At 38.5% G+C, this 261,524-nt stretch overlaps 4 protein-coding genes across 8 annotated transcripts; 1 reads left to right on the top strand and 3 right to left on the bottom strand.

The window, feature by feature from the left end:
* Positions 1-16,504: 16,504 nt before the first annotated feature.
* Positions 16,505-78,574, top strand: USP53 (ubiquitin specific peptidase 53). Of its 3 annotated transcripts, none has more exons than XM_070609224.1 (16): positions 16,505-16,812; positions 36,911-37,576; positions 45,631-45,723; positions 47,232-47,366; positions 49,708-49,821; positions 49,904-49,986; positions 52,337-52,442; positions 53,796-53,942; positions 54,722-54,871; positions 59,468-59,627; positions 60,125-60,277; positions 61,854-62,000; positions 63,072-63,810; positions 65,370-65,446; positions 74,380-74,476; positions 75,319-78,574. In XM_070609224.1, the coding sequence occupies exons 2-16, from the start codon at positions 37,433-37,435 to the stop codon at positions 76,307-76,309; spliced, it is 3,336 nt and encodes a 1,111-aa protein (XP_070465325.1). In that variant the 5' UTR covers positions 16,505-16,812; positions 36,911-37,432; the 3' UTR covers positions 76,310-78,574. The 3 variants fall into 3 exon arrangements, with proteins under 3 accessions (XP_070465325.1, XP_070465323.1, XP_070465326.1); XM_070609222.1 differs by having other exon boundaries at positions 16,793-17,206; XM_070609225.1 differs by lacking the exon at positions 16,505-16,812 and adding an exon at positions 17,464-17,705.
* A 1,742-nt stretch (positions 78,575-80,316) lies between these two features.
* On the bottom strand, positions 80,317-83,517 carry ARLN (allregulin). The gene is made up of 2 exons (XM_008533161.2): positions 83,179-83,517; positions 80,317-81,699 (listed from the first exon to the last, which is right to left on the bottom strand). Coding segments are annotated over exons 1-2 (207 nt in total). The 5' UTR covers positions 83,385-83,517; the 3' UTR covers positions 80,317-81,698.
* Positions 83,518-99,965: 16,448 nt separating this feature from the next.
* FABP2 (fatty acid binding protein 2) lies at positions 99,966-103,725 on the bottom strand. Its single transcript, XM_008533163.2, has 4 exons — positions 103,530-103,725; positions 101,906-102,078; positions 100,694-100,801; positions 99,966-100,300 (listed from the first exon to the last, which is right to left on the bottom strand). The coding sequence occupies exons 1-4, from the start codon at positions 103,594-103,596 to the stop codon at positions 100,250-100,252; spliced, it is 399 nt and encodes a 132-aa protein (XP_008531385.1). The 5' UTR covers positions 103,597-103,725; the 3' UTR covers positions 99,966-100,249.
* A 24,785-nt stretch (positions 103,726-128,510) lies between these two features.
* Positions 128,511-258,215, bottom strand: PDE5A (phosphodiesterase 5A). Of its 3 annotated transcripts, none has more exons than XM_070609227.1 (21): positions 257,317-258,215; positions 237,749-238,337; positions 227,189-227,278; positions 204,574-204,645; positions 202,861-202,950; positions 199,898-200,035; positions 197,761-197,828; positions 190,299-190,407; positions 189,243-189,330; positions 178,854-179,029; positions 175,124-175,183; positions 163,842-163,988; positions 159,183-159,308; positions 157,523-157,617; positions 150,112-150,199; positions 146,191-146,291; positions 144,393-144,470; positions 142,435-142,498; positions 136,891-136,965; positions 135,415-135,498; positions 128,511-133,017 (listed from the first exon to the last, which is right to left on the bottom strand). In XM_070609227.1, exons 1-21 carry the CDS (start codon positions 257,436-257,438, stop codon positions 132,880-132,882), a joined length of 2,598 nt encoding a protein of 865 aa, XP_070465328.1. In that variant the 5' UTR covers positions 257,439-258,215; the 3' UTR covers positions 128,511-132,879. The 3 variants fall into 3 exon arrangements, with proteins under 3 accessions (XP_070465328.1, XP_070465329.1, XP_070465327.1); XM_070609228.1 differs by lacking the exon at positions 257,317-258,215 and adding an exon at positions 256,750-257,040; XM_070609226.1 differs by lacking the exon at positions 257,317-258,215 and adding an exon at positions 255,891-256,724.
* Between the last annotated feature and the right edge of the window lie 3,309 nt (positions 258,216-261,524).

Genomic DNA, 261,524 nt, shown 5'->3' with positions numbered 1-261,524 from the left:
GCATTCTCCAAAGTTCAATTGGGTTATTATATGCGTGTAATATTAAGTCAAGGAGACCAAGAGACAATGACTCAAGGAACGTCATACTACTACATTTTTAATGACCGAGGTGGACTCGGAATTCAAGTTCCACAAATCCCAATGCTGTGTGTTGATTAGGTTCAACCTTACGTATGCATTTTTAGAAGAGTAATAACAAATAAAATACACACTAACATACATACATACATATATATATATATATGTGAGAGAGGAAGACCGTATAATTTGAATTGCCCGCTTTCTTTGCTGAAATGTTTAGATTCCGCTCAAATCCTTAAGTACTAGGGAGCACACACTGTAAAACCCAAACAGAACCAGGAAATAAAACAGTACCAAAGCAGCTGAAAGTAATGTAGCACACATCCATCATGAGACATGTGAAGATATTGGTGTGAAAGACAAACTAATATGAAGTTATCGATATGTCTTAAAATAAGATTGAGGAAGTATATAACATGAAACTGGTAAGACATAGGTATCAATTCTCCCCATTTCAATTCAGTTAAGAGTTCTGTGATAGATGTTTATACCATAGAAAACTACTTACCAGATTAAGTTTAGGAGATGGGAAGAAGGAGAGTGTAGGTTAAGAATGTTACATGGCAACATCACCTATTTACAAAAGAGTCTGTGTATGTAGCATTGGAATTGGTGGTTGTTTTAATCATCCTCTAGACTTTTAAATAGAGAAATTTTTTAAAAATTGCATACAAAAAATGCAATCTCTAGAGAGTAACAATATCAAAGTATTACACTAAAATTGTAGAGAACTTGTATCTTTAAGATATCTTAGTTTTATTTATATTTTGGTGTTTACCTGTTTTAACATAACAATGTTAGCGTCTGTGATAAATTCTAGATATGAGGCTCCCAGCAAGCCTTTTTCTGTACATTTTAATCTTTAAAAAAATAAAAATTAGTCATATTCTACTGTTCATTTTGATGAAATGGGTTAGTTTTTTATTAGCAGTTTGAAATGAGTTACTATTTTTCATTAAATTGAAATTTTCTTGCATGATTTCAACTATCTCCAAATAGTTAAATTCTATGCTCAGTGTCACTATTTTGTCAACCACCAAAAAGGTGGCCAGCAATTAAATATGTCAGCCAGAGAACAGTACTCGCCAGTACCATAAAGGAGTATTTGAAAAGGGAGAATCCTAAGTTGTTTTTTTTCAAGATTGGGTAGAAAATGATGGACTAACCCTCTGCTCCCTACCGTATTTCTTCTTTTCCTGGAAGTGTCCATTGATTCTAGCTCAGCTGTCTGACACCTTTAGAAATGCCAAAATTTCACACTCCAGTTGCTAAACAATTAAGAATTTAGAAGGAATGTTGAATGGATTTTCCATTGACCTGAAAAGCAGCTAAAACTTTCAAAATCTGAAAAAATATGATAGCCTTTTTAGAACAGCAGAAAGACTGGCATTTTTTTCCACCCACATTTGTATACAAGAAAAATGGAATAAAGGAGAAAGAAAACTAAAACAGAAAGTAAAAGAGCGAAAATAACATTTTTTGACAGACTACTAAATGCCATGCACTGTATTCACTGCTTTATAAAGGCTAGTTAATACGTATATTTTAAATATCATTTTATTTTCATAATTATCCTGAGAGGAAGGTATTATAAACAATCTCCATTTTGCGTAAGAAAATTGAGCCTCAGAAAACTAAGGTGATTAGCTTAATTCTGGCTCCAAAGGGGAAGAATTTGGTGAGTCTGGCTCTAAAATATATGCTTTAAGAACTCATGGTTCATAACTTCACTTTCAGAATAAAATTCAGCCTTAAACTCCTTTATTATGTCAAGACAAAATAATTTTTAAAAAACTCCGTTATCTTCATTTTGAGCAAATACCACTATAAATTGAGTAATTTTAGAGTCACCCTCCAAAGTCATTCAAGCACTCACGATGAGAGAAAGCTGAACTTTCAGACTGTGTTGAAAGTGAACTAAATAGAACAAGCAACAGACATGTTTAATTTTGAAATTAGAGAAACACAAAAGTGCACTCTGATTAAACCTACTCGTTTCTGCTCAGCATTGTGCACCCTTTGATCTCTGTAACCTTCCTTTTCTTTCCCCTGTAAAGCCAAAGAAGAGGAAATAAAGAGGAAAGGAATGCATGACACTAATAAATTATAAAGCTGAAAGAAATCACCTAGTGTGATAACACACCAAAGCCATTCCTTTAAATGAAAATATTTTCTACTTTTCAAAACTTTAGAGGAAACTCTCTCAATTTCCATTATACTATTCAACAGACTTCCAGGTCATGAAATTATATCTCCCATTTTATTTAAGCCAATTTCCTGGTGATCAGTGGGCCAACTGTTCTCCAGAAGATAACTAGAGCTACATTAATAACTAGAGCTATGGTAAGAAGATCATTCTTGGGGCTGGCCCGGTGGCACAGCGGTTAAGTTCGCAGGTTCTGCTTCGGCAGCCTCGGGTTCGCTGGTTCGGATCCCGGGTGCGGGCATGGCACCACTTGGCAAGCCATGCTGTGGTAGGCATCCCACATATAAAGTAGAGGAAGATGGGCACAGATGTTAGCTCAGGGCCAGTCTGCCTCAGCAAAAAGAGGAGGAGTGGTGGCAGCAGTTAGCTCAGGGCTAATCTTCCTAAAAAAAAAAATCATTCTTGGATTTTAACTCTCCACTCCTTTCAATCATTTCTCAAAGTATTTTCCATTTCTTAACTCACTGTTTGAAAGGACTTGGTAATTAAAAATAACTAATTATTGGTTAGTATAGAATCAAGGCAGATATCGACAATAATATTTAGTCAAAATGACCATTTGTTGCATTCATTTAAAACTTTACATTTTCTAAATAGACCCATTTATAAACGTTTTAGCAGCTTGGAAATGGAGAGAGCCAAATAGTCTCACAAAGGCCAATGTGGAGCAAAATGTCCAGTTGTGAATATGAAAAGAACATCCTGAACTTTCCAGCTCAGGGCACAGCTGTACCAGCAGACTTATTAATTCTGGAATTTCCTCACTCTGCTGCTTATGCAAGATAAAACGTACGTGACATCATTGCAGTTTCTCAGCCACACTGCTTTTTATTAAGCTTAGGAAAATATTGCTTTGAATGCCCCTTTTCTTGTGAAAAATACTTTCGACCTCCACATGCTTTCTTACGTAGGCAGAAGGGCAGTTCATTTTCTGTGAACGGGGGAAGAATGACAGGCTTTTGCCAAAAGAACAAGCAAGGGGAATCCATTCCAAACTAACCGATCAAAGCACTTCACAAACATACCAAAGAATTTTTAGAAAATTTTGATGCTTAAAAAAGTTAAACTTCCAAGAACTAAGAAAAAAATAAGTATAATTGTATAAGGGTTTTAATGGCTTAAGCTGAAGTGTTATTAGATAAATAAAAGGGTGTGCCCCTATTTGAATTCCTTAAATAGAAGAGCTAGACTTCAACCCAGGATAAAAACTTTCCCTGGCCTCTCAATACAGTGTGATTTCAATAGGAAGATTCGATACCTAGGGGCAAAGAGGAAAAAAAGCTTTTTCTAAGAGGTTATAGTTCAGATACAAAAGAATGTGCTTAATATTCTGTATTGTGTACTATTTTGAAACACACATTTGCCAATGACAACTTAGGCAGTGTGGGAGATGGAGATGTTACCGGAAACAGGACCGGAAAAAGTCAGAGGGAAAAGAGATAAGCTCAATGTCATCCCCTATTTTAAAGCTGCTGATTGAAGAGTTAGCATAGAACGTGCAGCACTGGCAACGTACGTATAAAAGAACAAGGGGAAAAAAGAACGCTAGAATGAAGCAGGCTGAAAGGAAACTCAGGCGAGGCTGAGCAGAAGCTAATTGTGTTTCTCTACAGTTTCTGCAGCCTTTCCCTCACCCTCTTTGAAATAGTTCTGTTCTACACATACACAGTTGTCTGATGTGAATTGTCGCTCAAATAAATACTCTCCTTACATTTTCTTTATCATCACTTACTTGCAAACAACATATAAAAGCAGGCGTATTTAAAGATAACAGCTATCTGCTGATCTATCATAAATCGGTGATAGAATCTCAAGCAATTTACTCGGTCTGTCACAGTTTTCTCCAGCTTTTATGTGGCTCAAATGTCATCTCTGCCTGACCTTCCTTGACCACCCTTATTTAAGACTTCTACCTTATTTAGCACTTCTAACCCCTTATTGTACTTTCACTTTTCTTTATAGCACTTATCACTTCCTAATACAATGTGTTAGTCTGGATCCTCTGAGAAGCAGATGCCAGCCAACATGCAGTTAAACCTGTAAGAATTTTATTAGGAAAACTGCCCACGTGAGAGAAAACGGGGAAGAAGTCAAGAAAGGCTGGGAGGGCTAAGAGGCCTGAAATAGAAGTGCATGGATGTGGTCTAGACTGCTGTGCAGTATAGGGAAGATCTGGCAAGGCTGTTACGGGATCCTTGAGCCAAAGTCACCTGCAGGAGAGGTCCCGTGTACACCACAAACAGGCCTGCCGTCGTGTCACTGTCACGGTCAGTCATCGGCTAGGAGCAGACTGTGGACGAATGCAGTGATGGAGGTCTAAGAGCCGCAGAACTGGGCCCCTCCGGTAGCTAAGAAGCAAGGAGCATTCTTATGGCCGCCACACATAACAGACATATTTATTCCTTTATTGTTCTTCTCGCCCACCAGAATGAACACTCTCTGAGGTCAGGGACTTTGAATTTGTTATTAACTGCTATATCCTCTGTGCCTGGTACATAGTAAAGAACAATAAAAATTTGTTAAATAAATAAATGTATTTGGATTATGGAGATAATACTAGTCTCTATCTTAAAAATGATGCATCATAAAGACTATTACCCAATACATGGTGAATGCTCGATAAATGTTAGCTATTCTTATTAATAAAATAAAAAATTATCAAGATCACACAATAAGAAAGCAAAAGCATTTAGAACTAAGTTATATTAGAAGTTACACTGAAACTACTTTGGAATAAATATATTTGGTCCTGATTTGGAACTAATATATATTGGAGCAATGGGTATATTAAATGTACACATAATCAGAAACAGTAAAATGGCCTGACTACTTTTTAAGATAAACAGTCTCCAGACTGAAAATTGCAATTGAGACAGCCTTTTTAGGATCTTCCTAAAATGGTCTTGTTTCTTGTGAGCACTCACATGTTTTGTATGTCACTTGAGAATTTTAAAAAATCAATATGGTGGACCCTTTTCTTGATCAGTATACCCTATGTCTTCAGAAAATACATTACACAATCAGAAGGGAGTTCCCCTGGGACTGATGGTGCAGAACCCTTCCTCTTTTTTTTCTCTTTTTCCATTTGAAACGGCTTTTCATATAAATACCTGTTTGGAATGTTTCCAATCAGCAAGCATACTGCACCTGGATTCTTACACTTTGGCACAATCATCTCTAGAGTATAATGAATAAAAACACTCACTCCCATGTCCCTTTCTCTGGGGAGTTTCCAACTAGCTTAAAGAAATTAGGCTTCTGGAAGTCATAACCAGGGAGAGGAGGTGATTCCTCTATGAGCTGATGCTAAAATAAGGAAAAGTTCACCTAAATACAATCAACCTAGAATAGCTTTTTCTTCTTTTCCACCTTACCTTGAAAAAGCAAGCAAGAATACTTTCTAATTTCCATTCTCAAGCTTAATTTTTAAACTCAGTTCCTAATATCCATTTTACCTTAATTTTACCCATGTGAAAAATTGGAGCTAAGGAAGATTCCACAACATAGTCGATTTGCCTCAGGTCCCGCCTCCTGGACAAGGCTTTCTTCTGGGCCATACAGCACTCCAGACTCAGCCTCTACTTTGGAACATAAAGTCAAATGTGAACATGGACTACGATTATTTAAGAAACATATTCTTTACTTCTGATACTCAGAGATGTGAACATAGTATATGATTAATTACAGTAAGTTTCCTCACAAACTCATCAAAACCTATTAAAAACACATTAAACTTATTATAATGCTATAGAGTGAATGTGTGTGCCCCTCTAAAACTCATATGTTGAAATCCTAACCCCAACATGATGGTATTAGGAGGTGGGGTCTTTGAGAGGTGATTAGATCATAAGAAGGGAACCCTAATGAATGGGATTAGTGCCCTCATAAAAGAGACCCCAGAGAGATCCTTCATCCCTTGCCCCATGTGAGGACACAGTGAGATGACAGCCATCTATGAATCAGGAAGAGGGCTCTCACCAGACACCAAATCTGCCAGCGACTTGATCTTGGACTTCCCAGCTTCCGGAACTGTGAGAAATAAATTTCTGTTGTTTATAAGCCACCCAAGATATGGTACTCTGTTCTCGTAGCCTGAATAGACTGACACATAGCTACACAGCAAAATCATCATGTTTTCAGATGCATATATGTATAAATGTATCGATTATGGTTAATGATCACAATGATCAGAATGCATTAGACTATGACATTTGTACAGTTTCATACCCTGATGTTTCCTTAAATGTCTTCTTGTTGGCATAGCAAAGAATATTAATAATTTAGATAGGGTAATAATAAGAAGAAAAGAACAAGTTATTATTTTGCCAAATACAAACTACTACTATTTTATTAATAGCATAATAAAACACTCTCTTTGGTTTAAACAACCATTTGCTTAGAATCAAAAAATTTTAGAATTAGATACTATCTTGAAATATTCTAGATCAATTCCTTCATTCACAAAATGGAAACTTACATCAGAAAAGTTAAGAAACCATGGGCCAGCCTGGTGGCGCAGCGGTTAAGTTTGCATGTTTCGCTTCTTGGCTGCCTGGGGTTTGCTGGTTAGGATCCGGGTGCGGACATGGCACCGCTTGGCAAAAGCCATGCTGTGGTAGGCGTCCCACATATAAAGTAGAGGAAGATGGGCATGGATGTTAGCTCAGGACCAGTCTTCCTCCGCAAAAAGGGGAGGATTGGCAGTAGTTAGCTCAGGGCTAATCTTCCAAAAAAAAAGAAAAGTTAGGAAACCAGCCCAATCTAACATTGCAGATCTGAAATTAGGACCCAAGAATCCTGCTTCTGCTCTAACACTCCTAACACTGTCTTGTTCTCTCTGCTATCTAAGTTGAGAACACAATCATCCACATGGGTACCTTCCACACACCTTCTGGTGACCCACTGTAACTGATTCCATATTTATCTATATCTACATAGATATAGCCTTATAGAACTTATATACCTCATTTATTAACCATAGAGAAATAAAACTGAATGGGGGAATGTTAGTAAAATGTGGAGCCAGAAAGTAAAGGCCTTTTTTACAAGGCCAGGAAGTTTTAATATTACCAGTAAAAATATGTTAATGTGACAATATGGAACCAAAATAAATATTCTTTTCTAACTGGAAGGAAGTAAACTTCCAGACCGTATTAAAGAAAAGAGGAAACATTGCTTTTTTCAGTAAAAACCTCTTGTCTTTCCAACCGTAGTTGTGTTCTGTTAGGGGGTCTAGAAATCATTTTAGTTGGTTATGATCAGCAGCTTTTCAAATGAGATAGAAGTAAATGAAATAAAATATCAGAGTACATCATTCATGGCAATAGCATTGTTTCATGAAACTTCTGATTCGTTTTATATATGTCCAGGTGAGCTGGATCACAATGAAAATTTACTGCTCACTGTCGGCTGCAGTCTCAAATGATTGAAACCTACTGTTCTACCTCCGGCTAGTTCCTGTTTGAAAATGAAATGTCAGCACTGGTTTTAGCAACCAAAATGGCTTCTCTCCATCACGTTAAAACAATTATAACTAATTTGATAAAGACAGTTCTTCAGAATTACAAGAATTTGCAACAGCAGCAGAACAAAACTTGTAGAAAACAATTTAATCAGAAAACTACTTTTTAAATTGTACAAAAACGGCTTGAACACACATTCCAGGAGTATTATTTGCTAATAGTTAGTTTGTTTTTTTCCCCAGTACAATTTAAGCTTTAGGGCTTGTTTTATACATAAGAGAATGAAAGACTCAAGAGACTAACAGTTAAGAATTAGAAATAAATTCAATACTCTAGAATTTCTGCCTTTATATACAGTATTTCTATAATTCTTAGAAGTATTTCTATCACTGAATATTTTCCAACAATTTTATTATTCTATTAAAAAATAAGCCTTACTTCCCTCTTTTCTTTTGACTGTGAAGTGAATTTCAACAAGGAAGTTCAACTTGAAAACACTGGTGCCCTGAATATTTTTGTCCTCTTTATAAAGAAATGTGCTCTCCAGAGCAACTTCCTTTGGTTTGGAGCTTCAGCCAATGTGCTATGAGCAAAAGACACAGTGCTACTTCACTGTTGTATTTCTTAATGAACTACTTTGAAAACCAGTCAATCCGAGATGTAAAGTTGTATGTGTGGGTGTGTGTCTGTGTACACATGTCACAGAGGCTTCGATTTGTTAGGTTCCGGAGGGCTGGAAAAATAAGTTTGGTAAATTTCCAAACACCTTGGGTGTTTTTCATAAAGTCAGAGTACTACCACGGATATGACAATTCAGAAAAAGAAAATCTTCACTTGTGAAATGCTGTTGATTTCCTCCTTATGTTCCTTTTGCCTTCCAGAAGTGTACAAATATGCCAAATATGTTGATTACCAATACTGGAACATAGAAGAAATTTTACTGCACTTTAAGAAGCAAAAGAGGACTATCTCCTATGACACTTCAGAATATTCAGGGGAAACATTACACACCAGGCAAATTCCACGAGTTCAGGAACTGGATTGCAGTCCCGGGTCTACCAGTGTCTAGCATGAGCTCGGGTAAATTTACTTCCCTGAGCTGAAGTTTTCTCGTCTGCACAGCGAGGGATTTTAACAAACTAACCTCTGAGATCCTTTCTACCTCTCAGATTCTACAGAATCTTACACATAAAACATGTCATAAAACTTGTTTTATAAAAAATTAAAGAGAAATGATATCTATGCACAAAAATCCTAGTGAATGGCTTTATGACAAAATCTCTAGATATTTTTGATCTTTACTTCTGAATCTATTAGTCCAGTACATACTGCCTTCCATCATTTCTGCTTACTCTACTGCATTTTCATGCCTGCAACCAGGCAGCATACTCAACTGATATGTTCTTTTATTTAGTCATTCAGCTTATGTTGATTGAGGGCCTCCTGTGGGCCAGACACTGTGCTAGGTACCTCACTTTCATTGTCTCTAAAACAAGGATATTAATAATATCTAAATATTAATATTTTAGGGTTGTTGGGAAAGTTAAAATAACCTGCATAAAGCACTTAGCTCCTGATACGTATTTGGAGTTAAATAACAACTGGGAAAAGGCCCCTTCATTTCAGAGCTTCAGCATTTAGAACCCTGTGGTCCAAGCCCTTCGTTTATGGATTAGGAAAGAGAGGTTAAGAGAGGTAAACTGACCTGCCCACGGCCACACAGCCACTTGTTAAGAGCAAGAGAGTTTCCTAATTCTGCATCCAGTGTTCTTTCTATCATATCATGTTGCTTCTGAACACAAGCAATTCCACTATCTGTTTCTGTCATTCTTTCTTTCAGATTACAAAACATTGCCAGGAAAAGAAAAATTACAAATAGATGCCCATATGGGGTTGATAATCCTACTAATCCTGTTAACAGCAATCCAGTTAGGCATTGGCTAGGATACCCTGCTACACACAGACGAGGACACTAAGGTTTGGAGAAGAGAGTTACTGCTCAAGTTCACAGAAACAATAAATGGTAAGGTCAGGATTTGAACCCAGCACTGTCCAGGTCTAAAGGCCCCACTTTGCTATGGTACCCCATTGCCCTTAAACATGGTCTCTTCTTGGCTTTTAGACAATCTAACGCTGCCACTAGGCTTAACTTGGGCTACAGCTGGAGCTGAATGTCAAGAATCCAGCTTTCTTCAACGTTTTCCTCAACGATTTAGCTAAAGACAAAGTAGCTATCATTAATTTTGGCAAAACAAAAATCTAGGAAGAATAGTGAATCTTATGAGATATGGACTAAAACATCAAAACCTAAAAGGATGTTTTAAAGAAATGAAGTAAACGGATGGCGAAGTTGTTTATGTTCTGAGGTAGTATAAGCATTTGCGTCCTAAAAAACTAGTGGCGTTAAATTTGGGAAACCCGGCTCCACGTCAATTCATAAAAACAAATCAATCAAATAAGAAATTCAGTATTTTGGACATAAACTTATATTGGATAACAAAGTGACATAGCTGCAAAATAAGTTAAAACAATCTTACTTAAACTGCCCTGATGAAAACAGTGTTTGAACCAAGAGAGGAAATAATTGCCCCAAACCATAATCAGGCTAATTGCAAAAATCTGTTTTTATTTTTGGGGACCACGTTTTCTCAGAAGTTGACAACAAAAGTGCATCCTGAATTCAGTGACATGGGTGGTATATGAAGCCTGTTGCTGCATTTTCCAGGGACGTGTTGATGAGACCTTTGTCAGTGAACACAGATAAGCCTCCTTAGATGAAGGCCCATGTGGGGAAAAGCATTTCAGATGATGACAGAAAAATGTTTTCCTGTTACTGATAACTTAAACCTCATATCCACTTTTTATTTTAGATCAGAGCCAAACAAGTTTAAGCTACAGGCTCATGCACATTTCTGTCCTTTTGCTCATTTTTTACGTTCTACTCATTTTAATTTCCTATAGCTCTGATTCTTTTTCTTATTTGTATTTGACCACTGCCTTATATTATATACTGGAATTCACTTTATCTTATTTTTAGAATTTACTTTAAATCCACTTTAGGAAGAGGGGAACTATAATAAAGGAATGAATGAATCAGTTAATTAGTTTAATATTTTCTAGACCTTCAAAAAATTGTTGGCAGAATTAAATATTTTTAGCTTGAAAATACAAAAGATGTTTTCAAAGTTAAACAGTGTTTATGGAAAACAGAATATAGACTTCTGTTGCTGCAAAGGACACAAATAAGACCAGCGTGTGGAAATTACTAGGAGACCGATTTCAACTCATTGTGATGAAAATTTCTTAACAGTTAAGGAAGTCTTAGAAAGGAATAGGCTGCCCGACAAAGCATCAGGTTTTCTATCACTGTCACCATATTTGAACAGAGGCTGGACAAGCACTAGCAGGGATGGTCATTTAGTGAGTGGGAGGCTGGCCCAGCTGAACTCTAAAGCTGCCTGCATCTTTGACATTGTAATAAAATACACATCACAGCAACAAAAACAGCATATACATCCTTGGAGCATCACATTATCATTTATGACAATAGTATTGGTAATCATAATAACAGCACTAATGGCCATAATAACACAGTATAAGACTTTATAGTTGCTTTTATCTGGGGCATTATCAAAAGGCATCATATATAAGTATTATTTCTCATCCTAATTTTACAGATAAGAAAATTAGAATGTTTCAAAAGGAAATAACATACGAGGGCAATGGAATTGCCTAGGCTGACAATAAGTCAGCAAAAATTAAGGACGCCACTGGTTAAACTCTTAAGTGGGATTAACCAGCAAATGTTGACTCAGATATAGCAGAGGTTTAGAAAGATTGGGATGTATGGCCAGTAAAGTTTCAGCTAAGGAAGGGCTGACTAAGATGCCGTGGATATTGAATTTGATCTTCTGATGTTTAACAAAAAGTCATGCTGCAGAGCTTAGAGGACTCCGTTGAAACTTCAACTCCTGAATTCCATATTTTATAGGAGGATAAAGGACACTCAGGGACTCTCTTTCCCTCTCCCTCTTCCCTTCATATCTGCTTTATTCTTTCAGATCAGCTACTCTCAAAAGGCAAGGTACATCGCCACAAGCAGCTCTGAGCTCACATCTTTACAGCTTTGCCATCAGAGAAAAAGGGACTCTTTCCTGTAAGCTCTGATCTGAAAACTCCTTGGAAAGGATGCTGATTAGCCTGACTCACCCATACACCAATCACTGCGGCCAGGAAAGAGTGAAATAGTCCACTTGGAGTTATGCACGCCCTGTGTGGTTAAGTAATGTGGATCTATTGCTAAAAGCAGGAAAAGACAAAGCAATGTATGTCCACAACTAACATTTTCTCAATTTAAAGAACTGACCAAACACTTCTCAAGAGATTTTTGAAATAGCTTTTTTCAGATATGCATATATTAAAAAAAATTACGTTTTCTGAATTTCTAAGAGATCACTTGATCAAAAATATTATAATTTTATCTCATTTTTGGTACTATTCTCCCCCTTACCTTCCTTCTTTCCTTCCTGACTGACTTTTATCATCCCACAGACAGAAGTTAATTTGGCCATAATATTACTCAACTTCTAGTTCCGATTGAGAGAAGCTACTAAGCATGAGAGGGTATTCGTGGAATGCATTTGATTACTGACAGCAGATCAGCAGCCTTTCCAGAAGACACTGTTAGTCATGACAACTTCTTTCCAGATGTCTTCAGTCTGCTCTCTTGGTAACTGTACATTTCAGTTATACAGAAAAAAAGAAAAAGAATAAAATAAATTCTTATTGTTAAGTTTCCATTCAGTGACTTATTGTAGATACTAACCCAGGTCTTGAACAACTCTTTGTTGATGCCCACTCTGTGCCACTGTATCAGACTTTACAGATAGAATGATGATCAAGAGAGAGAACCCCTTCATGGAATTGTCTTCCAGGATAATGAGAAAGACAATAAACAAGTAAGCAAATAAATAAGCTAAATAATCACAGGTTGTGTGTGATAAATGATATGAAGTGATTAAACAGGACACTCATAGAGAGCAGCAAAGAGGTGGAGGTGAAGGATGGTTTTTCTAAGAAGATGAAGGCAAAACTGAGGTACAGAGGATGACAAGGAGTCAGCCACTTGGAGACTCAGGAAGAGTGTTGTAGGTCAGGGTTTCTCAACCTTGGCACTATTGACACTTATGACTCAATAATTCTTTGTTGTGGGGGACTGCCTTGTCCATTGTAGGATGTTTGGCAGCATCCCTGGCCTCACAGGATACCACTCCCACCCCATTCCAAATGTGACAACCAGAAATGTCTCTGGCCAAAAGTCTCCTGGGAGACAAAATCACCCCCAGTTGAGAACCACTGTTATAGACAAAGGGAACAAAGAATGCAAAACCTTGAATAGCATCAGATGCTGTTAGGGAGGTAAGGACAGATCATTCAGAGTCTGTAGGCCTTGGCAAGAATTTGGATTTTATTATATGAAAATGGTAAATCATTGCACAATTTAAGTTGGGGAATAACATGTCTACATTTTAAATAGACTACTTTGGCTACCGTGTGGGAAACGGATTTAAAACCATGAGGATAAATGAGATCTCAGGACCAGGCACTGAGGCATATTTATCATTTAGAAGAGAAAAGTAGACTGGAAAGGAGAAGTCAATGAAGTTGGAGGAAAGCCATGAGAGGATGGTGTCACAAAACTTAGGATGTGAGTGTGTCAAGGAGGGAGTGGTTGATTATGACTAGATTTTTCTGGTTGGCCTCATCATCAAGTCACAGCCTGAAGATTTCTCTGGAACCGCTCTAGTTTAGCTCATCTTCCTGCCTGGCTATAATTTCCCCTATAAATCTTCTGTATGTAATTCCAAACTAATCATCCTGTTCAAGAACTTACAAAGGCTTTCTGCAACAGCCCGGCATTGGCCTTGTTCATTCCTGTTTTTAAAACTTTGCTCTTCAAGTAGTCAGTCTCTTTCTCAATGCCTTCAAATATGCCTACCTATGGATCTTCCAAGCTGAAGCTCACACTTGATCTCCCACAGAAGCCCTCCCCAATAACCTTGGCCAACACAGATATCTCTATTCTTTAAAAAATCAAGAAAACTTCCAATTTTTCACTCCATCCAATGAACACATATTTGTTAAGCATCTGTGCCAGGCACTGAGCTATGCTCTAGAAATACAACAATGAAAAAATGTGGTCCTTGCTCTCTAGCAAGGAAATAATACTTGTCAGCACTCATGATTTCCTCAAAGCATTTTGGGAAAAAGGAGTTTGTCTTTTATCTAAACCTGAGTCAGCTATTCAGCTACTACTTCTCTATGCTGTATTTCACTTTGCCCCACCCACCTGAGTCATGGTTTGCCATACCTTTAGCTGTTGATTACCTCCTGGAACTACTGGATCACAGCACCTCAGGAAAGAAGGATGCTACTTCTATGACCCGTCAGTGATAGGGTGAATCTAGCCACAGCGTAGTACATTTTCCAGAGTCTGAGTTATAATCACTCCAGAATAATAATGATAGGTGTGTAAGTGTGGTGATGCTAGTGATGTGAACTTTGGCTAGGCCTCAGTTGAACAACATAAGGTGGTCTTCGGCACTCCAAGCTTGTTCGCTTTTATGATCTCACGCCAGTGTGAAGTGCACAGATCCTTCTTCATAAATTTGAGCTGACCCAATAAATAACTATTGAATCAAGCACACACATGTCCCTCAAGGACAAATGGTAATTCACAGAGGCAATGCATTTGTGACATTCCTAACTACAAAGTTCCTGGGAGCAACTCCTCTCCTAATATGCAGTGTAATATCAGTTTTCCTTTGTTTCATCTGTTTGCTTCAGACAGCCCTATGGATGTTTAACCTGTGACTTATTACAAGTCTATCATTTAAAACTCAGTACTTAGATATGCCAGGAACTGGTAGAAAGTTTGAAATTATACGATTAAAAAAGTGTACAGTCAGGGTCTGGTCAAATTCTTGAGCAGGGTGAACTGAAGGGCATTCTTCTGTAATCTCTAAATGGGGAAGCGAGAACATATGAGCCTTTATTATCCACAGTTCAAATTATTTTTCCAAGAGTGGAGGTGGGGATGGCTCTGTCAGTTACATTGCAAAGAAATAATTATGTAACAATATAATTATTATAGTAGACTTAAGTCCAAAAAGGGTGAAGGAAGGGCAAGTCTGTCTCAGAAAGTTATGAAAGGTTCCATGGAGGAGATAAATGTTCAACTGAGACCTAAAGGATCTGGAGAGAACCTAGTAGGATCATAGAATAGCAATTTGATTATAACTAGTGTGGAGTAAATGGGCAAGAGTGGTAGATGAGGTTAACCGTCTGGGGCTAGATCATGAATGGCTCTACTGGTAACAGGGGCCCCCCGAAAAAATCTTAGTAGAGGAATATCATGACCACATTTCATGTTAGAAAAATTATTAATAGACTGGAATAGGAAATAACACGAGGGTATTGCAAGAGTCCCAAGGAGATGAGTCAGGCAAGATGATGATTACTTGATGGACTAAGACAGTGAGAGTGGAGATTAAAAAAAGAGTGAATTTGAGAGATACTTAAAGAGATAGGAGTCAATAGAATTTGATATTAGGATAGAGGAAATTAAGGTAACGTAACACAGGGAGTACTCATGGATTTCTGACTTGGGCAACTAAGTGCTATTATCTGAAATAGGGAATGAAAATGGGCTAGGTTCCAGATGGGTGGGGAAAAATACGTCATCAGGAGTAGGGAATGCTACAGATGCCAGTGTCAATTTGGGACATATTTACGGTACCTGTGTGAAATTCCAGTGAAGATGCTATTGCTTGAAAGGGTTTGAACTGAAGATATGCATCTGCAAGTCCTTGGTACACAGGACACCATGATGGGGATGAGATTGCTCAAGGAGACAATAGGAGTAACTGCTCAACAACAAAAGAAAATGGAGTGCTTGGGAACAGAGAGGGCACACAAAGGAATAAAAATATTTAAAGTGCATCAGAGAAGCAGCTGCAAAACCAGAAGAAACCGGCACTATTGAAACCAAGGGGAGAGTAAGTGACGTTACTTTTTTTTTTTTTTTTAAGTGACGTTACTTTTTAACTGTAGAGTTTTTTTCCTCCTCCTCTGAAAGTTTTACATTTCTTGGAAGCAGAAACCATGTCTTAAATTTCATTGTATCTCCTTCAGTTCTTAATTCAGTAAAGGGAACATCATAACGCTCAATAAACTCTCACTGATTCAGACTCAAGCAATATTCTCCTATACCAAACTAAAATGTTTCTTCACTCTATTTTTTCAAATAAACTTTTAAGCGTAACCTACCAAGTTCATTTAAATCGATTTTATTTGTATGTTCTACCTGCATCAGCTTTGGCATGAGCTCCAAAACCTTAATTACTACTTATTGAGAGGGATCTTTGATAACTAAAGATGACGGGGTTTTTCTCATACAACCACTCCTAAGAAACAATTTATTACAAAACAAAGTTTAGCCCAATTCCCAAGCAGCAGCTTATAACTTAAAGCCTGTTCGAAAGGAAGGTAAGGAGGCAGCCAAATCTCTCTTAGAATTAACCATTAACTGAGTCAACATGTTTATTAAAGTTTTCATTTTATTAATAGTCACGAAATAACCAGTTGGGGACTACACATTCATGCCAACGGAAGCCATTTAACTGCAAACAGATCGCAATGATTCACAGAAAGCTAAAGGGAACTGGGCATCCGCCTGGGGTTTTGACGCCAGAGCACAGATCGTTCTATCTCAGGTAACACCACCTTGTCTAAAGCCCAGTCCTTGGTGGATCTGCGTTCCTGAGCTTAGAACATAGCGAATAAATAACCAAGAGCATCGGAATAATCGCCTCCACTTGGGGAACGATCCCCTCCTTCCATTGACACCACACAGCGCAACCCGCAGCCACCTTCTCCCAGAGCTAAGCACTCCCCGCCTTAGGGGAAATGTTCCAACTCTTGATCTCGCGGGATCTCGCGCCTCGGAGAAAGTCAACTGGATCGCGCGCCCCATCGAACCCCCGCGGGAATACAGTTCGGCAGGTCCGGAAAGCCGGGAAATCGCATGCGGGGGCGGGGTTCGCTCGGGGAGCGCAAAGGCGGGGCCGGCTCCGAGGAGGCGGGGCGGGCGCGAGGCGGAGATAGGGGCGGGGCTCCGGGGACCTGTTGATCGCAGGTGTCACTGGCCTGACTGGCCCTTGGGTGTTGGGGCGTGCGCGCATGCTCCGTGCGCAGGGTCGAGCTCTGGGCGGCGGAGGGCAGCCGCGTCTGCTCCAGTTCTCTGTGAGCTTCGCTTACGGTGGCAGCTGTTGGTGTGTCAGCCTGGTGTCGGCGAGCGGCGGAGCTGGGCCAGCGGGAGGGAGCCCTGTGGGACTGGAAGGCCGGTATTTCCCTCCCTGGAGCGCACGCTCCTCGCCCCAGGAGGGGAGAGCGCCAGGTAAGTTTCCGAAACTAGACCCTGGATGGAGATCCAACGACCTGCGACCCCCGCGGGCCTGACTGGGAGATCCTTGTCCCAGTCCTGGACCTCGTCTCTCCCCTCGCAGCCCCGCGACGTCCTCAGCCCCCCACCCGTCGGGGCAGACCCCGGGCTCTTTGCCTCGCGGTTCTGGCGCCCGGAGTCACGCAACCTCCTGCCTCCCGCGGCGTCCCGGCCCTGGAGGAGATGCCTGTGGCCAAGCTGGAGCGCGCGAGGAGGGAGGAGGTGCGGTTCTTACTGGGTCAGGGTTGTTAAGTGCTGCTGTGTTTGAGGGCAGGCTCGGGACAGACCTGGAGTCCCTTAGCTGGGTCGCTGAGTGCACTGGGTTTCTGAGAATTACGCTTCCTTGGCGCCTGCCCCTCACTTTCCAAGCCACTGCGTCTCCCGAGCAGCAGTTCTTTAAAGTGGTCCAGGATGGTTATGTTGCCCTCCTTGGAGAAGCTTGATGGCTGGATTCGTGAGCACCTTTGGGCTGGTGGTTTCTGGGTGGTAGTAGCAATGTATAAAGTTAATGTTTAGCTTCTGAACGGCGACTTATGGGACGTTTACAAACTACTTTTAAACATCGGTGGTGAACAGGAAGTACTTGCACAGGTGTAACAGGGAGGATTTCTAAAGCCTGCAATCTGAGCGTGTTCTGAGGTTTTGTTATCCCGCTGCAAGGTTTTCTTTATCACTGCAAAGTCTGATTAATGCTTGCAAAATGTACTGCAAAGCTCTGTTTGTTAGACGGCAGAGTTTGCCAAATGTTTCCTTATCTGGAAAAAGTATATATTTTTGCAAGGGGTTTTCAAGGCAGTTTCTGAGGGATGTTTAACAGTAAACTTAGGAAGTTCTTTGTGTTGTGATAAGGCTCTGATTCGCTCTTTTAGTTGTGTTCTCTAAAGAAAAGCATTGCTAATCTCAATATTTACAAGGAGTAGCAAGTGCTAACACAAAATTCTGATTTAAATGAGCTCCTGGCAAAATTGATGCTTGTTAGTTTTACTTTCTATTGTTTTCAGTTCCATGACAATGGTCTAGGCAAAGATCTTGCCTCCTGTTAAAGAGAAATTTACAAAAAACCAAACTTATTTTCAAAAGTAATACGTGATTTATCTGCCGTTGTCATAAGAATTCCAAATAGACAGACTCATTGTACGTAGGAGTTAATTATAGTCTGAAAAAAACAAAGTTTTTGTTTTGTTTTACGTTTTAGAGGCTTTTAAAACGGGCTCTTTGGACAATTTGTTTACGTTCATGATGACTGTTGATCAACCATGAAAGTGATTTATTTATATTTGTTCATAAATCAAACTCATTGGTTGTTCTGTGCATTTTTTCTTACAGGGTAAAAAACATGCAACCAAGAACAGCCCTTTCCTTTTCCCTATGAATTAAAAGAAAAATCTTTTCATAAATGTCTGTAGATTGTATATAGTTCATGAAACTTGACACTAATAGTCAATCCATTGATGTTATTATTTTCTCTAAAAGATAAAAAAAGTAGTTTTTAAAAAGATAGCTATTTTAATGGAGGAGGGGCACGTTTTCCACCTAGTTTATTCTTTTCCTTTAAAAAAAAGAAAAGAAAAATCACAAAGCTCCTATGAGTTTGGTATGTGCTGTGATTTGTGATCTTTTATATTATTTAGTGTCAAAGAAATGTTTATTTTAAACTATGTGGTATCAAGAAATACAGTTTTGGAATCATGTGGTTTAGAAGTTTGTTTTTGCAAGACAAAGGGTTAAAAAAATGAAAATTCTTATCTATTTTAAGGTGATGTACACTTTTCAAAGTCAAAATCAGAGTTATTGTCCCTGCTGGAACTGTTTGGAACTCACACACCTGCCATGCTGGAGAGGACACTGCTTTCCCCTACAGTTTTCCAAAAATATGTTTAAAATCTATAAAGTGGTAGATGAAGCTATCCTACAAAGATGTTTAGTTTCTAAAATACTTAGCATATCTTGTTATGTGACACCTTTAACTCTAAGGTGTTTCTTAATTATAGACCCCAAAGACAGCCTCCAGCAAGGTAGCTTATATTTTGCATCTGGAAGTATTTTGAACAGTGTGCTAGATGTGCTGGGGCCTCAGAGATTGTCAGCCTCGCCTCCTGGTGCTCATGAGATCTTGGATTAAGGGAGGAAGTGTGCTAATTTAATTTATGTCTCTTTGGAGAGCCAGCCAGAAATCAGTGATGCCACATATGTAGTGTTAGTATATTATTATTAATTTTGTGCAGATGTAATGATTTTAGAAAATTTTGCATTACGGTATACGCGCATAATAGGAACAGGAAGAGGATGCAACCTGTTCTACCATAGATAAAATCTTCAAAGGTTATTTAAACTTTAAATAACTTTACATAAAATTCTAATCTTGGCAAGTTATGAGCTTTTTTTTAAATAATAGGAATACTATCTATATATATATATGGAATATCTAGGCCAAAAGTATCCATTCTTTGCTTTTCCGAGTTAATGTGTGTCCTCTATCAGGAGTTCTTAAACTAGGGGTCTATGATTAGAATTGTGGTCTGGGGTTAGAAGTGAATTTTAATATAATTGGTTTTCTGTGTGATCTTATTATTATTTTCTTTTCTTTCCTTCTTATTTTAATCCTATGAGTTTTATATTATGCATTTACAAAGATTGTTCTGATGAATCTGTAGGCTTCATCAGGCCACCAAGAGTGTCTGTGACAATACAAAAATGCTGCAAACTGTTGCATCTCGTTGAATTTTTGTTTACATGAGTCGCTTCAGAAAAATTGCTTTGTATATTCGTATTTGTAAGTCATCAGAAAATAAAATGTTATGCAACATAAACCATGTTTCAATACAAATCAGTTACCTGAGTTTTCATCATAGTTTTGAATTATTTTGGAAATAATTACGTTCGTCTATTTTCCAAATATTGACCTGCAAAAAGCAATTTGAAGAAATACTTTTCCTTTGGAATTTGGAAGTTTTTTACTTACTTGTTGTGCTTTTCCCAGTTAGCAAATTTATTCAATAAACATTTATTGACCTATTGTACGCCGAGCACTAGAGATTCAAAAATAATAGGACAACGTTAAAGCAGTCCGAAATATGAGTTCTTCCTTTCCTAAGCCTTATCTCTGGCTGTTCCCAATCCTCCCCCAGCTACAGTGAGTTTCCAAAGATAAAATAATCTTTTTGCTTATAGCTTTGCCTTTGCAAGATGCTGCTTCTCTTCTCTTCCCATTCCCCTTTCGACTTCCAATCACCCACGTCACACCTGTGAAGTCTCTTCTGTTCCGGCAAAGGACAGTAGATTACTTCATCTTTGTGTTACTCCTGTACTTTGTACATCCCTTTGTTAAAGGTTTATACTATGTTGCTGTAGAGGGAAGACACAATAACTAAGGGAATCTGAAGGTGATGACAAGTGTACTGTCATCTTAAGTGTAAGGAGAGTACTGGATGGACTATGCAAGGGGCAGTAACTCAGGCAGGGGGCATTCTCAGGGACCCAGAGACATGGTGAGAGCAATGTCAAGAGCCATTTTGGGTGCTCTTCTTTATTTTTTGTGGCTTGATGGATCATCGTGTTATTTATTAAAATTGTCATTAAGGAAGTTTGTAGTTATTTTTCTGAAAAGTTGTACATAGGTTGAATTTTTCTAAATTAAATCTTCTCTGTTGATACATTGTTATTTCAGACTTTCTTTCCCTTTATTTCTGATGCATTGCCTTCTAACATTTTAACTCAGTTTCTCCTTCTCTAGTCCAAATGATTTGTAAATGAATGTTTAAAATAATACTGTGGTGAATTCACTTGTAAAGTGAAGCATTCCCAAACATATTTTTGCAAATTAGAATTTTTCATATATTAAGTTTCCTTAAAGTAGGCTAGCTCTATAAATCAAATTGCTTATTTTCTACTAAGAATGACTTATTAACAGATTTTCTAATTTAGAAATTGATACTTTATTGTGTAACTTATCTGATCCCACTAATCTGGATCAAGGCTCTAGTCAAGATTGATACCTCAGTTTAAGGAAATAGAGAAAGAGCAAAATGGGGTATAAAATGTCATATAATACAGCGTTTACTTTTTATTCAAAAGTTTGTTTATATTGTTAAAAATCATTTTACATCAAAGATAGTGGTGGTGTTGTCATTAGAAGTAGCTTGCATATACTGAATGCCTGCTATGTTTTGGACCTTTATTTGGCATTTAATACATAATAGATGGTTCATAACTCTATATGGACTCTTTTTATATAGATTATGATTACAGATTATGGAACTGATGCTTTTGATGATTGGGTAGTTGAGTGATGTGCTGTGTTGCTGGAAACTTTCTCAGAGGTGGAATAAATAATTGTGAGAATCATGAAGTCATTATCAGAATGTGGATTCCATCCTTGTCAGGAGCCAATCATGCATTCTTTGTCCACGAGACATTTTATGCTTTGACTTCTTCTGAACTTCTCAGCCTGCATAATAAGCTGTTGCCCCCTCTCATGGTGGCCCTCCCTGTTTTTAGGTGAGCAGGCTGTTTAAATCCTAGATTTTTCCTCCTATGTGGGCCTGCTCTATAGGCCTGAGATAATCCTACTCTTTGTTAGTATAGTACTGACCCTGACCTAGCTGCCAGATTGTGGGAAATTGTCCTGTGCCCTTAGTGCCTATGTCATCTTTGTTAGGAACACTCACTTCAGAGGGTTTGTTGATAGAAGTTTCACTGTGTTTTCTGAGCTTCATTCAATAAGTATTTAATGAGTACTTATTGTACTGTTCTAGATGCTTGGGAGTCACTTCACGTTCTAAGAGGATTGGGAGGAGAAACAATAATAAACATAATAAGTCAATATATAGCATATTAGATGGTGAAGAATGGCAAGGGGAGAAGAAAAAGTTGAGCAGGGCAGGGGAGTTGGGAATGTGGAGTGGAGATTGTGGCGGGTTGCTATTTTAAATAAGTGTAGGCCTCATTTAGAAGGTGATTTTTGAGCAAAGCAATCATGAAGGGAGCCAGGGAGAAACCATGTGGGTATCAAGGGGAGGTGTATGTCAGGCAGAGGAATAGCCAGTGCAAAGGCTTTAGAGCAGGAGTTTGCGTGGTGTGTTCAGGAATAACAGGGAGGCCAATATAGCAGAAATGGAGAAAGTAAAGGGAAAACAGTTGGAGATGAGGTTAGAGGTGAGGGAATGGGCAGGTGTGACATAATAAATATATATTTGGTCTCTGGTCCCATTTCCTGGCACACAGCTCTAAAACCCTTGGAATCTCTGTAAGCGATAAATGTTTTCTGTGTGCTAATGAGGGCTCCAGGATGGGGGCTAGTTGTCAGGGGAACCAACCACGTGATTAGAAGTATGGAACTTTCAGCCTCCCCATCACCTCCAGGGAGGGGAGAGTGGTGGAGGTTGAGTTAATCACTAATGGCCAATGATAGAATCACTCTTGCCTATGTAATGAAGCTTCCATAAAAAATTCTAACTGAAGGGGTTCGGAGAGCTTTTGGGTTGGTGAACATGTGGAGGTGCTGGGAGGGTGGCGCCTCTGAAGAGGGCACAGAAGCTCCATGCCCCTTCCTACGTGCCTTGCCTTATGCATCTCTTCTGTCTGGCTATTCCAGAGTTGTATTCTTGTATTATAAGCCTAAAATCTATCTAGCCAGTAAGCTGTTTTCCTGAGTTCTGTGAGCCATGCTACCAAATTAATCAAACCCATGGAGGAGGTCATGGGAACCCCAGTTTACAGGCATTCAATCAGAAGTACAGGTGACAACCTGGGACTTATGATTGGTGTCTGAAGTAAGAGGGGCAATCTTCTGAGATTGAGCCCTTAACTTGTGAGCTCTGGCACTAACTCCAAGTACTCCAAGTAGGTAGTGTCAGAGTTGAGTTAAATTGTAGGATACTCCGTCAGTCTCTACTGAGAATTGGAGAGTTGCTTGTGGTGGGAATCCCATACATCTGGTCTCAGAAGTGGTGTGAGAGTATAGAAGGAAGTGTTTTTCACTTTTATCAGGTACTATAGAGGCTTGCAAGCCATTATAAGGACTTTTTGGTTTTTAATCTGAATGTTATCAACATTCATATAAAGACCCATTACAAGGGATTTGAGCAGAGGGATGACACTGATTTAGTTTTAGAAGCTTCTTTTTGTCTACTCTTGAGGATACACTGTAAAGGGTAAAGGATAGAAGCTAGGAGACTATTTTAGCAATTTAGCAAGATTTGATGATGGCTAAGACCAGAATAGTAGAGGTGGAGGTGGTGAGAATTGGTCACATGCTGACTGAGATATGCAAGAAAAAGGAGTCACACATGATACCATGATATTTGTTCTGAGCAACTGGAAAGATGAAGTTATGGTCAGCTGAGATGGGGGAGAAGGTGTAGGTAAAGCAAGAGTTCAGTTTTGGGCTTTGTCGGGAGAGAGAAATGTTAGGTAATGCCTCCTTTGGCCTGATTCTCTTCTGGAGGTTGTGTCATAAAGCAGATTGTCATAAGCCATTGTCTCTAGTGTTCATACTCTATATTCCGGATATACATGCACTCTTGTCTTTTTCTAGTTAGTTACCAGTGGAAACTGGTGAGTAGGTAAAAGCCACAAGAAGTAAGGCACAGTTCTTTTTTGGATACAAAGAAATAGAGCAAAAAAGTGCACAACACTGAAAATTACTTAAATTTGAAAAGCACTCTGAAATCCGACAGTCAGGTCTTCATCCTTACTGTCTTTGACCCATTATCGACATTTGGCGTACGTGTTAATTCCTCATCCTTGACTTGTTTTGCTTGGCCTGTGGGACACTCTCCTCTCACCTCACTGTTTAATTTTCTCAGTCTCCTTTATATATTTTCTTTGAAGTCCAGCTTTATAAATGTTTGGTTTCCAAATACATGGTGATATTTATCTGTGACCAAAACACTTTCAGGCTCGTATGTACCCATCATCTTAGATATCTCCACTGGGAGGTCAAAATTAATACGTCCAAAACTTAATTCTTTTTTGCATCCATGCCTGACAGGCTTTTACCTACATGTTCTTGATCTCCGTAAATGCAGTAGATTTAGAACAATATAGGTTTAGAACAATATTGTAGTATGTTAAAAAGGTTTATAGCAGTGGTGGGATAATTCTGATAGAAAAAAACTCCATTCTTCCGGTTACTCAAATCAGAAAACATGTCTTCATGAACTTCTGAATTTCTTCCAACACTCACATTAATCTAGCAAAAAATTCCAGGGGCTCTATCTTCAAAATATTTTCAGGTTCTGACATCTTACTATCACCACAGCTCTCCTGTAAGTTCAAGTTACTATAATTTCTACTCTGGACTTCTAAAATAGCATCCTAACCTTACTGTCTTTTCTGCGCTCTCCTCAGTGGTGTGTTGTCCACAGAGTAGCCAAAGTGATCCTTTTCAAATTTAAGTTAAGTCGTATCCCTTTTTTGTTCAGGACCATCAAATTCCTTTCTGTTGTACACATCACATCCAGGGTCCTTAACATGGCCTGTCATGGGCTACAGCCCACACTCCAGCGTCTTGTACTCTCACTGCTCAGCATATCCTCCTTCATTTTCTGTGAAGATATTAAGGATGTCTCTGCTTCAGGGTCTCATGTTCTGTTTGCTCTGGCTTCACTGTTCTTTCCCACATGACTGGCTCCTTCACTTTCCACAAGTCTCTGTTGAAATGTCTTCTCCTCAGGTGACATGATCTTGACACTGCTATCTGAAAAGCACCATCTTCAGTCAGCTCTCTGTTTCCTGATCCTTTCTTAATTTTCTTCATAATTATCTACTGTATTATATATTTCTCCATAGCATATGAATATATGTTTGTGTTTTCATCTCTTCATTCTAGAAAGTGAGCTCTCTGGTATTAGAGACTATCTCACTAATTATCTGTTAAACTAATTAACAAGTAGTAATTTTGGTGACTCCTTCTGGAAAGAAATTAGAGAAAGGAAGAATTGCATACAGGTCACATGAAGGGAATGTTTAGTAATTTCAAATGTTAGCAAGTATTTTTAGTTTTGAGATACTGAAGATTTTTGGCTTATCGCATTGTGTTTAACTACATCTCTAGGTCGGATTAGACAGGAAGTAATTTAATGTCCCTTCTAAAGATACGTTATTTACTAGGGCCAGCCCCGGTGGCCTAGTGGTTAAGTTTAGCAGACTTTGCTTCGGCGGCCCAGGTTTGGTTCCTGAGCATGGACCTCCACCACTCTGTTAGTAACCCTGCTATGCCGGCGGTCCAGATACTAAAAAGGAGAGGAACATTGGCATGGATGTTAGCTCAGGGCGAATCTTCCTCAGAAAAAAAAGAAAAAGATATGTTATTTACTAATAGGAGCTATTGATGTTATTAGAACAGATAAATTGAGTACCTAATACAAAATAAATCAATCATCTAGATGAGTGTAAGTACAGTGAAGTTTAGATCTTAAATGATCTACAGTCATTAATGCTTTGAGTTTCCTCTTTTTGCATGACCTTAACTCCTTGTAAATATAAAGTGACTATGTCTTAGGCAAAGAGACTGTCCCTTGACTGGAATTTGATCTTGTCATCATCACTCATCTACACTTGAATTTGTAATTTATAAAGTTATAAAGGTGAGAAAAAATTTTGCTGTTTTTGTTGGTGGTGGTACAGAATTTCCTTATTACTTTAATCTTATTTTCTCTCTCTGTTTTATAAATTTTCTAATATAGTCTTCTCTAATTCTTCCAACTGTAGAGTGACAGTGGTTTTGTATATCAAAGGATATCTGTTTTTCAGTTATATTTTCCTTACTATAATCCTTAATCCTTCAACTTTATAAAAGTTAAGATACCCCTATAATGAATGAGATTTTTTTTATTGCTTCAACTTGCTATAGCTCTTCAGCTTGCTATCTGTTTACCTAAAAGAAAACCATAAATGCTTTTAGTAGTAAGATGAACAGTTGTAGTTATCAGTGAAAAGTCCTCAGTGTGTCCTTGTGGTTATATTGCTTTTTAGTAAAAAGATGATAAAGTGAAATTTTAGTTTACAGTTTGGTAGCTAGGCCAGGATATTGTTAAGAATATATTTCAATAGCCTTATTAGAAGTGATTGTCTACTATATGAGATTATGGGTACTTCTGATTTTCTTTATGTAGTACTTCTATGATATTTAAAAATCTACATAATAAACAAATACTATTTTATAATTGAAAGAAAACCCAATAAACTTTAAAAGAACAAACAAAGGAGTCTCATGGCTTTATCAGCTATTGTATTAGTTTACTGGGGCTACTGTGACTAAGTCCCACAAACTGGATGGCTTACCAATAGAAATTTATCCTCTCACAGTTCTGGAGGCTAAAAATCTCAAATCAAGGAGTTGGCAGGGCTGGTTGCTTCGGAGGGCTCTGAGTAGAATCCTTCCTTGCCTCTTCCTGTCTTTGGGTGCTGGCTGTCAGTCCTTGATGTTCTTGACTTGTTTTTGTATCGCTCCAGCCTCTGCCTGCCATCACATGGGTTCTTTCTGTCTGTCTCTGTCTTTCTTCTGATGACTGCTGCTAGTCTTACTGGATTAGGGTCCACTCTAATGACCTCATCTTAACCTAATTACATCTGCAAAAGCCCTATTTCCAAATAAGGTCATTGTTCACAGGTACTGAAGGCTAGGACTTCAACATATTTTGGGAGGTAGAGGGGAGTGACACGATTCAACCATAATGACTATCATGAGTCCAGTTTAAGCTCTCGATACCATTCTGCATAGTCCAATCCTCTCCATTTTAAAAATAGAAAACAAAACCAAAAATGTCTAGGGGCTAGAATGGTGGCATAATGGTTAAGTTCACGTGCTCCACTTCAGCAGTCCAGGGTTTGCAGGTTCAGATCCCGGGCACAGACCTACACGCCGCTCATCAAACCACGCTGTGGCAGAATCCCACGTACAAAACAGAGTAAGATTGTTACAGATGTTAGCTCGGGGCCAGTCTTCCTCACAAAAAAACAGAAGACAAAACCAAAAAAACCCCTAAAGAGTTTAAATACTGTGGTGTAGATTTTCTAGTTATTTGGGTACTAGCTTAGGTTTTGGGGGGAGAATGGAGTTAGTACCTAGGATAATGAAGGAAAGTGGCCCCAGAATCCTACCTGCTGGTAAAGCACTGACGCATAAGAAAACAGCAGTGATTTTTTTTTCTTTTTCTTTTTTTCTTTGCTCAAACTCCTGGCACATTTTCAAGTTAAAATTTAATTTTTTAATCATAAACTTAAAATAGTTGCATAAGATAAAATTGCCAGTCCTTCTCAAACTCTTCCAAAAAATCAGAGAGGATCCTTCCAAACTCATTTTACAAGGCCAGCTTTACTCTGATATCAAAAGTAAATAAGGATGTTACAAGAAAAGAAAGCAACAGGCCAATATCCCTCATGAATATAGATGCAAAATTCTCAACAAAATGTTAGCAAACCAAATTCAATAGCACATTAAAAGGATCATACACCACGATCAAGTGGGATTTATCTCTGGGATACAAGGATGGTTCAACATTCACAAGTCAAAAAATGTAATATATCACATTAATAGAAGGAAAGATAAAAATCATGTTGTCTCAATAGATGCAGAAAAAGCATTTAACAAAAGTCAGCATTTTTTAATATGAAAATTCTCAACATGGTAAGTATAGAGGAAATGTACCTCAATGTAATAAAGGCCTTGATGAAGCCCACAGCTAATAAATTCAACTATGAAAGGTTGAAGGCTTTTCCTCCAAGATCAGGAGCAAGACAGGGGTGCCCACTCTCACCACGCCTGTTCAGCATAGTTCTGGAAGTCCTAGGCAGAGCAATTAGGGAAGAAAAAGAAAGAAAAGACATCCACGTCTTAGAAAGGAAGGAGTAAAAGTGTCCCTGTTTGCAGATACCATAATCTTGTACATAGAAAATCCTCAAAGAACTGTTAGAACTAATAAATGAATTCAGTAAAGTTGCAGGATACAAAGTCAACATAAAGAAGTCAGTTGCATTTCTATACATTAACAGTGAACCATCTGAAAAAGAAAGAACTAAAACAATCCCATTTACAAGAGCATCAAAAACAGTAAAATATTTAAGAATAAATTTAATCAAGGATGTGAAAGATCTGTACACTGGAAACTGTAAGACATTGATAAAAGAAGTTTAAGAAGACGCAAATAAATGGAAAGATATCCCATGTTCATGGGTGGGAAGAATTAATACTGTTAAAATGTCCATACTACCAAAAGCCATCTATAGATTCAACTCAGTCCCTTTCAAAATTCCTGTGGCATTTTTCACAGAAGAGAAAAAAGAATTCTGAAATTCATATGGAACCAGAAAAGACCCTGAATAGCCAAAGCTACCCTGAGAAAGAAGAACAAAGCTGGAGACACCACACTTCCTGATTTCAAGCTATATTACAGAGTTATAGTAATCAAACGATGTGGTATTGTCCTAAAAATAGATGCACATACCAGTGGAACAGAATTGAGAGCCCAGAAATAAATCCACACATATATGGTCCTCTAATATTTGACAAAGGAGCTGAGAATACTCAATGCAGAAACAATAGCCTCTTCAATAAATGGTGCTGGGAAAACTCAATATTCACGTGCAAAAGAATGAAATTGGACCCCTATATTACACCACTAATAAAAATTAACTCAAAATGAATTAAAGACTTAAATGTATGACCTGAAACCTTAAAAGTCCTAGAAGAAAACACAGGAAAAAAGCTCCTTGACATTTGTCTTGGCAATGAGTTTTTGGATATGGCACCAAAAGCACAAGCAACAAAAGCAAAAATAAACAAGTGGGAATCTATCAAACTAAAAACCTGCACAGCAAAAGAAATGATCAATAAAATGAAAAGGCATCATACAGAATGGGAGAAAATATTTGCAAACTGTGTATTGGATAAGGGTTAATTTCCAAAATGTATAAGGAACTCATGCAGCTCAATAATGGACGAAGGACCTGAACAGGGATTTTTTTCCAAGAAGAAAACAGATGGCCAGTAGGTACATGAAAAGGGGCTCAGTATCTCTAATCATCAGGGAAATGCAAATCAAAACCTCACACCTATTATAATGACTGTTATTCAAAAAGATACAAAAAGTGCTAGTGAGGATATAAAGGGAACCCTTGTGTGCTGTCTTTGGGAATATAAACATTACAGTACAGTGAGTACAGCCAGTATGGAAAACAGTATGGAGGTTCCTCAAACAATTAAAAATAGAGGGACTAGCCCCATGGCCGAGTGGTTAAGTTCGCATGCTCCACTTTGGTGGCCCAAGGTTTTACTGGTTCGGATCCTGGGTGTGGACCTAATACCACTCATCAAGCCATGCTGAGGAGGCCTCCCACATAGAAGAACTAGAAGGACCCACAACTAGAATATGCAACTATGTACTGGGAGGCTTTGGGGAGAAGAGGGAAAAGAAAAAAAAGAAGATTGGTAACAGATGTTAGCTCAGAGCCAATCTTAAAAATAAAAACCTTAAAACTAGAACTACTGTATGATCCAGCAATTCCAATTCTGGATATATCTCTGAAGGAAACAAAATCATTGGGTGAGATATCTGCACCGCCATGTTCATTGCAGCATTATTTACAGTAGCCAAGACATGGAAACAACTTAAGTGTCTGTCAACAAATGAATGGGTAAAGGAAATGTGACACACACACGGACACGTGTATATATATGCACACACACAATGGAATATTATTCGGTTATAAAAAAGAAGAATATCTTGCCATTTGCAACAACGTAGATGGACCTCGAGGATATTATTCAAAATGAAATAAGTCAGACAGAGAAAGACAGCTACTGTATAATCTCCTGTTTGGAATCTAAAAAAACAAACTGAACTCATAGAAACAGAGTAGACGGTGGTTGCCAGAGGCAGGGGTGGGGGAAAGGGTGAAGGTGGTCAGCAGATACACACTTCCAGCTATAAGATGCATAAGTTCTGCAGATCTAATGTGCAGCATGGCGATTATAGTTAATAATACTGTATTGTATACTTGAAAAATTTGCTGAGAGTAGATCTTAAAAGTTCTCACTATGTACACACAAAAAATGTTAACTGTGATTTCAGTTTATGCCGTGTGAGTTGGTATAACTGTCCTGCTCCTAGTGTAGAAACCTGGAGACTCTGCTTCTTCTCTGCTTCACAGGTCTTGCTGGCTTGCTTCTGCTAGGTGCCTCCTATTCTTCCCCTGTTTCTGCTACTGTTACCCTAGTTCAGACTCATGTCACCTCTCATCCACGTTTCTTCACTAACCTCCCAGTTTACCACCTTTGCCCCTGGACTCACCTCACATCCATCTCATTCACTGCCATCGTCTATTTAAACCCCAAATCTGGTTGTCATTTCCCTGCTTAAAACGGACAAAGGCTTTTCACCACTTAGTATTAGGTCAAATTCAGGTGTCTTATTTGACCTTCAGGACTAGCCATGACCTGGCCCTTGGTTATCTCTCCGCCTTGTACTTTATTGTGTATAGAGTCTTACTTCCTTACTTGGTTCATAGTGTTTCTTTGGAATGCATCCCACCCTCTCAACACACCCATGAAGCTTTCATTCGTTCTTTAAGATAAAAGATGGGGCTGTTTCTGCGTCTGCACTAATCTTATGGGATGATATGCATATCTCTGACTTTGCATGTCTACTTATTGTTTTTGCTTTGGACCTCAATTGCACTAACACTGCATGATTGAGTTAATCATAATCTTCAGTTCATGACATGTCATTACCAATATGTGTAAGACCCTTATTTCTTATTTTTAGTGTATTTCTTCTCCTTCCCCCTCCTCCTTTCTCATCTCTGTCTCTCCACCAATAGGCACCTATTTTGGTATATTTAATATAGATTCTTCCAATCAACCTTTCATGTTTGTGTTTACAAACTTGTGAATTGCCTAGTGTTATTTTGAGTATGTGTTATTAATTCATAAAATTGGTATTATGCTATAAATCTCATTCTTCTTTTATTCAACCCAAGTGGAGCGTGGGAACTTAACCACTATGCCGCCGGGCCAGCCCTTGTACTATCTTTTTTAACTTTAATTTTCTGTAAGTTTGTTTTACAGCTTAATATTCACTTTTAAATCGATTTTGTTTGACCCTATGATTGCTATATCAAATTTCTTTTGGTTTACACTTTTCTGGTATATCTTTTTTGTTTTAATTTTATATTTGCATGTATATATACACACACATACATATGTAACTTATATAATGCATAAATGTGATTAATTTGCATACTGTAGTTTTTTGGGGGTTTTTTTAGTGCAGGCTTTTTTCCTGCTTTTATTTTCTAGCCTGGCTGTCATCACCATTTCAATTACACATATACATACTCCTCATTGCTCAGATTATCATATAAAGCATAGGTATTTTCATACATAGATTATTTTACAAAAATGGGATCATGTTAAAATTGTGCGTTTTGCCTTTGTCACTCAAAAACTTATATAATTATGTCCCTGGCTATGGACATTCATTTTTTTTCCTTCCTTATTTACTTTACCTACCTAATGTGTCTCAGTAAAGTAGTACTTCTATTTTGGGGGCATAGATTCTCGATACAAGTTTTTAGATTGCAGGAGTTTGTGTTTAATTTTAATAGTTGTTGCCTGGTTGATGTAATATTGCCACAAGGGTATTATACTATAATTACATTTTTTATTAGTCAACGCTACAGGAAAGTACCTCTTTCCATTTATCCCCACCAACAGTGTCACTTCTAAGTTTTTGCTGGCCTGATGGAAACAAAGTAGCTCATAATCACCCTGTTTTAATGCCTGTGTTGGGCTCTCCAGGATCCCTCCCACTTCCAGGTTGGGCGATTCTCGAGGAGAGCTCGGAGCACTCAGCATGTAGTCATACTCATTGCTGTGCTTTGTTACAGTGAAAGGACGCACAGCAGCACCAGCAAACAGAGGACCATGGGGTGAAGGCTGGAGGAGACTGGGCGCAGCTTCCACTGGCTCTCTCCCAGTGGAATTATGTGGGGGACACTAACTCCTCCAGCAGCGCATTGTGATGACATAGATAAAACGTCTGCCAGAAGCTCAGTAGAGACTCAGCGCCTCAGGTCTTTATTTACAGGGGGAGGGGTAATCATGTAGGCCTCCTTTGCCCAGGACGTACCAAATTTCCAGACTTCCAAAAGAGGAACAGGTGTTCAGGATAAACCACATTGGTTTGCATGGTACAGGGACCAAGTCTTACTAGTCATTGTTTCGGGGAATCCTCCTGAAATCTTAAGTTCCCAAAGGCTGAAACCTTGCAAACAGGCTTTTCTAATGGTAGCAGTCTCTGGCCTGCTATGTTGTCTTTTCTATCCCTTTTTAAAAAATTTTTTAAGCAGCTTTATTTGAAATATAATTCACATACCATACAATTCACTCATTGAAAGTGTACAATTTAGTGGTCTTTAGTATACTCAGAGAAACGTGTATCTATACCACAGTTTTAGAACATTTTCATCACCTCAAAAAGAATACCTGTACCGTTTGGCCAACACTCCTTCCCCCCTCCCCCCCCCGTAGCTCCCACTTCTCTGGTCTAAGCAACCACTAATCTACTGTTTCTGTGGATATGTCTGTTCTGGACATTTTGTTTGAGTGGAATCATATAATGTGTGGTCTTTTCTGGCAGGCTTCTTTCACTTTGCAGTATATTTTCAATGTTCATCCCTGTTGTAGCATTATAAGTACTTCATTCCTTTTCATGGCTGAATATATTCCATTTTGCAAAAATATATATACACGTGCATGTGTGTGCATGTGCTGTATTTTGTTCATCCATTCATTAGTTGATGAACTTTTGGGTTGTTTCCACCTTTCGGCTGTTATGAATATTGCTGTTAGCTCTTTTCTGAACAGCCTCCTGGATATTTATTGCAAGAATAAGTATAGAATTACATTTGGATTCCTGGAATAAACCCTACTTGATTATTATTCTTTTCAATAGTAAATTATTCTTTTGACACATTGACATATTATATTTGCTAGAGTTTTATTTCTAAGTTTTGCGTCTGTAATCACATGTCACATTGGGCTGAATTTTATCGTGTTTTGGTATTAAGGTTATGTTAGCTTCAGGAAATGATATGGAGTACTTTTAATTTTCCCTGTGGCCTGCAATAATTTAACAGATTTACATAAAGTTTAGCTTTGAATCCATCTGATCCAGATGCCACTTTCAATGGGAGAACTTTTGTTTCCTTTCCATTTTCTTCTAAACTACTCTTTTAAAAATTTTTCTCCTTTTTCTTGGATTAATATTGGTAATTTGTATTTTGCTAGGAAATTACCTATTCCTTTAAATTTTCAAAGTTATTGGTGTAAGATTGAAGTGGTATTCTTTTATAGTTCTTTTGGTTGCTTATGTATCTGTGGTCATTTCTCCTTTATCAATTGGATTCGTGTTTATATTTCTCGTTTTCTTTTTTTCCTTAATCAGGCTTGTGGAGATTTTGTCTGTTGTATTAGTTTTTAAAAGTTTAGTTTGGGATTTGTTTTTCTTTCTATTGTTTGCATGTAAATGGGCTTGAAAATCTCTTGCTCTTTTTTTGTTTTTAAAGATTTTATTTTTCTTTTTTCTCCCCAAACCCCCCCTGGTACATAGCTGTGTATTTTTAGTTGTGGGTCCTTCTAGTTGTGGCATGTGGGACGCCACCTCAGCATGGCCTGATGAGCAGCGCCATGTCCGGGCTCAGGATCTGAACTGGCGAAACCCTGGGCGGCCACAGCAGAGCGTGCAAACTCAACCACTCGGCCACGGGGCCAGCCCCTGCTCTTTCTTTTTAAGGTTTCACAATTTTCATCCTACTTCTTCCTTTCTCCTCATCATGTTTGGAGTTTTGAGTTATCTATTCTGTTTGTCTCTGTGGGTTTTTCAGTCTTTAATTCTGGAGAAATCTTAATCATTTCTAAAAGTATTTACTCAATTTGCTTTTCCCCTTTCTTTCCAGCAATCCTTTGAGATAGATAGTGACACTTTTAGATTTCATCAGTGTCTCTTAGCTTTTTGAAATGTTTATGTTTTCCATTTCCTTATTCCTTTTTTAATGCTTTGTAGTAGAATTTCTTGACCTGAACTTAATATGATCTTCCTTCCATTTATTTTGCTAGTTAACTCATCCTTTGAGTTTTTTTAATTTCAGTAGTTTTAAAAAATATGCTCATTCAATTGGCAGATATTTATTAAGTTTATTGTAAAGTTGTGTTCCCTTCAGTCTCTTCATTCTCTTTCCTGTGGTATGGAGTGTTCAATTTATTGCCCTTCTTTCATAGGGCTCGTCCTCTGCAAGTGTTTGGTTACCTTCTTCCTCGAAGTACCGAGTTATAAGCTAGTAATATTTACATTAGGAGAAGGGCGAAAGCTCTAGGCTCTAATTTGTGTTTCTTCAGTTGATTTCAAGGAGCAGAGGTGGGGATGTAAGGGCTTGATTTGGGGTGATGCCGTTTGGGAGTTGGTTCCAAAAAGAGCTTCCTCTTGCCCTGCCTAGAAGCATGGTCTTCTCCAGGTCCTCCTATGCTCTGTCCAATTTGTGGAGTAGGGGTGAGGACGGAACACACAGGGGCCTTTCAGGCACCTGTACTTGTTACCTCTTCCCAAACTGGCTGTGCTCTGGTGCTACCCTGATGTCATCATCTCCCTTACCCCCCAGATGGCACTGGGCTGGTGGGAGAGGTTTCCTGTTCCATTGCTTTGTGTGGGGTGGGAATTCTCTGCCCTGAGCAATATGAGGAACGGAAAAGGTCACAACTAGAAAGCTCTTTCCCAGTCTGTAGCACTTGGGCCTCTCTATCTCTTGACTGCTGTTTCCCTCCCACTCTAAAGCCGGTTACTTTTGGTGTCCTTAAGGTTTCTCCCTGTTTCTCATTAGACTACCTGTTGTTTTTGTAGAATCTCCAGAGTTGGGATGGAGGGAGAGAACCAGGAGCACATACTAGTCTGACATCTTGCACAGGAATGGAAGCCATACTATTTTTAAATTATCTGTTTGTGTCTGTGCCCCTCACCAAACTAAACTCACGAAGGGTAGGGATTGTTTCATATACTTTAGCACAGTTCATGGTATAGATCTGGTGCCTAGTAAATGATTGTTGAAAGAATATCATTTCAAAAGGATTCTTTCATTAAAAATATGAATTTACTACCAATACAGAGCTCCCTTAATGTTGTAAAATTGTGACTATATTTACTGAAAACTTAATTCATATGACAGGTTTTGGGATCATTTAGGTCACTTTAGAAGAGGTTACAATCCATAGAGTTAAAAAGAAGGAAACAACTGACAGTATTTTATAATTCTTGAAACATTTAACCTGTGTTAAGTTAAGCAGGGCTCCTATTGTTAGCCGCATTTTATGGATGAAGAAGCTGTGAATCAGAGATGATAAGGATTTATCTAAGACCAATAGCCGCTATGTGATGAGCTGATACGTGGGCCTGGGTACAGGTCTCCTGACTTTCATTCTTTAGAGAGTGATGCTGTCCTTCTTTGTTCCTCAGTGCTTTGCCATCCTAGTGGATATTTGATCAATGGTATTGAACTGACCTGTGCCATTCTGTGTCTCATCTTTTTGTTCTGGGAAAATGAAACTCAGTGACGTTCAGCCAGAGTTTAAAGCTGAAGTCCTTACAGAGGGCTTTCGAGGCCCTTCATGATCTCTCTTTCCCATCCTCCCTTTTCGTCTGCTCTCCTCTTTGTTCATATTTCTCCTGCCTCACTGGGCTTCTTACTATTCTTCCAACATACCAGGCATGCTGTGCGCTCTGCTAGGAATGCCTTCTCCCAGGTGGCATCTTCACCTCCTTCAAATCTTTGTGCAAGGGTAACCTTCTCAATTAGACTTTCCCTGACTATCCTATTTAAAAGTGCAAGCTGTCTGACATTATATATACACTTCCCTTTCTTTGAATGGTTTTTCTGTTAGAATTCAGCATATAACTCTTGTAGTACATGCTATAATTTATTATGCATTGTGTTATTGCTTGCCTTTCCTCATTATAATATTAGTTCCAGTGCCTGGCACAATACTTGGCTCAATAAATGTTTGTTGAATGAATGAATGTAGGAAGGAAATTCAATCAATTAAACAGAACTTTCTTAGTAATATTTCGTTCTTTTTAATTAAGAAGTTTAACGTTTAAAGTTCTTTTAGCCATTTGTGATTAAGATGGAAGTTTACTTTAATTTACTAAGATTTGTTTGTCAATTTAAGGTTTCTTCTGAGTTGTACATATCAATTTACATAAAATCTACTGACTTTCTTGGAAAAATAATGTGATTCTGTGTGTAAGATAGATAACAATATAGTCTCTATCTATTTGTTTTAATAAACAAAGCAATTTATTATTGACAGCAATCTAATATTTTTCGAAATACTACTTAAGGTCTAATTTAGTTCTGATTTTCTGTAGAATATTTTCCTTATGAAACCACCATATGAATATTGAAATCTTGAAAGTAGATAGTGATTGATGTCACATTGACATTTTTAAAAAAGTTTAAATGTTGAACTATGTTTTCAAAGAATGTTATGATTTATCCTTTTTATGATTAGTTTTAATTATGTATTTAATATTTGTGTTCAATTAGTACAGTAGGAATTTTCTTGATTAGCCTTTACTTTTGTTTAAATGTTTGTTTTCTTTCTTATAGATTTGCTTTGAGGTGCATTGATATGAAATATGGAGTCATCTTTGATAACTTCACCTGGGAAATAGTCTTCTTTCTTACTAAAAAACCATAAGGAAAACAAACGACCAAAGGAATCATACCAAATGCCGACTCTGCATCTTTTTGTATCATCTATTTTTTTAAACCATCAAGACAAATGGCTTCTTTAAAGACAATGATTTGTTCATTATTTTTAGCAGTTTTTTAAAAAATCTTTTTCGTCTTAAACTATGCAACTCTTCTGTAGAATTTAACACATTTAAAAATCTTTAAGGCCTTGATTAAATTAGCTTTCAGAACCTCAGTGTTTATGTAGCCTTTTTTTGCATGACAAAATCTTCAAAAATTTACAGCGTCAGGAAAGATATGAACTTGGAAACTTACATTATTATAATAGACTGCTGTGAATTTAAGTGGACGATTGAAGACATCATCCGTTTTATCATCAGAAATATCACATAAGCATATAATTCTTTGCTTTAATGCAAACAAAGTTGCTTGAAAATGGCCTGGGTAAAATTCTTACGGAAACCTGGTGGCAATCTTGGAAAAGTGTATCAGCCTGGGAGCATGCTGTCCCTAGCCCCTACCAAAGGCTTGTTAAATGAACCGGGACAGAACAGCTGCTTTCTTAACAGTGCTGTACAGGTGAGACCATAAGTACTTCTTACATTTTAAAAAGTGCTTTTCAGGAAATCTTTTGTTTAATGCTTCTCTAACTCGTAAATTAAGAATAAAGTTATTATTTAAACACATGGATAAGCAGAACAGATTAGCGCTTACCAGAGGAGGGAGGGGGGTGTGGAGAGGGCGAAAGGGGTAAAGGGGCGCATATGTACGGTGATGGATGAAAACTAGATTATTGGTGGTGAACACGCAGTCTGTACAGAAACTGAAATATAGTAATGTACGCCTGAAATTATACAATGTTAGAGGCCAATATGACCTCAATAAAGTAATTAACTAAAAAGAAATAATACAGTTATTGACTGGAATGACTTTTTCATGTCACTTTTAATGGTAGCAAAAATATTTGGGCCAGACATTTTGGTATTTATAATAAATTGAAATGGTTTTTTCAACAGATTGATATATTACTGTGATATTAAAAAATCTTTTGATTTATAATGTTTACTTAGTAAATTAAGAATGTTTCTAAAATACGTAAATTTTTTTTTAAATCAGCTAGTCTACTTCCCTCCTCCCACTTCTTAAAGAAATCTGGTAGAATCCCAAGAAATAGCATAAAAAGAAACAAACAGCTTGGATTTAGATGAGAGTGCAGAGTTTTAATCTCAGAACTGAAAGTCCCTTCGCCCCGCTGTGGCTCTTAAATCACCTCTATGGAATCGTGATTTGGACGCCGGTTTTAGTTAGATCGAAGGTTAATCCATTTTGCTTTAGTCCTTGTTGAAGTTCTTTTAATTAACAGTATGTATTAACCTGCGCTTCTGCCTTCGATCAATATCCTTTCTTATGCATGATATAGTTTTTATTCAACAGTTCCAGATTTTGTAGTGTCCTTTGTCCGTCTGACTACTGGCTATACTATACTAGAGATAAAGATGTAAAATATTGGACTATTTTTCTGTTGACCCTAGAATATACCATAAAAGAATTTATTTATAATAAGCCAGTTTTCGCATATTTTCTATTGCTTTTTTTTCCTCCTGAAAACTGAGAGTAGAAAGAGAAATATTGTTTAATTAACTCATTTGATAAAAGAACACATCTAGAATGTGTCAGGTGCTCAGATTTCTGACTCAGACCTGTCTTCTCAATTGCCCTCTGTCTGGAACGTGTGTCAAGCTTGAAAGTTTCATAGTTTACCCAGGGAAGGAGAGCAATTGGTATTAAGAAAGCATTAACTCTCATTTACTTTGAGACCCTTAAATGGCAATCACTGTTTTGCCTTGGCTCAAAGATGCCGCTGACGTTAAGTGCTGTGAGAAATGCAGGAAAGTATTTATTGAACGTCACTGGACCTAGGGAAATATCATACCCCTGAAAGACTGGGAATTAAATACTTCTGATTGAATCAGGCTGAGAGACAAGGCTTCTGTCACTTCAAATCTTTTCCTATCACCCCTTCTCCGCTTCTTTTTTTACATTTATATTTTTCCCTCTGTTTTTGTCCTTTTCTTTGGTTTCCAAAATAACTGTGTGTAGTTTAAGGAGATGAAAAGCATCTTGTGACAAGAGAAACTTCTGAGTAAGGACACTTGAATGGTAAAGAAAATGCAGAAGTATTCCTATGATGATGTATTTTTTAGAAAAGAACTTTCCCCTGACCTTTACCATGAAGATTATTTATATTTATCTACATAAATTACCATTTCCGGTGCTCATCACTCCTTTGTGTAGATCCAGCTTTCCATCTGGTATCATTTTCTTCTGCTTGAAGGATCACTTTTAACATTCCTTGTAGTATAGGTCTATTGGCGATGAGTTCTTTCAGCCTTTGTGTGTTTGAAAAAAAATTCTTTATTTTACTTTTGTTTTTGAAAGATATTTCACTCATTAAGGAAGTTTTAAGTTGACAGTTTTTCTCTTTCAGTATTTAAAAAATTTTGCTTCTCCGTCTTCTAGCTTGCGTTATTTTTTTCTCTAGTTTATTGAGAAATAATTGACATACATCACTGTATGAGTTTGTGTGCAACATGATTTAATTTACATATATTGTGGGATGATTACCACAGTAGGTTCAGCTAATATCTATCTTCTCATATAGGTACGATAAAAAGGAAATAAAGAAAAAAAGGAAAACCTTTTCTCCTTGCAATGAGAACTCTTAGGATTTACTCTTAACAGCTTTCCTGTACATCATACAGCAGGGTTAAATGTAGTCATTATGTTGTACATTACGTCCCTGGTACTTATTTATCTTGTAACTGGAAGTTAGTACCTTTTGATCACCTTCCTCCAGTTCCTCCTTCCCCCCACCCCCTGCCTCTGGTAACTACAAGTCTGATCTCTTTTTCTGTGAGTTTGTACGTTTGTTTTTTAGATTCCACGTATAAGTGAGATCATACAGTATTTGTCTTTCTCTGACTTGTCTCACTTAGCATAGTGCCTTCAAGTTCCATCCATGTTGTTGTAAATGGTAGGCTTTCCTTGTTTTTATGGCTGAATAATATTCCATTGTATGTAGATACCACAACTTCTTTATCCATTTATCCATCAGTGGACACTTAGGTTGTTCCATGTCTTGGCTATTGTAAATAATGCTGCTATGAACATGGGGGTGCAGATATCTTTGTAAGTGTTTCGTTTCTTTTGGATATGTTTCCAGAAGTGGTATTGCTGGATCATATGGTAATTCTATTTTTTCATTTTTTGAGAGGATCATCTATATTGTTTTTGACAGTGGCTGTACCAATTTACGGTCCCACCAGTAGTGCACAAGGGTTTCCTTTTCTCCACATCCATGCCAGCATCTATCATTTCTTGCCCTTCTAACAGGTCTGAGGTAATATCTCATTGTGGTTTTAATTTGCATTTCCTTAATGACTAGTGATATTGAGCATCTTTTCATGTACCTGTTGGCCCTTTGTATATCTTCTTTGGAGAAATGTCTATTTGGGTTTTTTGCTCATTTTTTAATTGGACTGTATGGTTTTTTGCTGTTGAGGTGTGTGAGTTCTTTATATAATTTGGATATTAACCCCTTATCAGATATATGGTTTGCAAATATTTTTTCCTGTTCTCTAGGTCGTTTTTTCACTTTGTTGGTGGTTTATTTTGCTGTACAGAAGCTTTTTGTAGTTTGATGTACTCTCACTTGTTTAATTTTCATTGTTGTTGATTGTGCTTTAGGTGTCATATTAAAAAAATCATTGCTAAGACCCATGTCAGGGAGGTTTATTCCTATATTTCTTCTAGGAGTTTCATGGTTTCAGGTCTTACATTTAAGTCTTTAATCCATTTTGAGTTAATTTTTGTGAGTGGTGTAAGGTATGAGTCCAGTTTCATTCTTCTGCATGTGAATATCCAGTTATCCCAGCACAATTTATTGAAAAGACTGTTTTTTCTCCATGGAGTATTCTTGGCTCCCTTGTCAAATATTAGTTGACCATATATGCCTGGGTTTCTTTTTTGGCTCTCATTTCTGTTCCATTGGTCTATTTGTCTGTTTTTATGCCAGTACCATACTGTTTTGATGACTATAGCTTTATGGTATAGCTTGAAATCAGGAAATGTGATGCCTCCTGCTTTGTTCTTCCTCATGATTTCTTTGGCTATTTGGGGTCTTTGGTGGTTCCATATAAATTTTAGGAGTATTGTTTCTACTTCAGTAAAAAATGCCACTGGACTCTTAATAGGGATTGTATTGAATTTATAGGTGGCTTTTGGTAGTATGGACATTTTAACAGTATTAATTCTTCCAATCCACGAACATGGGATACCTTTCCATTTATTTGTATCTTCTTAGATTTCTTTCATCACTGTCTAGTAGTTTTCAGAGTAGAGATCTTTTACCTCCTTAGCTAAATTTATTTTTAAGTATTTTATTTTTGATGCTACTGTAAATGTGATTGATTTCTTTATTTCTTTTTTAGAAAGTTCATTATTGGTATATAGAAATGCTGCAGATTTTTGTGTGTTAATTTGTATCCTGCAGCTTTACTGAATTCATTGATTAGATATAATAGTTCATTGCTTGAATCTTTAGGATTTTCTCTATGTAAAATCGTGTCATCTGCAGTAGAGACAGTTTTACTTCTTCCTTTCCCATTCCGATACCTCTTTTCTCTCTTTCTTGCCTGATTGCTCTGGCTGGGACTCTAGTACTATGTTGAATAGAAGTGGTGACAGTGGGCACCCTTGTCTTGTTCCTGATCTTAGAGGAAAAATGTTCAACTTTTCACCATTGAGTATCTTCTAGCTTGCATTATTTCGAATGAAAAACCTACTATCATTTTTATCTTTGTTCTTCTGTACATAATGTGTTCTTTTTCTCTGGCTACTTTTAAGATTTTCTCTTTATCACTGGTTCAAAGCAATTTGATTATGATATGTCTTAACATAGTTTTCTTTTGGAATTTATTGAGCGTCTTGGATCTGTGGGTTATAATTTTAATCAAATTTGAAAACTATTTGATCATTATTTCTTCAAATAATTTTTTTGTCTCTCCTCTCCTTTGGAGGACTCCAGCTCATATATTGGTTGCTGGAAGTTGTCCCACAGCTCAATGATGCCCTCTTCATTTTCTTTCTCAGTCTTCTGTTCTCTGTTTCATTTTCTATGATTTCTGTTGCTATGTCTTCAAGTTCATTAATATTGTCCTTTGTAATGTCTAATCTGCTATTTATCCTATTCAGTGTATTTTTTATCTCAGACATTGCAATTTTCCCCTCTAGAAGTTTGATCGGGGTCTTTTTAAAATCTTTCCATGTCTATACTTAACTTTTTCAGTCTTTTCCCTAGCTTCTTATACATATGAAATACATTATAATAGTTGTTTTAATGTACTTGTCTACTAATTGTGTCATTTATGCACGTTCTGGGTGTTTGAATTGATTTTTTTCCTCCTCCTCATTTTGAAATATATTTTCCTTTTCTTTTCTTTTTAAAGATTGGCACCTGAGCTAACAACTGTTGCCAATCTTTTTTTTTTTTTTTCCTACTTTATCTCCCCAAATCCTCCCAGTACATAGTTGTGTATTTTAGTTGTGGGTCATTCTAGTTGTGGCATGTAGGACGCTGCCTCAACGTGGCCTGATGAGTGGTGCCATGTCCGTGCCCAGGATCCAAACCGGCGAAATCCTGGGCAGCTGCAGTGGAGCGCACGAACTTAACCACTCTGCCACGAGACGGCCCCTGAAATATATTTTCTTCTGTCTTTTAATGCCTGGTAATTTTTTATTGGATGTCAGACATTTTAAGTTTTACCTTGTTGGGTGATAGATATTTTTATATTCCCAAAAATATTCTTGAACTTTGTTCTGCGACAGGGTTACTTTATTGGGGAACAGTTTGATCATTTTACTTTTATACTTTCTTAGGCAGTACCAGAGCTGTGTTCATTCTAGGGTTAATTTCTCTGCTACGGGGGCAGGACCCTTTTTTCTTGTTTAACCAAAATTCTGTGAATTACGAAGTTTTCCACTTTGGCTGTTGGGAACAGGCACATCCTAGGCTGGTATGAGCTCTACGTACTGTTCTCTCTTATCTTTTGGGGTATTTCTTTCCCCAGCCTCAGGTAGTGTCCTCACAGTACTCACCTCAATACTCAACGGGAGCCCTCAACACAGCTCTGGGGTTAACTGTCCGGGCAGCTCTCCCTGCAGTACTCGGCCCTGCCAGCCCATCTACTTTGGCTCCCCTCAACTCCCACCTCCATCTCTTCAACTTAGGGGATCCGTTGGCCTCTCATGTTAAAATGTCGGCCATATAAACTAATTTGCAAAGCCACTCCTCACTGACAAAACAGCCGTTCAAGTAGACTTTTTGTCAGAAAAAGCCTGACTTCATTTAAAAAAATTCAAAATACAAACGTTAATATGCAGTTTGTTGAATACTTTTACAAACTGCTGAGAAATAAATCGTGGAATACATCTTATAAGAAATTACTGAAAGTGAACATTCTTAAAATGTTATGGATGTAGTATAAGTCAGAAAAATGAGTTTAAGTGCCATTTCTTGTTACTTAATTTTTGAGTTATTTTTTAGATCTTTTTGAAGTGAAGAATATGATGAGAGATTTGCATCCTTTTATTAAATTTGTATGCATATATGTAGTAATCTTGGAGTAATTAAATAAGAAACATGTATAAACATTCAAAAATGTGTACATTAATTTTGTTAGGTACCATGTTAAAATGCTACATGCAAATAATACAAAAGAAAAACTTATTAGTCCAACAAATTGCTTAGACTTTAATTTTTTTAAACAGGTGGTAGAGCATAATTGATATTTTAAAAAGAACTACGATAAGGATTAACAATAATTAGAATAATTTTTGATATGAATTTGGTAAAATAGATTTTAAACTATTGTATTGAAAAATATGCAGAGAATTTAAGAGAAGTCACATAAAATATTTTTTCTGTAGCTTGGATCCAGTGTAACTTATACATTTTGCTAATCCCAGAAAATGTTTCAGATATATTTGAAAGACTCACTTCATTAGCCTTATAAACAAATTATAGCATGTATTCTCTTTGGCTGAATATTTTAAACTTTTATCTGATGAGAAAACAGTACAATTAAGTATGTATGACATATTGGTGTGGTTTTAAGTCTCTAAGTTAAAAGCAAGGTTAACATTTATGACTATAATTTATTGTCTTCTTACCATGTGCTAGACATGTATCTGACACTACTTGTTTAATCTAATCCAAACCTTACAGCAATGCTAAGAGGTAGGTACTACAGTTATCCTCATTTTACTGATGGGAAAACTGAGTTTCAGAAAACATTTTGCCCAAGTCAGCCCAAGAGCTGGTAAACGATAGAGCCAGAATTGAACCCCGGCAGCCTGCCTTCAGAGGTGGTTATTAACTGCAGTGCTGTGCTGCTCCCCAAAGCCCTGCTGTCATGAGCTTCATCTTCCTTGTTGGTAAAATGAATTTCATAGAGTATATTTTGTGGTATGATAGGATATGATATGCTAGAAAGTTATGAAACATATTCAAGTGGTTTGCAAAACATTGAGTTAATTGTGATAGTTAACTGGATCCTATTATGCTTTAAGAAAAAGCAACTCTCAGAGGGAAATTCTGAAATGACTTTAGTTATTGAGTAATTGAAAAATATAGGAAACATTAAGATCATTTGTTTCTATTAACTTTTGTTTTTAGTTGGGAGAAGCGAGAGATCATGAGTGAATTTTCTTAGCTATGTTACTTGAGGAAATGAATGAGAGGTATAGGGAAACTTGAAGGTATTAATTGTTTGTTGTAATCGTATTTACAGCAACAAATAGCAGCAGACATTCCTTGCATGCCAGTTATGTACTGGGCACTGCTCTCTAAATACTTTACCTGTTATTTAATCCTTACAAAAACTCGACGAGGCAGGAGTATTATTATCCCTATTGTATTGATTCCAGGTTTTTCAGAATGATTTTGAGTACGAGATTGGTTTATTTCAACAGTGACCGTCTTTTTTGTTTTGTTTTTGTCTTAGTAGCAGATGAGAAGTGGATAATTGCAGCAGGTGTATTCAGGTTATTTCTTAACTGCTGCCTCTGACACGCTGTGCCCGTTACCACACAGATACCCCTTTCTCGTTTAGTGTGCAGTGACCACGCAGGCCTCTGCTCACCCTTCTTGCCACAAAGTACTGACCCCTATTTGGTACACTCTAGCTTTCAACTCCAATGATATTTCCTTCCTAAATTTCAGTTTGTAGTGAGTATTATAATCACTTCCTCTTTCGTGTCTCTGCCAAGTTGTCCATTCAGGAGGCCATGTTTCCTGTTCTTAGCAAATCCTTAACTGAGGAATTAGTTTTTTCCTGCTCTATGCCTGTCCTGGTTTTACCTGTGAATCAATAGGAGTATCTTCTAAATCCATCTTTTACATGTGCACTACATGTATATAGCAGTTTTATACCTGCTATTACTTTGAGTGGTTGTGGATATCTGTGTACAAGAGATTAAGAGAAGTTATTTATTTTTAAAATGCTTCAATGTGTCTTTTTTCACCGTGAGAGAAGTCTTACTGTGTTTCTTTCTTCACATCTCACTGTTTTTAGGTTTTATGGCAGTTGGATATATTCCGACGAAGCTTGCGGGTCCTGACTGGACACGTTTGTCAGGGAGATGCCTGCATATTTTGTGCATTGAAGGTAACCTTTTAATAGTTACTAGCAATTGTTTCTCCAAAAATTTAGTTTTATTTGATAGTTGACATATTTGGTCAATTTATTTGTAGTTAAAGTTCATCGTCAAGAGATGTGTAATTTTGAATTCATAAAGTATTTTTTCGGCTTGTCTTCTTTTCCACTTTTATATAAGGAGAGTTAAAATTAATATTCTGAATAGTATAAATTTTTTAGGAACGTTACATTTTTCATTATTTTGAAATAGTTTATCCTTTTAACAAATTTTTTGAGCTACTGCTGAATTCTGGGCCCCGGTGTAGTTACTGAGGATACGGCAGTGAACAAACTGATCAGGACCCCTGTTCTCTTGGAGCTTGTATTCTTGTAGGGGAGGCGACACTAAGGAAGCAAAATATAGAGTGTGCTGGAGGGTAGTAATTGCTAAGGAGGAGAAATAAATCAGGGAGAGGGAATGAAGAGTGTGCAGTGGCCAGGAAAGCCTCACCAAGGAGGCGCCATTTGAGTCAAGACCTGGAAAAGGTGTGGAGTGGACTACAGCCTTCCAGGCAGGCGAAGAAACAGCAACTGCAAAGGCCCTGAGGCGGGAGTGTGCTGACACATTCAGGGAAACGCGGGTGGCGGATGCTTTCTTAGCAACAGGGAGAGCGGTGGAGATGAGCTCAGGGGGGACGTGAGTCATGGCGGCTTAAACGCCTGTCTGCAGAATCTTTTGTACTCTTCCTCTCAAAAGGTGCAGTCTCGTTCCTTGGGTTTGGGCTGGCCTTAATGAGTCATTTCGGTCCCATAGAATGTGCAGGAATGAGGCTGCAGACATCTGAGGTTTGGTTATGTGATTGCATGCTTATTTTTGGTTAACATAATTTTAATTCCTATAGTATACTTTTAGATTTAAGGCAGTTTATCTCAAAACTCTTCCGTAAACAGCTTACATCAGAATCAGCTGGGGAGCAGCTTGAAAGTAGGCTTCCCCTCAGACTTGCTCAGTTGGAATCACTGAGGATGGGACCTGAGAGCTCTACATGTTTAATTCTGAAGCACGCTCACGTTTGATTTAGTCTGGAGCAGCCATTTCTACACGTTACTGATACAAACTATTATTATTTTTTTTCTTAATGATTGGCACCTGAGCTAACATCTGTGGCCAATCTTCTTTTTTTTTTTTTCGTTCTCCCCAAAGCCCCCCAGTACAAAGTTGTATATTCTAGTTGTGGGTCCTTCTGAGTCTGCTATGTGTGCTATGTGGGATGCCGCCTCAGCATGGCTAGATGCACGGTGCTAGGTCTGCGCCCAGGATCTGAACCCTGGGTCGCCGAAGTGGAGTGCACGAACTTAACCATTTGGCCATGGGCCCGGCCCCCCAAATAATTAATTTTTGTATGGAATTGTAGAGCAAGAGACTGTTTTGTATTAGTTTCTGAGTATAGTGTGAGTTTCACTATGTCGTAATGAAATTTTTAAAGTGTTTTATAGTCGCTGGTGTTAAACTTACTGATGTGCTTGTTGATTTGCAGACAACATTTGCACAGTTTCAGCACAGTCGAGAAAAAGCGCTTCCCTCGGATAACATAAGGCATGCACTTGCAGAAAGCTTCAAAGATGAGCAGCGATTTCAGCTTGGCCTTATGGATGACGCTGCAGAGTGCTTTGTACGTATTTTTGATAATCTTTAAGTCTGGATAGTACTTTGCATTCCTTAAATGATACAAATTTTAAGACAAATTAAACATAAATTTATAACAGTGGAAAAGTATCAGAATTGGTCAGTGGATCCGTGTCTTACCCATCCTTCAAAGCTCAGTTTAAGTCCATTTGTGTTTCGTGAACGTTTGCTTTTGATTATTTGTGCTGCTTTAATTTGTATTGAGTGTTAGACTACTAGAATTTTTTAAAGTTTATTTATTGGAGCAAAAAGATTTACTAAATATATTTTATATCACTTGTAAGGCAGTGTTCTGCCTCCACAGGGTTTACGTGTGCAACACACGCCCGGCAGAGACTTTTCTCATTACATGCAATGCTCCTCTTTGGGAGAGAAGAGGATCTTGGTGGGCAGCCATCAGGGGCGGCAATCCTGATGTATGCCTCACTCCAGGTTGAGAATCAGTGACTGAGGTTCATGTTCTGAGACTCTTTACTGCCATATTGATAAGTAGAGCATTCCTTTCATCAGCAATGTATCTTATACACCTTCTAAAATATGTATGTTGATTATTAAATTTTTAACAGTGTAGATGTCGCCTGTGTTTAAGACATAACCACCTCTTCCCTTATACCTGTATCTATTCAGCAAATTCTGTAAGTTCCTTTCATCAGAAACCCTTTTAAGGTTTTCCTTGCCATATTATTTCTCTGTCACCACTTCTTCCTAGTCCAGGCCTCTACTCTCAGAGTTATTTGAGCCTCTTTACTAGTATCCTTTCAGGCTATCCCCTTTATAGTCTGTTTCTTTTTTTTTTTTTTTTGAGGAAGATTAGCCCTGAGCTAACATCCGTGCCCGTCTTCCTCTACTTTATATGTGGGACGCCTACCACAGCATGGCATGCCAAGCGGTGCCATGTCTGCACCCAGGATCCGAACTGGCGAACTCTGGGCCGCCGAAGCGGAACGTGTGCACTTAACTGCTGCGCCACCGGGCCGGCCCCTATAGTCTGTTTCTCAGTGGCCACCAGATTCACATAATGTTCTTCACATTAATGTTTGCTCTTCATATATTTCTGTGATTCAAATCTAGACTCTTTTGGCATTAAAGGCCCTTTACAGTTGAACTCCACCTTATCTCTTTGATTCCTCCCTGATTTTCCCTCCTGGTGAGATGGTTCTGTTCTGTTCCTCAAACACATCTTTTAAATTCCTGCTTTACAGCCTTTGTTAAAGTTCCCGAAATAGTCAGAAGTTTTCTAATCTGTAGTTTGTTAAGTCTCAACCTAATTGATGCCTATTAGGTGATGTCTGATCAAACCACCCCAACCAATTCTCAGAATTCCTGTAGAATTTGTATGTAGAATTCTTTTGGCATCTGTCTGTTATTATCATTTTTTTAATGAGCATCTTTACTGTTTCCTTAGATAGATGGAAAGCTCCTTGACTAGTGCACTGCTTAACAGACTTGCTGTGTTGATGTAAATGTGTCAGAAACCCACACAGTCATGAAATATGCTTTTTCTATTTCTTATGTTTATAATTGATCCATTGCTTAAAACATAAATATATTTTGTACAATACTGTACTTTATAGCTTTACTTTCACTTAAATGAAGTGTGCTAATACATATGATAATTCATGGAATATCTAGAAATCCAGTCTTAAATAATTGGATGGTTTTAAATGTCCTGGGGTAGAATGGCAGGGTAGCGGGGGAGTTTGTTAGCTAAATTAAAAGAATCTATTGGTTAAGCTTTGGTAAGAAGGAGGATTATTTTGTTAAAAAAAATACTCTTTATTGATCTGTATTACACATCTGATCTGTATTACACTTTCATATGAAATTTGTTGCAGAGCAGATTCCCTGCCTTAAGGTGTTAATTGCAGATATTATAAGCTTTTATCATTAATATTTTGATGTAAAATATATAGACTATCCACATGATCCAAGTAGGATTTTTAAAAAATTGACTGCTTTTTCTCATATGAGAAAGCTGGGAACATAGGAAACTGTGTTTTCTAATATTAAATTCTAGATGTCAGCCACCTTGAGATTTTTTTAAAGGATTTTTAAAATCTTTATGAAAATCATGTGTTACATTATAGTGTTTCTTTTGTTAAAATGATTTTTAAGCTAACACTACAAAAGGTGAGTAATTGAACAGCATTTTCAGTGTTGATGAAAGAGGGGAAAGCTGAAAAGCTGACAATGTGTATGGCACTCCTACATTTAACACTTCGGAAAATCTTAAAAAGGTTTTTAAATTTGTAAGGTTCAAAAGAGTTGTATTTTGAAGTGTCCTCTGCAAGATCCACAACTCATTTGTCTTTTAATTTTTAAATTAGGAAAATATATTGGAGAAGATTCATTTTCACATAGTGCCAAGCAGAGATGCAGACATGTGTACCTCTAAATCGTGTATCACTCACCAGAAGTTTGCCATGACTCTGTATGAACAGGTGAGATGGCTTAACTATTTTATTAGATATTTATGTAATAAATATAATTAAATATAAATTAAACATATGTTTTTACCTATAGTGTGTGTGTCGTAGCTGTGGAGCATCATCAGATCCTCTCCCTTTTACAGAATTTGTGCGGTACATTTCTACAACAGCCCTATGGTAAGAATGTGTTAAAGCATATTTGCCAAAGATGTTAATAACACATTTAAGCACATTGCGCATTTATTTTATAAAACTATAACATGTGAGTTTCTCCTCTTTGTCTGAGACTAACAAATATATTATCAACAGAGGTACAGTACCTCTGTACTGTGCAAGTGATGTCTGTCTTAGTTGGCTGTTTCTGATTTAGCCTAATATATGTACTACTTAGAGAAATATACAAAATATTAGTCAAAATTTATTTGTATTTTTAGCAAGTTTTTGGAACTAAGGAGAGCTTAACAAGAGAAGCTTAATGGTAAATGGAATTGCGTGTGATTTCTTCATTTTTGCTAAGTTGTTACCTTTGTAGTGGCTGTGTTTCTTGTCACCCCCACCTGGTGATGGAAGCTAGGGTAAGCAGAAAAGAGAAAAAAAGGAAGAATAATCCTCCATTAGGTTTATTGCTTTAAGGCCTCAACATTTACCTGAAATAAAAATTTGCTGCACTTACCTGCCCTCTCTGTCCCTCCATCCCTCACTCCTCCCTGTTTGAAACATTAGCTCATTAGGGATCCAAAAATGATCCCCAGACTTTACATAATAAGAGTGGTCTGAACACTTTCTAACAGGTATTTGAGAGTAAAACTAGTTTATGTATGACAAACATTGAATACTATCGTGAATGTTTGCAGATATTGTAATTCAAAAGACAAAACAAGGATCAATAATTATCAAACAGAGTACATAAGTGCAACAGTTAGTTGATAAATGCTACCAATATTTTTATCATTGTGCAAAATGAATATCAGGTGTTCATCCATTTAATTATATTATTAAACTTCCTGGCTTTCTTGGATGTAGCACAGTATTTCTTAAAGATTATTGGATGATAACAATTTGGTTATCTGGGTATATTTAATATCTTTCTTATTTATATAGAGTTGGGAAACATGGGTTTAGAGAAACATTCCCTAAACTTCATTCAATTGTAGGCTCATTTTTTTCACTTTGCATGAAAAGTGGGATGGTGTTTGAATAAGGATAGACCACAAATTAAAAACTGTAAAACTTTGTCTACTTTGAAGCTCTTGTATAAGGTGACAGTGCTCCGAGGCAGTATCTTAGGTAATTAGATCCGCATCAGTCTCTCCCTGCTCCATACCACAAATTACAAGACCTCAGACTTTGAATTCTAATCATGAACTCTCTCTTTTTGTTGGTAATAAGTATTGAATGCCAATTATTGAATATTTAGTGTGTTCTAGGCTTTGCATAAATTGTCACTTTTAATCTTAACAAAAACACTATTTCATTGATGAAGAAATAGGTTTAATGAGGTTACTCTGGTAAGTGGACAAATTAAGATTGAAACCCTTGTCTGGTTTCATTTCAAATTCAAAATATGTTTTGTTAACCACTACTCTGATGCTGTCAGTTTTGTAAAACTATTATGTGCAATTTGAATGAACCTATCATGTTTAGTGCTTTCTCGTATATTTGTGAAGTGCTTTAGAAGAACGGGTATACTACCCATTCAAATATACTACCATCAGAGGTACTGTACCTCTGTACTGTACAAGTGTTATTGAATATTGTGCATTATTTAAATTATTGAGCTGCAAAACGTCTGCAGCTCTAGGACAGTTATATTACCATGAGGTAGAACCAAAGCAGCTAGAATGGAGCCTAGGAAGGGGATTGGAGTTTACATTCCATTTCTTTGTGGAAATGTTTAAATAGTTGCTGAAAGGTGCTTAATACCTTGATATGTAAAAATGTGACTTGAGGGGAAGTTGAATAAAAAGTGGCACAGATACCCTGCCTAAGCTCTTAGGAAATGATTAGCATTGGTAATAGGAATGAAAGATACAAGCCTGGCTTAAATAGCTTTGGTTGTGACTTTTATGTTAATCAGCAAAGGGCCCCTTCTGTTAGCTGAAAATGGTGACTTTGTTACTGGGAACTTTAAGGCCCAGAGGGAGCCTTTCCTACAATTTGTTGTTCTTGTTAGACCAAAGTTTAAACTTAAGTCCCTACTTGTTAAGTAATAATGTAAAAGAAACATCTAACTTAGAACTACCTTCAGACGGAGCATCTTACCTCGTTCATGTAGTTCCAAACAATGATATAATTTCGTGTTATTTTATTCTCCTCTTGACCTAATTTTTTCATCATACACCTGCCAAATTTCACAATTTTCACTTTATGGAAGTTTACTTTATGGTTAGTTTTTCAGACAAAATCATGTTTTAAGAGAGAAAAGTTCTTCATATCTATATTGACAACTTAGTGTTTTTCATAGATAATTTTTTAGATCTTTTTTAAGTCCATAGGCCAGATTTGAGACTGCCTCTTTCTTTTGTAGCAATGAAGTTGAAAGAATGATAGAAAGGCATGAACGCCTTAAGCCTGAAATGTTTGCAGAATTGCTGCAAGCAGCAAATACAACTGATGACTATCGGAAATGTCCTGTAAGTATAATTTGGAGACTATTAGTATGCCTTTATGTTGGTAAATTTCAACTAGACATTGAAAGTAGGCATTCAGAAATGATCATGTAAATATTAATTATATATGGAATTAATTTTAAGAATTTATTTTTTCAGTATTATTTTAAATAACTTTTTATACCATGTGAGCTATTTATCTTAGCACTATTTCTTTAAAAACTCTTAATTTTGTGAAGCATTTAAGGCAGCACATGTTGATTTTTTCTTCCAATTATTTTATTGAGATCATAATGGTTTATAACATTGTGTAATTTCAGATGTGCCTTATTATTTATCAGTTTCTGTATAGACTGCATTGTGCTCACCACCAATAGTCTAATTTTTGTCTGTCACTGTAGATATTTGCCCCTTTACCCCTTGTAGCCACCCCCTGCCCCTCTGGTAACCACTAATCTGTTTTCTTTATCCATGTGTTTGTTTATCTTCCACATATAAGTGAAATCAGGCAGTATTTGTCTTTCTCTGTCTGGCTTATTTCACCTAACATAATATCCTCAAGTTCCATCCATGTTGTTGCAAGTGGGATGATTTGTCTTTTCTATGGCTGAGCAGTATTCCATTGTGATATATACACTACATTTTCTTTATCCGTTCGTCAGTTGATGGGCTCCCACGTCTTGGCTATTGTGAGTAATGCTGCAGTGAACATAAGGGTGCATAAATCTCTTTGAATTGTTTATTTCAATTTCTTTGGATAAATACCCAGTAGTGGGATAGCTGGATCATATGGTCTTTTTATTTTTAATTTTTTGAGAAATCTCCACAATGTTTTCCATAGTGTCTGCAGCAGTTGGCATTCCCACCAGCAGTGTATGAGGGTTCCCTTTTCTCCACATCCCTTCCAAGATTTTTTATTTTTTGTCTTGTTAATTATAGCCATTCTGACGGGTATAAGGTGATAGTTCATTGTAATTTTGATTTGCATTCCCCTACTAGTGATGTTGAACAGTGATGAAATTTTTTTAAGTTCTGAAATCTATCATTTAACTAAAGAGAAAGTTAGTTTCTTTTTTTTTCCTTAAATAAATATTATAAATGGTATGATTTTTTTCTCATGTAATATTAATGACTTCAGGCGTTTTATTTCTGCTTTTTTGTTAGGTTGAATTCTTGTTTTAACAGATTTACAAAAATACTAAAGAAAAGTAACTTGATTTAAAATAAATTTCCTTTTTAATCAATAATTAAGACAGTTTTCGAGAAGTCCATTTTATTTTGCTAAAGAAAGAAATTTCTGAGATATGTTAAGATTGTCGTTGCATAATACAGTCTGTTTCGATAATTTTAAAACTTGCCTTTTGTGGTTTTCTTTAGAGTAACTGTGGCCAAAAAATAAAAATTCGCCGTGTTTTAATGAATTGCCCGGAGATTGTTACAATTGGTTTAGTCTGGGATTCTGAGCATTCTGACTTGACCGAAGATGTTGTTCGGAATCTAGCGACACATCTTTATCTTCCTGGGGTATCTCAACTGTTTTTATTCTCTTCCTTTTTGTCTTTAAATTCCTCTAAAACATCTTCATATATTATAATATACTTTGTTTTTCAGAACTAAATTTTCTTTTTGAAGGAAATCATAATGTTCAGATGTAACACTGATAAAGTTAATCAGATCAGGCTAATTGAATGCCTTTCATGCATAGATAAGGAATGGCTTTCAATTACAAACCAAACTACCTCCTGCCCTACCCCTGGTTCACTCTGGGGTTACGATGTGATATTATGTTTGTATATGTGTATATACGATCATGATTATAAAAATAAATATTAATCTAGGAAGGGGTAAGATTTAAAATTCATCTACAGCACCGATTTCTTGAAATGCTTGTTACCATCTTAATATATTTTGAATTGGTTCATGTTACAATTAAACTTTTAGATAATGTGTTTAGTGTATGTTCGAATTCATGATTCAGTCAAGAATTATCAAGGAAATGTGTGATTTATCTCACACTTGGAGTTGATGTATGTGAAGTATCAATTCTGTGTTATTGGAGATTCTGTGTTACTGAACTAAATTCTAGTGGGTTCATTGGGCTTAATGTTTCTTATGGACTAATTGAAAGTAGTAATTCTGTTAGTGCAATGTCAGTGGTGACTTCAGTACTAATAGAATATTGGATTGGATTGTAGTATGCATGAGAAATATTTTTCATAGTCAAATACATGACTCATCAAATTATTGTTCCTCGTTTTTAAGAAGATACGGTATTAACTGTACATTATTAATTTTTTAAACAGCTTTTTTATAGGGTTACGGATGAAAATGCCAAAAGTAGTGAGCTCCACCTTGTTGGTATGATCTGCTACGCCAGCCGACATTACTGTGCCTTTGCTTTTCATACCAAGAGTTCCAAGTGGGTATTTTTTGATGATGCAAATGTGAAAGAGGTAAGTGACAATTTCACTAACTGGAATAATTATTACGATTGTTACTTTTTAAGAATTAATGATACATAATATAATATAGATATAATGATGATAAAATGATATAAGTATTATATAAAATAAGAAATGAACTTGATAAGAGCATCATTTTTGATGATAAGAGCATCATCCAGTTCATACTTCCTTTTATTAATTCTTGAAATCTGGTTTATCTTGAAGCTAGTTTTTGAACCAGTTCATTTCCACAATGATAGAAAGGTGACTGGGGAGTAAATGTTAGGATGCTAATATGTAACTGTCAGTCATCCATGTGTGTGCTCTTTTATCCAACATATAGTTGTTATATGTCTCTTTGTGCGTGATTCACAATTGCTTTGTATAACTTTTGAGGAAAATTTGCTTTTTTTTTTATTATGACTCTCTTTTAAAATTTTGTGTGGGGTATTCAGAATTAGATATATCTGTTATATCTTTTGGTAAATAATTTATTTACTCAAACATAATATCTAGAAAATTAGTGAATAATAGTTCTTAATAAAGGGTTTGTGTCAGAATCACCTTTGGAGCTTTTTAAGAAACATATGCCTGGACTCTTGAATTCTCGATTCAGTGGTAGGGGCAGGTATCTGAATTTTTTAAAAGTTCTACAGGAGATTCAGACTTAGCCATAGTTGAAAACTGTTGATCTTGTTTGCACTGTTCTCAGGCTTATTGACTTTGAGAATACTATTAGTAAGCAGTAAACCGGTTTAAAAATATGTGTTATTTGATTGTTACAAGCAAATGATGTACAATTCCATTTACTCTCTTTTAAATATATAACAAAGGGCCATTTATCAGCACTACAATTTACTAAGTCAATAAAAGTTTGAATATTTGGTATTTAGTGAACTTGTAATTCCTCCCACAAAGGATTAACTGCTATGGAAATAGCACTTCCACTGTTGAAAATTAGAAAACCAAGTAGATGAAACAACTCTTTTAGACATTGGACAACAGGTGGCTGAACAGAGAAAAGGGAAATGAAGGAGATGAGCCCTACAGTTACCCCGGCTCACTGCCTGGAGTAGTTTCTGGGTTGCAGGGCAGGGAGGGCGAGCAACAAAGCCCAGTGGTCTCACTGAGGTCAGGAGACTGAAATTAGAGTTCAGGAAGGCCAAAATGACTCAGTTTGCTTGTGGGAATGCCATAAAGAAAGCTGCAGAGAGGGAAAGTGCTGGAGATTGGGAGAAGGTCCCCTTTAATCTTTGACTGAACAGTGTGATCTGTGCCTGAGTGGGGCAAACCTGCACAAAGTGGAGGAAAGAACCATTGGAAAACAGAAGGTCAGACAATTCCCAAAACCATTACCAGGCCGAGGAGAGTTTGCATCCCACCAGCAAGAGTGGAAAGATGCTGTGATACACAGGGCATCAGGGAGAATCCTCCGGAAAGTGTCGGCTTAAGAGTGGGGCTGAATTATCCCTAGACTGAAGATTGCCCTGGACCTGACGTAAAAAGCTTCAAATGAAGCCTTCAGAGGACCAAGCTGATCCCACATAACTTAACTACATGCCAGAACAAAGTCCAACACTTTTTTAAAGGAACACAGCAATTCAATACTCCAAAGTGTAAAATTCAATAAAATTTCAATATGCCATTTCAAAATAGCACTCAACAAAAAATTACCAAATATGCAAAGAAATAGGAAAATAAGACGTATAAGCTGAAGGAATATTAATAAAAACAGACCGAAAATGACACAGATGGAAATATCAGACAAGAATGTTAAAACTGCTGTATATATAGAGAGAGATTTAATAGGTAACATTCAATAAACATAGACCATAAAAATAAATGATAAATTTGACTTCATCAAAACTTAAAACTTTTGCTCTTCAGTAAGATGCTGTTAGAATGAAAAGGCAACCCAGAGACTGGGAGAAAATATTTGTCAAACATGTATCTAATCAAGGTTATATCCAGGATATATAAAGAACTCTTTTAACTCAATAATAAAAAGACAAATCAATTAAAAAATGGGCAAAAGATTTAGACAGTTCACCAAAGAAGATATATGAATGGCCCTTGAAATGATATTCAGTACATCAGTCACAAGGGAAATATAAACTTCAGTTGAAACTGGGATTCGGTTACTCACGTGTTGTAATGGCTCAGATTGACCATACCAAGAGTTGTCAAGGACGTAGAGCAGCTGGATCTTTCACACAAGGCTTATGGAAATGCAAAATGGGACAGTCACTATAGAGAACCGTCTTTCAGTTTCTTGTAAATTTAAACATGCTACACAACCTAGCAGTTCCATTCCTATGAAAACAAATGTCCCCACAAAACTTGTACTTAAATGTTCATGGTAGTTTTATTCAAAATAGCCCAAGCTGGGTTATTGTGTCCATCAACAGGGGAATGGATAAACAAGTTGTGGTCTAGCTCTAGCGTGGAATATAGTACTCAGCAGTGAAGAGGAGTGAACTATTGATACGTGCCACCATGTGGACACATCTCAAGAGCCTTATGCTAAATGAAAGAAGTGAGACATAGACGACTAAATACTATGATTCTGCTTATATAAAATCCTAGAAAAGGAAAAAACCAAAGTGATAAAAAGTAGATCATTGGTTGCCAGGCACTGCAAAGATGTAGGGGAAGTTTAGGGGGTGAGGATTACGTGATTGTGTACATTTGTCAGAACTCATTGATTTGTACTCTGTCACTGGATAATTTTATTTCATGTACGTTATACTCAATAAAGCCAATGAAAAAATTTTGGTGTTCTAAAACCAGCACTTTGCCCAATCCTTTGAGCTTTGAGGTAGCAGTTTATTAGGAAGTTCCATCTCGAGTCAGTGTGTAGCACTGTTTTGGTGCTCTTACTTTGCATCCATATAGTTTAAATTTTTTAAATTTGCAGGAAGAACTGGGTGTATTAATCACTCTGGGAGTTTTATTTTTGTTTTGTTTTCAGATTACTCTGGTTCCTCGAGTATCTCAGAACCCAGATAAGGAGGGTAAACAGCTAAATAGGTATAGTTTGTAAAAGCTCCTCAAAATTCTTTTTTTAAGACCCTTCCCTACAAAAACCAATATTCTCGAATGCCGTGTTTTTTGTTTGATTTTGTTTTATTTTTAAATCAACTTAATAGAGGTATAATTTACAAACATTGAAATGCACCCATTTTAAGTATATAGTTAGGGTTTTGACAAATGTATATGCCTATGTAACCTCTATAATCATTATATAGGATATTTTCATCACCCCAGAAAATTTTGTCATGGCCCTTAACTGTCAATGCCCCCACCGCACCCCAGGCCCCAGGAAATCACTGATCTCACTGTAGATTAGTTGTGCTCATTCTGCAATTTTACGTGAATGGTCTCTTACAGTATGTATTACTCTGTGTCCGGCTTCCTTTGCTAAGCATGATGTCTTTTAAGATTCATTCATGTTATGTGTTTCAGTGCTTCATTTTTATTATTGTGTTCCGTTTTATGGCTCTATAACTATTTATCCATTCACCTATTGAAGTTTGAACAGTCTTTGTGGAACATACCTTTTTCCATTGCTCTTAGATAATACCCATAAGGGGAATTTCTGGGTTGTGTGGTAAGCGCATGTTAAACTTTACAGGAAACTGGCAAATTGATCTGCAAAGTAATTGTACCACTTCACGTTCCCACCAGCAATGTGCGAGGGTTCTAGTTGCTCCACTTTCTTAGCAAGCACTCCATGTTGGTAGTCTTTTTAATTTTAGCCCTTCTAGTGAATGTATAACATTATCTTACTGTGGTTTTAATTTGTATTTCTCTTATGATTAATGTTTTGAGCATCTTTTCATTTGTTTATTGGCCATTCTTATTTCTTTTTGGTAAAGGGTCTATTCAAATGTTTTGACCATTTTTCAGGTTAGATTATCTTCATATTAATGAGTTGTAGGAATTCTTTATTCTGCATACCAGTCCTTTATTAGATGCGTGTGGCTTGTTTTTTCATTTTCTTAATAGTCTTTCAAAGAGCAGAAGTGATTAATTCATTTGGATGAAGCCTTAATTTAAACATTTTTTTCTTTTGTGGTTTGTTTGATATCCTAAGAAATTTTTCCCTTCCCCAGGGTTGTTAAGATTTTCTCTTTGGTTTTCTTCTGTAAGCTTTATCATTTTTGCATTATTCATTCTGAGTTAATTTTTGTGCTTTATGTGTAATGAGGCCAAAGTTCATTTTTTCATATGGCTGTCCATTGTTCAAGCATTTATTAAATAGATTCTTTTATATCTCCCCATTAAATTGCCTTGAAATCTTTGTCAAAAGTGAATCAACCATGTATGTGAAAAGCTTTTTAAAATTTGAGAATCTAAATCTTGATATAGAAAGTGTAGAATTTTGTCCACCAGTTTTTTTAATGATAATGTTTAAATGGTTTTTATTTAGACTAGTTACTAAATAAGATAAAATTAATCATATAATATGATGGACAGTTGAACTATTAGCATGTGAATGTCTTTAAAATTTTTTAATATACAAATTAATTGTTTCTGCCTTTTCATGTAACTTATTGATTATGAGATTCCGTTTTGTTTTCATTCATTGTGGTTTTTTAAAAGGTTGGAACTAGATGGAAAGATGTGGTCTCCAAGTGCATCCGATGTCACTTCCAGCCACTGCTTTTGTTTTATGCAAACCCAGATGGCACAGCAGTTTCTACCGAAGATGCGCTCAGGCAGGTCATCAACTGGCCACATAAATCCATTGCAGAAAATATGGGTAATTCTTTTTTTTTTAATTCTTTTTAGTGTTTTTCTATTATCACAATCACACTAGGAATACTAATATACCAAATATAAAATGAATATTGAGGATGATTTCAAAATTTAGTTTCAGTAAAGTAGGGTTCAGGAAAACTCTAATACTTTGAGTTAATGTTTAGAAAGAAACCTTTCCTCATCACTGGGCTCAGAGGCAGCCTCAGGAGCCCCCACTGCTGTGGTCACACAAGCACGGAAGGGGATCCTTGGCTGGTAGCTCTTTCTGGCAGTATATATTGAGATTTAAAGCAGGTTACTACACTGGAAAAGTCTAGAGCAGCTAGGCTGTTTTGGGATGCATTATATAGATGTAGAAACCCTTAAGAGATGTCAGTCCTCTAAGTTTTTGAGTCATTTTATCTACAGTATTAAAAATGTCTGAAGAGGTGATTCAAACATGTCTTCTTCTGGTGGGGAGGAAGAAGGGAATGAGACATTTTTGTTTGTCTTTTTAAGGATGTGAAAAGCCCTCGATCTATAAGTCAGATAATTCAAAAGAAAATGAATTTGGTGATCAGGCAAAACAGAGAGAAAATCAAAAAGTTCACACAGATAATATTTCATCATTTACTCGGAGCCACATGCAAACAAGTGGTGGTAGAGGACCAGGTATGTGTTTAATTGTTATTTTCACGGTGTCCCAAGTAGTTATGCTTCCCTCTTTCTTCTCGTGCTGAATCTGTAATTCCTAGGAAGGACCATATAAAACGGGGGTGCTTAATTAGCTTTCCTTGGCCATGAAGAGAAAATAACAAGGAGATAAAACTGTGTCTTTTGCCTTATGCATTTCTCTGAGATCTGTTGTCTGAACAATTTGACTCAACCAGTATTTGAGTTTCTGCATGCACTCAGAGCCATAGTAGCCTGGAGGCAATCTGGACGGTTACCAAAGGAAGCTATAGTGTGGCCTTTCCTTTGAGGAGTTAATTAATAACTTGGAGAGGAAAAATGTGGGTGAATAATTTGGCTCATATGCCAAAAGTAAATTTACCATTAGTGAATGCAATAGTAGTTCAGAGTTACTATAGTTGTAGTTTATTCTTACCCTCATTTTTATTCAACTCCCTCTTGTTGTTGTCATCCCACAATTTTGATTTTCACAAACCTAATACTGTAGCTTGGGTCCAAAATGAAACATCACGGTAAGGTGTGTAGTTATGGTTTAGAAATACGTAAAACTCTTTGTGGATGTTCAGGATGATTATGTAAGCAACTTTTAAATATATTAATGAAATAATGTCTGACCATAAAAGTAACCCTTTTAATCAAGCATGGTAAGATTCAGAATTGACAGTTATCATGAACAAAGAATTACAGTAAATGTGTTTAAAAATTCTTAATGGAACTATACCTTTTTCCCTCTTATGTATTGTTGATGCTCTTAGATTAAGCCATTAGTTGTTTTTCAGGCCCAGAAACTGTTTATGTGTATAAAAACACAAACAACTTGGGTTCCTAATCCCAGTTGTAGGGGCCAGCCCAGTGGCGCAGTGGTTAAGTTTACACATTCCGCTTCTCAGCGGCCCGGGGTTCACTGGTTTGGATCCTGGGTGCGGACGTGGCACCACTTGGCAAAAACCATGCTGTGGTAGGCATCCCACGTATAAAGTAGAGGAAGATGGGCATGGATGTTCGCTCAGGGCCAGTCTTCCTCAGCAAAAAGAGGAGGATTGGCAGATGTTAGCTCAGGGCTAATCTTCCTCAAAAAAATAATAAATTAATTAAAAAAATAAAAAGCCTAATCCCGGTTCTACATTTACACACTGTGTCAACTTAGGCACGTTTTAAACTTCTCTTTGCTTCAGTTTCCTGATCTGAAGTGGAGACAGTAATTATACCCACCTCAGAGAATTAAATGACTTAAGGCACTTAGAGTAGTGCCTGACATGTGGTGACCCTCACTTACTTTTAAGCTGTTATGTCACTAGCTAGGCTCTTTTTTTCCTTTGCACTTGCTGTAGGAACTGTGCAAGAAGTTTTCAAAGACAACACACATCTCTGGTGTCAGGATAAATCACACTGAATTTTTAGTTAAGCATAAAAATGAGTTTATTGTATACTTTAATCTATATTTTGTTTTTAATATAGAGCATCTTAAAATTTTTATGTAGTTCAGTTTGTACTTTTATTGAGCAGTTTGAAAAATGGTCAGTATCATTGTTAATAAGAATGGTTTCTTTTGCAGTTAAGTTAAGTCACAGTGATCAAAGGGAAAAAATGAAAGACATTTCCAGAGAATGTGCTCTAAAAGCTATTGAACAGAAAAACTTACTTTCCTCACAACGGAAAGATTTGGAGAGGGGACAAAGGAAAGATTTGGGCCGACAAAGAGGTAAGTTGAGAGAGAGCTTATACCATTCATTTGAAAAGGGGCTGCTAAAATCTTATTTTAAGACTAAATTTTATAACTTTAATACAATTTGATTTAATATAATTTCTTTATCTTTTTATTATTTACATTTGTTTATATGTTATATATCTTGATATGATTTCTTTAATACACCTATTACATCTGTAAATGTAGCATTTTCCTGGTTCTTATTTAATTCTAGCTTGGAATACTTGTGTTTATTTTGATGTTTTAACTTTACTTTTAATCATAAATTCAGTTGACGCTTATGGCACATTCAACTAATAAGGAAAGTTATAAAATTAAATGAAAAGAACTTCTTTTTCTGTGCCTCCTGACCTTCCCTCTGTTCTGCTGTTACTACTTTCCAGTTCATTTTGAGCATGTCTTACTCTTTATGGTTTTATCTTCTTTTCTTTATGATGTACCATAATTTAACTGATACCACTAGACTTTTAAAATTGATTTGAGATTTTTGCTGCAGTGACATCCCTTTACATATACCTTGTGTGCTTTTTGTGTATAGCCACAGCATAAAAGTCTTTCAGAAGAATTACTGGGTTAGAGTATGTTTATTTTTAATTTTGATGGATGTGGCTTAGTTGCCCCCTGAAAGGCTGAACCAGTAGGCACTCCACCAACAGTGGTTGGATATCTCTGTCTTCACATTCTCAGCAGCAGTTAGTTTAACAAACTTTTAAATCTTTACTAATATAAGTGGAAAATATTTTTATTTTTATGATTTTCATTAATTATATATGAGATAGAATACTCTTTTTTTTAAAAAAACTGCCTTAATTATCTTATGATCTACTTTAGAGATCATTTGTTAAAATCACTGTATAACCATTTATTTTATAAATGCCTCTCATTAAGCATAAAGAGAAACCGAAAAAGCACTTTTCAATCTCAAAGCACTATGTGATATAATTTAAACACTTATTATGTACTTATTGCTGCTTAATATTTCTTCTCCGACAATGTGTTTGGCTTGTGACTGAAAAGTGGCTCTGAAGAGTAGTTCATTTGTATCTTTATTACCTACTCTTAAAGATTTGGTTGATGAAGACCTTCCACATTTCAAGTCTGGATCGCCTCCTGCCTCAAATGGCTTTAGACAATATGGGAGTCCACATCTACATCACAGTCAAGGCAGAGGACCCTGGAAACACGACCGAGTTGCCCATCAGAGTCGAGATTCTGCACAAGTATTAGGTTCAAGTAAATCCCAGAGTCTTGCTCCAGGAGAGAAGATCACTGGCAAAGTGAAGAGCGACAGTGGCACTGGGTATGACACAGACAGCAGCCAAGACTCTAGAGATAAAGGGAGCCCCTGTAATGGCGGTGGTAGAAGCCGGAACCGAGGGTGGAAACCTATGAGGGAAACGTTAAATGTTGATAGTATTTTTAATGAGAGTGAAAAAAGGCAGCACAGTCCTAGACGTAAATCAAATATCAGTGGCAAACCTAAATGTAGCAAAGATCAGAGTTTTAACAATTGGCCGAAAGAGAATCCGAAGCAAAAAAGTTTAATGACCATTTATGAAGATGAAATAAAGCAGGAAACAGGAAGCAGAAGTTCCCTTGAATCCAATGGAAAAGGAACAGAGAAAAATAAAGGCTTCAAAGAGACTAAAGCTCATGGTGACAACTGGCAGATACAAAGGACTGAGTCTGGGTATGAAAGCAGTGATCACATCAGTAATGGATCTGCCAATTTGGACTCACCTGTTATCGAAGGAAATGGTACAATAATGGATGTCAGTGGTGTTAAAGAAACAGTATTCTTCAGGTAATACACAAATTAAATGAATGGCTTCCCCCCACCATTCTCTCTTGTTATATATTTGAAGTAATTTTCAAAGTTTGGGGTCAATTAAGTATAATGAATAGAACTTGAGCTCTGATTGATTGGAGAAACCTGGGATATTGCAGGTTATTTGATATTTCAAGTTTTTATTTTTAATAGTTATTTCCTGATTCCAAAAATAACAGCTCTTTATTTTTAGGAAATTTAGGAAGTACAGAAATATTTTGTCATTGTTGCCACCGAAAACTATTGATGTATACTGCAGGTTTTAAAGCACAGATTTAAATTGGTTGCCTCTCAGTCATTAAGCTAATTGTTTAATTCCTCAGTCTGATTAATGCTCATGATCCCACCTCTAACCTCTGTAACTCGGAACTGGGGTTATTTCCTGCTGTTGCAGCCCAGTTCCATAGAAGAGATATTTTTCCTTTAGCAGATTAAAAGAATGCAACCAAATAGCTAAGTTTGTGTTCCATTCGTTCTTAATTAAATAATTCTTTTTTTTAAGATTTTATTTTTTCCTTTTTCTCCCCAAAGCCCCCCGGTACATAGTTGTGTATTCTTCGCTGTGGGTTCTTCTAGTTGTGGCATGTGGGACGCTGCCTCAGCGTGGTCTGATGAGCAGTGCCATGTCCGCGCCCAGGATTCGAACTAACGAAACACTGGGCCGCCTGCAGCAGAGCGCGCGAACTTAACCACTCGGCCACGGGGCCAGCCCCCTTAATTAAATAATTCTGAATACATTTATTGTATTACTCTTTGCAGTGAGTGCATTTACACTTCTCTGTGTAACCTCTGAAACATGTCCACAGCTTAAGTGGCTGATATCTTAGGTCAATCTAGCCACTTTTAATCCATCTAAAACATCCTAATTTGTTATTAGCTGGTATTTTACCACATTCATTATTAAAAACTCAGATTTGCAAAAATCAACTGCTTGTGTTTTATTACAATACTCATTGTAATAAAGACTTAGGGAAACTTTTTGATGTGGCAGGGTAATTTCATAACTCCTCTTGGAAAGGGGTAGTCTAGAGTATTGGAAAGATAGGTCTTTGTAACCACATGGACTTGGATTTTAGTTATTGGGCATATTAATTTGACTCTCCCAGACTTCATCTCCTATTGTAAAATGAGGATGATAATTACTTACAAGTGTTGTTGTGAAATGTAAATTAAACAGTGTTCATTAGGGACCAGCCCAGTGGTGTAGTGGTTAAGTTTGGTGCGCTCTGCTTCAACGGCCCCAGGTTTGCAGGTTTGGATCCAGGCACAGACCTACACACCACTCCTCAAGCCATGCTGTGATTGCATCCCACATAGAAAGTAGAGGAAGAGTGGCACAGATGTTAGCTCAGGACCAATCTTCCTCACCAAAAAAACCCCCCAAAACCCCCAAAAAACAATGTTCATTAATCCCCTAGAACAGCACACAGCATATAATAATTGCTTAACAAATGTTATTTCCTTTCCTTTCCTTTTCTTAGAATAAACTAAAATAATAATCCATGATAGGTAATGTGTTTTGTTCTGTTTTCTAGTGACCAGATTATGACAAGCAACCTAAATATAGAACGTGTGAACTGTAACTCCCAACAGAGCAAAAACTACTTAGAAGGTAAAAATTTTATTTAAATATATTGTAATAGTAGCAATAAAGAATAACTTGTGATAATAAGAGTAAAGAAGCTAAGAAGTTGCCTGTTACTAAGTCAGTAAATAATGAGGACAGAAGTTGGGAGAGTTCATGCTTGAAAGCTGTTAAGGATGGGAATAGCTATTTCAGGGAATGGGAAAGGGGGAAGTGAGTCAGCAGGACAGGCTAGGTCCTTGGCTATGCAATGGTAACGATATCCAAATCTCAATATCTTGTGCAAGTTTTCTTCTGCTCATGATACATGTCCAGTGGGCATCAGCAGGAGTTTCTTCTTAGTCATCACTCAGGGCCCCAGGCTAATGGACTCCATCTCCACAAATGCTTCTCTCATCATCGCAGTACTTGGGGGGGAGAGATTGAAGGAGGACGCAACATGGAGAATCATGTGTAAGCTCTTAAAACTTGAACCCAGAAGTGACAAACGCACTTCCACTTGCATCTCATTGGCTGAGGCAAGTCTTTCAGCCAGGCCTAATTCCAGAGAGGGAAAGTGCAGTTTCACAGGTGCCTGCAAGCTGAACTGGAGTTAAGGACAAATAGAAAAATTGATAAAACAGCCTGCTGGAAAAGTTCAGTTTGGGAACAGTAATATGTAATGGTGTAGCATTATTATAGGTGATTTGTTAGCAAAACATAGCAGCCCAGAAGCAGAAAAATAGATGTTCGAATGTACACAGAATTCAGGATGCTACTGGGAGGATATACCTGAAAGATTTGCGGGAGAGGGATCAAGGACAATGATGAGCCAAGGGGATTATTGAGGTTCCAATCAAAGAGAGTGTTTTCAGATTTTAGAATTCAGAGGAGTAGAAGGGGATATAATTTTTCACAATAAAAGGTAGCCATGAAGAACATTTTAAAATTTATATCTAGTCTTTATCATCCTTAAGGCTTTGTGGACACTGTTTTTCAGGTGGCAGACATTGACTGTGATTAAATGTTAAGTTATTTTGTTTTCATCAAATGGTATAATATCAGAAGGAAACACTTATATTTAGGAAATAACCTTCCTTTCCCATGTAAAATGTCTCGCCTGTTTTAAAAATCTGATAAAAGTCTGGTAACCAAGTATTACAGGAAACAGTAAAGGGTTGGCCAGAGATCAACAGCAGAAGTCAGTGAGATTGAACAATAACTACAAGTTCAGTACTCTTTACAAAATGATGCTTGTTTCCTGATAGTAATAAAAACACAAGGTTGTAGAGATTTTGATGGTCAAGAGTGTGTTGCTGTAAGAGCTTTGTAGTGGGTTTCCCATTAAATATGAAAGGGTATGTATGTGTGAGTATGTAACCCATTTAAAAATAATTTTTTTTTATTGTGGTAAAATACACTTAACAATTTGCCATTCTAACCATTTTTAAGTGACAGTTCAGTGGTGTTAAGTACATTCACCTTACTGTGTAACCACCTATACTATCCATCTCCAGAACTCTTTCATCTTCTCAAACTGAAACTCTGTCCTCATTAAACAACTTCCCATTGCTTCCTCTCCCCGCCCCCGGCAACCGCCATTCTACTTTCTGTCTCTACGAATTTGACTCCTCTAAGTAACTCATATAAGTAGAGTCGTACAATATCTGTCTTTTTATATTTGGCTTTCTTCACTTGGCATAATGTCTTCAAAGTTCATCCATGCTGTAGCATGTGTCAGAATTTCATTCCTTTTTAAGACTGAATAATATTACATTGACTGATAACACATTTTGTTTATCCATTCTTCTGTTGATGGATATTTGGGTTGTTTCCACCTTTTGGTTTCAGTGAATAATAATGCTCCTCTGAATACTGGTGTACAAATATGTGAGAGTCCTACTTTAGTCCTTTTGAGTATATACCCAAAAGTGCAATTGCTAGATCCTATGGTAATTGTGTGTTTAATTTTTTGAGAAACCACCATACTGTTTTCCATAGCAGCTGCACTATTTTATTTTCCCACCAGCAGTGCACAAGAGTTCCAACTTCTCCACATCCTCACGAACACTTGTTATTTTCTCTTTTTTTGATAATTGCCATCTTAATGAATGAAGTGGTATCTTATTGTGGTTTTGTGTAACCCGCTTTTTATTTAATTACATAAATTGCATTATGTTAAAATTATTTCTTATTTAATAAACTTCATAGTCTACCATAGTTGTTTAAGCTAGTCTTTGCTTTGAGAACCTTTGTAAATGTTCATGCCTTAAGGTATCTCTGTGTGTGTTCCCTTCCCATAGTGTAGGACTGAGAACACGTTAACATGGTATAGACATTTTTCCCAAGCTAAGAACTTGCCCTGCCTGGATTTTTTTTTTCAATAAGCCACAATTTAATTTAATTCTTTGTGACTTGGTATGATTTTCTTGGTTTTCTCCTATTTCTTATTTATAAAATGGGGGCACACTTACATTATTGACCTGAAGAATCGCTTTATAACAATAGCTAAAAGACTTTAAGAAACTTACAAAGACTTAGAAATGTTTTTATCTATTTTGTTTGACATTTAAGTCAATTTTTAATCTTAGTCTATATAAGTTTATTTGATGGTAAAGAAGTTAAAATCTATAATAATGCTGTTGTAATTATTTCATTGATAGAGATATTATATAGACTTGTCTGCCTATGTCATTATGGATTCTGCTGCAAAAAATCATGTCCACACTGCCTAAAGCTGTTATTTGGAAATGTTGAAATTCCACAATGCCCTTTGGATTATTTTAGCTCCTCTTTTATTATTTTATTATCATTATTATTATTGGTGAGGAAGATTAGCTCTGAGCTAATATCTGTTGCCAATCTTCCTCTTTTTTTTTCCTCCCTAAAGCTCCAGTACCTAGTTGTGTATACTAGTTGTAAGTCATTCTATGGAGGATGCTGTCACAGCGTGGCCTGATAAGCGGTGTGTAGGACTGCACCAAGGATCCAAACCAGTGAACCCCAGGCCGCGGAAGCAGAGCATGCAAACTTAACCACTTGGCCACAGGGCCAGCCCCTAGCTCCTCTTTTAAAATGGGTCACTAGTGGGGAGAATTTCAAATTAAATTACATTCAATTACCTTAAATTACATTCAAGACAGAAAAACTGATATGTTGAAATGCACTTGGTGGGGAGGAAGTATCACATACTGGAGGAATACAGGGAGTTTGGTATGTGCAAGGCTGGAATTCATATGTGGAAATTGGGAGATGATGGATAGAGGGAGAGATAGAAGCCAAGTCATGATGAAACTTTGATGCTATTTTTAAATCCTACAGTAAGTGGAAAGGCACCAAAGGACAAGGAGAGTAGCATGCTCCAGTTTGCACCTTAGAAAAGACTCTGGTGGCAGTGTGGAGGGTGAATTTGGAGCAGTGGGAGAAAAATTAATTAGATGACTGATATCCTCGGAGAGAAAAGATGAGGGCATAAACTAAGGCAGTACCAAGGTCGAGCAAGAAGATTCGAGAGATTATAGGAGTATGTGGATGTGGCGTCAGTTTTTGTGGCAGATGTACAGAATAAGGGAAGGGGAGGAAGCTGGGGATAGCGGTACTGGGGACTTAGAGAAGTAGATAGACCATTTACCAAATTGAGGAGTAAGGAAGCTGGAACAAATTTTGGTGGGTAAGGGGAAACCAAATTTATTTATGGATTTGTTTGGTTATCATCTAGGTAAGTAGATTTATTATGCAGTTCGGAACATAAGGCTAGAACTCAGAAAAGATGTATTTGCTAACCATCAGCATATTTAGGAATTGAATGCCGTAGACTTGGATGACATCACTCAGGAAAACTGGAGATTTCAGGGCAAAAAAAGACAAAGGAAAAGAACATGGGTTTGCTGAGTAAGAGAAGTGAGCCAAGGATAGAGAGAAGGAGCAACTATGGAAAAGTATGAGGAATAGCTGGGCAGGTATGAGAAAATATGGGAGAGAGGTTATCACAGGGAAGCTGGGAAAATGGGGAGCTTCAAGAAAAATGGTCACAGATTAAGCGGAATAAGGGTTAAAAAGTGCTAGTTTGATTTAGTGGTTCATAAGTCATTAGTGATAGAGTAAAAGCAATGTTAGAGGAACATTAGAAACAGAAGCTAGATTGAGGTAGAATGGAAGGATTTAGAAGTAAAGGGCCATTATGTTCATAACTTTATCTCAAATGGTTCAGGAAAAAATGGGGTAAAATGTTAAGAATAGTTGAATCTGGGTAAAAGATATACAGGTATTCTTTGTACTAGTTTTCATCTTTCAAGTTTTCTGAACTTTCTGAAATTATTTTGAAGTGAAATTTTTTTAAAAGATTACAGTGGAGTAAAAAGTAAATAGAAGAGAAGTAAAGAAATTTAGCACATGTCTCTCAAAACTTTTGCTGTGAATAGCAAAGAAGCAGTACTTAGAGGACAAAAATGAAACCAAGAGCTTTTGTTTTGGGACTTTTTTTTTTCTTTAATAGAGAGACTTGGGCATTTGTGTTGCAGAGGATAAGGAATGAATGATGTACAGAGGAAGAGAAAGATGTGAAGATAAGATTAGAACAGAACAATAATTGATGGAGTGAGATCCCTGGGGGTAGAATAAGAATGAAACAAGGTAAAGAGGCAGGCTTTGGATTAAGGGACTGGGAGCTTTTCTGTAGAGGGAGCGACAAAGGGGCATGCAGGTGCCCTTGGGTATGTGTCCTGTTAGATGGGACAGTGAAGCAGTTCATACCTCATGCACTCTTTCCTCTATGAAGTAAGGTTATCTACTTAAATTAATATATGTGGCGATCTTTACAGATTATACATAACAGATCACAAAGGAATTATCAGGTCTCTCTGGAAGTTTTGCCATTTGCTTTGGAGTCTGCAATACTTGGCTTAATCTAGATTGATCGTAGAAGTCAGGATTAGTTCAAACTGAGAATCCTGATCTTGGAAATGACAAGAGTGAAAGAAGTTAACCAGTGGTCAAAAAATCTGTTAACTCCCTTAATTATTATAAAAAAGTCTGTACCTCCATTTCGTTAAGTGAAATATATTCCCCTTAATGTTGTTAAATCCCAGAATTAGTAAATGAAAAAAAATTTATTGGAACAGTTTTCACATGTATATAAGTTTGATTATTTTCTCTAAGATATTTTTTGCAAACTGTAGAGTGTACTCATTTAAAATAAATACATTAGAAAGTGTATCTAGAGAAAGGGGTACTTTTAACAGTTGATTTTGTTTCTATACCTACTAAATTTATTTTCTTTAAGAGTCTCATAGACAGTTGAGAGGCAAGGTATTAACACACAATTCTTCTCTGTTGCTCTGGCCCGGCACCACCTAATGTTTATCTATATGTATTTTTAAAACCATAAGTTTTCAGTTTTGAAATTTAATTTGTAGCAAAATAGCATTATTTGCTTTTTATTTAAATTATAATCCCAGTGAAAAAAGAAGTTACTGACTTGTGCTTCTTTATTTTGTATCATACCAAAATTTAGGTATCTGATAGTGTAGATTATTGTATACTAAAGTATGTCTTTACTCCTCTTGGTATATGGTAAATTTAGCTAGAAATATTTACCCAGTTAAAGTTTTATGATCTTTCTAAAGGATTCAAATTGTATGTAAATGTCTTTTTATTGTAAGTTAGGCTGTTGATTAGATTATTGCTCTTGAATGTTTAGCCTTTGCTATTGCCCTATTTCTGTTATATTCTGAAATCTCCATATAAAACAAGAGTGAAGATTACATTGTCTGGACCAGCAGTTTGGTTTTATTGCTGTATAAGTCTGTTTTAAACTTAGATCATCTTTTCAGCTGAAAAATATATGTTGATTTCTTGACTGTTGGGCTTTGGGTTTTTTTGTATACAGCATCAAAATTAGCATTATTAATTAAAGCTTCTTGTCTTGATGTTGAGATATCTTCTGTGCCAAGTGTTAAAATCAGACTATCTTAGATTTGCAAAGAACCTGGAGCCAAAGTTCCCGGTAGAGACACATGGATGTCTATGTCAGCAGAAGAGAAAAATAACACGTCTATTTTTAAGTTAGTTGGAATTCTAAAGTCAAACCACTTGGTTGAATGCCTGCCATAGTGATGTTAAAATTTCAAGCATATTTATAAAACCTCTGCTGCCTCCTGCTGCCCATTGTGTGGACACGTTAATAAAAATAAAGAATTCTTTAAGAATTAAGTATTTATTTTTCTGTTTGTGAATATTAAACTTGAAATTATAGATAAGTTCAGAAGTAAACATTTCTGAAGTTAAAATCACAGTGGTTGGAAAATTATAGTGTAACTTCAACTTACAGATTTTTCAGGCTTTAGAGATTGAAAAATTATCAAGGTTCTTTTTGACATTACTGGTTTTTCTGTTTTAATCATAAGGCAGCTGTCAGAGAGAGGCTTATTAGTTTTTGAGCCTCAGGCAGTGTGTCAAGCTTACAAGCAACCAAGACTCTCTGAGATAAATTACATACTGCCTTTTATTTTTAAGATTTTATTATTAGGGCGCTTTATAGACTTGAGATAGGTGGGGAAGGAAGGTAAGAAGAATTTGTCTCAGTTTATTCTTACCCGGTCCTGGATCCGTGAGCTGGGAACATGGTGGACAGTGTGGGAGTGATTCAAAGGAAGAAAAACACTATGTTTTTCATGCAATTGTTTATTCATCCTGCAGGCTTTCATGGAATGCCTTCTATGTGCCAGCCTCTGAGGAAAGAATAACAAAAGGGGAACACATCATACACTGATGAGCTTACTGCAATCTAGTGGAAATAAGAGTGTTAAGTCTTCAAGAGATGAGTGCCAGACTTGTGGTTCCCCTCATTCCACTATCTTAAGTTTGTATTGGGAGATATCATTTAGTACGTGAGCATCACCACATAGGGTATTAAATTTTCATGTATATTACACAAATCTTTCTTGGAAATTACTTCAAGATTTAACTTGCAGAGCCTGATCATAATCAAATACAGATTTTTTTTCATAGGGTGATATTTAGATGTTTTGATCAACTGTAGATTCCAGTTGAATTGTGAGTGACAGGGTACTTTGGTTTTGTTTGCAATCTTCAATTCATAGCCTAGTGTACAGTAGATTAGAAGCATGAGAATGAGGGGAAACTGAGTAAATGAACATGATGAACACGTCATCTAAACATAAGGGAGAATACAGAAAAACTTACTAGAATTTGTACAGAAGCATAGGCAATTAATTGAAACTTCAAGTTAGTTCCATTTATTTTGGTACCTTCTGTGGGCATCAGCTTATTAGTCTATCCTGTTGTTTGATGTTGGCACTCATGGCCTAGTTTCATTGGAAGGAGATTCTGTGTCGTGCCCTTGTATTTTAGGGACATGTGCAGAAGAGAGCTTGCAGGTAGTGGAAAGAGCACTGGCTTTGGAGTCAACCCTGGATTGGTTTGAATGCTGCCCCTCACGGGCTGTGTACCACTGGTTAGGTCACTTAACTTCCTTGGGTATGAAAAGGAGAATTGTTTCAAGGAATAGTTGTGATTGAAATTTTTAAAAAACAACTACTTTCAGTCAACTAGAATAGTGATTTTCAAACTTTTGACCTCAGGATATCTTTATATTCTTAACAAATATTGACGAGCCAGCCCTGATGGCCTAGCCGTTAAAGTTCAGCACGCTCAGCTTCAGCAGCCTGTTTTCGGTTCCCGGGAATGGAACCACACCACTCCTCTGTCAGTAGCCGTGCTGTGGTGGCAGCTCACATAGAAGAACCAGAAGAACTTACAGCTATTCATAACTGTGTACTGGGGCTTTGTGGGCGGGGGAAGGAGGAAAAAAGGAGGAAGATTGGCAACAGATGTTAGCTTAGGGCAAATCTTCCCCTGTGGAAAAAAATATATATATATTGAGGACCTCAAAGAGCTTTTGTTCTATGGGTTATATTTATTACTATGTGCTGTATTAGGAATTGAAACTGAAGATTTTCAATATTTATTCATTCAAAGAATAATTTATTTATGCATGATTTTGTAACCTCCATGTTTTCTCATTTGGAAAATACTGGTTTGCTAAATTATGCAAGTCTTCCAAATGTTGATATGTTTATTTAATATTATCTTTTTAAAACCCACATTTGTTGATATCACCACAGATATTAGCAGAAAGTCTTTATAATTATTGGGAAGCTACAAAAGTGATGGTAGTGGATACAAGTTTTCCAAAATTACTATTTTCATCTGAAAGCTTGAATTTTATCATTGGCAATAAATACTGCCAGTTGTTTGCTTTGAAGTGACAGGTTCACTTCTTTAATTTTCAAGAAAATTTCTGCCAAATACTCAAGTCTGAATAACCAAAGTTTGATGTCTTTTCAAGTAAAAATGGTTTTCAATTGTAAAGATTAAATGAAATAATTATCAACTTCTTAGAACCTGAGTCAGCAGTCAATAAATGGTGGCTAGTTAGTGGTGGTATAACATTTTACGTGTTATCACTATACCCTCCACCCATTGTAACTCAGTTGATGTTCCTAATAGTCCTGTGAGGTAGGTAAAACAGGTATCTTTATCTTAATTCATAAATGAGGAAACATTGTAAGGGGTTAAGAGGCTTGCTTACAGTTACCAACCAATAAGTAGTGAATCCAGACTTCAACCCAAGTCATCTGTCTTCAAATGCAGGGTTTCCCCACCACGTCGTCAGCAGAGCGTGCCCCATAGAATGGGGAAACAAACAGCTCCACACGATTCTGTGAGAACAGCACTATTTGGGGTTTGCTGACATTTTCAAGTGATAATAAATTGGGGAAATAGTCATTCATTTTGTAGAAAGGGTTCAAAAAAGAGGTATTTGAGCTGAGTCTTGAAGAATTAGTTTTTGTTTGTTAATTGGAGGAGAATTACCTGTTTATAGAAAGCCTTATGTAAATTATGGAGCAAATTATAAAACATGATTTAAATAATTTTGTTTTTCTCCTTCTCCTCCTCAGGCTTTAAAAAGGAACTTAAAAACTGGGAAGTTGGCTGTAAATCTCATGAGTTCCAGACAGAATCACATCTACAAATAAAAAATCCTTTCATAAAAAGGTAATCAAAGATATTTGAAAATATTAAAATCCTTTTTATTAAATGCATGTATCATAGGAACTGTGTTTGTCAGAAAGGCATAAATACATGTATTTTACTGCTCTCAAAGCAGTGGGTCTACAGTATTACAATGCCTGTCTTATTTGGATCATCATAAGGATGTAGATCTCAGGATGCTGGGGTCTCCGAAGTACCAGGTACAATACACGGTTGTTTTCATCCTCACAGCTTTCTTACAAGGTAGATAGTATTTTACAAAAGAGAAAATTTGGGGCTTAAATTAAGACATGAGAAAAATATCTAATCATAAGAGGAAAGATAATTTGCAATGTGATATCCTTTATCTTCACCTTAGAAGTTAATTATTGCCTAAATAATCTTGAGTAAATTATTTTTAATTAGCATACTATTCGTATAGCATTATATATCAAAATTAAAGTACCTCTGTTGCTATAAACTTTGTCTTGTTGGTTGGGAAGTGTTTTAGGGTATTGAATTGTTTGCTTGAAACATTTTCCTCAAGTCTACTACATTTTATCACAAATAAATGTAATTTCAGTGTTTGTAACTTGAAACGAGTCTATTTTAATTATTAGAAATCTGATTTTGGTAATAATGACAGGCGTTTCTGGTAGGCGTTCATGTATTCTGGCATAAAGATTTTGGATTCAGAGAATGTAAAATGTTAACAGTTGCAAATATCTTTCCATTTTTGTTATGTTACGAAAATAACTTTAAACTGTATATCGGGAAGTTAAACTACTAGACAGGTGTCTGTTTTCCCTCCTGTTTTGTGTATTTGCATATGGTGTTTTAGCTTTGTTTTTGTTTTTATATTTCAGATCACATATAAGTGAAACCAATGGGAAGTTATTCCCTTCCTCCAGTCCACCCGTACTCAAGGACCATGCAGCAAGAGAGCATATCCGCCAACCAGATGAACAGAAACATGAAAAATCAAGTGAATGCAAATTTTCTGAACGGCTTAATATAGAAAATTCTGAGAGAACAGGTTTACTTTTTCACATTGATGATAATTCTGCTTCTGGAAAGAGAATGAACAGTAATGAAGTAGTCTCACCATCTTCATTGTGGTCCTCACACATGAGAACTGTTGGGTTAAAGCCGGAAACTGCTCCCCTCATCCAGCAGCAAACTATGATGGAACAATGTTACTCTGAGAACTCTTTATCGAAGGAACATATAATTCAGTCAACCTGCAGATCTGATGGTTGTCAGATGCCAAAATTTGTTAGCCAGAATCCACCGCCCCCTTTGCCACCGAAGAAATATGCTGTAACCAGTGTGCCACAGTCAGAGAAAAATGATTCTATGCCTGATGGCAAACTTACAGAGATGTTTAAAGCAAGTTCTTCTAGTCTTCCGAAGCACAGTTTAAGTACAGCTTCGGAACCAGGTTCAGAAGTGAGTACATACATGAATGATGAAAGACTTAAGGAAACATTTCAAGTAAAAGAACATGTTGGCAACACACCAAACGACTTGTCCAGCTCTTCGACTAGTGATTTTCAGGCAGACTTGGGTACAGTTGTTGATGCATTTTGCCAAGCAGAGATAGACTCTCGTTCTACCTGTCCAAATGAGACAGTTTCATTAACTACCTATTTTTCGGTTGATAGCTGCATGACTGATACATATAGGTTGAAATACCATCAGAGGCCCAAGCTCTGTTTTCCAGAAAGCAGTGGCTTTCATAATGATAGTTTACCCTCTCAGAGTGCTAGAGGGCTAGGACCTGTGTTACGTAATAGTCTTGGTTCAAACTGCCCTTCTGAGCAGAGATATAACCCTAGCATACACTGTAATAGGTAAGTGATGAAACCGGCAAGCTTATACTTCCCAGAGGCCGTTAAAATATAATAGGGATCAATTGACCAAACCTGGTGAGATATGAAATTAAAACCATGGCATTTTTAAAGTCACTAATGACTTTAACTTTCTCTATTTTTTATTTTGTGATGATTGACTTTTGGATATTTTAGAAATTCCCTTTGAATAGTTTTGGCATGCCTTGAAAAACAGAAACTCAGGGGAATGCAAAAAGTCATTGACCGTATGCTGCCATTGAATAAAAATGTCCTTTTCTTTATTTTGTGGCTGGTAGACCTCTAAGTATTAAACTAACCAGGACTCACGTATGCAGACTGGTAAACTCTGCTAACGGAAGAGACCAGGTGATACAGAGTTTGTGTAGTGAAGGCGAGATTTGCTTTACGAGAAGCACTTTCCACTGGGCAGCCGAGAGGGCTTCGCCATGTGCTGTGACTTCTGTGATAGTCTACTGCGTGTGATCCCTTTACGTGTCTTACAAAATATCAGCCCATGAAGTTAATAGCGTTTGGGAAAAAAAGAAAGCCTTAATGATAAAGCAGTTTTTAAATTAAATGCTGAAGGTCAGAACAGAAGAAACTTAATTTTGCTCCTAGAACTGCTGTCTTCAGAATGCCTCGCTAACAAATTAGGCCTTGGACTTGTATGTATTCATAAACATTACTTCAGCCATGTAAGCTAAAAATAATTAAAATACTTAACTTTAGTATATTTATCTTCTTACATTTTTTCAAATTTTATATGAAATGTGAAAGGTTTTTATTTTGGTTTGGTTTACTTTGGGCTAATGACCAGCGTTAGGAATTAACCCAGGGCCCTCTTATTGGGAATCTCACTGTAGCCACCTAAATTTTCCCTGCTGTCATGTTACCTGTTTATAGTTTGTCAGCCCATTTTAGTGATTTTCAGATTGTTGAATCTGAAAATTTTGTGGGTTTTCAGATTAAATTTCTGCCTCTCATATAAAGGGTTTATTTAATTGTAATGAAATGTATTAATTTGAATGTCCCTCCCCCCCTTTTTTTTTTTTTTACTCTAAACAGATAATTTACCCTAACTACTTTCATGGAGAAGGCTTTATTTTTAAAAATAAAGGAATTTTCCATTATTATGATGACCTTACAAGTGAAAATAAGTTACAAGTGAAAATAAGTTACTTTAATTGCCTTATTTCATTAGTTGTCATTTGATTTTGTACTAAGCTGGTAAACAAATTATGGTTTTAGATAGTTTTCATATTGTCCACTCCAAAGAATTGAGAATTATAGAATTAAAATTTTCCTTACATTCACCAATGGATAAACTTTATAATGCTATAAACTAATTAGTAAATTTAATATTTTGACCAATTCCTTAAATTGTTAAAATATTCCAAAATGTAAATTATTAAAAATGAACACTTCTAGATAAATAGAAAATAATTGCGTGTAAAAGTCTAACCTCACCGTTACCAAATCTTTATCAAATTTTGTCTTCCACCTAGAGAAGTTTTTAATAGCCTTTTCTGACTATAATAGTAGGTGATTATTACTTTATCTCTTAATTTAGAAGTACTTGAATACCAACTAAATAAAATTTTATCTTTTAAGAAAGTTATTTTTAACAACTTTTAGTATGGAGGATTTGTAAAATATTGTAAAGTTTGTAAAATTGTATTTGAAATGTCAATGTATTTATTGCTTTTATAACATTGTAAAATACTAGAAAAACAGGCTTCAAGTATTTTTTAATACCTTTCAAAAACTTTGTGTAAGTTTTTTTTAATAGAAATTTTGGTCAAGATGTTCAGTTGAAATGTGTTATTTGAAACATTTGAACTAATTTCTGGTATTTAACAGCAATCTCATAGATTTGTATTTTCAACTCACAATTGAGTTGCAAACATCAAATAGAAATGTCCAATTTTGGCTCTTTTTAAAGTACTGTCCAGTTGAAACCTCCTGAACCCTGTAGGAGGGCTAACAACCTAGAAACTGACCATTTGTTTTTATGTTGATTCAACACTCCAAATATAGATTGAATACATATTTACTAATTATTCACATGTAAAGTTTTTATTTCTAGGGTGCCTATTTATTTTTATAGATGTTTTCTTCTGGTTATAAGCTTATGATATAACTTTTAAAATAATGCAACCAACAACTGTTGTAATGTTCAAAATACTTACCTGTACAATGTTGTATTTTCACATGAAATCAGTTTTTTCTGGTTCAAAATTTCTTTAGGATAAACTGATTTTTAAATTTCTATGGTTGGACTTTTCTTTGTATTCATGAACTGTGGCTTCCTCACCCCGCATGTGGATTATGTATTTTATGGGAAATGTAGTTAATTTAAAGTTCATGACTACTTGGAATATCACTGATCATAAAATGTTACCACAGGAGACTCCTAGGAGTTAGACTCCAGCAGGTTTTAAGCAGGGTTCCCACAGGAGGAGTTGGCAAACTTTCTATAAAGAGTCAGATAATAAATAATTCAGGCTTTGTGGACCATAGGGTCTCTGTAACAACTACACAACTCTGCCATTGTAGGGTAAAAGCAGCCATAAGCAGTATGTAAATGAATGGGCATGTCTCTATTCCAGTAAAACTTTATCAACATTGAAACTTGGATTTCATATAATTCTCCCATCATGAAATAGTCTTTTGATTTTTTTCAATCATTTTAAGATGTAAAAATCATTCTTGGCTCACAGACCTTATAAAAAGAGGCAGTGGGCCAGATGTGGTCCATTGTTTGATGACCTGTCTTGGAGCATAAAGTCTACATTAAATGCCCTTCCTGACCCTAAATATCCTGTACTCTCTGATGTATTCCCATGCCATTTAGGGACTAGGTATATGCAGTGATTTACATCCTAAAATTTTCGCGTTAACAGACCCCTAAAGATTTCCTCACAATTGCTAATCAGCCAGGTCATTTCAAATGGTTATTAATCATTTCAGGGGCCAGCCTGGTGGCCTAGTGGTTAAGTTCATGGGCTCCACTTCAGCAGCCTCAGGTTTGGATCCTGGGCACAGACCTACACACCACTCATCAAGCCATGCTATGGCAGTGTCCCACATACAAAAGAGAGAGATTGGCACAGATGTTAGCTCAGGGATAATCTTCCTCAAGCAAAAAGAGGAAGATTGGCAACTGACATTAGCTCAGGGCCAATCTTCCTCACCAAAACCGCGCCCACACACACACACACAAAAAAACCCATATTTACATGAAATTTAGTTTGTAAAATTTACAAAGGAACTTATCAGATTGAAATCACATTGATGTTATTCTTTTGATATTGTTTTCTGTTTTTGTCATAGGAAGTTTGCCAACTTTTCTGAGTGTCCCATTTATCAACTTCTGAAAACCCATTTGATCAACTTCTCAAAAGAACTTCAAGTGTGGGTGCTGTAGGCAGTCACTGTGTTCGAGATGCCATAGTTCAGTGGAAAGGCACAGTTTTTTTTTGTTTTGTTTTTTTGGAGGAAGATTAGCCCTGAGCGAACATCCACCACCAATCCTTTTTGTGAGGAAGACTGGCCCTGAGCTAACATCCATGCCCATCTTCCTCTATTTTTTTTATATGTGGGATGCCTGCCACTGCATGGCTTGGCAAGTGATGTGTGGGTCCGTACCTGTGATCCAAACCTGCGAACCCAGGGCCACCAAAGTGGAAGGTGTGAACTTAACTGACTGTGCCCCCAGGCCGGCCCTAGGAAGTTTCTTATTCATCTGTGAGAAAGATTCAACCCTCATACTGCCACCATTTTTGTATACCATTTACAGTCATGCCGTAACACTAAGAACTCTCCATCTTCCCTGTACTAGAAATTTTCAGAATATTCCATCGTTGTGGTAGTTGGCTGATTTTAGGCTCAGAAAGGTAGCATGGATTATAAGTCTGTGTGTGACCTAACAGTAAACTATATGAGAACTGTTAGTCCTCTCACAACCTTACTACCAAGTAATTTGTTAAAACAAATGCAAATCAGACCAAATTTAGCTATACATTTATTGGACAAAATTATTAGCGAGCAGCACAAAAACTGTTCATACAATCTGTCTGGTATCCTCAATGAAATCCCAGTTCTGTGTTTCTCTAGATGCTTCAACCGTTGCATGAAAAGTTCTCTTCAGGCAGACGCAATAGTACCCTGAAGGCGTGCTGTTACTGGCACGGGGCAGTTAAATCCTCCAAAGTCAACCCCAGATTTCACTGTAACCCTAAGTGCCATTCTAAAAGATACAGGATGCAGAGGTTAGCAGATCTCTGCCCTGTTTCTAAGGGAGGGGAATATCCCCAAAATATCTAGGCAATTCACATATATCAAATGTCATCAATTTCAAGGACGAGGGCCCATTTCTAACATCTGTTCTATAAAGGAATATCTTATATAATAGGAATAGCTTCTGAAGGGCTTACAGTAGCTGCTTTGGGAGGGTGACCTTTCTCATTAAATGCCAGCTGAGCACTCTTAGAATGTAAATTCTTGTTAACATGTTTAGATAAAAAACAAGAATGTAAGCTCCATGAAGGCAAGGATTTTTGTTTGTTTTGGTCACTGCTGTACTTGGCCCACACTAAGTGTTCAAATATTTGTTGAATGAGTAAATATGCTGACTGCTGAAGTATTTAACTTACAGACATTATCAAAATAAACATGTTTTGGCCACCAGCATTCTTAATGCAACTACAATAATAAAAAATAGGTTGGGAAGAGTCTTATTTTAGGGAGTTCAAGAGCTTAAAAGGAAGAGAGGTGAGCATGGAGGAAGAGGATATGCACACTAGCTTTCCAATACTGGATGTTAGATACTTTCACTGATTCCATCAATCTGGCAACCATAACAGAGGCCCACTTAACCTAAAAATTAAACTGGTACTTAACAGCCAACACAGTGTGGGCCTGAATTTTCTGTATAGCTTTTAACTCCTTTTCTCAAAATCCTTCCCTTGCTTTTGAGTAACTTAGTTTTAAATATTTCACCTTAATATTTCACCATATTATTTGTATCACACTAAACCCTGGCCAACCCTTAAAATGTTAAAGTAGGACATGACTATATTTATTAATGAATACACTAAACCTTTATGTATAAATACTTTTATATTCAGCCCCTGTGAAGCCATCAGATGTCTGAAAAGTTTTTAAATATGAATCAGTCCAGTTATAAGAACTTAGCTATGAATGGGTGAGATCATAACCCATTTAATATAGTCCCCAGAACGAATGCCAGAATGTGTAAATGAAAAGAAGGTCCCTCAGAGTTTGAAATTCTGCTGCTGCACAATCCTGTCGTCTTTGTTCAAGAAATCTGTAGCCATTTTCAGAATCCACTCCAGGAGCCAATTTCTTAATTTAGGTATCAGGCAAACCATTCTGCAAAAAACAAACATTTGTCAACAATGTTTCCTTTTTCTTCCCATCTTAATACTTTATCCCAACTTCTGAAAATCTTGATTGTCTTAGTCACCTGCCTATTCCTAAGTGGTTTACATATTGATATGAGCAAAAAAAAAGGCCTGGACTATTCTTTGTAAGACTCTCATTTTTCTATCCATTTTCTACTGAGCTGAAAATTCAGGTCATTTAAAAAAAAAAAAAAATCACTCTACTTGATCTATCAGTCTCTACCAAAAAACTAGGGGAGGTGGAGAAGAATGGAAACTCTCCCTTTACAAATGGCACGAGACGGGGTTTCACAGAAATATTCCTCTCTCCCATTCGCTCCATTCAACCCTCTGCCTTCTAATTTGCCACACCATCCAGGAAATAAGAGACAATGGGGCCTCAGATACAATGAGCTTATGCCCAAATCTCTGCCAAAATTTGGGGGTGGGGAAAGAAGACATACTGCTTATTAAGGAGGGCAAATGCATAAGCATGATGATGGAGAGAAGTTCACTTATGGTGAGTAAACAATCAACTCCAAAGTCCAAAAGTTAACTTACAGGGAGTGAATACTCAAGTCCAAAGTCTAAAGGAGCTGCACCACTGTCCCTCCACACCCCCTCCTTCGGCTCACTGCTTCTCTCCCCAACTTGTCCCTTGTTATCATCTCAGTCCTGTGTCCCACTTCTTGTTCTGCTCCCCTCTCCCCCTTGTCTAAGTTCCCTTTCTCTATCCACTGCCAACCTGTCTTTTCAGAGTGAGCGGCCATGAAAACGGAGGGCATGGATTTTGCAAGTGGAACCTACAGAATTTTGTAATTTATCAGTTGCTGTTTTGGGATGTGTGGGTGTGTGTTAAAAAAAAAAAGAAGAAAATCAAAGAGTCCCAGGCTTCTAGGAGGAGTACCGAATGGGTAAGGTTAAGATTTACGGAAATGAGAACACTGGAGAAACAGCACATTTGGGTAAGAAGTTACGAGTTCCGTTTTAGACCTGAGAAACCTGCGTAGCTCGTTCATGTTTAAACTGTTGTACAGTAACAACAGTTTTAGCTGAGCGCTTACTGCTGCCAGGCAACATGCAAATAAATGGCTTTTAGATAAATCACTATCTCACTTAATCTTCACTGCACCCCTATGACCCGGTTCCTATTGGTCACAAATGATAAATGAGAAAGCTCCGAGAGGCTGAATGATTTCTGGTTCGTGGTAGTGCAGGAACTCAAACCCAGCTGGTTTCGTTCCAGGATACAAGAGAAAAATTACGAAGCCAAGGTTCCTCCACCCCTCTTCGAAGACCCTCACCGGGGCGCCGAGGAAGGGCATTTTCACTAGTCTTCATCCCGACTCGGCCCCGCCACCCACCGGCTGTAGGACCCTGGACATAGCAGACTCCCTGGAATTCGGTTTCCTTGCCCTCCCCGCTAAACAGGAGTAGATGGTCTCTAAACCCCTTACAAAGGACTCACCAGGGCAAAAGATACACGAAGACAAACAACACCAGGTCGAAAAGAATGAAGAGCCAGAGATCCAACCAGTAGGAGTGTTTTGAAAACCGGTCTGTCCCGGACTGAGGCCGTACTTCGTGGTTCTGCTGCTGCTGCCCAGCTTCCCCCACGCCTCGCCGCTCCCGAGGACCGTCCCGACCATACTCTGCCGCAGCGTCCACCTCCATCTCGCACCAGTCTCCGCACCGCAATCCGAATCGCGGGAAAACCCTCTGTTCCCGCCCTTCCGCGTTCCCTTCGCCAGAAACGAGCCACAGACAGTCTACGCATGCGCTGCTCCCCGCCCCGGAAATGGACCCTGCACCCGCCCCCTCCCAGCGCGCAGGCGCAGCCCGGCCCTCCGCTGTCTCAGTGACAGCTGGCAGGCAGCGCGGCCTCCACCCGGAAGCGGATAAGCGGCCACGCCCACTCTGCCCTGCAGCGTCCAGGCGGAAAGCTGGTCCTTCAGGTTTCGCCAGAAGAAATACTCGGCGGCTGGGCCGGAAGTCCCTGTCACGTCCCATTCTGTCAGGTGATGAATTCTACCTTGGAACTGCCCACGGTCGCCTCTGCTTATCCTGGTATTCCTTTTGGATTCTTATGCCCAGGTTTAAGGAGGGCTCGCTGTCCCTACCATGTTACCCTTATTAATGCTTGAAAAAGCAGCGATGAGGTGGACATCATGATTATGAGCGTCGAGTTTCTAAAGGGGCCAGAGAGCAAAACATGAGAATTTTGCATGTACTTAATGGGAGTGAATTTCAGAATAATCTAAGGATGTGGGAGTGTGATCCCCAGCGAGGTTAGGGTGCTGGCAGAAAGAAAATGATTGACCACTTTGGGTTTCCAACGGGGCCTGAGAATCAAACTGACATAAGACAGATTAACAGGAGAAAAGCATACAAGTGTTATTACATTTTTTTTACATGTACACAGGAACCTTCACAAGAGAAAGAAGACCTGAAAAAATGAGCAGAGCAGGAAGCTTTTATGCCTTTTAGACAAAGAAATAAGACAGGGGTTTGGGCTAGGGGCAGTAAATTGTGGAGAGATGACTAGGAAGGTAAGGGTTAGTTTAACAAGGTTTGGTTGTACGAATTTCTCTGCCTGTATTCCCCATCTCTGGGGGTAAAAATGTCTTTCTTCCTCCTGGTCCAGGGAGGGCACCTTTCGCATGGGAGTTTTATCTCCTTTCAGGAAGAAAAAGGAAGGTAGAGTGCCTTTCTTGCACCTGTTGTTTCTCAAGTGCCTTTAACTCAAGATAATCAATATGCCAGAGTGGCTTATTTTGGAGTAACAGGCTCTGAACTCCTTCATTTCCCTTGTCTGAAACTTCCCTGGAGGTTTCACATAAAGGCTCTGTTGGTGGCTGTGGAGAGAAGAATTGGGTTAGTAGCCAAGTGACAAGGGATCTTCAAAGGAAGAGAAGAACATAGATCAGAATGAGAATGAATAAACAGAAAATAACACGTCTAAGCACATGTCCCCATATCCGGTTAAATCAGTCTCCCATCCCTGGGAACAGTTCAGTTCGGTTGAATGGCTGAGCCTCATTTGTCAATGGAGAGTGTTTATCTTGTCCTGCAAAAGGTGCAGATTAAACACTGTTTATCCCAAGTGATTTACACAGAAGCAGCTGCTTCACCAGTGATCACACAGGCTTCCCTTCTTGGGCAGCCAGTGTGTCCAAGGCAAGGAGATTTGGGAGTACAACAGAGACTGAACTGTTAACTTCTGATTGAAGGGCTTCAGTGTTTGCAGAGCGATACGGAACTCTCGTTCTGTTACTGTGGAAAGATTTAGGACTATCTTTTCCAACTCATAACTTCCAAAGCTTGGGAAAAGGGATCTCAATATTGAAAAGAACTTAGAATTGTGATACACATGCCAGTTTTCTCTAACATCTCGTCCAGCATGTTTATGTGGCACTACTTTGTGAACAAAGGAGCCCAAGTTTGTAATTTGGCAGGCACTTGAGGTGGAGTACCTGGTGACGGAAGATGTCAGGAATCCAAGTCCATATTGTCCTGACCATCTAGGTGGGGAACCTTTATATACCTTATCACATAAGGTAAAAAGATTCTGATCAGGGATAAGGTCAGAATGAAACTTGTGACCTACCAGGTTGGAGTTTGGACTATCTTGTCACCTGTCTTGTTGGCATCTGGACATCTTCCTCTTCCTTGTATCCCTGTCAGTCTGTAGCAGCAGAACAGGTTGCGAAATATCTGATATAGGAGGCCTGCAGTTAGGCCTTAGTAGGTGTAAGGCTTGGTTTCGTTACCTGGCCAAGTTAGTCTGGATTTTTGGTCTATCTGTTTGTAATCTTTAGTCTTTGGCAGCTAATTAGGGGAGCCACTGAGCTACCTCAGGTTACACGGGGTTGGCTTGTGAGCCAACCGTAACATCTTGATGATTTGGCAATTGTCTGTACCATAAGAGTCAGTGCTGAGACCATTTATGACCTTCATGAGAGGCTTGAGGATGATACCTGTGGAATCAAACCGCAGGATTTGATTGCAATATTGCCTTGGTATGTCACCTAGGAAAGGTCCAACACCATGATGATTTTCAATACAAAGGGAAAAATTCCCGTCTAATGTCTTTACCTGTACAAAGGACAGTCTTTGAGCTTCCATAGAGGTTTTTCTGTGTCCAACCGACTCACCAAAAAGAAAAAAAGAGTGAGATATTTTCTTGGCCATAGATACCATACCCCGTCATGCATTCATTTTCCACAGTTGGTCCACCGGGTGCTTACCTTGCTAGGAACAAAAATTAGTTGAGGTTCTTTTGCGTGATAAAAGTTTTGACATAACCAGCGCTCAGATTGATTAGTTAATGTGGCCAGTGTTTGGAAAACTGGTATAAGGAGGTGTTGGGTCTGTGCTTGATCTGTTGAGAAAACAGTAAGTGTTCATGAGAGTGAGACACAGTTTGAAGGCGAGCCCATAGCGGAAGATCGGAGGGAAAATAGGATAGATTGAGACAAATGGTCTCCAGTCAGGCTTTTAATGAATGGCTACAGAAAGGGGAAGCTTTGCTAAAAGGAAGATTTTAGAAGCTTCAAAGAAGTTTCTTGATCTGTGATCTTGGGAAAAGCTCTCTGCTTCATGATTTTGTCTGCTTCTGGGGCCTGGGAATTGGCCCAGGAAATCGTTACTTTAAGGTCGTCTTAGGGATGGTCTCCCAGTTGTCCTGGGACTGCTACTCTGGATCTAACTTGGTGTGGCTTGTGTGAATCCAGGAGGATTTTTCTTTTATTTTGATGTCAGTGCAGGTGGTTAGCAGTAGTCTGTAAGGGTCTTCCCAGTGAGGTGACAATGCGTGCTTTCTTCTAAAAATCTTGACGTACATCCAATCTTCTGGTCCGAAGAGATGGCAAGACTTGCTTCTCAGTGGAGGCCACGCCCTTTTTACCAGTTGATGATGTCCTTCAAGTTTGCTACTTAGTTCCTGTGTATAGCTAGACATAGCTTCAGACTGTACACTTAAGTCCCTCTGCTGTTCACTCAGGCCTGGAAGGTTTAAAGGTGCTGGTAGGCATAACCGTTTATAGAATAGACAAGGACTATTTCAAAAGGAATTAATCCATGTCTTCTATTTGGAGTATTCTGGTTTTTCATAAGGGCCAGAGGTAATGCTTCTGGCCCTTAAGTGCAATTTCTTGACAGACTTTTCCTAAAGTCCTTTAGATGTCTAGATTTTTACATTCTATTTGCCCTGAGGATTGGGGTTGGTACAGGGTATGACATTTTATTGAGTACCCCAAAGTTTTTGCAACCAAGTGGTTTATTTCTGCTGTAAAATGCTTCCTTGGTCTGACTCAATCCATAAAGGAATTCCAAAATGGGGAATACTCTCAGTTATTAATTTCGTCACTACTTTTGTGGCATTGGCATGTCTAGTTGGATAGCATTTAGTCCATCCACTAAATATACAGATACTAACCAAACAGTGGGAATAGCCTAAAGCTGGAGGTGAATCTATGGAATCCATTTGGAGGGCCTCAGGGGCAATGTGGGCCTTGGAGGTCCTCCTGAGGTATGTTGGTTTCCCCAGAAATTCGGTGAGATTTACAAGTAGTGCACTGGGAAATAATTTGGTCAGAAATTTTGTGGATGCCAGGGAAGAACCAATTATCTTTTAGTTCCTTAACTATCTCCCATCTGCACGTGTGTCCCATCTGATGGGAGACAAATACAAGCCAAAAGGTCAAAATAAAGGGGGCCCCAGGAAGTCTGTTTGAACCAGTGGATAATCTGTCTAATAATTGTTTGGTACTTTGTTGTGTCTGTTTGTCTTTTTCCAATTGTGGGCCCATTTGCCTGAGTAGTTAATAGTATGTGTCAGTGATAAAGGCAGATTTATAAAGAGGGTAGAAAAAGGAAAGGGATTCTATTTGGGCTGCATATTTAGCAGGCTTGTCAGCCCTGTGGTTCCCTAGAGATACAGTGTCAGTCTCTTTAGTATGGGCTGCATGGTGAGCAGTAGCGATTTTAGCAGGGAGGTGAATAGCCTGTGTAGGGCAGCAGTTATGTGCCCATTGGCAAGAGGAGTACCAGCAGAGGATAGGGATCTTCAGGATTTCTAGACTGTGCCCACAGCCTGACAGACCCCAAAAGCATATCTAGAGTTGGTGTAAATCGTGGCTGTTTTTCCTTTTCCCAGTGTCTAGGCTCTAGTAAGATCTAGAGGTTTAGCAGCTTGGGCTGACTGACATTACAGTGGGCACAGAGTACACTTCAAGTGTTTCATGTGGGGAAACTATGGCATAGCCAATTAGTATGTTTCCCTAGGAATTTCATCTATGGGAACTATCACCAGATAGAAGTAAGTCTGGGTTGTCTAAAACGGGTACCTAAGAGATCCTCTCGTGGCTTTGAGACAGTTCTGTAGCGGCAAGGCAATCATGTGAAGTGGAGTGAGGCTCTCCATTATCAAGGGGGATAGTGGAGTAGTCAGATTTAAAGTGTTACAATGATGTCAGATAACAGAGAGGTTGGTTAGTAGGGCCTGTTCATAGGTGATTTGCCACCATGTAGAGAGGTGTTCTGTCTTGTGAACTTGTGAGAGAGCAGACCTAAAGGTGAGTGGGGAGCCTAATGGAAGAGTACTGGCTTTGTCAATTAAGGAGGGCATGCCTGCTGTCACAGGGTCCAACTGACGTGAGAAATGTGCTACGGGACGTATCTGAGAGGCAAAAGGTTGTCCTAGAATTCCTAGAATCCTAGTATTTTTTGACAGTATCGGTGAAAAGGTTTGTCACAAATTAGGTAAGCAGAGAGTTGAAAAATATGTACCAGGAATTACAGACTGAATTATTACACTGCAACCAGGATCCCACACATTCACAATACTGTCAACATGATTAATCCGATTAGGGTGGAGAAGATAGTGTATGAAAATGCTATAACAATTGGGCCAAAGATAGGTAAGTATTTTTAAGACATTATAAATCTTCTGAAGTTCAAGTGCAGTAAGTTCTCAAGAGGGAAGTGATAAATTTGGCTTTAACCTAAGGTGATAATGAAGATTTCTTTAGGCAGCTTTCTAGCTAATATGTCCATATAATAAAGCATCTTTATGATCATCTTCGGAATTAAACTAATTTTATAGAGTAACCTCTCCAACAGTCAACGGTTATTGTAATTTTCATCTGAAAACACATCAGTGTTTGTCTTAAGTCATCCCTTTCTCATCTTCACTCCATTTTTTCCTGCATTCCAAAATGAATGAGTATCCCAACAATAACCCTGTTAATAGGTCCAGCAAGTTATTTCTCCATCTTGTGAGGAACTTTATTTCTTTTTTTTCTCTTTCATCGTTACTGCTATACATATCTGTGATAATTTCCTTTGGGAGTTGTGCAGTCAGTATGGCTGATTGCTATTTATTGCAGCTTCTTTTATCTTCATCTTGACATCATCAACTCCCATCTCCGTATACCCCACTATTAATCTGTCTCCAGCTTACTCAGCCAGCCTGGTGTCTAGCAAACCCTTTGCGTCAGCTAGATTGCTTTCTTCCGTCTTCCTCATGGAAACTGTTCTCCTCTTGGCCTTTGGGCTTTGGTGCGTGTTCTCATTCAACTGTGATGCTTCCTCACCTATGCTAATCTACCCATCCTTTTTCAATTCAAAGGCCAACTTCCTAGTTTCCCTCACTACACTTCACTTTGATCTCTCCCTTCTCGGTATTTCGAACATACCAATTGCAAGAACTTCACATTTAACTCATCTTCAACTACTTCCTATGTCATGCTTTCTTCTTGGGGAGAGTGTTATCTTCTCAAGATCAAGGCAGTGACGTATTTGTTCCCATAGTGTTTGACCTTCCTTCTACATCAATTATTACCCTCTACATTCTATAAAAGCCCCCTGTGACAAGGTTGTCTATTGGACTGGTCATTTTTCAAAATTTCTCTCCTTCAACTCAAAAACCACTGAAATTTTCCTGACATATTATCTGGGACAATGGCTCGCTTTATAGCACAATTTTGTGTAAGTTGTCTCCCGTATTAGAGTATTAAGTATGCTTTAGAAAGGAGACTATATTTTTACCATCTTTGCAGCCTCCACAGTCCCTCAAACAGCACCTTGAACATGGAAGAAAGTGAACATTTACTCAATTATGTTTTGTTATATTCTGCAACTACTAATACAGTGCTGGTCAAAAAGTACTTGTTGCATTATCTCTTTTGTCATATAATAGTATAATGATACCACTAAGATCTATCACTGTTGATCTCCCACTCTCAGTGGGGTTACTTTCTGAGGCTTTTCTCAAGTTCTAGTAATGGATATGCACTAATCCATTCCCCCTTTTTGGATTTCTCTTCTCTGATTTCGGTACATAGTCTATGATGCCTACTATGTGTCAGGCACTGTCAGAGGAGCCATAGGCCATAGAGATGTTGTAGTCATCCAGTTCATTAGAAGTACAGTAGTCTCCCCTTATCCACAGGGGATATGTTCCAAGACCCCCAGTGGATGCCTAAAACCTTGGATAGTACCAAATCCTGCATATGCTATGTTTTTTCCTATACATGTGTACCTGCAATAAAGTTTAATTTGTAAATTAGGCACGATAATAGATTAACAACAATAATAATAAAATAGAACAGTTATAACAATATACTGTAATAAATGTTGTGTGAATGTGGTCTCTCTCTCAGAATATCTTACTGTACTCTACTCACCCTTCTTGTGATGATGTGAGATGATACAGTGCCTACGTGATGAGATGAAGTGAAGTGAGGGGAATGACCGGCATTGTGACGTAGTATTAGGCTACTATTCACCTTGTGTCTTCCACCCACAAATTTAATAATGCCTTTTCCATCTTAACTAAGCACTTATCATGCACTGTGGCAGTAAATTTTGCAGATTGAGGTGTGACAGCAAAACTAGCACACATTTCTTTTCTCCTTTTTCACAATTTCACAGATAGAGACAGAGATTCGTTCTTACTGCAGATCTGAGCAACCTCAGTGTACAATTCACCTTTTCACTAAAAGGAAGCACTTTATGGCTTCTCTTTGGCATATCCAAATTGCCAGCATCACTACTCTTGCGCTTTGGGGCCATTATTAAGTAAAATAAAGATTACTCGAACACAAGCACTGTGATACCGCTGACAGTTGATCTGCTAACCAAGATGGCAACTAAGTGACTAACAGGCAGGTAGCGTATACAGCGTGATACACTGGACAAAGGGATGATTCACATCTTGGATGGGATGGAGCAGGATGGCACGAGATTTCGTCATGCTACTCAGAGTGGTGCGCAATTTAAAACTTATGAATTGTTTATTTCGGGAATTTTCCATTTAATATTTTCCAACCATGGTTGACTGCGGGTAACTGAAACCTTGGAAAGCAAAACCGTGTATGAGGGAGGACTGCTGTATGACTGAGGACATCTAACAGAGCAATGGGGTATTCAGCCACTCCGTTCCAGAGCCCTGAAGTTCTGCATAATGGCTTGGGTGTTAGGAGGGCTAAGCAGGATTGGCTCTGAACAAACTACCCAGCCTCTTCTCTCTACCTGCTCACACATGTATGGACTTCAACTGTAAGGGCGTAGTTTTGTTTATTTTATATTTTAAGGTTTCATGAAAGATTTTATTTCAAAATAAAGAAGGCCTTCTGCTGCTTCTTAAAGTTTAAAAACAATTTCAATAGGGCAAAGCTTAATTGGTAAGCCTAGAGGACAAAGATGTTGAAATCTACAACGTTGAAATCTCATTATGCTAATCAACCAAGCAATTAACCTGTTTTTGTTTTATTGAAAGATGGAGGGACAGTGATGAGGGTGGCGTTGAAAGGTTAATCAATATGTGACATGTCTTCTCTCATAAAGTTATATAATAGGCTTCCAAGAGCGGACATGGCAATATTAACATGGACATGAACTAGAATAACAGTGTTGAGTAAATGGATGCCAGGGTGATAGCTGCTATGTATAAAATATTAACCAGAATTGGGCTTATTTTATGAGTGAGAAATGTCAACATGTTAACAGCAGTTATGTCTGGGAGATGGAACCACAGATCATTTTATTCTTAGTGCTTTTTCATATTTTCCAAATTTTCTCAGTGAAAATGCATTAATTAAAATTGGTAAGAAAGTCTTGAAAACAAGTAAGTTAGAAAATAAGCAAGAGATAGTCTAGGCCAAAATTATTATTTAGCTATTCTAACGTCAGATCACAGGTACTAGGCACGTAAGTGTCGGGGGGCATTATATGACTTGTAGCTGTGCTTTTCAAACTACCTTGCAAGGAGTTCTGTGATTCCTCAGAGATAACTGGGGGCCAACACGAAATGGAGAAGACAGACGCAGAGGGTGAGGCTTCAAGCCCCTCCTGGAGAAGCTCAGCTTTTATGTTTGTAACTATAAATATGCCCCGTTAGAAAACAGATTTACTGGTTTTTCTGCTCTGGTGAGAGCTGTGTCAGAAGTCTCCTTGTGAGACCCGTGTTGGAAACGGTGGAGTAGGGAACCGCAAGCCTCCGTCCCTCCACAGAAACGTTGGAAAATAAGCAGAAACTATGCGCAACAGGTCGTCAGCCCTCTGGGAAGCAGTCAGAGGTTCACAGCAACCAAGCAAACGCCGAATCAAAACATATGAAGAAGACGTGGGCAGAAATAAAAGTTCTGTTTCACAGACAGCTCTACAATCTTATTTGGAGACTTCAATACCCCCTTTCAGTAATGGCTAACACATCTAGACAGAAGATCAGTAAGAAAATAGAGGACCTGAATAACAATGTAAACCACATAGACCTAACAGATATATCTGGAATGCTCTCCCCAACCACTGCAGAATACACACATCAGTTGGTAACCCAGGCAGACTAAAATAGATAATGTAGTGACTTTAGAAGCTGAGAAAAATGAAGTTCATAAAGTTTTCAACATTGCCAACTCACAAAGTAATCCTACACAAATTCCAGCCCAAAATGAATGAAGAGGCTGTTGCTTGTTTGTAATGCTCTTCAGTTGCATTACTCTGCTCTTCCCAAGCTAGCAACTTTGAGCCCTCATGGAATGTGCTAGTTAGAGTCTTTATATTGCAAATCCCAGAAACTCACTAAATGTATCTTCAGGGCTATTTTAAGATTGTCGTGTGTCCAAGGATCCAAACCCGGGGCTCTTACTCTACCCAATATTATATAAAATATACTTAGAATGGCTCATTCCTTCACTTCTTTCAGATTATTGCTCAAATATCGCCTACTGAGGTTACTTCCCTGACCACCCTATTTTAAAGTATACGCATGATCTCACCCTGGCACTCGTCAGCCCTCACCTGGCTTTGTTTTCTCCATAGCACCCATGCCATCTAAGGTACTATATAGTTTACTTCTTTCTCTTGTATATTGTCTGTGTCCCCTCCCTGAGAACAGAGAGGTATTGTGTCTTATTCACTGTTGTATCTCTAACACTTAGATCAGCACTCACGTATAATAAATGCTCAATAAATATTTGCTGAAGGATAGTTTGAAAGAAAATTTACCTACATACCCACATTAAATAAAACTGGATCTGGACTCTACATCTAGACTCTAGAACCAGATTGCTTGGGTTCAAATCCTGGTTCAGCCACTTATTGGCTGTTAACCTCGGCCAAATTACGTAGCTCTCTTTGCCTCAAGTTCCCTCATCTGTAGAATGAGGATAGTAATACTAGTTCTTTATTTTTGGCAGATCAGCCCTGAGCTAACATCTACCACCAATCCTCCTCTTTTTTGCTGAGGAAGACTGGCCCTGAGTTAACATCTGTGCCCATCTTCCTCTACTGTATATGTGGGACACGTGCCACAGCATGGCTTGACAAGTGGTGCATACGTCCTCACCAAGCATCCAAACCGGCAAACCCTGGGCCGCCAAAGCAGAACGTGGAAACCTAACCGCTGCACCACCGGCCTGGCTCCAGTAATACTAGTGCTTATTGTGTAGAGTTGTTGTGAGGATTAATATGAGTTGATTTTTATAAAGCACTTTGAACAATGTCTGGTGCATTGTAAATACTGTGTAAGTGTTAACTTGTAGTGGTAGTGCGAGTTGATGGAACTGAATCTGAATTAGTGATATGTTTTCTGGATAAGACATTTATTTGTTTAGATTTTACAATTTTCTCTTTGTATTTTGGAGCCAATTTGTAGTTTGAAGATTTTGCATGCCCTGGGAACTAGCCTTTTCGTGCACGGTTACAGATGAAAATAAAGATGAAAAGAATCTCAAATGTAAATTAGGCCTCTTAGAATTCAGGAAAGGCCATATAATCAGGCATCTAAGGAAAAATAAGCCAATGGAACATTAATTTGTGATACTATATGTTTCTGTGAGAGCCTGCACCACTTTTTTGTGAAGCTTATCTCCATTGTTTTTACTTGTTCGATGTCAGTCTTCCACCTCTAGATTCTAAGTTTCTAAGCTGGACTCAAAGCTCCATGGGAACAAAATTTGTCTTGTTTACCACTAAAACTCACGTCATATTTGTCACATGGTAGATGCTTAGTCATATTTAGTTAAAGAAATATGTATTCTTGGCCACTCAGGATCCAAGAAAGCTGTAGTGGATGAGTTATATTTTTACCCACCAGAAGGAGGAATTAATTATTTCCACCTCTGAGAACCTGTTCTCTCACTCTCTTTTCTTCTATCTGATTTTTCTTTAATAGAGTTCACCATGATCCGTTTTGCCTCATGGCCTCAACTGTTGTCTACCTTTCCTTCTGTGTCTTTCAACTTTTGTCCATTATTACTAGCTGATGACTTTTTCTGTGTACTGAAGTCAGAGTCCCAAGAGAGAGACCCTAACTGATTTAATTAATTAGAATTATTGGTCTTGGATGAAGTTCTCGTATTATAGGCTACTCTCAGGTATATAGGTTGACTGTCCTTGGATCAGGTGGCCTAGTCAGATGTGGTCAAGGTGGGGATGATCTGGTTCAGAATAAGACTATCTGTGCTTAAGGAACAGCTAGAGCTGGTTCCCACAGTAGAGCTGTGTTAGCTATGTGTAAGTTCTCAGAATACAGGGTGGGGAGGGCTGGCTTCCTGAGGCTAAGGCTGTCCAGCATGCCCCATTTATTCATTCAACTACAATTATTAATGCTGACTAGGTGTTAGAGGGATATAGCGGGGAGAAGGGGTATAGACATAAGACCCTATTCTTGCCCTCATGGAGCTCACAGACCGGAGGAGACAGGCAAGCAAATTGAATACAGGATAATGGTCTATGATGCTGGTGAGCACATTGTACTATGGGAACACAGGATGAACACTCAGTGGGGACTGAGTGTGTGAGATAACCTCCATCTCCCTCAGGTTTTTCTGTTCTAAGGATATGTCAAGGGGAGAAGTCTGGTTCACATACCCGTGTTGTGTTGTTTTAAAAAATTGTTTAAGGCAAAACCAAGAAGTGGCATTAGGCATATCCTCTTTACCTAAAGGACTTTTTTGTTTGTTTTTGAGTGGAGGAAGAGTACTGCTCTTTCGCTGTCAGGTGTATTCTCCAGTGGGCATAGTGATTGTAAGAATTGTTTGAAAAGAACCGGTTACACTGCCTATAATCTGAGAGATGTGGCTTTGAAACTATGCTGAGATCCTGGGAGAACTTCCTTGCCCTCCTTCAGATTTCTACCACTTTTTTCCCTTCACAGCAGTCCTTACCACTAATTACTGGACAAGTATTTAAGTCCCTCCTTCTCCCTGGTAATCTAGATATCACTGAAGAGAGGACTTCTGGTAACCCTTCATTGTGATGGAGTTCTCAGTGTGGGTGGAGACCCCTAGAGCACCATTCATCTGTGCCCCTAACTTCCTTTGTCTTCTGCCACTGCCTTGCTAGCTCTCCTTTTCCAGTCAATTCTCCAGTAATGTCTGTTCCAGTCAACAGTCTGAAGGTGGCTCATTGGGCCTGAAAGTCATAACTATACATCACCCTGCATATTAGCACACACTAAAAGTGTAACCCTGTCCCTAGATGACCATCCAGTTTTGAAGATGATGACGCTATTCTGGGTATTCTGATTCAGAGGCAAGATGAACCTGGGAATCTGAATCCATTTGATGAAGTTCTTAATGACCTAAATATCTTTACCAATGGTGTTCATCATTGAATACTTGATGCCTGGTACATAGTGCTTTTTAAAAATTATTTTTTGTTCAATAAATGAAAGTAGCTTTGGGGATTTTTCAGGAGGACAGAAAAAGAGTCTTTGTATTACTTTAGTCTGGAAGTTGGAACTGAGGAAGCATTTAATAATTATCGTTTCAAACTGCAGAGTATGGTATGTCAACCCTTTGTAGCACACCCTTTAGACACTGAAATGCGAAGACCCTGTGTTGGAAGTCTGAGAAAAAGTTCATGTCATTGACCAGTAGATGGCAGTCTCATACTAGAGTTCAGAGAAAGCAAGTAGCAGAAGGTAAAGAAGCGTTTCAAGTGTCCATTAAAAGTGTCCATTCGCCACCTTCCTGCCGTCTCCATTCTACAAAATCCCCTTCCACTTCCATTCTACCCCAGACAACTGTCTTACCCACCCTGTCACCTCTCTTCAAGTGCCCAGGGATTTCTAGCTGCCAGTCTCTAGTTGCTCACAGCAAAACCTTTCATGTTTATTCATAGTCATCTTTTAGGAAATGGACTGGCTACATAATTTGCGGGGCCCAGTGTAAAATGAAAACGCAGGGCTCCTTGTTCAAAATTTATTGAGAATTTTAAGACTGTAACAGCAGAGCATTAAACCAAGCACAAGGGCCATGCTTAAGAACCTAAAAGATATTTCCCTCTCCCCACACCCTGTGTCATTGCAACACCTCCCTGTGACACACACCAAAGGGGCTACTTAAAGGAAGAATCACTGACTGTCATTCAGCCATCATAGAATCTTAGCACTGGAAGGGAATTTAGAGATCATCCAGTCCAGTTGCCTCATTTTAAAGATAATTGAACTCAATTCCAAAGACATGAAGTGAGTCACTCAAAGTCCCCAGCTAGTGTTGTCACAGACTGGACCAGAACTAAGAGTTTACATTTACCAGGCCAAGGCTCGCTCTACCACACAGGCTCAGTGAAGGATATTTTGAGAAAAGAGTTTTCCCGTTTACTCAAGGCTTACTTTGCTCTGTATTCTCTACAAGAAAAGGGCACAGGTGATTTGTATCACTTATATTTACATTACATTACATGCTGTCTAGCACATTACAGCTATGTGCTAGGCAGCCTGCTAGATGTTTTATAAATAATACCTCAATTAACAACAGTCTCAGAAAGACATTACTGTTTTTCCCACTTTTCAAGTGCGAAAAATTGAGGCTCAGAACTTGAATTTCGGTAAGTAAAAGACAAGACTTTAAGCAAATTCTTGAGTTTGATCCCAAAACCCGTTCTCTTTTGACCACCTTGTTTCTGAGTTCCAAGAAGGCTGAGCCAGCCTGTGTTTCCTGAACGTTGGTCTTATTTTTGGTCAGCCCTGGACGATCTTGGGAACTCTTACCAGGCTATCTGTGTTCTTCACATTTACTAGGCTTGCTTCTTTGTTAAGGCCTTTGCCCAGGGTGTTTCCTCCACGTGATGGTTACCCAGATAGTCCATGAAAACAGGAATACATGTCATCTGGGTAATGGGGGATCTGATCACATAGGGTCTTGTGGGCCATTTAAGGATATTGGCTTTTTCTCTGAGTGAAATAGGATACATTGCACTGTTTTGTGCAGAGGAGTGACATGATCTGATTTAGATTTTTAAAGGATCCTTCTGGCTGCTGTGTTGAAAAAGAGACTAGGGAGGTAGGGTAGGGAAGGTAGAAGGGGAGGTTCTTGGGGGTTATTACAGTAATCCAGGGGGAAGATGATGGTGACTGAGATCAAAGTGATAGCAATGGGAGTGATGGGAAGTGGATGGCTTCTGGAGTTACATATGTGTTTAAGTATTATGGTTTTAACTTTTTGTTAAGGAAAATTTCAAATACATCCAAAAATAGGGAGAAAAGTGTAATGAATTCCCATGTTCCTACAGGGTACCCAATGAACTTATCATGTGTCAGGTACTTTTCAATGGCTGCCACAGTTGTCAACTTGTGACCAATCTTGTTTCACTGGTACCCTTCCCAACTATCTCCCCAACCCTAGACGGGGGAGGAAGCAATGTGAAGCAAATGCTAGATACCGTATTTCATGTGTAAGTGTTTCAGCTTTTACTATTCCAGCTGCTTCTAACCGTCCCTCTGTTCTGCTCTCTACCCTGCGGCTTCTGCTTGCTTGTAGTTTCACATACTTGTGACTTTTACTCACTTCTTGCCGTCTTTGTCCTCTTTAAACCTATTTCCTACCTACCGACTACTATGTGTTGCTCAGATTCAAATTCCCTAAGGAGAGGGTCTTCGAAGTTCAGTTAGTTGTCTGGTTCCTTCTGCACAGAGTTGGTAAGCTGGCCACACTGTGGTAGGTTGGCTGCTCTTGAGTCACGCGGCCTTTCCTGATCAGTCAAGTTGGCGTGATGTCAAGGTCAGTTTCCCAAAGGGGGGTTATAGCAATGGCAGCCACTTAGCAAATGATAGGCTGGTCTCTAATACTAATAAATAGTGGAAATTTAATACTGGAAAGGATATAAATTGTGAAAAAAGTGAGCCCACAGTGAGGCTAGAAATAGAAAAGTGCCTAACCACTTAATTGCCGTTATTTTATGGTCTGACCTGACTCATTTGGAGTGCTATTCTTAGATGCCACTAAGGAATCAAGGGACATTTTTTTCTGAAGGTATTTTTGTTTATAATAGGCCAAGTAATAGCATAGATCATAATGTACTGGACTGAAAGTCATGATTGACATTTAATTACTGTGTTCATCATGGACTCTGTACGTTAGACAAGCTAATAAACTGCTTTGTGCCGTAGTTTCTCCACTTTCAAAGGAGATTAGTATCTGTCCTTTTCCTCTTATATATACATAGACAAGTAAGAATAGAGAGATAAAGGTACTTTGAACTTTTATTTTAAAAAAACGTGAAATAAAGCATGGAAAAATCAAAATAATTACTATTTTCTATGTGAAGTTTTTAATGAAGTTATGAAATGAACAGTAGATTTAAGTTGTTTTTGCAGAAGATTACATATTCTAGAGCTCTAGGCTTACGGGATGGCTCCTGTTCTTTCAGTGAGGATGCAGAATGTGATGGTTCAGAGTAGGGAAAAGCATATTCTCACTTCTTACATTAGGAAGACTGCACTGTCTCACTAGTGGAAAAAAAGATTATTTGAGTTCTGTCCTCTGAAACACAAAAAGAGATCCAGATATGTATTGTCAAATCTCTTCATTTTCATCATGTACTCAAATATTTTTCTCGCCACATTGTAATGTATCTGCCGTATGTATATACCGCTGAGAACGGTGCCTGGTGCGTGGTAAGACCTATATAAATGTTAGCACTCACCTTGATTGGTACGAAAAAGAATTAAATCGTTAATCAAAACAAAAGTCTGTAGAGTTAAATGCTGAAAAAATTGACCTCCCTCTCTACCCGCTAATACACACCCGCTAAAATACAATTGCTTCAAATACATGAACTAGTACGTCATGTGAGAATATGACTAAGAGGAAACTTTTTGGGCCCTGGCAAATTGTAAAGAGGGGTAGCAGTTGAAGGTGACATTTTTGGTATCCAATAGCCTACTTGTTCTCCAGGACTCATGAGTGGACCTGCTGCATCAGAATGAATCACTTGGGGTGTTTCTAAAATCCCTAGTTCTATTTTCAGAGATTCTGACCTAGTAGGTTAACAGTGGAGATTAAATATGCAAAAACGTTTTAAGTTTCTCAGGTGTTCCTGATTCTCAGCCAGGTCTGGGAATCACTGCCTATGTAGACAAACGTAATACAGTTCTTTACCTTAGTGCATCATTTGTTTCCTATCATATTATTCAAAGTGGTAGGTATGGGGAAGTGTACAAATCCACACCCAGAGAAGACGACTGGGAGGATATCTATTAAAGTCAGAATGGTGATTCTCCCTGGATTGTGGGTTTATGGAAATATTTATTTTGCATTTGCTTTTCTTATTTCTAAGTTTTCTGGTTGAGCATATATTATTTTTATAATAATAGATGTTATAAGGAAAATATTTACAGCCAGTGCAAGATTTTAAAGACCCCATGCAATTCATGTTTTTCGCTTACCAAATATGGGGAAAAAACCCAAAATAGTCTATTAATGTGAATGTCATGTAGCTTTTTTTTTTGAATAAAGAGGCTACTTATAGAACAATGTGGGAACAATATTTATTCATCTCTTTTTAAAAATGTCACAAATCCTCTTAGAATGCCAATAAATGTACATTTTAAAGAACCTAGAACAAATTAAATCCTAATTAGCTTTTACTGCTTTTGCTTTGGCAAGAGTGGAAATATAAGCCATTGGCCAATGCTTTTAAAAGGACCAAGCAGTCAGTAACTTTATGCTTGATGAGGAGAGAAAAACAATTCTGGTACAATATAGCTTTTCCATCCACTTTGCGTTCTGGGCTGGCTCCAAGAACAATGCTCACTCCTTTTTGAAGATCCTCTTGGCTTCTACTCCTTCATATATGTAAGTCTGAAAGGTAACAAACATAGAAGAATTTGCCATTAAGATTTAAGGCTAAATTAAGAAAAAATTAAGAAAAATATTAGTAGTATTATAGCTTTGAAATGAGTTCATGGTATTTTTTTCTTGTACATGATAGCGACATTTTATACAGATACAGGATACACCCATTTTGGTTTGTAGTCACATTTTCGGTAAAAATAGGCATCGATGTATTGGACATATATAAGTTTCCTTCAATAAATAGGCATCAGAAAATATCTATATTTTTAAAATCAATAAGATTTATGAGAAAAGTAATGATTTATTTATTGGAGATAACTCAGCAACCACAAGACCAAAAGTATTGCCATGTAGTTATTTTTGTCCTTGGGAGATAGGTGTAATCTGTTTATAACTCACTTGGACCATTTCACCACCTATGATTTCTCGGATGACAGTCAGTTCATTTCCGTTGTCTAACCGTTTGAATTTTCCAACGTGTTTATTTCCCTCTGCGTTCCAACTCCCCTATATAAAAATAAAAACATCATAATAAAATAGCATTTTCCATGTGTTGGGCACTGGTCTGAGTTCTATAGATCTACTTCGTCACAGTGACCCTACGAAGTCGATGTTATTAGCTCCATTTTACAGATGATAAAAATGAGACACTGTAATTTACCTAAAGTCACAGAGCCACGATTAAACCTGGGCTTTGGGGTTCTTAGAGTATGTGCTGGTAACCGTTATGCTCGTCTCATTCAGTAGTTTGTAAATGCTGAATTTTAAGGCAGATGATCAGGGCTTCTCTTTTCTAAATCTTTCATGTTAAAAAGAGTGTCCTAAATTTAGTCATGGTTCGAATTAGTTTCATGAAGAGGCTAACAACTCTCTGCTTGTTTTAATTTGTATAATTGTTGTAGTAGTTAAAAAATGGCCATAATTGGTAAAATATTTGACAGTTTAATTATCATTGCAAACAGATATAATTTAACTGACAAATTGTGAGGATAAAAAGTTTTTTTTTTTAAGATTGGCCCAAGCTAACATCTGTACGTCTTTTTTTTTTTTTTTTCTTCTTCTTCTTCTTCTCCCCAGCACATAATCACTCAGCCACAGGGCCAGCCCGAGGATAAAAAGGTTTTTAAAAAATTAATTGAAAAATATGACTCTCTAAAATTTTATGTCTTAAACCATGTAGCATTAGACCTTTCCATTTGGTCACTCACTCATTTACTAATTTATTCGTTTATTTTATTATTTTAGTACATTTATTAAATGCCTATTTTGAGTTAGATAACTCTGAAATCTTTTGTTGTTGTCAGGTATGTAAAGTTGAAAACGCTGAGCTTTAGTTTTCTTTATAACTAGGACTGCACTCAGTCATTCAAAGGATGTTTGTCTTACTCTTATTGTTCAATCCAGATTCTTTACAGACATGTATGAAAATAAAAGCATTATATTTAAATACTCTGCCAATTTGTGCAATATGTAATGTAGATAAACTCCATTGGCCACTTCAGTCAATGAAGGAGACCTACGTTAATTAAAACATCCAATGACAGAGAGCAGAGTTTATTTTAGTATTGTGTAGAAAAGTCAAGAATGCATTGCTTATAAAAATTTCCTTACGCTGACTTCAGTTCCGTCTCCTAGCTTGTAATTAAAAGTGACACCAAGCTCAAAAACAATTTCACTTTTTCGAAAACTGCTTGATTCTTTGACCGTGAATTTTGTTCCTTCTTGTGTAATTGTCAGCTTCAAATTGTCATGAGCTGCAAGCTTCCTTTTCATTGTATCAAGACCTGCAAAGGGAAAGAGATTGGAGAAAAAAAAGTCAAAATGCCATAAGAAGTGTTTATTTTTCCAAGTTCTGTTTCATTGTTTGTTTGTTTATTTGTTTATATTTTAAGGGTGGGTAGGAAAACCTGACAGCGTTGCCTTTGCACAAGAGCATTCAGATGCTTCTGTGGAAAAAGTTCAAGCTCAGTCAGATCAAGAGTACTGATTTCAAGCTATTTTTCTAAAACTTAAGAAACGTTAAATGAAGCATAGAATTGTAAAATCTTAGAACTGAGTAATTTTTTAAAAAATTATCGGGGCCGGCCCCGTGGCACAGCGGTTAAGTTTGCACATTCCTCTTCAGCGGCCTGGGGTTCACCGGCTCGGATCCCAGGTGCAGACATGGCACCACTTGGCAAGCTATGCTGTGGCAGGTGTCCCACATATAAAGTAAAGGAAGATGGGCATGGGTGTTAGCTCAGGGCCAGACTTCCTCAGCAAAAAGAGGAGGATTGGCAGCAGATGTTAGCTCAGGGCTAATCTTCCTCAAAAAAAAAAAAATTTGCAAAAAAGTTATCAAACTTTTCATTTCAGCATTAAGTAAATCAAATTCCAGAAATGTTAAATGAAAGATTAAAAAGTATATTATTATGTTTATAAGGATGTACAACGTTAATTCCGCGTATGCGTTATTCTTTTTTTAATGCCCATTTGCTCTCCATAATGGCTTTTAAGTTTTGATCTTCGTAATTTGCTAAGTTTTCTGTGGCATTTTTAACCGTCACAAAACTGAGAAAATAAGCAAATATTATAGTTAAATCCATTATTGTAAGAATGTACAAATTTCATAAATTTAAACTTGGAATTCCTGAACTGTAGGATATAATTGATGTAGATTTTTATTTTGGGGAAATGATAGAAATTTATTTCCCCATCTTGTGCAATGTATGGGCTGCCAGAGTATTGGTATAGATATTAAAATCTGTTGAATTAAAACCGCCATAGAAACGATGTAGCATCATGAGATTTTTCCCCAAATTTTATAAGTCAGAGGAAAGGAGAATTAAGTCTCATTTATTCAGAGCTGTGAATTTTTATAGGACTCTTTTCCGTTACTTTATTCTATGCTCTTTGCTTTTCCATACCTTAGAATTCAATGTTTTCAAGTCTGGAAATTATCATTGCACACTGCCATTTTTTACTTTCTAAACCAAAAAAAGTCAGTTTTCAGTGATATAGGCTGAATTAGCAGTTAATGTGAAGCATATTTGGACCTTTTCTGTGTTTCAGAGGACAGCACCCAAGAATCTTTTCTTCCTAAAGTAAGAAGTGAGAATATCGTTCACATCACATAGTCTGGATCCTCGCTGCCACAATAGGAGCCATTCCCTAAGCCTAGAGGTTTAGAAGGAGGTAGAAAGAAAAGTGTCTGTGAGAAACAAAAGAATGAGCCACTAAAGAATTAAGCCCTTACCCATTTTTTCCAAGAACTCGTCAGAGTTCTCACTCCGGTCTACCTTCCAAGTACCATCAAACGCCATGATGTCTTGGGTCAGCCTCTGGGCAATCAGAGATTCAGATCTGTCCTTAGGAGAGAATTTATTCTATTTCTTATCTTAGAACTGACTTCACTCCGTGATGTGGAGGTTTAAAGTTCAAGAGGTCACCTAACTACCCAAATGCCAACCCATTCTAGTTGTCTTTTTATAAATTCCTTAGCTCCTCTCCTGAAATTCAACTGAATTCAAACATTATAAGCATACCTACTCTGTCTTAAACTACAATTTGTGGGCACATTTATTTCAAGAATTAGAATGCATACTGCCTAAAGATAGTTTTTCTGCTTACAAGTTCAAAGTGCACCCTGTGTTGGAGGTAATGTGATTTAGAGCATATGTCAAATAACATGTGAGAAATGAGACTATTAATGACCTATCCCTTTTTTACAATAGCAATCATCTTGTAAAGGAAGACTTTATGACCAAATGCAGCTGAAAAGTTAGAAGTTAACATAATTTTGATACTAAAATTTTATTTATTTTTCTAATATGTTCTTTTCATTGTGTTTTTGGGTTGCCAGGAGTTTGGGTAAATATCCTGGCACCTGGTACAGTGCATGACACCCAGAGGGTACTCATTGGGTTTTTGTTTTGGTCTTGAATGGTGATAGGCCACTGAGAAAAATTTTGAGAGGCAGAAATGTGGCTGGATAACATGAAAACTCCCATAAGAGAACTATCTTTCCTTTTTTTTAATTGAAGAATAATTGGCGTATAACATTATATTAGTTTCAGGTGTACAGCATAATGATTCGATATTTATGCACCCTGCGAAATGATCACCACAGTGAGTATAGTTACCATCAGTCACCATACATAGTAAGAAAGTTGTTTTTCTTACAATGAGAACTTTTCAGATTTACTTTCTTAGCAGCTTGCAAATACTGTATGCAATGTAAACCTCTGCCGTGTGCAGAGAAAACAAAAGCCAGATGTCACCTGTGCCACTAATCAAAACCAGTGCTTTGTTTCACTCATACTCCTTCTCGTCCCCAAACCTGGTGCAGTCAGAAGCCAAAACGCATTGTGTGTGTAGGGTGGGGGCATGGAAGGCAGCTAGAAAGGCTGAAAGAGACGAAGGTCAGCGTATGTCTCCCTCCTCCACTGCAGGCTTCCAGCCTGGAGCAGGCCTGAGCTGGTGGAGGAAAAGCATTACCTTAGTATTAAGTGTGGAGTTTGATTATTAAGCAGTCTGAACGTATTAATTGTGACCAGAGAACCTCTTATTAACTAAAGGTCAGTAGGGAAGCTATAGGGCGTGCCCAAGGTGGTTTCATTCAGGGTCAGGGAAGGGCATAGCTAACAAATGTGAATAGAACCTTGGGGAGGAGAATCAAGTGTTTTGTTTTGATTGTATCTATTGGGCACACTCTTTCAGTGGAGTTGCCCACTTTTCATTTCATCAAGTAAGCACATTAAAAAGCCTACTACTTTCTATCAGCTCCATTTTTTCATTAAAAAAAGAAAAAGACATCAGAACACACACAGAGATGGGAGGGAAGGGAAGGAGGGAGGGGAGGGGTAGAGAAAGAGTAATTTTAGAGTGATAAGAAGTCCTTTACATTTGTAACTCTAGCTTTTTGAAAAAATTGACTACCTTGTTTTTCTCTCTTTTGCCAAAGATAATGAAAACCTCATCATTTGGAAACCATCACCCTAGTATACTTTCAACTTGAAGAAGAGTAGAAAAGTTTATGGTTACTCAAAAGCCAAGGACTAAATAGTCTCTCAGATAATGTCACTACTTATGGTACTTTGTGAATTTAGGCGGCCGTGGGTGATGCATCCAATCTTTCTTTCTAGATTAGAGAAATAGATGTATCTGGTCACTGAAATAGAAATGTGGTGCAGTAAAAAGACCATGTGTTTTTAGAAACAAAAAGACTTGGGTTTTTTACTGCCTGCAACACCCATTACTATACAGCACCTTGGTCAGATTACTCAGTCTCTCTGAGCCTCGGTTTCCTCATCTATAAAATGAAGATAAATACCTAATACATAGGGCTTTATGAGTAAATTGTATAAAGCACACACCTGAACAACTGGTAGACATCAAGTACTCAGTAAACCTTGGTTTTTCTCCTTATTTCTGAGAATGAAAATCCAACAGCAGTAATAAACTCTTAGAAGTGTCCCCGGTCTCAGAATACTTTGATGTTTTGTAAAGAAAATCCATGTTACTTTGCTGTTTATTAGAAAGTCACCTAAAAGTTATTTAGGTGTTTTGTGACTGTTCTAGTGATTAACTTGGGCCTGAGTATGACTTGGATTTGCCTGTAAGGGTAGCGTGATGCTATAGCTCCCTTTGGGAATACATCTTTCTATCCTGTGATCTCATAGCCATGGAAATGAAAGTGCCTGACTCAGTTAGGAAGGTGGGGAGGAAGATACTAGAATGGCTTATTACCATTGTTCACCTAACAGTGCTTTCCAAACGTGGTCTCACCCTGTATCTCATGGCCACCTTGAGCTTCCCAGGAGGAGAAGGATAGGATCAGGTGAAAGGAAATAGCACTTGGACTCACGCAAGCTTAACAGAATGAACATGCTAAACTTCCAGCTTTCTGTTTATCAGGGGCAGTAATCTAATTTAAAGTCAGTTAGGAATCCCTGTTATCCTTGTAGGGTGGTATCATTGGATATTTTTTAAAGACCAGATCAGATTTTTAACTACACTTTTCCTTCTTCAGCTCCCACCTCTGTAGCTCCCCGATTATTTATTTATTTATTTTTTTGTGGACGATTAGCCCTGAGCTAACTGCTGCCAATCCTCCTCTTTTTGCTGAGGAAGGCTGGCCCTGAGCTAACATCATACCAGTCTTCCTCTACTTTATATATGGGACGCCTACCACAGCATGGCGTGCCGAGTGGTGCCATGTCTAAACCCGGGATCCGAACTGGCAAACCCCAGGCCGCCAAAGCGGAACGTGCGCACTTAATAGCCGCACCACTGGGCCAACCCCTCCCCAATTCTTATCACTTACCTAGACCCCCATCTAGAAAAGGTTATACAGAACCTATGGACCAGTTTCCCTATAGACCTCTCCTACTGAAGATACAATTGGGCCAACCAGCTGAGGGCAGAACCAGTCCTTTATTTTCTTCTCTGATAATACTAGAAGACGTAGGGTCCCGCAGCTTGGGAAAGTGAGTGGATTGGGTACGTGTGTGTGGGTGAAGATGTTATGTAGAGTTGTACTCTCTAACTGGACTCCTCAGTACACATCACCCACTGAGTGGTGTGGAAGAAGTGGAAATCAGCAGAAGCTCCTGCTGATGCCTATGCCATTCTTCCAAGAGAAAGTACAAACCATGTTCCTTAACATGGCATACGAAGCCCCCACTTACGTCTCCAGTCTCTTGCCTTCCTTGCTGTGTACTCTGAGGTCTAAACATATTAAAGTTCCTGCAATCCCTAGTCTCCTGAATGTGCGTGGTTTCTGTTGCTTCAGGTCCCGGCTTGGACATTGACTGCTCTAAGAAGCCTGCCCTGAACTAGCAAGAGTGGGTCAGGTAAGCCTACTTCTCTCTAGTGTAGTGACCTCGTAAAGCTCTCAGCATAGCTCGTGAAGGACAAAAACAGCTGATTCACGATAACCAGGGAGATATTAGGATCATCATGAAGTCCAGAGACATGAGGAAGGGCAATACAATGTTGCAAGCTCGTCTCAAAGGAATAGCTTTCTAGAGATCACAGAAATCCTTTTACTCCACTGTATTTAGCAGGAGGGGAAGTTTTTGTGGAGAATTTTTAAAAAATATAACAAGGGGGCCGGCTCTGTGGCCGAGTGGTTAAGTTTGCGCGGTCCGCTGCGGCAGCCCAGGGTTCGGATCCTGGGCGCGGACATGGCACCACCGCTCGTCAGGCCACGTTGAAGCGGCATCCCACATCCCACAACTAGAAGGACCTGCCACTAAGATATACAACTATGTACGGCGTGGGGGGGTGGTCTGGGAAATAAAGCAGGAAAAAAAAAAAAAAAAAGATTGGCAACAGTTGTTAGCCCAGGTGCCAATCTAAAAAAAATATATATATATATTATATATATATAACAAGGGAGGGGCTGGCCCCGTGGCCGAGTGGTTAAGTTTGTGCACTCCGCTGCAGGCGGCCCAGTGTTTCGTTGGTTCGAATCCTGGGCGCGGACATGGCACTGCTCATCAAACCAGGCTGAGGCGGCATCCCACATGCCACAACTAGGAGGACGCACAACGAAGAATATACAACTGTGTACCTGGGGGCTTTGGGGAGAAAAAGGAAAAAAATAAAATCTTAAAAAAAATATATATATATAACAAGGGAGGGCCGGCCCGTGGCCGAGTGGTTAAGTTCTCACTCTTCACTTCGCCGGCCCAGGGTTTCGCCGGTTAGGATCCTGGGCGCAGACACAGCAGCGCTCGTCAGTCTATGCTGAGGCGACGTCCCGCATACCACAACTAGAAGGACCCACAACTAAAAATACAACTAGGTACTGGGGAGATTTGGGGAGAAAAAGGAAAAAATAAAATCTTTAAAAATGTATATATATAACAAGGGAAACAGCATTTTCAGGCCTTTTCTAATCACCTCAGAATTTCTGAATCCTGCTTTTCAGCCCAAAGTTGTTTAACTCCTACGTGTCAGAGAAAAATAGTGGTCTTGATGAGCGCCATATAAGAGAAGGATTTGAGGGGCAGGTGGAAGGAGCAACAGGAGAGTCTTAAGATTACTGTCCAGTCCCTAGCAGTGAATAGGGGATGAGGGCGAATTCTCAAGTTTGCGGAGCTTACTTCATTCTGTTTTAACCATAAGCCTCTAAAGTTTAGAAATATTAAGACTTGTTAAATTATGTCTTAGATTTTGTACCCGAGATGGCCGATTGGTGTTGTTCCAAAAAGACTATAGAGTTACAGCAGTGCCTAGGGGCATCTATCGTATAATGGTGAGTGCGGCTTGCTGATTCTCGTTAATAACAAGACAGCCATTTTATAGGATCCACGTGTGCCAGTTGAATGATCTTGCATGAAGGATTTATGACTCCTTCATCTACTGCCTTATCTTTGTAATCCAGGTCTATCCCCAACATGATGAGTTCCCCTCAAGCAATTTGGATAGTGGTTGCTTATCTCCTATGCCCTTTATACACAGCCGGAGGAAGATGAGTTTACCTTAGCTCCCCACTGCCACATCCAAACCATTATGTTTCTGCCTTTTTTTTAAAAAGAAAGTCTTTTGTTTTGAGACCATTTCCTTTTGGCTGTCACCTTCCAGCCTGCTTGTCTACCATTTATCCCATCTGTCATTATCTACCGTCTGTCCCCATCCAGCATGGTTATCTACTGTCTATCACTGAAAATCTTGGCACCTGGCTCACCGCCATCCTTGGTGTCCTGCTATCATCCTGGGTGGCCTCAAAGTCCATGTGGATAAGCCACTTGTCACTCTGACCTCACAGTTCCTTAGCCTCCTCATCTCTAGTAACCTTTACTATTGTACTTTATCCATTTACATCCATGATTTGTCATCACTAGAGTTGTTCCTTCTGTGAAATTTAACTTGCCACTCTGACCAGAACTCTCCATTCCCTCAGCTCCTTCCTTTTCTCCCACAACATCAGTTCTTGGCTTGGAGAGAACTTCAGTCAGTTGTCTCTATTTTCTCCCAAATTGGAGCCCTATCCTGGTTTATTTACATTCTCTATTCAGTCAGTATCCTGTTGCCAATAAAAAACTCCCTTGTATTTTTTCTGCACTGAGCCAGGTGCTATTACACGTGCGTGATTTCCAGTCTCAGGCAAATCGTCTGCACTGCCTGGCAAAACTTCTGTGTATCCTAGTCAACTCCTTCCTCACTTATCACAGTGCCTGTATCTTTACATCATCTTCTATAGCTCTTCCCTTGCCTTCAGCAGATGACTTGTACATTATTCTGCAGGAGACTCAATCCATCAAGCAGTAATTCCCTCAACTTATGCCTTCTCATTTTCAGTGTTACCTGTTATTACCTTCTTTACTCCTATAAATTCTTTCACACGCTTACTCATTCAACATGTATTAGCATTCCTACTATGACCCAGGCACGATGCTAAATTATAGAGATAGAAGAATGAACACGCACAGCTTCAATCAAGAAAAAGCAAGGCTTGAAATTACAGTAGTGTGACACACGCAAAGATTTCTTTTTTCTGTATCTTCACGTCTCCCTCTCTGTTTCCCTTTTGTATATTCATTTGGGTGAGGTGAGATCTTTTCTCCTTCACATCAAGTCTCTCTCATCTTAAAAAATGAAAAGAACTCTCTACATTCTATTGATGTTTCTAGAACCTACTCAATCTTTCTCCTTCCCTTTACAGCCAGGCTTCTTGAGAAAATAGTCTACAATCATCTCCACATTCTTCTCTTCTATTAGTGCCTCAGTCTACTACAATACAGCTTTCATATTCACCACTCCACTGAAACTATTCACTAGGGTCATAGATGAATTTTCTGTAAATCCAGTGCACACATCCTGGCCCTTATTTTATGTCAATGCAGTATTCCAGACCATTGACTCCTCCCTCTTTGAAATTTTTCATTTCCTTTTCTTGAGTTTATTCTTTCTTGATATTCCTCTTAATTCTCTGAATGCACCTTTTCAGGCTCTTCCTTGGGCAACTCTTCCTCAGCTGACGACTTATATTTTGAAGTTGCCCCTTACGATCTCTTTTCATTCCACACAATCTACTTGAGCCATCTTTTCTATACCCGTGTCTTCAATTTCCATCTATGTGACTCTGAAATTTAGAGATACAACCCGGATCTCTCTCCTACCAGGTACCCGTTCCTTACTAGTTTCCTCTATGTTCATGCTTTATCAAACTCCATACAACTGGAAAGGAGCCTAACTTTCCACTCAGCCTTGTTCTCTCCTCTTGTATTTTCGACATCAGTGAATGGTACTGCCATCCTAGGAATTCTTCTAAAGTCTTTCCTCTCCTTTATCCTTGGCTTTCCATTTTATCAACAAATCAATTCAATTTTTACTCCTTAGTACCACTTAAATGTACTCTCTCTTCCTTTGTGTTCCCAGATAGTCACCATTTCTCATCTAGATTACTACAATAATCTCCTAAAAAATGGTTTTCCCCTCCTCTGGTCTCCCAGAATCCATTTTGTGTGGAGAATTACGTATCTTTATAAAATGCAAATCTGACCATGTCATGTCCTTGCCTTTTATCATTCAGTGATTCCCTATGGCAATCAGCATAAAATTCCAAATTCCTTAGCTCTCCTACTTGCTTCCTTTTATCCTTCCCCTACCCAAGGTTCTATGATCTCTCACATCTCTGTGTCTCTGCACTTCCTTTTCCTTTGCCTGGAAATCCCACCCCTCACTCCCATGCTTTTCTTGCCTAACACCCGTTCAGCCTTTAAGAATCTGCTCAGTGTTACCTTTCAGATAAGCTTGCCTTGCCTACCTCCTTCCTCCTGGCCTGACTTTTCTTCACCTGTGCTCCAGTATCACCATCGTAACCCTTTTTCTTTCCACTTACTATTGTATTGACTGTAATAGTCTGTTAACCTCTCCCATAACTATATATATTCACTGTAGAAAATTTTGAAAATATAGCTAAGCACAAAGAAAAGTAAAAATTACTCAAGGTCTCACCTCCCAAGGTAATCAGTGCTAGCATTTATGTTTATGTGTGTTTATACATACACACTATTCATTTATATATGGGCTCATACTATATATATATTGTTTTTTAAACACTTTAGAAATTAGCAACTATATCAACATTTTCCCATTTCATTAATTATTTCTCTACATCATTAAGAAATTCTTAAAAATTATAAGTTAATGAGAGTCATTGCAGGTAACTTAGAAAAATATAAAAAGGCATAATAAAAAAAATTAATCAAGGACTTATAATCCCACCAACTGGACATAATTATTATAATGTTTATATATGATTTTTCCAGTTTTAAGTATATGTGTATGTTTCTACTCGCTGACCATACATATAGGTATGTGCATATTTTCATATATTCCTATGTTCATATGTGTGTATATGTATGTATATACATATATGTATGTATACAAATACATAGGTATGTTTATGTTTGTGTGTGTATAGATACCCACACAATATCTTCATTTGATCAGATTTGTACTTTAGATGGCTTCATTTGGCACCAAATATAGGAGGGATTTGAGGGTCCCATTTGGAAGAGAAACCTAGTTAAATATTACCATAACCTTGCTGGGAAATGAGGACTGAAAATAAGACAGTGAAAGTGAGATTAGAGAAAAGAGAACCGCAGAAATGTGGGACTGCCCTAGGTGGCTGTCAGAGATTGGATGAGCAAACCAGACAGAAGATACCAGCTGTACCAGATGTATGTGGTAGCTCCCAAGGGCATTGGGGCAGAGTATTCTCTTTTCAGCTGGCTCATCTATATGGGAGACCAACCTTTGAAATCCGGATAAAGTCGCTAAACAACATCAGTCAATCAGACATTAAAATTTGTCCCCAGTGAATGTTTCTCCCCTTTTCAATAGGAATTTGCTTCTTAAATCGTCTCCCTCTTAAAGAAACAGATTAACTTAAATAGAGTCACTCTCTTTAATAACTTAATTGGCCTTTCACTATCTGTTTGTTTATTCATCCATTCATTCCTCCATCCATCCTTTTGTAACCATAAGTTGAACAAGCACAGTTTGTGGAGTTTAACTAAAGTGCAAATTTGTTTTTATGTTTGTCTTTCACTGGGAGAAAGTTTTTTCCTGTGCCTGCATAAAAACCTGGGAAGTCCCATGATTTTTCTGACCATCCAAGTGATAAAGTGTTCTATCAGGGCCTCCAAGTCATACAACTCCAGGGCACCGTTTGCGCTGTAATCTTTATAAATAAGTCTCACATGGAGCCCAGCTCCAATAGATTATAACAGGAATGAGGCCCCCGGAGTTTTGCAACATGGTCTTGAGTCCTAAGGTCACTTTAATATCAAAATGATAGTTTTAATTCAGTACTTAGACATGTTTTGTCTAATATATTAAAGAATACTCTACTCTTCCTTCAAACTTAAGACTTCTCCCCCACATCCCACCTCCGTTCCAAGGCCTGGTGCAGGCAGGCCAGCAGTCTTCAGGGAAGAGTGTGCTGTAAACCTTCTTGCTTAATCCGTCTAGGATTGGAGGGTAGGGTGGAGGGCAGAGGCCAGGCCCCTCTGATTGCCTGGCCCTCAGTCTGACTCTCCAGAGGTAGCAGTGTCTCACCTTCAGTTGGTCTCTCCCGATGCCCCTCAGCTTCTGCCTTGCAGCAGTATATCCCTTAGCCCCTTACTCCTTGGTTGTCCTCAACCCTCTCAGACTGTCCTCTTGGACAGGATACCTTTTTAAATGACCCTAGGCTGGTACTTCTACCACTAGTTTTCATTTCATCCCTAGAATTCCTGTCTTTTTGACCCACTGTTAGAGGAGAGTGCGATACCTTCGTAGTCACCTGCCTGTAGCCTGCTGTCATAGACTGCTTTAGCAGGCACAGTTGAGGGTCAGACGTTAATTGCCTTGTGCCCTTCAATCAGGCCTGGGACTAGGGTGAAGCTAGTGAGGCACTCATCTTAAGTTCACAATTAAAGGAGGTGCCAAAAGACTCAGCAATCCAAATAAAGAATATTTTAATGAAACATTTTTTTTCTTTTTTAAGGATTGGCACATGAGCTAACATCTGTTGCCAATCTTCTTCTTCTTTCTTTTTTCTTCTCCCCAAAGCCCCCCGGTACATAGTTGTATATTAGTTGTGAGTGCCTCCCGTTGTGCTATGTGGGATGCCGCCTCAGCATGGCCTGACGAGTGGTGCCATGTCCACACCCAGGATCCAAACCGGCGAAACCCTGGGCCGCCAAAGCAGAGCACGTGAACTTAACCACTGGGCCACAGGGCTGGCCTCATGAAACATTTTTTAAAATAAATATTAATGCAAAAAACATGATGAGTAAGATATCAAAATTTTAAATAAAGACAAGATTAGTGCAGCAGATACTTACTGAGTTCTGTGACTATCTTGAGGTGCATTGCAAACAACCCTCATCATTGTTCCCCCATAGTACCTCTTTCCAATGAAATAATCTTCAAAAAATTCTCTCAATTGCTATAATCTTTTATATCTATGTTGAAATTTAGGCTCTGTGGTCTAACAGCTCATTTTGAAATGTGTTTTGTGTGTTGTTGTATTAGTCAGAATTTCTGATTTAAATTATAGTTATCCATCCATCCATCTGTCCATTCATTTATTGGGGTGGTATATGAAGGAAAATAAAGACCACCTTCAAATGCTAATGATTAATCTATTTTAAGAGATGGTTAAACTGATGACTGTAAAATGGAAATATTTACAGTTACAAAGGGAATACTAAGTTGGTCTGCCTCACAAAGTATGCCGCGAGCACAAATTGATATATAAAATTAAAGGAAGTCACAGTGCATTTTACTCTTCTGTTAGAAATTGCCCATAAAACATGTCATGTTATCAACTCCTCTATTCTGTTTACCTCCCCACCTCTAAGAGAGTCAGCCCTTGTGAGCTGTTCTGAAACAGCTCATTCCAGTTTCTGATCAGTCTGTTGCCAATGTAAATAGACACTTGCCTTCAGAGGTAGAATGATGAGCCTGGTCTTGTTCAGAGAAAAACTGAGGACCTTCAAGCTAGTGAATTGTCAGTTCCTTTGTAAAAAGGTTTTTATGACCTTTCAGCTGCTTTAGAGGTAGTTGTTAACAAAAGATTAAAAGTCAGACTTTGTATCAAAGAATTCAGATATGCATGTCATTGTAGGCCTTCAGATTTTTTTTGAAACTTTTCAAAGTTTTTTTTTGTTTAAATCTGATATATTAAAGGGGTAATTTAGTCAATAGATATTTCTTATCTATTTAGCTTTCTTCAAACAGTGCAATTGACTCCAATGATTTTGAGTAGTAAAAATAATTCTCTAAAATCAATTAAGGCACCTTTGGCCTATTTGTGTAACCAGGTACCAAATAAGCAAACTTCCCCCTTGAGTGCAACTGCAGTGTATCGTTCTGTGAAGTGTCCAGCGTCAGCTTTGGTTGCCATGGTCAATTGAATGTCTCTGCTCCATGAGCACAGCCCGCAGTGCATTTGTACATGCTGACCACATAAGGGAGGATTTTATAGAACTGTTCCTGCTTGAAATAGCATAATTGGGATTTGAATTCATTATAATCCAAAAAGTTGTCTTAGCCCATGGCATATGACCTCTAAAACCACAAATGTCAAAATGTTGCGATGTGAAAGTGATCCATATAATACAAAAACAGACACATAAATTGAATTGAATTTCACACCATGGTGTTTTCGTAAAATATACTGTCTAAAGAGTTCTTGCAAATCAGTTCCTGCTGCTATATAAATGACCATATTTAAACTGAATTACCACAGCCCTCCTGCAAGCAGGCTGAAAGGCCAGCTTATGCAGATAATGATTTAGGGCCCAGTGACACCAGAGAGTCTACGGCACCATTGCCACGAGTCAGCAGAAGGCCGGTGAAAATGAACATGTATTATGAAGTCCACATTTCTAACAAATGTCTTCCAAAGAACAAAATGGGAATTCAAGAAACATGTACAAGTTTACTTAATATTTTTTCTTAACGTTAGCAAGGATATGAAAGAATACGTTTCACATATATACTACGAAGAATAACCAAATCCCATTTTAGCCACTCCTGATTTAAAGAGTAGACTAGTACTGTAGCAGGCCTCTCCTCTTGGTGCTCACCGTTCCTGATAAGCACTATTGGCTGTCTGCTGTAGCACCTGAGATGCTTTGCCTGGGAGCTTTCCTCTGATCTCAGAAACATGCTTAGCCCCTGCGGCAGGGCATGCTGGAAGTGCCAGGGAATTAAGACCACCAGGAGCAGCCCTCAACTAATAATGGGCAAGAGCTGGTAGATAAATACCCAAACTTCCTTGCCCCTCAGGTAGGATGACTTTGAGGTGTATTGTGTCCAGTCTGCAAGAGGTCCCCAGTGAAACTGAGCCTTGGTCGCCCACAGTAATAATCTGCTCCCAACTCACCCTTGTATAGACTTCCTTCTCCCCCTTTCCCTTCCCATCTCACTTCCCTACTCTCTTTCCAGTGTTTCCTGGGATAACCTCCCAAATAAACCCACTTACACTCAAATACTTGTATCAAAGTTTGCTCCTGGGGGATTCTAACAATTGCCAGTACTGTTGAAGCTCTTCATTTTCATCCCCAATTTCAGCACTCTCTCTCTCCCCAACCAAGGGTAACTACTACTTTGATTTTTTTATGTTTATCGTTGCTTTGCTGTTTTTTTATGATTTTACTAAATATATTAAAGATAATAGTAACTAACAATGCGTTTTTAGGATTTTTATGTTTTTGGACTGAATAAATTTATTTCATACTGTATGCATTTTTCAGCAATTTTTTAAAAACAACATTATGTTTCTAAGATTCATCTATGGGTTACTTCTAGATTGTTCCTGTTATGTCAATGCTGCTATGAATATTTCTGCACATCTCTCCTGGTGTACATCAGAAGTTTACCTAGGAGTGAAATTGCTGAGTCGTAGACTCTGGTCATCTTTATTTTTTTTAAGTCACATTTCCTAATAAAGACAGTAAATTTAATACATATGTCTAATTTTATTTACTTTCAAAACTCCACTAAAGATTTTTAAAAGGCAAAACTCCACAGAGATGGAGAAAAGAAGATGAGACAATATCAATAAAATTTTTAAATCTTGGAAATAGATGAATGAGTGGTAAATTACTTGGTAAAAATGAGAAAGCCGAATCTAAGATGGAGTGAGGGGCACGGGGAGGGAATCGGAGAACCAGCTTAATTTATACTGCAGAATCTTGAAAAGGCTCCATATCTGGAAGATGGGATCAAAAAGGCTAGCTGAAATATGGTGAATTGATTGAAAACTTTTAAAGAAGCAGTTAAATTCACAAACCATCTTCTCTATACTACACCCATGAGTAATTGTCCCTCACAGCCAGCAGAATTATTCTCCAGAGAGAATAAAACAGAACTCTTGACTGAAAGATCCTAGACACTATTGAGAGCACAAATACTAAGAAGAACCAGGAAGATGAATTGAGTGTGCGCCTGTTAAATATTGAGAGATCCAGCCTATTCACTTTTTAGAACACTGGAAGCCAAGCCTTTACTCAACACAAGATTTTGGAAGAGTCTTCTCTAGGGGACCTGACCAGCCCAGGTGGAAAGACCTAAAGAAAATGACATTACACTTTCCCCAACAAATGGTGCCCCTAGATCACCCTACAGGGAAGTTCACAGTTGACAAGCACACCAGGCCTTTTTCTTTTTTTTTGAGGAATATTAGCCCTGAGCTAACATCTGCCGCCAATCCTCCTCTTTTTGCTGATGAAGACCGGCCCTGAGCTAACATCCACGCCCATCTTCCTCTATTTTATATGTGGGATGCCTCCCACAGCATGGCTTGTCAAATGGTGCCATGTCTGCACCCGGGATCTGAACTGGCGAACCCCAGGCCGTGGAAGCGGAACATGCGCACTTAGCTGCTGAGCCACTGGGGCGACCCCTCACCAGGCCTTTTGTCATACACCTTTAAAAATGAGCATTTAATCAAAGAGACTTTTGAGAAAAAGAATCTCTAATATGAAAGAGAGCAAAATAAATGGATGAAATCATTTTAGATATGTGGGAAGAATAAAACGTCAAAAATAAAAATAGGAGGGGCTGGCCCCGTGGCCGAGTGGTTAAGTTCGCGCGCTCCGCTGTAGGCGGCCCAGTGTTTCGTTAGTTCGAATCCTGGGTGCGGACATGGCACTGCTCATCAGACCACGCTGAGGCAGCGTCCCACGTGCCACAACTAGAAGAACCCACAACGAAAAATACACAACTATGTACCGGGGGGCTTTGGGGAGAAAAAGGAAAAAATAAAAAATAAAAAATCTAAAAAAAAAAATAAAAATAGGAATATAACCATCATTAATATCTTCAAAGATATAAGAGAATATATGTATCTGGAACAAAAACAGGATGGCATGAAAATTGAACGGAAAATGAAAAAATAGCTCCTGGAAATTAAAAATGTGACGGAAGAAATGAAATACTTAATAGAAGAGTTGGATGATAAAGAAACATCCCAGAAAATATTTTAAAAAGACAAAAGATGTGCAAGAAAAGATAAGGAAATTAAAGGGCCAATGCAGGAGTCATAACATTTGAGAAACAAAAGTTCAAGAAAATTCCCCAAACTGAAACATAAGAGTTTCTACAATGCAATGGCCCACCGAGTGCTTAGCACAGTGGGTGAAAATAGGACCACACCAAGGCACATTGTGAAATTTCATATATGTGAGGGAAAAGAAATAATTTTACAAATTTCTGTGGTGGAGAGGTGGCAAGGACAGGTGACACACATCATAATCATAATGGATTTGAATTTCTCAACAGCATACTAGAAATTAGACAATAAAGGAGCATTGCCCTCAAAATACAAAGGAAATTATTGCCTTTTTTTCTACTCTAGAATTCTATACCCATCCAAACTATCAGTTGAGTATTAGGATAGATGTTTTCCAGCTATACAGGTTTCAACAAATTTGACACTTTCTAAGAAGCTTCTGGAGGACAAAATGTGTATATAAAACTTGGATTAAAAAAAAAACTTGCGAGGGCCAGCCCTGTGGCCCAGTGATTAAGTTCATGTGATCTGCTTTGGCAGCCTGGGGGGTTGCTGGTTTGGATCCTGGGCGTGGACCTACACACTGCTCATCAAGCCATGCTATGGTGGCGCCCCACATAGAAGAATTAGAATGACCTACAACTAGGATATACAACTATGTACTGGGACTTTGGGGAGAAAAAAAAGGTAAGATTGGCAACAGATGTTAGCTCATGGCCAATCTTCCTCACCAAAAAAAAAAAAGAAACCCAAAAAACAAAACAACAAAAAATTTAAAGTACTTTTTAAAATAGAGGGAAATATAATACTAAATACTTTTTCACGGTGGTATATAAATGTACCCTTCCTAAAACAGTGTATTTGAGTTTCCTGAGGCCACATCCTCATCAATAATTATTTTTCCTCTAAAAGTTTGGGACAGTTCATTACAAATCTGTTTGAGCCTGGTGTCTGCTTTATGAGAAAACTTTTAAAACAATTTAATTTCTTTAATTATAGTAATACATATAATACACATCATATGTAATATGTATATTATACATAATGTGTAATATCAATATAATTTCTTTAATGTTATTATACTGTACATGTTTTGTAGTTTTTTGAGCCAGTTTCAATAAATTACTTGTTCCTAGAATGTTTTCCTTTTGTCTAAATTATCAAATTTTTTTCACTAATATATTTATTTATATTGGTTTTTCTTCTCTTCATTTTGTATGTTGTAGGTCACACCTAAGTGGCTTTTTTCCCCTGAACTTAGTGACTCTAAGAGATGTTATATACACATATATGTGTATGTAGGCCTATATAGCTCTTACTATAGAAGTAATATATTTATTGTTGAAAATCAGAAAATGGAGATAAGCAAAAAGAAGACAATAACCTTCAGTAATCCCCCCATTTAGCCATTACCGCTGTTCACATCTGTTTTAGGCTGAATACCCTGAAAAACAGACTTGACGACAGAGAATTCAGTGCAGGAAGTTGACTGGGGAGCGCTCTGGGGAAAACACCCGTGAGTGAATGAAAGCAGCAGGACTGGGCAGGGGGAGAACTTGATCTGCTATGCAGGAGCAACAAAGGCGGCCAGGCCTCTGAGGAGCTCTGGAACTGGAATAGCCCTTCAGAGTTGTCCTCACTTAGGCAAGGAGGTTGGGTCTTTATTCCCCTCAGTGACCCTGGATAGGATGCACGTTGCCCCTGGAGAGAGGGTGTAACCTTGAGCCAGGCAGCTCCCTTAGGCCCAGGACAACTTCTGGGCCCAGCTGTGAGCTGACACTGTTAGCAGTCAAAGGTCCTAATAGCCTGGCCAATGATGCCTTTGTGCCCTGGTGCTGCGTGTATCTGGGGTTGGGGGAGGGTAGCTAGAGTGGGAGATGAATTCTGTCAGTACACCACAGACTCCACTAAAATCTACCTCTTGCACTTCTTTCTTGCTTAATGTAAGTTTGCCTCATCTGGGAACAGCTCCTCTGCGATCCTGGTTGGTCCCTTTTTCTGGGGAGCAGGGGAAGGTTAGTGGGATGAGCTGTTAACCCAGTGGTGGCAGCTGTCCTAGCAGTCACAACTGATGCTTATAATCTCTTCTTCTAGATTTGCCTTGCCCTTGGGGGCTTTCCCTGAGGAGCTTGGGACTGGCCATCATGCCCTTCTCAAACTTTGGCTGCTGCACTTATCCATTTTCTTTCAGAATTTGGCAAAAAATACTAGAGGCGCTCCAGTGGATCATCTGGGTACCAAACATATACCTTCCAGCTCCCATTGTGTATGAGGAACCCTATCTTCTGATACTCTGGGTCAGTTACTCCTGCCAGGATGGTGACTTCTTTTTTTGCCTGTTGGTCTCTTGGGAAATAGGATTTCTAACTCAAAGAGGCCAGAGTTGAAGGAGTGGGAAGTGATGGCAACAGGGCCACTTCTACTTTATTTCCCAGACCCATGTATTCTACCTGTTGAGGATAGAGCACCATAAAATGGTTATTAATAAGTATATATTGTATCCTCAAGGCCGATGCCCCACCTTTGCAGTGTATGCACATCTTTATTTCCTTATGAGAAGTTCCTAAAGTAGATTCGTCGGCCAAATGGTGACAGTAAAATCAGCTCTCACAGATGAGGGTAAGTGTTCCTACCTCCAGGCCGTGCCTCAACAGCCTGGGCTGCCTGCACATGCTCTCCTATTCCATTCCAAATTGTTTCCTCTGCCTGGCAAGCAAAACCCAGGTTAGTGCTGCCCAGAAACCTTGTCCTGGAGACTGGATTCTCTTGTGGAATTGTCCTGGCACATAGCTTGTTAAAGGAAGGGTGTAACTGTAGCTGACAAATATGAAGGGACGTATTCATTAGTACATCACTATTCTGTAATAGTTAAATAAATAAGTCTCCAGTGGGGAAAGCTAGATATATGCCCCAAGAAGAAAGCAATCTTTCTACAAAAGGTTAGTTTGACCAACTTGAAAATGAGAAAACAAACTTCACAGAAGTTTTGACTCAGGCCATCACAAATGATTAACTGGCTGAAATATCATTGATATGACTTGGTTATGGTTATGACTATGTTGTGTATCAAGCTTCAGGGCAAATAAAAGAGCACTTAGAGGATTATGCTGAAAGAAGCAGATTGCAGCAAATGTATCGCTACCTTTGCAATAAAATGCTCACCTCAGCCCTTTTTTTCCCCTCATGTTGAGAGATAACGAAACAATTGGTGATGGATTTCCATTTAACTGGGATGTATGGGGGTAACATGGAGGAAGGAGGTTTGGATGGAGAAAGGAATAGGCTGCACCAGGATCATCCTGAGGAAGACCCCTGACTCAGCTGTTTTGGATCTCCAACGCTTTCTTCATGGGTAGAAGTGTATAATGATTCTGTCAGGGCAGTGTAATCAGGATGTGTGTTTGCAGGCCAAGGAGGATAGCACAGATGATGTCTACACTGTAACCCCCATTGATCTGTGGGCGGCAACTCACCCAGGAGGGCCTGAAGTGACCTTCTCTCAGAGACAGCTGGTTAGCGCGCTGGGCCCCATCTGCTGTGGCAGCACAGCAGTGAGAGCAGGGACTTTGAAGCGAGACCTATGTTCATATTCTAGTCATGCCACTTGCAAGCTTGTGACGGAGTAAGTAACCTAACCTTCTCTGCCTTGTTTTAAAATTACCTACTTAATGTGATGGTTGTAAGGATAAAATGAGGTAATGTATGGAAGGGGCCTGGCACCTAAGTTACTGCTCAATAAATGTCCCCTCCTTCCCTCCACTCTGCTAGAAGCCCTTTCAGTAATGCAGAGAATTGTCTTCTGGTAGTTATATAGAAAAGGCCTCCTTGGGCATGAAATCACCTGCCAGTTGTGCCCGGGACACAGGTTTCACAGCTCTTGGGGCCGACTAAGGTGCAGGGCTCAGGGCAGGAAGATGCTTCACTGTGCCTGTGGCAGGCTGGTCATCAGGGCCTCTTCCCTGGCTGGGGAAGAGCTCGCTTCTTGTAGAGTTGGAAGCCCCATCCTCATCTGGAGTTCACCCAGGTTTTGAAGAGGCTCCACTGCAGCAGCAAGGAAGGCCCAGGGCTGAGCGGGGGCCAGCCCTACCCTGGATTTTGGCTTCTGATGAAAGCCCCACTGGCCTCACCTCCTCTCCCAGAGCTCCTTTGAAATGCTTATTCTCTTTGATAGACCTGAATGGACTGCTTTTCCTCAGGGATGCTTTTTGCCAGTCTTCCCCAGGGCCCCTTTCAAAACTGGATTGACCCCTTGGCCCTGATAATGAACAGTGACTGTCGGACCTTTGGGGTGGAGGCTGGCGAGAGTCTTTGCCCTCTCAAATTGCTCCTGGATGTTAATCCAACCCATCAGGACATATTTAGATGATATATCAGAAAGAGCACTTTCGCCCTCTACTCCCAGATCTAGAAACAATTTGGTGAATCACCAGTAAGGGTATCTATTACAGATAAAATGTCAGCTCTCACTTTGCTCCTCTCCGGCTGACATGCCACATCCAATTTGTCTTTGTTCCAAATGTGAGAGGACGTAATCTCATCATTCTGGCCTTTTGCAGTTAAGTGTTTTTTCTCCAAGGATAAGATCTATGAGGGGGTGGAGGACTGATAATGAGCTAATCTTTCAAGGCCCTTCTTAAGCAATTGTAGATGATGTAGAAGGCCAGGAAGCTCTGGAAATCATCATGATTATCCTGCTCCGCCCCTGCTGAAACTGTTTGAAACCCCCCATGTTTTGACTTCTCTCCTCCCTACATAGATGGAAAATGTACTTTTGTTGAGATGAAAAATCCATATAGTTAGAGAGAGAACAAAGTTTTCAATGAGGTTGCTGTTCAGACTTCTAGGAGTTTAATGAAAGGCTTACTTTAATCATTGAATCTTTAAACGGTTTTGTGTAGCTGTGTCTCATTATCTCCGTCATCTTGGTACTGTAAAAAGTTAGATGAAAAGAGCAATGTCTTGGATCAGTGATTCTCAAACTTTAGTGTACATCGGAATAACCTGCAGGGCTAATAAAAAACTCATTGCTTGGGCTGACCCTCAGTAGATCAGGCATGGTGCCCAGAATTTGCATTTTCAACAGGTGATGGTGATGCTGTGGGTCGAGGAACCACACTTTGAAAATTACTGATTTATATAATAAAAGCCTGACCAATTGGAACCCTTAGAGAGTGAAACTATTGTGTAATGCAGAGTGTACCAGATTTGATGTGGGAAGGCTTGGGTTCAGGTGGCAACTCTGCAAAGTATAAGATGTGAAACAGCTGAGCCTCTGAGACTCAGTGTCGTCATCTGAAAATCAGGAATGAAAAGAATGCCTGTTTTGTAGAATTGCAGTAAAGATGAGGTAAGGTCATGTATGTGAAAGAGCTTGGTAAATGGCAAAGCATAATCTAAGTTTAATTCATTCTAGGTGTGCTTTCAATAGTCAAGTTTTGTCTTCTTTAGAATAAAAGCTTTTATTTTAACTTCTGGGATAGAAATCTTTCATCATTATCATCATCGTAATAATAACAATAATAGAAGTCTACCAGTCCACTGGGCATTTAACACATTTTGTTTATATCTTTTTTTTTTTTTTTAAAGATTGGCACCTGAGCTAACAAGTGTTGGCTATCTTTTTTTCTGCTTTATCTCCCCAAATCCCCCTGGTACATAGTTGTATATCTTAGTTGTACATCCTTCTAGTTGTTGCATGTGGGACGCCACCTCAGTATGGCCTGATGAGCATTGCCATGTCTGTGCCCAGGATCCGAACCAGTGAAACCCTGGGCCACCGTAGCGGAGCACGAGAACTTAACCACTTGGCCAAGGGGCCAGCCTGTTTATGTCTTTCAAAAACCTCATAAAATCTGCTTTATCATATAAATTCTTTGCTTGCCTAAAAGGAGTATACTGGACAGAATTTAAGTTTTTCTTGAGGCTTCAGGACAGGGCAGCCCCTTGGGTGTGTGAAGCTCGTCTATATATAAACAATTTGACTTAAAAATGTATTATTACCAGTAGAACATCCATAGCATGGAATGTTATTCAGAGCCAAACATAAGTGGGCTAGCAAGCCAGGAAAAAACTTGGAAGAATCTTAGATGCACATTGCTAAGTGGAAGAAGCCAATTGGAAAGGGCTACGTAATGTACGATTCCAACTATATGTCATTCTAGAAAAGGCAAAACTACGGAGACAGTAAAAAAAAAAAAAACTCAGTGGTTGCCAGGGGCTGAGGGCAGGAAGAGAGATGAATAGACAGAGCACAGAGGGTTTTTAGGGCAGTGACTCTACTCTGTATGATACTATAGTGATGGATACAAGCAGGGGGTATATGTGAAATCTCTATACTTTCAATTTTCCTGTGAAACTAAAAATGCTCTAAAAAAATAAATTCTTTAAATTAAAAAAAATTAAGTGGTTGCCCAGTGTTAGGGGCAGGGAAGGATGCAGAGGCAGGGCACAGAAGATTTTCAGGGCAATGAAACTACCCTGATACTATAATGATGGATACATATCATTATACATTTGTCCAAACCCATAAAATGTACACCAACAAGGGTGAACCCTAATGTGAACATTGGACTTTAGATGGCAATGATGTGTCAGTGTTGGTTCATGGACTGTAACAATTGTGCCACTCTGGTGTATGATGTGGATAGTGGGGGAGACTGCTTGTGGGGGGATGGGATATCTGGAAACTGTACTTTCTGTTCAATTTTGCTGTGAACCCAAAATTGCTCTAAAAAAATAAAGTCTGTTAAAAAAATCTCACACAAAAATAGGTATTACAAAATTCATGAGCTCATGTGAGAGATAGTAACTGTGGCAGACAGAATAATGGCCCCCAGAGATGCCCACATCCTGATCCCTGGAACCTGTGAACGTGTCCCCCATGTGGCTAAGGGGTCTTTGCAGATGTAATTGTCACTAAGTATTTTGAAATGGGAAGATCATTCTGGATTATCTGGGTGGGCCTAAGATAATAAGGGTCCTTATCAGAATGTTAGAGAAGGAAATGTGAGGAAGCAGAGGTAGGTCCTGTGTGTGTGTGTGTGTGTGTGTGTGTGTCAGTGTCAGAGTGTGCATGTATGTGAGAGAGAGCGAGCGTGCTTTGATGATGCTCTGTTGCTGGCTTTGAAGATGGAGGAAGAGACCACAAACTGAGCAGTGCAGGCAGCCTTTAGAAGCTCAGAAAGGCAAGGAAGTGGCCTCTAGAAGGAATGCAGCCTTGCTGACGCATTTTAGACTTTTGATCTCCTGAACTGTAAGATAATAAATTTGTGTTGTTTTAAGTCCATGCATCTGTGGTAATTTATTATAACAGCAATAGGAAACTAATACAATGATATTTCAATGAAAATTTAGAAAACTAAGTAGAGAAGAGATATTTACAGAGTTCGTTGTCCAAGTAGTGCGTGTGAAAATCAGTTCGCATTGGTAGTATCCAGGCACCACCTCTTCTTGTTCAAGTCCAAGAACCATCTGCTTATGTTTTTTATTGTCAGATGTGTTCTTCCTCCCTAATTTCATAATTCCCACTGAGAGTAAAAATAGCAACCCTGTTATCCTCACAATGCCACGGCTCTTTAAAACGTTTGTATGAAAGTAATATAGCTCTTCTAGCCTCTGCAGTTCCCTAATACTGTTTATTCATATTGGTTGTATTATTACTCATGAGCTGCCTCATCCATTGTGCTGCCTGCGAATACTGGCTTCCAGCGACTCAGAGTTTGTTAGTGTGCTTTGTCGATGATCATCACTAATCCAAGTCTTAGAACAGGCAGAAGAAAAATGTGAATAATTTCTAGTCATGTTAAATTTACTTTTCAGAATTTTAAATGTAAAACAGAACAACCTATCTTCCAACAGTGCTTTTCTTGAACTATTCACTGCATTTCTAAAATGGGATGTTTTTCACAGCTGACTTCACTCCTGTCTTCTAACAGCCGCCAGCAGAAAGGAGAGGTGAGTTAACAATGTTCTTTATTTGCACATTCTGTTCCTCGAACAGCACATATTACGACAGACTCTGGAAGGCACAGATTTACCACATTGATCAGAGGCTGGAGAGGACATTGATTGAAAAAGGCCCATTGGGGTTGCAGAGGAACAGTCTAGAAAGCCTTCATTAAAGGAGATAGGCATAGTACTCCCAAGGAAACCATGTGACTCTGGCTGGTGTAGAGCTTTGGGGAATTGGTCGGGTAAATAAGGCGTTTGGGGAACATGTTTAGGTTGGAGAACATGCCATGGTCAAATGGGTTTAACACTCCCTGCTTCAGTCCCCACCCCTTCAGCAGGCTAGACCTTGGGACACACCTCTCTATACCTGGACACACTTACCTAGGATTTCCAACTTGCACTAGATCAGGGTCAAAAGGTAAGGAAAAGAAACAAATCCCCAGCATTTACTGCTTTTTATTAGATTAACATCACCCATTTAAGGACTGTGGACTGATGGCTGTCACCCTCCAGTCAGGCATCTGACTGGGTTGGGTTAGAGGTGGACAAGGGACCAAGAGTGTCATCTTAGGGGTGTTCCTTTGGAAACACAAGAGTGAGAAATCAATGATTCTTCCCAGCAGCCTCCATCAGAGAGCTCTATTGTCTGAATTTCTTGGGGATCTGATCCTGCAGTCTTGTGGCTTCTGACTTTTGTGCATTGTGAATTTTCTCGTGGGTTTTGCAATGGTGAATTATGAATATGTCTTTAGTGGCATGATTTCTGTGGAAATTTTATGGGCCTGTTTGAGATTGTCTTCTTCCAAAGACATTTTGCCTTTGCTTTTGCCAGGTGTCCAGGGATATTACTGGCCTGAGACTTCTTTTTGTGCTTACAATTTAACCTGGGTAGTCCTGGATCATATTCAGACCCCAAATCTGTGTGACTATGAGGGTAGACCCAATGTTATGATTTTTATTTTTTACCCAGAGCCCAGATTAAGACAGGCAATGCTTCCTTTATATTTTCCTGTGTCTGAGTGGACTTCCCCCACTTTCTATGTGTTCATTGAGGGCATAGCTCTTCAAAGGTCTCAGCCTTACTTGGAGAGCCATTCCCTAAATGCTTCACAGGGTCTTGAGACCATGTTTCCCTGTTTGGGAGGACATTAAAACGCCTTCATTACAGAGATTTGCAAATATTCCCAAGTCTGACAGTATCAGCTCATATGCTTACTGCTTGGGTTTTTAATTAGCTTTATTTTGGCCTCTGGGGATTTCTCTTACTTTCTTAAGAGCTCAAATATACATTTAAAGGACATCTGCTTTATTTTATACGTTTATAAGTATATTTAATATTTATACTGTATATATTTTTAATCCTTATCATTCATAAGTATAAAGTTTACACGTATTTAAATAAGTCGAGCGAAAGCTTTCAGGTTCTCTAGACTGCTGCTTCTAGGTCTTTGCACATTTCTTCTGCCTGGAATACTCTTCTCCCTTTTCACTTGGCTAAAGCAGATGCCACACCCTTGGGGAAGCGTCTCCGAAGCCTCAAGTTTGAGCCAGCCTCCACTCCCACCCTGAGTGCAGAGATAGGACTGTCTCTGCCCTTGTGTGTAGCCTCCGAGGGACCAGAAGCTCCGTAAGACCATTTTAGGGGTTACTCCTTAGTGGGAGTTTTACTGCTTTAAATGCAGCTGAAACTCTGGTGCTCTCTAGTGGTCAGAAAATCTAAAATACTGTTTTATAGGAGCTTTCATTTTATTTTTGTCTTTAGCTTTGTGAATTAGGCATAGCCTAGATATTGTGCCCTGCAGGAAGAGGGCTTGTTTAGTGGCAAAACTAAATAATGAATCAGAAATTCTGCATTTAATTACACCTCCATGCCTCTAGACCAGCAGCCTTGAAGCACGGTAGTATCTGGGATTCTGTGAGGGCAGGGCATTAGTTCTTACCAGATGAACTAAAGGAATGTTGACTGTAGGAAGGCAAACAAAACCAAACCTGCCAGTGACAGAAATCTTATCTCAAAGGCTTCTGGGTAGCCCATTTGATCCACTAAGTATGGATTTAGGACCTTTTACAATTAAAATTCAAGAAGAGAGCTAAGTGGAATAAACACCTGCTTTGAAACTAGACAGATCTGGGCTTGAATCCAGCTCATGCCATTTGGCAAGTATTTAACTCCTAACCCTTAGCTCCTCACACAACACGAGGCCGGTAATAATCACCCTCCATAGCATTGCTAGGATCTTGAAGTGAGGTGTATGGAAATTGTTACCCTCAGATTTCTAGGAAAGGATATTAATAAAAAGAAGACCATTACTGAGGGGAGTCTAGGCTAAGGAAAGGATTTTTTTTCTTTTTTTTGAGGACGATTAGCCCTGAGCTAACATCTGCCACCATCCTCCTCTTTTTGCTGAGGAAGACTGGCCCTGAGCTAACATCCGTGCCCATCTTCCTCTACCTATTATGTGGGACGCCTACCACAGCATGGTTTGCCAAGCAGTGCCATGTCCATACCCGGGATCCAAACCGGTGAACCCCAGGCCACCAAAGCAGAACGTGTGCACTTAACCACTGCACCACCAGGTCGGCCACCATAAGGAAAGGATTTTATTAAACCAGTTTTTTCAGCTAATAGAACCATAGGTTAGTTTGATTAAAGTCTCTCATACTATTGGACCCATTCTCCCTGCCTAAAGTTCAAAGTCCCCTAATAATCCCCTGTCCTTAACATTCAAAGTCCCCTAATAATCACACAAGACTCATACCTACTTATTCATTCTTTTTATTTTTACAAAGCATGGCAAAATGAGGAAACAAATGACAGGTTCTTAAGAATTTTCACAATGGAAAACCACCCTGACTATCTCTTGACTTTAGGGATCACAGGTGGCTAAGTATTCTTTTAAAGTGATTTTATCACAGAAGAGTCATCTGAAATGGTTCTCATGGTGGGGGAGAGGAAAGACAAGAAATCAACCTTCACAATTATTTAAAATGACTTAAAAGCTAAACATAATATACATAGTAACTCCTTTGTCCTAGTACAAAAATAGTGCCAGAAACTATATATTTGTTCAAATATATTGAAAAGGTATAAGAATACAAATAGATATTAACAGTGGCTAGTGATGATTCATAAGGGTTTTTTTTCTTAAACTGTAATAGAAATTTATATTTTCAACTATTTACATTGCTGTCAACAACATTCATTAAGACACGTTTACACAGGCTTTTGAGAAATATATGGAAGGTCAAAGTGAGCTTTTAATGCTTTCTTCCTCGCTCCCTGTGGTGGAGCAGAAGGGGTCCAAAACTGTGCACAATTTAGCAGTCTAAGAGAACTCTGAGTACTCTCTACCTGGCCAGCATATGGAAAAATAACCTAGACAGTGGAATATATGACTCCTTACATAGGATATTCTTTAAGCTATCAACAGGCCAAGTGATTCATACTTGCAAGAAGACAGGATGTTCACTAACAGATTCTTAATAAGTTCCAGGTAAAGGTCCCCAGAAAACTGTATAAAATATATGTTACAGACGAAAACGGAAGTGATAGAATGTTATTTTCACCTTCAGTCAGCAGGATCAGAAGCTGGTTAAGTCTCTTATCCAGCCTTTCCTGCAGAGACTGTTCCGTCTCCGTGGCTGAGCACAGTGCCTGACATGTGGCAGGGACTCAATAAAAGGTGGATCAATGCATGTCTGATGCTGAGCAATTAAATTATACCACCTTATTTTAACTATAGTTGTTCACAGGAGAGGACAACAGTTACTCTTTTTCCCTTCTCACCTTAAATCGATCTTGTAAAAACAAAACAAAACAGCACTGCTTGTGATGGCCTGTAAAATTTTAGGAGTACAATCTGGTGAAAAACACAGGAAAAGTGAAATCAGATTGGAGTAGGTCTAACATCTGTGCTCTAATGCTGAAATAAAGGCACTTCACTGCTGGGCATTTTACCTGTCTGTCTAGAATGTTACCTGTGACAAGTTTCCTCCCAGAATCCAATATCTTCAATATATTGGCATACACTTTCTTATCTCCAATACTCCTATCAAAGGACACTATTCTTCATAATTATGAGATCAGTGGTGACATCATCATCATCCAGGGTTTGTACCTTGAGGTGAGATGCTCAAAGAGCTCTACATCTCACAGTCAGCAGCGATCTGCCTGAGAAGGTGAATAAATGTACTGTGTTTGCGTTTTCAGTCTTGGAAACTCAACATAAGAAATGACATGTGGGATTAGATCACTGTGCTCTGTAGCCCAGTATCCCATTTCTGACAGTGGTCTCCAGGGCCCATTAGAGCTGACATAATAGCTGCCTTCCGTGACATCCTCCTTGAAGACAAAGACTTAGCCCAAACAGAACTCCTTTAATGGCACAACTTATTAGGCACACAGAGGTTAAGGGACTTACACAAGTTCACACAGGACAGCGATTGGCAAAGACCAGTCCTCTGAAAAATATAAGGCCAGGCAATTTTTCAGACATCTCCTAACAACTTAGTAAAATAGTGGGGACTTTTGGGGCTGAAAATTGAAATGGTACCATGTTACTCAACTATAACTAAAACAAACTACTTTAGGACAAGAACAACTTCTTACTAGTTATGGGTAATATAAATATAGGGTAGGGTGGAGGAAGACTATATATTTTTTCCAACTTGAGAAGATACTAGAAAGGAAATATTCACATAAGAACAAAAAATTTGGTTTGTGCCCATGTACCAGATATTAATTCATGTATGGAATGATTTTTCCTAAAAATTAAAAATTATTTGAACCAACAAACCAGTCCTAAAAGAGTACTCTTCTTCTGTATGAACTAAAATATCCAACAATAAAATAAAATAGGCATGGCATTGCCCTTCTTTTAATTTCTAAACCAGTAAAGTAAAATAAACCATTATCTAAAGGCAAACCAATTTCTAATCTAAATATCTCTTCTTGCTTGATACAATGACACACATACAAATCCTCCATACATGGTCTCTATGTTTTTAAAAATCTCAGTGACATATGTTAGAGGGGTCTAAACAGACTACTAAAGTATATGACTACAGATTTCAGCATCACTGCTAAATCATGATGTGTATGAAAAAAAGGTTATTAAAGACTGAAATTCTTTAAACAATTTTTATAAACTAAGGAATTATGTGTGCATGCATAGGTGTATACCAGTATGTAGCTACATGATTTTAGTGACAGTCTGTGTAATTTACACACCAGTGTCACCAAGAGGCAACCTTACAGATCTCATCTGTATGATGTAAAATAAAAATAGAATAATATCCTGAAAAATACAAGTATTACAATAATAATACATACAGCATTAAATAGGTGATAACTTTCTAGACTATCCTTTACCACTACAAAGTAATGGCAATACAATACAATTTGTTTGCGCTTTATTTTTTACTTGAATGGCAAGAAGAAAGCCACATTATGTCACTATACATATACGCACTCAGAATTTTAAAAACTTAATAAACATATTGAATTTTAGGCAATTTAGAGAAAATATGAATGGAAAACATGTTTTAGTGACAGGTCTTTGAGAATGCTGCATTACCATATCCTCAAGAGATTTCTGTCTAAATTAGAGATAGAAACTCAGAACTTTTTTTAGTAGAGGAAGGGAATTAACAAATCAAGCAAATACCTCCCTACTCTCTCCAAGTCCAAATGTTTCCATATATTTGGAGCAGGTTTTCCTTTCCTTAACCAGTTGCTCGACTCATTTCCTACTTCTCCAATATTGAATGCATGTCAATTTAGGGGCACACATGTACAATGGGAATCCACTTAAATGGGCTCAAATTCTAAGGAAACGTTAACATTTTCTAAATGTGCTAAAAGCTATGAGAAGTAAATACCACCAACTGTGAGGTCAGGGCCAGTGTTTAGGATACACACCCAAACTTCTGTGATTCTGGGTTGACTAGTCCTGCCTCTAAACCAAAATACGGCAGTTTCTCAATCACAAACTCAATACTGCTAAGTTTTATTCACAGGCCTAAGGTTTCTTACCTTACTGCTCCCTCAATTTAATTTTTGACTCCAATATCAAGGATAGCCCTTTGCTGTCCATATAATTAAAACTTTTCTCTATATTTTGTTTGACAAAGAGAAAAATGATGATCTATTTTGTACCCTCTTATCTGTAGTTGTATCTCACTCAGGTCAGTGCTCCAATTATCACTTTTTTCTCGATTTCCCGTTGAGATTTAAGCTGTTGACTTATAAGGAGATAAAAGATGAGGAGGCTATTGAAAAAAGGAAGTTCAGTATTCAAAACACTCACTGACTCTCAAAAGGGTCTTCCAACAGAACGCTTTTCTTCACTGACAGACATCCATGGCCGTTCCCTTCTTGGAACACACTCATCCCTCCATAGTCAGTGACTGGATCTTCTCAAAAGGTTTCCCGTGCTTTCCATCAGCTGAGTTAGACTGAAGACACTTGATGGGTAGCCTCCGGATAGATGTACTGCACCTAAATGAGAAAGTTCTCTCCTGCCTGTTCTCTAACAAACACAGCAAATCAATTAAATAATACTTTTTCTCTATAATGCTGCCTCATAGTACTTTCCATTTGTTTCGGTTTTAACTTTTTTTCTTACGGTAATACTTTGTTGACAAATATACTCCAAACCCCTTAAAATCCACTCGGCCAGCATTTTTCTCTATCCTATAAAGGTTTTAAATGTCACAGAATATATTCAATTTGCTCCTAGCTTATTTTTGAGAAAGATTCCGAACATTCTTTAAAGATTGGTAATTCAGAAAACACAAAGCCAATTATTTAAAAGCTCCAAGCAGAAAAAAACAACCTCAGTGCAAGAATGCCACTTGCACTTTGCAGTACACAAAATATCACAAACAGTGCTCTTATCCATGTGCTAAGAGTGGGTGTTGTTGAAAATCTCAGTTCAGTGGCATAAAACAGATATACAGAAGAAATGTAATAGTCCCCTAAAAACATTTCATGCTATGCTTTCAAAACTTGTGCAAAAATAAAAATACAGCAGTGGCAAAGTATACACCAAATCTGTACAGTGTATAGCAAAACTGGCATACTGCAGAATCACCATCCGTAAACTTCAACTCTGCACGAATAGGCCGCTCAGTTCCGCTTGGCCTGGCTGCTTTCCCCATTAATCAGCATCTTCTCCTGTTGTTCTGCAAGAGCCTGCCATTTTTGCCTGTTCTTTCTGCAACCATCTAGCAAAGGGAAACAGTCCTTTGATACATGGGTCAGGGCCTAAAGAAAGAAAAAGAAAGCAAACAACTATATGGAAGCCAGGAAATAAGCCCTCTCCCCAGTCCTGTACCAAAGGGCCACATGCCACACTAATTTCACGAGCAGGCCCACTGTTGGGGTTTTCACAAGCTGCGTGAACACACACAAGGATCATTTATGAATGATTCCTCTTAAGCTATACAGACAAGGAGTACATGCTGAGAGACAGAGCAAACGCGCACATTCCAAAATAACATAACTGAGCTACGGCGACAGATCTGTGTGGAATCGGCTTTGCAGGGAAACAGTACTTTTGCTTTTATGTAGTACAGATGGCTATCCATAAGCATGACTGTATTGGGAGCTGCTTACTTTTTATGTTCTTCTACAAAATGGTTTTATACAATGTACTTAAAAAGATTTCACCCAAGATTATAATAAAGATTAATTTATAATTCTGTGTGGCATTATTATTTACCAACTATAGTGCCATAAATATTTAGCCACAAGAATGTTCACTGCAGATTTCTTTGTAATAAGGAAACATTGAAAATGACTTAAATACCCAATGACAAGGCTAAGGTATATTGTGTTACTATTTTGCAGCCATTAAAATTGTCATAGAAACATATGTGAAACAGAAAGATGTACATTATATTATGTTTTGCAAGCAATTTTTGTTAAATGAAAACATGAAAATGTCCTAAAGCATATACTATTGACAGAATTATCTTAGAGTAGTGGAATTCTAAGTGATTTTATCTTTCTTTCTTTTTTTCCCCCCTAAATTTATTTATTTATTTATTTATTTATTTATTTATTTATTTGAGGAAGATTAGCCCTGAGCTAACTACTGCCAATCCTCCTCTTTTTTCTGAAGAAGGCTGCCCCTGAGCTCACATCCATGCCCATCTTCCTCTACTTTATACATGGGACGCCTACCACAGCATGGCTTGCCAAGCGATGCTATGTCCGCACCCGGGTTCCAGACCGGCAAACCCTGGGCCGCCGAGAAGTGGAACGTGCGCACTTAACCGCTGCGCCACCGGGCTGGCCCCTGAGTTTATCTTTCTTGTTACTTCTCTATATTCTTTTATTTGTCTATAATATATTACTTCTATAATAATAGTAAAAAGATGTATCTATCACATAGAATTCAACAGCAAATTCAAATAAAATGAATCCTTGCACAGACATGAAATGTGGGAGGATAAAACCTATAATGGGTGATCTGATTGTAATTTTGACTATATTTACAGGCATGGGGAAAAATCAGGAGACTTTAGTATCTTCAACTAAGGAACTCTTAATCCAATCAGTAAGATAAGATCTGCTATGGAAAGAATGAGATATTTAAGGGTGTTTGAAACCCTATTCTAACTGCCCTTCTGCAAAGGAGTAAACAAGCAGAATGCCAAAAAAGGTGGGGAGACAGTGGTACAGAGGCCGGACACCCGATGTTCTTTTGCTTTTGCTGCCTCTCCTGCCCACTCCTCCTCTTCCTCTCCTCGTCAGCCATGGCTTCTTTATTAAATTCTTTCGATGGTAGAAAACGGGACTTGGGTGAGAACTGGACTCTCGATAGAGTTCTCCCACTAACTACCTGCTTGGGGCAAGTTTTCCATCTCCCTGGAAGATGAACTTTATAGATTCAATTACCGAATCTATGAAATGTCTGGATTAGAAGATTTCTAGGCTTTCCTGTGGTCTTGACATTCTGTGATAATTCCATGATAAATGTTCTTTTCCAAAATAATTAAAACTTAAGACATTTTCCTGTTTAAACTTTTAAAGACAAGGACATTATCTATTTTTTGTACTTGGGGCATAAACATCTAAGCTAGGAAACTGGATGTTTTAGGGATAATATCTTTACCTAAAACAAACAAAAAAACCCCACGCCAATGGGTGTATTGAAATAGGAACCTACAATATTTTTCTAGCCACCTTCTTTTAATCCTCATAAAAATTTTCTTAACAATGTTAAAGCCACACTATGACAATGAGAAAAAGTTGGTAATTATTTTTCCTTATCTAGGCCCAAACTTAGACTTAAAAAGAATATGCTAACAGAGAGAAAGCACCATATACCTCCTTGAGGGTAGTCCTGGCACATAATTTTTCTTAGTATTCCCTATATCAGTTTGTTGGAGCCTAGCACACAGTTGGCACTCAAAAGATAGCTATGCATTGATGAATTAAAGTTTTTGAGAAATAGTAAAAATAAAACGTGTGCCTTGTTCAATGTGAACAGCATGTTTATCAACAAAATAAACAATCCTGATGATAATTTTACTTCTTGTTTCTTGACTAAGAAGAAAAAAATATACACCTAATGTTAATTGCTTCACTTTACTGTAGGTTTTAATTCATAACACACTCTAAGTTTAGCAAGTCTAGTAGTTTTCATATAAATACCTCATACAGTTGTAAGCAGATGGCATCTATGAACCCAACTTGCATATTTGGGATTTTGTTTTTCTTCTCCCTGTTCATTAGATCCTGGAAACACAGAAATAGACACACACACGGATCTGCATTTACTTAAAGAACATAATGCAAGTTGACTCTAAAAAGATGAATCACTGGGTTAGCTGAGGAAGGCGATACCCGTCTCCTGAGCTCTATGAGACTCCTGTACTCCCCACTGGCCCAATAATCAGGAAGACCCTGATCCTCTCTGTCTTGTTCATTCTATGACTTTCCCCACACTACCCCCAGAACTGATCCTGACCTAGACTTGATCACTGACCTAGAGTCAACCACTGACTTAGAGTTGACCACTGACCCAGACAGAGTTCATCATTGACGTAGAATCAACCACTGACGTGTATCTGGAGAGCACACAGGCTTTGGAATTGTCTACTGATGTGAAATCAAACACCCTCAGTTTTGTGAAAGAAGCCACTGAGACCACAGCTGATTATAATTCAGTTCACACAGAGCTTTTGGAGTGCAGATTACACAGACGTCACTGCTGATTATTCCAAAGAGTTCATGCCTGGAGCGCCACTCAACCCAGCACCTCCATGGGAAGAAACGAGTCTGTCTCAGTGCTTGTTTCAAATGAAGCAAATTCTCCATTAGCTGTGACCAGCACTCTGCTACCCACCAGTTTCTAAGAAGATTCTGAGCTTCTGAAAAAACCTACCATTACATTATAGAAGACAATAACCATAAAAGACTAATGAGAGAGAGGATGAAACCAGCTGAGGGAACAGAGCAGCGTGGGGGGAACTGCACACAGACAGGAGGGGCATCGCTTAACCACGTCCCATTTAGTATGGGCTACATCAATGTTCATTTGAATTGAAAAAATAAATGACTCTATGCTTCATTTTCAGGAAAACTTCATTTCAAAGGACAGAAATGGTTTGAGAAGAATCTTTTTCTTGTATTTGAGATCGATACTCTATGTAAAAGGCAGTATCTATCAAAAGTCTTTAAAATCTGTGTTCCCTTCAACACAGCAAGTCTGGGAATTTATCCTAACAAGATAATGAAAAATGGCACACAAACATTTTGTAACATAGATGTTTATAGTGAACACTGCAGACATTACCCCAAAGGAGGTGGGTAAATATGGTTACATCTATTTCATGTCATCATTATAAATAACATATAGAAGAGCATCTGTCAGAATGAAAAGTAGCTTATGATATTCAAGTGGAAAAAGCAAATTACAAAAACAGAGGTACAATATGATGACCCAAAGAGTTTTTTGTCCTCTTATTTTTTTTCTGTAATAAACATATATAATTCCTCTAATAAAAAAGTTTTAAAAATAAAATGAGGAGAAATTGCATTCCCCAGGAAAGATCTCATAGAAGCATGAAAGGAAGTCTACAACAAAAAATGTATTTGAATAATTCCTACCAACAGTCTCGTACTTACAGCGGGCTCTATGTTGAGCTCTTTTCTCTCCCTGTCCCCTTGGTCAAAAAATTCAGTCGCTACAAGTTCTGCTATCTGAAATAAAGAACAGACTAAATTTTGGCAATTAAAAGTATATCACTGTAAAACAGATTCTGAATGAAGATTATCAAATCTGTAGCTTTCAACCACATCAGTAAAATTAAAATAAAGCAGTAATGACTAATAGAAATTATATTTCATTACAAAGCCTAGAGTTTGTAATCTTCTGTAACTAAGCAGAGAAAAGCAACATGTTATTTCAGCTCCAGCAATTAGTGGGGAAAAAAGTACTGTGTGCCCATCTGTATGCATAATCAATGAGATATTTATTGAGCACCTGTTATACCAGGTGCTGTGAAAAACACAGTATCAAATAGGTCCATATACTGTGATTGATTGGTATGCCTTTTAAATTTCTTTTAATCTACCAGGTCCTCCCCTCTCTTTTAAAATTTTCTTTATAATTTTGGTTTTTGTTGTTGAATAAACTGGGTTATTTATCCTATAGTTTCCCACTGTCTGAATGTTGCTGATTGCATTCCTGTGATGAAATTTAACGTTTCTCTGTACCTGCTTTTCCATACACTAAAGGCTTGATTAGATGGAGATTCTCAATTTTTTTTTTGGCCATGACTACTTCATAGGCAGTGCTGTGTGTGTACTCCTATCAAGGCCTATGGAGTGTCTGGTTGTCTCTCTTTTTGTGATATTAGCAACCCTTAGTGATCTTTGCCTAGATCCATTAATTTAGGGGCTACAGAAAGGGATATTCAAAGCAACCACTGCTTTTTCCTTGATGAGCTGAAATACAATAAAGAGGAAATTCCCCACATCAATTACTTAGTTACCCTAAAGTACAATTCTTAAAAGGAGAAATGCTTGATTTCGTCCACTTTACTTACCATTTTAAAAATAACTTGATTCTCAAGCATACACCAAAGATGACCATGGAAGGTTTTATTATTTTTATTATTTTAAACTCTTGGACTTAAACATATTTATTGTATTTTAATCTTTATTGATGCTCAAATTGTTCCATTTTGGCCAGTGGAAGCTTATTAAGTTGGCTTCTTTGTTCTTTTGACATAACCTTATCAGTCTTCAACAGCTTCCTTGCTTTCTGCTAAACAGTATGTTCTAGGCTCATCTTGTACATTCCCTGCGTTAGAACCGCAATCAGCCATTTCTTCCTGGAGCCCTTGTTCCTGTAAGTTGAGGTATTTGGAAACCTCAACTGGGCAAAAGGTTTGTTCATTTCTATTAGGTTGAACCATTATTTTTAAGTCCTTGTAGGGTTTGGAGCTAAGACACAATCTAAGTCCATACAATATTTCCAGTTTGAATTCAGGACTACAGGACTTCTGCATACTCTTCTCCATCTTAGATCTTTATCTTTCCCCTCACACTGAAACATGAAAACACGTTTCACACTGAAATGTATTCACAACAACAGCAATATAATTTCTTATATGCTTTTATCCCACATCATCCAGAAGAGTGATTGAATATCTATACAAAATCAACACTAAAAATATGATTACAGAAAACAGTTTTCAGGGCTTTTTTGATAATTCTTTTTGTTTTTAGGGTACATCCTACTAGAGATACATAGTCAAATTACTGTTTTAATGTTACTTGGAATGAAATAGTCCCTGTCAGTGTGGTTTTACAAACAAAATCAGGTTTGTTTCATTTTAATTTTCAAAGTTTAGTGATTTTTTTTAAATTCAATTTTATTTTATAGTAATAAAAACTATTTACATGGTTCCAATGTGAAATCTACAAAACAAGAACACCCAAGCAACTCTGGCTTCTATCCCTATTCCCTCAATCCTATTCTCTTCTCCCCTATAGGAAATCATTAACTTTTTGTAGCTAATCCTTCTGGATTTTTAAAATGTAAGCAACTATGTACATATATACCCCCTTCTTAGATAAATGGTAGCATACCATACACATTTTTCTCTACCTTTTTTTTCACTTAAAAACATATCCTTGTAATCACTCCACAGTAGTATACAGATACTCCTCATTTCTTTTTACTTATTTATTTATTTTTAAGATTGGCATCTGAGCTAACATCTGTCACCAATCTTTTTTTTTCTTCTTCTCCTCAAAGGCCCCCAGTTCATAGTTGTATATTCTAGTTGTAGGTCCTTCTGGTTCTGCTGCGTGGGACGCTGCCTCAGCATGGCTTGATGAGCGGTGCTAGGTCGGCACCCAGGATCCGAACCAGTGAAACCCTGGGCCACCAAGGCAGAGCACGCAAACTTAGCCACTCAGCCAGAGGGCCAGCCTCCTCATTTCTTTTTATAGTTGCATAGAAGTCATTGTGTAAATATACTACAAGTTATTCAATCAGTCCCCTATTAATGAATATTTGGGTTATTTATTTATTTATTTTTTTAAAGATTTTATTTTTCCCTTTTTCTCCCCAAAGCCCCCGGTACATAGTTGTATATTCTTCGTTGTGGGTCCTTCTAGTTGTGGCATATGGGATGCTGCCTCAGCATGGTTTGATGAGCAGTGCCATGTCTGCGCCCAGGATTCAAACCAACGAAACACTGGGCCACCTGCAGCGGAGCGTGAGAACTTAACCACTCGGCCACGGGACTGGCCCTATTTGGGTTATTTCTAATCTTCTTGATTACAAAAGCACTAAAATGAATAGCTGTGTGTAAATATTTTTTTATATTCTTGCCAGTGTATCTTTGGGATAAGACTTCTAGAAGTAATGGTAAATGAATATGTGTATTTATATACTTCCAAAGGGCTGTAGTATTTGGCATTCCTTGATTTCCCGCAGCTTCCCCAACAGAGTATGTGGTAAAACCTTTGGATTTTTGCCAGTTGAACAATTGAGAAATGGTATCTCAGTGTTGTTGTTTTTTTAAAAAGAAGTAGAATTTACATACTGTGAATGCACAGATCATAAGTACAGAGTTCAGTGTATTGACAAATGCATATAACCAAGTAACACACACCCCATCCAAGACATGGAATATTTCTATCACCCCAAAAGTGCCCTCATGCCCCTTCCCAGTCAATCCCTGCCGCTTCTTTCCTCCTTCCCCTCACAACCACTATTCTAATTTCTTTCACCATCGGTTAGTTTTGCCTATTCTAGAACTTCACATAAATGAAAGCACAATATGTATTCTTGTGTGTCCAGCTTCTTTTGCTCAGTATAGTGTGTGTGAGACTCAGCTACATTGTTGCGTGTGTCAGTGGTTGGTTTTTATTTATTGTTGAGCAGTACTCCATCGTATGAAGGAATATACTGCCATATGTTTAATCCATTCTCCTGTTGATAGATGTTTGAGTTGTTTGCTGTTATGAAATTCTGTACAAGTTTTATTGTGTCAGTGTAGTTTTAATTTGCATTTTTTTCTTATGACTAAGGTTCTGAGAACCTTTTCAAGTGAATAAGAGCCATTCACATTTCTTTCTCTATCAACTTTTTTTTTTCAAAGATTTTACTTTTCCGGGGCTGGCCCAGTGGCGCAGCAGTTAAGTGCACACCTTCCACTTTGGCAGCCCGGGGTTCATGGTTCGGATCCTGGGTGCGGACATGACACCACTTGGCAAGCCATGCTGTGGCAGGTGTCCCACATATAAAGTGGAGGAAGCTGGGCACGGATGTTAGCTCAGGGCCAGTCTTCCTCAGCAAAAAGAGGAGGACTGGCGGCAGATGTTAGCTCAGGGCTAATCTTCCTCAAAAAAATAAAAAATAAAAAAATTTTTAAAAATAAAAAAGATTTTATTTTTCCTTTTTCTCCCAAAGCCCCCCGGTACATAGTTGTGTGTTTTTGTTTTTTAGTTTTGGGTCCTTCTATTTGTGGCCTGTGGGATGCCACCTCAGCATGGCTTCATGAGCAGTGCCATTTCTGTGCCCCAGATTCAAACTGGTGAAACCCTGGGCTGCTGAAGCAGAGCGTGCGAACTTAACCACTCAGCCACGGCAGCGGCCTTCTATCAACTTTTTGTTCAGATCTTTGACCTATTTTACTTTAGGGTGGTTGGCCTATTTCTTCTCTATTTTTTAGAAGTTCTTTATAAGAGATATTAACTATCTGTTAGATATAAGTTGCAAATATTTTTACCAGTTTTTCATTGTCTTGCACTTCACTTATAGTGTCTTTTTGCCTTGCAAAAGTTTTATTTTTTTCATCTTTATGTAATCACATTTATCAATGTTTTTCTTTATTGTTTCTGCTTGTCAAGCCATAGTTAGGAAACTTTTCGCACTCATAGGTTACACAAGAATCCACAAACATTTTTATTTAGTACCTGCATGGTTTAATTCTCTGCAATGAATTCTATGCTCCATTTGGAATTTAAGTATGCAGAGTAGATCCAATTTTGCCTTTTGCCATCTGGCTATGCAAGATGGGAAAATCATCCTAACATTATTTAGTAAAAAGTCTGTCTTTTCCCCAGTTATCTGAAATGCTATCTTTATTACATATTAAATGTTCTATGCAATTCTAGATTTTCTATTGTGTTCCATTGGTCTGTCACCAAACTGTTTTAATTACAGAGGCTTTATAGTACTGCTTTTTATGTCCGGAGCCCAGCCTCATTGCTCTACCTTTTCAGAGTTTGATTCAGAAGAAAGGATAAATGAAAGACGAGTTCCTCCCTCTTCCATTCTCTTCTCTATTTTGAAATGGGCATATAGTCCTATTTATTATGGAGCAGGAAGGTCTGTAAAGACCACCTTTCCTGAGTGCCCATGGAATGTCAGCTTTGGCACATGGAAAGTGCATTTCTGATCTTGTTGTCCCAGCATGTGTGTTTCATGAGATGAGCCTGTGGTTGCTGGGCTCCTTGACTATGCAGCTCAGAGCCTTGACCAACAGGAGACTGTCCATAATCTTAGATAGTGCATCTAGGATTAAAAATGCAGTCTTGAAAAAAACAACAACAATATACACATCACTGCATGTATACTCATCCCTTTTCTGAGCCGAGGGCCTTTATTGCCACTGCAAAATGTTATGGCAGTTACTTATTTAGAGAGAAGGATATATTTCTAGTCTCCTAGCCACAGGCCCTGAACAGATCCTTCCTGACATCTTATATCAACATTTCCAATATTTACAAGCTCCAGAAATGTTTAAGTTCTACTTGTTAATGCGTATTTAGAGCTGAGGTATAGCTTAGTAGACTAACCATAAGAAAAATAAGTTTGCTTCTTCTAATTTTCAAAGTTATTAAAGGAATGTGCTAAAAAAACACCCCTAAGTGAGCCAGAAGTAGTACTGCAATTAAAACTTATCAACACAGCTAGGTTTTTGCCATGTTAATATAGATGCTCTCTTAATATACCTTAGAAATCTTAGTAAGTGCTAATGAGTCTTCTAAAAAAGAAAACCTGTTTATATCCAATTATCTGCTTTTAACACTACTTAAAAATTAGATTACAAGTTCCAAAAATACTTCCAAAGCTCCTTTTAAGAGTAAAGACTTTCCTTATTTTGAGTTTTTAATTGTTATTTTTATTATCACTAAGCAACATACCCGTTGTTGAATAGGCCAGGGTTTTGTAATTGCAGAAAGATCACAAGCTGTCATCAGCATCGCTCTGTTAAGGGAAAAAGAAGCCCAATACTCCTATTTACTTTCGTGCAAATATATACTCTCAGTAAATAGTTACTAATACAAAAGTTAAATTAAAACTCTCTAAACTATAGGGATGGTATAAAGATTAAAGAAACAGAATTTATACAGAAGCATGACTGATACAGTGATATCAGAGTGTCATGGTTTTGGTTACCCAGTGAACTACTGGAATTTGACTTCAAATTGCCTCATTTAGCTCCAGATTGGCACAAGGAGAAAAATTATTAACCTTTTGGCAAAAACTTGCCTGCTATTATTTTTTCACTTTGGTTTTCCATTCTCAATGATAGTATGATGAAAACACACTATTACTAATAATTAACCATTGAAGGATAACATCAGATATCCTACTGATAAAAGTCCTAAGAAAGAAAGAATTGTGGTGGGTCATCCTAAGTGACTCAACAAATGCAGTAAATTCCATGTGAAAAGCCTTTAAATTACTCAACAGTATCTGCTGGAGGAAAAGAGGGAAACGAGAGGACGGTGCACTTTAGTCCTTCCCTTGTTAGAGAAGTGAAAACCATGCTGGACTCTGGGGTCTGTGACAAAGCACTCTAGAACCCAATATGTAACTATCCTATGAAAATGATTCTATCTTTAGCACAGTTTTCCCATGTTGGATCCAAATATCTACCATTTAATACTTTAGTTTGAAGAAAGGGGCAAAAAAGGCATCAGTGTAATACAGAAACACTCAAGGTAAAGGACTGTATCACTTGTCCCTCTGGGGAAACCCAACCCGGAAGTACATTCTCCCTAACCAGATAAGGCCACAAAGCAAACGGTTTCCTTCTGCTGTTCTCTCTCTTACACCGACTCTCTCACAAGAAATGAGTGCACCAGAGATTTCTAATCACTCTTCAAACCTATTTCATGAAAGATTTCAATAACACTTGCCGATTCAAATGGCCTCCCCAAAAGAAGACTGTCTACCTATATGAATGACCTACAACCCGAAAAATGACGAGTGCGAGGGGCGACGCTGGGCGCTAGACCTAGAGTACTTCTCCACGAGCTCGGAGGTCAGAAGAGTGCAGAAGCGAAAACCATGACAGACTCGGAACTGAGGTTGGATTTGTTTTTTGTTATTGAGAAAACTGCTCCCTAACCACAGTAGCACGTCTACACTTTTCTAAGGCACTGTTCTGAAGAACATGTTGAGACTATTAAGTGAAGCACAACTATGTAGGACAGACAGCTGGGCATTTGTATATTGCTTCCTTATAATTTGCATGTTTGTTTGCAGGCTAAGTAATATCAATCTATTTAAAGAAATGTTGATTTCAAAATTGTAATAGCACTGTCCTTAGTATTGCTGTGTCTTTCTTTTCTTTATTATTGACCTTTTGTTCTTTTTTTTGGTCCAGTTACTGCCATGGAAGGTAGTCACAGTGATAGCCAAGGGATGGTATCTGCAGCTAGGAGGGAGGGAAGGGGTGCAGATGAGGAAAACAGAAATCTTGAAGTTATGGCAGTGCTCCTCTGCCATCACTCTCAAGAGAAGTCAACACTTCACAGCCACCTTCCTGCTCCCACAACCTTTAGGATGCTATTTTCAGCTCTTCCATTACAAAGAATTGGGAATATGAACAAGGGAACCCTACAGCCTTGTACTGATACTCTACCACATTTTAAAGGTCCTTCTAGGGTGAAGGAGTGATTTATTCACTTAAATCTGCAAATGCCTTTCTTTTCAAGTAAATATTCATACTCAGCGCTTTGTACAACACTCTGGAGAATTCTGACAGCCTCTGAGATCATCACACTGTAACAAATAATTGCAAGAAAATCTGATAGTGATAAAACTTATTGGGTAGCACACCTTCAGCTTTAAGAATAGTAAACCTACTTACAAAAACAACTCCTTTTGATGAGGATCTTCCAAATTGAATTGATTTTTTCTTATAAGTTCAAAAAATTCTCCTCGCCTCCTTGAAAGTAAAGAAAAATATTTAGCAGTTATGATGAGTCCCCAGGCTCTTAGCCCTTTGGTCTACAAAGATTCATGGAGTAAATTTTGGGGGGAAAAAATCTCTAATGGTTTTTTCCCATTTTAGAATCCAACATAAAAATCATCATTTAAAAATCTTTAATGCCTCACTTTCCTCCCTTCTACCATTTTCTTTGGTGAAACATTAAACCTCACCTAGTTTTTAACTACAGAGCACAAATAATGGTCATTTCATTTCTTTCACATGATTTTAAGAAAATGAAACAGAATGAGTTAAAAATTTGATGCCAAGAATGATTTAAGAAATTTTAAGTGTATGGCATAATAAGATCTATATGGTTTCAGTTTAATTTCATATATCTTATTCATATATATTATAGTCTAGGAGATAAAATGTTTGTAATAATTACTCTATGTCAGTATAAAGTTCTGAAGTGCTTCTGAAGCAAAGAAAGACCAAGTAAAGAGTAAACTAATTCTCATTCAGTGTACAGTGAATACCTCCTATGTGCCCACATTGTTAACTATCTTGAGAAGTCTTCAGACATGAGTTCTTTTCACAGGGTTTAAAATAAATCTAGTCAGAGACACAAGGCAAACATAAGAAGAATGTATATAACAAAATTGACTGTATGTGATTGAGTACCAAAAATGAAAAGCAGGTTTCATAAGTGTTCAGAGGAGAGACCCATGTGGCCTGGAAAGGTTGCGAAGTCTTTGTGGTTACAGGAATTTTTCAAATTCTTGGTATTTTGGTAATCTTTATTCTGCAATCATTTTGAGTAGACCAAAGTTTATTATATTTTCTTTTACCCTAATTAACTTTAAAGTGCTCTAAAATCTAATGAAGCAGACATTTTTAGATGCAGTTACATTTAGATGTACAACAGTGGATATCTGGTATTTGATTTTATGTCTGTTCTCTTCTCTTAGTTTTTACTTCTTATAAGAGTGGCTAAAATACGGATGTGAATCCCTGTACAGAGGGAGAGAAGCCCAAGGTCCAGGGAAATCGCATGAGTGTGACTGCTTGCCTCCCCTCACTCCCACACATGCAGCAAAGATCTCGGGCCACCTGTGGGAAACTCATGCCTGCCCAAATGCAGCAAAGACTTTTCTCACTTTTAGAAAGGCAGGTTAATTATGCAAATACATGCATACATCACAAATCCCACTCTAATGCATACTTTAATTTTTGAATCAGTAACTTCATTAAAGTTCTACATTAATACTCTTTTTGTGCCAAAATCAAATAAAAAGAAACCAGATTTACTTGTCTGGCACTCAGCTCCTTTTCCTGTTCACCTGCGCTTGGATGACAGTATAAAGGATTGTGAAATGGTCAGAACTTGGAGGAGTGAAGGAAAGGAGGAAAAGCAAATGGCCTTTATAATCTTTAGATTGGACAACCTAGCTTGGCATGACTTTGAGATGGTTATTTGCTTTGTACATAGCTTCAGAGACAAAGTAGTGGATAAACATCAGAAATAACTCTGTATTCTGTAATTTCTTGCATTAAGTCAGTCAAAGGAGTAGTCTTTTCTGGCTTCCTTTAAGAAACTGCTGCATGGTTTGATAAACAGCTTTGCCAGGACATTTGTCCTTATAATCTAAAAATTTCCCACCATGGATTTTCAAAGTCTGAAACAATGTAAACACTTGCAAGACCTGTTTATCTCAGGGTATTTCTTAAAACTTACTTAATGTACAGTGCTAGGTCTGTAGCTAAAATAGCTTGCTTGATTATTTTCAACGTGGTCTTATATTCTTCAATGGAGAGGCCACTGAGAATCTGATTGCCCTTTATAAAAGAAGAAAACCACCATTAGCACTCCACCTGGAAAAGCTGCTGACAAGAACAAAATCTGAAAATACAGTCACATATCTTAAACACATGCCTAGGATTCTGAACTCATGAATACGGAGGACACCTGCTTACTTAGAGTACATACCATAAAATAATGTTTCCCCTGTATGTTCCCACCGCCTTGTCATATAGGAAAAAACAGCTTCATAATGGTACATCTGCCTACAAAGGCATGGTTTTTCCAACTCTTATACTCCTTAGGCCTAAAACCTAATATATTTTTTTCCTTTGGGCAGGTTAATTGCTATAACCCAACACCAAGTGAAACACTGAAAAGTCAAAGCCATATTAATGATGTGAAGAACAGAGTGGTAAAACTTTTAAACAACTGATTATTTAAAAAATCATTTCTCAGGCTAGCCCTGGTGGCCTAGTGGCAAAGTTCAGCACACTCTGCTTTGGCGGCCCAGGTTTGGCTCCTGGGCGTGGACCTATACCACTTTGTTAGTGGCCATGCTGTGCTGGTGGCCCATATACTAAAAAATAGAGGAAGATTGATACAGATGTTAGCTCAGGGCAGAATTTCTTCAGCCAAAAAATAATAATTTCTCTATGGCTTTTGTAATAAATCCAGTAACATTTTTGGTGCAAATTTATATAATTTTAACTTAACCAACATTGAGAACAGTGTGTCTTCCTTAGGAACATGCCAAAATAGATGGGTGGAGGGCATGAGCCAAAGGTGTGCCTACTGGTGGTATAAAGCAAGCATGGGTTGAAACACCTATAAGGAGTATTTAAAAAGTGGAGTATTTAAAAAGTGGCTAATCCATATGCAAATTATTGAAAGTTTTCGCTACATAACCATTTTGTATTTCTTGCCTGTGATTTATAGAATAGCCACTTTAATCTTTCTCTAATCTTGAACTAAGTAAAACGTACCTCGGGTACTCAGAATATACTCAAAACAACATCTGTAAAGGGAATCAGATGTAGTTCCTAAATCTCAGGGCTGAGAAAAAATGCAAAAGCTTAGGAATGGGGTCTGGAGGCAAAGAATTTGTTCTAAGAAAGGGAAACTGCTGAGTGTGGTCAGCTGAAACGAGATCACTGGTTAGAGGATAATTAGACACTGAAATTGTGGCATATATCTAATTAATGAATCTGTGATTACAACCATAAACATTATTTTTAAATATTAAATCATTTTAGATTCTGGGCGAGACAGAAAACTATTCAGAAAATACCTTCTGATAGTTTTATTTATTTTAAGATAAAACCATTTCAAGTGGAAAAGGAAATGTCTTTTGGTGTTATATTTTTACTTTCCCTTCTAAAAGCAGAGGCTTTAAATTCTTGTGTATTGGTGCTTACAAAGACAGAATATACAGATAGGTCTACAACCAGATTCCTTATATGTTAAGTAATAACATATTACATATTAAGTTATGCTATCTAATAACAGAGGTAGCTATGATAGGAATATTGTTAAATATTATGCTTAAAAAAAAGGTTAGCGTATTTTCTTTCTTTAAAATGGAATAGGATATTAAAATGAAAGTTTTAGCTGAAGTGTAAAGATAGCAAATTCCAAGGAAAGTCCAGATGTTTCTGCTATAACTCAACATATACATTCCTGAAAAGTCTCAGTTCTGAGAAACTACACACTAAAAATAACATGGTTTATGAGAAAAACAGTGTTGAGGCAGACCACTATGCAACTTAATAACCAAAGCAAGACCAGATCAAGAACTGGTATATCTGGAGGTGACCTGGAAGCCCAGGCTGGCCAGTCTGGAGGCTGCCTCTGAGGGTAGGAAAGACGCACAAAAACAATCGAGTGGAAATGCTGGTTTGTGGGGGCCCAGGGAGAACGCAGAAGGAACTGGATTCCTGGGACACTGGGCTGGTCTAGGGCGGGCACCTCCCATGAGCCTTAAGCAGTCCAAAGCAAGGGAGCAAGTGCCCATTTTCAATATTCTTACAGTAGAAAGGAAAGGGCTGCATGAGCCAAAGCCAAATGGACAGTGTTTTCCTTTTTTGCTGAAGATCAAAAAGATCAACTCCCATAATTCTGGCACCATACTCAAAAGAACTTGTGTATGAGACAGTACAACTTGTACATTATAGAGACATCATTCACCTACTTACCAATCAGACATGAACTAATTCGTACTAAACAATCACATACTATAGCAAAATAGTCTGTACTAGACCATGTGCAGGATTTATACGGAGGCTGCTAAAATTGGTTGTGTAGCTCTTAACCCTTCACCCACACTGAGGTATTTAAGGAGAGGTGAGACTGTGTTCCCCTTCACCTCAAGTAAGGGCATGAAGTCCCTGCGGATGCTTCCTGTAGTTTAGTGGGGTGGGGTGAGCTACAGTGGACCTGTATCTGATTCCCTCAGAAAATCTAAAAGGCAAGACCCAGGCGGCTGGCCACTCTGATGGTGGCAGTGAGGGAGAGGCTGCTGTTATATGGGCCGGCTTGCATTCTCCGAGTTTTAGAGGCTTGGGGTTGATTTAAGTCCTGTCTTGTTCAAGAGGACCACAAAGAAGGCTAAAGAACCTTAGCAGAAAGGATCAGATTTCCAGGAGCTGAGGAAGGAGTCCTGTGATGATGAAGCAGACACAGATGATCACTCGTATCAAGGGAAGATCCAGTGGAAAAGCCCCACGATGAGGGCGCTGAGAGGGACCACGAAATCACCCACAGAAAAGCACTTGGCTCAAACACCTGTGAGTCATGAAGTGGGAGACACTCGTAACATTACCACTCCGGAGAATGTTCTTGCCCCTCCTCTGACCTGTTCTCCCAGTCTGGAGGGGAGGAAACTACTTGGGGCTTTGAGGGGAGAGGAAAGAGTTAGAAGAAACACTATGAAAGAGGCCAGCCAGGAAAGTTAGGGGAGAACCTGAAACTTTAAATCAAGTTCAAAATCTGGACTATTACACAGGACTGGACATTTGGTTTCTAACTTGAAAACTGTATACTGTGTTTTAGGACCTAAAGTAACTAGAGGGCTTCTCCTTACAGTACAGCGACCAGAAAAGTCCTGGGCTCCCTGAGTTTTCTTCTAGGGCTCAAGGATGAATGGCCCCACTGGGCAGATGTAAAGAGATGGAGGTAAACTTGCTTTCAGATTCCATGGCAGGCATTGTGCTTGTTCAACGTTATAGTTACGACTTCATTGTCTTATTATAAAGGTAATAGGTGCATACAATAGATAATGTGAATAATGAACAGACCAAAATAAGAAAATAAAAAGTACTGATAATTTAACTAGACAGAGACAACCATTGTTAATGCTTTGGTGTATATTATCTTATTTTCGTTGACAGAAATATGTCTAGCGTAGCATATCATATGCTTTCTTACATTGATAAATACTCATTTAACCAAGCTGTTGACTAGTTTCATTCCTTAACAAAACAGTTTGTTAATGGTTAGAAGTTTCAATAAAAAGAAGAAAACGTATTTGTCTTGTGAAAGCAAACCTTTGACAAAAAAAAAAAAAAAGCAGAATTAAGTGAAAGCCATGAAATACCAGTTGTGTTTGTTTCTAATCTGGAATAGCCAAATAAAGGTGTGTAACCCGATTTCCCTTATCAGGCAACACTGAGACAGTATTGGTTGTCTAGAGAAGTGAGGCTGTGAAGACCTCAAATGTTTTGGCTTTGCCTTCCTTACCCAAAAAGGAATAAAGCATGCTCAAGAATTTATGATGCTGGGAATAAATCCAAAACTTAAAAATAAAACTGAATTTATAAAAGTCTCTTAAAATTCCACAACCATAAATTAGGTACTTACTGGACTGTTAAGAATCATCAGGCACTGGTCAAAATGATGATGCTCCATGATTGAATGGCAGTAGAGCTGAGCAAGTGGGTGTTCACTTCTGAAAAATATTTTGTTGAAGAAAGAAAAAAGTTTAAAAAATTATCAATTTCCCCAACATGTCAGTTTATCAGTTTTTTATTATTATTAGTTAGCTAAAAAAGAGGCTATTTCACAAAATTAAACTAACAATTTTCTCTCCTTTTCCTGAGAAAAGAGTGAGGTAATCTCTGGGAAATATATATAAAGAGTCAAATTATTTTCAAATACCAGTGTAACTGCCGCCCGTTCAAAGTATGAAAAATTTCATTAGTTTTAATGTTGATTAAAATAGTAGAAGGAATAAAGACAAAGGACTAACTTCTCTAAACATGAAAAAAAAAACCTCTGAAATAGTTGTACCGATAATATTTTTCAATTTCAAAACTGCAGTTAATTTAAAATCTGAAACAAATTTCCATGCTAGCCTTTTATCTGAAACAAGGATGATGGTCAGTGTATTCATGTGTGCCTACATATAAGAAAAGAGTTGACGGAGGTGCAGTTCACTGCGGTGTGAGTGATGAAAGGCAAGGAAAAGGGGGGCATCCCCCAGTGAAGGAAGTCAGTGCACATCCCCCTCTAAAGGAAAGAGGGAGAGAGCTGAGTTAGAACCTCCCCACGTGCCATCCAGGTGACTTCAGTGTGGGACATCCTGGTTGCTCTCTAAACTGAATCAGGGGAAACAGCAGAGATGAGCTGGCTGAGTGGAGAGAAGGGAAGGGATATGACACTCAGTTCATTATATGTAACAGACAGTCACAAATCAAGTTCTAAAGCATGACAAATCTAGTCCTCCACCTCATATTTCTCATGACCCTTCTTCATATGTGAATATAAAGTACAATTTCCACTATTTCTTCTTTTTAAAAAAAAAGTTAAAGTTCCTGAGAATCTCTGTTCGTAAAATTTATAGGACAGGGATTCATGAATTGTAAAGCACCATACAAGTGTTAGATAATACAACTAATTTGTCATTTCTTTATACTTCTATATGAATCCTTATTTTACTTTCCGTTTAATTTGTTGAAGATAAAGAAGCTACCCAAGATGGAAGAAATGTAACACAGGAAAAAATGAGTAGAGTGAGAGAAGCTTAAGGGAAAACAAACAGTAAAATGAAAATAAAGGTAAGAGAATGGGTAATCTCATCTGTTCCTATGGTTAATCTACCACCGACATTGCTGACTCCAAACTGCTATTTTTTGTTGTTGCTCTTGTAACCTTTCCCAAATTAACTTGTCTGCTTGTTTTCTTTGCTCCTTCCATATTTAGTGAGTGGTACTGTGGGTCAGATACTGTGCTTATCAGTGGACAATGAGGTGACATGGGATGGAGTAAAATAAGATTTTAAAAAAAAATTAAATTTGCTGGAATCAAGACTGGAAATGCATGGAGACTATTGGGAGTTAGTTAGGAGACTACTGGGGAACTGTGCCAGTAACTGAGATAAGAGTCTGGATTAGAGTGACGGAATCCCCAGTAAAGAGAAGCAGAGTTATCTCAGAGCTGTTCCAGAGGTAGACTAGAGACTAGGTTGGGAATAGATCCCGATGTTGGGACCTAAAAAGAAGGGGAAAAGTATGAAGGCTAAATTTCTGTCTTGTCATTTACTGACACAGGAAAAAAGGGAGAAGATGACTAGGGATGGGGGATGAAGTGGGGAGATGACTAGGTGAGTGCTGGATCTGTTGATTTTAAGGTCCCTGAGGTACACCCAAGTGGGTATAACTGTCTGAACTCAGGTCTGGGCTGGAGATACCGATTTAGAACACAACATGCAGATGGCAATCCAAGCCATGGGAGTAGATGAGACAATCCAGGCAGACAGAGTAACAGAGGGCCTAGGATAAACAGAATCGATGATCTCCCTTCTGAATCCTGCCTTGTATTCTATATTCTCCATTTTGGCAACAGCATTTTCTCCTCACTCATACTAGATATGCTGAAGTCAACTTCAGCCTAACAATTGCAGCCTTCCTAATTCGCTCCACTTAGAAAAGGAGAAGCTTCTAGAGTATCTGTTATTTTCATTTATATACTTAATTCAGGACATACAGCCAGGTGTTAGCTGTTTATAAGTCTATTACCCTGTTAGGTAAACCTCTTGAGTTTGATCAGATTTGTTTTCCTTAATGATAACAATTGCCATTTACCGAGGGGCTATATAACATTTCAGGTACTGTGTTAAGTAGTTTATATTAATTTTTACAATACTTCTGTATAAGAACACTGCTCACCACATCAAAATCCCGAGCCCCACCTCCTACTCCAGCCATTCACATAGCGTCCAGTTTCCTGCACGTTCTAACAGACTTCCTGCAGGTGCCACTTAGAAGGTGCCTTGCCCTGGCCCACGGTGAATACCTTTCACTGCCGCCTTGCAGTTCTCTGACCCCACAGCTGGTGCCCACAGGACTCTCTCTCTGCACTCGTGCTTGTTCAGCCTGCAGTGTGGAGGTAAGGCTTACAGAGGTCACCTGTGACCAATGGGGTATGGGAGCTTATGGATAGCTACCCCCTCCCCTTTTGTCTCTTTGTCTGTTTGCAACTGTTCTGGGTCTCATTTCACAACAGTTCTGAAAGGCACCTAGCAGGACTGAGCACCAGCCGCCTGCATGGTGGACAGCTGGATAACTCATCCCTCTCCTGGCTTTCCCTTCTTCCCTGTTCCACACTCCCAGGCCTGCATTCCTGCTCCCTGGGATCACATGCACAAATAAGCTAGATGCATGCCAGCTTTTGTCTCAGCCTGTGCCTCTAGGGTGACCCAGGCTGAGAGCTCTCTAACACTGGCATTTTAACATTTGTTTTTAGACGACCACAAGTTCAGAGAGATTATCTGTCTTGTTCAAGGTCAATATAAATGGCAGAGCTGGGATTATAACACATCCTCCTCACTGCATCCGACTGGCTCATGACTACAGCACTTTGCACACAGTATCCACTCTCTGACCTAGTTAGAAGCTGGACTAGAAATGCGATTAGGTGGATACAACACAAACATAGTTTAAAACTTCAAACCCACATTACGTTTTTAGACAACAAAGAAAGGAATGTTTCACATTAGAGAAAATTCTTGGCTTGTGAATTAGATGAATGCAAATTATTTGTTTGCCTTTACTTACATTCTAAAGTTACAGATCTATCAATCAATAAAAGGGTGACAAATGCCCCAAAATTCTTGTTTACAAAAAATATTCATGGAAAGCAATGTATTCTATAGCTTGTTGCTTTTTATTCTTTCAGACACAAGGCTATGTTGCCTCTTTATTTGAGGTCCTGTCAGAAGGACCCATTTAAACCACTACTGCTGCAGAATTTTATTTCCACACTGATGTCAGTAAGCAGTGATGGCCTGGCATACTCTCCCTGCATTTGCCTCTTGTCCTGCAGTTTGTTGGTCCATCATGCGAATAGCATTAGGATGCCAGTGCAGAAGTCAGAGCAATATTCTAAAAATATAAAGCTTTAGAAAACAATAGAAAATAAAGGCTCTGTAAGAAAAACAATTCCTGCCACCCCAGTATTCCTTTTCACTGACTATAACAATCATCCCTGATTTTGCTTCTCATCCCATATATATTGCTCTGGGCTCAAATCTCTTTACTCTTTGTAACCCATATCAAGCCTATTTAATTCTTTACTTCACAGTTTCTCTCCAAATCATCACTATTGTCTTCTATCAATCAGGGGTTATTTTCCCTTCCCATTATCTGCAATCACATTCGATGACATATTCAAGCTGATGATTCATTTGACCTTTTGGCCCCATTTCTTTGACCTCCTTGACTCTACTGATTGTCTCTTTTCACATCAACAATAGACACTCCTTTCTTTGTTCCACAGCTTCCAGGTGCCACTAGGCATAGTATCTTTGCTGCTCCCTGATCCACTGTGGGACAAAGCAAGATCTTGAACTCCTAGCTGTCCTTAATAGTACCCCCTGTGAAAACAGCTAAAACCTGTAGAGCGTTTAGTTGTGCCAGGTACTGTTCCAAGCACTTTACATTTACTTATTCTCCTTAATCCTCATAGAAAACTCTATGAGATAGGAACTGTCATTATTCCGTTATACAGAGAAGGAAACACAGGGAAGGAGGTTAAATGACTTGCCCACGGTCACATGGTGAGAGGAGGAGTCAGGATTCACATATGCACCCAGGCATCTGACTCGCATTGGCCCTTAACCATAACCATCACAGCCACTGTGTGGTGGTCTAAGGACTAACTGAACTTGTATATATAAAGTGCTAAAAAGAGTTCCAAATGCCAGAAGATAAGGGCTATATTAAGTGTTAGCTTCTATTATTATTACTATTCTTAGCTACTGACATTAGGACTAACTGAACTTGCACTTTATTCATATTCAGATCTCCAGTCTCTCAAGCCCTTCAGCCTTATGAGGTGATCTCATTCCTGGCTAAAATAGACTCCAGTTTGACCTTCACAAATTGTGATTCCTGTGCTGTCTTTACTGCCCTGTGAAGTCTCTTTGTTCATCCTCTGACTTTTCATTCCTAGTCAGTGAGCCTTCTGACTCTAGTCAGGCTAGCCATCATCACTGTTCCATGAAAATGCCTGCCTAATGGTGCTTCTAGAATATCTTCATCCTTTCTCCTCTCCAAATCCTACCCACTTTTAAGACCCAGTTTAAGTCTTATTCCTCCATTAACAGTGGAGGTAGACTACTAGTCTTGACCAATCTCCTTCTCTGCTGAACACTTACAACCCACGTTATCAGACAACTCAGGACTTGCTAGATGCCTTCTTGCATTGATCCACATTGCTTCATGAGACTATGAAAATTCCCTAATAACAGGAACCACATTTTATACTTTTATAGTTCTCTTTCCGCCTAGCAAAGCACCAGGCCGTAGTAATTGCTCATTATCCATCTGCCTAAAATGTAGGATAATTTCACTATTTTTTTTATAAAACACCAAACCTGGAGCTAACTAAATAAATGCATCTATGACAGTCTTCTTATACTGACTGCAGGCCAAATGCAGAAAATTTCTCTACATAAACCAAGTGTTACAACTGTGCTTTCTCTAGCGGATGTCTGTACTTCAGCCATTTTGTTTCTCTTACTGTGTATTTTTAAAATAATAATTCAATATCTATCTGAAATCATTCTTTCCTTTATCCACCCATGTGGGAGAAGGAAGCATAATAGTGAACTCTTCCCCCAAATATTCCACTGGCATATTTGCAGTGAATGGCAGTCTTCCTAGTCAAGGAAGGAATCAAAGAACCAATAAGGAATCAAAATAATGAATCAAATAATGAATCAAAACACAGTTTCCTTTACAAGGAATATCTTACTTCAAATTAATTTCCTGAAAAGATGTTCAAGAAGAACAAATGACAGAAGTAGTTCATTTCTAACTTTGCTCCCACATGACAGCCCTTTCTCTTTTTGATATATTACTTTTATTTCTGTGCCTTCTTGTATTGTTTTGGTCTTCTTCATATAGTGTTTGAATACCTGATGAGGTCTGGACACAGTACACCTTTGTAGAAGTTAGTTCTTTATATGGGAATGTTTTGGTACTTTTATTCTTCTAAGAGTCCCTGGTTAAGAAAATCCTACTTGAGGTATCACTCACTTACCACTAAAACATCCCCAGAAAATTCTTGGCTTCTTCTACTCAAACCACAGGGATGTAGGAAGAAATAAAAATGTCTGAAACTCCTTTAATTTTTTTTTTTTAAGTTATTATTACTTGGTGGAAGTCTGCTTTGTGGTGTGTTTGTGAAAGCAAGATTCTGTAGTCTGACTTTTTCCCAGGACTTTTTTTTTGAAGAGAAGATGACGTTTCTCCAGATGTTTTTCCGGGTAATTATTTTTAAATAAACAAAGGAAAAAATAGCTGTGTTTTTTTTCACTCTAAAGCAGGGCAACATGGCATCTGAGAGCAATCCTGACACTAATTATCCGTATATACTAATAATATCATGTTCAGTTCTGAGGTAGGGAGGGAACACAGCACTGCTGGCTCTGATCTTCAGGCTATGCTCGTCTCTGCACTATACATCTTTTCATGTCCTTGTTCCCTTTCATAATCACTACTGTGTCGATGTGAGGCTCAGGATCACAAGCACATGACAGAGCACAGGAGACAAAGGACATGTCACCCAGTCAGTTCTCCAAAACCTTAGATTTTAAAGAGGAAGCAGCCAGTCGCTGACACTCAGGCAAGAGCTTGCTATCTTTTCCCATCATAGGTCAGCAGAGGACATGGTTGCTACATCACTACAATTCTTCTTACATGAAGTTTTCCCTTTATTTAGATAAAGGGAATGTGATTAGAGCGCTTCCTGAAATTCCCTCAAGATATCAGACATCTGGAATTTTCTTAAGAGATCTATCCATTAGTTTAATCACTTACATACTTAAAAAATGCTCAGTAGGAAGAGATTTTGCCATTAAAACTTAGGCTTTTCAACTAAGTTACTGCAAGAAAATAAAAATGTCACAGTGGCTCAAAAATCTATGAAAAGTGATGTCATCTTTATCATCTCATTTGTTATTGCAAACATCACTTAAGTATGATCTGTAAGGGAGCCTGAAACACTTGTCTGAAGAGATAGTATCTTAGTCTCAAAGTCAACCAAAAAGCGGGCTTCCAGTGACAATGGGACTATCACTAGCATCTGCTGCTAAGCTTTATTTCACATTCATGTACCAGATGTACCAGACATTCCACCTGCTATTGATGTGTGTTATCTTTTAAAACTTACATCAACCCTATGAGGTAGGTGTGCTATTATCTCTGTTTTATAAATCAGGAAATTGAGGTATTGAGAGATGGGCTCCCTTGCCCAAGGTCACACAGGAACCATGCAGCAGTGGTAGGATTTCAATCCAGGTCTGACTGCAGAGCCCAGGCCCTCCACACTGCTCCACTGCCATCTCTAAGACCAGAGCCTCCTTCCAGTGAGCACTGACTAGGTACCTCGGATTGAGCTCAGCACTTTTCAAATATAATCTTTTCTATTCCAGGGTGAAATTCTACCTTTTCTGAACTAGTCTTAATAGTTTTCCAATGAAGCTCTTAAGCTGAGTGTACATAAACTAAAGCAAAACTCTTGGTAATTATCAATGAAATAAGATGCTCAACACAAATATTTTTTCAACTTCAGACGAGAAACATTATCAACACAATACTTGACTTGCATTATTTTTTCCATTTCCCTTAAATAAAACCAGAGACCGCTATGGGACCTTGACCAATTGAAATTCTGTACCATCAAATTTTGCTGTGGCTTTTACTTTAAAAAAGACAGCCCTACAATTTAAAAGCAACATTTTCTTCTCTGGCTGGGGAAAAGGGCTTACCGCTGTATATAAGAGTTATTCACCCCACGGTGATCCAGATCGTGGCTCAGTGCGGCAATCAGCAACGCAAGTATCTCCAGGTCAGTCAGCTTGTTCTGCATGATCAAAGGCATTGGAGGAAAGAAACAGAAAGGACAATTAGGTAAAGCGCATTATACTACCTCTTTTCACTAATCACGTATTTTCTTTCTCACTGCTATGTATATGTACTTCTGTATAGTCACAAAGGACTCATCCTAGAATCCCTGATCTGCAGGAAATCAGTTGTCCTTTGTCTTCAGAATGGGATTATCACAGATGTCACTTAGCAACAGAAAAAGCTGAAATGCCTCAAACAATCAATAATCTATCCATCTATAGTAAATACCATTAATTCTTAATTATTTACATATATGTGGAATAATCAAAATAAACTTAAAGTCATTGTTTTCTCTCTGCCTTTTAGTTCCCTGCTGATTCTGCTGCCTTAACTCTCTGCTCTCAGTTGCTGTGTTCTTAGGGCACAGAGATAAAGTGAATATTAAGCAAAACAACAGAAAAAAAGCAAATTAGGAATGAAAATTTGGCTTCTAAAAATTGATCAATATATGCCAAAGCCACAGATAGGTTATTTTTTAATATCTGCCATTTGTATTATCTATACTACTGTTCTCCTTCATTAGTAAGAAAACACGGGTTGAAATTATTATCAGCTCTATTCTGGAACTCTCAACACTCTAGATAGTATGTTTATAACATACACAAAAATCATCATTTTGCTATTCTTCACAAAAAGCAAGGATTGTCTTCAGAGGTATAATCCTTATGACCTTTCCATCCCCAAATAAGTTTACCCTATTTCTTATGAATGTTTGCTATGGCAGGAAAATACTACTATGATATTTCATATGGCTTCTTGGACAGCAATCACTTCTCTTAGCTCTAGCCAGTTAAAATGTGCACCCTATGAAAGTAGAGACAGAGAATAACATTTTTAGAATTTATTACAAAGAAAAGAGCATGGAAGCTCTGAATTAAAAACAGTTATATGATGGATGCCTGGAATCACTTACCTAGAATAACTAGTCGATTCCCACTGAAGTTAGAATCTAAGGACAGAGATATGGATAAAATTTGGCCTGGAAAGGAATGAATTACTTGAACGTTTTCTGCATTGATCTTCCTTATAAACAGTCTCGGTCAATGTATATGAAACCAAAACCCTTTCGGTGAAATAGTACTTATAAAATTAACTGAGTGCTCCAGAGAAAATGTGATAGAGAACCCTGGACTTATCTATGAAGCCAAGTTCAGGACTTGAGTGGTTTCTGAGGAATTCTACTATGGAGCAGGCCGAATGTGAACATGAGAAATTTACTACTTATACTGTGGAGTTTTCCTCTGAAGGAAGTATTTATTTGCTCAAAGACTAAGTTAAACATGTAGTTCTTTTAAAGATTTTTAAAAATATGCCATATATATTATATATGAAAGAAAATTAGTAACTATTTTGCCATACTTATCTTCTTTAATTAACAAAATGTAATTTATCTTGTAAGTAGCAATAAATATTATTCTCAATCATCATTAGTGCACATTAAAAAAACTTGAAAGAACATGCTGTAAATTATACTACTAAAGCAACAAAATGTCTTAATGTATTAATGGCTCTAAAAAATACCTGAATTTTGCCTGCCTTTAGAGCAGCAAACATGCACTGGGCCGTATTAAAGGCATGCCTCCAATTATGGTAGGCAACGTTCTTCCGGTAATTCTTCTTAACACTCAAAATCCATCTGCAAAGAACCTTTAGGAGATAAAGCGTAAGTAGAAACAATAATTGCTAACGTTCATCCCACATTTCCTATGTTCCAGGCACCGGACAAAGTATTTACATCCAACCCTTATGACCCTGAGGGAGGCACTACTATTTGGATCATTTTACAGATGAGGAAACTGACATTCAGAGGTAATTTGCCCAAGGTTGAGTTGCTCATTAAGGGTGGGGCCAGATTCAAACTTGAGCAGTCTGTCTCAAGAGCCCACCATGTTAACCCCCACAGTAACTAAATTAGATGTAAAATGCAAGAAAGCACTAAGAAAGGTATTTTTGGCATAGGTAAGGCACTGACGGGCTTTTTAAAAGATATTATATGCATGTGTCATCAATTAGGAGAGACAGCTAGTCACATACGTGTGAATTCACTTACAGAGAGCCATGCAATCAGCCACTCAAAAGTTCTTCTCAGGCTGCCATCTGTATGTCTGTGAAGGTATTTAGTGCAAGGCTCTGGGGGTGAACTGGGGGCAGGAATGTCACCCATGTCCAAGGACAAACTGGAGCTCCAAGTCCTGATGCAATCATTAGATCTTTGTCCCTTTTAAACTATGCTTAAATATTCAGGCAGAGTTACTGCTTGGTTACCAAGAAGTAATTTTTAAAAATAATATATGCAAAATAAGGCCCTAGCGTCCATATGAAAAAAAATTATTTTAAAAGATGGGAAAAAAAATTATAGACTATTCGGAAAATCTCACAAGCTGGGTTTAATTCAGCTTCTAAGTGGTGAAGTCAGTAAAATCCCCAGGGACTCATGGGCCCTAAGCATGGTTATTTTGTGTTTGTGTTAGCATCAGAGCCTGCCTCTCTTCAATTTTGAATGATTTACTATACTTTTGGGGATCTGTAAAAATAAATATGTGCTTTTCCCTACGTATATCACTGGAGACATTTCAAACACAAAGGACATTGCCCCGGGGAGTGAAGAAAGTACCAGGGAAAAGAATGTTGCTCTAGCAATGAACACCACAGCATGACTGGCTGCAGAAGTAGGCCAAAAACGAGGTTTCTTCATTGTTGGTAGAAATTGCTTATAGAGGATTTGGTAGGAAATTAGTGCTTTCATAGCCTCCCTTTTCTTTTCAGGCCTTTTTGTTCCTGTTTTATCACACAGTTCACAGGGAATTCTGATAACAAAGAACCCCAAGGTCCCCAAGCTACTTCACCTCCAAGTCACCGTCTTTTCTAGAGGATTTCAGTGTGCCTAAGACTGACGTGTGGTAATCCCAATACAGTGCAGCTTCTTTCACCATGACCATTTCTGAACAAAGTCAGTCAGGAAGGTGACAGAGTCATTGTATTAGGAGAATCTTAGGTAAGAGCCATAAACTTTCTTTGAAATGCTTAGAAACTGTGCAGTAAAGTGTTGTAGAAAATTACTGGTGATTAATTAAAGAATCAAGGAAAATAAGCAGGAAAACCCAGAAGTTTAACCTATGGGCATTTCTTTTTACTAATCATAAATCTGTAGATATAATTAATAATTAAATATGCACATATCATATAATGTGAAATAATGACCCAAATGACTCTGAAGCATAATTCCAGATGGACTATTCTATTAAGCTTCTTTTAAGATGGGCCTGATAGAATTGGGTAACAGTGGATACAGTAGTTAGCAACTAGATTTAAGTACAGTTTGAGATTCTATTATCAGGATGTTCTTAACAGCATTTAGGGAAATTATGGTCAGATCTGCTAAGTGGTTGGTGGATATGCCTGGCATGTTCAAATCTATAATACGGTCTTTTTTGTACAGGGCTATTGAATCATTATGTACAGTTTGGATGACTCTAGGGAGCATGCTCAATGTGCTGCATCAGTCTCCAACAATTACGAAAGCTTGCTAAGTCCTGAGTGGCATACGCAAGGTGCTGTGGGAGAAAGGGAAGAAACAAAACACAGCTCAGCTCCTGCCTTCAAGAGTCTCAATCACTAGTGAAAATATCAAAGTGCACAGAAAAAGGAAATAAATATATCAACATAAAATTGAGAACACGAATTTATAAACTGTCAACAGCATTCCAAGTAGCATGAAGTCAATCCTAGGATTCTCCCAGGAACAGAGACTTTTGAGTCAGGCTCTGAGGAAGAGAGAACTATGTTGTGGCATAAAATGAAGCAGACTTGGAAGTGGAGCAGCCCATTTAGGGGAGGAATGACACGTAATAAATAGAAGGTAAAAATCAGCACAGCACATGCAGATTGGTTCGAGGAGAGTCAAGACTCTTATTTCAGAGATCAGCAAGAGCAATGGTTGCGATGGTCATAGGAAGCCAAGCAGAGACGTGAAGATTTGACATGTTTTGTCGAGGAAATACTCTGTCAGGGCAGCTTCATGATGCTACTATCCTCTCTAGCACTGACATTTTAACGTTAGCATCCTAAAATTATAGGGCAAATAATATCTGAAAAAACAAAACAGAATTGAGGCACTAAGGCAGGAAGGCCAAGCAGAAGGACTGCAATGTTCAAGTTGATGTTGGCCGAAATTAGAACAGTGATTATTTAAACAGAAAAGGAGAGAAGATGAATGAGACAGTGAGGAGAAATATCTGCCCAATGGAAAAAATTCAAGAAAAGGTAAGAATAAACATTGCTAAGGAAATTCTGAGTGACTATCTTCATATCCAACACTCAAATGCTATCTAAAAATAAAAGTTTTTAAGAAATAAATCAACTTAGAAGAATTTCATAAATAGGTACAAGGACCACATTCCTTTGTTCTGGCCAGGCCCTTTCAACAGAATCATTACTAATTTAAAGTATGGGAGATTTCAGGAATGGAAAGGGATTTGAGATGCTATCTTAGTTTATAAGGTCCTAGAACAAGCAAGAAGCAGAAATGAGATTCACATTTAGAACTTATGGCTCTAAATGAGGTCTTCATTCCATTAATAGAAAAGGCTTTTAAAAATGGGCCCTACAACCTACAATAGAGAAATTTGATGGGGTGATATAACTATAGTCAAATTTGGCCTAAGGAAAGGATAACTGACATGCAGTCCACACCTGTATTAAACAAAATATACAAGTGTATACACATACACATGCATACAAAGAGACACTCACATAGACGCATGGGTAGTTCTCACAGGATGCCCACAGGGAAAGTCATACCATGATCCCCAATTAACAGATTACCACACTGAGAATGAGGGATTAATTGCCCAAGAAAAAAAAAGCTAATCACTAGTAGACCGTGACTACAGAATCCATGAGCTTTCTAGTCTATCGTGCTGTCTCAATTTCTGCATTTGTAAAACAGGGACTAAAATAACCAATAACGTTTCTGGAGAACTTCTCGAAATAATTAAATGACTGATATCGCTTAATCAACACACTGTAATAGGAGTGAAGTCTTCTTAGAGAAGAGTCTACAGACAGTTGTTCTTTGTTTTCACCCAAGAATAATATAAACTTTGGTTAAATTCAAGAAAGAACTAGATTTGGGCCCCCCTAATACCATAAATGACACTGTATTGACCTTAGCTGTATTAGCCCTTAGTTTTTATTCCTGTGAGGCCTCTGAGAGCAGGGACAACTCATCCTGAAATGTGTACCTAGCACAGTGCTGGGTACACTGTGTATGTTAATACATTTTCATTTTATGAATTATTGGATTGGTAAATAGTGGAAGCCTTCAAGGTGTTTAAATTTCCAAATAGGAAATCTGTACAAGGAGACTAGACATTCAACTGACCAGAAAAAAATAAGTTTAACGGCAAATTACTGATTTTTTTTCAAGCAGCCCTTTCTATTCTCCCTTATTCTTTGATGGTATACACATAGCCGTTATGAAACAAAATAGAATTCCCTGATATCTCCACACTAGTATTAGAAGATGTTTAGTTAAGTCTTGCTTTTTTCTGGGAGGCGAATAAGGCAATCCACAGGGGTTAAAATCAGTTTTCATCTTCATCCCATGTGGGTGACCCCGTTCGGACCAAGAGCTTGGCCTCACATCAAGCCCCTTTACGCCCTCATTTCCAAAGGAGTTTGCTCCGTTTTGGTCCTTCCCTCTACTGTGTTATTATGACCTTTGCAATCAGATCATGTTACTTCCCTCCTTAAAATTCCTCAGTGACTCACACTTGTTTTCAGGATAAAATCCAAATCCCGCTGCCTAGCTTACAAGGTTATATGTGATGTGCTTCTTACCTTCCTCTCCAGTTGCCACTCTCACCCTCACAACCAGGGCTTCACGCCCGCACCCCTATCTTTCTGTCATCCTGCCTTTGAGCATCCCACTCGCTGTGGGAATACTCTCCCTCTCTTCAACCTGGTGCTTGATACCTGGTAGGAACCCAATAAATGTCTTTTTAATGGTTGATAACTTTCCTTTAAAAATCTCGGTATGCATTCAGTGACAGTATATTAATCACTAAAACTTAAAAATCTATTCCATACTAGCATACAAAACTAATTCTCTCTCTCTTACACACACACACACACACACACACACACACTCTTTTCCAAAGGACATCACTGCATTCCTACCTCATGTTTCATCTGGAAGTTCTGCACAAGGTTGAGGTCAGTGAACATCCGAATTGTGCACAGTGCCGTTTCCAGGTCAGACAGCTCAAAGTCACTGAAGCTGAAGTCAGTAATTTTAAGGGTCTGGGCAGATGGTACCACAGCAGCCTTAGGTCAAGGGAGAAGAAAATGAAATAAAGCTGTTAATTAAAGCAGCAGAGATTCAGTAAGTTTTCTCGCTTTGCTACAGGGAAATAGCACACTGTGTTTATTTTTTCTTTTTAATGCAATACACTAGAAATTTTCTCATATAGGAGCTGCTCCCATTTTGTTTTTAACTGAGCCACATGGGGATAACTAATATGGTTCCAGGTAGACAGGTGGAGTGTGGGTGGCTGCCCTGAGATTGTACCTGGAACAGTGAGAAGAACTAAGGACTCCAGTGATCTGGCCACTTTATCCCTTCCCAGTCTTACTCATTCAACAGATATTTACTGAATAATTTTTCTGGACCAGTCCCAGTACTAGCTGAGATTCAAGTGGTGAGCAGGATGATAATGTTCTAAGCATTTTACATTTAATTCTTAGGACAACCTTATGAAGTGAATATTCTAGCTCCACTTTTCAGGTACAGAAACTTAAGCACAAAGAGGTTACTTTCTTCACCCATGGCAGCTCAGCTAGTTAAGGAATGGAGCCCGGCTTCCAATCCAGGCAGACTCTCCTGCTCTCAGATTTGATACAATCTACTCTAGAAACTAGCAGCAGGTGCTTCATGCAAGCCTGATCCTAAGAACCACCGATGATGCCTATTAAAATCCTCAGTGATTCTGATTTAGAATGTCTAGGATGGGAAGCCAGTTTGGTTTTTTGCAGGGGGATCTGTTTTTTTTTTCATTTTTTTTTTGGCAGAGGAATAACATCTGTTGCCAATCCTCCTCTTTTTTTGCTTGAGTAAGGTTAGCCCTAAGCTAACATCTGTGCCAATTTCTTCCACTTTATATGTGGATCACCAGCACAGCATGGCTGACGAGTGTTGAAGGTCTGTACCCAGGATCTGAACCTGCTAACCTTGGCCGCCAAAGTGGAGGGCACTGAATTTAACTCCCACAGCACAGGACCGGCCCGGGATCTGTTTTTTGATTAACATCCTTGGCTTTGATTTGATAATCATTTAATGGTAGTAAACACCTACATTTCTTCAAACATACCTTTCTCTTTTTCATCAATGTTCCTTTGTACTTTCTGCTTCTCCTGTAAAGCGCCTACACTCTTTAACTGATGGACTCCTTTAAGACACAGTTCCCATTCCAAAGAAGGCTTAAATGCCCTCCAGAGCTGACCCCACCCTGGGAATACCTGTTTAATTACACAAAATTCACTATAATGTAATTTCCTGTTTATCTGTTTCTTACACTGGGATCTACAGGCAGGGCTGTGTCTTTACCCATCTTTGTATCCACTGTGACTATTGATGAATAGAGTTTTGATATTTGTTAATATGAATATTTATTAAATAAATGAGAAGAAACAAATCTCATTCCCTTCACTTATTTTGAGTCAATAAGTTCTTGGTTTAAGGTCCCAAAACCTCCTAGGAGGATGAAGTCTGTTAACCTGAGCTAGAAAACTAGCAGACCTGGCAAGTATATTCCAGTCTGTTTTATTTGGTACTGAATGTTTTTAAAATTCACCAAATGTGTTATACTGTTTAAGAATTGGGAGACTTTAACAAGGGGAAAAAAAAGATTTCTGGCTTCTCCTGAAAAGTCAGGCCACACTGAGCCCCAATTTCCACGAAGAAACACCAGCTAGAGCCAAGGCGTCTGGCCCGCAGGTAAGCAGAGCTGTCAAGCTTCTCTCCTAGATTTCCTGCCTGGCCCCGGAGGCATCAGAACTTGCAGGAACCCCAACTCCTCCACCCGCTTGACCATTTGCCCTGCCAGCACTTTAACTGCTTTAGCCAGATCGTGCTGAGATTCACTTGATAAAAAGTGGCTTTAATTTGGTACGGGACAGAGGAAAGAATTAAGAAATCTGAATCAGGTAAGTTCCGTCTCTTTAATGTTTTTACCTCAACTCCCCCCAAACCCCTTAGGTTTCCTATAAGTATCTGGGATATCATGACTCAGGTTTACCTCCAACTTTTGTGAAGTAAAAAGGTCAAACTAACAAAATCTTATGGAACAATCTAGGGCTTTCCTCTCCAATCCGAGAGCGCTTGCACATTCTTCTTGCTCATGTTGACCTTCACATTTTCCTTACATACACTAGATGTGTTTAAACTTTAAACAAATGTCACCGCCTTCATACTCCAAACTAAGAATCTTTTCCCAAGTCCCAGATTCACAAAAAAATATGCGTCCTGTTAAGTCAATTCCACAGGCTAATGCGTGGGTTGAATTATGGGAAAAGAGAAAGAATTAAAATATTTAGATAAAAGGCTTTGTTGTTTACATCTGCCTTCAACATCAGAGACGGAGCAGTCAACTCTAGTGGAACTCGGAAGTGTGGAGGTGGGAATAAGCCCACCTTTTAACTCAAAGCAGATAACAGCTGCTTCCCTTAAACATACTGCACTCCACAAAGGGACAGATGTTTTTCCTTAGGGCATCATTATTCTTACAGCAGGGTTTTCTTTCCTTCCTTCCACAAAGGATATTCTAAATGCTACAGGATAAAGGCAGCCAGCACAGCTTGTGCCTCTCTCCTTTACACACTCTAATTCCCAACCTCTTTCTACTGAGAGAGAAGAACCTTTTCTTTGGCTTCTTCAGTCACGCCACACCACGACTTAACCTTCCTGAGCTGACCCAGTGGGGACTTGCTAACATTTTCCTCCGGAACCTTGTGGTCAGTGATACAGATGTTCAGAATTCTTGGGATTAATTACTAACAAGTCATGAGAAATGTCAGACACCATTTAAAGTTCATTTAAAACTGCTTCCTTGACTGTTACAAGATACTTCAACTTTTGTTTGCCTTGGAAGACCCTGGGGTAAAGGTGATTTAAATAAACATATTACCTATGATTCTTTCTTGCCATTTTACAAAACAAAATATTCTACATTTTACTAATAGTAGAGAATAAAGTCTGTGGTTTTTCTGGGATACGATATGTATATACAAATCTGGATTTTCACAGCTTCTCCTTTTAGTGATGGTTTGATTTGTTAGAATTTGCGAAGTGAGATTTCTGACTTTTTCTTCAGGGGATAATATAACATTGCATTGTGGTGTTGAAGACTAACAGAAATAACATATTTTAAAGATTCTGTAAAACAATGAAGTGCTATAAATGTGTCTCTGTATTATGGTATAATAATCCAATTCAAAACTCCTGGGACCATAACCACCTAACACATCCAGTTCTGCCTGTCCCTCCACATGTGGGCACAAGGCCTGGGAATTCCCAGGCAACCGTGTTTATTTAGTGCTTTAACGGAATATAGTTAAACTCTATAGAGTCTAGAGTTAGGAGTTTTAATTTGTGTTAAATTAACCAAATATGCAAAAAAATACACAAAGCCCACTGGGTTAAAGATTCAATCTGGCAAACGGCTTGGTAGTATACTCCCAGTTTTCTTCTGAGATCTGTAATTGTATCTGCCACTCAAATAATAAACTAGTTTGCCTCTAGTGACTCTAAAGGAAATTCTTCATTTAAGTCACCTTTTTATGAATCTTTTTCTAATGCCTTGGCCCCTTTTCACCATTCTTGCAAAAAATTTTTTAAAAACTCTCTGGAAGTGAAATTCACTAAGAGTGGAACTGGATGTATCTTTGGGAGTAGGAATGGATTGGGTTAAAGAAAGCAGTGTTCAGGGTTATAAAAATTTTTAGTTTCTCAGTGATCTTTAATCAAAAACAGTTGTTCTGAATACCACCTGACTGATGAGGAGTTAAATATTAAACTGATCACCAGCTGACAAATTCTACTACATGTGCATTTCAGCATTAGATAATGATCATAAAAAGAGAAACTTAAAAGCAAGGTGAGGCATGTGGTAAAAAGGCACGTTTGCTATTAAGCATTCTAGTCCCAATGTTCCCACTGACTTTGTCACCCTGAACGAGATGTGCAACCTCTCTGCCTTTTTCCTCACCTATAAAATGAGGACGTTGGATTAGGTTGTCTCTAAGGGTTAATATTCTGAGATTACGGTACATTTATCTCTGTGTGCACAGGACTCCAGTATTTCTTACTGCCTGGTCACTTTGGAACCAAAAGCCACGCATCTAAATCTTGCCAGTGACCTTCCTGTACAGGGCCCAAGCTCTGTCTCTGATTCTCTCAGCATTTAAGGGAAATGGATGGGTGCACCTTAGCTGTTATGGTTATGTAGTGTTTTTTATGCTTGATTCCACACACAAAATTTCCACTTTTTAGCAGCTCTGGTAGCAAGTTACTTAAAATGGTCAATTCTAGATTATTCCCCTCAAGTAGAGAATTGGTTATACTTTATAAACAAAAGGTTTACATTTCCTCTTATAACACATGGTGCTTTCTTCCTCCAGTAAGTTTTCCACGTACCTCTTCTACATAGGCCAATTTAACAATGATTGTAGACTTTCTTGAGTCCACATTATCAGAATGGTTTGGGCAAAAAGACTTGGAACATGACAGCGCACACAAAAATCTTGATGTTGCTACTACTAGATCTTGAGAACTGATTTTCCTCCCGCTGTTGCCACTACTAACAACAACTAATACTTAATGGGGGCATATGTGTCAGGAATTCTGGTCACCACAACTCTGTGAGGTATATTCTTTTATTATCTTCTTTTTACAGATGAAGAAACTGAGGCACAGAGAAGTCACATGTTTGCCTGAGAACACAGAGCTGGAAGTTGAACCTAGACGCCTCCCTCTAGACCCGTGTTTTTAACCGTCATGCTTTTCCACGAAAATGAAAGTTGGTGATGAAAATGTATCTTAGTGCCCCTTGACATGTCTGCTCTGTCACTAGTTAACAGGCACTTTTATATATTTAATCAACTATTAAGGTATTTCAAGCTTCAAATTCATTTTAAAGAAAAAGAAAGGAAAACCTTGTTGAATGGGTTGAAGGAATTTGAGTAGTGTTTTTCAGGCTTTCTGAAAGTCTAGATTTTCCAGAATCTACTGGGGCATTCAGTCCTTCAGCAAAACATAAACCAGGATCTTGTTAAGCAATCACTAAATGGTAGTTATTATTATTATTATCAGCCTGATGGAGATAAAAGACACATAAATAACTGAAATACATTGTTTTTTAAGTGCAATAACAAGTATGTTGGTAGTTTGCCCAAGTGATTCCTAACAACACAATGAAAGAGAATGTAAATACACATTTAACTACTTTTTTTAGTCACTTGTGATGGTTAATTTTATGTGTCAATTTGACTGGCTACAGGGGCCCAAATTAAAGACTGTTTCTGGGTATGTCAGTGAGGGTGTTTCTGGATGAGATTAGCAGCGGAATCAGTGGACTCAGTGATGACCGCTCCCCAGTGTCGGTGGGCATCATCCATTCCCTTGAGGGCCTGAACAGAACAAAAGGCAGCAGAAGGAAGAATTTGCCCCTTTACTACCTGCCTGCTTGGATTGGGACGTCTCATCTCGTCTTCTCAGGCCCCTGGACGGGGACTTACATCATCCGCTCTTCTGTTCTCAGGCCTTCAGACTCAGACTGAACCACACCACCAGCCTTCCTGAGCCTCCCTCCACCTCGCAGATGGCAGACTGCTGGACTCTCAGCTCCCGTAATCACGTGAGCTAATTCCTCAAGTAAACCTCCTCTGCTATCTATGTCCTGCTGGCTCTGTTTCTCTGGAGAACCCTGACTAAGACAGTCACCTGTGTTTCTAAAGTCAAAGCGAATCCTTCCTGAGCTTTATCAGTGCCTTACTTAAGATAAATGAAGTCCTGCTTTTCTTCAACTATTTCTTATTATAAAGGCCATTCAGACAACAAAAGACACACTGGTGTCCCTTTTATACAAGAGTGGAGGGTGCATTTTGTGTTTACTCAATTGAGAAATGAAACTTTAGGAAATAATACAGTTATAAAGTGTATAGTCTCCCTGAAACCCATAGGCATGTGTTCATGGAAAATAATACACTTGGGTAAAGGAAATATAATGATCATTTTTAAATTATTGAATTTCTTATTTTTGGTGGATGCCTCATGAAAAGGTTTATATTTGGCCTGTGGCAAAGTCTCTGGTAACTTCAGAAGAAAATAAAGACACATGGTTACATGGCTACACAATTTGCTCAATTGTATAATCTTTATACAGGAAAGGTCACACTGCTATCAAAGGCATTCTGCCTGCCTTAGGTCTAGAGCATCAAATCCCCAGAGCTAAAATCAAAATGAAAGAAACAAGTCCTGATAGCCAACTGTTAGGAAAGGGCTCCTTATTCAGAAAGTTATTTATTAAAATAAGTCTAAAAAGAAGGGCAGCTACTGAACTTGTCTTCCATAAAATGTCAAATTCTTCCAAATAGCTTTAGTGCTTTATAAAGGCGTTTTGTTATATTAATACTCCTTGATGTTTATTCAATATAAATGTTAAGAGGAAAAGAGATTTTCCTCAGTGATTCATCCTTTAAGGAAATTATTTTCAGGGATAAAATTAAGATATTTGATGCATTTATTGGCAGCTACAAGGAGAGAGATAGTCAGGTATCTGAAGCTCTCCTTACCAGTCCCTGACCACCCCCACCCCCACCCCCAGCGGGGCACTCTTCTTTGCAAAACACTCTGGTTCCAGTCTTTGAATAAAGCCACTTTGACAGCCATCACACTACACTTTACAGAAGGCTAATGTCTCTCTTCCCCACTTGTAATATGCACAGAAAATGTGTTTTTAAAGGAAAAAACCCATACAATTTGTTTACAAAGCTGTTAGAATTTATCTTTCTCAGAGGGAAGTGAATCCAAATACCAATGAGAAAGAAATCTACTCTAAAAGGGAGGTGACTATGCAACCAAATCTTATAGGGAATAAAGAAGTGAATATGGCACAGTAAGACTGGATTAATATATTTTCTTTGGTAACTATACCAACATGTGTTATGGTTTTTCCTTCTTTCTAACATTATATAAATAGATTCCTTTAAACCTCAATAGGGAAGAGGCACCCACTATAAAAAACTTGGATAATGAGCGTACAGTTTTTCAAAACCATAGAAATTATGTCATAATGTCAAGATTCTGATAAATTGGGACTAATACACACAGATCTGGTTAGCATGCAGTTAGTAAATAAGAAGCTCAAGAACAGCGCCTCCGTACTCTGGAGATAAGATTAACATTGGAAGTTATCCATTAGTAAAATCAAAGCAAAACAGCTAAGATAGCTTGTCAGATAAAAGCAGGAAGAAGAAACAGAATCTATTAAGTCTTGCCAATGTGGAAAAGATACAGCCCAGTTAATGTTATAGACACCTATAAAAATGAATGTACCAACAGATGGTGTCCAGGAAGTCCAAAGGACCGAGATTGTTCCAGAGTATTTCTAGCACTGTTTGAGGAAGAGGGTGCTTTACTGGACGCCATAGGTTCCTATAGTTCAGTGACACTGCTTATCAAGATCAGAGAGTCAACTCTTCTTTGTTATCATCTGCTCAAAATTTCCCATTTATAATTTGGCTACCCATATAGATTTTCCTAAAAAGTGAGGGAATGTGATGATCATCTTCGTAGAAGGAATTGATCTATACTCTAACACTGACTTAGGCATCAGAGACTTGGGTCAGGTACCTGGCTCTGCCCCTAAGTGTTGTTACTGCAGCAGTCACACACATGCCTGATCAAGAGGGTTCATGTGAAGTTTCTGGCTCTGAGAGATTAAAGTCAAGATGAGGTACATTCTGTCCTAGGAAATCCTGCCTAAATGGTTCGCACCTCCCTCTCACTATTTTGATATAGAAGACCCTTCAGGATCACAACAGGGTCTCAATTTGCTTTTAGATACATCCTCTGGGATTAGAAATTGCTTATAAAGCAGGAGCCAACCTAGTGGCGCAGCGGTTAACTTTGCACATTCTGCTTCTCGGCGGCCTGGGGTTCGCCGGTTCGGATCCTGGGTGCAGACATGGCACCACTTGGCAAAAGCCATGCTGTGGTAGGCGCCCCATGTATAAAGTGGAGGAAGATGAGCATGTATGTTAGCTCAGGGCCAGTCTTCCTCAGCAAAAAGAGGAAGATTGGCAGTAGTTAGCTCAGGGCTAATCTTCCTCAAAAAAAAAAAAAGAAAGAAAGAAATTGCTCTAAAGCAGAAGCGATAGGAACTGAACTGAATCAACACTGTCTCCATGACAAAACTGAGGGGTTTCTTTGAAAAAAACTAAACTCTAATATAATTTATTGCTCTCCTAACAAGAGAGGAAGGCAAAAGAGGCCTTTTCAATCAATCAAATATTCAGTTATCTGTAATAAATATTTATTACATTCTTAAATCTTAACTAATACCTTTGTAATAACCATAACCAGGTCAGCTGGGGTCCGTTTATGATTATCTCAACAACTTGTGACTAAGAGTCATTAGAATACATTATTTAATTCTCTAACAAACTAATTTTTAAAAATAAAAGTTAAGAAAACCTTTGACATCTTTTCAATTTATTTTAGGTTTTAAAATGAGATAAACAATCAGACACATGACAAAGACAGCAATTTTGGTAATTGCTGGATGATGCAGACACCTGTGTAGTTGGGCCTGTACAGGAATTTTTATTAGGTTGATAGAAAACTAGAATTGAAATCAGTTGCTGAGTTTCAACCAATTTAAATGAGTTACTTGACCCACAAGCTATGTAACCCTAAATTTCTCAATGCAGCTGCCAGAAATCTACTTCCAAATGGAACAACAGATGGTTTTGAACAATACTGCACTATAGCAATTTTCAGTTATTCCAAAGTGTTTTTTCTCTTGCTAAAATTATAAAGATAATTGAGAAAATAATTTTCAGATTTTTCTGAAAGACTATGCTATTTTCAAAGAGAAAAAGCAAAGTTTAATATCCTAGTGTTTTTTTTAGCATTATCTTTAGAAATTACTCTATTTGCTAGTTTTTATTTATCTGAAATAGCACATGGCAGTGTAACCTTGTCCTCATTTTAGAACTAACTTAATCACCCCACAGTGCCTGCAGGCACTTCAAAGTTTATCTTTCCATGGGATAATTTCCAGCTCATAGGGATGCATTCAGTTCAAAACTTTATCATTTGGGGAGGATTAGACAAATTGGCCAATTAAGCCTAATCTGAAAGATACTTTAAACCTATAAACCTTTGTGCATTAATTGAAAAACTGCTCATTCCCTCAAATACCATCATGAAGAAAATAAATATAGCCATTTCCAAATGAGGATAACCCCAAAGGAAGCTGAAACTTTCAGGTAAAATCGTGTCAAATTCCTTAAACTGTTCTTGGCAAATGACTCAGCTTCCTACTCAGGGATGTAACTGAGAATGTCTGTGGTTCCTCCTCCTCCTTCCCAGCCCATCTTCTCTCCAGTGCTGTGCAATGGAGTGTGGGCTCCAGATCTGGAACGCCTGGATTTAGTACTGGCACTGTCACTTACAACCCGAGTAGGACAATCTAAACTCTCTCAAGTGGAGGAAGACTGGCATAGATGTTAGCTCAGGGCTAATCTTCCTCAAGCAAAAGGAGGAAGATTGGTGACAGATGTTAGCTCAAGGCTAATCTTCCTCAGCAAAAAAAGTCCATATTAATTTCCTCCATTTTCTCACTATTTACTCTTTCCTTTTGCAGTTTCACTCCGGAAGCTGCTTTCTCAACAATCACCTAATCACTCAATCCAGCAGCCTTTTCTGTCCTCATATTTCTCAGCCTTCCTACAACTGATGGGACCTCCTTCCTTTTGGAAACTGTTCCATCTTGCTTTCTTTGCCACTCCCCTATCCTAAATCTTCCTCCCCGTTTAACTACCACTTCTCTCCGTTAGCTGGTTTCTTTTGCCACTTCTCCCATCTTAACCTATATTTACAAGAGTTCTGCCCTCAGTCTTTCATAGTTCTCTCACTCTCTCCCAACTGCTCCACTCCCATTATTTCACTACCATGGGACTCCCCCAAATCCCATGTTTTACTTGCAAGTTGCCACCGCTAGTCCTGCCCACCAGTCCCTCACCACTCTAGCCCTGCCTTTCCTGATCACTGAAGATGTCAATTCAGTTGTTCCACCAGCACCTCAAACTTACCACGTTCTAACCAAATCTACCAGTTTTCCTTCTTAATACTTCCACTTTTGTTAAGTAATACCACTATTGTTCTTTGAATTATCAAGGTCAAGACATCTGAATCATCTTTACTCTTCTCCCTCCCTAACAGCTCATAGCAGATAGCGTGTGGTTTTGTACATGGGCTCTGAAGCAGACTGCATGAGTTTGATCCTGACTCCCCCACTTCCTGCCGGTGTGACCTTGAGCAAGTCACTTGGCTTCTCTAGCTTCAGTGTGGCCTTCATAACACAGCTGTGCAGTTCACATGAGAAAATGTATGTAAGGGCATAGAAGGTTAGCATCTGGCAAGTTATGATGATGATAATGAAAAAGAAGCTCAGTGATCTGGTCACAACCATCTCCTCACATCTTACACAGACCTCATCCATGTTGTCTCAAGTAAATTTAAACTCAGAGGGCCAGCCTTGGTTGTAAATGTATAAGAGCCTCAAATTTGCATGATCTCAACCAAGTCAATCTCAATCAAGACCCAGAACATATGACATTCTACTTACATATCAATGTGCTTTCCTCTCCCAGCATACTAAATAAGAACGTAATGAGCATTCAGGAACTGACCCTATTTGAACCCAGTTTCAGATAACAGTCCATAAGCCGTATGGTCAGAAATTAAAGTCACTCTCAGTTCTTGAGAATGCAGAGTAAGTTATCAGTAACAAACTATAAAATCTTTGTTGTCATTACCGTAACAAAACAACCACCTTGCAGTCAGTCACCTGTCCATATTTCCCCCAGGAACTGGAAACTAAATTTAATTTTGGCCTAAGAAAGATGTGAAGATTACAACAATTACTGGAAAATGTCAGAATCATATAATGTATTACAAAGTCAATGTTATCTTTTGTATTATCAGTGACTTTGTAGTCCTGCAAGAAGGTAGAGATGATTAAATATTTTTATGAATGTCCATCTAGATATTTACCACATTTAATTAAATGTCTAGGGACCATTACTAGCAGAAGCAGTTATCCTGAGAAAAGCGTACTGACATATTGATTAGATATCTGTAGTTCGTCATTTTTATAAAGAAAGAGGGGGAGAATTACCGCTAAGGATTGGAGCTCTCTTGTTTCTTCCTCCGCGGCTGATGCATGATACGACAGAACCTAGGGTAAGAAAGAAGGAATACAGGTTATACAGAAAAGGACTACCAAATGCACACTACAACTTCAAGCTTGGGATTTTGCTCAAACTTCCTGGAGAGATAACGAGACTCCTCAGAATGTCAAATCTTGTTTGCTGCTTTCTTCAACAGAGAAAATCCCAGATTTCTATTCCATTGCTTCTTTCAGAAAACAAAAAGTCATACTCCCTATGTTCAAAGAAAACTCTTGTCACTTTTATTCTGATATTGTTGATATAACAAACACATTATTTCTAAGCCACACTATTGGCTTAAACTTGGCAGAAAATTTATGTTGTATTGCTTTTTTAAAAAATATACTGACTTCAGTTATTTTTACTTATGTGCAGAATTAAGAAAAACACCTTTGCATAAATTGACATTTTAACATTGACATTTGGATAGAAAGTAGTCTAGAAGGAGCTCTCAGATGAGGCTGTAACCACTGCAGAATTCATAAAGAAAAACTGCATGGCTGGGATATCAGGTCAAACAGGTTCAGGGATCCCTGTACACTCACAGGATTTAAGCGCTGGAAGAAGAATGTAAATCCACCCATTAACAGCTGAGGACACCTGGGCACAGCAGTTCCCGGGCCTTGGCAGCCAGTTCACACTCAGGGAGAGGACAAGAGGGCCTGGGACCCAGCTTTCAGCTCCTAATCTAGTACACTTTCCATCACCCTAGTAGAGTTAAAAAGGCAGGCTTACTATCTTCTTATAATTATAATATAATTGAGAATTATAATATATTATAATATAATTATATTATATATTATAATTGTAATATATAATATTTCTAACATAAATATGATTTTATATAAATATATAATTTTAATATAAATATAATATATAATTATAAAAATATATAATATAATATATGTTATAATATAATTGAGACTCATTAACTCCCGTTTTCAAAAGTGATAACTTCTAAATGATGGGATAATATTTTAGCTGTTCTTTTTAACCAAGGTAGTGGTTGTAATGAAAATGTCCTTCATTTTCAACAGAGACAACATAGATTTACTAAAAACCCCAAAAGTTTCTGAATCATTGATAAAGAGGTAATTCATTTTCAGACTTTAAATGGTGAGCCAAGTAATGCATTAGCCCGAACTAGTTTTCCTTGAACTGGTCTTTAAAATTTTAACAATTCAAAATCTAAAGCCACATGGTATTTATTGTCTACTATCTGGTGATCCAGACCACTTAGAGGGCGTGCTGCTTGGGATCTGTCTTCACATTCGAACCATTAATCACAAGGAAATCTCAGGAAACTTGGAGCTTCTGTCTTCTGCTCATGTGAAATTGACACATCACAGCTGCTAACCTGTTGTTGCTGAGACCACAGAGGTAGGGAAAAGCTCAGACTGGGACCAGGCATTAGGCTAATATTATAAATAAGTGCATGCAACATGGATAAATTAATAAAGGAACAACCTAACATTCTAAGTTCAAAAAAATTAATTTTATCACATACTGAAGATAAAAATAGCACCTTGCTCATAGGATTGTAAGGATTAATTCTGTTAATTCTTGTAAGCATCAGAAGAGAGTAAGCATTTGATAGAGGTTAGCTATTATTATTGTTGTTGTTTTATTGTTATTATAACGATATGGCTTCATATCGTTCATATATAATTCAGTTCAATATAATTCAGTGAAATAATTCACTGTTATAAAAAACCCCAAGGGCTTTGTGTTCTCAGCTTTTATCCAATGGGCTCATAAGGAAAGAGAATATTTTCAAGTATGAACCTGTGATCACAGAAACGACTTCCCATAATGACCTGAAACTGAAAACTGTTTACACTAAGTGAAAGCCGAATTACTCATAGCATATATTTAACGAAGTAGAGCTATAGTGTAAAACAGAAACAAATGTCAATCAGGAAGACATCCAGAGATTTTGAACAAAAGGATCCGATATCTGGTATTTGCTTCAGAATAACCCAATGGGAGGGGAAGAGAGTGCGGAGGAGTGAGTGAAGGCAGAGAAGGATGATACTGGCCAGGGGTCTGCAGTTTCTGAAGACGGCTGAGGAACGCATGGGGGCACATTAAGCTATTCTCTTCACTTTTGTATATGTTTGAAATTTTCCATAATAAAAAGCTTTTTTAAAAAAGAAACAATTTCTGATAGCTGGTTTAGATTCCATTTTTCAATGCAAAACCATGGGAACTGTAGAAAAAATTAGATAAAAAATTTTAGGGGCCGGCCCAGTGGCGCAGCGGTTAAGTTCACATGTTCCACTTCGGCGGCCCAGGATTCACTGGTTCGGATCCCGGGTGCAGATATGGCACCACTTGGCAAAAGCCATGCTATGGTAGGCGTCCCACATATAAAGTAGAGGAAGATGGGCACAGATATTAGCTCAGGGCCAGCCTTCCTCAGCAAAAAGAGGAGGATTGGCGGCAGTTAGCTCAGGGCTAATTCCTAAAAAAAACCCCAAAATTCATATACACACATATACATGTATATATGTATAGTGTTAAAACTATATGTATACATATGTATATGTGTGTATATAAATAATTTGAAATATCTATGTGTATGTGTGTGCATATATGCTTGAAACAGAGATTTCCCCTGGTTTATAATCCAAGGTCTCTTACCTTCTATAACATTATAGCAAAACTGTTAGTGTTATATATTCACCTTAGAAAGTAAAGGATACCTTCTTGGTTATTGGTAAATCTTGACGTAATAAGTGTAACATTCTAGCTTGTTAGTTTCTGTATTATTTATTAGGGATTTGAGGAAAAGTTATTACATCCCAAACACCAGTTCCCACTGATCTCAACAAGGTAAGAGTGGCCCAACATTCAGATGTATTTCACACCCACTATGATGACTAAGTAGAGACATCCATACTTTTTGAAGTCTCTTTCCCTAAATTGGTCTATGATGGAAGAAATTCCCATGTTATACGAAGCGAACATTTTCAAGGCAGTTAGGGGAATACATCTGGCGAGGGCTGGCCCCACCTGGGGAGGGAGCTGCCTGAGGTCAGTCCCCCAAGCCAGTGGTTCACTTGCTGCCTGCACATTCAGAATCACTTGGGGGAGCTTTGTAATAATAGAGATTCCCAGCCTCCACCCAAGATTTACTGAATCCAAATTATCAGAAGTGGGATCCATAAATCTGTAATTTGAAAGAGTTTCTGAGAGATTCTGAAGTGGCTAGCCCAGGAGTTTAAACTAGTCCTGGTTTTCATTGATTTTTTTTTTCCTTTTCATCACTTCTGATTCTGAGTGCTTACGGTTTCTGTTTGTGATTTTTAAAATGTGTGGATACCGCTGCTCTCGTGGAGAGATGGGGAGGCTCAGGCAGTGGGGAAGGGACAGACAGGCCACAGGGGCAACAGACATCTGTGAATGGATTATTACGGTCAAGGATTGCTCTCTGCTGAAAAACCAGACGCCTAAAGGGACAAACAGCCTAAGTTTTGATTTGGTCATATGACCTTTGACAAGTTTCTAAAATATTCTGGGTCTCAGTTTCCTTAGCTGTTTAAGTGATCATCTAAATCACATGATTCTCATGAGGATATGATGATACAACAAACAGACACCACCAGTTGTTAGGAGTGGAAGGTAAAAGCTGAGCATTTGGCTGTAGCCCGAGAAGTCCTGTAAGCTTCCGCCCACCTCTAATGTGACCATCTGCTTGGCCATGGCTCTCTCCACTGCTTCATACATCTGTGTGTTCTGGATCCCCAAGCCGCAAAAGATGACAAAAGCTTCCAGAAACTGTTCATCATTTCGGTTGAAAGGCTTAACCTTGCCAGTATTCTCCTCCATCTTATTAACAAGTTGGCAAACCCCTGTAATGATCCAAGAAATTGAGCAAATATTATTATCATAGTTTTTATTGACTTGAACACACACGCCCAAAAACCATCTTATACTTTTCTCTTAGAATGCTTGGCATCTCCAAAGAAGCAAACGAATCCTCATAAATACAAGCTAGAAAAGTACACTAAAATAATTTACATGAGAACTCGTTTCACATAGTCCTAAATATATGTTGCCACTGTTACAAAAATCCTAGAGTGCTATTTTCTTCCAGACTGGGTCACGAATTTTACATCACTTGAGTCCCCGAAGACAGTTTGTCCTTTGGAGACTAATTGGATTTTTGCACACTTGCCAAGAGAACAATTTTGATGCCCATCAGAATTTTGGGTCAGGCAGACTGCCTTTCCTTACTGAGAAAACAGAAGTTAAAAACACAGTTACATACTAAGTAGAATGTAGAAAACAGGCAATTCACAGACAGTCTCAAATTTCAAATAGGCACCTCTGTGTCCAGGAGAATCCTATTTGCAGACAGCTTGTGATACTGCAAATGACTGCAAATAAAAATGACTATTTACTTAGAAATAAAAGCAGAACTAATCCTTGAAGAAAATCATCACCTCCCAAGTCCTGGCCTCTCACACAAAGTCAAACATGGTCAATCTAAACGGAAGATTACGTCAACACTGTGATAAATCTTTATCCAACTAGTTGTTCTATGAGATTCTGAGCCTAGTGGTCTCTCTGTGAGGAGTTTGGTGACCTCCAACCTCTGGGCATAACAAAGGGTCATTGAAGTCCTTATCTCTTCTGTCTCTAAATAGGTGATAACAGACTTCCCTCAGGGGCCCACCATGGGGCAGGCAGTGTGCTAAATGCTTTAGTAAACACATGACCTCTGGTCCTCCCAATTTACCCTGTGAGGTAGCTCTGACCATCCCCATTCTACAGATGAAGAAACTGAGTCTCAGAAAGGTTAATCAATTAGCGCGAGGCTACTGAGCTAGTATGCTTATGTCTAAAATTCACACCCCAGTTCAGCTTTGCCTCAAAACCCACTTTTGACCCCATGCTGCTGCTCTGTGCCCTTTACCTCAGTCAGATCATTGCTAGCAGTCTCGTTGGCACCTTGCTTGCCCACACTGTTGTTGCCCGTGCTGCCCCCCGCTGCCCTCTCTCCTGCTGTCCCAGTTGATCCCTACATCTCTTCCACAGTGAGCTCCTGGTGGCCTCCCACTTCCCGGGTGAGGCAGGCACATCTCTCTCCTGTGCCCTGAACCTTATCACTTGGTGTATCGTGTGGATTTTATTTCTGTTTCTCTCTCTGGATGGTACATATCTTGGGCTTAGAGATTTTATTTTTTCAGTTCCACTTCTTCAGCTAGCAAAATGCCTGGCATATAGCAGGAACTGAGAAAATGTTTACTGAATTAATGAAAGAATGCAGGACTGCAGCTGTGACCCCAACTATTTTCCCATGAAGACTATAGTCTGTTATCTCTTATTTTTCCTGGAGCACAAAAGGATTTCATTGAGTCCATGCTGATGTATGTTAAGTCCCTTTATGACCACGGATGTGCACTTTCTTTATTTTTAACACTACAAATGATCTGTACTCTCATTTTTGCTCTTTTCTGCTTGTTTGTGGAAGTTTTTTTACTTTAGACCGTAAAGATATCCTTATCTATCTGGATTAGTACTGCTGAGATTACTTCTCCAACACTTACTCCATTATCAAGAAAAACTTTAAACAAAACACAATGAATTTGGACACTACAAGTAAAAACCATGATTAAATGGCAGTCAGCCTTCACTATCTTAAAAGAACATGTCCCTTGTATGGTAAAAACAGGGTTATGTACTCCAACCTTTGTGAATCCCCCATTATAAATATGGAACTGTTTACATAGCTTCTGGCCATCTCCCAAACCACATTTTCTTGCGAGTCACGTGTTTCATGCCCCTATCCTCACATCACGGTGTAATTGCCTTTCAGTGTTCTCTCAAGTTTTCTCCTACGTGATGACCATTTTTCATGAGCAAGATTTTTCTCTTTATCATCTCATAAGAATTACCGCATGTATGAAAGTAAAAGATAACAAGGAGGGCTTGAGACCTGGCTACCTGGCAGTCGGCTAGGCTTCCAACCTGGTTAAGTAACTCTCTTCTGGACAGCAGTTCAAATCTATGCCTCAGTCAGAATGAATGAATATATTAAGAGGTATTAATTAACACCTCTGGAATTGACAGGTATTGAAATGGAATGTTAAGTGTACAAATATCAAGAGTTGGCTGTAACAACCACAGCTCAGAGCAGAACAGCTAAAGTGTGTCTATGTTACAATCCATCATGAAATATATAGATACAGATATAGACATATACACAGAGTTAAGCCCAGAGGAGGAAAAGGGTGAAGACAAATTACTTCTTTAGGCATACAATTTAATTCTCCTTTGAAAGCTGTCAAAGGACAGTCAGATTTATAAAGAATATTTATTTTTATATAATACTTATATAAAAGTATATAGCATTCATGATAAATCCCTCTGATTTCTTTGTTTCTTTCTTAAAAAACGATTTTATTTTTCCTTCTTCTCCCCAGAACCCCCCAGTACATGGTTGTATATTCTAGTTGTAGGTCCCTCTGGTTGTGCTATGTGGGATGCTGCCTCAGCATGGCTTGATGAGTAGTGCCATGTCTGAGCCCAAGATCCAAACCGGTGAAACCCTGGGCCACTGAAGCAGAGCGCGTGAACTTAACCACTCGGCCACGTGAACTTAACCACTCGGCCACAGGGCCGGCCCCCTGATTTCTTGATAAAATTTAATTCTATCAAACAAAAATACTCAAGTTAAAAAAAAAGGGCTTATGGGGGCCAGCCCGGTAGTGTAGCAGTTAAGTTCACACGTTCCAGTTCGGTGGCCTGGGGTTCGCCGGTTTGCATCCCGGGTGTGGACACAGCACCATTTGACAAGTCATGCTGTGGCAGGCATCCCACATATAAAGTAGAGGAAGATGGGCACAGATGTTAGCTCAGGGCTAGTCTTCCTCAGCAAAAAGAGGAGGATTGGCAGCAGATGTTAGCTCAGGGCTAATCTTCCTCAAAAAAAAAAAAAAGCTATGAAGAAGGTTTATAACAAACAAACAGGGTTCTGTGGGAAAGTTTAAAGCTTGGGCGCATTTACAGATAGAGTTTTCACAGCTTCTTCATTAGTGACTGAAAGAATGGATAAAGAGTACAACAAGGAAATTCAAAACTGGTGATTTGAGATGCCACATCTACTAGTAAGCCATACAAAATTAGAATTGCTTATATATAAAAACAAAGTAGTTAATGTAGAAGCAAAAAAACCAGCACCACTCAGTAGACACCAATTAATGTGTACAATCATAAAATAAAATATTTGAAAACATATTAGGAGAAAACCAAGACGTAGTACCGTTAGATAGTAAAATATAAGCATTACTTAATATTCTTAGAGTTCACAAAGTACCTGTGCAGACATCATTTCATGTGGTCATCATGGCAGTGCTGAGAGCTAAGCTGGCACTGAAGGCATCTCTCGAAATTATGCTGAAGGGACTAGATGGTTTCTAAAGGCACACAATTACGTTTCCTTTTCTATAATTCCAGGGATCAGATGTTGTTACTAACCACAGTTGCCTCCTGGCCTTTCAGCAGAGCAGGGAGTCAGCTCTGATATCCTGCTTGTAGTCTCGTGTTCTCTCGACCACACAAGATAGACTCGAAAATTAGCATCCTGTCTTGTTAATATGTAAGACTTGCCCTTATCACCTATCCTGCAAATATTTTTTTTTGCACTTGTCATTTGTCAATTATCTTAATTTGAGGAGGTTTTTTGCTGTAGAGTATCTTGCTTTTAAAAGAAGCTTCCCCATGTTAAGATTACATATAAACCTATATTTTCCCCTAGTACTTTTATAGATTCATTGTATCACATTTAATCTTCTAATTCAACTTAATTTTTTCCCCAAATTGCTACTGGATTCTTACAATACTTGAATAGTTACCTATTCTCTAATGGTTTGAATTGTCACCTTAAATCTTAAATTCATACTTATTTCAACTATTATGTACTTTTTTCACATTTTAATGTTTTTGAAATCAGTATGCATCCTCATCAATTGCTTGTCATAGTTTAATTGAAATCATTTTTTTCTTTCTTGGAACTACTAAAATGGTGTCTTTCAACCAATGTCACCTTAGAAACAATGAAATATACTCTATTACATACAATAACACAAATATTCTATATACCGGACATGGGTCTGCATTTAGACTTTCTATTGTGTTCCATCAATCGTACTATCTCCTCTTCTAGCACACATATGATACACACTTTTAATCATGTTACTTTTACAGCATTATTTTAATTTCTGATAGGGCAATTCTCCATCTCTCAACTGATTCCTTTTATATATTATTCTTCCAGATGAATTTTATAAACATTGGTGAAGAATTCCCCTTCCCCATGAAAAAAAAACTCGTATGAGGAGATGTATTAAAACTGATCTAATCTGGGGAAAACTGACATCTTACAAAATTCTTATCGTTAGGAAATGTTACGTCAGTTCACTTATTAAAGATTTTTAAGTTATACCGTGGCATGTTCTTCATATAGATGCTACGTATTTCTGGCTAAGTTTATTCCCTGTTAGTATTGTAAATGGGATTTTTCCATTATAATTTTCTAACAAATTTATGTTGGCATAATATTAAAGTTATTTCTCTTTAATAACTGACAACCAGGCACCTTTTAAGCTTCCTTTTTAGATAAGTCCTTTCAGCTGATTCTCTTGGGTTTTTCCATTTCACGATCAGATCATTTGTGAGTTATTTTGCCTCTTCCTTTTCTGTGTCTCACCTTATTTCATCCTCTCCTTTCATCTGATCACTTTGGTTAGAATTTCCTTTGGGCAATAGCTTTTTTTCTTCTTCTTCTTTTTATTTTTTGGTGAGGAAGACTGACTCCAAGCTAACATCTGCGCCAATCTTCCTCTATTTTTTTTGTATGTGTGATGCCACCACAGCATGGTTTGATGACTGGGGTGTAGGTACATACCCAGGATCTGAACCCACAAACCCTAGGCTGCCAAAGCACAGCACATGAACTTAATCACTACACCACCGGGCCAGCCCCAGCTTTTTAAAAAATGTCTTGAAAAATAACTTTCTCAATTACTTCTATGAAAAATTTTAAACACCTGTTGAGTTAGTATTGGTTATTACCAATTTTTATACAATTTCTCCATTTCATCAAAATGTATTACTTTTTGGTATATTGCATTATCTAACTTCTTTTAAAATTTCATCTGTATCTGTAATTATACTTCTTTACTCATTCCTAATTATGTTTCTCTCATTTTCTGTGTTGGGTATTTCTTTATGATTACTGTGTTTTCCCATTGTCTCTCGTTTTATTATCCCTTCTCATTTTATATATCTTTTCAATTTCTTTCCTCTGCTTGCTTTCTTCCTATTTTTTTCTTTATTGGGGGGGCAGCATAGAGATGAGAAAGAGAAAAGCATGGCTTTTCTAATTTCTTCCTTCAGTTGAACACTTAGTTCAGATAATGTCATTATTTCTTGATTAATAATAACAAAGTATTTAAAGCTAAGTGTCTCCTGTGAGTAGAGCTTTGACTGTGTACTGTGAGTTTTTATGTTCTATTGATACAACTATTAATTTTCTAAAATGCTGTACTTTCATTTTGATCTTTGGTTTCTTCCGTCATTTAGGAAAATGCTCTTCAGTTTCTAAGTGAGTTTTTTCTTCCAATTTCTCCTTTTATTATGCATTTCCAGTTTTAATGCAGTGTGATCCATGAGCGTGGCTGTCAATTCTACTTTTCAGAAATGACTGAGTTTGTGCTGTATGTGTGTGTATCATCAACTTTTGTACATTTCTGTTGGATATTTGACAGAAATTTGCATTTTTAAATTATGAAATATAGAAGTAAATCTATGTTTGCCAATTTAAATCCATTTCATTTTTTATTAATCAATTCTAATGTTTCTCTATTTTTTCCTGTACTTTACTATTCTATGAGAAGCATACCAAAGGCCATTTCTCCCTTATTTTTAGTAGCTTTGGCTTTTATTTGTCAATGATGTTATTTAGTTTATTAGAAGCATTTAGGACAGGTACATTTTCCTCTGTGGATTTTAACTCTAATCAATGCAAAGTGACCCTTCACATTATGTTTTTACCTTAAATTCTACTTTGTTCAATATTAATATTGTTATCTCTATTGAAATTTTGCCCATGTTGTGTAATGTGTTCTTACAAATGGTATATGCTTCATATCTTCCAGAAATTCCTCAGTGTTTCTGGTCTCTCAAAGGTAAGCTTCCCTGTTTTCCAGTGCTACTATGAAGTTTTTTTTATATTTCTATTTATTTCTTCAGTCAATTCTTGAAACTATAATCCTTATATTTATTTTTACTTTGTAGATTTTCATTTTTATGATTTTAAACTATAATTTCTTAGTTTTATTTTTTTCTCATTTTCTTCCAATTATTACTGCCCCTACAGTCTTATTTGCTGGTGCTTATTATAACTAAATATAATTTATAATTCTCTAACTGGGAAAAAAACTAGACTTTAAGCATTGTAAGCAGTGTGTACCATGGATGACCCCGCACAGTTTAATTATATTTGCATTAGGAAAATCCCAGCAAACTTTTTTTTTTTTTATAAGATTTTATTTTTTTTCCTTATTCTCCCCAAAGCCCCCCGGTACATAGTTGTGTATTCTTCGTTGTGGGTTCTTCTAGTTGTGGCATGTGGGACGCTGCCTCAGCGTGGTCTGAGGAGCAGTGCCATGTCCGCGCCCAGGATTCGAACTAACGAAACACTGGGCCGCCTGCAGCGGAGCGCGCGACCTTAAGCACTCGGCCACGGGGCCAGCCCCAACTTTTTATAAACAAATGAGCAGTTGATGATATTGCCAAATGATAAAATTTAATATGAAAATAAAATGAAGTAGAAGTCAAATGTAAACCTACATAATTTTACAATATTTGTTTATACCTTGGAATCAAATTGCAACACACAGATGAGCAAAAGATTAGGAGAGTAATCAGTTTAGGACATACATCCAGTAACAAATACATATTTCTCTCTCATACTTTACTGTCAAGCAATGTGTGGCATAACACTATAACTTTTATTATACAAGCGAGAGGGAAATATAACTTATTGAAAGTGGAGATGTTCTAAACATTTTTTTGGATGAGAATGGGACTAATTTCTTCAAAATCTGCCCTGAAATTGGCATGGAAAATAGGCGTAAGAATTTCCGGTAAATATGATTTGGGAAAAAGGCATATTTAGCCTAATAAATAGGGGAAATAATTGGTTAAAATGAATGAATGTTGAATGAGAAAAATATTTCCCTTAATCGTTTTGGAAGTAAAGTTATGGAAACACTCTGTATTAGCCAGAGCACTAAGAAAACATTCGCTATGAAATAATACCTCAGGGAATCCATTTGATGATACAACAGGCCCCATACTGCTCTAATCTCTATAATTTCATCTAAATGTCAGTAATGGAAAAAAATGAGGGGGAAGGACGATTACCAAAAACACATGGGCCCGTCTGTCTTTCTGCATGTAACTCTATGGGGATTCTCTATTAGAATTATATAAAAGCAGAATCTGGTCTGTGACATGTAAGAAAAATTATCTACAACCATGATATTTTCCATGCTGCATCTGTGGACAGAAAGTATAGTTGAGAATGCAAATTCTCCGTTTTGTCACACTTATAAAACAGTAGGGAACACTGGAAATTTTCCCTCATACTTGGAATCAGCTTGAGCCCCCACAAAAAACCCCATTAGGGGAATCATTTTTTTCTTTCTTTTTATTTACAGAGAATTTTTCCTCTCCAAAAACAACATTTGCTTACTTTTGGCTCTGCTTTCAAGTAGGGTGACACAAAATGTATGCCAAGAGAAGTCTGATTATTTCAAGTGGCAATTTTTTTTTTTTGCTCATTTGTCTGAAACAGTGACAGGATCATAGAGTGGGAATTTTGAACATATCTGAAAGGTTATTTAGTTCAACTCCACAGAAGTAAGTAATGCGCCCATAACCTTTTAAATGGTTAAAGGAAGACTGGAGCCAACAGGATGCCGTGAGTCCTGTTCCCATCCAGGGCTATTTGCACTTCGCTGAACTAGCTCTCATTTGTGTAAAGTGATGAGAAGCCTGGTGTATAACTTCCTCCAGCTACTCCCCATTCCCAGTTATTATTCCAAAGAGATGCTGTTGAGGAAAAGTGAAGATGTGAGCTGATGTGGCAAGCTGCCACTCAGTCCTCTTTCTTATGAAATCTTACTAGTAAAAATGCATCCCTTCTGGAATTTCATTTCATATTTTCAAAGGCCAAAGGCAGCTTGTAGTAAATCTTTATACTTATACAAAAAAAGCATAACTTTTATAATGTAGTTTTCACCTTGAACTGCCTAGGAAATAAAATTTTATGATATAACTTTTACCTGGTATCTTACTGTAGGGCACCCTTGTCCGTTTTCTTTTTTGTTTATGTTAGAGATCTGATGGGTGATTATCTTGAAAAGAGGGCTTACGTACATATTCATCAGCCCCTACTTTCTTCTCTGAGAACTGTGAAGAAGGCAGCTGACTAAACAGCCCAGCAAGGAGTTGCCAGGCTGGCTTCTGAGGCTTTACTAGGCAATTCACCAGGGTCAGGATCTGACCCCCAGCTTTTAGGCTTAGAAATTAGGTTACCATGCTGAGGACAGATCTGTCTCTCTGGGGTGGAGTCAGTGACTAAGTTCACAAGACTGATATATAACCCCAGCATAGTATTAATGTCCAACAAGAAACAGATCTGCCCAGGAACAGGCGTATGTGCACCTGCACTCCAGCCCATTGCCTCAAGTCCAGTTCACTGATTTACAAGAAGAAACAACTGTCAAAGCAATCAATATATTTGAGAGGATATGAAGAATGCATTCTCTTCCTCTGAGTTAACCTACCTTGGAAAGAAAATTATCAGAACAAGGGAGGTCAGATCGGTGGGATGTTTCATGACATAAGCCGGTGTATCCATCTCCCAGTAAGGATGTACACCAGCAAAGGGACTGGAACTGCTGAGAAATATCAGCTACAACCTGCTGCATCCATTGCCACCAAAGTGATGGCCTTGCGATGTGGTCAGAATACTCTACACACCCTGCTACAACTCTCTACGCCCACCTCCACACGAGGGGCCGAGGCTCCCTGACCCCGGGAAGAACCTGGATAGGCACTTGCAATACTTGTCTATTTTTTTTTTTCTATTTTTATGAACGATACCTCCCCTCCCCTACCTCTATGACTGATACTCTCCTTCAATCAAATTACATTCAAGTCTTGCATGTAATTACAATTGAATTCAAGTCTTGGAAACTATTCAGACTTTTTAAGGTAAACTTATATATCTAAGCCTTGCTCCATTCAGGTTTTTATTTAAAAGTTTAGCCTTTAGAAGGCATGCCTATTTCCTTTATTTCCAAGTTCTTGGAAGAATGTCAACAGTACAGATTATTTTCGCAGTGTCAATCATGCATGATTGGCATATAAAGCCCCATGTTTTCTGTTCTACTCTTAATATAACATGCAGTGCCAAGAAACAAATATGTCAATAATAGGAAACATCATTCCTTTTCTCTGAGAATGCATTCTCCCACATTCCTGAGGTGGACATTTTTCTGGAACCTCCATATAAGAATGTAAGCTCCGGGAGGGCAGGGATTTCTGCTTTGTTCACTGATTTTTCCCAAGTGCCTACAACAGTGGAGTGCTCAATAAATATTTTTGAATGAATGAATGAATACAACCTATAATCTAATCCACATATTCAAAAAAGAAAAAATCAGAAACGAAGAAGTGAGACTCTAAAACAATACTCATTATCAACTTGATGTCTCTCAGCCCACTAACTTTCTACACATGATTCTGAAACAAAAATTCTGTTGAAATAGGATTATAATAATTATGAAAATACATCATAGTTAATAAGATATTTAACAAATGTCTGTTGACATTTATGGATCTAAAATTATTTCAAAATTCTTTTATTATTCCAATTTTTATCTTTTTCACACATTTATTCCTTAAATTTATACTTGAAAGAAAGTTTCTGAGACTACATTTTTTTCTTTAATATGTGCAGAGGAGAGGTTAATGAAAAGGCTTTACCTATCACTTTATTCTTCTTTCCATTTTTTATAGGCGTGCAAAGCAAACTTCTAATGCACTGCTGGTTTACATTTCCTGTGTTTTCATTCTAAACAAAACAAAATAAAACAGCTAAAAATTATGAAAAGACTGACTTGCCCATTAGATGCTATATAAACTATATTGGACATCTGAAACCACTAATATATTCATCTCGAAATGTACAAATTCTAATGACCTTCACATAAATACAATATAAAGCAATTCGTCTTTAAATTATTAAAAATAATAACCTATGTTTCTTTTTTTTCCATTTTAAACTTTCCAAGCAGCTTATGGTAATATTAAGCAAAATATTTATTCAGCATCTACTATACCTGTGTAGTATCCACTATACCTATGTAGTAGATAGGGGCAGAATCCGAAAGCATTAACACCACCTAGGATACTACATGTTACAAACTTGTCCTTCTTTAGGACCGCCATTGTTTCTACTGCCCATATTGCTAAAGTTCTAAAAACGTCTCCTGGATCTGCAAATAAAAACATCAAGGCAGCTGCCTCAAAGTGCAAAGCTTTTCTGAAGTAAGATGAGAGAAAATATTAGAATTCAAAGTTTTCAGTGTCTGAGAAGCTGATCTTTGTAGCTTTGCTGTCAAGGAAAGCAGGTCTTCACTTTTCCAGAGCTACTCACTGCAGGAGACTACCAATTACTTAAGTTCAAGCCACGCGGAACTTAAGTTTTGAGGATAAACTCAAGAACTCTAGCCGTACTATCTAAGGAATGTCATTGACATTAAGTAGGTAATAGTTAAATTACCTCAAAATTAGTTCATGAGAATTCATTAATACATGTTGAAAAATGGTAAAAGTACAGAGAAAAATCCTCAAGTATAGCTGGCCACCTCTCAATAGATGTTATGAGCTATTTCATTCTCTTTCCTCACATCAGGGAAAGCACAGATCGCGCCTAAGTAGCCAATTCTAGGGCCAGCCCTTCAGCTGAATAGTCCCTGTAAGCACAGCTCTGATGGGAAAACAGCCTTCAAGCTCCAAGTCTAAAACTGGGTCACGTACCGTCCAGGGAAATCTTTTGTCCTTGCTGACATCTGGGATATTAAGTGCTTCCATAGTATTTGTCACATACTGAGCATACATGTAATTGATTCTGTTGGCATCACGTTCCCTGTGGAAATAATAGCTATGAGTTCTTTCTGTGCAGTGAAAAACACGGGCAAAACAGACTTAAATAAATGATTAGAGAAACAGAGCAGTCTTAAATTATAGGGCAAAGTGTTATGTCTTTATTGGAAAATGCAGCTTTAAATGTATTTGATGATTTACAACCTTGGTAGTTACTATAATTGAAATGTTTTAAAAAGACAAAGATCCACAATTTTTCAACCATCTAAAACAAGTTTTAAAATAGCCTAAGTAATCTTATTACCAACATGTTAATGGGCATGTTGATTTTTGCCACTTAATGTAAAAGCCACGTGAATTTCCCCCTATTTCTTATTTTCTCATCAGATTCTAGAATGACTAAGTTCTAGGGTCTAGGGCCTATCTTATTTCCTCAGTTATGTTCTTTATCTATCCCTCCCAATAAAACAATCTTTTAAACATTTCAAACCAAGGGAAATTTCAAGCAGGCCTAGAAGAATTTGATTAAGCTCTTCTCTTTTCTTTTTTCTGCTTTAAGACCCTTTATGATTTTTTTAAATTAAAAATTCTTTTGAACTTAAAATATTTTTCCCAGTTTTTTTCCAGTTTCTTGCTTAATAGGTTGAACATAAAAGATTAACCTGATGTCAGAGGGTACATAAGAACAGTGCCAGTGCTGGAGTTGGGAAAACGGAATAGAACAGATTTTTCCATGGAAACTTCGTATGTTCCCTGGTGATGGGGACAAATTGGGCAAAGAGGGTCAGGTTATGGAAATTTACTCCAATTGTAAGGATATGCCTGTATTAACTGTAATATCACTAACTGAAGAAATAGGAAAGCCTAACAGTAGGAGACATTTCAAAATAAAATGTATGTCTCAGGAAAAATGTCCAAGTGTTCTGAGTTCTCAAAGTTCCAATACTTTCCCGTCTTCCATCCTTCTCACCCAACCTGGACAAAATGCTTCTGGGACAGTGGTTCAGATGGTATTCCTGAGCAGCCGGGAGTCCACAGAGATTCCTCAAGTCTGTGGCCTCGTTCCTGGGAAGACAGGTTAGTCTTTCCTTTCTTTGCTGTACATTTTAGTTTAAGTGTAATTTGGTCAAATCGGGTACTGACCACATGTCTCATATTATGTATAAATGAAAAGGAAATGACAATAGTAACATAGGAGGAGACGGACTTCAGACTAAACATCTACTGAGGATGACACAGACTTATAATCTGAGAAGGCATGCAAAACGTCATACACAGCAAACCTAGGACACTCCTGGGTTCCTATTTCATACATCATCTCTAGGTGGAAACCCAAGAAAAGGTTATGAGATAAGTGCAGGATTTAGGTTGATAAAACAATTTTTAAAACTACAAATATTTCATAGACAGCAAAAGTCTCGGGAAAAGAAAATAAGATAATAATAAAGATAAGAAAAATGAAAAGGTGGTTATTGGGAGAAAGAAGTCCATTGAAGAAGAGACCCTTGTCCAAGTCTCTTTTAAATTGATAATAATAGTATTAATAACTTTCATTGTTCTTATCATCATTATGTTAACAGTAGGAACCAGATGAAACCCAAAATAGTTAAGCAACCGGCCAGAGATCATAAATTCAGACATACAGATGCTGACACAGAGAAGCAGAAGTACTAAAATTACTTTTAAATCAACAGAAGCCTAACTCTTTTTTCAATTCTCTGAAAATTTTTTTCCTGATAGTTACTTTGGTGAAAAATGAGTAATAGATTTACTAAAGTTACGCAATACCATTTTATTTCTTACTCTGTAAAAAATGGTGATAAACTCTTAGTTCCTGTACTCAATAAATACGGATTGGGCACCTGTTCCATGAGAGGCACCCTTAGCATCAGATGGGAGACAGACTTATCCGGGTCAGCAGCTGTCACGAGGAGCTTACGATCTCGCTGAGGGTTGTGACACAGAACAGACAGCACCATGTTTAGTTGCACATACTCCAGACAGTAGTGCAGAGGCTCCCAGTTGCCTACTGATAATAACCCTTCTCCCTTTCTCTTTATCGGACACATGGCCACCCAGAATAAAGAGTACATTTCTCAGCCACTCTAGTGGCTTGATATCACCATGTGACTAGCTTCTAGTCAACAGGATGTAAGAGGCAATGTGAGAACTTCTAGAAACCTTCCTCAGGGACAGCCGATGCCTGCTCTCTGCCCCCTCTTTCCCTGTCCTCCATCCTACCCTTTGAAACATGGAGATGATGGCTGGAGCTGCATCCCTGATCCTGAAGGGAAGGGCCACACCCTAGAGATGCAGAAGAGAAAGCCTGCAGGCTCCTGGGTCCCTGAGGCCTTTGTGGAGCAGAGTAGCAGCACCAACTCTGAGCCACCTACTCCTGGGCCTTTACAGGAGAGGGTAGTAATACTGCATTCTTGTTTAAGCTATTTTTATTCTGGGTTTTTATGATTTACAGTCAAACCTAATCCTAACTAGTACAATTGGTAACAATGCAAGCACCACCCATATGGAAAAGGACAGATAGCACCTAATGGAGTGGATTAGAGAGGAGGTGGCATTAGAGAAATGCGTGAAAGGCTGGGTGAGATTTAAGGCTGTGAAGAAAGACATCAGGAATGAAAGGAGGATATTCAAGGAAGGTGGAGGAGGGAACAGTAAAACACACATTGCTGAAATAAATGAAAGAGTTCTATGTGGATTTGAGAAACATTACATACTTACAGATTGTTAGGAATAAAGTGATGGTTTTAGACTGACAATGTTAGGACAGATAGAGGATGGTTTTGAAAGAGCAATGCAAGGAACATGGATCTCATTCTTTAAATAACAGGAATATTCTTTAAATAGTAGGAATAACAGGTAGCCTTGAAAATGTGGCTCTCAGAGCTCCAACTGCAGGAAGCATAACTGATCGATGTCTCTAGGTGCTCTGCTCTGGAACGTGGGACCAGGTTTGCACTAAGGCCATGCCTCCCAGGGCTGCTCCTGGACCCCGAGCACAGCAAGGACACTAAGGTAGGCCCATTCCTGGAGACTAAGGATTCAGTCTTCTCTGAAAGGAGACTGGTTAGAGGACTCCCCAACAGCCGTGCCCAACTTTGCTTACAACAGCTCTGCAGTCTTAAGACACTTCTACACACCCCTTTCTTCCTTCTTTCCCTCTCTCTTTCACTCTGGGGAAGACTTGTGTGGGGGTCTGATGGCTCTCCTAGCCTCTTCCAGCTCCTTCCCTCTTTACTCTTACAGGGGGTTCCCCTAATAAATTTATTGCACATTTAATCCAGTCCCAGCATCTGCTTCTTGGAGGGTCCAGGCCAACTCAGACATCCAAGGCGTTTTGCACATGGATATCAAGGGAGTTGTATGAGTACAACCTTGGGGAGACAGTTAGGGAAGTGGAGCATGGAAACACTGAGAAATTTCTGTTCTTTAGAACTAAGTGGGGATCATTGCAGGCAATGTGATCCAAAGACAGAAAAACACATCAGAGATACAGAAATACTAGCTTACACTTACTGAGTACTTACTATGTGCCAGAAATTTTCCAAAGCATTTTATGTGCATTATCTCATTAAGCCCTTATTACAAGCCTACTGTCATTATCCTCAGTGAACCTAAAGGATTAATTCTATGTATTTCTCATTTTATGAGAAAAATGTGCATTTATAAATTAACATGAAGTTAACTAATAAGGAATTATAGCACTAAAATATCTGCTTCTCAAAATTAAGAGCTAACATAAACTGCACAACACCATACTCATTTTTTTCCTTCTCCTTGGGTGGCTCTCTGAAATAAGCACAGAAACTCTAAAACCTTCCAACATCTGAAATGAGCTTCCCTTGTGAAATTCTTGGGCAACCCAACTCCCAATAGTTTACTGTGCTTTATCCCATTGACAATACGATTTTAATAACTGTGTATAATGTTCACCCTGAATATGTTTTAGTTTTACACCTAACATTTCTAAACTGTCTTCAGTATTCTATTTTAAATTATAAAAGATAATTAGTGGGTTGGTTAGAAAAATACCAGGTGAGCTATGCTTTTCAAGAGCTATATAACTGCCTACAAAGAATGATTTGGTTACTGTAAGCATCATCAAATTGTTTAGCATTTCATCTCATGGAAGGGTGTTTGGACTGACAAAGGGATTAATAATGAGAATTAGAGAGGCCTGAATTCCCTCAGTAAGTAGTTTTAGAAACGCAATAATGAATCCTCTGGTGAAGTGTCAATATCAGCTTAGTCCTTTTTCAAAATACTGGTTACTAAACACCACTTTAATTCAGAACTGTTGCAAAATTAAGCCTGATAGCTAACTTTTATTAAAATGAAAACATATTTGCATCACTAAGAGGTCTTTTTTTTGCATCATTAGAAGGAAGGCTAACTTTAAAATGTGTAGCTGACAGAAGGCACTAGTGCTGAATAATTCTCATTACAGTAAAATCAGTTAAAATGATCCCTGTAAATTAATCTCTTTTTAAGGTAATCACACTGACCTATTTATCCTTTATAAAAAAAAATCTTTATACTAAGACTGTCTTGCAATGATTAAAAAAAATAAAATGAAAGATATCTTCCATTTTGCCTACAGAGATGGAACGTGGTATTCATCAAAAACCAACTTGAACAAATCAAATATATGGTAAAACCTCACTTTTTAAAAGAAGCGCAGAGTCACCAGTAGAGGTCACTATTACACAAGTCACTGGGCTTATTCAGCTATCACTGAAGAAATTAGAGGACATGGCTGAATTTATAATAAAAATCAAAATGTGAATACATAAAATATAATTACACAGACATATGCTGCTGCACAAATATTCAAGGGTAAATGTAGATAATTCATCGTTTTATAGATTTAATATGCATTATCATACTGATTTTCCTACTGTCCTATGGATATACATAAATTCATAATATACATCTATGTATTTATATTTTTATATTGGTATATATAGCAATTCATTATTTATAAAAGCTGGAGTAAAATAATTGAATATTTACATGTGTCTTATCTAGCAGCTTTCTAAAATGTTCTTTATAAAAAGCAACAAAAATGTCATGCCGTCATAAAATCAAAATAATATGTATTATTGCTCCTCCTAAGAATAGGAAACTTCATAACTGAAGTAGGCAGTTCAAACTGATACCAGCATTTAAGAAGGGTATGCACATCCTCACCAGGACATGTACATATTATCACACATTCAAAAAGGATTCAGTACTAACTGAAACAATGTCAAATATGCCAGGAAATACGCAGGGGCGCAGCAAAGAATAGACGTAGAGATGGGATACAAACGCCAGTTCATGACCGGCAATGCCAAGAGGGAAATGCAAATCCACTCTTCAGTTATAACTACGAACCCAAAAACTCCAGGGTAGCAGAAAAATCTCTGGGTAGAGATACCACGGCACATCTACCTTGACCACACACCCCACGCCCAGTCAGCAGCCAAGGCCTTCTGAGTCAAATGAATTCCCCATCTGCCTTCAAGTTACATCTGCCCCTTTGCTAATTCCTAAAATTTTTTTAATGGGAGAAAAGGCCTTTCACTGTATCATGTTGTTAAAATAATAGTCTAGAAAGAATGAATTTTTATTTGAATACAATCATTTAACAAACTGACAACTTTACATCAATGTGGTCAACAGTTTGTCCATCTTGATGGAGGAAGACACAAGAGGAGAGTTCTGCTTTCATCATCTATAGGGATGATTTTCGTTTTGTTTCCAACTTTTTATAATAAACATTTTCTTCCAATTTTTTATGATGAAGTTTTGAAATATACAAGAAAGTTGAAAGTAAAATGCATATCCTACTCACAGATTCAACAGTTTTTAATATTTTGCCACGTCTGCTGTATCTACACATCTATGTGTGAATATATTTACTTGACTACATATATTAAATTTAGATATATTTACTTATTTCTCTTTGGCTGAACCATTTTAAAGAAAGGTGCAGACATGAAATGAAACACTTCATCCTTAAATACATCAGCATGACTCTCCTGAAAGAACATTCTCCTACTAACCATCATATCTTCCTAGTTCAAAGAAAAGTAACAATAATTTCCCATCAACCTCTAGTATCTAGTCCATAGTCAAATTTCCAATTGTCCTCAAAAGTGACTTTGAATAGCTGTTGCATTTTTAACCAGGGTCTCATCAAAACTCACGGATTTCATTTGGCTGCTATGCCCAAGAACAGTCCCTCCCTCCATTTGATTCAGTGATACTGACTTTTTGAAGAGACCAGGCCAGTTATCTTATAGAATGTTCTGTAGTTTAGATTTGCAGAGTTTATTTTTAAAGCATCGCCACCAAGGAAGGAGCTTGGTTACTCAGAACAGTACTAATTGCGACATCATTCACTACGTGAAATAATTCTTTGATAGGTCAACCGTAGTGAAAACAATCTGGAACGTTTAATGTCAAACAGTAAAGTTAAGATAATGTTCTATTTCCATGATCAGATGAGGCTTTTTAGATAGAATATCAATAATCAGAGATACAGTAATTTGACAAAGTATTTTAGGGGGTGAAATAATTTGAAACAAATGAATAAGGTGATAAACAGCATTATGCCCAAGCATTCCTCATGCTCTATCCTGGCAGACTTATATTACTTAGAACATCCTAGCACTTGAGCAAACACCACCAGTTTTTTTGCTAAGGGTGAAAAAGGGAATATGAGAAAGAACATTTGGTAGTTTACACAAAATCCTTTCCAAATTCTTCAGAAAGCACATATAAAATTGGGGCAATAACATCTATAACCTCGATCATCCAAATACTTTCTATTGTTTCTGAGTGACAACTAACAACAAAAAAATGAACACAAATTTTAAAATTACAAAAAACATGAAAAAGAAATGAACTAGCACAGAGGTCTGAGCTGATTCCAGCCCTGGGGTCCATGTCCTGGTGCCATGGGGATCGCAGGCTTCCTCTGGTATTGGTTAAACCCCCATGGCTGATTCGAAATCAGAACAGATTCACAGAACAGTCTGTTCAGAAGCCGATCAAATTTCCAGGGAGGGTCCAATATGCAACAAAAACATATAATTGAAATACAGTGCTCGTGGGTCTTAACATGAGCCAGTTCACAAAAAATTCTGTACCCGGGCCTACACTAATTGCGACAGCATTCGCTGTATGAAAGAATCCTCCAACAGGTCAACTGTCGTGAACAAAATCCTGGAATTTTAACATCAAATAGTAAAATATTTTCACAAATAAAATTATTTGTCAGGGGAAAAAAGCAGCTTATAGCTTCTAGGTCCTAAATTAAACAGATCATGAAGTAACTATTTAGCCAGTATTATATACTTGTGATAAAGATGGACAGAGTAAGTTGTTTTACCTTGTTAAAGTATCTGATGATTTTTCTAATTCCTCACACTCCATGTGAAACACACTAGAAAAGGAATCCTGAAAACAGAGGGACAACACAGAGTGAGAGATCATTTGATAACACAATGAAAACTATCTAGATACAGACATACAGGTCTGTGGAACTGACTGACGACACCAACACTTGTGATAATTTTTAACTCATTCTCAGAGTAAACTGACCCCAGTACTCACTTCATGATGTCCTCAAATCTCCTTCCCATTATCAAAAGCCACGTTCCTAGTGTTTCTGATATTTACTTGCAAAAATGCTTATTTGAGTACGCTTTGTTTTTGTTTTTCCACCAGGTGTTAATGAATATGTTAGTGTCAAATTTTCTCTGTATTTATTCAAAATCCTCAAGTTTTAGCTTTTATGCATACACCAATTACTGTTGTTAAACCTTTTTAAAAAGACATATAATTCAGTAATATTTTATGAGATCATTAAAATAATTGTGAGTATTTTAGCAAAATAGAAAAGTAACTTCGAAGTTACATTAAAAGCTGAATACCTATTCACACCCATGCTATATTTACGACAGAAAAAAGAAATGGAAAGAAACAGAAATAAAACAAAGATATTACTTTAATTTGGGGACAGAAGAACTGAGTACACATTTTCTCTTGCTTACATTTGGAGTTTTGCTCATGTTGTTGAAATATTTTTAATCAAAAAATAATTATAATATAAATAAACATCAAGCCACTTAATTCCTAAACCCAACAAATTAAGTTGTTAAAAATTGAGCAAAATATAATGATGGGTATAATGCTGTGCTATACTTCAAAGCACCACCAATCCAAGTCAGTTGCTGCCATGATAGGTGTTAACTGGTAGAAGCATGAGCTGAATGTTAATTAAAGTGATATTTAAATTGTCTAAAAAAGAAGTGGCTTACACATAACTTTCAAAAATTAAATGGTAAAGAGCAGGTCACAAAGTAAAAATGATAAATTGACATATTGCATTAATGAATTCTGACCTGACCTTTAAAAGGATAGCTACTATCTTGTAATCATCTCTATATTAAGAATTTTATAACTGATTGAAAATATGAAATAATATCTATGAGAATAGTGATTATCTTATAGCATAGTGAATTCTCATTTGATATCCTATTAATGAGAATTACACACACACACACGCAAAATGATTCAGATAATGTTGAGTCATACAGTACAGTCTTACTATGTAAAACAAAAATTTTTTAACATAAGTATTGAATATCTTTTCTTATTCTACTTTCCCAAAAATATCAATTCAGATATCATATGGATTATAGCTGACTACATAAGTGGTAATCCCCACTCTCTTTCCTAACCTACCAATGAAGAGCCTATTGTCAGGGTCTAAAGGAAAAGAAAGCAAACAACTACATCAAAAAGAAATATCCCAGAAGCATTGGTTCACAGGTTGAGAAGGGAAAGAAACTGCATAAAGGAAAACTGCCTTAGGCTAGGGGCCCGGACTGTAACAGCAAACTCAGCTGGCCTGTCTAGACGGAGCCAGCACTCAGTAAGAACACTCCATCTTTCTGCACACATCTGTTTCTTTATGTTACAAATCAATGGACTGAAATCTACCAATTAGAACAGTTTAGTGGTTTCCCCATTGTTGGCAAAGGATTTGGGACTAATAGGCATCTTTAATAACATTGCCTCTATTGGCCCATACCTTTTGGTTTCTAAACAATTTCTGGTTAAAAAGAAACTTTTGGACCCAGCCCATTCAGAATGGGGATCTACTGTTCATAGCACCCAGGGCATCACTATTCCTGACCGTGAAAAGTGTGCACACTGTAATGACAATGTATTTCTCCATCAAGGTAGTGTAGCCATTGACAAAAGCAGCACACAGACATTCCCATGGTGACTACTCAGTGGAGAGGCACAAAGGTGAAAGTGTGCATTGAGGGCATCCTGCAACCTCACTTCTACTCCTTCTCAACCAGAACAGCTCATACTCTTATCACCTTTACATAAACAGCCATATATAGTTGGGTTTGAGAGAGAGTTTTGAGGCTAACATGAGGTTTAAAAGTAGTGCTTTTAGAAATATAAGTTTCTGTCTTTCTAAAAATAAAAAAGTCATACTCTGTACTCACGGAGCAATCTTCATCCACTATGAAAATGGTGCATTTCTGCACCTGCATGAAAGAGATAATAGTGGCAGCTATCTTCTTTAGAATTACTTCTAGTGATTGTTGTTCTTCAAAAATTAAGCTAGCAAGGTCAAGCAGCACCTAGACAAAAAAATTAAGAGCTTATTATTTAATAATTGTTTGTAATTATTAGAGCAATACAATGATTTATATGGGTTATCAATTACTTATATATAATCTAACAAGTTATGACCAAGTTTGCATTCAAGTATTAAACATCTAAGTCTCCTCTTACTAACAAAACATCCCTATTGATTGTTCGAATAGTTAATACAATGGTTACCACCACAGCCTCTGAAGCCAGTCATCAATTTTAATCCTGACTCCCTTCCTGCTAGCTTTGTAATCTAGGGCAAGTTTCTTGAAAATGGGGATAACAAAGAATAGTACCAAAGTCAAAGGACTGTTCTGAGGACTAAATAAGTTAACATTAGGAAGCATTGTGAACAGTATCCAATACATAAAACACACTGTTGTTGTTGCAAACTTCTGAGATCAACATTTATGAACATTATCAATATTTTCACAGATCACAGTAAATACTGCTCCAAAGTAAACCAAGTTCTAAGAGTTCCTTTTGTTTTTTTCAATGGTACTTTCTCTTTCCTTTGAATTCCATAGTTTCTTCTAATCTCACGATGTATTTGTGTGACGAGGGAGGAGAAACGGTACTACAGAAAATACATGGGAGGCAGTATTATCCTAGCTGAGGCCTGAAAGATGAAGTGGACAGTGAAGTGGGGAAGGTAAATATTTCGGTCAAAAAGAACTGAATTGAGAGAAAGTAGCATACTGCAAGTTTTGATCAAGTTTTATGAGAATATAGAGAGTAAAGAGGAGAAATGGGGAGATGAGACTGTACAGAGTGGAGCAGAGAAAGAATCCCAAAGAAGTCTGGACTGTGATGGACTGCAGGAAGAAAGTGAGGAGATGACAGCTGTGTTGTTCAAAATGGGGACTGGACTAATGGGTGGCAAGAATGGAGCAGAGAGAAAAGTTAGGAAGATACTGTGGTTGAAGGCAATGGAAAGTCCACCAACTTATTAACACAAGTTCTAAAAAGAGAAAATAGAGGGTAGGGGAGATGAATGATCAAAGAAATAATGAAAAAGAATTACACAAAACTGAAGGGCTTAAGTCTCCAGACTGAAAGGATGACCAGGTACTGGCATGATAAATGAAAAAAAGAGTCACACTGTGAAATTAAGTTACAAAAGCAAAGATAAAGAAATAATCTGAAACGCTTATAGACAAAAAAAAAAATCTACAAAGAGCCAAGAATTGGAACAACATGAATGCTAGTTAGAAGACAAAGCACTACCTTTAAATTCTGAGAAACTGGTCTTTCAATTTAGAATTTTACACCGAGCCAAACTGGTAGAAGGGTACAACAGACATTTTCATACATGTGAGAACTCAAAAAGCTTACTCATCAATACTCTTTCTCAAGTAGTTAACTGAGAAGGTTAGTTTAGTACACAAACTGCACTAAAACAAGGAAGTAAACTGAGAAAGAGGGAGCTATGGGATCCAGTGGGTAACCAGTGGAGTCTTTCTAAGAAAGCAGGGAAGGAAAGTTCTATGATGACACCTGTGCAGCAGGCATGGGGAAAAATAATTCAGCTTGTGTGAAAATTAATAAAGGGAAACCTCATTTAAAAGGGAGTCAGAAGGGGGAGCTCCCATGCAGTACCACTTGAGGTCAATTTCAGGAAAGATAGTCCTTTATAGATCCGAAGAGAAAGAAGTTCTCAACAGGAAGATACTCAATTACAGAACCCAACAGAAAGAAGTCGACAGGAAAGAATCCTCAATTACAGGAAGAAATGTACATTGTATCCCAAACTTAAATTGACTACCCCATCAACAGAGCCAATGAGAAATCATCACCACCCTGAACTCTTATTTGTCTCCAATGGACTTTCCTTCAAAACTGCCCTCCCAATTGCCTCTTTTTAGTCCATAAAGTAATGTTCCTCTCCTTGGATTGTTGGATTTGCCTATGGTCTGCTATAGAATGCATGTCCTGAATTGCAATTCTTTGGCTATTCCCAAATAAACTTGTTTTGCTGATAAAATAATTGGCTGTTTTATTTTTAAGGCTGATACCTGGAAGAGAAAAGACAGAAAAACCTCAATTTGGAGATTTCCAAGAAAAAGAAGAAATTAACAGAATGCCTAAATAATGGAGGGTCTGGGGGGAAAAACCAACAATATGAGGCTACACTACAGCAAATAGTTCAAGGAAAACAAGGAATTTAGAGCATCAAGAAAAACTAAAAGTTATATAACAAAGGTAATTATGAACAACATTTGTACAGTCATGGATTTATAAACACTTTATTTTAAATTGCAACTTCAGAATTAACCTATACAAAACTTAAGAAAAGTTAATCATGGTTGTAGAACAATATATATGTAATCAACATGGGCAAAATTTTTTTAAAAGTCCAGATGGGAAAATCAGAGGTAAGGAGTGGTAGCTAGGAAGGAGAGATGAAGGATGCTAAGATCTTCATCTTATAAAGCACAGAATCAAGATAGTGATGTCTCTAGTTGACAGGGCAAGAACTAAACGCCTTACTTAACATTACAAATACAACCCATCAGTAAGTTAAAACAGTGACATCATGATACTGGTTAGATCAGCGTAATGGCAAGCAGAGCGTGGCATAAGTCAAATAAGTCCTCATCTGTGGAGTTAATGAATATTGTCTGACAGGGAAAAAGCAACAGAACATGGAAACAGGGGATGGAAATAACTATTAGAAGAAACAGCTAAAATATTTAGAAACTAAATAGTATACTATTGGGATTTTTAATCATACCTCTAGATTACTTGGATAAAAATTTAACAATTTTCTTAAAAAGAATTTCTATACTCTCTCTTTAGTAATCAGACTTGCCTGATTTCTCTTGTTCTCCAACAGTGAAGTTTCATAGAGTTGAGCATTATGAAGAACAATACCACAAAACGCCAAATACGCGGCAAAGTCCTAGAAAACAGGTAAGACAACAGCCAGTAAGAACTGACTACAGAACTGTCTTGTTACATTTCCTGAAATACAAAAGGCATCCAAGAATATTTACAGTTGAAATAAATATTAGAAAACCAAAAGTGCAGATGTTTATTCTGCATAAAATTAGGAACTGATGCAAAGCAAGTGTTAGCTAAATGACACAACTAGAAGATGACAAGTGTTAATACAGTCTCCTAAAGTCATACATTAGTTATAAATTAACAAGGAGAAAGAGGGGAGGGACCAAGATACAGATCTTTATATCATTTGAAATTGAAGTTGGCCCTGCGCAAAATTTGGTGTAGTCTCTGAATGATATTAGGACTTGGATCTATGCTGAGACTATATAAATAGCCTGTAACATTACTGAGGCAAATGAAAGCTCACATACTTGTTAAAAGAATATTGACAATAACAGTCCCATATAAAGTTGCAAATATTAGTTTAAATATGTTCTTTTTAACATAGATCTGTCATCATTATACTATACTAAGGTGATATGTTGACAATTATATTGATTAAAATAAATCTTTACATGGCACACTTTATTCACAATCATGGATTTATTTTGCCGAGAGATGATACAGCCTAGGAATGCAAGTCTTTCAAGAGGGGTTTACGTTAATGGACTGTAAACAAATAATGGAACATAAAGCCAATCTAGAACCATGATCCCCACCATATGTTCTCAGGTGTCGTTAACAGAATAGGAGACTGTATGTCTGTTACCCTGATTTAAAAAGGTACTTGCTATGTTCTGAAGTAATTAAGACCTGGAGACCAACACACGTGCCAATACAGCCTACAGCACGGAGACAAAAATAACTCTTGTTTGAATGTCTTCCAAAGGCTCCTACTCCTTTTCAGGAGAGTGACATAAATAGCAATGGGCTTGAATAGGAAGAATTCAGTGGGCTCCATGATATACATATAATTACAAATTCAAGAAGAGAAATAATAAAACCTACTGACAGAATGAAGTTATAAACAGGTTTAAGGGCTCCCGTCCTTAAATGGAAAGCACGTTGATGTGGTGTGGTGTGGAATGTATTCCTTCAGAGTTGGATGAGAAGAGTAATAAAATAATGCTGACTGCCGCTCTTTCTAAAGCTAAATTCACATCATCCAGCCTGAATTCACACCTTGGCGCCCCACCGTCTGTGTGCAAAGCTTATAAAACATTCTGAAATTTCACCAGGAGGCAATTCCAATTTTTAGCTGCCCTGGAGTGCTGAACTTGGAGCCGTGCTTTAGGGGTTTTTACTCAAGGGTGAATTTCTTTATAGCAGTGATGAAAGGTAAATGAGATACTTAAAATACCATGTCACCCTCTTATGGCCCCAACAGGCACACAGCCCTGGAGGAGGCTGGGCAGCACAGTGAGCAGGGGTTTGGGGGTTTCTGCTGACTGAAGGCCACAGGTCCTCCAACGTCACGTCAGCACTGTATTGAGCCATAGGAAGGAGACACCTGGAACATTTCACATCACTTTAAACTGCTTTTTGTGATCAACAATTTCAGCTAATTCTAGAGGTCTATACACTATAAAGAGAAAGCATCTTCCTAAACAGACATCACACCAGACACAAGTTTTGGTACCTTTTCATCCTTTTCAGTGAATGTCCCACCATTACCCGATTTCTTGTTGATGGCCTGGGCTACGCCAACAACCTGGTATAAAGAGAGAAAAGTGGTAATTTCGTTGACTGAGATTATTGGCATAAATTCACCAAAGTGTGCTTACAGAAGAATTTCTACATGTGCTTTAAAATAACAATAAGCTACAAAACCCTTCATCATTTGAATTAGTTCTGTATTATATATTCTTTGTCACCTATTAAAAGTTCAAATATTTTTAATTTCTTGGCAATCACATTTTAAGTACACATTTGTCACAGTTTTTGAATAAAAAATAAACACTAAATTTCTATCACATTTCAAATAAAATATACAATAAAACTGCACAGCTAGAAGGATCTACAACTAGAATATACAACTACATCCTGGGGGGCTTTGGGGAAAAGAAAAATATGTATATGATAAAATGAACATTTTATATTGGTTTTAAATGTACTATTTCAAACAAGCTAAATGCTCTTCTAGTGAGAATGAAACAGGAGCCAGTGGCCAATCACACAAATTAAAATGCAGAAGGACCATTAGGGTGAAAATAATTCCAAAGGTAGGGATGTAGTCCAACTTCTTTTGATACTTCTGACCTTGAAAATTATTTTACCTTCAACAGACTTACATTTGGGGAAAGAGGCTTTATTGAAAAATCAAAAAAACAGGAATTAACAGGCTGAGCTTTATTTCAAATGGATCAGAAGGTGTTTGAAAGATAAATTATATCTTACGAAGACTAAGCTGAACTCTGTCTAGGAATATGCCTTAACTTTCCCTGAAAGATTCAGCAGGACTTTAAGAACCTTCTCATCTTTCTGCTTGAAAGTGTATCTTACCTGTTGATTTCCAACTCCAGCTTGACTTATCACCTTAATCTTACAAAGACCTTCAACTTACTTTTGCTTCCTCTTTACTACTTATAAATTCTACTCTTTCCTTCCTTCTGCAATTTAATATTATGAGTGGAATAAGCTATTATCCCCTAAATGGTTACACATTAGGAATAAAGTCCTTAGTCTTGTGTGGATGGTTCATCCTTATTTCCTCAACCCCTCTTGAGTCCCTTAGCTTTAAGAAAAGGATATAAAATTCCCTCTAGGATAGCAGAACAAGGAAGGGGAAGTACATTCTAGTCTGATGATGTTTTCTGGGCTTCTCAACACCTATCCTCCCCATGCCATTACAGAGTAAGGAAGGTTAATTAAAAAAACACAGAATTACCCAATTATCCTGTACCTTTTTATTGCCCTTAGTTCAACTCTCTTAAACTGGTACACTCTTTAGCTCTTGACAATGGCAAAAAGATTTCTGGATGATCCAGTCTCAAATGCTAACAAAAGCTTCTGTCCAAGGTCAAAAAATGTCTGGACTGTGGCTAGGCATGTTCACGTGACTATAACTGATAGAAGCCACCAGAGGGTCACTGGGGTCTAACACAGAGCGGTACCAGAATAGGTTGGTTATGTCAAGTGTTCAGTCATTCACTCAACAAATGCTGAGGGGCCTTCTGTGTTTGAGTGATAAAAACCAGGAGAAAGACTCCCCTGAAGGAGCTCAGAATCAAGAATGGGTGACACAGATACACTTACAGCACATGGGACGGCCAGTTTTATGACAGATGCCCACAGACTGCTAAGGGCACAGAAGGGGGCACCTAATATGGGTAAAAGAGAAGGCTTCTTAGAAATGATGACATTTGAGTTTTTATTTGTCTTTATTAAATGGTTTTATGAAAAAAAGACTGAAATTTAAAATCTTCATTTTATGGAAGATGAGTTTAAAACAGATGAAGAGACTGTTATGCAAACCTTCTTAGATAATTATACAGCATAAAAAAGTATGTATTGGGGGCCGGCCCGGTGGCGCAGCGGTTAAGTTCGCACGTTCCGCTTCTCGGCAGCCCGGGGTTCGCTGGTTCGGATCCCGGGTGCGGACATGGCACTGCTTGGCAGCCATGCTGTGGTAGGCGTCCCACGTATAAACTAGAGGAAGATGGGCACGGATGTTAGCTCAGAGCCAGGCTTCCTCAGCAAAAAGAGGAGGACTGGCAGTAGTTAGCTGAGGGCTAATCTTCCTCCAAAAAAAAACAAACAAACAAACAAACAAACAAAAAGTATGTATTGATGTGCTGTTTGTACCTGGAGCTGTGTGAGGTGATGTACTAAGCAAGGAAGTGAAGAGAAAGTTCCTGCTCGCTGAAAAATACAGACAAAAAGCTAGCTGTTTATTAAATGGCCAATAACCAAATTATATTAATACTTTAGTCCATCATGATATCACCATAAATTAACAGTGAGAGGATAGTTTCTTTCAAAGTCTTAAAAGAAAAGAGGAAAATCAGCCGCACAATGTATTTTCTAGTAAAAGTGATAACATTGGTTAGTTTAGGTCATTGGAGTCCTTCTTGGGCCAGTTAGCTCACTGTGATCCAAGGCTGCAGGCTACAGATACCCTTAACCGAGTCAGTGATCTGTGAACTGATTTGGGGTGGGAGGAGAGCGTTGGGAGGAGAGCAGGGGTGAGTGTTTTATGGTTGGGTCAGTGAGCATCTATCTCTACTAGAAAAGCAGGACCAAAGCACGGCCTGTTCCCAGTGGATCTGCAGCATCCTATCTTCGTTTAACTAAAAGAACATCAAACAAAGCATCAAACAAAGTACACGGGGGATGGGCCCTAGAGCTCTCCCTTCCCTGAAACCTGCATCCTGATTTCACCTTCAGTTTCAGTCTTCGCATTTGTGTTTTACACTAGGGAACATTTACAGGGTAAGCATTTTTCTAACTGTGGGCTGAAAAGTTTTCTCTGTGGTTAAAAGAACACTGGCCCTGAAACCATACTAAATATAAGCCATTATTTACAATTTTCAACCAACACAACAGTGTTCACATAGTTGAATAACCATTTTCCATTTCTAGAATTTCCATTTGATTCTTTTCTCAAACCTGCCTATTGCTCCTCTTCCTCCTCTTCCTTCTTTTTCCTTTAAATACTAGTGCCTGTTGTCCTTCGTCTCTCTGAACATACTTAATTTGGACGGTAAGTTCATCCTCAGCAGGACTGTTTCCCACGGGAGTCCCATGTTCTCTGGGTCACAAAGTGTCCACACATGGTGGTGTCCCCTTGTCTCTGCACTGCCTTGCTGGTGCGGACTGAACTCCACACCTGTGTGTGCCACAGGCTGGTGTCCTCATGCTTCACAGGGATCTCTTCTCTCTCTCACAGCTGCAGGCAGAAGGCAAGCTTCCTTGCTGCTTCTCCTGGCTGCCAGTGGAGTTTGCTAGGCCCAGTTTCGTGGAAGGACCCTTCACTCATCTAGGCTTTCCATGGAGTTCAGTTTCACCTCCCTGCCCCCAACACACCTGGAGAGCAGATGTACCCTGACTGGCCGCTGCTGCCTCACACATTCATCTGACTATCCTGATCTCAGACTCTGGGAGCTCAGCTGGCCTGTGGTCACTCACATTTGCCTGTGGTCACTGACATTTCTTCCCTTGGGGTCTCCTCTTTGTTTCTGACCCCTGGGGTTTTCCCTCTCTTGAGCTCATCTGTAATTCGTTAAATTGCTTTTGATGAAATGTTATCTTCTACTTGTTTCCAGAATGGGGGGGAGGGGGCGTGGGGGTGGGGGACAGGTATTCTTCTGCATCTGTTCAGTCTGGCAAACTGACCAGAGGTCCTGTTCATAGGCTTCCAAACCTACTTTGTACCCCCTGAATACTAAGGCTTTACTATATTTAATTTTTTTCCCATAACATTAGAGCAAGATATTTACCATTAGGCAAACTCATGGAATGAGGACATCCAACGATGAATTTTTCATCCTTTCTAGTAACGAATTAATTTCTCTCACTAATAATTTTATAGATTCAGATATTAGAGGTTAATTTGTTTAAGGGATGATTGATTAAACATAATTCATATTTTTAAAAAATAGGCAAGTTCTTTCAAGAAATTATTAGGCCAGGAAAATATATCTAATATGTATATGTCCCTCTTATCCCCAGATGGATGACCTTTTAAAAAGAGCACTGATAAAGACAACAGATAAAAACAAGAGAAAAGATATCGTGTTTGTCCAAGGTCACATAAGCCAGTAAAAGACAGAAAAAAAAGATTTTAATTTTACAATTTCAAGGATCCTAAGCAAAACCAGCATCCCTTGCCCTCCTTGTGTTGATATAAAGTCTTTCCTCCTCCTGTCAACCATCGCTCCTTTAAACAAATTAGGTCATTTTCTTCAAGCCTACAAACTGCTAACCATAGGTTCTTAAATGTCCATTTTCAAAGACATTTTTATGGCCAGTATATGTCAGACCTCATATCCAAGAGGCAAAGCCCCTAAAAATGTGAGCTTCCATATCAGAAACCCAATTATTTCTGCCCACGTGCTGGCTACCTGGACCCTCAAACCAATATTTTATGCTATTTTTTTTTTTTTTTAGGCACAAAGAAGCTTCTCTGTTTTCTATTTTACTGGCACTTTCCACAGCATAAATGGACATTATGTCCTCATGGGGTCAGGTGTTCTTTTAGGAATGCAAAGGGCAAGCCTTGACTCTCGCTGGGTGAGCAGCATGGAACGTGACAGCTGGTCGTTCCAGGGGCAACTGATCACTGTCACAGTAAGCAATTTCCTCTCCAATCGGCAGCTGCCCCAGACCCTTACTGAGGCCACGCATCAATCCCAGTACATTTCCCCATTCCTGCTTCCAGGGGATGCTCACTCAGCACGGAGGCTAAAAGCCTCCTAAAAGTGAGAAAAGACAAACTACAAATCTCAGCTCTCCCTCTCTCCCACCTGCAGAATATCTCATCGTAATGACAGGATTCTAGATCATATACAACCTGAGCCGAAAACCTTTCTTCACCAAAAACCAAGAACTTAATGTAGGAGGGGCCAGTGGAGAATTCTCTCCAGTGCTCTTTTCAAACTTTTCCTTGACTCAGTCATTCATTCAGGAACAAGTACTCTATTCAACAAATAATTACTGAGTTCCTATTATGTACCAGTCACTGCTCCAGACAATGAAGACACGATAATGAACAAGACAGACACAAATCCCTGTCCTCATGCAGCTGACATTCTAGTCAGAGTGTTAGGCTTGGAAGGACATCCCACCCCACCCCCTTCTCCACCCCTATTTTGCAGATGAGCAAACTGAAAATGAGAGGGCTGACATGACCAATCCAGGCTTTCCCACTTCTCTTCCCAATCCTAGGCAATCATCAAATCATGGTCATATTCCACGTAGTAGGAAACATAAATGGCTCCCAAAGATGTCCTCATGCTAATCCCTGAAACCTGTGAACATGTTACCTTAAATGGCAAAGGGACTTTGCAGATATGATAGTTAAGGATCTGGAGATGGGGAGATATCCTGAATCATCTGAGTGGGCCCAGTGTAATCACAAGAATCCTTATGAGGGAAAGCAGGAGGCAGAAGAGTCAGAGTGAGAGATGTGAAGATGCTATGCTGCAGGTTTTGAAGATGGAGGAATGGGCCACAAGCCAAGGGATCCGGGCAGCCTGTAGAAGCTGGAAAAGGGAGAAGAGATTCTTCCCTAGAGACTCCACATAGGAACACACTCCTGCTGACACCGTGATTTTAGCCCAGTGAGAACTATTTTGGACTCTGACCTCCAAAACTATGAGATAATACATTTGTGTTGTTTTAAGCCACTAACTTTCTGGTAGTTTTTTACAGCAGCAATAAGAAACTGATACCTTTCATTAGACTTATTCTCACATTTTTCCATACCTTTTTAATTTTCCCTCACCCAGTATCATATCTTGTGTTTCACCATCTAAATCCTCACTTTCTTGAAGGCCCTGACATCTCATTGCTAATTGTCTTCTTGCCTTTGGTCCATCTTTGACACTTAGGCCAAATTTATCTTCTTGGGACACTACTTCGTATGTACAAATTATCTCGTTACTCAAGACTTTTTAATGGTTCTTTTATCTATAGGATAAAAACTGCAGACTCTGATTCCATACTCTCAACCTGAACCAAGATCACTTACATGGATATTTGAGTTAGAATGCTACAACGACCTTTGTTCACATCATTCCTGGAGATATTGCTTCCACTTCTCTACTGACGCTGAGTCTCCAAAAAGCTTCCCTTTGTCAAACCCCTCTGAAATCCTGAGTGGCAGCTGTGTATGCCCTACATCTGAATAGGGAGATATTCTCATTTTTAACCTCATCTTCTCTACTCACATCCTGGCTCTCCAACTAGATTGTTTTCTAAAGACATGATTTCTATCTTATGCCTTATGGCAGCATCAGTATTTTGCATGGTTCTGAATGTGCTCAAACTTGATAGATATTTGTGGCTGATGATAATGGAAAAAGTGTCAGAGGGATCAGCTTTTTTTAGGGTGATGTACTTACTGGAAAATTCACTTTTTTTTTTTGCTGGGAAAGATTTGCCCGGAGCGAACATCTGTTGCCAATCTTCTCTTTTTATTTTTTTTCCTCTACAAAACCCCAGTACATAGTTGTATGTCCTAGTTGTATGTTCTTCTAGTTCTTCTATGTGAGTCACCGCCACAGAATGGCTGCTGACAGACGGTTGGTATCATTCTGCACCCAGGAGCCAAACCTGGGCCCCCAAAATGGAGTGCGCTGAACTTTAACCACGAGGCCATCAGGGCTGACTCGACAATTCACATTTTAATAATAGATAATAATATCTGCCCATTTTTTTCTCTGCCCTTTGCTTGATACCAAGAGATCTGTCCACATCTGAGAACTATATGTGGCAGTAATGAGTTTATGCTCTTAATAAGCCTTTAATTATGGAGTTGAAACTTACAGCCCAAAAGGTTTGGGAGAGTGGGAAAGAAAAGCTTGAGATTGTTAGTTTTAACTTTTAATTTTAAAAATATAAAAAATCACGGCAAATAAGATACTAAATGTCCCAGGTCTTTGTCATCTGTAACAGTGGTAGTGTGGGGCTTGTTCAAACATAGCTTGCTGAGTCCCATCCATCGAGTTTCAGATTCAGCAGATCTGGGTCAGGGCCTGAGAATTTGTTTTACTACAAGTTCTCAAGTGATGCCAAATGCCACTGGTCTAGGAACAAAAACCACTGTGAGAACCATTGATAGAGAACTAATAAGTGTTAATATCTGGTGATGTTCTCTTTTCTTAAGATAAAATTAAACTGGACTTTCTTCTTCCCAGTCCCATTGTATTCCATACAAATTTTATTTATTTGATCCCCAACATTTGGATTGATTGCAGTTTTTTGCTATTATGAACCATCTACAATGAACATCTCTGTACAGGTCTCTGTGTGCACATGTGCAAGAGCTTCTTCAATGAAATCTTCAGAGGAATTACAGAAATTTGTACCTTTCCCAGCAATGCATAAGAGCTCCTGTTAACCTCATATCCTAACCAGCACCTAGTATTGTCAGGCCTTTTAATCTCTGTCAATCTCACAGGTATAAAACTGGATCTTATTGTTGCTTCAATTTGCATTTTCTTGATTACTAGAGCAAATGAACCACTTTTTAATTTTTATCAGCTATCTTGGTTTTCCTCTTCTGTGTTGTCTATGTGTACCTTTACCAATTTTGAGCTTTCACTGTTGTTTGTGTTGTCTGGCTTTTATTAATAAATTTGAGAATCAAGGTTTGATATTTCTTTCAGTGACTGGTAAGACTGACTGACTTTGGTTGTGATCCATTTTACCCATCTCTAATGTACAAGCACTGCTACACCTACTATTTCTCTCAAGACTATGTTTATGGATATTCCAGGATTGGGGACAACACAAGTATGAATATAGGAGAAGTGGAAGCTTATAGTTTACTCTCATAGCCTGGCTGACTAGGAAGAGGCAGCCAGCATGAAGAGAAGCTTCTAGAAAGTTGCAAGATATAAACAGCATGCCCTGAAGATACCTGGCATCAGAAATACATCATGATCAAGGGCCAGTGTCTCTAACAGAGTTAATAAATCTATTCCCAGCCAAAAAAGAAAAAAATTCATAATGCTAAAAAGGTTGGCATTTAAAAAAAGAAGGGGGGACCTGCTATGTGACAGGCACTTTGTATCTGTTAATCCATTTAACCTTTGGCACAACCCTTTCAGGGAGATATTATTATTCCCACTTGATCACAGAGGCAGCTGATGTTCAGAATAGGTAAATAGGCAGTCCAAGAATGTGCAGACTCACATGCCCTCCAGGTCTGATCCCAAAGCCTTGACCTTTCTCCTGCTCCCCCAGGAAAGGGAGACTAGCACCAGTATAAAATGCAGGTTCTTAAGCACTACTCTTTAAACTGAAGGGATCATGAAGACCAAGGGTTTTCCAGAACGTCCAAGACCACCTTCAAATCCCATACATATGCTTATCTTGTTAATGCCTATTTTGCTCAAAGGGAATGGGACAATTTCAAAATTATAACTTTAAGACACAAAAACAAATCCAAAGTGGCTGCTGAAAGTCCTGCTTTCCTTGACTTCAATTATAAACCTCATAACACATTTTTATAGCTGAGAACCACTGACGCAACATAAAAAAAGTCCTATGTTTCAGGGGGAAATAGATAATAATGCAGTTTCAAAAAAAAGTAGATTCTTCAAGAAAAAGCACAATTAACCTATGGTGACAGAAATCAGACTGACTGGGGTGATGAAAAGTGTTCTATATCTTGATTGGGCTGTCAGTTACACAAATGTATACGCATTTGTCAAAACTCATCAAATTGTACATTAGGATCTGTGTATTTCAGTGTTTCTACAATTTAACTCAGTTTTCAAAAAATTTTAAAAGTAAATTTATAATTGCTGATGGTCTGTAAAAGTGGTGGGCCACGTGCCCACTTCCCGGCTATCTTGGTGAAGCAGGCTGAGGCCCCGACCCTTTGCTCGGTGCTGTTAGACAGGATGGATGTTCCCCAGATGGAACCAGTACAAATCCAGCCTCTGGGGGTCAGTAGCTGTCCTGCCTTAGGAACATCCAGTGGGAGTGGCGCCAACCTGAGGGAGCCTGGATTCCTTCCACACAAGGGGATGCTGGGCATAATTCTTGATCCTGGTGTTTATTCTCATCCCTTTGCACAAAAAAATTTCTCTTCCTGCCAAATATTAATCTCTCTGCCATACTAGCTTTTAAGTAGTGAGGCAAAGGTCTTAAACCTAGAACCATAGGGACCTTTTACCTTCTTATTAGACCTTTCTGTCCCTTGAGATATGGAGATGCAGGCCTGACAGAGCAGCACATAGCTACTGTGAGCAGAGTCTCCTTCTATGCCCTTTAAAAACTGCCAGAGACACAAAGGTTACAGAGCAGAAAAGAACCCGCTGTCTTTCCCACGTTCAGTGTTGACTGTTGCTCCTTGAACTTTCCACGCCTCCATCTGGCCTCACAGCACTCTGAAGGGAGGAAACGGACCTGTTCTGAATCGCCACCAGCTGAAGAGCTCTGCTGTGGCCACTGTCATGTTTCTTGTCTCCCTAGGACCTTCAAAATTCCCCCCTGTGTTTGCACTTCATGTTAAAGCTTCACAGACGAGTCAGCCAAGGCACAGAGAGGTGAAGAAACTTGCTTAAGGAATCACTGACTTGGAGCCAGCCCTCAAGACCAAGTCATCTTTGCTACAAAGTTGGAGCTCTTTCTTTCAAACTCTGTCTCTCTGCCTAATTGGGAATAAGTCCAAAATAACAACAAAAAAAATTGTATACTCATTATATATTGTCCAAACTGTACTATGTATCAGAATAATTCTTCCCCTGTTTGTGCCCACCTTTTACTTGACATTGCCAAAAATGACTTCAGAGCTTGGATCTCTTTAATAACTCAGATTTATTTTCAGGGTGGGATCCTGCATTCTGCCAGGTGCTGGCCTGCAAAGCACAGGCTCACCCTGGACAGTGTTGTTGGATTTGGACTCTGTTAAACCAGGATGAAGCTTGTTCCAGCACTGCCTGCACTTCTAACAGGTCCACATCTCTACAGTCTGGTAAGAGGCTGTGTTAAATAAGCTTCCTGATAATTACAGGGGGAAGGGGTATGCCCAGAATGTGCATCTAATATAAACAGAAGAGAGATAACACAGCAAAAGTGGCAAAAAGCAAGTTTCGTGCATCAAAACACTGAATAGGCTGAATCTCATTTACGAATTAAAGTTGGTATCAAAGGGGTGGAGAGAACATCTTAATGAGAGCTGACCTGAGTGTTCAGACCACTGCTCTTGCCTCTAGTGGTCCAGCTAACTGCATCACAGCCAGGAGAAGCTACATATCCATTTCGTTTAGCTTAAGAGATCCAGGAAAAAAAAAATGTGTGTATGTGTGTATTTATCGTTTTTTTTTACACTCAACAAATTTTTAACATAGAGAATATAGTCTATTATGTCGTCACAGCTAAAACATAATTTTATCTCTAAGTGTTTTTTCCTCCAAATGGTAGATGAGCCTGAAAAGGTAATCCTATATGAAAGCTCAGATGCAGACATCTGTCATGCTAGCACAACTCCCAGGTTTACGTGTTACCAGCACTAAAAGACATTTCCTCCTCCACACATAGCTGTGCTAGATAATATACAAAGTAGTTAACAGTATTTGGAATCATTGTTTGCAACTCCAGATTTTGTTATTATATTATTCCAGTCTATAAACTTGCATTTTCAAAAGCTAAAATAGAAAAAGAGTTGGTTGGTAGCTCTTCAGGTATAATCATTAATAACGATGAAAGATGGTAATTATTTCATAGTGACAAAAATACATCCTTAGAATAAGACAACGTGGGTCTGAATTCCAGCTCTGCCACTTAAGATAAGTAGTATTTCCTTATCTTGACCAAGGCCATATTGCTTCATCTAAAATGGGGATGATAATATCAACAAAGAAGTTATTATTGATCTCTCAAGGTGAGCAGGAAGATCCTAGCCCTACTCCTATTTACCACGTAGCCTTGATTAAATTTCTCCTTGACGTCCCTTAATTTCTCAATCTATTTTGCTTACCATGCTTCAAGATGGTAAAGAAGCATTTCTGAAAAGGAATCATACTACAAGTTCTCAGGTGACATGGTTATTGCATTCCACAAATACAGCTTAAATGTCACCTCCTCTGTGAAGTATCCTTGTCTCACCTTGCTCTCATGGGGCTTACAGTCTAGTGAGGGGAAACAGAAATACACCAGTAAGGTTAATGTGTAGTATGTGAAATAGTGATTGAATGCTTAAGTGTTATGGAGAAAATAAAGCAAGGATGGAAGTAATGGCTAATATTTAATGAGGATGGCCAAAGAAAGTCTTACGCGGAGATGTCATTTCAGTAAAAACCTGAAGGAGATGAGAGAGTGAGCCATGTGGATAACTAGAGGAAGAGACTTCCAGTCAGAGAGAACAGCAAGTGCAAAGGCCCTGGGGCTGGAGTTTACCTGATTTACTGAGAAATACCAAGACTGTCGGTGTGTTGGAGAGGATTAGGGGGTTGGGGGAGAGATAGCAGGAGGAGAGATCAGAGGGGCATCGGAGCCAGGTCACGTGGGACTATTCTTATAGGCTAAGCTGGAAATCCACTGGAGAATTTTGAAGAGGGGAGTGATGAGATCTAACAAGTTTTATAAACTTTGTGTTGAGAATAGATCATAGGGAGTTAAAGCCTTGAAGCAGGGATACTAATCAGGGTGCTACTACAGTAATTCAGGTGCTACATACTGATGGCTTGACCCAGGCGTTAGAAGAGCAGGTGGAGAGGAGTGACGGAAGGGACCGGCAACAGGTTTGCTAATGAACTGGGCATCTACTATGAGGGAAAGAAGAAGGAAGAGACGGCTTCAAGGAATTCAGCCTGAAGAGCTGGAATTATAGCGAAGTTGTTAACTGCGTGGGGATTCGCATGGAGCAGCTTTGGTGGGAAGGACGATCAGGAGTTCAGTTTTAGATATGTTAAGTTCAAGGTGCCTGTTAGACATATGTAGGCAGAGAAGTCAAGTAAACAGTTGAATACATGAGTTTAAATTGAAGAAAGAGTATAGGTGCCATGTAAGTTTGGTCAGCATATATACATTATTTAAAGTCATGAGAGTAAATAAAATCACAAAAGGAGTGCATGTAGTCAGAGCAGACAAGAGGGTCCAGGGTTGAGCATTTTTAGCACCGTTGTGAGGAACAGGCATTAGTGAAGGAGACAGAGAGGTGGTCAGAGAGACAGGAGGAAAACTGGGGGGCCTGAGGTCCTGGAAAGCGAGTGAAAACAATGAGTGACCACCAACAATGCCACATGCTGTGAGAGGCCAGGCAAGATGAGAACTGAGAAATGATCACCAGCTCTTGCCCTACAGAAGCCACGGGACCTTGCCAAGAGCTTCCACAGGTAGGGAGGGTGAAGGCTTGGGTGCAGTGTGTTCAAGAGAGGATGGAAGGAAATGGAAATGGCAGGCGTGGACAGCTCTTTCAAAGAGTTTTGCTCTGAGGGTGATCAGAAACACAGGTGGTCTCTGAAAGATGTGTAGTTGGATGGGTGTTTGTTTTTGTTTTTAAGATGGGAGAAATAACAGTTTATTTGTACACTGATAAACCAATCTGTTAGAGAGGGGAATTTTGGTGATTCTGGACAGAGAGGTGAGAGCTGCTGAGCCGTCTTGGAGCAGAAAAGACTGGATGAGAGTTGGTGCACAACTTTGCTATATCGGAGACAATTAAAGTAGAAGGGAAAGAGAGGTATATGGACCCAGGCGCAGGAGCAGAGGAAAAGAGATGAAGGGAGTTCTCTTGGGGAAGTATCCTTCTAATTGCTCTATTTTCCACTGAAATAGTAAGCAAGGCCATCAGCTGAGTGTGGGGTTGGGAAGGGGGCATGGAGATGTGAGGAGAGAGGAGAAAGTAGCACACAGTAAAACAAGATATCCCGAAAAGGACCTAATTGGTTTTTGGTGTGTGTTTTTTTGAGGAAGATTAGCCCTGAGCTAACTACTGCCAATCCTCCTCTTTTTTTGCTGAGGAAGCCTGGCCCTGAGCTAACATCCATGCCCATCTTCCTCTACTTTATACATGGGACGCCTATCACAGCATGGCATGCAAAGCGGTGCCATATCCACACCTGGGATCCAAACCAGCGAACCCTGGCCGCCAAGAAGTAGAATGTGCGCATTTAACCACTGCGCCACCAGCTGGCCCCAGGACCTAATTGTTTTGATCCCTACAAACCAATCCTCTCCATGGCACGTTTTATTTTAGGGTCTATCACAACTCTCACCGTTACATCCTATCTAAAAAAACCTCATTAGTCTTCTAGATTCTTCCTTCTACTTAAGCCTCCATCAAATCAATCCCTCAACCTCCCAAACAGAAGTGTAGCAAATCCACTCTTCCTGTTCCCTCCGCCTCGGCCTGGGTCCACTTCTAGTCTGGATTATTGCAAAAGGCTCCTCACCAACTTCCCCGCTTCTAGACACAGTCCTTTCTCCAGGTATGAACAAATATGGAAATTATTTAATTATCAAAATCTAACACGTGTCAAATTATGTGGCTCTGGGTTAGATATTAAACAAAGAGAACTGTTCCTCCTTAATGCCGTGGCCATACAGATCTTTAAATATAGCCAATGTTTCCTGGCTTCAAAAAATAGTCAGTACCTCCTCTGCATGGCATTAGAAGGCTCTCCACGATCCTGCCTCTCTGCCTGCACGGCCTCATCTCTAGGCCGATCTCTCCTTCCCATTTATACTCAAGCCAACACTGTGCCAACGTTCTAAACACATTCCCTCTGCTCCTGATCCAGGAACAGAGGCAGAAAACAACAGTGCAGAAAGAGAGACACCGGTGAGCGTTTCTTGTGGGTATTAAGAAGCAAAGTACTTAAATTACGTGGCAACAGTGATCTCGTGGAAACTAGCATTTATGACCCAACATTTCAGAAGCTTTTTAATGCCTCAACCATTTGCCACAGCCCAAAGAAGCAGACGTCTTCCTTTCTTCCTCCTCAGTCTTCCTCTTTTAATTCTCTACTTCCTCTTTTCCCTGTGACTCATGCCAATCTGGCACAGCACATGTACCAATTCGCCACCATTTTTTCAAGCCAGCTTGTGTTGCCTCTGGTAGTTCATATTATTTGTTAGTACGAGGTTGAGAAATGATAATTTTTACATATTATTTTAAGTAAGAGTTGAATTCCTCTTTTATCATCTGGCCAGTTTTAAGGATAGAGAATAAAGCTTCAAAACATATCTAGTACTTCTGGTGGTTTCAAAATATCTCCACATATTCTTTGATACTCCTGTCTTCAAGAGGTGGAGTCTATTTCCCCTCCTCTTGAGTTTGGGCTGGACTCGATGCCCCGCCTCTAAGGAAGAGAATACCGTGAAGTGAAGGTATACGACTTCGGAGACTTGGTCACACAAGGCGCTGCTGCTCCTGCTTGCTCGCTCTCTGCCATGTGACGAGGATACCAACTGAGGCCTCCTGCCAACAGCCATGTGTGTGGGCCCTTTGGCAAGTGGACACTCAGGCAGGTGGCAGACATCCTGAGTGCTGCCCCCTGCAGGTAATCTGGGCCAGAACCACCCCGCCTGCTAAGCCACTCCAGAATTCCTGAACCACAGAAACTGTGAGATAATAAATGCCTCTTATTCAAAATCACTAAGTTTAGGGTAACTTGTTATGTTTCAAAAGATCACTAATATGGTACTCATAATCATCAAATAATTTTTAATAATCAAATAGATCTGGAATTCTAAATCCAGGTATTTTCACTTTATTTCACTGCTATGAAGTAACACAAAAAAAGAAAAATATGATTCAAAAATTTTATAAGATCATCATCTCTTGCTCTTTAATTTGAATTAAGCCTGGAATATTAATTTCCATTCTATGGAGAAGAGAAATAAGTAGGGAACTTTTAGAGAGGATTTAATATGAAAGAATACAGAGTATTTTAACAGTTTCTAGAGGACTTTCCCTATGTAATCTTAGCTCTTAATAGATGAACATGGATGTGTGCACATGTATCTACTGAGAGCAGCAATTTCATTGACAACCACCTTAATTCTTTAAGAATGCTTGAAAAAATGAAATTATTTAATAATCAAAATCCAGCCAAGAGTCTAATGATGCGGCTCTGGGTGAGATATTACACTAAGAAATTGTGATGGTTATCTACAACTGGTCCCAGGCATCTAATATTCATTATTCAGGGTCTATGTAAAACTTCTCAAAATTAAATTTATAAGTGATCTATTAAATCAAAAAAGTAATGCATTCCAAGAAGTGCTGGAATGGTTATCCTGAAAGTACCAATGAAGATAAACCTCATATTCAATAAAACATAGCATTCAGTCTGAACCACATTTTCTGAGCATTAAAAATAAGATCTGGATGAATACAGTGTACGATTAATTTAATCTTCAGTCTGAAGCTTTTTTTTTTTTAAGGTTTTATTTTTCCTTCTTCTTCCCAAAGCCCCTAGTACATAGCTGTATATCTTTAGTTGCGTGTCCTGCTAGCTGTGGCATGTGGGAGGCCGCCCCAGCAGGGCTTGATGAGCGGTGCCAGGTCTGCACCCAGGACCCGAACCGGCAAAACCCTGGGCCACTGAAGTAGAGCACACAAACCCAACCACTCGGCCACGGGGCCAAGCCCCAGTCTCAAGCTTTGATTCACCCCTTCTTCTCCTGGATCAGTAGTGTGGCCTCAGGGGTTTAACCTATTAGCACCATGCTGTTCATCTGCTGCTATTAAGAAATGTTTTTTTCTTTAGGACAGTGGTTACCACCTTCTTCTTCGTAAATACACTTTATTATTTAAAGGGCAATGTGGAAAAGGAAAAAGAAAAGATCATCACCATCATGACATCAAGTCCAGAACAAACGGAAAATTTGCAGAGTGCTTTTGTTTTGTTTCTAAAACAAAGCTACAAGAAAGAATATCGCAGGAGAAAAAAGGCAATCAACAATTTATAAGTGAAAAAACACACATAACTCGCCAATTCTTTAAGACTAAAATAGACCTAGTTCAACTCTGCTTATTTTTGTAGCTATGTTTTCATCTAGACTGACTTGGAATTGAAGGATTATGCATAAAACCATAACGTTTATCTGTTCCAAGCTTACTTGGAAAATTTAGGAAAGCCACAGTCGGTACCGTGAGCACGAGATCATGGACAGCATCTCCTCGGCCTGCGCCTCTCGTGGACAGCCGGATGCGCTTCCTCTCTCAGAGCTCTGGGATAAACACCGCAGGCATCGGCCCTGTGAAACCACAGCTTCCACCCTTCCTCTGGACTTCTCTAGCTCTGAAAATCTTGTCCTTCCTTTGAACTTGTGTGTTGAATACTGAACTCATTTAACATTTGCCCTGTTGCTTTGTATTGATATTTAATTCCTGGTATACAAGACCCACATCTACAAATTGAAAAAAACTTTAAAGCAAGTATCTTCCTTGCTGCAGTTTTTTTCTATCCTCCCTGCCTAGACCAGTGCGCTACATAGTGCAGTGACTCAATTACTTGTCCAAACGAAATAATTCAGGGGAAAAAGTATTTTAAAATGAGCAGATCAAGTCATATAGCTTAGATTCTAGAAAACATTCACTTTTTTGTATTGCAGTTGGAGTTACACCTCTGATTCCATTATTGCTTTATTTTGTGATTTTCGGCAGGCATTAAGCCGCTTTGATTCATCAAAGTATTTATCTCATAAAAATTAGCTGATTTTTTTGAAATTTTTCAGGTTTTTTTTAAAGGAAGATATAAATAAGTACACATTTAGCTAAAATGCTCCTTTATCACATTGTAAAAAAAATGTATCATAAATCCTGTTATATTTGCATCAAAGAATTAGTATATCATCAAGTATTATAAAATAAAATCAAATGCTAAAATAAAAGTAGAGAAGGTAGAAAAGAGCTCTGATTCCAAATTAGATCTCTACTTAATAAGTGGAGTTGACCTTCAACCAAGAGAAAACAGGTGTTTCAGCCTAGCCAGAAAGACATTATTGGATATAATCTCCAGCTCAGATCAATAAGAAATTTTCACAGAACTTGCATTATGTCAGAATGTCCTGGCCTGCTACCTCATCGGTGCAGCCCCTATAAATAAAAAAGAACACCCATCTCTACCAGGTCATAAGCAATACTTCCGAGGAGGGCAGGATTCAGAAATAGGTCATCTGAGATACGGGGAAAGAGGTGAATTTCCCTGCGCTTCTTCACTAAACATAAAAGAACTGGTTACAGAAATAACTAATGCAAGTGACAAAAATGAAAACTGGTTCAAGTGCGTAGTCCAAAAAATCCAGCATTATGTATGAAAGAGATTTAACCGCAGCCCTAAAAATCCACACACTTGCTGCAAATGTTCTTCATCGTACTTCATGTGCCTGTCGTGGTTCTTCTCTGGAGCACACCGGCCGATGAATATGAAGCACGTTCCTGTAACTCTCATTCCTGGTACAGATTTCCTCTTGTTTACTGGATGGATTCCTTTTAAGACATTATAGAGGACGTGACTCTGATCCATCTTTCTCTCTCACTCTTTTTCTTTTTTTCATTTTAAAAAAAGTCTGCCTGCAAAGTGGTTTAAACACTTAGCTTTGAAGAACCCTCAGACTACAGCCAGTCTCCCTGTTTCCACCTTCAAGTCCTGCCTCTGCATGGAGCCACGTTAAACACATCAGTAGTTACCTCCTCTCCCTTGCCTAAATCAACATTACTTTAAACATCTACCATAATGGCCCACGGAAACACTGAGGGAGGGGAAGACGCTCGAGTGCAGGCATCATCCAGAGCAGAATCTTAAGAAACCCACCTTCCCACATTATGACCCTGTAGTCAGATTGCCTAGGTTTGAATCTCAGCTTCACCAGTGTTTAGTTATGTGACTTTGGGGGAGCTCCCTAAACACTCCGTGCCTGTTTCCTCATCTGTTAAGTGGCAATAAATAATGACCACCTCCTATGGTTGGTACAAAGATTAAATGAATTAGTATGTGCCAGGTTGTAGAACAGCTTCCACAAGATAGGTCGTTATCTCAAAGTCCCATCCAGAGTCCGACCCCACAGTCCCCATCCACTCTAATACACAGCCTGGGCCGGCTCTCTTCTCTCCCTTCACCCTTTTTCTTTTTGTCTTCACTCATTTTCTCTAGCCAGTAGCTCTCTGTCCTTTCCAAAATAAATTATTTTGCCTTCTCAAGCTCTCCAGTTTTTTCCCCCACTTTGTCCATTAACCGCATTCTTTTAGAAAGGAGTAGGCAGAGGGAAAGATTGTAAAAACTTATCCTCAATGATGTTTTTAAAAAATTTCTGTTACAGAAGCTTAGGAGTATCTATGATCCTGACTTCTAAAAAGGTATTGCTGTATCGATTATACTTAAGATTAACATTAATGAAAAGAAGTCCTGAAAACTTTTAATTAGTTGAAATACTTCACAAGAAGAGACAAATAAGGAGATTATATATTTTACTAAATCTTAAAAATCTTCCTGAATTTTCTGGACTATGTTATAGTTCAGACTTTAGTATTCAGTATTCAACTGCTCTGTTCAAGCAGCTTTCCAGAGTTGGCACCTATGCCTTCAGAAACCAGGGTCACTAAAAGGCACCGGGGCCTTTATAAACAGTCAATAATCACATTTCATTTTAGTTTCCTTGGTAATTAGTTGGAATTGATGTTGGCTTACTCAATATAGTTGGACTAACACAAAGAGAAGACGACAAATTCATTTTGCCTCGTTTCTGAGGGAAAACAGTGAAAAGCATTTTTCTTTTAAGCTTCAAGTTTGTTAGAGGATAAGAGACCAGTTAAGTCAGGTAACAGATCAGTTAAGTCAGGACTGTGCTGGTTCTTAAGTGGCCGATGACCTCTTCATATAACTTTATCATTCCTTGTCTCTCTTAAAAGCTCTGTGAGTTCTCTGTCTCCTGTTAAAAAGCAACGGCTGACATTTATTGACCACTGCCAGTGTGCAAGGAACTATGTTAAGCCCTTTGCATGCATGAATGCATTTAATCTTCAGAACCCTCTGAGGTAGGACTTTTTATAACCCCCATGTTTCAGATGAGGAAACTGAAGGGCAAAGGGATTAACCAATTCCACCCTGATTACTCATCAAGTCAGTGGGAAAGAAGGGATTCTAGCCCAGAACAAGCAAGCTTAACAATTACTCCCAAAAGCCTACTATGATTCTCTAACTTGATTTCAAAAGCTTCGTGAGAGAAAGAGTACTTTTCTGTGTACACAAAAACAAACACTGCCCTGAGTTTGTTTACATAGATATAAACTTAAAGATAATTCTAGAAGTCATATCTTGCATCTTCTTAGTGGCCTTGGTTCTCAGTCAGCCAAATTACTTTTTTATGCTACATAGCCATGCCGAGAGTATGTCTGTTCTGTTTTTCTTCATTCCTTTTCTCTGAAGAAATAATTCTCATAGGAAATCATTTCGAACTGGGTGGTGCGAATGTGGGAGGAGAGAGAGCAAGGGGGAGAGGAGAGAGAATGGGGAGGGTCAGCAAGATGTTGAAAAAGCTGTTTGGAAACCCTCCCTTCAGTTAAGTTACTAAATCTCCAGTGAAGTTACTGAAGGTTTTTTATCTCCTGAAATGCTTGGTATGAGTGCACTTTTGAGGAAAGCAGTGAAGAGCCCAGGCTTCATATCAAGTCATCACAGGGTAAAACAGAGACAGCAGGAGGACGCCAGGGCATGGCAGGGAGGATGCTCAGGAACCCTGCGGGATTCTTAGGGGGAGCTTTGGACGATCACTATCTGGGGACCTGTGGCTGAACCCACTTTAATTATACCTGTAAGTAAGCCAACAGCCCTTGGCTGAGAGTGGGGTTATATATTCAAGTAATCAAATTTAAATCCTCTCCACTAGAATGGCTAAACTTTTTTAAATTGACAATACCACGTGTTGTCAAGGATGTGAAGCAACTGGCAGTCTCATACATTGCTAGTAAGAGTGCACATGGCACAGCCACTTTGGGAAAGAATTTGGAAGTTTCTTATAAAACTAAACATTTACTTAACATATCACCTAGCAATTCCTCTCCTATATATTTATCCAAGAGAAATGAAAACATTAACATCCACACAAAGACCTGTATGCAAACATTGACAGTGACTTTTTTCATAAAAGATAAAAACTGGAAATTCAAATGTCTACCAATTAATGAATGGACAATCAAATTGTGGTATACCCATACAAGAGAATAAACAGCTCAGCAATAAAAAGGAATAAACCACTGACCCATGCAGCAACATGTACGAATCTCACCAGCATTATGCTAAGTGAAAAAAGCCAGACACACAAGACTACATACTGGAGGATTCCATTTATGACATTGTAGAAAAGGAAAAACAATACTAACAAAAAACAGATCGGTGACTGGCAGGGGCTGGTGGCTGAAGGAGATGGGGACCAAGTGCAAAGGGGTACAGGGAAATAGCTGAGGTGAGAGAAATGTTCCATATCTCGATTATAGTGGTGGTGACATGACTGTCTACACATTTGTCCAAACTCACCCAATTGTACACTTAAAATTTTAGGGTGAATTTTATTATACCTCAATACAGCTGGGGGTTTTGTTGTGGTTATTTGTTAGAATTTAAATCATCCTCACAGGTAGTCATAAAAAGAGAAACACGTGTGTCCTGAAAATGCTCTCTTACAGAAGGGCAGTCCCACTCAGTTCGCCGTGGCGATTCTGTAGCACATCTCACGGATTCCCCAAGTCCTTACTATTGGGGAGACTGTTCACACTATTTAGAATGACTTTAATCAGAGTAGGATTCAAAGTGAGTCTCTTGGCCAGTACAAAGTTGTGTTTTGGGCCATGATTTTAAAGCAGAGATACTAACTAAAAGCTGAACATTGTCTTCTTAAGAGCACAGAATCATAGTCCTTGGTTTACAACTAGGGCTGCCTGATAAAATAGAAGACCTCTAGTCAAACTTAATTTCAGATGAACAACAAATAATTTTTTAGTATAACTAGGTCCTAAATGTTACATGGGACGTATTTTTTATTTCCTATATCTGGCAACCCAATTAATAGCACTATCATCATTAGTCCATGCATTGCCTTAATTAACTTACTAATTAATCTGATATTCGTGTTTTAGCTGCAGGAATTTTTAGTAACTATCCTCTTAAGAAATCTTGTAGCAACTCTAAGGCACCAAGAACTTATTTCAGATACTGAGAAGTGACTGATTCTGGATCCTGTTAATCAAATTGTGATTGACCCAGGGTATCAGCATCAACCTCATGCTTGTTAGAAAAGGATCTCAGGTCCCACCTAGACCTACTGAATTCAGAATCTGCATTTTAACAAAATCCCTATGTGATTCATATGCACATTAGTATTTTAGGAGCACTGATTTAGAAAGCTGTGTTTTAGGAAAATTCCCAGGGCATATGCAGGGTGGATTGAAGGGGAACTGACTGCAAGTATAGAAACCCCTTACAAGAATATTTTAAAAGTTCAGGCTTTGCTTCAAGATCTGAATTCTGGTGCAGGCAGCGGGAATGAAAAGAAAGAAACTGAAATGAGAAACACTGTAACGGAAAAAAATCAATGGGACTTGGTAACAGACCAGATGGAGGAGAGAAAGGAAAGATGTCAGAATCCGAATGTAAATCAAGTAGAAGCATCAAAGTGTTTCTAGTCTCCTTGGCAGGGGTTCTCAACCTTAGCTGCGTTGTGATCACCGTGAGCTTTAAAATACTGATGCCTGGGTCCCAACCCCAGAGACTCTGATTTAAGGTGAAGCCCGGGCATTAGAATTTCAGACTACTTCCCATGTGATTCTACTGTGCAGCCAAGGTAAAGAAACACCAATACGGGCTCTTTCAATCTATTTGTTTTCACTTAGAGTAGTGATTTTCAACCCTTGCTACAGTTTACTTGGGAGCTTTAAAAATATATCAGTATCCAGACGTTGCCCTTAGAGATTATGATTTAATTGGTAATATTTTAGAAGTTCTTCAGTCAATTGTAATGTGCAGCCAGGGTTGAGAACACTCAATTGAAAAATTCAGTTTAATTGGTAATTTATTAACCATTTTTTTAAAATAAGTATAAATGAAGAGGGAAATCAGTGCTAACAGACTCCAAACCTTCTAGTTAGGTGAAATACAAACCAACATATTTTCATTTGCTTGTTATAACTTCACAATGAAATTTACTTGGAATTAGCTACAATTTCCATTTTTTCAAAACTTCATTTTGAATCCAAAAAGAATCGGCTTATGACCATTGCAATTAGATAACCATTTATGAAATGAGCATTATTCAGACACTTAAAATATAATATGAAATAAATTGATTCCAACTGCAGACACAATTATATATCTTAGGATAGAATAAGGTCCTGGGGCAGAAGGATAGGAAGGAAACAAAATGTCTGAAATTTATTCCTAAGTCAAAGTAAAGACTCTATCAGGACTGAACCCTATAACTAAAGTCCAAATAAAAAATATCGAGCAGAACATTTAAGCATTTTAGTTAACTTAATCACTATAGGATTATTTCATAAATGTGCAAAGTAAAGTAAAAATTTTCTTTCAAAATGAGAAATGTTTCCAAATAACCTTTTATAAAAGGGAAAATTGGCTTACCTCTTCCCTATGATTCTTTATTGGCATACAAAGAATACTTTGTGTCTTGTAGCCTGTAATTTGGTCAACTTCTGCATTGAATCGAGGATCCTAGTAGGGAAAAAGAAATTCAATTTAATGACTGACCTGTTCAAAGATTGATTTGATTTTTCCCATTTATAAGATTAGAGAAATCTAACCTTTGACTTACCTTGTTGCTCTGAATGACAATTTTATCATTGTAAAAGGCACTGCTGAATGTAAGTACGTATCATCTTTGACAAAGATAAATTTAAGTGTTTTTTAGCAGCTAGTGTTTATGAGAACCAAAAAAATACAGACTCAAACAAATAAAGGAAATACAAACAAAGAAATAAACTCAAAGAAATTAAGGAAATTCAAAATATTAACCAATTTGCATAGCGTTACTTAGATTCAGGAAAACTGGCAACTCTCCTCCCCGTAACACAATTTGCCTGTTCCCATCTCACTACCTGATTCTTCCATGCCATCCAACAGGAAAGCATCTCTGCTCTGAAACTTTTCCTATAAAACCAACCACCTCCAAAACAAACTTCCAGTATTGACTTTACTCCCTTGTAATGGTCGTTTATATAATTCCTCAGTATTCTGTTCTATCTCAGGTGTTCACAAGAATTTATATCTTTTCTTTTCTTTTTTCTTTTTGTATATGTAAAAAAGCTGCATGGCCTCAACCAGACTGTAAACAACTCAATCTTTTGAACCTCTTTCCCCTTTTATAAAGCATATCATGCACATCCAGTAATTACAAAGGACTCTGACAGGTGTAAAAGTTCTAAATGTGAGCTAAAGAAAGGTACAGGCTATTTTCTCTTAAACTCCAGATTGGGAAGATTGAAGTTAGTTAGGCTGTAAACTCTATGAGGGGCTTTTTTTGGGCTCATCACTGTATTCCCAATATTAGCACAGGAACTCAAAAGCATTTGGTAAATAAATGAAAGAATTCATCAACAAGTGATATCATAGTTATCAAACTGTGATCATTTTTAGCTTACTATAGTTTAAATTAAATCTTGTAGGTAGGGGGAAAACATACTAAAGGAAATGGACAGATAACCACTATATGAGGAAAGATTAGAATGGAAAAAACAAACCAGAACATAAACATTTGAATGAGTATTGTTCCTTCAAAGCAACAGCCTTGGGAAGTTACATGTTTAACCTAATAATAGCATCACTGCTCTCAAAACTCTGCTTTAGGAATTCCCTTCAGAGAATATGGAATAGCTACACTGGAAAATCCTCATCTTTGAAGGTCATTTCTATTTTTTTTTTAAATTAGTCTAAAGTCATGCAAAGCCAAAGCTGTGAATGAAGTAAATGACTATACTAGATTCCATCAATTGGGGTCAGAAATGAGGCCAATTTTCCCCTGAGAGGGCCAAACCCGGCATTAAGGACAACTGCAAAAGAAAAATTATAAAATGGTGGAAAATCAGTTTAAATATTTTATATTATAAATAAACACTACTGCATTTTTGCTTTTTCTGCAAACATACTCAAAGTTATATTGAGACACAGAGAAAACCTGGGCTGAATGCTTCTAAGAAATAGTTCCTAAATAACATACTTTAGTATGCAAAGTATCAAAAGCAATTCTGATATTGATGAATTAAGTTGAAATTTATTAACTTATAGAGTAAACTATTCTACAAGCTAATAATCAAAATATGAATAAAAATGCACCTTCAGCAATTATTTTGTTAATGAATATTTGAATTACAAGACCAATTTATGAAGATGATTAAACCCAACTATCTAATCACAGCAACAGAGTTTGACAGACTGAAATTAGCAGGACTATCACAGCATTTTTGTGCATACTACAAGTTTAAAATCAACAGCAGCCTGGATCGCACTCTTCATTGAAGGAGGCGGGAGTAACATATGCTTCAAATTCATTTAGGTGAATTTTGGCATCTCAAAATATTTTCCTTTAACAATGCACTCACTGCAGAGGCAATACACAGAGAGAAGTTCTAACCCCGTTAGGTCCAAGAAACACCAAAAAAAAAAAAAAATGGAGCACTACTGTTATTGTGATTATTCCTTTCATTGTTTATGAGAATATGACAACGTAAAAAAAAACACACGCCTTGGATCTCCACTTGCCATAATAAAGCAACTGCTACCAGACTTGCCCTACTGCTTCACTAGACAGTGGAGAGCGAAAATACATGATTGCCATGCAATACTCCGGCTTTCTTCCTGGGGGCATTTTCCTGCTGGGGAGAAGGCAGGCAGTATCCAAGTGGAACAACAGTTCCAAACGGAAGTGAAAGAAATTCAAGACTTCTAAAGTGGCTGGAATTTGAAAGGCAAAGTACCTGATAAGAGAGGCTGTGTTGGGGGGTTGGGGAGAGGGGTCTAAAGGAGGAGTGGCAGAAGACTGAGCAGCTACTCACTTCAGACACGTACAGAGCAAGACTCTGCCCTTGCAAAAATGACCTGTTGAAGTCTGAAAGCAGAACAGGGACACCAGTTAGGGAAATGTTTAGAGACACTGGAGTTCCAGTCGAGCCAGAGGAGAGATCTTACTAAGCACCTCAGGCATTCAGTTGAGACACAGAACCATATCCTAGATTCAGGGGGCACTCCCTAAGATTAAATTCAAAAGTAAAATAGATCCACCCTAACAAATAATAATATCAAGGCCAACAAGACCAAAGATCTCTCAATAATTTCAATGCCTGCAAGAACAAATGTCAGCCTTATTTTAAAGGAAGACGAAATGATCCAAAAGCCCTGCAATGAAACATCCACGATGTCCAGCATGAAATCAAAAATCATGACACATGTGAAGAAACAGGAAACTGCAACCCATAATGAAGAGAAAAACTAGGTAATAAAAATGGACCCCAAGATGATTCAGATGTTGGAATTAACAGACAAAAGATTTTAAAGCAGCTACTATAAATGTATTTAAGGACTTAGAAGAAAATATGGTAATAATGAACTGATAAGGAATCTCAGCAAAGAAAGAAAAAACTATAAAGAAAAATAAAGCCACATGGAAATTCCAGAATTGAAAAGTATAATGTCTAAAATGAAAAGTTCATTGAAGGGTATGTGAACCTGAACATAGATCAACAGAAAGTATCTAATCAGAAGAACTCAGAGGGGGAAAAAGAAAAAACTTATAAAAAGTTAACAGAGCCTCAGTGTTTTCTGGCATGATATCAAGTGGTCTAACATATATATAATTGAAGTCCCAAAAAGAAGAAAGAGAATGGAGCAGAAAATATTTAAAATTAAATATTTTATTTTTATTTAAATAAACACAATTAAAAATAAAATATTTAAAATTAAACCAAAAATTTCTCAAAGTTGTTGAAAACCTTAAACTTACACACATGGTGTGAAAATGAAATACAGCACCACAGGAGATGCAAACACAAAGTATAGCTGACTTCTCACAAGAAAAATGAAGACCAGAAAAATGTGGGAAAACTCTTTTAAAGTGTTGAAAGAAACTATTATTAACTAATATCTTTTAAGAATACAGGCAAAATAAAGGCATTTTCAGATCAACTAAAACTGAGAGAATTTGTCAGCACCAGACCCATACTACAAAAAAGAGCTAATGGAAGTTCTTCAGCCTGAAAGGAAAGATACTGGAACCTGCAGAAAGGAGTGAAGAAGTTAGAACTTGGCTTGAGCACATGCTTAAAGAGTAAGGAAACCTGGTTCTTCATTTTTGGAGAAGGAAACACCTAACAGAGAAAAGAAGCAGAAAAAAAAAATGTACCTTGAGATGTGGATTGAAATTGGAGGTATCAGTAAGAATTCATTGTTTTTAAAATAATAAGTAGATAGGTATAGAAATAAATAAAATATAGTATGTGTGTATATTTGATTATTTTTTTCCTAGCTCTGTCTACTAACATATTAGCAATGAGCACATATCAGAAGCAATGAGCACACCTAGTGGCCAGACCTTGGTTTCTAAATACCATCCTTTCCTTGGAAGCAAGGCTCCTTGGAAAAAGAACATTCTAGGGCTAGGGCAGGGAAAGTCTAAGATAGCCTGGAACATCTTGTTAAGCCAGTAAGAACTTTCAGCCCCACCAGAAAGCAAGAAAATTGTAGTGATGGGGGCATATCAAAAGTAGATGGGAGTCTGCAAATCTGCTAGAATTAGAGAAGCCAAATAAATAAAGATAATAACAGATCATAACTCATAAACAAAATGAAAATCCATGAGTCCTCAGTGATATAAATGAATGAATGAATGAATAAAAAAGACAAAACTCTTCCTCACATTGGAATGCCACCTAATAAATATAGAAGGTATGATGGCATTAGAAAATCACTGGATGCCAAAACTGGTAAATATAGGTTGATGAGGGATAGGATATTTACATAATATCAAAGTATCTCCCCATAAGATACTTATTAATTTGTTGTTTTTAGTGCCATCAAGTCTCTCCGACTCCTAGTGACCCTGTGTACAGCAGAGCAGAACTCTGCTGGGTCTTTTTGCTCCATCCTCTCACCTACCAGCACTGTATCAAACAATGCTGCACTGCTATTCACAGGGTTTTCATGGCCATTTTTTTGGAACTGGGTGGCCAGGTCCTTCTTCCTAGTCTGTCTTAGTCTGGAAGCTCCAGTGAAACCTGTCCATCATGGGTGACTGCTGGTATTTGAAATATCGGTGGCATAGCTTTCAGCATCACAGCAACATGCAGCCGCCACAGTATGACAATTGACAGACCGGTGGTATGGTTCCCTGACCAGGAAACGAACCTGGGCTACGGCGGTGAGAATGCTAAATTTTAACCACTAGACCACCAGGGCTGGCTACTTATTATTTACAATGAGAAACTGTACCCTTATAGTGGAGAAACCCGGTGGACACCACTGTAACCAAGTTATCAAATTTAACACCATCAATACTGGGATAAACTAATATCACATGCTTCCTGATAACATACACTGAGAAGGTCTGTGGTATAATAAAAAATATATTTGGTCTTTATCCCTGGTTCCTGGCACAGAGCTTCTAAAACCCTTAAAATTTCCTGAGTTGATAGGAGAATATTTTGATATTCCTAACAAGCCCCTTTCTAGCACAACTTAGTTCATGCGAATGAGATGATTCATGGGTAATTGAGCCCCAGATAGCTTCAAGATGGGGGCTGGCTGCCAGAAAAACCAACCAATTGACTGGAGGGTTAGAACTCTCAGCCCCAGCCCTGACCTCCAGAGAGCGAAGTGGGTACTGGCGACCAGGTTGGTGAAGATATCTATGTGCTGGGATGACGGCCCCCCTACTCAAAGGGCATGTAAGTTCTGTGTCCCCCACATCCCATTCCTCACCCTATGCATCTCTTCCATTTGGCTGTTCCTGAAGTGTTTCCTTTATAATAAAACTGTAATTGTAAATATAGCACTTTCTTGAATTCTGTGAGTGATTCTAGCCAATGACTGAACTTGAGGGGGGAACCCCTGAATTTCCGATCAGCTGGGCACAAGTGCAGGTAGCCTGGGGACTCCATTTGTGGCTGGTGTCTGAAGTGGGGGCAATCTTGTGGGACTGAGTCCTTAACCCGGGGGGTCTGCGCTGACTCCAGGTAGTTACAGTCAGAACTGAACTGGATCCCAGGACCCCCAGCTGGTGTAAGAGGAAAGAATTGACTGTTGTCTGGAACACCAAACAAGGTCTCAACATCAACACCTGTGGTATTCCTGCCCTAAGTGCCTAACTTGACTCTATTCAGGAAAGATAGTCTACTAAATAACTGGCCTGTATTCTTCCAAAATATATGCCAAGAAAAATAAACACTGACAAACTATTCTGGATTTAAAGGAGACTGAAGAGACATGACAGGTATGTACAATATGTAATCCTGGGTTAGATCCTTGATCAGAGGGAAAAAATAACTATAAAGGACATTTATGGGACGATTGGCAGAACCTGACTATGCATTGTTAGATAATAGTATTGTATCATAAAATTTCCTGATTTTGATAAATGTGTTACAATAGTGTAAAAGAATATTCTTGTTAGAAAACATACACTGAAATATTTAGTAAAAACGTCTCCAACTTAGATGGTTGAGAAAAAATAATATGCATTATTACTTATATGCAATATAAATAGAAAAAGAAAATGATAAAGCAAATGGGGCAAAACACAAACAACTAGAGAATCTGGGTGAAGGGTATACAGAAGTGTCTTATACAGTCTTGCAACTTTTCTGTAAGTTCGAAATTATATAAAAATAAAAAAACAAAAAAAGGAAACAACGGAGTAGACTTGCCAAATTATACACTGGTTTTCTTCCAGAGTGGCATTTTTAAGACATTTAAGCCCCAAGATTATTAGAACTGTGAACAAAGACAAATATTGCAGCTCCCAAACTGTGTTCCCTGGGGCACAATTATGCCATGACAGATTAGTAGATTTATCAAAATTAAAACAGTTGCTAGTGTTATTTCTTTCTTCTAAAATTCAATTTGGAAATAATTTTACTCATCAGAAATTCATTTGAGAGAGCTCATATTTCTTTAGAAAAATATCTTGATAAATCCTTGGAGTAGAGGTGAGACCCACAGGGTGAGAGGTGGGGAAGATTCATTTATCTGGAGAAAGAATGACAAGGGAGGAATGATGGAAGGATGGAAGGAATAGCAGCTACGTGGTGAAGGCCACAGGAGTGGAATGTGACACTTCCCTAAGACCCTCCAAGTTTTCCTCCAGAAATCAGGGCATACGTGGAGTGGTTGTGCTATGGAAACAGGAGAAGAGTCCAAGTTTTGTACTCCAGTTGACTTGGGAGAAAGAGGGGTGTTTTGACAATGTAAATCCTTTGACATAGGAAATCTTAGCTAGGCTTAAGGACACGGAATTAGGGGTTCAAGGCAATCGGTGATGGTTAATTTTCTATGTCAACTTGACTAGGCTAAGGGATGCCCAATTCGCTAGTGAAGCATTAGTTCTGGGTATGTCTGTGAGGATGTCTCCTCAAGAGATTAGCATTTCAATCAGCAGACTGAGTAAAGAAGATGTTCACCAATGTGAGCGGGCATCATCCAATCCATTGAGGGCCTTAACAGAACAAAAAGGCAGAGGAAGGGCAAATTCACTCTTTCTGTTTGAGCTAAGACATCCATCTTCTGCTGCCCACCTGCCGTCTATCGGAGCTCCTGGTTCTTGGGCTTTCGGATTCAAATCCAGACCAGACTTACACCAGTGGCCCCTTGATTCTCAGGCCTTCAGACTCTGAACTACACCACCAGCTTTCCTGGTTCTCCAGCTTGCAGACAGCAGGAAGATCATGGAAGCTCTAACTAATTCCAACGGAGCTAATTCCTATAATAATCTCCTCTAACTTATCTATATATATCCTGTTGGTTCTGTTTCTCTGAAGAACCCTTATACACAATCCAATCTAGATATTGGATGATATCTAGTTTTCATATACTGTCTTGCACCGCATAAAAATATTTCAGTTAACAACAGACCACATATACGACGGCAGTCCCATAAGATGAGTACCACACAGCCTAGGTGTGTAATAAGCTAAACCATCTAGGTTTGTGTAAGTGTACTCTATGATGTTCATGTAACAGAATCGCCTAGTGATGCATTTCTCAAAACGCATCCCTGTGGTTAAGCGACCCATGACTGTACAAAGAAAACACCAAACACATTTACATAGTTGTTCTGATTATTATGTGTCAATATCTTATTATTCATAAATGCTGTGCCACATTCAAGAAAGCTGCTGCATAAATGATGGGCTGACGCAGGAGGAGATGGTGTGACTGAACATCAATATATAAGCAGCATTTACCAACTAACCCTATCATTGGTATTTGTGGTCTAATTGAGAATTACTGGTCTAAGTTGGGGAGCTTGTCTTAGATTTTAAATATATGAATGTGTAATTTTACTAGTAATAAAATGGTTGAATCCTCAAATTTATGTCATTCTGTTACAAAGTTTTAAAGAGTGAATCAAATGTTGACCCCTCCTTACAATTAATTTGTCTGAGACTATTTTTCAATTCTTAGCTTCAGTCTGAGCACTACTATATTTCATGGCTACCTCATGGTCTTCTGCTACATTACAACTTTTAAAGTGTTCTGTGGTCAAATAAGCTTAAGAAATACTGCTATACAGTGTCATTTTTACAGATGCATTTTTAAAGAGGGAGGACTCAGAAAACATTAGAATGTATTTTCATACTCTGACTACTTTCACAAAGGCAATGAGACAGTATTTTGATTATTCAAATTATGGGTGGGGCTGAGAAATGAATTATACATTAGCCACTGACTTCCACTGTTAATACCAATGTAAATTACATGTCACAGATCAACTCCACAGCTTCTATTGAAATTCCTGGGACACAAATAACTTCTGCAAGGCCACTAGAAACACAGATCAGGGTGCCAAGAGTGAAGTGGCAACATGAGGAACTCACAGGCTAAGAGGCTTCACTCTGGGAGCGTCACAGATCAAGGGCATGGGGCCTCTTTTAGACAGCAGTACAAGAATTAAATCATTACTAACTGCAAAACAAAAATTACATTGTCAAAACTTTAAAGATGGTAAGCAGATGAAACAAAATGCTTATAAGGGAAAAAATTCTCCGGGCTGGAGAAACACGAGCACGCGGACAGATGAACTTTCTCAGCAAAGCTGAAGCATATTTATGGTCCTACTGTACTTGAGACTATAGTGCCATTGAAAAGCGGAAACACAGCTGTCACCTAAGACAGGAAGGGAATTCTGCAAATCTGGCAGCAGTCCTTCAGCTGTGTCCTTAATACCCCTCTTGGAGTCAGCTACCGTGTGACGTTACTACAGAGCTCAAAGAGGTCATGGAGAGAGCTCCATGAAGAATCCGAATTGAATAAACTGCTTGTACAGAATGGATTCTGAAAAATATCTCAGGATTTAACCTTCCTGAACTACGACATCTCTCCCCAAATCCCTGCCCTCGGTGTTCCTTACCAGTTACCATTATTTATTCACCCAACTTGAAACCTGAGTCATCTGTGACTCCTCTTTTCCTCCTCACTTCCATCTCCCATTAGCTGCCAAGTCCAGCAGATTCCGCTTCTTCATCTGAAGTCCATTCCCTCCTTTTGATTTTTAAGGCCAATGCCCTGGTTCAGGTCCTCACTTCTTCACACTATTACAATAATCTATCCTCCCAGCTTGCAGTATTTTTCCCTCTAATTCATTTTATGACCACTGTAAAATTCATCTTTCTAAAGCACAGTCAGAATCATACTAGTCCACTTTTCAAACCATCTTCAATTATTCCTCATGGCCCTGGACCACATACGTACTCCTCAACCTGGCATTCAAGACCCCAGCAATCTCTGGGCTCTGCTCCAACAGCTCCTTAATGTCTATACGGACTATACCCCTACATTTCCATACAAGTGCCATGCGATCCAACTTCCCTGTCTCTTCTTCCAGCTTCTCTTTACATCTGGATCTCACCATGCATACAACTCAATCTATTCAAATCTTATCTATTTTCCAGGATCCGTTATCAGCATTACTTCCTCAAAGAAACCTTTCTCCATTTCCCCAACTCAATGTCATCTCCTGCTTCCATGAACCTACCACATTTTCCTTGGCATCTATTATGCTCTGCTTTCTAGTCTACTTATCTATCTTATCTACTATAAGTTTCACTGAATCAATACTTATCAAGACTCAACTATGCACCAGGCACTGTATTAGGCACCAGTGACACAGGGGTGAATAAAACAGCAGTGACCCCTCAAATTACATATAAGAGTGTTGAGCTGGGATTATCCCAGAACCTTTATGGTGTACTATGTGGTAGGTAGCTAGAACAATTGTTCTTTCAAAGTGCTAGAAAGTATTTCATAAATATATCAAGTGTCATTCAATTAAGATGCTTTGTTTAAAACCCATAATTCTATCAATAAAAATGATCATTTTAAATAGAAAATTTGAAGAATCATATAGTATAATCTTTAAGTCCTTAATTAAAGACTTATACATAACTATAGCATAATGTATAGCAACTATACATAACATATAACTAAACGGAAGAAAGGATGGAAAGACAGAAAATCAAACTTTTTTGGTGTCAGTGAGACTTTGAATGAGTGGATATGATTGAATGAATGAATGAATTTTTAAAAGCCTATGAGTTTGGTTTCTTGACAGTTTTTGGACCTATCATCTTGGAATCTCAGTAAAATCCTCAGACATGGAAATAACAGATAGGAATATGTATAGTGATGACAGAATATAACTATGAGATGAGCTATGTTAAATTATCATTAACGAGAAAAATAAGATAAGATTTCTCTCAGGTTCATATCCTTGACTCAACCACCAGTAAAAAAGATTTAAAAGACAGGAAAGTTCCTACCATACATTCTAGTTTTAACTAAGTACACAAATTACTACCTCTCAGTTATCTTATTGCATACACCTCAGTTTTTAATAACGCCCCCATTCACAGTAGTTGTCCAATGCCTACCCATGTTCCCCTCCCCAACCCATCTCCAGGGTTCCAAAGGCTCCCTGTTTACCTCATACGCATCTTTGATGTTCAAAGGCTCACCAAGCGCTGCCACATGACCCACAATGCCTTTGTTCCATTCTAAGCGGATACAGTTATTGGAAGCTTCTTCCAGTGTTGAACCTTCTGCAACATCAAAGAGGCGGCTGATAAGAAACTTGTCGTTGGAGCTGTCCTCACAGACGAGGAACAGGGAATAGCGGTCAGCGGCAATGAGTCCATGGATGTGCAAGAAAATTTTGTGACATAAGGCTGTGACATCCAAATGACTAGAAATATCTTTCACTAATTCCAAGAGTCTTGAGCACTGGTCCCCTTCATCATTATCAAACTTTGGAGGGGTTAGAGGCATCTGTTCCTTCTTTTCTGAGTCAGAGAGGAAGCTCACAGTTCCCTCAGAATCCTTGACAACAATGGGTCTAAGAGGCCGGTCAAATTCGGAGGCAGAGATTTTCCTGGTTGGTGTCCCAGGGGCGCTGCTATCTGCTCGGGGAGTCTGCTGCAAGGAGCAAGAGCAGGATTCCGGGTGGCCTCTGATGCCTTCCTTGCAGACAGGGATGGTGTGAACTCTGTCAGCAAACCATGCATTGACCATCTCTCTGCAAAACAGAACATGCGACACATTAAATATTTCAGATGGAAAGGTGCTGCCTCTGACAGGTGCTAAAAATTCCCTCACGGTAAGCTGGTCAGATCATAATTCGATTTGTCATAGAAAATATAAACAAGATGGTTTAGTTAAGAAAGTTTTCTTTTGAAAAACTGTAGAGGACAATTGCTTCAATGAATAATTTTAATAAAGTATGACACCCATATATATATATTTTCAGATACCTGATTTATAACACATCAAGCATCAAGTCTGCTTTTCTCAAAATCAGATTGTATTAAAGTAAAAGACACTAAATTTGACAATAGTCTTAAGAAAACATAAATAGGGAAATTAATCTGCTGTTTAAAACATACAACTTGTTCTGAAGTTAAATATTTGAAAGTTAAAGATAAATATTTATCTAAATTTGGCTAGCAATATGCTTAATTTTAGATAGTTTTATCTATATTGCTGTATATAGATTAGATTTAGAAGGGGAAATGGGAAATATAAACAATTTTATCTGATAGAAAGACTAGACTTCTGTAAATATCCTAATAATGCTTGATGAATGGTAAAAATGATTTATTCTAGATTACCTACTCCTGGTATAAAGGAAGAAAGTTAAAAAGTAGGCAATACCTAATTTTAAAAATTCAACCCAAGAAAACTTATTTATGGTTTTAATGTATCCTCCTGTGGAAGATACCTATTTGAGCTAAAGCCTTCACAGTGGGTGATTTTTTTAAACAAACATACCAGATCATACACATCCAAACGATTATTGATTTCAAATAATTCCCCTTGGAAAGCCATAATCTTATACCAATTGATACTACCATTACGTTAGACATTTTTGGAATTCTTCTTTTGAAACTAACTTCTAAGAAAATTTGTAAGCCAAATAAGATTAGTTTTATCTAAAAGTTAGATCTTGGTTTTCACTAAGCCTTCCTCTCAAAAGACAAAGACCCAAAAAAACATAGACTAACAGCTAACTTAATATCTATCTTATGCATAAGACTTGACTTTTCCCAAAACTCAAATTTACCTTCAAAAGATAAAAACTTGCTACTGCTGAGGATATTTAAAAGAATGTGCCTATAATAAGAACAATGCAATCTCTACTCTACAATAACATATGGATTATTTTCACCAAATGGCAAGACAAAAAAAGCTTGCCAATGCCCAAGGTATTTACTGCAATACTATTTGTTTTAGCGAAGGTGAGAAGCAACCTAATACCACCAATGGGAGGCTAGCTAAACACATTTATCCTATGGACCACTAGGCAGACAGTGAAAGATGGTCATATGCACTGATACAAATAATCTCCAGATTTATTAAGCGAAAAAAGAAGAAAGCTGAGGGGAAAAGAAGAGGCTGTCTTATTTCTGAGTTTCCACTAAGTCTTTCATTTATGGGATGCTCCCTTAATTATTTTACTTTGAACAACACTGTATTGTTTGGTAAATATATATTATTCTGAAATGGTGCCAGTCTAGAATGAAATGGGGAAAAAAATAACACAGATATTATCCAGATGCCCTCATAATTTCAAGCGTCGGATACAGTTATAAAACCCCTTTAAAGCTCTCTTTTAAAAGTAACACAGTAGGCAGGTACATAGCACAGATCACAAGTATATACCTACAGCACAGAGTTTTTAAAAATATAACTGTCCTAATGCTTTATGAAGACATGCTGTGACTTAGGACAAACTTTCCAGTGACAGCAACATACGCTGATTCAAATAATGCTGTATCTTAAAAGCAGACAGAAATGAGGGGGAGGTACTCTGGGAAATGCTTATATGGCAGCCGTAGTGCCAAAGGCAGTTGATGTCAAAAACACATGTGAGGCTGTCAAAAATGTATAGGAAGCTTTTAAATAAAATTGTTTTGTAAAATGTAAGATAGGAAAAAAGCAGTATGTGTAAATCAACGTAACTTACGAAATTTTTAAATATGTATATGTAACTTAAATTGTGAAACCAATATGAAAATAGGCATTTTAACTATTTCAGCTACAAACCTAAAACTTTGCCCCAACTTATTTCCTATCTTCTCATTGGAAAATGATCAACTTTTTTATTTTTTAATCAAACCACATACGTAACAACTCCATGTGGATATCTAAGCAGACAGGTGAAAATGGGGGAAACAATTCCTAATGCCCCTCCCAACGTCATCTTGCTCCCATCTCACTCCCAGCCAGTCTTCCTCACATTAATAAATAGCACCATCACCTCCCCAGTTACTCAAACCAGACATCTCGGAATTACTCTAAATCTCCGTTTCCTTCAATTCTCACGTCCAATCCAAGTCGCATCTACTTGACTCACAAAACCTTCTATCCCAACCTGTTTGTTTCTATCTCCTGTCCTACCACTCTGGTCCAAGCCCCACCATATCCTACCTGGACTATGGCCACAGCCCCAACTGCTCTCTCTCATATCATACATGCCCCTTTCAATCCATTCTCCAGACAGCAGCCAGAGTAATCTTTTAACAAAGTAAACCTTAAGAGCTTAACTACCCAACTTGGCTCCTCCATGAACTGAGAATAAAACCCGAACTCTTTGAAACCCCCACCGCGGCTGCTCTCGCCCATGCTGGCCTCCTCGGTGCTCCTCAAGCACACTAGCTCCAACTGCCCCCATCTGGAATGCTCTCCGCTCCCCTGCGCCGGCTGATCACAGCCTCCTCATCTCATTATTAGATACTTTTCTTGTTTATTCACCTGCTGGTTTGCCTGTCTTTCCTGACCAGATGTAAATTTCATCAGCGCTACTTGTCTCCCTTGTTCACTACTGCATTCCCTGTCACGTAGAAAATGCCTGTTACACAGTATGTCCTCAGTAAATATTTCTTGAGTGAAGTGAGTGAATAAATAAATGAAGCCTCCTAAATTAACTGCATCAAAAGGGACAACAGTCTTTTGAATATCTGAATGCCAGTATATTCGTTACAGAAAATCAACATTGTGTTTTAGCTATTAACCATCTCTCTGACGTTAAGCATCGTAACTGATCATGGCTAATTTATCCTCATATACGCTGCAGTGCTGACTACATGTCTCAGAGCCAGTGTTCAAAAATTCTTCATGGGGCTGGCCCCGTGGCCAAGTGGTTACGTTCGCACGCTCCGCTGCTGTGGCCCAGGGTTCAGATCCTGGGCGCGGACATGGCACTGCTCGTTAGGTCACGTTGAGGCGGTGTCCCACATGCCACAACTAGAAGGACCCACAACTAAGATATACAACTATGTACGGGGGGGGGGGGGGGGCGGGGGGGGTGGTGGGAAGGGTTGGGGAGATAAAGCAGGAAAAAAAAAAGATTGGCAACAGTTGTTAGCTCAGGTGCCAATCTTTAAAAAACAAAAAAATTCTTCACGTGTTTTTTATTACTATAGTTAATTGTCTCACAAGTGATTTACCTCTAGATATTTTCTTGGAGACAAGAGCTATGCCCAATTAAAGACCAGCTAACAACTGAAGAAAGAATCAACCAGGATAATGAGATAACAGATACTTGAAAAGAGAATTCTGTTCAAATAATTACATTCTAGACTAAGAAAGGCCCTTGGAAAAACTGATGAAGTTTTCAAATATTAATTCAAAAAAACTATTTTTTTGGGGAAAAAAATCTCTTTATGATCCTGCTGCAAAAGTCAAACATGAGGTATACATGTATTCATATGATAAACATGTGCCATTGTTTACGGTACAGTTTTGTCAGAAAATCAATTGTTTATTGTAAAACTTAGCAAGGAGTTTTCATTATAATCTCAATTTTATGAAATCTAAAATAAGATAAATTTACTTTCATAATCTACGGTTCCATTTTTCAAGATAAAGTTCCAATTAAAACATTTTCACTGCTATTTTAATTGAATTCACTTTTAAGCGTCCTTTTTGTCTAGAATGAATTATTCTCATGAGGTAAAGATCGCTGAGCGGGGCTGGGCACCAGGGAAATGGTAATGAGCAACCTCAGATAAATTATTAACTGACCTCTCCTCCCCAAACTGAAGTTTATTTTGTGTTCAGAGGTTAATTTATATACATATTGGATCTTGCTGTCATATGAAATTAAATGTAAATGCACACAAATGAATAAAGGTGGAAAAGGTGACTGTAAACATGTCAAATATAAGGGTAAAAAGTACCAGATGGGATTCAAGAAAGCTGCGTGGTGATTCTGACCGGGCAAATCACTCCTATGATCTTGCATAGGATCTCTATTTTCCATTCTTGCTCTTCCTTGATTGTATGGGACTTTGAAAACTATTTACATTAGTGATACCAAGAAAAAAAAAGCATCTTTTATTTAAACCTAGTGAGGCAGGCATTAACAATCCTGCTTTGTCAATTATGAAGCTAAATTAAATGGTTGAATCAAACACATTCTGCTATTTGGGAGCAAAACCAGGTCTCCTGTTCCAAGTCTTACAGCCTGGAAGAATACAGAAGTTCGGGAACCTCAGTGCTTGTCATGAAGAAGGCCTCCATAACCTCCCGCTGCATCAGAAAGGGTCAAAGTCAAAGTCAGGCACACGAGGCCAGGGAGAGTAAGATCACTTCCAATAACAGTCTCTAACTTCTTTCCATCCAGATCATAAAAGGATGGCACACTCAACCACGGAGGTAAGAACTCTGCCTCAGAGGACTCAGGAGAACAAAGATTCTTAAGGTTAGTGTCCTTAAAAAAACCTGCCTGAATCCCATGTCTGTCTTTCTCTGAAAACAGGTCACATTTAATAAATCTAAGACAAGGCACTAAACAGAATGTATTATAAATGTGTTCGAGACAAGAGTCATTCTTAGGGTTGCTTGATTTAGCAAATAAAAATACAGGACATTCAGTTAAAATTGAGTTTCATATAAACAATGAATAATTTTTTAGTATAAGTAGTATCTGAAATTCAAATTTAACTGGGTGTCCTGTATTTTAGCCGGCCACTCTAGTCATTCTATCTTCTGTTTTTCCCAACTGGAATTGTTGGCAGAAAGACCACAAAGAAAAGGTAAGGTCTATGCAGCATACTAATGAGTTCCAGGCTATCAAATCTCTAATACTAATTTTATCATCAAAAGAGCACAAAGGATCCTGTATACAACACTGTGATACTGTGTATGGATAAAGGAACCTTTTGAAAGCTCCTGGATTAATAATTTGTGGCATAAAATTCCTCCTTAAATCAAGCTTTCTCCTGTTACTCTCCAAACCATACTATATAATGTATTTAATAGAGAAAAAACAAACTGCAGTCGACATATAAAAGAGAGATTGACTAATTGCTAAAAATTTGGGGGACGACAAAGCATTAAGAAGCTGTGTTTTTTACCCATGAATCCTAAATTCTAATCTAGTCTTAGCATTTGCTACTAACAGGATGTGTAACCAGTGGCAGAGTTCTCTTTCTGCATTTCAATTTCATCCTCTATAAACAGGGCAAATACCACCTATTCTGACTTCCTTTCGAAGTGCAAGGTGCTGACTTCAGCAGGGTATGAAGTCAAGAATACCAAACTGGCTGTCAGGAGATAATTCCAGTTCCAGCTACAAGACAACACACATGTGAGGGTGAACTAGTTACAACTTCTCTGGGGTTCAGGTTCTCCAGGTGTAAAAATGGGCAGCAATGTATTAACAGGCCATGAAGACCCCACAACGGCTTACAGTATCAAAGGCCAGGAGGGCATCATTAGGTCAATCAACTTCCTTAGCCTCTTTTTGTCCCTCGGCTTCCTCATTTTTACATAGCCTTACTCCTTCACTCACCGCACAGGGCTGACATACGAGTCCGATAGGAAACGCGTGTGGAAGCATTTCAAAATCTCTCCCACGTATTTAACGTTTTGCTGTCTCACATGCTTTAGTCCTCATCCCAATGGAGATGTAGGGCTGGGGTAAGGAGCAACGGCTGTTTATTTCCTCATAAAATTCTGCCAAGAGAACCAGGGAAAAGACGGGAAAAAAGGTGGTGTTTCCTGGGTACAGGCCCACAGGCTGAGGGGGCTTCATGGGGTCTGGACACAGGCTGACTACACGCACCCTGAGGACTCAAAGTCCTTGGCCAAAGCAGATACTTCAGAATGCCATTCTTTATAGACTCTCCCTAAGTTTTACCCCAAAAAAGAAGAGTTACATCCTAACTCTACATAAGTTACACCCTAGCCATCCGAGCAAAAAGAACGAAGGGGACATCTGTTCCACAAAGGTATTTTACCCTTTGCTACCAGCACTAGTTAACTCAGAGACTTGACTTCCATGTGCAAGCCTGTCCTTGCTCACTGCCCTGCAAACCTGGAAGCAATCACGAGCAGAGCGGCCCTCTTGAAGTCTTTGAGTTGATTTAACTTTTACAAGGCTGTTAATGAAAGACAACAGGCCCTAGACACTTGAAACAAAGCCATGGCCAAAGGAGAGGCAATGAAAACTGATGCCAAGGATTTATAATCAATGACTAGATCCTGATGCTTAACATCCCATACAAACCATTCCCTGTCTCCTCACCACAATGTTTTATTATCCGCCAGTCATTTATTTCCGTCCTCATTTTATTACACAAAAAATTTCTTACCTCATAAATGAGTTGTATTATACACCAATTTTAAGTGGGTAAATTAGATTTAGTTTTGTTTTAGACTTTTTACAATATGTCTTAAAATAACGGGAGAAATCTCAGAGGGTACCAAAAATCAATGTTGGGAGTTATTCCGCTCAGGTAACACAAATGCAAATCCTATCTGTGGCTTCAAACCTGTATTCTGCATACCACAGACGCTGCGCAGGATCGCTGAGGGACCCTTTCCCACACTGAGCAAGTCAAGAACCCAAAACACTGATAGGAATTAGATAGTAGGAAATAAAACCAATGGAAGTTGCCAAAAACTTGCTATAAGTTGTCAAAAATGTAACTTGAATTTTAAATCTCAAATCTCTTTTGAACAATGAATGCAATCAATCCCCGTTTATTGTCCTAATATTCTACTTCAGAGAAGACTTTTGCAGCTCAAACTGCTCCTGCAATGACAATTTGATATAAAAATCAGTGTCATGAAGAATAACGCTCAACACATTTTGATTTCATGAGGCTTCTTTACAGCACTAACAGCACTGCGCCCTTCAAGACGGTGTTACCACGTGGGTGGAGCGCCCTGCAAAACTAAATTGAGTTCACACACTCACAAGGCCAGGCAGCCTGGGTCTAGCAGCGGCTGCAGGCAAAAGCTGAACTTGACATTTCCAGGGCCGGACATTTTGCTATGTCTTTACTAACACACAGAGGGATGAATACATTCATTCTTGAGTGATAAAAAAGATCAAAGGAATTCTAGGGGGCTAGGAAGCTTAGAAGGTGAACTGTCCTTTTTTTACAATGGTTGTAACACAAGGCTTATTTCATCAAAATTACACACATGGCAGAGATAAAGCGCTATATATTCCATTCTACACTTCCTATGTGCTCATATGTTTTAGGTAGATGAAAAGTGTATCATAGACTCAATTAAGTTATTGATTAAATTTCATGGTGCCAAGCGAGTAATACCTTTTTTAGGGATATTTAAATAAGTTTTGTATATTGGGTACACTTGATCCCATACTTTCTAAAAATTTTATAGATTAGTAATATTCAGTTAAAAAATGAAAATATGGCACATCCTGTTAAGAATCAAAACTTTCCCCCTTTCCCAATTTCTCATTTTTCACTCAAGATTATTATAAACCTATCACAGGAAAGAAAACTATAATTTATTTTGTGTTCTGGAAATTTACCACTAATCTAGACAAGTCACAGCTTCCTCCAAATGCCTACTATCTAGAAGTATTAAATAGAATATGCAAAACTTATCGACAGGAAGGAGGGACCCAAGCTCTTGCATGGCATTTCAAATATGATTAGCAAAAGGGACACAGACACACACACACACTATGGCCTGTGTCCACAAGGGCTCCATGCAGCAATAATTTTACTTTCTACTAAAGCTGAACTGCTTACTCATCTTACAAAAGAAATCTTCAAAAAGACAGAAATGTCTAAAAATACATATTCAATATTCCAGATGTCTTGAAAGGGAAAAATAATTAAAATACGTTGCCTAGGTTTTATAGAATATTTCTTGGCATCTAGAAAAGTAAGGAAAAAGAAAAAATTACAATGTAAAGTAAAATTGTGATATAAACACAATAACTCTCATGAGTTAAAAATCTAATTAGGGACTGCCCCGTGGCCGAGTGGTTAAGTTCACGCACTCCGCTTCGGCGGCCCAGGGTTTCAAGGGTTCGGATCCTGGACGTGCACATGGCACCACTCATCAAGCCATGCTGAGGTGGCATCCTACATGGCACAATCAGAGGCACTCACAACTAGAATATACAACTAGGTACTGGGGGGCTTTGGTGGGGAGAAGAAAAAAAAAAAGAAGAAGATTGGCAACAAATGTTAGCTCAGGTGCCAATCTTAAAAAAAAAATTGTAAAAAAAAATGTAATTCGATTTTAGATGAAACCTACTTGTAGAGCAACTAGTTTAATGTATTTTGTACTCTTGCCTAAAATAATGTATCAAAGGATAAAAATTCTTTTGAAAATACACTGTACTTAGGGTATTTCATGTTCTAATACTAAAAATATAATTGTAATGGCCTAGTACCTAAACTGTCAGCCACTCTATTTTAAAAAGTCATTTGAGAGTTCCCACTTTTTATACTCTCAAATTATATATGGAAACTAAACCCACTTGGGCAAGGTCTCTAGGCCCATCATTTAGTAAGATGCTTGCACAGTAAGAGGCCCTGGGAGAGACTTCCACCTCTTCCTGAGTGAGAGTCACATGACATTAACTGTAGGAGCCTTGCTTTGCTTCTGGGAATACGGACAGTGAATTCCAGCAGAGCATGGCGCTTAAGGGTCCCAGGTGGCAAAGACTTAGCCGTCAATCCCAGAACTACTACTATCTAAGAATGAGACCTTAGATACATTAATTACTCTCTCTCTAAAATGGAGATAATGGCAATAACCCTCATAGGGTTCTTAAGAAAAAGGAAATGATGCCCATAAAATGACAGCATGGAGTCTGGGACACAGTGTTTTTAAAGATTTTATTTTTCCTTTTTCTCCCCAAAGACCCCCCGGTACATAGTTGTATATTTTTAGTTGTGGGTCCTTCTAGTTGTGGCATGTGGGATGCCACCTCAGCATGGCTTGAGGAGCAGTACCATGTCCGTGCCCAGGATCCGAACCAACAAAACCCTGGGCCGCTGAAGCGGAGTGCACAAACTTAACCACTTGGCCACAGGGCCAGCCCCCTGGGACACAATGTTTAACACATGATAGCTACTGTTTTTAAGTTAATCAATTAAATAGAGTGTACTCTCGAAAGTGATTTATTTTAATTTTTTTGCTTGAGGAAGATTAGCCCTCATCTGACATCCATGCCAATCTTCCTCTATTTTATATGTGGGATGCCGCCACAGCATGGCTGATGAGTAGTGTATGTCCACGCCCAGGATCCCAACCCAGGAACCCAGGCCGCTGAAGCAGAGTGCATCAAACTTAACCACTAAGCCATGAGGCCAGCACCAAAAGTGATTTTCTTTTGTAAAAATAAAAATAATTTATTCAATGGGCTTCTATAGAATAACTAGATGTTAGCCATTTGTTGCTCCTAGTTTAAAAGCACTAATTTCTCTACAGAAACACTCATAAGAAAGAGATGTTTTAATGTTAGCATTTTCTCAAATTAGTACTGAAAAAACATAGACTCCCTAGACCAATAACTACACTTACATATGACATAATTTTCTGAGTAACACAGAAAGATTAAGAGCTGAACATTTAGTTGAGAAAAATAATTGCAAGAACGTAACTTGTTTTTCCATTACTACTTAGAAATTAATTTAAAAAAAATAAGTTATAGATTTGGGGGATGATTTTTTTTCCAAAATATCAAAGATAAAATAAAACCCTTTGGGAAAATATACAACTAATTACTGTGATGAAAACCATAGCAGTATTTCATAATAACTGTAATTCTAAGCTGGAGAATGGTTTTAACACATGATAAAACAATGCTTTAACACTCTGCGACAGCAGATTTGGGGATTAAAGTTGATCTGTTTTAGCTCCTACCCAAGGGGGCTCACTTGGGGAAATTCTGTAAGTAGGCTGATGCATGGGCCTCATGGATGGCCATATAGCAGGTCCCTTGAGCAGTAACATTTGGGGAGACTTCTGGGGTGCCTTGCAAACAAAACAAGAGCAAAAAGTTGCACGCCCTCAATGATCCACAAAACACGAGTTCTCGTGTTCTTAAATCTACTATTAAAACATCATCCCTTTTTCTTTCTCTCCAGTGCTTTCTTCATCAGTCATGTGAATTAATCACTACAGCCAGAATTACAAAGAGTGTATTAATTTCCTGTCTGGAAAGGGATAGTTGATAACTCATATGGAAATCTACTAAAATTATCTGTAGGAAAAACATAAAAATAACTCACATTATAATGTTAGAAATTTTTCTGCTCTTGGATCCTAATTCTATACGGTTTTAGTTACATAGTTGGCATAATTTGAACTGAATCCACTACAGGTATTTGGAAAATACTTAAAGGAGGAAACTATTCAATCTGAGAAGTCGACACTCTGCTCTCCTGGTGAGAATCCAGAATGCTTAGAGCTGGAAGAGATTTTTAAGCTCACTGATTAATCTGTCTGCCTTGATTCTCATTCCCTCTCACTTCCCATTTTAAAGTGGAGGTTTATTAACTTGAGACAGTCACAAAGCTGGGGACAAACTCGGCAAGTCTGGTCTCCCATTCCAGTCACCTTTCCAGGACCTTACACGATCCACAAAGGTTCTGTTCAAACCATCAATAAAAATTCATCTAAAGAATGAGAAGGACACTTAAAGTCTATAAAACCCCTGTCCTGTTCTTCTAATTCCCATTTACCAGAATAAGGGAGTGACTATCACAGTTGGTGATTATATTTAAGGCATTGATGATTCTCAAGGTAAAATAGTAAACTGAAAATCACTCTAAAAAAGGTAAGGAAATAGGCGTTATTTCCTTTAAATTTCTCAAGAACTCTATGAAGTGAATGCTCTTATTTCCATTTAACAGAGAAAGCAAATAAAGTACCTAAGGTCATACTCTCAGAAAGAGATAGTTCTGGCGGTGAAGTCTGAATCTGTCCTACGTGGGGCCCTTGCCCACCATAAACAGAAATAAATTTTAAAGAGTTCAGAACAGTGGCTCCCAACTCAGTCGTGGTGCCAGCCCTTAGGGGGCATTGTGACCATGGCATCACAATGATGGGGGTGCTCCTGGAATTTAGTGTCTGGGGCCCAGAGACGTTAAACAGCCTGCAATGCTCTGAACAGTCTCTCAGAACAAAAAAAACTGTCATATTAGTTAGAAAGCTTTTGGTCCACCAAGATGCCAATAGCATGCCCTTTGGGAAGCATCGGTTTAGATGAATAAAAGATTAACATACTATAACAGTATTAAATGAAACGGGAGATTAGGGGCACCTCCAAGTGATATCCTCATATGGTTTTACATTCAAATTTGACCGAGAGTTGGAAGAGACCCGTTTTATAATTCTCCGCGCATTCATAATCACGCGTATGAAAAATGTTCCTTTAAGGAAAACCTACTTACATCTGAAAGGAAAAACATCGTAACTGAAACCTATGCTGTGAATGTGTAAATTGACTTGCTTTGCAGCTTAGATATGGGACAGACTGGTCTATTGGCATTTCTCAATCTGAGGTCTGAGAAGTCCTGAGAATCCAAAACAAGTATGTTTTGAAGATCTGTACTTTTTCTGTGAAAATGTTTTTAATTTTGTGTTTTCACACTGATGACAAGTAAAACCCAAAAAAGGCAAAAGAAGTATACTTTAAATTAGTGGGATGACCACCTTAGAACCAAGTACTGTCCTACAATTTTAGCAGTCAGGTTTATATTTGTGTTTACAATCACAGTGCAGCCGAGTGGTTGTAGGATAAAGAGAAAATAAAAGATGTAAATATAATATGCAAATATGCTTTCAAACCAAGTAAAACCCAAACGCGGGTATGCTGTGCCATAGGAATAAAGTTTCATGCCTGTTCACACAGAGACCCAGCGGGAGCAGTGAAGGATGCCTCCTAAGGCAGCCACAGCAAAGGCGAACTGACCTCGCCAAACCCTCCATCGGGCAGTCAGGGCCACGTTCACTTTGCAAGGGTGAGTTAACGAATGCTGTCAATTTGCATTTGGTTGGAGTTTTATCATTTTATTCATAATTAAATTATAAATTTATTTTGGTATTACAGTTGCATAAACACTGTAACTGTGATTAAATTATATCTAATCTTAAGAATTCCATATTTAACTAATATTAAAATAAAAGGAAGTCCACATCCAAAAGATGGATGGATGGATGGATGGATGGACTGAAGGAAAGACAGATAGACTAGCTAGATATACAGACAGACAGATAGAATTTGACAAGATTATTTGATCAGCTGAATTTCAGAGCCAAACCAATCCCCAGGTATCTGGTACTTCTGGGTGTGCCCTCATCACTTTCTTTTGGTAATTCCCTCTCCCCCAATGACATATCCAACTATGGGTTACCTGCCCCAACAAAGTAATCAGCCCTATTCTTCTGGACACCGTGATTGGTACAGAGAAGGCATGTGACCCAAACACGGCCAGAGTAATTGTGAGAGGACTGATATAGTTAAGAAGGTACTTCTCTAGTATCAGAAGTTTAAGACCCACATAAATCTGCCAAGGAAAAACTTTTCTAGCACAGGAAGAAAGTATGCAGGAGAATAAACACAGCATAGGGGCAAAAACGATGGATGGATGGATGGATGGATGGATGGATGGATAGACGGACTGAAAGAAAGAAAGATAGATTGGCTAGATATACAGACAGACAGACAGAATTTGACAAGATTATTTGATCAGCTGAATTTCAGAGCCAAACCAATCCCCAGGCACTTCAATTATGCGAGTCAATTTCATATGAGTTTAAGTTGGGTTTCTGTCACTTGTGACCAAAAGCTTTCTAATATCCTGGAGCTCAATAAGAATATGTGTCTTTAACAGGGGAATATTACTTAAGTTTGAGAAACACTGGATTACATGATCCTCTCTAACTTTAAAGTTCAAAGATCCTGTATGTGTGTTTTAATTATTTCATCAGCTTAAAAGATCAGGATCTTTTCTCTTCTTATGACCTCAGCAAAGGTATTCAACAGAGAGGAAATGACGATTCTTATTTTTTGTAGTTATCACTAGAAGCATAATATCAGGCGAGGATCTTTTCTCTCCCAAGTTTAAATATAATAAAATTATTCAGAGAAGATAATTTGCAAAATGTTAATCTTGCTTTACAAGTCAGAATCAAGGGAAAAAATCTCAAAGGATACAGAAGCTAACAATGGCACAGTAAGACTTTAAAAAGTATGTTTACTACAAACTACAAACCAGAAGACGAAAGGAAATATATATATATATCTTTAAAGGCTTTTTAAAAGCTTTTTAAAGTAATTATCAAAATGATTCTGATGAACTTAACTCTGAGGTTGCTTTACCTGTCTTAAACATTTGGTTGGCAATAAGTATAAACTCCTACCAATTAGAGAAAATGAATAAAGCACTTACATTGTGAAAAATATATATATAATTCAAAATAAAATGAGAATACTGAGTCAGTAAATAAGATTACAGAGTTAAATATCAAACGAATGACTCATGTGGAAAGACTTTCTTCGATTTTTTATTCCTAGGTATGTAGCTCACGGGCACTCTTTACTGAGAACCTGACATAACAGATATTTCCAAGGCCACGTCAATCCGCCGTAACACTGACCAACTGAATTTCCATCTGTCCAGTTAAACTAATTTCACAGGAAGTCCTGCAAGTCAGTAGCTAGTCTGCATCCTAAATTCAGAAATTAGTCATTTTTCAACCCTCCACTATCAATCAACTCAGTGATTTATTTAATTGCCCTGCAGTGTTTACGAAAGGCTTTTATCCCAGGAAGAGGTTTTTATCCTTCAATCAGCTCTGAGAACAAAGAACAAATCTAACTCGATACAACATAATAAATTTATATGGTTTAATAAATTATTAGGTTGAAAAATGTTTGGGGGATAAACTAATAAATACTGAGCAGTTCCGATTAGCCTTTTCAATTATGAAAGAAATCTTTCCCAAGCATTATTAAAAGGCACTGGGAAGTTCAAACCAATTCTAAGTGAATTTGTGTTTTCAAATCCAGAGTAAGGGGAGCATCTCAGTAAGGCATGTTCTCTGTCATCAGATGAAAGGTGAAGACAAAAACTTTATCCATACAACTTGAAAGCAGTTTCAAATATTTTAAAAGAAAATGGTATCAGAGACCAGAGTCAAATCATCTATTTAGGTGGCATTACTTAAAAAGGAAATTTTGTTACACGACATAATCAAAATGCTAAAAAGTGCTCATCTTGAGGTGCTGAAGACATGACCTTGTGAAAATACTGGCAGTTTCTAGAGATCTTCTGATCACAAACTGAAAAAAAAAAGTACTGAATAGTACTACAGGCCTATTTAGATGATGTTATACTAAGCACACAGAAATCTCCATCTATGACTAACAGCGACTGCATTAATTCTACCACATTTTAGGAATCATGATCTTGTATTTCAAGATCTGAATGGATCTGCATTTGAAACCTCGAGAACACTAGATCTACAAGGGCAATGAGAAATAGCCTTTCAGGGGCTCCTATGGATTCTTCCAGAAAGGAAGAATTCAATCCACATGAGGACTTTTAGGTCACTAAAGGCTGCTTAGAGCTGGCTATATGGACCCCTGGTTATACACAATAAAAGCAAAAAAGGCCGTTATTGCACCATCAGAAAAATATTATAAATAATATTGAAGTCAGACTGAGCCTATGCCCACAGAGTTTTATCTTTAATACTAGTGAGTGCTTAACAAAATATGCTTAACAAACCATTTGTCTGAAAATTGTGAAAAGTTTCTATCCCTATGTAGTTATAGAAAGAGTAATTTTTAAGAGCAGATAGCAATGTTTATTTTATATCCGTCATCTGATTTTAATAAAAATATCTTGCAAACAAAGATGTTTCAGCTTTTAGAGATGAGAAAAAAATTACCAAAAAGAAAGGATCACAAACACAGGGCCTGGCAGGTCAGCTAATTCAGCACAGCCCTGCAGGGTCAAATGAAAAGTCTGTAACAGAAAACCACGCGGAGGTGTGAAGCTTCTGGACTTTGATCCAAGCAGTCATAAAAACTTGTCCTCACTTAATATTTCCTATTTCCAGTATATACCAAATATTCTCAAGCTTTTGCCTAGTACAAAACAAAGCAATAAAAAGTCAATTATATTACCCCTACCACACTAAATGACCTAAAATATCACCCCTACCACAGAGCTGATTAGTAACTAATGAAAGGTAACATTATTTTAATATGCTGTCAAGAATAACAACAGCTGTTAAGCGGCATTAGCAGGGGAAGGCTGCGTTGTGAATGCATGAGCACTAAGAGCCCTTAATTAAGACAGCATCTCGGGCCTGGAGGACTGCAAAGTTGTCTACAATAGTGAGGGTGGGAGTTTTCCATATATTGCGGTTACTAGTTTCAAATGCATTTTTATGCCAGTAGATTATATGACTTGTTCAACTGACTCTCTCAAATTCATATAAACAGGCTGTGATTACTAGAAAGCGTCTATCCTAGGCTCCAGGCTACAGATTTTAATGGGGTGCTTAGCTCCAGAGCTGAAGATAGTTACAAGAAACAGTGTAATAGAGCAGCACAACTGCATTCAAGGTCAACCAGAATTCACAGGTGTTTAAATGAGAATTTAGGAATGCCAGGAGCTCCATTCTGTTCAATGACTGCTACTCAGTGCAGATCATTCACGTCCGGGGACAGGATAGAGAAGCATGCATGCATGAATGTCAAAGGACAACAATTAAATCAAACAACGTAGAAATAGTTCCATCAACACGCCTGTTTACAGGCACAGATGGCCATCTAAGTGAATCCAAATGTATTTCAAATCCTAAAACATGCCAAATGCCTCTACAGAACTATCCTGTTTCATGGGTTCCTGAATCACATACGGTATTCATTTACACTTACAAAGTGTAATAAAAGGGAAAAAAAGCAAAGCAATGTGAGCTTCTAGTTAAAAAATAAAATCTTAGCTGTAAAGTTAAAATGTCTGCGATAAGTTTGTACCACAACCATGTGAATCTTACTGGATTGAGCTGTTTGGCATTTTTATAATCAACTAACGTCCAAACTCTCAGTCTTAAGTCTCCAGTTAATGCCACCAAATTTCAGCCTAAACTGGAATATTGTTTTGTGAAGAACCTCTGGGTACACACAAGCTCTCAGATTATATTCTTTACACTGACAACTTTCAGCACTTTGCAACTCCTAAAATGAGGGCCTGTACTACTCAAATATTTTACACTTTCGCTTTCCAACTTATAGGCAACATAAACTCTTAAGACCATATGTACACACACATATATCATAGAAAGGGTTCAGCCTGTTGTCAACATCAACTATAATATAAAAACCCTAACTGAAAAAAAGTATATAGTCTCAGACGATCTAAATTTTACACAGAGCAGTATAATTTTGAGAATTAGGGTTTTAATCCTATACTACTTGGGAGAAGTAATGCGAAAAGAAATGTAACTTAACTCTTTTCATTTATTTTCCAATATGTTACTTTCAATGTTTTGGCAGGCTTTGAAAGTGAAGTGTGTGACTAGTTAAAAACTACCACAAACAATCCCAAATTTATGCCGTTGGGGGAGGGGGTGAAGGGCATTTATGCTGATTTATAAAACAACTTTTTTCTTTCAACTGTTAATAATCTGCCTAAAGAACACCTCCAGCGAACAGCCACACACGCTGAAAAACTCAGCCCAGTTCTCTGCCTACTCCCCGTTCTGTGCGCTAGGATTCACGGGGGGCAGAAGGTGGAAACGTAGGGAGAAAGGAGAGTGAGGACAGATGGCCTTGGGGTAGCAGGTGACATCTGAACACTGTCAACCGACAGCAATCAATAACTCCAGACCTGGATGGCCTTAGTGCCTCGCCCCAAACTCACAGAAAAGTGCCCTTTGAGAAGAAACCACTTTCCTTTCCGGGTTTATCCTCTGGTCGCTCCAGATTTAGGATTTTGAAGGAAGAAAGAGAAAGAGGGAAAGAGGATTTAAAACGAAGGTGGAGTAATTAAACAAAACATAAGATTTGTCCCGAAGCCATCGCCTCTGTCCAAAAACCCCGAAAGTAATCAAATCGACAACTCGTTAGGAGAAAGGGTTAAAAAGATCCCCATCTAAGACCCCAAAGTAATACATCCCCAAGAGACTAAAGGAAGACAAAAATGTCTTACAATCTATATTCAATGAAACATCGCCCCACCGGTGTGACCCGGCGCCACCACCCACCACCGGGTCCCCGCCGCACCCCCGGGGGAAAGTGGGACGGGGGGGATGCTAAAGGAAGTACCTTGTTTTGTCTCCAAAGGGCAACATAGCAAACGTGGGAAGTTCGAGGTGCAGATCCTGCGGCCCCGGCGGACCCTGGACTCCAGGAGGCGCCGGGGGGCCACGACGCGCCCAGGTGAGGCCGAGACTCGAAGCCGGGTCCCCTACCGCCCCCGCCGCCGCGCCGCCGCCCCGCACTGCGCCGCCCCCTGGCGGGGAGCGCCCGGCAGAGCCGAGGCCGCGCGCCGGCGGGTGGGAGCCCAGCGCCCAGCCCCGGCCGGCTCCTCCACCATCACCGCCCCGTGCGCGCCTCGCGGGCGGCCCGGCCGGCCAGCGCGGGCTGCCCGATGGCCGCTGTCCAGAGCCGGCGGGGCGCGGTTCGGGACCCTTCTGCAAAGGCGTGCGTCCTCCAGTGGGCCCGAGTCCGCGCGCCGCAGCCTCGCCCGCGCCCCGGCTTCGCACCGACTCCTCGGGCTTCAGAGGACCCGCCCGCCGCGCGCTCTCCGCTCCACCCTCCTCGTCCCTCGGCTTCAGCCTCAGTTCCTCCCCAACTCTCCGGCAAGCGTTTCCCACGCGCGCCCCGACTGCCCGCTGCGCCGCCGCCTCCCAAAGGACAGGCTCCCTCCCCGCCCTCCGCCGCGGCCGCCCGGCGCTTGGCTCCTGACCAGGAGGAGCCGGCCTCTGGGGTCGGCTGGGGCCGCGCGGGACCCGCCAGCCCCCCGGGGTCCGCTGCCCGCCGCGCCTCCCCCGCGCCCTTTGTGTGCGCGCCGCTGTCCCCTCCGCTGAGCCCTTTCGGCGGCGGCGCCGCCTTGGGCGCAAGAGCGAGTGAAAGGAGGCGCGCGGGACAATCGGGGGACTGGAAGGGGGCAAAAGGCACTCACTCTGGGAAGGTTCAGGCATGTTGCTGCCTTTGGACTTCCTCGTGGTCTCGCCCCTTCCCCGGCTTCCCCGCCCCGCCAGGGCCGGGGCGAGGGGGGACGGGGGAGGAGCGGAGCCGCTGGGACCGAGTTGGAAATGGTGCTTCCGGAGCTGCAGGGAAGGGGCTCAAAAACTGTTTTGGTTTCGCTAAGGATATTTAGGGGAACCAGGAGGCTAGAGAAGGGCTGGAGGAAGGCCCGGGAGCACGGCTGTATGAAAATAATCTTGCTCCCAGGGAATACCAGGGCGGTCACGGTTGGGGGGTGGGGCGGGGGCGGAACGTACATTTTTGTATTTGAACTTTGTGAGCAAGTTGGATCGAATCCGACGCTTGGGGTTTTTTTACTGTACTCGCCTTAAAGTCGAGGTCTCTACACCGTAACAGGACCAAGGACCTACTTCAAAAGGGAAGGGCCTGGGAACGGAGGCTGTTTAATGGTGAACGAAGGGGAAAATTCAAAAGAGGGGAGAGATCAGCCCCAGGTCACGCTCCGCGCCCCGGTCGCGTCTTCCCTGGGTCCTCTTCTTACCTGGTGGCTTTCCTAACAAAGTAAGAGAAGGTAAAGTCCCAGTGATCGTCCAGCCAGGCTTCCACTGAGTCCTGGTCCCGCTGCTGCGGCGGCGGCGCAGAGCCGAGGCCGGCCCGCTCCATGATGGGCGCAGCGCGTCTCAGCGGCTCGCGGGCGCTGCTCGGCCGCCCCAGCTGGGGTCCCTCCCTCGGAGGAGCAGGCTGCTGCCGCGAGACCCTCCCCCTTCGCCTTGCTCCAGTCCGGCCGGCTTTCGGGGAAGCGGCTCGGGCACGGGGCCAGCCTTCTGCCGCGCCCCGCCTCTCCCAGTCCTCACGGCTCCCAGGTGTGCCGGGCGGGGCCCTGCGCCGCAGCCCCGCGCCCTCCTTGGGGTCCGGCCGAGCCTGGCTCTCGCAGGCTGTCGAGTCCCCAGATTCCGAGGCGGCTGCGGCGGCGACTGGCAAGCTCTCCGGAAGCTAAGTGGCCACGGCTAGAAGGAGGCCACGCGGCCGCTGGGGTGCGCTGTGTGCCAAGCCGGCTCCCGGGGAGCGCGCAAAGGTGACTGTAGTGTGTTCTCGGAGTGGCCCACTCCAGAAAAGGCAAGGTCGCGATGTGAAGACCCATCCCGAGCCCAGAAAGCGGGAGCTAGGGGAAGTTTCGCCCGAACGTGAGAGGTGGTGCTACCTTAGGCGCTTTTCTTCGGGCCTGGGAGAACAATGACTGTCCCGTCTCGCTTTCCTCCAGCCTAGCGCTCCGGTCTGCGGCGAGTGGGGACCGATCTCCCTCGGAACCCAGCCAGCGCGGTGGCTCAAAGCGCCCAGCCACCGACCGCGGCCGGGTAAGGAGAGGGACGTGTGCCGCCAAGACAGATGTCGGGGTCTGGGTGGGTAACTTCCAGCAAAGCCATTCCCGTACTTCATGTTAATAAGAACAACAATAATCATTACAAGCTAAGTGTCTTTGCATCAGACACCCCCTTTTCGTGACTATTTCCAGAAAAAGAAAAAGGTAAACTGAAATAATCAGGGATGGTTTGTGAATGAAGTCAGAAAACAAGGACATCTCTCTACAATTAGGGTAACTTGAGAGCACGGGTGCTACGCCCGTGCAGAGCAGCAAGTTTCCCACTTGAAATTAATTCGTCATTTATATTTAACTGGAATTAACGTAGACACACACACACACTCTGGAAAAAGTATCCCTATAAAAGGGATCAGCCTTCCTTCTCTGTTTTGTCCCATCCCTGTCATGTTGTACAAGAAGAAATTGGTGTCTTCCTCTGCTTTGTCCTCACTCCCATCTCCCTGTCCTGTATTTGCAATTTTAGTATGGTATTTCGCAATGACCTAATTTTTTGGGCAGAATTAAATCTGGAGTTGTGTGTTTCACAACGTGTGAACGACACCATTAGCAGCGATATACCAAAAGTGATTGAACTGACATACTTTTACAAACTCCTTTCAAAACATTCTTGGCAAGAACGTAAGACATTACTCACTACATAGAAACACGTAATTAAATTGATAATATGAGAAGGTTAAAAAATGTCTTCCATTTCTCCAGTGCAATGCTTTATCTTTCCTGCATTAAAGAATTGTCCTTTGGTAACTTCAGTTTCTCGAAAACTTGACTGTCGTCCGCAAGTAACCACAAACCAATAAAAAGTAAGCAAAGCAGTAGCATGTGAAGTAGTGCACGATAAATTGTGTCCGATTTTAAAATGAGAGTTCTCTCTGCATTTGTTACTATGATACTGGTGACAGTCCTCTTGAAATAGAGACTTTCTCCTCAGTGCTCGGTGTTTCCCTGTGGAAATCCATGTGTTTCTTCGAACAGGAAGTCAATTATAATTTAAAACTCCGCTTACCTACTAAAGATGGAGTCAATGTTTGGCTTAAATTATTTGCTTTGGTTGGCTGCCTTGATTAAATAAACAGGCTCCAACCAAGTGTCCTTTTTTCTCTCCTAACCTGAAAGGGTTAAATTATCAGAAATTAGCAAGGTTTCTAAAAAAACTCACTGCAAGAAAAACAATCCATGGATTTTCTCATTGGTGAGTCTCAATTCCCTGTGGTGTAGATAGCGGATTGGGGGTTCCTGCTTAAGTCTTTTACCTGAGGTGAGCATAATACAAGGGATACGCTCTAGAAAGTTCAGAAAAAATTTGTAACAATACCTCTTGTAATTTTAAAGTACTTAAAGGTAAGTGTATTTTGAACACTTTGAACTCACCCTGGCCTCTTGTTTTTTAGCTCCATTTTATTCTATCCCAATTTGCTCTATTATTTTATGTTTTTAACTTATTGGTATGGGTTGCTCCAAGCATCTCAAATTTTGTTTTAAAATGAGTTGAAGAATGAGTAAATAATAAACATTACCAGGAAATAACTTGAAAAATGCTGTTAATGCTATTTGCAACAAACAAATGTGACTTGACAGAAAGCCATCCAATACATTCCCATTGTACTAGAATAAAACCCAAACTCTGTAACATGGCTTACAAAGTTCTACATGAGTGACTTTTACCTACCTCTACTGTTAAAGGCTTTGGTCACACAACCAGAAAAAACAAACAAAACGATGAATGATCAAGTTCCTTTTCCAAAAAAGAGAACACAAATTGTAAGAGTCATAACATCTTTCTTGCCTTGCCTTGTTATTTTTCCAAACGCCGCACGATATCTTCTGCTCCCTTGAAGCAATCCTGTGTGTTCTAGGCTCGACAAAATTGAGTAAATATATTTGCACATATAATGGTATCTAGGTTTCTCACTGTTGAAGGAGAAAGACTAGAGGGTGCATTGTGGTGTTGAAATGGAATTGGAGGTTAAAAATTAAATGTGTGTGTGTATGTGTGTCTGTCTGTGGGGAAATGCCACATAACAAGGAAACGCAGGCAGTTGCGAAGAGCTGTGGGCAGCCTCCAGTTGACAGCCTACAAGGAGCTCTGGCCAGCAAGAAAATGAATCCCTCAGTCTTCTAACTACAAGTAGGTAAATTCTGCCAACAACCTGAGTGAGCTCCGATATTTCCCCAGTTAAGCCTCAGACGAGACCACAATCCCAGCCCATACATGGATTGCAGCCTTGTGAGATGCTAAGCAGAAGACATCTTCATAATTATCTTAATAATATTGAGTCCTACAATCCACGAACATAGTATATTTATCCATTTATTCCAGTCTTTTAAAATTTCTCCCAGCAACGTCTTGTAGTTTTTAATGTATATGTGTTGCATATATTTTGTTAAATTTATGTATGTATGTATCTATCTATCTATCTATCCATCTAGCTATCTATCTATATTCCAGCTGTGCCACTGAGAGGTACTAGAAGCAATGATGTTCTAGTAGCAGTGAATACCCTTAGTACCCAGATTTTGGTTTCTAAATACCATTCTCCACTTTAAAAGAAACTAAGAGTCTTTGGAGAAAATATTCCACATGTAGGACAGGGAAAGTGCAAGAAGTGCCCAGAAATTTTGTTTTGCCAGAAAATAAAAAAGGCTTAAAAATGATGGCAATTATATATCAGAAGGACAGAAGATATAACTGAAGGGGGTTTCCAATGGACAGATCTGGAGCACTTGGAATATCAAAATATATAGTAGTAGTAACAAATTATAAACCACTGACTAAAGAAAGTGTGATTCTATACTGATATAAATAAATAACTAGATAAGTAAATAAATAGAAGAGAATGTCCCTTACAGTAGAATGCCAAGTAATAAACATAAAAGGAATCATATAGTTAGAAAACCATTAACAGTTGCTAAAACTAATAGGCGAGAGTTTGGTGATGACTGCGGTATTTACATCGTCTTAAGGTATCTCCTCACAAGTTACATATTAGTTACCATGGAAAATAGTATCTGTACAACGAAGAGACCTTGTGGATACCTCTCTAACCAAGTGATCATTTAGATCTCGCTTTATTGGAGAAACCAACCATATATACCTTTTAATAGGATATACTGAGAAGGCCTCAACATCACTTCTGTGTTAGTCCTGCCAAAAATCTGAATCTAATCATGAGGATTAGATTGAGGAATTTCCACATAAACACACCCATTTTGAAGGACTTTCTACAAAATAACTGGCCTGTATGCTTCAAAGATTCCCAGGTTGAGAAAGATGAAGACCAAAGAGGTGTATATTAGTTATTTATTGCTATGTAACAATATCACCACAATTTTAGTGGCTTAAAGCAACATACCTACATCATCTAGTTTCT

Source organism: Equus przewalskii, chromosome 2 (assembly GCF_037783145.1).
Source record: "Equus przewalskii isolate Varuska chromosome 2, EquPr2, whole genome shotgun sequence".
NCBI classification, from domain to species: domain Eukaryota; kingdom Metazoa; phylum Chordata; class Mammalia; order Perissodactyla; family Equidae; genus Equus; species Equus przewalskii.
Note: the sequence above shows the minus strand (reverse complement) of the source record. Positions and strands in the feature narration are given on the sequence as shown.

Excerpts from the sequence above, each read along its gene's own strand:
- USP53 (XM_070609224.1), top strand. The coding sequence starts at position 37,433 with ATGGCCTGGGTAAAATTCTTACGGAAACCTGGTGGCAATCTTGGAAAA. Across the intron at positions 49,822-49,903 it reads CCATGACTCTGTATGAACAG|TGTGTGTGTCGTAGCTGTGG; the intron begins GTGAGATGGCTT and ends TTTTACCTATAG. Across the intron at positions 74,477-75,318 it reads AAAAATCCTTTCATAAAAAG|ATCACATATAAGTGAAACCA; the intron begins GTAATCAAAGAT and ends TTTATATTTCAG.
- ARLN (XM_008533161.2), bottom strand. The coding sequence starts at position 83,384 with ATGGAGGTGGACGCTGCGGCAGAGTATGGTCGGGACGGTCCTCGGGAG.
- FABP2 (XM_008533163.2), bottom strand. The coding sequence starts at position 103,596 with ATGGCGTTTGATGGTACTTGGAAGGTAGACCGGAGTGAGAACTCTGAC. Across the intron at positions 100,802-101,905 it reads GAGACGGAACTGAAGTCAGC|GGGAGTTGGAACGCAGAGGG; the intron begins GTAAGGAAATTT and ends ATTTTTATATAG. Across the intron at positions 100,301-100,693 it reads TAGGTGGTGAAATGGTCCAA|ACTTACATATATGAAGGAGT; the intron begins GTGAGTTATAAA and ends GTTACCTTTCAG.
- PDE5A (XM_070609227.1), bottom strand. The coding sequence starts at position 257,438 with ATGGAGCGGGCCGGCCTCGGCTCTGCGCCGCCGCCGCAGCAGCGGGAC. Across the intron at positions 202,951-204,573 it reads TCACTGAAAAGGATGAAAAG|GACTTTGCCGCGTATTTGGC; the intron begins GTACCAAAACTT and ends CCTGTTTTCTAG. Across the intron at positions 190,408-197,760 it reads TCATCAGATACTTTAACAAG|GGAACGTGATGCCAACAGAA; the intron begins GTAAAACAACTT and ends TTATTTCCACAG.